Below are 268,997 nucleotides of genomic sequence, written 5' to 3' on the forward strand. Positions count from 1 at the left end.
AAACTAGGGAAGCAACTGGTTCAGAAATCTAATTGAATAAATAAGCATAAAACCACAACATAATAACAAGTAAACTCCATAGAATAATCTCAAATATTCCCTACTAACAATATTTAGTGAAACGCATTACACATCCACAAATCCAATCTTATCAAACAACGTTGTACAGACAACTTAACAACAAAAGATCAAATGTCAGAGGAAGTTAAACTTGAATACACTTGTACCATCTGAAGACCAGCATTGTAAAGACTCAACAGTAAAGCATGGTTACAAGAACAACAGAAGACTCGGCTGCTATGGTTAAAATGGTTTAAAGTCTCCTACTTTCATAGCTATACAAGAAATGATATGAAATAATGGAATATGGACTCGATAAGGATCATATTTTTAATATAGACACAAAAACAACGAACATTACAGTAATGAATGATTCAAGCATGATAAGAGAATAACTGTGACCTGTTACCAATCACAAATGATACACAAGAAGGGAACACAGACTACTAACTACAAATTACAACGCCAGTTCTAATAAGAAAAGTACAAAACAAGCAATACTAGTGTCATGAGATAGCATATAACAAAGAAGGGCCAATTAATGTCTTAATATGGAGCATAACTTTTGAAGAACAAGTACGCAAGATACACACTTCTTATCTATCACAAAATTGAAGGATCGACAGTAATGATACTATCAGGTAACAGAAACAACTTGTGTTAGGAGGGCAGTATTTACTAATGAAATGAAGAAAGAATTTGATAATTCCAGGGCTATCTTAAGATGAAATGATCAATTAGTTGATGAGAATTGCTGAATGCAAACAGTTAAGTCTGGTTTTCCTTTGAAACTTAATGCCAACAATTTGCAAACTAAAATAGGGAAACTGTCGACTCAAAATCTAATTTAAGCATGAAACGGCAACTTCAAAACAATAAACTCCATGACTAATCTCATATGCACCACACTATCCGCCAAAACTTTGTATAAAACCTTCGAACATAAGGCCTGTCAAAGAAAGCTGAAGAAAAGGGTTTGAATCACATAATACTTCTAGACTATAAAACTAAACAATAGAACAATACTTGCAAGTCCTTCTAAACTCTTTCTATTTGCGCACCTAAAAAGCATATTAAATAGTAAACAGGGACCTAAGGATCGTGGTTCAGTACAGAAACAAAGCAACCAACAGCACAATAAAAAAACATTTAAGCATGACATGTAATAAACAGTGGTATAAGTAGTAACTACTACAAGAAAAGAGAATGCAAGCTACAACGGCATAAAAATACTAAATATGATAACTCTAAAAAGAGAAAAGATCAGCGGGTGTTTTACAGAGTAGCATACAACACCAACCTGGTTAGAAACTTAGTATGGATGTAATACAATAGCACAATAGAAGGTAAACACTCCTAAATCTCTTATCACAGAATTTAAGGGCCAACAAAAATGATAGGAGAAAACAAACAGCTTAGCATGGAAAGGAAAAATACCCAAGTTAGTAATAGATAATTAGGAAAAAAATCAGCGCACAACCCACAGTTAGATAACCATGGATGTGCCTAGCATGAAATCAGCTAAATTGATGGAACATCTAAAAAAATGAAGCAATCAGCCATTTCAGTAAAAGGACAATTCAGGTTCGTTAGTTCACATTATCACCAAGACTTACAGACTAAAACAACCTAAAAGTGTTCACAAACTTACAAGCAGCTTTGATGGAGAGCCAACACTGCTACCAAAGAGTTCAGACTAGCAAACTACTTGCTCTTCCAGATCCAGATATGTCTAAAACAAAAAGGCATGGAACTTAACTAATCCCTACTTGCCGCATACATTAGCACCATTGCTACTGAATAGAGTTATAATAGTCTAGTATCTAATTGCTCTTCTACAAATGCCCAAAGCAATACAAGCACAGAACTACTTTAACCTAAAGTCAAAAGTCACATATACCAGCATAAGCACATCACTCGGACAATCCTCCAAAAAAGTAATGAAGGGAACAATATAGAGCAGATGACTAGGAAGCTTTATTAAATTAAACTGGTTTTGCAAACTGAAACACGGAATAAATATAAACCATTTTCAGCTGAGATTCATAACACCTGAAAAACTATGTGCCAACTTTCATCGATTGCTCTATTCAAGTAGGAATAGATTTAAGTTCTGATTAGCTTAGGGCCAAGAGAAACAAAAGAAAATAGAAGCTAAAAGATTTTGTGACTAAATCAAAACAAAATGATGGATCAATCTGAAAAGAATTGCTCACACTGTTAGGTTACTGCCAACAAAACAGGAAAAGAACTCAAAAAACACATATTGTACACAACTTAAGGTATGATTCATTGCAACACATTGCATCAGAACACTTAAAAACATACACAACTTAGGGTGTGATTCGTTGAAACATATATTGCATCAGAATACTTAAAAAGTCGGTAACAACAATTCTACAAATAGACCTTAATAAGAACCTGAATATGAATGGCACTTAATGATCATACTTTTGAATTACAGTGCATTTCGAATCTGGATTTTACATTATCTCCACTGTTTGTGCATTATTTCAACTTCAGTGCTAGGCGAGGCGATGTTGCTCCGCCTAGCACTGTCTTTCAAATCAGGTTCAGGACTTCAGGTTATAATTCCATTGCTCCAAGAATTACAAAAAACAGTCATTACAAGTAGAAGAATGTCAATAATACATAGTGGTTACAACAGACCCTTCTATACTGAAATCTTTAATAAACAAACACAGAGAAGGTGCTTAGTTAATAATACACATACAACATGAGTTTACAACGAAAGGGAACTGACACTGAAATGGGCACATGGTTCAGTAAATGAAGGGACATAAGTAGCTGAAACCACCGCAAAAGCCAAAATTCAAAACCATGTGACCGAAGATTGCATCACCAGAGAGGAGATTCAGACCAAAGCAATACACCTTAATCTGAGAAGACCTTAAGGTACCACGGTACCACCAGATAAACACGCAGCAGTAGCACACCAGTAAGGAAACCACAACTTAGAGCATACATCCATGGCCCTCAGCAAGAATAGTACTCAGAAGAATCTTCAACACGAAACTAGCACTAAACATCACTGCACAGTGGCAATTAAAACCCACATTCTGAACTTCCTTGAAATGTGCCTTTCAATCAAGCTGACCTAAATGATAATCAAAGAACACTGTAGAACCACCTCCATGATAGTACTGAATCAAAACCTTGTTCCTACTCCCAAATAAAGCACCACTAAATCGACCATGAAACATACAGTGATGGATCTGTTTATATACCTCGCAACCACCATCAATAATCCAACCTATACTGCATGCCAAACTGAACAGCAAATTGACACCATATAGCTGTAAAGTCCAAACACACCTAAGCAACCATATCTTACCATAACTGAACCTTCTGATGAGACTGAAAACGACGAGGAGAACATGCCAGATGCAAAAACTGCAGAATTTTGAGCACTCCACTAATTCCAATTATACAAGCATCAGGTGCAAGTTCTATCACAAAAATTAGGCGTGCGAACAAATTATCCTGATCAGACCAATAACCATGTGGACCAGAGGCAGATCGAGACCAAACCCTTCAAATTATCCTGTTTCAGTCAAGCCCAAACTTTCTGCGCTGCCCAATTAAACTGATCTGACATTGGACAGAGATCGAAACAAAAGAAGTGCAGAACCCTAGGTACCAACAAATCGTAATTAGTCACAAATCAACACAAAATTATTTCCCCATCCAGAGGGATCCGCGGGGGGAAACGCGACAGAGCAGGGGAACGAATCTTCAAACCTAGACCTCGAATCGAACGGATCGATTAACCCTATAATCAAGCGATCTATCCGGCTAGTCCGCGCACCTGTTCAACCAAATCGAAGAAACAAGCGTGAGATCGGAAACAACTGCGCCTTACCTACGACTTACCCATGACGACGACACGAGGAGGGATGCGCGTAGGGGAAGTCCTCTACCGCCTAACGAACACCGATTCTATTCTGCGAAGAGGAGAAGAGCGGGGGTCGGGTGGCTTTATAGGGAGCACAGGTCGGTTGGTGATCGTCGGTTCTGCGTTTGCCGAGTCGCCTCAATCTGGTGGGCCCATTCTTATCCTCATCGCCGCTTAAACAAAAACAGCTGGCGTGCAGCGTGCTGAACGGTGGGCCGTAACCCGTTTGACGTGCACCACATCCATCACGCTCCCAGATTGTGGTGCTGCACTGCTGCTCATACTTACCCCCAGAAAAGAAGCTGGATCATTGCATCTTTTTGAGAATTCTTTCTGTCGACTCGACCAAAATGTCCCCATTCGCTTCATAAACGAATATGACACTACACTTTGGAAAAGGATAGACCCTCATGGGACGTGTACATATTAGGAACCTGTTAGCTATGTAGAAGTTTCACAGGAATCATGGGGGAAATTTAAAATGAGACAATTGAATTCTCTCGGGATATAGATATAGGGATTCCACGTATTCTCAACAGGATTTGGGTAGGAGTTATCATCGACATGAATGGGCAGGAACTGCGCCTGTTCGAGCATCGGCACAACAAAAATGTGAGCTCTTGACTCAGCAAGAAACGATAGTTCATAAATGTTCAAATGAGGATACGGTCAATGATTTTTTGCAAACGTCTCTTCTAAAGTCTTCAGCCAATTCACATACTGGAAGCGCTCCTTCTGAAGCAAGTGATGGAGAACTGAGCTTGCCAGCTTGGAGTTGACGCCCCTTGCCACTAGATATTCTTGCAATGCAGCTTTTTGCCCAGGATCCAAATCTCTGAACACACAAAGGCAAACACTGTCATGGAGTGCTAGTGATTTTGAACAAACCAAACCTCTTAAGCTGAAGAGGTTTCTTGATGTTCACAAAAATAGATATATGCCCCTTGGTGAATCGACATGATAATAGAACCCTTTGTTTTTTTTCTCCAACACGCAGGAGAGTTGCGTATCTTTGTATTAAGAAAAGTGAAATGGTCCAATAACAATAACCAAACCTTCACCTTGGACCAGAATGGAGGATGGTGCAAAAACAAAACTGTAAAGGACTCTTACAAAAAGGTTGATAAAAAGGACCTGACCACTAACCGACGCTCTACTGGTGCCTAAACCACTTGACCTACGCCGAGGGCCCTAAGCCCCTTTGTTTTTTTTTACAAAGAATCACATATATGAAGTAATGATGCAATCAATTATCATAAGCCTGACCATGAATTAGTGGCACAAAGAATAAGGGAGATATCTCCCCAATTCATATTATGCTTTATTAAAAAACATAAATAATTTGTTATTGTCAACTTATATTTCCGCTTGCATAAGAAACAGGCACTGTTGCACTATATCGTTAAAGAATAACACGTTTATTGTCTACTCCTGTACTGATTGCAAGAATATCCCAGCGAGCGTTCTCCGCTCAATAAAAGATTGTATATAATACTATAATAGGGAAGGTGAGTGATGATGGTACAGCATTTCATTTTCATTCAAAAGATTTGAAGTATTAACCACCATCTTAACCGGGTTTCCAGGTTAAAATCAAATGTTAGATATCACACCAACTAGTGAATGTAATCTATTCCGAATATCCCTAGTTGACATAAGGAGCATGCATGAAAAATCCAGGACAATCAGATTCCCTACATCCAGCCGCCTTGCTAGGTGGAAGCCCATTTAAGTTACTATAGTTTAACATCTTGAAAGAAATTGCAAAGATTGTGAGATCCCAAATTAGGATAAAAAAGAACATAAGAATCCAGAATAACTTGACATATCTCATAAAAAAAACTTAGATCCAGAACCAGGTGATGCCTAGTTGTACTTCCATATGAGTCTAATCTTGGGCTCCTGATAGGTTTATATTTCTGTAGAGATTTTTATTTCGTTTCATATATCAAGTATCATGAATTTCAATTAACAGACCTGTCTCAGATCATGAACCAAATGGTGTTGCAACCTTAATTTCATCTTCCCATACAAAGACACTAAATGAAGCCTTAACTGGAAATCACAAGCACAAACAGGAATTTCAAGATTAATGGACCGTACAAAATTACAAATTTAGCATGCGTTCAGTTATTCTTGCCAACACAGCCCTACTGGCATCATAGGTTCAATTTTGTGAGAAGTTTTAACATGAGTTTCAGAGACACTTGCAAAATAAAAGGATAATTCGAATCAAAATCATCCTACAGCTCCACTTGAATGTGGCAAAGAAATTCTCGTTTTTTCTACAAAGTTTTATCTGCAGAACCCCAATTTACTAGTTCAGCTCACTCATTCCATATACAACAATATCCAAAGAATAACTGTGAAACGGAATAAACAATACCTGAACTCCGGCCCTTCGTACTTGTCTTCCCCAGCATCACCAGGAATTGGGTGGTACCGAACAGCGTTAATAGCATAGTCAGCATCGCCGCCGTCCTCCCCAACCCAGGACGTACGGCAGTCGAAGTGCAGCACCGGAGCCGCGCCAGGCTTACTGACGAACACCTTCATGAGCGCGGCCCTGGGCAGCGGCGCTTGGTCTGCGAACTGCAGCGGCGCGAGCAGCGCCGACACGAGGACCTCCTCGGAGTCAGCCCGGCGGCGGAGGAGCACGTCCTGCGCGCAGGGGGCATCCCACACGGTGACGAAGTCAGGTGCGTCCTGCGAAGCGGGGAAGAGAGAGAGGTGTGACTTGTGCGTGCGCGCTGGATTGGAGTTGGGGTTAGTGGGTTGCCGAGAAAGGGGAGGATCAGGTGGTGCGCTACCTGGAAATGGAAGGGAGGGGGATCGGACGGGGCGGAGGAGGTGAGCTCGTGGGAGAGCTCCGCGCGGATGGCGGCCAGGACGCCGCCGTCGTTGGCGCCGCGCCGGAGGGCGGCGGAGGTTCTCAGCCGCCGCAGGAACATCGCTGCCGGGCTGCGATGCGGTTGCACGCACAGTGAGACCATTTGCGAAGACCCACCCCGGCCCAACGAGATTATTGATCGGCCCATGGGCTTTTCCGTTTGAACTAAACATCTACTCCGTCCGTTCAATAAGGATGTTAGAAAAATTATGCACATACAAATATCAAAATGATCTCTAATTTGAAACGAAGAAAGTAGTTAAAAAATAATACATGAGACTTTAATTGAGTTTCGACATGTGGTACATTTGATTTGAACATTCACGCGCATTTCTTCTCATAGTCTCATGCTTAGGCCAGCAAACATCTTCAAGTACGATTGTAAATGAATTGTTCTATATGCCACTTTGTGGCGAAGCGCTTGATGTACCACACTTTGAAGTACTTTTTTTTGCAGCAGGCATCATCAATTTTTGAAAAATCTATTTATCACGCATGCTACTGACGCGCGAGCTATGTAGAAGCGCCCTCCCCCGAGGGGCACCCCTATTCATCTTCCTTCCCGAGCCCCGATAGCCAGACTTCTGGAACGGGGTTGCTGGGGGCGTCGGTGGCCACCATCGGCCTTAGAAGAGGGGGAGGGCTATGAAGATTGGTGCGGAGGCGGGTTGTAAGGGCGGTGCAGCAAGGCGGCCGGGCGCCGCCGGCGGTCGGAGGACAACGGTGGGTAGAACTAGAGCGGGGGAGCTCGGTGTCGGAGTGGAGGTGGGCAGCAAAGGCGGACCGGCGACAGCGCCGCTGCCGAGATAATAGCGGGAGGGTGGGGCGGAGGCGCTCGGCGTCTTCAATTGGATGAATTCCAATTGTTGGCGTGATGAATAAACCCCCTCAATTTTAGCACAGAGTGCTACATAACCAAATTTCCCTGCAATAGGTATTATTAATTTTAGAGCGGTAAGTATGAACGTTCAAAATTACTCGGTGACAGCCATTTTGTCCTTTAATGGAATCACTACTTGCAAAGGTTTCCTAAACATTAAAAATTTATTTGCACAGTTCTAGCCTTTCATGCTCAATGGAGAGACAGCCTGCTTCGGGTTGGTCAAACATATTTATTAGATTTTTTTTGCGGGTAAACATGTTTATTAGATTACCAGTATATCTGTAGCACACTTAACCAGATTACTAGTATATCCTACCATTTTAATCAGCCATCAATATCTTTCATTTTCTAGGTGGGCACCATGCGTTAATGTCAACTATATTATGGTACAACACGAAGCTGGCCAATCACGCATGCTTGACTAATCTAACGGTGATTTTGAAATGTTGCCAATTTAGCTCGTCAAAGTTTCCATAAGTCGCAGTCTCACGACAGTTCATAAAACGTCACAATGTCGTCATGTCATGCCCGAATGGTGATCAGCAGCTCGTTTTCCGTGGTTTCCCGCGTGGAGATCCTTCCCAGTGTCCAAAGTCCATTGCTGGCTCCTGGGCATCATCCATCAGGCGGACGGGCGTACCAAAGCAGTTGCCGGCCGGCCCGGCCTGGCGCCCCATCGCCGTCGCACGCTGATTCGCCACGGAGGCAGGCACGGGCTGACGGAGAACGGGCGGCGCGCCGTGCCCAGAAGGTCAGAGCGTCAACGTCTGCGGACCACGCCGGGAGTTGCTTCTTCCATTATTTATATGGAGTGCCTCTCTCTCAGTACAGACCGCCCACGCTAGTGTCCCTTCCGCGCTCGAACTCCCCATTTCCTCTCTGCTCCCGGCCTCGGCGAGCTCGTCGCTCCCGTGGGTGGGAGGGAGGGATGGACTGGTTGGAGAAGAGCCTGCGGGAGGACTTCGATCTCCCGCCCAAGAACCCCTCCGAGGAGGCGCAGCGGCGATGGCGCTCCGCCGTCGGCGCCCTCGTCAAGAACCGCCGCCGCCGTTTCCGCATGGTGGCCGACCTCGACAGCCGCAGCCAGAACGAAGCCCACCGGCGATCCATCCAGGTACTGCTTGTCGCCGATACTAGTCCGTGGTCAACCTTCAGTCCTCTACCAGTCTGCTTGCTTCCGTCTCCATAGTCCACAGTAGATCATCATGCTCCGATCTCTTTCCTTCCTCGGCTCCTCTGCTGCATCTCCTTAGCAGCCAGCACGTGACGCTTTCTGCATCTGCAATTTTTTTAGACCTTTTCAAGTCCACCAGACCAGACCCACTCTGCCTTTCCCCACCCTGGAATAATAATTAAACCCTTTCCGCCTAACTGCATCTGATTCATCTTTATCTTTTCTGCTAAGAAGAGGTGCATATTACTACTGTATATACTAAAGTGGAATGGTTACCAGTTGGTCTTGACTAGCCATCACATAACGGCACAGAAAAATTCTCTCACTGAAAGGTCTGCCTGAATATTCAGCTAGTTGGTATAAATGCAAGTTGTTAACAAACCTTAAGGAAAATAAAGCCAGAACTTTTCTGTTGCTGCTTCACAGTGCATAGCGTAGCGCAGCCCCCTTCGTTCAAGGACGACTGGTTCACGGCCACGGACCAATTATCTGGCCAAGGCTGAGTATGACTGCGACCCTCAAGGAAGCTTCCAGGAAGCAGCCTTGCTAGGGCCCCCCAACCACATTGGTCCCATCGTTGAGGCCCCACCTGCGATAATCTTGCTTGTGCAGATCTAAGATGTCATAGTTTGAGGTCGTTGTACATAATTTAACCTTTTCTGTTTGTTGGACTCGGAGAATCCAGCGTTTTGTCTTGAGTAAATTAATGGCTTAGTGTATGTGCTCTACTTTTGGCGCATAGCAAGGCTCCCGGCCTGCACATCCATTTCTGGAAAAAAGAATGCTATCGTCTATTAGTAAACTGCAAGCATCTTATATTCGTGCAGTAGCTTGTACTATCTCATATGCTACATGCAAGGAGGAAGGAACTACTTTCTTATATGCAGGTAATGAACACCTTTTTGTTCTTTGTTTTCTACGGCAGGAAAAAATCCGGCTTGCCCTCTATGTGCAGAAGGCTGCGATCACCTTCATCGATGGTATAACATGACTTCTGGTGTTACTAATTTTTTTGTTGCTCTACTACTAATAACTCCATCTAACCTGTGAACCATCTGATGGTGAAGGTGCCAAACATAAAGAGTACCGTGTGACTGAGGATATTATCAAAGCTGGATTTTCCATCAATCCAGATGAACTGGCATCGATAACAAGCAAGCATGATGCGAAAGCATTGAGGATGCATGGCGGGATAGATGGGGTATCCAAAAAGATCCGCTCAACATTTGACCGTGGCATATCTGCTAGTGACTTGGATACAAGGCAAAACATCTATGGTGTCAATCGCTATGCAGAGAAACCTTCAAGAAGTTTCTGGATGTTTGTCTGGGATGCATTGCAGGACATGACTCTTATCATTCTTATGGTATGTGCTTTGATATCTGCTGTAGTTGGTCTGGCATCTGAAGGTTTTCCCAAGGGCATGTATGATGGCTTGGGAATAATACTCAGCATTTTGTTGGTCGTGATGGTTACTGCTATCAGTGACTACAGGCAGTCGCTTCAGTTCAAGGAGCTAGACAATGAAAAGAAGAAGATATTTATCCATGTAACCAGAGACGGCTCTCGACAAAAGATCTCTATATATGACTTGGCGGTTGGTGATATCGTGCATCTATCAATTGGAGACCAAGTACCTGCTGATGGACTGTACATTCATGGATACTCCCTTTTGATTGATGAATCCAGTTTGTCAGGTGAGAGTGACCCAGTTTATATTTCTCAAGATAAGCCGTTCATCTTGGCAGGAACCAAAGTTCAGGATGGATCAGCTAAGATGATGGTAACTGCTGTTGGCATGCGCACTGAATGGGGAAGACTGATGAGCACGCTGAGTGAAGGCGGGGAGGATGAAACCCCATTGCAGGTTAAACTAAACGGAGTTGCAACCATCATCGGGAAGATTGGCCTGGTGTTTGCCACATTAACGTTTGTAGTCCTGATGGTTAGATTCTTCATTGAAAAAGGTTTAACAGTTGGTTTGTCCAAATGGTATTCTACTGACGCGTTGACCATAGTGAACTACTTCGCAACAGCAGTCACTATTATTGTTGTTGCTGTTCCTGAAGGGTTACCTCTAGCTGTTACTTTGAGTCTTGCATTTGCAATGAAAAAACTAATGAATGATAAAGCACTTGTAAGACATCTTTCAGCATGTGAGACAATGGGATCTGCTGGTACCATCTGCACGGATAAAACAGGAACTTTGACTACTAACCATATGGTGGTTGACAAGATATGGATAGCTGAGGTTTCAAAGTCAGTTTCCGGTAACAATACTTTGGAAGATTTGAATTCTGTCATTTCTCCAACCACATTGGGCCTACTCTTGCAGGGCATTTTCGAGAACACCAGTGCAGAGGTAGTCAAAGAAAAGGATGGCAGGCAAAATGTTTTAGGAACTCCAACAGAAAGGGCAATATTTGAATTTGGCTTGAAACTGGAAGGAGGTCACAACGCTGAGGATAGGACCTGCACCAAGGTTAAGGTTGAACCTTTCAATTCGGTTAAGAAGAAGATGGCAGTGTTGGTATCATTGCCCAATGGTACATACCGTTGGTTCTCCAAAGGTGCGTCAGAAATTATTGTGCAGATGTGTAACATGATGGTTGATGCTGATGGAAACAGTGTCCCCTTATCAGAAGCTCAGAGAAAGAACATCTTGGATACTATCAACTCTTTTGCTTCAGATGCCTTGAGGACACTGTGCCTGGCATATAAGGAGGTGGATGATTTTGACGATGATTCAGAAAGTCCGACAAGTGGTTTTACTCTAATATCCATTTTTGGCATCAAAGATCCTGTGCGCCCAGGAGTCAAGGATGCTGTGAAGGCCTGCATGTCTGCTGGTATCGTTGTGAGAATGGTGACTGGTGATAATATTAATACAGCTAAAGCTATTGCCAAAGAGTGTGGAATATTGACTGATGATGGAATAGCAATAGAAGGACCAGATTTCCGTAGCAAGAGCCCGGAAGAGATGAGGGACTTGATACCCAAGATTCGGGTGCATTTTGCTTCCCCCAGCCTATATGTACACTAATATCTTGCAACAAATTTAATTATCAATTATCATTTGCAGGTTATGGCTCGTTCGTTACCATTGGACAAGCATACCCTTGTGACAAACTTGCGAGGTATGTTTCATGAGGTGGTTGCTGTGACTGGCGATGGTACAAATGATGCTCCAGCATTACATGAAGCAGATATCGGGCTTGCTATGGGCATAGCAGGCACAGAGGTACTTTATTATTACACATTCATGCATGGACGTGGCATTAGCAGGAACTGATTAAGTCACAGCGGAATACATAGATAGTGATTCTAAGCTTGAAAAGTTTGTAGGAGTAATCTATTTAGTTCCATTTTCAACTCTGCGATTTGAATAGTTTGTTTCTATGTCAACACAGAAATCATCATTAAACCTCTTGCTGACTGGATACATGGTTGGTCGTATTAGAAGTTTATAACTCCTGACTTGCAAAAGCTTGTCCTTCAGCGACTACCTATGATCATTGAAAGATAATGGTATAACCTAACACCTCTGCAGGTAGCCAAGGAAAGTGCTGATGTGATAGTACTTGATGACAATTTTACAACTATAATCAATGTCACAAGGTGGGGTCGCGCGGTTTACATAAACATCCAAAAGTTTGTGCAGTTCCAGTTGACTGTCAATATTGTTGCTTTAGTCATCAACTTTGTCTCAGCATGCATCACAGGTGCGGACATCATCTGTAATACTCTTTCTATGCTGCCATGTTTATTCCATTAGTGATTGTTGATATACACTATTCACTTAACAATACTTTTGACTTTCGCCCTGCAGGGAGTGCTCCTCTCACAGCAGTGCAGTTGTTGTGGGTCAATATGATTATGGATACACTGGGAGCTTTAGCTCTAGCTACAGAGCCTCCAAATGATGGCATGATGAAGAGGCCACCTGTTCGGCGTGGGGAGAGTTTCATTACCAGGGTCATGTGGCGAAATATCATTGGGCAAAGTTTATATCAGTTGGTTGTACTTGGAGCTCTTATGTTTGGTGGGGAACAACTTCTGAACATTAAGGGTCCCGATTCCAAATCTGTTATCAATACACTCATCTTCAACTCGTTTGTCTTCTGCCAGGTGAGTGCATTGTAACCTTTATCAACACACTTTCAGTCGTAACGCCTATGTTGTGCTGAAGTTAAAGTTCATTTTAAACGGTTTTTTGCCCTAATCTTAAAATTGTAACCTGTTTGTCTGCGTCCTAAACCAATTTAGTTACATGGAACCTACATGCTGCCATTTCTCTTGAAAAAAGAGGGAAGATCTCTGCATTTGAATTCTCTCCCCATATTGTTATGTCTGATCAACGATAAATATGATCTGATGATGGTATTTCAATTATGTTACTACAGGTGTTCAATGAAATAAACAGTAGGGAAATGCAAGAGATTAATGTTTTTCGTGGTATGATCAGCAATTGGATCTTTATTGGAATCATAGCCGTGACAGTCGCATTTCAAGTGGTGATCATAGAATTTCTGGGCACTTTTGCCAGCACTGTTCCACTTAGTTGGCAGCTTTGGTTGGTAAGCGTCGGCCTTGGATCCATCAGCTTGATTGTTGGTGCCATCTTGAAGTGCATACCAGTAAAATCAGATGAAAATCCTTCCAGTCCAAATGGCTACGTGCCGCTACCCAGTGGTCCGGATAACATATAGCTGAAAAAAGAGCGATTGGCAAGGTATTGCATTTGGTAGAATCCGCAGTTTCCTGAGAACCCCAAATGCACCACGGCTACCTTATTTTGAGTTCTGTTTGGGATAATTAATAAACCACTGTCTAGGTTCAGTTTTAACAAATTGTTCTGTGCCTTGTCATGCAATGCAACGCATTATATTTGGTATGGGTCATGGAAACAATGTTCTTGACTAATCCAAGTACAATTACTTTGTTCTCGAAAAGAAGCTATACATTTACTGGACTAAGCAAAGCTCAGTTTCAGTGAGCAGTGCGCCACTCATGATTGTTTTGTTGCCACTATCCATGGCGGAACAGAGCTGAACGCGTCCATAAAGTCGAGTACATACTAACAAAAACATTGCATCAGCGTAGGATCTTCGGATCGACACTAAGCTAGTCATTCATTGATTCATTCATGTAATAATTCTACAAAACTCCACAACAATGGCCGCCAAACTCCCAGCAACGCATCAGCTTGCTCCCGCTTCGCCCCTAGGATCATCGCCCTCTTGCGCCGCACTGTCACTTGGCTGTGGGCATGATGAGAAGGTACTACGCATCCATTCGTTCATCCGCGCATCTTCAGCGGCATAGCCAAAGACATAGCCCATCTCTGCAAATTGCTGCCATCCCATGTCTGCGGGAAGCATCTCCAATGGCTCTGGCTCTCCCTTGATGTCTTCGTCGCCATTGATGCCGGTAGGGTGGTAACCCACGCCTTGCTCCATCATGGGCTGCAGCTGCCAGGTGGTGGTTGATGCCGCCCCGTTCTCCGGCGCAGTCTGCGACGTGCTGGCATAGGAGCACCAGGCATCGGGCGCTAGCACCGCCGTCGTCCAGTAATCTGCGGCGGCGAAGTCGTGCTCCTGGCTCAGCATGCCTCGCTGCCTCTTGGACGACCGGAACTGGGCCTCGTCGGTTTCTTCTTGTCGTTCCTCCCCGCCGTCGCCGTCCGCCGCCGCCCTCGGCGTGCGGTGCACCCTGCAGATCATCCTGACGCCCTCGCCGTCGGTGGCCTCGGGCAGGCTGCTCCCGAACTCCTCCATAAGCCAGCGCTCTTGCCGCCGCCGGCGTCGCGGTGCTCGAAGGTCTGCCGGCACTACATGAAAACAGCGAATTTCCGACGGCTAAACCGCCGGAAGTTACGGCTAAACCGTCGGAAGTTTCGTCGTCGGACCAAATTTGTTGGAAATTTGCAATTTCCGACGGCTTGACACCAAAACCGTCGGAAGTTAAGTTTATCAACTTCCGACGCCCAGGTAAAACTGTCGGAAGTTAGCCGCGCAGACGGCGACTAACGGCCGACGGCCGATGGCGACTGACGGCCGTCTCTTAACTTCCAACGGTTTCCCTGGCCGTCACAAGTTAAGCCCCGCAAACTTCCGACGGCCGACCAAAAACCGTCGGAAGTTAAGCTTCCCAGGCTAATAGAAAAACCAACAACAAACATTATATATAATCAAATTTGATCCACAATTATAATTCACAATCAGAAATTGCACGTAAGTACACAATTCATATATCCACGTACATAAACTTCACAGGTTCATAATCAAAGTTCACAAACTTCATACAAGTATCATATCGAACAAATTCATACAATAATAATGTTTCACTTAAGTTTGGCCACCTCCATCACCTGGTTGAATTGATCTACCACTTCCAATGAATTGATCCGCCCAATTTGATGTTGGATCAATGTGTGAGTCTTCCGGTGCCGCTAAGTTAGGTGATGGGGTGTGAAAAGGCTATAAAAAATAAATGGACAAGATTAGTTCGAAAGATAACTAATTGGATAACATTTATTTAGAGTGACCATATTTTACAATGACTATGAACTAACATTTGAATCCTTGACTATCATACCTGAGGAGAAGCTGATGGCCAACCGGCCTGTGCAAAAGATGGAGATATTAGTGGTGGCACTTGTATATTCTGTTGGGTCGCTATTTGTTGAAAGATCAAATTTGTCAGTAAGAATGTAACTTAACCTAAGTTGTAACATTTAAGATTTACCTGCAATATTGCATTCTGTTGTGCAAGTTGAGCTTGGAACCACTGCTGCTGTTGCTCCTGTTGTCTTACTTTTTCACGCGGCCTTACAACCTCCGCGCTGTCGTCGCCACTACTTGTGCTACGACTTGCTGACCGCGACGATCCCGCTCTTTGACGCGACGGCACCTGACTCGAGTCAATGACTTTGTCGAATAATGGATACCTACAAATATTGACCAAATATAGCAAATTCAAAATATTTATTTTTGCTTAAATTATAAAATTAGATTGAAATTTAAAGAAATCTAACCGGCCATGAGGTTTTCCACCACCACTACTGTAAACGGCCTCAGGATCAACAGGCGCGTTTCTCCGGTCATAACCCTCTCCATGTCGAGCAATCATTTGGTCACCATATGCCGCCTTCAAAGAACAAAATCACAAAATTACATAAGATTGTTTCATGACAACTTGATAGTGCTAATTTTGTAAATTTAGATATACCAGACGCTCTGTAGCCGCCTGAGAGCATAACTGATCCGGATTTGTAGGATCACGTCCTTTATTACCTTCGAGGTAGACCTGAATATCACTCGGCGCTACACCTGTACGAACTTCCTATATATACAACAAAAAATTAAAGAAGCATGCATTGATAAATGAAATTAATAGAATTCATTTCAAAGAGTTCACTTACAATGCGTTTGGCCAATCCAAAGTGCCCATCACCTCCGTAGGTGTGATAGGACTCAGTTTCACGATTTCCTCTATTTCTCTGGGAAATGCTTTTGAACTCATCTGTGGTCCAATAGTGACATAAGGCATGATAAGACTCCTCACGTGTGGCCATCCACGGAATCATTTCCTGCACAACAATATTTCGTTTCAAGGTAACAAACAGAATCATACTAATTGCACTACTAACAGTTTACCTCGCGGTATTGCTCCTCAATCAAGTAATATTTTTCAGCATCCCGTTTCTTCTCAAATCTTGTCCCTTGAGTCCGTTCCAGATAAGAAGCAACAACCTAAATTCTGGCCACAATGTGTGCGTTATGGTGGAACACACGTCTGGCATGATCATCATAAGCTCCCTCATCAGGCAACTTGTAATATTTCTGCAAAAAGTTTACACAATCAGTAGCCATCGTATGTAGAAAATTAAATCAGTACATAAGAGCAATCATACCCAAAACTCAGCCCAAACTGCCTTTTGGGTATTGCCAAACGTTACATTGACACCATATCTATAATGATTCCAAGATGTAGCAGGGATCCGTTCACCAGATAGAAGTTCTACCATTCCAGGCCAAAGCATACGGCATATGTTACCTAAAATTTTGTTCACCTGTCTTGAATGTCCAACACATGAGAAATTAGGCTCAAACCAAGACCTACAAGTATATAAAACAATTAGAATCAATTCGGAATAAGGATTATGTACTAAAACATAGAAAAAACATACTAACCCATCTCCATTCGGTGTGATCACGCATTTTTCTTCTTCTCGTGGAGGTTTAGGCAGCTGAATCCAACCAATCTTCGATCGCCGCCTACGTGTACGACCCTGCCCTCCAGATCCTCCAGCTTCTGACCCTCCAGCCCCAGCCTTAGCCTCTCCAGCTCCTGCCCCTTCATCACCAGCTATTGTCCCCGCATCACCAGCACTAGTCTCTCCAGCTCCTGCCCCTTCATCACCAGCTATTGTCCCCGCATCACCAGCACTAGTCTCTCCAGCTCTTGACCCTCCAACTCTTGACCCTTGACCTGCCGACCCTCCACCTGCAGATTCTTCAGACCATCTATCCCAACCACCTAAGTCATTCTCCCGGCCCGCCTCGTCTGACTCCTTGCTACTTGTCTCCTCGTCCGTCTCCTCTTCACTCTACAAAATACATAAAATATTTCAGTAATTATATTGAATCTCAAAATTAGAATAAATATATGAACATTACATATATACCTCATCTCTCTGGAACGCAATCTGCCCCTGCATCTCTGGAGGTAAGTGTTCCAGCAATTGTCTATGCCTTGAAGCTCTCACAGAAGTGATCGTCATCTTGTCTCTTTGATAGCTTAGTGCTTTTCACGAAACTCTTTGCTAGGTTTTTTAGCCTTTTTGACATCCTGTTAAAAAAAGAAGTTAGTACATCAATACAAGTATAATTAATAGTACATATAAAATAAAGGAAACATAAGGTATTTACTTATCAATCATATTCAAAATTAGGATCAAGTTGTTTTGTTCGCTTCGAAGGAGAAGGATGAGTATTTGTTGTGGCTTTCTCGATCATCCTTTGTCGTACAAACAACTCCAGTATTTGTTGTGGCTACTAAAGGATTAGTAGATTCAAATTTTATCGAACGAAACCGAAACCCATTGATATCATACCGACCATAGCTTCTAACAGTTACTATACCAAGCGACATCTGACATAAATCCTTGTGTATGTGGGGCATTCTGTCGCACTGTCAATTATATGACTCAATTAGATATTTAAAACATAGTATGAAAATATCACAGAAAATTATAAATTCTTACATAATCCCGGAACCAATTAAGAAAATTTGGCTTCCCATCTCTACCATATCGAAGCATGTTTTATTTAACATCTGACGGTGCTGCACTAACCTGGGCGGCGGGGGGTCGGGCGGCGGCGGGCCGGGCGGAGCGGCCGGGCGACGGGGGGCCGGGCGGCGGGGCGCCGGACGGCGGCTGCTTCTATTTTTCCTAAAGCTAATGAACCGAATGGAAGAGACTCACTTATTCTAAATAAGAAAGAAGGAACAAACAAAAAAAAAGAATTGCTCCAACCTTGGCTCGAGGTCTGTCGGGCGGGGCCGGGTGGCGCGGCCAGGCGGCGGCGCGGCCCAGGGGCGGAGGTGGCAGCACGGCCAGGGGGCGGCGGCGGGGACGGGCGGCGGCGCGGCCCGGGGGCGGAGGCGGCGGCGGCGCGAGCTGGGGCCGGCGCAGCGGGAGATGGGGAAAATTGAAACGGGATCAGAAAACGCGAGCCCGGCCGGGGGGTAACGGCGGCCCGCTCAACTTCCGACGGCCTGCCCTAGACCGTCGGAAGTTACTTAACTTCCGACGGCTCTGTCTTCGGCCGTCGGAAGTTAAATAACTTCGGCTATCTCCTCGGCTGTCGGAAGTGAAGTATCTTCCAACGGGACCGTCGAAAGTTTGTTTTAGCTGTCAGAAATTCGCTGATTTCTTGTAGTGCGGTACCCGTGGCGCCGGATGGCGACCCGCTTCCCGGAGCCGTGCCACGTGCCGCCGCCTTGGACGGCGCGGCTCATCCGGGTGCCGGCGTTGCCGTCCTTCCACCGGGCCACGCAGAGGAAGTACCAGTTGCCGTCGTCGTGGCCGAAGCGGCGACGTGAGGGTGCCCGGGTCCGCGCTGTAGATGTCGGCGGCGCACACGACGCCCTCGGGCTCGCCGAGCGGCGTCTGGACGGGGCTGGCCACCCAGGGGTTGAGGTAGTAGCGGATGAGCTCCCGCGCGGTCGGCGTGAAGCGGTAGCACGGGGGCACGTCCGGCCACCGCACCTGCTCCATCGATCCGTTCTTGTTGCTGGAAGCGTCCGGTGGCCAAGACGAGAGGGGTTTGAGGATCTTGGAAGGTGACCTTGAAGATTTTCGCGCGCGAGATCGATGTGTGTTGTGAGCTTGGGTAGGCGAGCATGTGGATCGATGGCATTATATCGATGCGTGTGTCCAGGTCCGGGGATCCGAGTTCGAGTCGTGTTCTTCTTAACCGCGAGACGTCCGAGATGTGATAGGATTCGGCTTCGCAGAACGCGGCTACGGGTGTTCTTCCATTTCAAAGCTACCACTGCACATCGTGATCAGCAACCGTAAACAGTAACAGTGCAAAACTCCTCCGGTAATTCGCTGTCTGAAGCGAGCTAGTTAACGTGGCACGTGTAAATTTGCAAAGAAGGAAGAACAAAAAAAAGAACAGGTTGGGTTGGGATGGGCTAGCTGGGCCATATATGGTGAAAAAGGCCGGACCCATTTGTCCTCCGCTCCTTCGGCCCGCAAGTAGTCGTCATGGGCCGGCTCCATCCCAAAAGAGGGAAAAAAAAACTGAAACAAACCAAACCAAATTCTTCCCCTGCTTTGAATCTGTGTGAGCTCGGGTTTTGCTTCCGTCGTCGTCTTCAGCAGGCTCGTGCGGCGGCGGCGGCGCCGCGGCGGTGAGGGAAAGCGGGCGAGACGAGGGGATCGACCTCGATGGGGAAGCAGAAGGGCCGCGCGTCCAGCAGCGGCATGGCGGCGTCGCTGGTGCCGCACACCCAGGGCGCCGTCCCCACCGTCGGTTTCGGCGGCTACCACGGCGCCGTCCGTGTTGAGCCCCCTGCGCCCTCCGCTCCCGACGCCCCGATCCGGCTCACCCCGGTATGCAGTATGCTTTCTCGCTCTTCCTTCCTTAGGTCTATCGACGAAGCTTTCTCCTTGCCTTAGTTCACCAGTGGAAGAAATTTGCCTGGCTGTCTAGTTTTATTACTCTCCGCGCAAGCGAAACCAGACGAAGTCCTAATAACCAGTAGCAACAATTCCAAAGTCCTCTGTGATAGCAAGGAACCAGAATCGAATTGGGTTTGTGGTTTAGCAGTGGTAGGGAGTTGGACCTGAATTCATAGGTGTAATAATTATCTGTTTGAGTCCAGCATCACCTAGCTCCACATGGCACCACTAACAGCCTTTGAGTTCAGTAGCTCTGTTTTAGTTTGCCTGTTTGTGGCTTCGTGCTCATGGACATTCCCATGCCTTATTTCTGATAACTTTATGAAGGATGTGGATGGTGAAGTGCTTCAAAACCTAAAAAGGCTAGGAAGGAAGGATCCAACAACAAAGGTCAGACTGCTAGTCATATTCTTTTCGCTTTTACCTTTATTTTTCTCAAAAATATTGATCTAGAAGCACTTGTGTTCTTATAGTGAGAATCTTTAGCTAAAATCCACTTATCTTACAATCATTTCCTATCAATAATTATACAACAAGAATTCACTGATGTCCTACTTACACAAATTCAAGCAATAAAAGAGAGCAGCTATTCTGTTAATTCTGAGGTTTGATCACTATCTGTCAAAGAGATGCTACAGTTTCCAAATAACCTCTGACATTTCTTATTCATTTCTTCCTTAAATGTTACACCCTTTCTATATTAAAGAAAATGAAAAATCTATGACATCGCCACTGTACTATCTCCTTGCTGATTTTGTTCTTATCGTGGTAATTAGGAATGTAGGTTCCACTTGTTTTGGGTCATTGGGTCAGCCTAAACTTTGCTAAAATTAACTACAATGGCATGCCACGTAATTAATCAGAAAAATGAATTGAAATGGCATGCCACACAATTAATTAGCTGACCGAAGAAACACTATTGGGCACCCATTTGCATCCCCAGTGGTTATCATGTCAATGTATTGTTAACCTAAATCATATTAGCAGATTGTTCACTAGACAAGATTAGTCTTTCATGTCTGTAAGAGTTAATGACATAGAAAATAAGTATTTTAGACATCACACTCAGAAACATAATTCTCTCTGAACCTTCAAAGGTCAGATATATGAAGTTAGATGGATTCCCAATTCTCTATGTAGGAAAAATACGTCTTAAATTCTGGATAATACACTGCATATGCTTTCATTGATCTGCTATTTATAAGTCTTTTTCCATAACATGTTATAGTTCTCTTTTATTTTCTTCAATGTAGCTCAAGGCCTTATCTGCGCTCTTTACACTCTTTGCAAAAACACCTGGCGAGGAAGTGGTGCAGATTGTTCCACAATGGGTATTTGACTATTTTCTCTATTGCCCTGTTGCAATTTTTATCTTGATCTTATATCCTTATGGCCCTTATATGAGTAAAGCTTATTTGTGGCAATTTTATTATGCCGTACTTCATAACATTTTAATATCTTTATGAAAATATGCCTAGTGATAAAGTGGTATTCTTTTTTCTGTCATACATATATTTATATTATATATAAGGTCTTTAATCAGAACATGACACCCATGTGGAGCTAGTTTCCTACTTGGCAGTGTGGACTTGTTTCTTTTTTCGTGCGAGTAGATTGTTTCCCTGTAAACCATGAATACCTTGGGTTTGTTAGACTTTTTAAATGAGATCATATGAGTGCAAAACCAGTGTCTACCTGTTCTTCTGTATCACATGCTAGTGCTATATTTGCTTATGTTCCTAGTAGGCTTGGAATTAATGTGAAAAAAGGAAAGGATAACATGGTTAAACTTATTGTTGCATTAAATGCTTTTCTTCACTATTTTGCTAATATGTTGTACTTCAGAGTATTTTGATTCTTCAATTCACTGATTGTAATGTCTGTTTCATGATTATGCTGGTACCATCACGATAAAGTACGCACTATTATTTTCCTTGTTTTTAGGCATTCGAGTACAAGAGGCTTCTGCTTGACTATAACAGAGAAGTTCGTCGTGCTACTCATGAGGCCATGTCTAGCCTTGTCACAGCAATCAAGTATGTCCATCTCCCTCCATTCAATTGAGGTGCATCTGGTCTATGCTGTTTATATTTGGTAGTGGTACCTTGTTGGTTTTCTTCCAGTTAGAAAAGATCTTATACCCCAGCAGAACTTAGTAGATTTCTGTAATTCCATTTATTCAATTTGCAATTCTTTTCTCATCTTTGAAGGGGTGTCATTCACTCCATTGTTTTAGGAAGGGTATAGCTCCACATCTGAAGTCCTTGATGGGTCCTTGGTGGTTTTCTCAATTTGACCCTGCTCCTGAGGTTGCACAGGCTGCTCGACGTTCATTTGAGGTGGGTGCTAGACCTTCTCTGATTAATGTTACTGGCTGCAAGTTACTTCTCCTGGACCACCTAGATTTGCTGCATCCATTTCTTACCTGGAATGCTAGACCAAAAATACTAAAACCATTGAGGGCTTGTAGCAGAGATGCGTATGCTGCGTTGGTTCTGCGGGCATACAAGAAGGGATAGAGTCCGGAACGAAGAGATTCGAGATAGGGTAGGGGTGGCACCTATCGAGGAGAAGGTGATTCAACATTGGTTGAGATGGTTTGGACATGTACAACGGAGGCCTCCCGAGGCGCCGGTGTGTAGTGGAGTTTTAAAGCGGGACGATAATGTAAAGAGAGGTAGAGGTAGACCTAGACTAACTTGGGACGAGACGGTTAAGAGAGACCTTAGGGAGTGGAATATCGCTAAGGAATTAGCTATGGATAGGAGCGCTTGGAGATTAGCAATTAACGTACCTGAACCGTGACCTTTGTTACTTTTTGTTTAACCCCTAACTCTTCCTTTGGCTTGTGACCTTTTTGTGTTTCTTATTCTTGTTTTCTGTGGGTTTCATCTCTAGCCTACCCCAACTTGCTTGGGACAAAAGACTAAGTTGTTGTTGTTGTTGTTGTTGTTGTTGTTGTATTGAGGGCTTGTTTTGATAAGCAGGGATTTACTCAATCCCTTTGGATTGGCAGGAAAGTTAGTTCATTTTCCACCTGACCAAAGGGATTGGGACCAATCCCCACGAGTTCAGGTAAGCCCTCAAAGTGATTGGAAAATAACTCTTGACAATTAACTGCAAGAAATGGGCCATTGATGTGGAATCATGAATTTATTCTTATGTTCAGATCTGGTTAGGGGATGCACTCCACTGGCTGTTTTTTCGTGTATATCTCTCACTTACCACTAGTTGGGAAAAGGAAATAAAAATATTTTGATTCCTTGTTAGTTGGGTATGTAAGTAAGAACACAATTGCCCCTTGGGTTTATGTACATTCCATGTATTCGAGGTAATTTCCTTACATTGCAAGTTTTTTTTTTCTTTGGGCCAAATCAAACTTTTTTTTTGAACTTTGACCATCAATGCGTAAAATTTTACATAGATTGAAAACACAATATTGATATTACTAGCAGTGTTTTTAAGGCGTTGTCTAGGCGACAAGGCGGTGGTGGCTCGCCAAGCCTAAGGTGTCGCCTTAGTCCGCCTTATCCCGCCTTAGCCCGCCTAGGCGATAAGGCGGTGGTGGCTCGCCTCGCCCCGCCTTAACGCTTTAAAAACCAATATTACTAGATTCATTATAAAATCTATTTTTATAATATATTTTTATCTATAAATATAGGTTTTCATCTATATAATATATTTTATAAATATGGTCTTCATCTATCTTTGTAATATGTTGTAGGTTTGTTCACATGTTTCAGTTCTTTCTGTAGGCAGCATTCCCACAGTCAGAGAGAAGATTGGATGCATTAATGTTATGTGTGAAGGAAACATTTCTTTACTTAAGTGACAACTTGAAGCTAACAACACAAGCTTTGTCTGACAAGGCTACACCAACGGATGAATCGGAAGATATGCACCAGAGGGTATGATTTATGGATAGTCTTCCATTGTTCTGAATGTGGTGTATTGATCAGTTAGCTACTTAGCTTTCCATTGCAAAGTATTTTTTTTCCTGTGTGCAATCAGTTTCAAGAGATTACCAGCTGATATAAAATAAATCAGTTATGCAATCTTGTAATTCAATTGATTGATTCCACCTTTTTCCTTAATGATTACTCCAACAGATGCTATATTTCACAATCATAATTGATGACATTCTCCTTTTACATAGAAGGATAGAAGTCTGTATCTTCAAATAGTAATTCCATTTTCTGAGGAGCGTTCTTGTTGTTTCGTTGCTCTTAGAGTCTTAGACATGGTCATTGGTTCATTGTATCCTGAACTTTCTATTGGTATGTTCCTACTGTGCTTCTAATACCAGTTGTCCATTTTCCTATTTTCCTCTGCAGGTGATATCATCATCACTGCTAGCTATGGCGACTCTTATAGACATTTTACTAGGAGTGAAATTGCAAAATTGTGATGTTGATAGTACCAGTACAGAAAAAAGGAGTCTGTTAAAAGTTCGATCTACTACACTTTCTTCTGCTGAAGCTGCATTTTGTATGCATAAATGTTTCCTTGATGTCCTCAAGTCAAAGAGTGCTGTTATACGGTCAGCTACATACTCATTGCTTACAAGTTATATCAAACATGTCCCTCATGTTTTTGATGAAGAAACCATGAAGAAACTTTCTCCTACTATACTTGGTGCATTCCATGAAAAGGATGTGTCATGCCACTCTTCTATGTGGGATACAATTCTTGTTTTATCTAGAAAGTTTCCAGAGGCTTGGTCATATTGCAATATTCACAAAGTTGTGCTCAGTCGGTTTTGGAATTTCCTACAAAATGGATGCTATGGGTCCAAACAAATCTCATATCCTCGTCTAGTTCAATTTTTGGACTCTATACCACCTAAAGCAGTCATGGGACAACAATTTGTTTTTGATTTTTTGCATAATCTCTGGGATGGAAGGAACCAGAGGCAGTTATCGGCCGCTGACAGTTTGGCTTTCTGTATTGCCTTTAAACATATTTTTTTGTGGCTTCTAGAAAATGTATCAAGGTATCCTTTCTGAACTAGTTCAAATTGCAATTGTTTTGCGTTCCTGGAATTCCTGTGTATAATTACCTTACCTTATCTCTTTTTACAGATATTCTGGAGAAGATTCTTCTGATGATACCCCCATCAAGCTTATAACAGATATACTTGCCAAAATAGTTTGGCGTGACTATCTTTTATTGTCTGGTGACACAGCTGGTAGTGGTGTTCAGTCATCTCATAAAAATTCAGGGTCAGTGGTGAACACACAGTACCCGATGTACTATCTTCAGGATTTGGATAAATGTATTGTTGAAATACTGGATGTTATTGCGGATACAGAACATCATTTACTCAATATTTCTTGTGAGTTGCTGGTGAGGGACTGTTTGGACATAATTCAACAAGGCGAGAAGCTTTCAAAGTTTCAGGATCATGTAGAGCAACTTGTGTCTTTCTTCTTATCTTTGGATCAACTCGTTGTGCACAAAGGTAAAACATGGCCACTAGAAAGATTAGCAAGACCGCTGGTTGAACAGTCTTTGCCAGCCATCATGTTCATGGTAAGACCAGACACTTGATTTTGGCATGAAGATTAACATAATCTTTGTTCTTTTACCTGTATACTCTCATAAAAAAATGTAATTCATTTGGTAAGGCAAGATCAATGTTATTAGATTCATCATGAAAATCACTTATTTTTTCCTCAAACGCACAGGAGAGCTGAGTTTCATTGAGAATCATGAAAAATACTTTTGGAGCATGTATTTCTTTTTATTTAATATCATATTTTCACCAATGACTCATTATTTATAGCAGGACTAGGATAGCTATGTCGTCATGAGCTCAGTTAAATTATTATTTTATGATTTGTTGAACGTGAAATTCACGTCTACACTCCAATAAGTATAAACACTTAGGGCTGTTCAAAAGAGGATTTGTCCCTGTCCCCCCTACCCAAATAGGCTCTAGAAGTTTAACAGTACAACAATCATGTAGAATGGGTAAATGAGCCAGATGTTCAACCAGTGTTACAATCTCTGCTACAATGGTTTCATTTGTATGCAAATGATAGACATGAGTGCTTCATTTGAACCACTAACTTGTTAATTCTAGATCTTGTTGAATTAAAACTCTGTTGGCATAAGATCTTAGATGCTGGTAGAACAAGTTTTTAAATATCCTGAGGGAATTTTCTTTTTAGCACCAATCTTAGTGTTGTTTCCTTCAGTTTGTTATCATACATTGACACATAGATGTGGAGATCGAGACACAGTTGTATCTTTGAATTTATGGTTACACAACTTACATAGCAATTGAAGTTGGTTCCTTAAAACATTGTGCTATTGATGCAGGATACTCCAAGCTTGGTTAAGCTTCTTTCAGTTTTGGTTGAAATATTTGGACCCATTCCCCTATTTTTAAAGAATTATGAGAATTATCATGGAAAGTCAGATGTCAAATCTTATCTGGAGTTGTTCAATGCTGACCTTCTCCCTTGGTGTTTTAATGGAAAATATAGCACCTGTAACTCAAAGATTGATTTGTTGCTTTCGTTATTTCAAGATGAGTGCTTCTTTGACCAATGGTGTTCCATCATCAAATATACTAGAGCTGAACAAAAGCACTCCATTGATGATAAGACCTCAAACATTAAGGACCGATTAGAATTGCTTACGCTGTTGCTTCAGAAAGTCAGAGAAAGAATTGCTGGGGGAAAGCTAAGGAACTTACAGAAAAATGGTTATCTTCCAGAACATTGGCAGCATGATTTATTAGATGCTACTGCAACTTCTGTCCTCTGTGATTTGACTGCTGCAAATCATCATGTTAGTTTTCTGTGGTATGTGCTTCAATCCCTATTTATTTGTTCCTTTGTGAATGTTTTTATTTCCAGGTGCCAGCACACAGGTTTGATTTGTGCTAATTTATATGTGTAAAATTTCAGTGCTGCACTTGGTGGTTCAGATCAGGAGGATCAGATCTGTTTTCTTTCTGCTGAAACTGTTCATAAAGTTCTTGGATCCATTGTAAAGGATTTGGCATCGGCACTCTTGGTATCAACTTTTGAATGGGCAAGGCTTGCATATTCTTTGTTGTTGCCTTCTGAACCCGAGCATTTGAAGCTTCCAGAAGAAAATTCCTTGCCAATCAACATTGAGATGGCTCTATTCGCTTTTAAAGTGCTTCAGGGTAGCTTCTTTTCACTAGGGAGACTTGAGGAAGATTCTGTATTCCCTTCTATTCTGGCATCTCTGTTTGTCATTGAATGGGAATGTAGCATGTCTTTGGCTATTGATGATGAAAGTGATTTGGAAGGTCATATAAAAGGTATGGATGTTGGTTCTTCTATGAGCAGAAGCTCAAAAGATTATTTGGATGAGAAAATGCATTTGAAAGCTAACCTTGCAGAAAGCATACATGCTTTTTGTCAAAGCTTAAGTCCATCCTTTTGGAATAACCTTCCTTCATGCACATTGAATAGATTGGCAAATATTCTAGCTCAATCTGTCAGGTATTCTGTATTTCAGACAAGAGACTTGCATGTGGAAAAGACAGCAGTCTTATGTTCTGAGTGGGTGGTGGAAATGTTGAAGCTCATCTGTCTTGATGACATAAACTTGCAAAGCTTTTTTGATCTTTTGCTATCCGAGGGAGAATATTGGCCGCTCTGGTTGAAGCCATGTTTACAAAATGGGCATGCATCTGTGAAGGTCCAGTTGGAGCCGGCTATTACAGATGACATTGTAAGAGTTCTTTTCTCTGTCTTCTTTCTCCCCATAGTCCTTGCTTTTATTTGGCACAAAATATTTAAGTAGCACATCTTTGGATGATGAGTCATATGTTTATGAAATTTCTGCATAGTTAGCTAAATGTGTAACTTATCTGTCGTAGACAGTAGTTATCCTCAAAATTTATCTGATTTGCACTGTTCTATCTGCTATCTGAGTTATGTTTTAAATGAAATGGCACTTTATTTGTGAGAGTTCTCAGTCACTGTAGTAGCTCTGGAGAACTAAATCAATAATTCCTTTGGTGCAGGAACTGAAACACGAGCGGTTTGTTGCTTTCGTTGATAGGCTTATTCTCAATCTCGGCTTTGGTGAAGTGATTTTAGGTGTTCCAGGAAATCTACGATGTGCCACATCACAATCAATTGATATTACTTCACCTATGTCTTCCTTGTCTAGAGCATGGGTCGCTGGTGAGATCCTTTGCACTTGGACATGGAAAGGGGGAAGTGCACTGGAAACATTCTTGCCTTCTCTGGTTCAGTACATGAAAGAGGAATCATGTCTTGAGGTTAGCATTGTGTCTTTGTTGCTTGACACAGTGTTAGGGGGCACCCTTATGCATGAGAGTGGTCCATGGGTACTGTTTAACGCTTGGCATCTTTCTGACAACGAGATTGGGAAAATTCAAGACCGTTTTCTCCGTGCTCTTGTGGCTTTGTTATTTACTACTAACACAAAGAATTGTCTTTGGAGAGAATCTGACGCACTTGTATTTTTTGAGCAACTGTTGAGCAATCTTTTTATGGGCTCAACGGTAAACAGAAAATGTCTGAAAGTTCTTCCCTTTGTTATGAGTACCATCATAAAACCATTGCCGCAGAAATTGAATGAAGATACTCCATATGGTGATTTGGTCAGGAAAAGCATATTGAGTTGGCTTGAGGCAGCCATCTCTTGCCTGTCATCCAGCCCAAGGGAAGTACCAGTGCAAGGTAGGCTTCATTAGAATTCTTACTAGATAACTCACATACAATACTGCCTTTACAAACATGTAATATGATCTCTTACTTTGTCAGATATTGAGGACTGGATGCAAGTGGCGCTGTCTTGCTTCCCATTGAGCATAACTGGAGGAGCTCAGAGATTGGTAGTTACGGTTGAGCGAGAAATCAGTGATGCAGAGATATTATTAATGCTGACTCTCTTTCAGAAATACCAGTTTTTCTATAATGGTGCAGCTTCATCATTATCAACTAGTGAAACTGTGATACCAAGGACAGTTGAGTTATTGGGGGTGAAACTGACAGCTGTTATGGTTGGGTATTGCTGGACAAAACTTCAGGAAAATGATTGGCATTTTGTGTTCCGCATGGTATTCAAGTGTATTGAATCATCTGCTTTGCTTGTGGAAGAAATGACAGATGGCATAAATGATGCCATAATAAACCAGGTATCAAGTGAAGATGCCTTGGAGAAGATTAAGTTAATGGTTAGCACTACCGATAAGTTAACATTAAGCCTTGCAGAATCTTCTCTGGTTACATTGTGTCACCTCAAGCATCTTGGTAATCTCCAAGAAGTAGAAACTGCCAAGAGTTTGCAGCTTATTAGATCAGGGGACTATGCTGAGAGTACTAACAAGATGGTGGAGAGTATCCTCCGTTTGTTCTTGGCTTCTGGTGTTTCAGAGGCAATTGCAAAATCCTTTGGTGAAGAGGCTTCATCCATCATAGGTTCCAGTCGCCGTGCTTATTTGCATTTTTGGGAACTTGTAGCGTCATTCATAAACAATGCTTCACCAGAGATTAGAAGGTCTGCACTGGAGTCCATGGAACTGTGGGGACTTACCAAGGGTTCAGTCAGTGGACTGTATTCGATTCTTTTCTCCCCACAACCAATATTTCACTTACAGTTTGCCGCTTTCTCTCTACTTCTGTCGGAGCCCTTCTGTCAACTTTCATTGCTTAAAGATAGTTCTCTGGGAGAAAATTGCTCATCTGCTCAGCGATCAGACATTAGCCAAAGCGCCGAGTTGATGCCAGATTCAGAGAAAACTCTGTGTCTCAGAGATGAACTCTCGGCCTTAGTTGAATTCCCAACGTCTGAACTTCTGAAAACAGATCTGACAGAGCAAGACAGGGTATGCTATATTACGTCTTTTTAAATTTAGCAACTATTTCTTTTATCATGTGCTAATGGTTCTTTTGTGTTTTCTCTCACTAGGTTGATGTCTTCATTGCATGGGCATTATTGTTGTCACACCTGCAATCACTACCATCATCTTCCATTATTAGGGAACATGTACTTCAATATATACAGGAGAAGGTCAGTCCGTGCATATTGGATTGCATTTTCCAGCACATCCCAGTAAAGAGTGCTGCTCCTAGTGGGAAGAAAAAGGATGCTGAACTCTTGCCTGAAGCGGAGGCTGCTGCCAAAGCTTCTAAGAATGCCATAGTTACTTGTTCGTTGCTGCCATATGTGGAATCACTTTCACCAGTTGGGACTTTGCAAATGTCTTCACTTGCAGGATCATTGTATGGAATGATGATTAGACTGCTACCTTCTTTTGTGCGCACATGGTTTACTACTTTGAGGGACCGTTCATTGTCATACTCAATTGAGTCGTTTACCAGACAGTGGTGCAGCCCTCCTCTTCTGCTAGATGAATTTTCTCAGGTATGTGCATGCTCTTCGGTGGCAAGATACACTTTAGCCTCCTTATTGTGAAAAAGAGCCCTGCGTGTTACAATTTATTCGCCAGCTCTAGTATTTATAGGGTCCTATTAACTAGCGATTAACCTCTTTGAAAACAACCTATTAGTCTGTGACACAACTTAGCGGCATTAGATGCACACTAATTCATTTGGTTTTCAGTAATTGTTTCTTTTGTTGAAATCATGTAGTAACAGTTGAGTGGGTGTGCGCGTACATCGGTACATGTAAACAGTGGTGGAGGGAAGGGTAGGGCTACCAGGGCCATGGCCCTAGGGTGGGCTGGTATTTTCTATACTGTAGCTTGGAGCATAGAAGTCCTAGGTCCTGCAAACGTGTTCTTCCATTGAGTGGTCCTAGGCGTCGGCCTGGCCCAGCTCCCCCCCTGCATGTAGATCAGATAATGTTATTCCAATTGAAATCGGCATGGTCCTTGGAGCTCTATTATTGCTCCTGCAACTCACTATATCTCTCTTTATTACAGGTTAAGGATTCTGTGTATGCTGACGAGAATTTCTCAGTTAGCGTCAACCGATCAGCTTATGAAATCGTTGCTACATACAAAAAGGAGGAAACAGGAATTGATCTTGTCATACGCCTCCCCAACTGTTACCCCCTGCGCCATGTCGATGTTGAATGTACCAGAAGTTTGGGTATCAGTGAAGTCAAGTGTAGGAAATGGTTGCTTTCCCTCACATCATTCGTCCGCAACCAGGTAATTTCTTTCCCAGAACAAAAATAAGAGCGCAGTAGATATTAAATGCGTTTGGTCGGTTTTGCATACGCTTTGCTTAAAGAGTGTATCGCTAAACTAAGCTAGTTTTTATCTCCTTTTATTTTCTGCAGAACGGCGCGATAGCAGAGGCGATCCGCACGTGGAAGAGCAATTTCGACAAGGAGTTTGAGGGCGTGGAGGAGTGCCCAATCTGTTACAGCATTCTCCACACGAGCAACCACAGCCTTCCGCGGCTGGCGTGCAAGACCTGCCGGCACAAGTTCCACGGTGCCTGCCTCTACAAGTGGTTCTCGACGTCCAACAAATCGACTTGCCCGCTGTGCCAGACTCCCTTCTAGACATGCATGTTTGTTGGCACCGTTCGATCGTTCCTTCCTGTAAATGACGTGTGTATGTAGTGTTCAGCGCCTTAGGCAGAAGCAGGCTTTGTTTTTGGTTTTTTACACCGTTGGCTCTCAGAAACTCCAATCTCTTGGTACAGGAAGAGACGTACGACTCAAGAGTGGTAATGCCCATTCGATTAACTAACGTATACAGCAAGCTCCTTTTCTTCACTTCATTTGCTAACTAACGTATACTGCAAGCTCTCTTTTTTTCTCTTGCTGACCCATGTGGTGACTGCAAGTCGCTGTCAAGTAGCTCGCGGCAGCAGAATTCCGGAAAGGTGCTGACTGCTGACACGAGTGGGAGAAGCAATGGACGGAAAATGACTAGATGGTTATTGTTGAACAAACAGATCCAGTGCTATATATAAGTTGCAGCATTTTCTGAGCTAAACATACCCACCAATCAACTTTATGATTCGCAACCCCAGCAGCACCAAAAATCCAAGAATTCTAACTCAGCTCAAAACAACTCTCCGAACATAACTATTTTTACACAACTGGCATGGTATGCTTAGCTTTTGCTCTGAACTGTGCCACTAGGCGATGAGGAAAGGGAGCACTGTCAGCATGAAAGCCTCATAAGTAAAAGTCGCGGACCCCGAGTATGCGGTGTCCTTCTCCTTGAACTTCTCAGTCAGTCCCTGCAAATAATCCAAACAAATGAGCACATAACGGAATAAGATGCAAAAAAAAAAAGGAAAATTTTGCTGAGACGGTTTGCACTTGCTCAGTTTGGTGGAGGCATACCTTAACGGTGAGGCAACATCTGCAGAGGTAGAAGCAAAAAAGGAAAAAGAAAAAAAAACAGTTAGTATTGTGGCACTGGACAGACTGAATGCATATAGGATATAATTATTTTTTCCAGAATTAGACATCACGATTGTCTAGCATCAGTAAACATGGCTGAAACTTTGGAGGCCAGTTGATGAATAAACCAGTTTTTAGTTTGAATTTTTGCTACTTAGGGAACGTTTAATTAAATATGGGAAAAAATTGTTACACCAGTCGGTGATAATTTTTCATTGGTGATATCAATGAGTTGTGGACATCCAAGATAACAGCACTCTATGATCCATGGGGCTATATCCATAACAGAAAAATCTGGGTAAAAAAATCATCGCCAAGCAAACAGTTAAGAAATAAAGACCAGTTAAATTGAAGGAAGGCCCTTACTCAATGAAGTTATCATATTCAATTGCTCTGCTCTTGCCCCCAGTCTTGTCAAATTTAGACACAAGCAGGTCTAGCACAGTTGGAGAGACAGAATATCCCAGACTGAGAAGAGCATCACGCAGTTCTGATGAGTCAATCTTACCACTCCGATCACGGTCAAATCTTTCAAATATTGCCTGAACAATACAGCAAAACATTAATACCAGTGCTAAGCATGACTTCATTAGATTGACCAACTGGTTTGCTTGACTAAAAGTAAGAGAAAAAGGAATGTGAATTGCAGATCATCTTACTCTCCAATTCTGAAGACTGTAAAACACGGAAGTAAATTCCTTGGGCCCTGAAAGGTTGAAAACAAAAGATAGCATATGAATACTTAGAAATAGAGAAGGTATATGATTTAAAAAGGGAAATCGTGACTCTAATATTTCGCACTAGTTGAGCAAAAGTACCAAGAAACACAACTTAGCACTGATCTTTTGAGTTGAGACTAGAAAGTCACAACTCATGACTTGAACTCTACATTTTATAGCAAAAGAGAATAAAAACAATATATGGAAATCTTACTTAAATGACTTAGCTTGTGAAGATCAAGTTAGTATTTTCAACTTCTATCGAATGTGTACCAAATAGAATCTAAAGAGTTCTAGCAAGCATGAATGTCCATATGGCACAAAATTACCATTATCAAACTACATGCATTACAGGAAAGAAAAGATACAGAGTGACATGCCCAGTAGAACCACTTCATAGTTCATAAACTACAAAAAGTCCCATGTTTCAATAAGCTTGCTAACAGGAATTTCATGTTACTTTAGTAGCTGCTGTTTGCATGCCCGAGTTGGAAACATTCCTATAAGGACCTAAAGTCCTCTACACTCTACTCCTCCACATGATCATTTCCCACATAAATGCATGGATGTATTTGGTCAATTCAATATTTGGCCATTTAACAAGTCCAGAACGAAGGAAACTATCCATTTCTTTAAGAAAGGATCAAATTGCCACGATCACGAAGAGCTACACATGCACGGACAACCCATCAGGCCTCGTAGAAGCCGTCCATTTCCCGATTCCCGAAGTCAAATACGTTGGGCAATTAGCCAGACAGACTATCAGAGTGATCGGCAAATCCGGAGTCATACACGCGCTGCGCTGCGCTGCGTGCATGACGCAACACCTAAACCACAGCACCACTGACCAGCACGAGGAGCACGATAGCTGCCCATCACGCGCTCAAAGACGTGCGCCGGGGACTAACTAGAAGGAACAATGGCAGGACGAAGGAGGGGAGGAGCAGGAGTGTGATGGGCCTTACCGATCTTGCGAACGTTGGTGTTGGTGAATAGGTACATGAGGAGGTGGACGGTGCGAAGGCTGAAGCTCTGGTTGTAGCCGGAGAGCGCGGACTGCAGCTCCTTGTCGTCGATCATCCCGCTGCCGTCGCGGTCCGCCGCCTGGAAGCATGCCACCACGTTGGGGTCGGTCCCGGGCGGGAACGCGGACGGCACCAGCGACGCGAAGGGGCTCCCGCCGGACCCGCCGGGGGCCCCGTACGCCGGCGGCGGGGCCCCGTAGGGCGCGGACGAGTGCGGCGGCGCGCCGTAGGGAGGGGCGGACGAGGGCGGCGGGGCGCCGTAGGGTGCGCCGTAGCCTCCGCCGCCGGCGCCGTAATGCTGGGAGGAGGGCGGGGCGCCGTAGTAGGGCGGCGCGGAGGAGGAGGAGGAGGTCTTGCCTTCCTTGGGGGGCTTGTCGCCGTAGGGCGGGGCGGAGGGGGCCGGGGAGGAGCCGTAGGGCGGCGGGGCGCCGTAGCCTCCGGCTCCCCCGGCGCCGGGGCCGTAGGGGTAGCCGGAGCCGGGCGGCGGGTAGCCGGCCATGGGGGCTTGTGTAGGGCGTGGAGCGATCACGGGAAGGGAGACGGTGGTGGTGGGTGGGGAATTTGGGAAGGGAATCGAGGCTGCTGGAGCCTGGAAGAGGGAAGAGACAGGTGGGATGGGTAGGAAAGCGGACCGCGTCAACGGCTAGAAAGGAAACCGGACTCGACGAGCCGCCGCGGCCACGGAGCATTCACATCGCCATTTCCGGGTGCGGGAAGCTCGTGGGCTGTCATCCAGACTTGAGAACTTCCTTCCAAATGGGCCAAGATCAGGCCGCAGCCCAACTCCGGAACAGTAGCACTCGCCGCGGGAGTTGGCAACGACCACACACCTGACATGCCGATCGTTCTCGCAACGCTTCGCCCCATCCTTTCTGCCTCAGCGCAGCAGCCAAGCCTAGGCGATAAGCCCACCGAATGGCCGCCATGGGCACGGTCAGAGCATGCGCGCCTCCTGCCGCCGTGGGCGCTGCCTCCGCCGCACCCTCCACCAGGGACGCTGCCCAGACGAAGAGGTCGTCCTCGAGGACCGCCCGCGTGCTCGTGCTCGGCGGCACCGGCCGCGTCGGGGGCTCCACGGCCGCCGCGCTCTCCAAGCTCCGCCCCGACCTCAGCATCCTCGTCGGAGGCAGGAACCGGTACCCCACCCTGACACCACATCCTCTGTCTGCACCAGCAGAGAGTATCCTTATCTGTTCTAGCTGCACATGCAAATGCCACACTTAATTGGTGGCCAATCTTGCCAGGGAGAAAGGCGAGTCCTTTGCAGCTAAGCTTGGGGAGCAGACTGAGTTTGTCCAAGTTGATACACGCAATGCCACCATGCTGGAGAAAGCGGTACAGGGTTAGTAACGCAACATCCTGCTTATGCTCTGACTAAAGCAAGCTAGAGTGTATCGATTCACGGTACAATTCCACAGGTGTGGATTTAGTGGTCCATACTGCTGGACCTTTCCAAAGGGCGGAGGAATGCACTGTATTGCAGGCAGCAATATCTACTAAGGTACCTGGTGCAGAAAGTTTGCCAATTGAATATTGAAGTTAGTAAAAGGTTACTTCCCTGAGAATGCTATTGGCACACTTCCATTTTTCCGAGCAGACAGCATACATTGATGTTTGCGATGATACTGATTATTCGTGGAGAGCAAAAGGTTTCCATGAACAAGCAAAAGCTGCTGGTGTTCCAGCTATTACTACTGCTGGCATATATCCTGGAGTCAGCAATGGTAATTACTGTATTTTCTAACTGTTACTCGCTCGTATATATTTATTTGGTACTCATAAATTTCCTTGTATGTCCTTAAGTCTTTTGATGAATTGCACAACCACAAGATTATGGACTACTATTTAGATAAACCATGTGAACTCAAGCCAGTATGAAGAGCAAACCATGTGAAGTGTATATGAGGTGCTCCCTCTGTACTTAAAGGCATAACAATGACACGACAGGATTTTGAAGAAATAACATTTTCTGATTTTTTTTATCACAATGTGCTGGTAGAAGCTCTGGAAATATGGTACAAAGGATTTTTGTGGTGAGATATTAGAATTACTTTCATTATGTTAATCTAAATACATTTTTCTCATAGTAGTGGTCAAATTTAAGAATGTCTGACTACACATTGTCAAAAATGACAACCAACATACAGTTACGTACGGAGATAAATTATCGTTCAATTGCCAATACTTGAATAACCTGTACTTGCCAAACTATGGGACTCAATTGCGCATTTGCGCATACCTTCTTCCAGGACAGAATGAGATGCAAATCAAAATAGACCACACCAATTTTAGTACAAATAATTTAGTGAATTTCTACATAGATGGTTTTTGTTCAATTAAGTAATAGAAGCAGCTATCTAGAAGAGGCGGAATGTCTTGTTTTTTTGTATTGATTACTAATGTGTTGTATTCTTCTCTGGTGACAGTGATGGCTGCTGAACTTGTACATGCTGCCAGAAGTGAAAATAACGAACCTGAGAGACTAAGGTTAGAGTTCTTTATTGTCTAGAAAAGGAAATGTCAAAATAATCGTTCAGTGCACAGAAAGGGTGGCTGGATATGGTTTTCTATTGGCATGTAGCAGTTAAATCATACAAGTATGATATGTTCTCTCCTAATAGATGGGCTGAGAGTATTCTTGTTACGTAAAAACCTGCATAATCACTATTGTATCAACCATTTTTCATCAATGGTCCCTTGATTTATGAAGATAGTAATTCATTCCTTCATTCCCATACCTACTCTATATGTTGCTAAATTCCTTTTTAGATTCTTCTACTACACTGCAGGTACTGGTGGTGCTGGTCCAACAATACTGACAACAAGTTTCCTTCTTCTTGGGGAGGACGTAATTGCATATAACAAGGGTACCTCCTACTTTTTCATGTGCATACCTATGGTGTTCCTCAGGGAAATCTTAAGCCATTCTTATGTGTTACTAATTCAGGAGAAGAAATCAAATTGAAACCCTACAGTGGAGCTCTGAACATTGATTTCGGAAAGGGGGTCAGAAAGAAAAATGTTTACTTATTGTAAGTACTTTGGGCCAAATTTTTATATTTCCGTATCTTATAATTTACAAAACTGAAATCCAATATCAATAAGGAGCTAATACATTTCACATTACGTTACCTATTCCAGGAATTTGCCTGAAGTGAAGAGCGCTTTTAAGATTTTAGGTGTACCAACTGTTAGTGCCCGATTTGGTACTGCTCCTTTCTTCTGGAATTGGGGAATGCAGGCTTTCGCGAACATTTTACCTGTCGTATGTCTTTTCCTCAGGTTATGAATTATATGAAGTTAATTTATTTCAGCAAGTTTAGTTATAGTTGCTACTGGTAATAATGTAATATAATGGCAGTCGCAAAGAACTACTAGCATTTACTTTAGGCAATTATAACATTTATTCAGTAGTTCTTGTATTGCAGTTAAACTACATGGCTTGCTGTGGGCTGGAATTGAGAACCTATACATGATTCAGTTCCTATTAATTTGAGCTGACCCATCTTGGTCCTCTTCAGGAGCTCTTGAGGGATAAAAATAAGGTTCAGAAGTTGGTTGAGTCTATTGATCCTTTGGTTCGAGCAGTTGATGGCATAGCCGGAGAGCGTGTCTCCATGAGAGTAAATTCTTTACCTGTTCCTATATAGTACTAGACTACTAACGGCCATTTCCTGATCAAATTCATTTTGTTTCTTCAGATAGATTTGGAGTGTTCAAATGGCAGGAATACCGTTGGATTATTTACTCATAAAAAGCTATCTGTGTAAGTAGAAAGTATGAGCGATCGAGCATTCTCAAGATACAATACCTAACTGATATATAGTGAGTCTTAACATTTTCAACGCCTTGTGATTATAGGAAGCTTTACATTAACTTTCCAAACTACAATAGACTTTTCTCTGTCTTTCACAGTGACAGTTTTAAGGAAAAGAACTATAGTCAGTCGTCATTATATTTCCCAGATGTCAGAACAGTAGCAGTTACTGTATGGTTCATTTGAGAAGTTTTGATGTGCTCCCCAGTTTGTAACAGTGCCAACATTTACTGGAGAATACTACCAACATTGCTTGTAATCATGCTACATCGGAATTTTCAGATCTGTGGGATATGCAACAGCTGCGTTTGCTTTGTCGGTTCTTGACGGCAAGACGCAGCCAGGCGTTTGGTTTCCTGAAGAGGTGACTACTGCTATAGTGGAACAAAAGAAATGAATTAGAAAGGTAGTACTAGTTAGTAAAGAAATTTTATCACAGTAACCAAACTGTCTCAATTTGCTGAAAATGCAGCCGGAGGGAATACCAATCGAAGCAAGGGAGCCGCTTCTTGAATGTGCATCTCAAGGAACTTCTAACTTCGTGATGAACAAGTGATTTCTCTTTGTCCAACCTAAATAATTGCATATAACGTTTTTTCACCTGACATTATTTGTTTAATTATGAGCTAGCTAACATGTTCTTCCACTTGTATTCGCAGGCCTTCCTGGATGGTGGAAACCGATCCGAAGGAAGTCGGCCTAGGAATTTACGTGTGAGGAAATGAATTGCGCTTTAATTCTAGGATATCTGGCATTCCACATTTTAATCTTGGAGTTCTTTTGTGTTCTCATAACATATATATGGAGTAATTTCCCCTCAGCAAGAAGTTGAACGTGAGTATGCCGTATGTGACAGCCAACAGCACGTTGTTGAAGTCTCCCCAAGGTTGGGTGATATTATTAGGTGGGATATTTTGTTTTTGAAAGGGTTTGTACAGAAAGATAATTGTTGACTTGTTGTTAGTAAAGGCATTACAGATGATTGGGATAATTATGCATCACAAAATATACACTTGAATCGTGGTGGAAGGATGGTGCATGTAATTCGCTAATGCCAAAAATTGTTCGACTCACACTCCTCTAGCACACCCTTTTTAGTTTAAATATTTATGCTACTTTTCTACTTTTAGAACCTTATTTAAAAAAAGCAGTACAAATATCTGAACTAAAGTGGACGATTGAGGTGCATCTAAGCGTCACCAATTTACACCCCTAGTACATATTATCTGCCATATCGCTTGTATTCCAAACTCGCTGATGTAAACCAATCTACAACATTTTTTGTTAAAAAAGGTTAGGTTGAAGATCTAAATGAGATTATATGTATGCTAGCACACATAAATTAGATTGAAAATTTAATCTTACATAGTTACATGGCACAGTCCGTCGACCCATATACTATTTTTAGCTAATTAATATATAATTCTAAATTAAAATATGAGCACACTCGCCGAATCTAGTTAAAACTAGGTGGACAGAACCCGCACATGAGGATCTTAATGAAGGCTAAAATGCAATATTGCTTTATTTAATTTTATATCATTTTTTTTGCGAAACACGGTACAGATACAGACACTCACATATGTACATGCACACTCACTCACTTCTATGAATACGTGCTCGCATCCCTACCCCTACGAGAGTCTCCGAGAGACTGAGCCAGCAGATCCTCGAAATTGACAAAGTCGCCGCAAACGTCTTGCTATCGACATGCACATCACCTACTGCTGAAAAAAACAACGCCGGTTAAACTCTGAAATAAATTCTAGAAAATACGAGCATTCATTTCGAGTCGAGAACTCGAACCCGACCATCGGTTCCACTACCATGAACCTTACCAGCTGAATTTGGCATCACTTACGCTCTTGATATCTAAAGCTCCAGATAAATAGAAGCTAAGAGAAGTGTTAATCCAAAGATGCCATGTTTAGGGATTTCTATAGGTCAACGTACGGTAGGGATCAATCATGCACCTTGTGTCCTTCGTGCGTGGCGTGAGAATTAGATGCATATATATATATATATATATATATATATATATATATATATATATATATATATATATATATATATATATATATATATATATATATATATATAGTGTGCATGCATTTGTGGATGGCGTGTGTAATTAGATACTCCTAGTACTGAGTTGACCAACACCGACGATACGATACGATACGATACGCAATCGATTATTCTTTGTTATCATCAACTGTACGTAGACATCATTGTTAGACGACCTAGCTAGCTTGCTACCTGCAGATGGTTGGAGTAGAGCCCCCGAATTCAGCATGGCCATGCTGGTCGTCCGAGCATGCACGCCGCTCATCCCCGGCCCACCCCTCCTGCCGCCGCCGCCGGCTAAGCTGCAAAGATGAGGTCCTCCTCGACGAGCGCCCGTGTGCTGGTGCTCGGTGGCACCAGTCGTGTGGGCTGGTCAACGGCCACCGCGCTCTCCAAGCTCCGCCCCGACCTCAGCATCCTCATCGGAGGCAGGAACCGGTAAGCACCGCATGCATGCATGAGCAAGATTAATGAAGGGTGCTTATGTTATATATTCCAGGGAAAAGGGTAGATCCTTGGCCTCTAAACTTGGGAAGCGATCTGAGTTCGTCCAAGTCGACATTCATGATGCAAGCATGCTGGAGGAGGCGCTGTGAGGTCAAAAGACATGTACTATATGTTTGACTCCTACATGTAGCCCATTGAATTGGTTACATTATTCGACCCCTTTGATTTTCCCTGGTGTGGATTTGGTTGTTCATGCTGCTGGCCCTTTCCAGAGGGAGGACAAGTGCACCGTCCTGGAGGCAGCAATATCTACCAAGGTTACATGCCATGCCCCATGCTTGATGCACACACTCAGTCGCACCTATCTTTTGTGGTTAATGGCATTTTACTAACCTGAAAGACTAAGGTTAGGCTCCTTTATCATCTACAAAAGTAAATTCAAAATAATCATTCAATGTACAGGGAGGGTGCTTGCAGTATTTGGTTTTTCTGGTATGTGGTACTAAAGTATTGTGTCCCATGATATGGTTTCACTCCTAAGTTCTAGTAGGTACTAGATACTAATCTGAGTAACCCCCTTATTTAAAAACATCTTCATGTATTGCATTGGCAAATTTAGTCATTGTTTCGAGATGTATAAAATTAGAAATTACACATCCACTAAATCCCCTTTTCCAGATTTTTCTACTACATTGCGGGTTCTGGTGGTGTTGGCCCAACAACATTGGCGTCAAGTTTTTTGCTTCTTGGGGAGGATGTCATTGCATGTAACAAAGGTACTTCTTTTTTCTGCACTTATGGTCGTTCTTCAGTGTTGAGGAACATCTTAGTAGAAAGGTGGTCATCTAGGAGAGGAAATCAAGCTGAAGCCCTACAGTGGAGCTCTAAACATTGATTTTGGAAAGGGGGTTGGGAAGAAAAATGTTTACTTACTGTAAGTATTTTTGGCCAATATTTTACCTTCCCGCATAATTGACAAACCGGAAATCCAATAACCATAAAGGAAGCTAATAAATTCATATTATGTTATCTATTACAGGAATTTGCCTGAGGTCAAGAGCACATTTAAGGTTTTAAGGGTCCCAACCGTTAGTGCTCGATTTGGTTCTGATCCTTTCATCTGGAATTGGGGAATGCATACTTTTGCAAACTTTTTACCAGTTGTATGTACTTTTTTAAACAAATTGTGCATTATGAAGTTACTTCATTTTATCCCTTTAATTATAAAATCTACAAGTGAGAGCAACTAAAAGTTATGAAAGCTGCAGATAAGCACCAAATAGAATTTATCTTTCTAATTATTGTGATTATTACCAGCATCAGCTGTGTTACACTTGACTAGCATAGTCAATACTTCTGGGCTGAAACTGAGCATAGGATAATAAAAAGTTTATTAGTATTAATTTACATTACACCTGACTCCATCCATCTTTGTGCTCTGTAGAAGTACTTGAGGGACAAAAATAAGGTTTCAAAGTTAGTTGAGGTCATCGATCCCATTGTTCGAACCATTGATGGCATTGCAGGACAATGTGTCTCCATGAGAGTATGAATAATGCATCTCTTTTTTTATAAAAATAAAAAAAGTAGCACCCCAGTGAAAATGTAGGAGCATATGAATTTTAAGCAATATGCACCAAGAGTAAGCAGGAACCAGGATTACAAAATCACATTACCCCAATCAGATTCATTTTCTTTCTGCAGGTAGACTTGGAGTATTCAAATGGCCAGAATATTCATGGATTATTTACTCACAGGAAGCTATCTATGCAAGTACAGAGCACCAACAATTGAGCAACCTCAATATAACACCTACTCCATTTAGTCACAAATAAGTGATGTTTTGGACATGCACAAGGTCTCCAAAATACAGTTTTCACTCGTACTTATTGTTACAAAATATTTATAAAACATTGCAAAATTTATACTTTCGTGAAACTACATTTTGAGCTACTTGTACCATTTTTAAATATTCAAACTCAACTCTCAAAATGTAATACCAACCAAGTTCCAATTTCTAAATTGTCTGCTTAAGACAACACCAAAAAACCACATATTTGTGATGGGAGGGAATGATTGATATCTAGGTCTAACATAATTACGAGATCATTTACCCATAGGAAGTTTCACATTGTTATAAACCTAAATGTCGCGAGATCTAATTAAACAGAAAAGTAGACAAACATGAACAAAGATGGAGTTCAAAGCCTTTCAGTTTATGATTTCGTGTGTAAAGTTTGTTTGAAGCTCAGTTGTACTCCTAAGTTTTCAGCAGTTACTCAAAATAATGTGAGATGCCATCGCATTGCATCTAAGCACAATAAAGTGGTTTTTTCAGATCGGTCGGCTATGCAGCAACTGTATTTGTTTTAGCAATTCTTGAGGGCAACACACAGCCAGGCGTCTGGTTTCCAAAAGAGGTGAGGGATGCTTTTTGCAGAAGGGAAAAAATGAAGAGTTAACAAAATAATTTCATTACCTTCCTAAACTGTCAATTCCATTGTGGTGTAGCCAGAGGGAATAGCAACAGAAGCAAGGAAGTTGCTTCTTGAACGTGCAACTCAAGGAGCAACCAACTTTCTGATGAACAAGTAATTTTTGGTTGTTCCAACCTGAAGAACCTAGGACGATGGTTCAACTAAATATGTTGAGTTTCTGAGCTAACATGTTTTGCAACTTGAGTTGGCAGGCCTTCATGGGTGGTGGAAACGGGTTGGAATGAAGTTCACCAAGGAATTTATGTGTGAGAATGTAATGTGGGATCAATTACCTGTCTGTCAACTTAATATGCAATTTTCGTTACAAGAATGTTGGAGTAAATTTTCGGCACTTGGCAAGAAGCTGAGGGCGATACCAGCTCATGTTCCGCATGGTTGAGCATGATAAAATATCCAGAAATAAAATTTTAGCAGGGTAGCCCACCAGGCTCTAGTTATTGAGGCCTATACAGACTACTAAGTCAAGATGTTTTGGTTGTCCCGAACCTCTGTACATTACTACACACAGTTAGCGTAATTTAGCTATGTTACTTCGATTCTTACATTTGGATCATGTTCAACAGACCGTTGCCATGCAGTTCTTGTCCAACAATGACCTACATTACCATTGATGTTGCAGGAAACACCCTGTCTAGTAAGGTATAAACCCCTCCACCGAGAAGAAATGCGCCACTGCCAAGAAAATGTTAGTTCAGGACATATCTCAAGAAACGGAAAGACAATATTAGAAAAAATGAACAATTGATAATGATCTTGACTTCAGATACATATTTTTGGCAAATAGGTGAGTTCAGTAGTTTGCAGAGCCATTCACATGCGAGTGTGTGTGTAATCTGGAAGTTAATGAAAGCTTGCCATATAATACTTCAGTTTCAGAATCATGACCAGAAAGCACAAGATACAAATGGATATTCAATCCAACATTTAACCAGATACTTAACAGAAAACATTCAGATATCAGTTAGAGATAGATACCTGATTGGGTTTATCCATGCCGAGTATCTTCTGAATGATAGCAAACTCTACATAAGGCAATTAACTTAATTATGCGGGCACAAAAGTAGAATAAACAAGTTTGGTCTATTGGTCTGGTGCTATTAGTCAAGTTTTAAGAGCAATTCAAAGTTCCTACCGTGTTGGATTTTTTCAGCTGCAGTTCACACCCAACAAAATCCTCAAGAAAAGATAATAAGACGATATCCTCACCTGCAATGCTCCAGCAAAGGAAGCTGCAATAAGAAGAGGTGCAACGTAGCCAGTTGTATATGTCAACAACAAGCTTCCTCCAACAATTGGATCCTGAAAGAAAAAAGATTAAACAATGATGTCAGGAGGCACAATGTAATTATCTATACTAATCAAAATCTCCATGATAAAAAAATAATAAAGTTTTTCGCTGTGTTGAACTTTAAACAAAAGTAATTAACTATTGACCACTGAGCAACTTATTTCATCCAATTACACATACTCTTGAAGTGGCAACATATCCCAGAAGGGTGGCTAGAACTGGTGTGCTGCAAGGCGAAGCTGCCAATGCAAATGTAAGACCAGCAAGATATGCTTGTACACCTGCCAATTATTTGCAAAGAAAAATATTATTGGCAACAAAAGTGAAAAGTGATGATATGCATATTAGTATTCTTAATAAGAAATAAAAAATGGCGTCAGGAAGCATCACTTGAAGGGAGGTTAGCTGCAGCAGTTCGTGGGTCAAAATCGCTGAAAAACGAGGGAAGTTGCAACTCAACTACCTGTTAAATACAGAATAACAAGAAAATAAACAGTTTAAAGTAAAATCATGTACTAATATGTACTGCTACGAGAGCAAAAGCAGAAACATGATTAAATCAGAATGAACTAACATTATAATCAATTTATACAAGTATTTATGATGAAAAACTGAGAAACAAAGGCATTAAATCAGCTCATAACAATTTAACTTAAGTGAACAGGGTAGGAGAAAGCCTGGTTTGACATACTACATTTTATGATTTTTCATCTCTCCCTGTGATTTACCTCAAGAAGATTCAATCCCATGATGATGGCCAACCCAGAAGCGGCCACTGGGAGTCCTTGTCCAACCTGACCATAAGCCTTTCCAGCAAAAGAAGCAGCAACACCAAGAATAGCTAAGGTTGTTGCCAGTCCTAATGAAAATGCTATTGAATTTCCAACAACCTAATAAACAGGAAACGCCAAATCAGTACATATCAGGAGTTACATCAAGGGAAGCATCCAGGATAAATGGCAATTTCTTCCTAGCTTTTCTATGGCATACAAAACCACAATTACCTCAGCCTGGCCTTTCCCAGAACCGAATGCCCCTGAAAGGTTACGAACAAAGAATTATATCAGAGTCATCTATGGCAACCAATTCTGGGGAACCTAACAGATTCAAAAGATAAACACAGGCTTACCTATATATCCTAGAGTCAATGGTAGAACACTGAGTGTACAAGGAGACAAACTAGTTACAAGTCCTGCGCCAAAAATGACTGCCAAGCTGGAGAAGCAAAGTTAAAAGTTAGACAGAAAGAGATATTGGCAGTAAGCAGAGAAAAGGAAAAACTGAGGAGGTAGAACTGCCAACAAGAAGTTAACAGAAGTGAAAAAGAAACCAGACCTAGAGAAACTAAGAGCAGATAGCTGATCCTGAACAGCCTCATTAGCCTGCTGTCCAGCAGAAAACAGCAAACCCCCAAACCAATCTCCGATGCCAAGATCAGCCAAAAGAAGTTCTGATGATCCGTGCTGGTGAAAAGCAAGAAGTTTGCAGGGATTACTGTAATGGAAGTTAAAAGAAAGAACAAGAGGCATAAATTGACTACATTATAAGTGATACATGCCACAGCTTATGCAATGGATGATAATAATATCGCTTGGCAAATTAGCCATGCTGCAATCATAACTTGACACAAGCAATCAGGATCAAACAACTCCTGAATGAACATTAAACAGTGAAAATGTAACATATTTGAAGGCACGTGTGATTCTCCTAACCAGAGGATCCAATAGCTCGGCAGCATTAGCGGCCCCAGCGGCAACCAAACTCCCCACTGCAACCCACACATCGCCTTCATGTCAGTCACGGCCATTCAATCGAACAGACTGCAACCGAAGTAAGCATGCCGGGAAGTCGGGAACAGGGAAGCTCCGAGCTACCTGCCACAGAAGTCAGCAGCATCGGGCACGGCCGAAGGAGCGAGCGCTTCGCCCCCGCCCCCGATCTGACTCCACGAACCGCTGTATGGGAAAACAAAAAACATAAAAAAAAATTAGGAAGAGGCGGAATATTCAGATAATGGAGCCCGAGCAAGCGGCGGGCACAGACGTACCCGGTGACGAGGAGGGTCCGGAAGCAGCAGCTGCAGCCTGAGCTGGGAGGCGAGGCCGGCGTGAGCTGCTCGCGGTGACGGGGCGCGCGGCCATGGCGGAGAGCATGGTGCGCGGAGTGGAGAAGCAACGGCCGACGACAACGAGATTGGAATTGGAGGACCTGCTGAAGCAGTGACTCGCCTAGATATTCCTGGGCCCAGTTGATGCTGGGCCTTGACGGGCCTCTGCCAGCCCACGTTATAGTCGGACTCGGCTGCTTCCTCTTGCCGTCTCGGTGCCTCGCGCATTCGCCGCGCAGCTCTCTGCTTGCCTTTTCCGCTCCCAGCTGTGTCGATATACTTCCGGACACGGGCCGTCGCCGGCGAAGGCAGGCCCAATCTCGCGGCGCGATGGATTCATAGCCGCGTTGGGAGCTAGTTCTTGGGGGGCTTCCGACTGCCTGCCATTGGACTGCCTTCTTGGTGCCGCCGGGACTCGGGAGCTTCGGCGAATCGTTGAGTTGGGGGCTTCGTCCTCCTCCTCTTCCTCCCGATGGGGGGTTGGAATCGGTCGCGGTATGTGAGGAGGCAGCCCGACCGCTCCCGCCGCCCTTCGCACCCATCTCTCCCTCCGCCTGATTACGGTACGGACGGATGCCTATCGCTCTCAGTCCCATGTTCTTCTGATTTGGGTTATACCATGACGTAATCTCTTGGGTTTGGATTGGTTTTCAACTTGTTCGACCTCGGCTTTTACTTCTTCGTTCTTGTGGAACAGAGATTCGGTGACTTGGTCACTGATTGTAGAGCTTAAAATCAGAGTTGCTGATGCAGACTAACCTATTGCTTTAGGCTTTCTCATCTATCCAAACTGTTCTTGCCATTGCAGTACAAGGAAGTAAAAAAAATATTAGCTTTACCTGAATATTATAGATAGCCATTCCTGTTGGGGAAATTGGAAAAGGGAAGGTACTGGCATACTGCAATTGCAGGCTGTGCTTTCTAGCCACTGTTTTTTGCGTACTGTATCATGTGTCCCAATAATAATTCATATCCGGTATTCAAATTGGTAATGACTAATGAGGAAAGTTAACACAAAATATCTTGAAGATACATGGAAGTACAAATCATGCAGTGCACTGATTTTAAAGTTTTTGAATCATTGCCCCTTCTAGTTGGCTGCAGTACAACCGTTCATTTAACCGTTTACATAGATCCATTGGCTGGAATCGTCCGGACTCATGGCTCACTTTGCGCCATGCTCGCTATCTTTGATTACTTTGTCCTTTTGCGCACTTTGTCCAAACACCTCGTCACTAGTCCCTTCCTGATTAAGCAACTGAGGTCCATCCGTACGCCTGCCAATGGAAGTATTACCATTGTTCCATGCATGATGCCTGTCTGATTTTAAGATTTTAAATGTTTCCCACTTAGGCTACAATACAACCATTTATTTCACCCTATATATAGTTCCAACTGCTGGGATCTTTCGGATTCATGGCTCACTTCGTGCCTTGTTCCATCTTTACTTTCTCCTTTTTTGCGCACTTTGTTGAAATGCCTAGTCTCTACTAGTCTAGTCCCTTCCTGTTTAAGCAACCAAGGTCTGTCCATATGTCTGCCAATGAAAGTAAGGGCCTGTTCGGATCCAATGGAAAGAGAAAGAGAAAGTGCAAAACTTTTGCTCTTTTGCACTTTTTTTGCACTTTTGGATCCAAACACCCCAAAGTGCAAAAGGGCAAATGCTACCGTAATTTTGCTAATTATGGATTAATTAGGCTTAATAGATTCGTCTCGTCATTTAGTCCTCATCTATGTAATTAGTTTTTTAATTAAACTATATTTAATACTTCTAATTAGCGTCCAAACATCTGATGTGACAGGAGCAAAAATTTTGCCATTTGCTCTTTTGCCATTTGCCCTTGGATCCAAACAGCACCTAATCCATTGGTCCCGCACATGGCATCCATCTTTTTCTTAAGTAATATGGCCTCAAAGTTATGTTCTGCTGGAAGACACATGTTTACTTTCTTCCTGCTTACTAATTGTTATCGTTAAATAAATGGCACGCTGAATCCAACTGTATAGGAGATAGAACCTACCTGTAGAATGAATGGTGCCAATTAAGGACCAAACCCCTATATCAAGAATTATGAATGGTTCCTTTATTTTGCAAGCTATGCATATGACTGTCTAATGCTGCCGCCACGCCTTGATCTTCATTCATATGAATGAAGAGGAAGTGGAAGACCATCCATACAATTTCTGATTTTATATCCTAGCTCGATTGGCTTGGATTATGAAAGAAGCACCTTCTAACTATAGGCTCTGAAGGTAGTAATCCTACAATGTTGGGTTATATGGATAAGCTTAGTTTTAGCCTTTAGGGATATGGTTTTGGTTTCAAGGTTAGGATTTTCCTTACCATTCTCAATACTGACATGATTCGTCGGGATCAAATAGAGAAAAGTGAAAATTAATTTTTAAAAATGACAGGGAATACTCCCGCTCTCTCCAGTGTACCAGTTTGCAAGCTGGCAAACAAGTTTCTCCATTAAGTTTCAGGAAGCCTTATTAATGTAGCCATGAACATAAGAAAAGGTGCCAAAATTTTCCAGACGGCATAGGAAATTTAATGTTCCTTGTCCACTATGGTTTTGTCTATTTTTTCAGCGCAAGTTGGATAGGCGCCAGTTTTATGTGTTGAAACCAAAATAAAGTTACAGAACAACATCAGCACATAGCACCAGAACTTCGACATAGTGGAAAACGCTCTTGTAACAGAACAAGCACGGGAAACAAAGTACCTGGGTGTCTTTCTTGGCATCATAGCTTTTGTCCTATATTGATCTTCTTCCTTTGAACTGATTTCAACTTTCCAGTTTCAGTGTTGCAAACTTCTCATTGCCGTGAATTTATTACATCATGGTTGGGTTTCATTAACTAGAGTACTTGTCAATTATTTCAGAGTTTATTGTATTTTTCTATTTATCAATATTTTAGAACAAGCAGCACTACTGGTTCAAAAGTCAGCTTAACTTGGAAAGAGCATCCCCTTCCAGTAATTCATAAAGCTAGAGTGCAAATAAAACTAGAATGACAGAACAGCAACCTTTTAATTCTCAGATTGCAGTATTACATTGCCACTTAACAAATACAGGAGATAATTTTGAGACTTATCTATCTAGAAGGCGTCTTGAATGAGCACAGAATAGCCTCGAATTTTAACTTCCTTTATATATTGAAATGTTCTCCTCTGCGGTTGTAAACATGGATGATTGGAACAAGTTTTATCTCTGGGCCTCTGGGGTACTCAGTTTCTACTTTCTACCCTTATCAATAGTTTGAAACAAAATGTATTTTCTCTTCCAGGTTACTGATCAGTCAAGCTGTAAAATAATTTTATTTTCGTCAGTTTGCTGAATGTAGTAGGTTAGCAAATCATGTATCATCCTGCACTACCACGACGGTTTCATAAAATTCTAACATTTATTTTCATATACACAGGACACGAGCACTGCTCAGTCCCATTATGGGAAAGAGAATTCTGCAGTTATGTTGGCAACATTTCCTGGCCGAGGTTCTGCATAAACAAGCTATATGTTTCAGTATACAATAATCTTGAGCAGTGGGATGATTCAGGAGCCTTTGAGAATTTTCAGAATTCAAAGGCAAGGTTCTGGGCTAATTATCATGGCCAACCTTCTGATATTCCTTTGCCAGACCCTGATATGTACATTGATAAGGTTGACCACCGCTGCAAAGTTGACCCTGAGTTGGTAGCGGACCTGGATAAGGTACGGCTACCATTTGACTCGGATTATAGTTCAGCCCCGGCTACTGGACCGGGCAATGCTGGGGCAGATAACAAGTGTACTCAGAACAGGTCTGGAAACTGGGACATCTATATAGAAAAGCCAGCTGAAGTGAATAAATGGGACTGGGACGCCAATGCGATTTGGGGAGGGAAGGATGAATCTTCCAGTAAATGGGGTAATAGCAACTCCGGTTGGGGTGCTTCTCTGGAGCCTAGTTGCCACGGATGGAGCAACCACCAGTACGCATCAAACAACAGGAATAATAACTTCTATGGTGGATCCAACAATAATAGAAATAGATACCGGGAGGAGGATCCAAGTCACGCATCTGGGAGGAAACGGAACCGCGGGGGGTACTTCCAGCAGAGGAACCATAAACAGAGGGGCCAGGACGAGGGGCACCACCAAAGAAGCAGCTGGCAGGATCTTAGAGGAAGAAATAGGGAATGGCGTCCATTGCACAACTAGGGCCTGCCGAAATAGTCAGGGCATAGAGGGTGGGTCTTGATCCAGTGGCGAAATCACCGTGTTTTGTTGAGAGATGAGTAGTTTGTAGCTTTTGTTTTGAGCGGTAAGTTGGCTGCTGGCAAATTGGTACATGTAAGTAGATGTTTCGAGTTGTGCTGCTGCTCTTCAGGAGCTGTGGTCTTGGTTTTCTTCTGTTGTAGTGGGAGCATGCCATTTCAGGGCAAAGGTAGTTCACCTGGTTCTACCTCTGCTCATCTTTTCAGGAAGATCATAAAGTATACTAGTGTAGTTTCTTGAAGTACCTATGGTTTCATGCTCTTTTCTCCAAAATTGGCCACCTAAAGCTTACGCAGATGCTCATGTGGGCATGTGGCCATCATGTCCCAACGACAATGCGCCGGCGTACGCCCGAGGTGTTCCGACTACACCGATCCGCCCACAAATCTTGACGCCGGCCAAGTCTCCGGCCGCCACCGCCGCACGGTGGCTGACACCAGGAGAGGAGGAAGGCAAGCGAAACCACGCAGGATGCAGCCTGAGCCTCACACGACCACACCAACACGTCCACACCAAAGCCAGCCACGCCGACGGCACGAAGCGAGCCGATCCTGCTGTGCTCCTCCCTCCACACGCAACGCTTCGCGAGCGCTCTCTCTCCTCTGCTTCCTCTCCTCCCCGCGACTCTGCCCGGCTCTAGGGTTTTGCCGCCGATCTCCCGGCCCCTCTCGCTCCCAATCGAAATGGTGGAGGTGGAAGAAGTCGGGAACAGGATGCACTCGCAGATGCGCCTCGACGCGGCGGCGGGGGTGGAGGACGCCGACGCCGACCTCCCGCTCCCCGCCCTCTTCGACAGGGCGTCCCGGCTCCACGGCCTCGCCTCCAGCTCCGCCCTCGACCAGGTCCCCCCCTCCTCCGGATCGCTTCGTCGTCCTTGTCATAAGCGCCAAGAGATTGGGCTCTCGGGGGCGAGTGGTGCTTATTACGTGCTTTGATTTTGCGCTGGGCAGGAAGGGATCCGGAAGGGGGTCGAGCTCCTGCGGCGCTGCGACGAGATGGTCAGCAAGCTCGGCCTCTTCTCTACCAACGAGACCAAGGAAGACGTCTCCACCGCCAACCTCAAGTACCTGCTCGTACGCACCCCCTCCCTCCCTCTGCTCTGTTAATAACTTCATGTTTATGGGACAGACCACAGATGACACTAGACGGCTTGTCAGCTATCAATGCAGCTTGGATCATAACGATGCTAGCATGCTTACAACAGTTTCAGTGTTTCACAAATCCAATGTTATCATGTGTATATCTCTCATCTTTGTTGGTAATTTAGGTCCCATACTACCTCGGGGAAATGACTGAGAATATTGCACAGGAGGACAGGATCCCAATTCTTAAGGCATCACAGAACCATTTGAAGGTAAGCAATCTGCCCTGCCAAATTGATTCATTTGTCACCACACCACCCATTCCTCATGTACGAATCGCTTCTTTTATGTTCCACAGGAGTTCATTGCTCTATGTGAAGTACTAGAGCTTATTCCAGAGGATGAGCTTGAATTGTCTAGACAGAAGCAGCCTGATACTGTGGCAAACAGAAGAGCGCAGAAGGTGTGACTAATTTTTAGCGGGCGCTTGATCAACAATGGCAATAGGATTTATACTTTTTTCGCTATTAATATAAACAGTTTGCAGTCTATAATAGAAAGCTAGATAGAAATAAATACATACTGGATCCTTCCATTGAGCCTGCAAAATCTGTTTACTCTGACATGTTTTCGACTAGGTTAATCTCCTGTAATTTACTCTGTTATTTCTGGAGCCTAGATTGCCCGGTTCAGACGTCAAAAAGCTGCAGAAACGAAGCTCCAAGAGATTAAAGAGAGAAAAGAAAGGCGTGGGCGCTCATTGAGGGCAGCTGCTTTATCTGCTCCTGTTGAAGCTGGGGAGGAAGATGCCTTAGAGGATGATGGGGAGGAAGAAAGAGAGGTTAGCATGCTACACCTGGAAGGTGTTCTGTGTTAAATCATATGTTTATTCTGGTTTCTATATTTAAATCATATGTTTATTCTGGTTTCTATATTTCAACATATTTTAATTTAAAATGAGTTGTGATATTAGAACATATAGGCATATAGCTTTGCTCCTCGACAGGAGGGATTTTTTTTATTTTGTCCAATTAAAATGAGCTGTGATATACTAGAAAATATAGCTTTGCTCCTCTTCACATGAAGGATTTTATTTTAAGGAGAGTATGCTAGGCGAGGGGCCTTGGGAAGAAGGGGCAGATGTAAATGATATGTGGCTAAAGATGGCAACATGTGTTCGGAAGGTGGCCTCAGAAGTGTTTGGTGTGAGTAGCGGAGGCAAGCAGGAAGTGAAAGAGAGTTGGTGGTGGAATGACGAGGTGCAAAGGGCTATTAAGGAGAAGAAGGAGTGTTTCAAACGCCTTCACCTCGACAAGAGCGCAACCAACATCGAGGGCTATAGATTAGCGAAGAGGTCTGCAAAGCGAGCTGTAAGTGTAGCGAAAGGTTAGGCTTTTGATGACCTTTATCAACGGCTAGGTACGAAGGAAGTAGAGAAGGACATTTATAGGATAGCTAGGACCCGCGAGAGGAAGACAAGGGACATAAACCAAATCAAATGCATCAAGGATGGGACAGATCGACTTCTGGTGAAGGATGAGGAGATCAAGGACAGATGGCGAGAATACTTCGACAAGTTGTTTAATGGAGAAAATGAGGGTCCTACCTTCGAGTTGGACGACTCATTTGATGATACCAACAGACGCTTTGTGAGGAGGATTCAGGAGGCAGAGATCGGGGAGGCCTTGAAGAGGATGAAGGGAGGTAAAGCGATGGGCCCCGATGGCATCCCCATTGAGGTGTGGAGATGCCTGGGCGAGAGGGCGGTAGTATGGTTAACTAAGCTTTTTAACCTAATTTTCCGGTCAAACAAGATGCCGGAGGAATGGAGGAGAAGTATATTAGTACCGATCTTCAAGAACATGGGAGATGTTCAAAGTTGTACTAACTACCGGGGGATTAAGCTGATGAGCCATATGATGAAGCTTTGGGAGAGGGTTATCGAGCATCGCCTAAGAAGATTGACAAGGGGTGACCCAAAACCAGTTTGGGTTCATGCCTGGGAGGTCGACCATGGAGGCGATTTTCTTAGTACGACAGTTGATGGAGAGATATAGAGAGGAGAAGAAGGACTTACACATGGTCTTTATTGACCTAGAGAAGGCGTATGACAAAGTACCGAGAGACGTCATGTGGTGGGCCTTGGAAAAACACAAAGTCCCAACTAAGTATATTACCCTCATCAAGGATATGTACAAGGATGCGATGACTTGTGTTCGAACATGTGATGGCGATACCAGTGACTTTCCAATTAAAATAGGGCTACATCAGGGGTCAGCATTGAGCCCTTATCTATTTGCTTTGGTGATGGATGAGGTCACAAGGGACATACAGGGTGATATCCCCTGGTGTATGCTCTTTGCTGATGATGTGGTGCTAGTTGACGAGAGTAGGGCAGGGGTTAATATGAAGTTAGAGCTGTGGAGACACACGCTAGAGTCGAGGGGGTTCAGACTGAGTAGGACCAAGACCGAGTATATGATGTGCGACTTTAGCCCGACTAGGCATGAGGATGGGGACGTTAGCCTCGAAGGTCAAGTGGTGGCCAAGAAGGATACTTTCCGGTATCTAGGATCAATGCTTCAGAAAGATGGAGACATTGATGAAGATGTTAGACATAGAATTTCAGCCGGTTGGTTGAAGTGGCGGCAGGCTTCGGGCATCCTCTGTGACAAGAAGGTGCCACAGAGGCTAAAAGGTAAGTTCTGTAGGACGGCGATTCGCCCGGCGATGCTATACGGTGCTGAATGTTGGCCTACAAAAAGGCGACATGTCCAGCAACTGAGTGTAGCAGAGATGCGTATGCTGCGTTGGTTCTGCGGGCATACAAGAAGAGATAGAGTCCGGAACGAAGAGATTCGAGATAGGGTAGGGGTGGCACCTATCGAGGAGAAGGTGATTCAACATCGGTTGAGATGGTTTGGACATGTACAACGGAGGCCTCCCGAGGCGCCGGTGTGTAGTGGAGTTTTAAAGCGGGACGATAATGTAAAGAGAGGTAGAGGTAGACCTAGACTAACTTGGGACGAGATGGTTAAGAGAGACCTTAAGGAGTGGAATATCGCTAAGGAATTAGCTATGGATAGGAGCGCTTGGAGATTAGCAATTAACGTACCTGAACCGTGACCTTTGTTACCTTTTGTTTAACCCCTAACTCTTCCTTTGGCTTGTGCCCTTTTTGTGTTTCTTATTCTTGTTTTCTGTGGGTTTCATCTCTAGCCTACCCCAACTTGCTTGGGACAAAAGGCTAAGTTGTTGTTGTTGTTGTTGTATTTCAAATTAACATGAGCTGTGATATTCTAGAAGATGAAGCTCTATTCCACTTGACATGAGGGATTTTCATTTAGTAAGTAACGCCTGTAGGGACTAGGGAGCTTTATGAATTCGATGCATGTAGCTAGTTCTTAATTACCTGCAGGAGGTCAACCACACGGCCTGTGATGCTCTTTTTAGTGCATACCAAGCCCATGAGGATGGATCTTGTTCTCTCTAGTGACACTTGACACATAGCTACTATAAAATTTATCCCAAAGAAATAAATCTTCACTGCAAGGTCTTCAAATTTTTAATCCTTATTCTTCCTATGCTACTTAAATTGGCATGACTAAATAATTCTTTCGGAATCTACACATAGTGTTTTTTTTATCTTATCAACGTGTGCTTCCAAAGCTTATACTATTACCTTGCAGTTCATTTTTATAATTAATCGGAACATGTGCTCTGGTTCTGATTTACTTTTACCATGTTGCAGGCTTGGTTAGCTACTATCTCATTGGCTCTCTGCAAGGTTAGTTTGCTACAGCAACAAATGTTACATAAGCTGATCTTAGAGGGTTTCTGTTTCTCAAATTGCAGTACTTGTATTCATCATATTTAAGCACTAATAGATCTGTTGTTATTCCTTATGTAGGCCTTTGATCTTCTCGACATGCTAAAGAAGGAAGGAGAAATGCTTCTAGCTGTAAAGGAAAGACAGGAAAAGGTAATGCTAATGATAGTGATTTGGCAATTTCTTGGCAGTAGCATCTTAGGCCGATCATTTTTAGGAAACTTTTTTCTTTGGAGAATGTGGGATTCTTAGGCTATGATGCCTCACATAAATATGATAAATGCATGTAATTTCTGCTTTGTACAATTTGGATGGGATATATTGTCAACTGTATAATGAGGAAAATTCAACTTGTAAGCAGCCTTGAGAAAAAAAAATGTTGGAATAGGAATTACAGTAGCTTTCATGTATATTAGTGCACGAAATTTTAGAGTAGCTGGGTTCTCAACATAGCCTTTGCCAAATGTTAATCGAAGATGTGATGTCTTCTGATTGGGCATCTCTTCATATAGCTTCTTTTCTTATGATTGGGCTGCTACAGGACACTGGAAACATTCCATCCGATTAGTTCTTTTTTATTTGGGAAATTATAAAAAAATATTTCATATGGTGTGAACCTGGTTGTTGACTAGTTTGTGCATATTTATGAAGAAACCGTGGCTATTAAAATGTCTAAAAGTGATCCTTTCTCAACATATAATCCAGTAGATTTTCTACCCCCAAAAGCAATTACTTTCATTAAACAGAAATTCTGCCTGTAGTAATCTCTCCATTTCTGTAGGACGGGAATGCATTTGCTCGTGAAATGCTTGATGAGCGTACACAAAAAGCTGAAGCATGGCATCATAATGCTGCAAACCGTGCACCATATTCCAAACCAGCTGATCCAATCACTTGCGCAACATTTGCTCAAGACGTCCTTGAAGGTAGAGCAAGTGTTTCACAAGCTCATGAGCACAAACACCAACCCATGATATTTGGACCTGCAAGTCTTGTTGGTGGAGGACTAACCAGTGAAAGGGAAAGAATGGCAGCACAAGTTTTCCAGCCTGGTTACAGGTATGTCTTAAAAAGTGTTAATACACCTGAAACACTGCAATGTTTGTGTTTTCTATTCTGCGCATGTCTGCTAATGATAACCTTGTTTTTGGTGAACATGGAACGACCACTATTTACCACAATTCCTAATGAAAAACACTCCTAAGTTACAATATCATACTGATAAATTTGAGTGTACACCTCTGGAGTCTTGATTGATCCTGTATCCTCCATGCTTTGATGTTTCATGGAGCATTGTTGGAGTTGGTGCTAACGGGAGTACCCATTCTATCGCTTGAATCATATATAGGCTGCCAACAATGAGCATAGAAGAAGCCGGTTTACGTGAAATGAAAATGATGGAGAAATGGCAAGAAAGGACCGCAAAGATGATCAAAGAAGCAAACTCGGCATGGCACAAGGACGGCACTAGCTCAGCACAAGAGGATGAGGATGCCGAGGAGGCAAAAGCAAGAGCTTGGGACGACTGGAAGGATGACAACCCTCGTGGTGCTGGCAACAAGAAGCTCACGCCCTGCGGCTAAATTGCCTGCGTTGTGTTGAAATACCCCCTTGTGACGGATGTTGTTGAAATGCCCCCTTGTGACGGATGTTCATGTAATTATGAACGTTTGGTTTTTATTAATGTCTCAGTTGTGCTTTTGTAGTAATGTTCTGTGTATAATACGATACGGATGATGTGCTCCACAAGTCAGCAAGTGCATGATTTCATTGTTTCTGAAGAGGGGTGCATGATTTCATATGCTATTGAAAGAGTAGCATCTTGTCTGCTGATCATGTGGTGCGTGTTGTCACTTAATTTCATCTTCTGGGTATGCGAACAGCTGCCGCAGGATGTATCGCTTCGTGTGTGCTGTATGGCTGAAGAAATTTTGTTTTGCCACATCTGCCCGCGGTAGGCGTAGTCATGGTAGACGGTCAGCTGGGAGCTCCTGGGCATGGAGTTGTTGCAGTAGAGTGGTGCCGCTCGAACCGTGGGCAGAATAGCAGAGAAGTTGCAATTTCGATTTGATGGATTGAGTAGACAGTAGAGTTGCTGGCTGGCCCTACGTTTGATTCGGCTCCTCTCTTTTTTCCCTTTTATGTCTGCCTTTTTTATGGATAAAAAATTACCATTTCTCTCTATCCACAACAAGGGCATTTTTTGAAAAAAGAAATACAACACGATGAGCATAGGGTACTACTCTATCCGTTCCAAATTATGGGTCGTTTTAGCAAATCTAGATATATAGATTTTGCTATACATCTAAATATACATTATGTCTACGTACATAGTAAATTTTATATATCTTGATTTGCAAAAATGAACTATAATTTGGAACGGAGGGAGTACCAAGTATTTATGCAAAAGTACAATCAAAGCATCTCTCTCTGTACAAATAATGCTATCGAGTCAGCTACGGCCGTGCATAGCTTCTGGAATGCTTTTTTTAAAATAATAAGGTTCTGGAAACACGAGTGGAGTTTATGCCAGGCAAGCAGACACCAGTAGTGTTTACCGATACTCTAAGAGGAAATAGATGCATTGCTTGCGCTTGATCCTTGCCAACATCAAGCGAACTCTAGTGCTGGCCAGCCTGAATTGAACTATGGTATTAGCAAAGTACGAACATTTAGAGGCCTTTGGTAGGGCTAAAAATCGGCTTTAAAACCGGCTCTGGGTGAAGCCCTACCAAAGGGATGGTTTTGGAGCGGTTCCATACAAGAAGCTAAGTTTAAAACGGATTCCACTATGGTGGTGGAGCTATAAAATATAAAATATAGTTTCAACTGGCTCCTCTTCGATCTATTTATAAAAAATAGGATGAAACTATTTTGCCAAATACTTTCCAAAACGGCTTCAACTAAAAAACCGCTCCAGCAGCGGGAGCCGGAGCCGAACCGGCTATAATTACTTTACAGCTCAACAGCTGCTTAAGGTTAGTACTATCTGGTGCCTAAAAAAGGTTAGTACTATCTGGTGGGTGCGATCGTGTCTGTGGGTGCTGCTGTCTTTTGCAGTTTCCAACGAGACAAGGAGGCAGCGCAGCAGAAGTAACGCGGCTGAAATTCCTGATGAGTTTCCAAACCATCTCACGCTCACCAAGGTCAGTCAGGTCACGCTGCTGTCTGTGCCTCGCACTGTACGTCTTCGTCAGGTTACTAGTTTCCTGAAACTTTACGAAACGCGATCGGAAGTTTCGTGGCAGCTTCGAACATCCACCAAATCCTTCGCAGGTAGCCACGCATTTTCCGATTTTCGTGAGGCCTGTATAGTATGATATACTACCGTACACGACACCAAAGCTTAACCTGTCCACAGTGCTATACTGATGACAGTGAAACTATATTTCCCGGTTCAAGAAGTATCTGCTGTGCTGCCGACTTGACGTCCCTGTCACTCAACTGCAAGTTCTAAGCTCTGCACCCGTGTCAAGACTGACTGTTGGATCGCGTAGTGGTCAACAAAAAAAGTTCAGTTCCGATATCTATCGGCTTGCAGTAGTTGACCATTGTTACCTTGATGTACTTACTATTTAACTAGCACAAGTTGCTGCAAAATGAAATCAATCTTTTTTTTCTTGGTGCCTGTTTTTTCGGTTGTATGCCAGTCAAAAGTTTTGCTGGTTGCCTTTTTCTTTAAAGAAAAAGAAAGAAGAATCAGTTTCCATGTAGATATATCAGTTTGTTGCCTTGTTTCATGTTTCCATTTGGCCATTTGCGTAATTTGCGCTTGGTGTCAGGTTGTTTTTCGACGGAGACGTCGGGACTTTCAGTTAAAACCCTCATGAGTTCTCTTTCGTTTCATGCAAACGCATCCATCGCATCCGCCGTACCCTCCTTGCTTAAACGAGCGACTGAGCGAGAGAAACCTTCAAAGCGGAGTTGAAAGAATCGCATCGCCATCGCGCACGCCGCAGAGGTAGGTCCCGTGCGAACCGGCCGTTTTTTTCCCGCGCCGGGCGCGAAGCTTCGCGGAAGCTCACTCGCTCGATCGTCTTCCTTCTGCTGCCTATAAACGCGAGCATCGTCTTCTCTACCCCTCACCTTCCTGCCTCCTTCCCCTCCTACTACCTCGATCCCTCCTCCGATCCTCTCGTCAATTCCATCCCTCAGCTACAAGGTAACACGTACCGTCGCCATGAAGCTTAGCGTGCCGTTCTTCGGCTCCTCCTCTGGCAAGAAGGTGACCAGGAGGACGAGATCAAAAGACGGCAAGAGCGGCTCCTTCGGCTCCACCACGTCGTCGTCCGACGAGTGCGCGTCCGCCCTCACGACACCGCGCACCGTCCTGCCGTCGCCGCCGCCGTCCGCGTCCGCGTCGGGGCCCAAGAGAAGAAACCCGGCGGCGCCCCTGACGAGGGAGGACCTGGAGACCGCCCTGAGGCGGGTGGTCTCGAGCGAGGAGGAGCTGGCCGAGATGCTCGCCGAGGCGGCGGGGTCCGGGGTCCTGCTGGAGGAGATCGCGGCCGAGGCCCAGGCGGCGGCGGCGGACGAGGGCGAGCTCAGGGACACGTTCGCGGTGTTCGACGCCGACGGGGACGGCAGGATCTCGGCCGAGGAGCTCCTCGCCGTGCTCGCCTCGCTCGGGGACGACCGGTGCTCCGTCGAGGACTGCAGACGCATGATCGGCGGCGTCGACGTCGACGGCGACGGCTTCGTCTGCTTCACTGAGTTCGCGCGCATGATGGCGCAAGGGGTGTGAATTTTGTCGGTGTTGACGTGCGGTTGATCTTTACTCCTGTTGCGTATCTAGCTAGTGCAGCTGTTCTTTGATGTCGCCGATGCCAATACTTGCTTGTATCCTTGGTCGCGCGAGGTGAATCCAACAAGATTGCCAGCCTCTACATATTTTTTTCCTTTTAGTCCAGTAATCACGAATGAATTTTGTTTGTTTTGATCCACACCACGTTGAGCCACCGCTGATAATCAAAGGCCCCCTGCCTGGTAGGGTTTTCTTTAGATTAAGAAAAAGTTCCGGCCTCGAACACTCAGGGGTGAATTTCTGCAGCCAATTAGGTCTTACAGCTGGTAGTGTTTCGGATTCTAGAATTCTTGTTTATGGTTCTGTTTCTCTCTAGAAATGTTTCTCTGGCAATCAAATCAAATCGTCCAATATTCATTTACGCTTCTGCCATGCATATATAATAAACAGAACCTGCATATTGATCAAGGGTCTAATTGTTTGAATGTCTAATTGACTATCATGTGCAGAAAAATAGAAGTTTTATTTTAGTATCTTGAGCTCGAAATTGGATTTTTGGGACATTTGTACTATGATACGTTTGGTTCATCATTACTCCAACTTTGTTGCATTGAACTGGGCAGTTAAGGCTATGCATAATCTATGATACATCATTGTCACCACCTTTTATGTCTTGTACCAGTCGGTACTTTGTACGATATTGTGGTGTTAATTATGTGCAGTATATGACAAGTTGACAACACAAGTATGGGCTTCGCTATTTTTATTTTGTAAAAAAAAATACCTATCTGTCTAAAAATTGAGGAACTCCGATCAAAAAGTTGTGAAACTCTGACAACCAAGTTTGCTTATCATACATATAAGGCCAAAATCTCAGACTTGAACTGCACGCCGATGACGTAGAATGGGCTAATGACTGGTACGAGTAGTTGGGAAACTGCCAAGTAAAAGATGCCGAGCTAACGTTTCCACTTGTTAAAATTGATGAAACAGCTCCAGAGCTTTTGCCTGAAATCTGGCTGTCGGGAATTCCCAACCACCTAACTTCAAAATAACTGACATATTTTTTGTATTTTTTCCTGATGAGAAAAATACATGAAAAAGGAAGGAGTTAGAAAAAATATTTCATTTATGGTTATCTGTTCCTCCTTTCCCACCGCTGATCTCTATTTCAGAAACAAATAGCATCACAGTTGGCTGCCTCTTGGGTTCAGCTGGTAGTGAGCAACAGGGGAAGGTGGATAGGAATATAGGATGCAGCAGGAGCAACCATGAGCACCATGCCGTGAATGGTGAGTTGAGTTGGTGCTTGAAATGTTGATATGCCCTTCCAGATATGAGCTAGCACTTTCTTGATTACTTTTCCCAAGAGGTTATTGGTTCAGGATAAAACTCCCTTTTTTTCTGGGCATGCATGAGGCAACAACATTCTGTATCCCGAGGAGGACAGGGAGAACAAGGGGCTTGGCTTCTCTATGCCTGAAGGAACTGTGACCATCAGGCTTATACTCTCCATGTTAACATTTCATTAACCAGTATTTGCTGAAAGATTGAAATTGTCCTTTACATTCTGCAAAAGAATTTCTCTGTTGGCTCAGAGCATCAAAATTTTGTGGTCAGTCACTCTGCTCTCTTTCTTATTCTGAACTTGTGATGACCATGCACGTACTTGTCTGAAACTCTGCATTCTGCTGGAGGTGGCCGATTGCCGGAAGTCCGGAACATTGTGGACGGTGGACCACGCCGCCGGCGAGTTCACGCAGGTTCTCTTCGAGGACGTCGCCTCCTCCCGCACGCTGCCCCACACCAAGTCCGTCTGCCGCGCCGCCTGCGACCGCGACGAGGCTTCCCGGCAGCATCATGTCTGTCTTCTTCACTTGGTTCAGAATTCAGGCGCCTGACAGCCACCATGCTTGAATTGCTGCCACAGGCGACGAGGGGTGAGGAAGTGTTGCTGCAACATAACGGAAAAAAATATTTATCTGCTCCATCGATCCATGGCATCTTGTAGCAAGGAATTCTTGGTTCTTGCGTTACTGTTCAAGAACTGGAAATGTTTTAATTGAATTCAGAATTCACGCTTAGTGTTCTCGGATCCATGGCATGGGTATGTGAGTGGGAAATTCGCCCAGTTGCAGAGCTTTGCGCACGCGTCATGTCCGGAACGCCTGCGCTGGCCCGTAGCCCATCCCTCCGCCTCCAGAAATAGGCAGTTGCGCGGCCGTAGCCATGGCTAGATGCAAGCGAGCACAGCAATGGCGCTTCCAGGACCAGGATGAAGGGGATGGAAGCACAGGAGGCGTTCTTGTCAGACCAAACACCGACCGCCCCTTAGGGCTCCGAACACGCTCGGTCCACGCGATCTGGGGTGTATGCGAGCCGGGCACGAGGAAGAAGACGTACGCAGGGGACGGCCGACGCCAGGCGGCGGCGCTCCGGCGAGCCGCAGCAGAGGATTCGATGCTGATCCGGAATTTTGAAAAATACCCCTTACTATTTTCAAATAACACCCCTAACTGGGATCGCGACTATGGATCGCGATCTATTCATTTTGCCCCTAATATTTTTCATATACCCTCCTATATTGGATAGCGACTATTAATCGCGATCCGATTAGTTTTAAAAAGGACCCAATAATTTTCATATAAGCCCCTGGTTCGGCTCCGGTCCTGCCGTCCAGCGCCGCCCGCCGCGCCATCCAAGCCGCAAAACTTTGGTAACGGAAAGAACCGCCGTCTAATGCCTTGTTGCCGCCGCCGATGATCCCCGCCGTGCGATCCGCATCTCCTCCCGCGCCTCCTCTCCTCCTCCGCCGGCGCTGCTGGAGCTCCCGGAGGTGGAGAAGGTGCTGCGCGAAGTCCGGGCAGGCGACGTGCGCGTGTTCCCCGTCGGCGAGGGCGGCTGCCCTGAATTCCCCCTTCCCTTGCCTCCCCTTGTAGAAAAACGAAGGAAAGGAAGGTTCTTTAGATCCACATGTCGTGTATTGCTCATGACTGCACGCCGATGACCTGCAATCAGCTAGTGACTGGTACGGGTAGATGGGAAACTGCAAGTCTCTCTGCAGCACCATATATGCAGTTGCCGCAACTTTGAGACAGAGTTTCAGTGTCCACACTCGCAACTTCACTGAATGCATTCAAAAGTAAAAAGCGCCATTCGTATACCCTTTTTCACTGTCTTTCGGAGGTGATGCATGTCTTGCATTCACCATCAGACAATGTACACGTGCAGGTCTAGCAATCAACGATGGACCATTATCGTTTGGATGATGTATCAGTGTATCGCTATGTTCCTGTTCCTGGATGCTCAAGTTCTTTCTACAACGAAATCTTCAAACCAACAAGTTTACAAGCTCAATTTTCTCTCCAGCCCAATCACCCCACCAAGCAACAATCAATTCAATCACACAGTAATCTATCAGAGTGGAGAACGCACGCAGATGTCGCGCGAGGGATGCTGTACGAACGTGCGATCATCAATCATGGCCTACGAGCCGCCGAGCCGGCCGCCGCTGTGCCGGCCGGCGGCGGGCCTCCAGGCGGAGACGGAGTAGAGCGGCCTCTGGTGCCAGCAGAAGAAGAAGGCCTCGCCGCGGGCGTCGTGGACCACCTCGTACGACCCGCCCCACCCGAGGCTCTGTAGCAGCTTCCGCGCCTCCATCATGCCGCCGTAGCTCATCCCCACCCGCTCCATCCCGGCGCCCTCCATCCGCCGCGCCCACTGCGCCAGCCGCTCGTGCCGCTCCTTCCGCTCCGCGCCCTCCCGCGCCACCACCCCCCGGACCTCCTCCCCCAGCACCAGCCGCTCCACCTTCGCCCGCTCCGCCGCGCACCGGTGCGCCGCCGACGCGCGCTCGAGGCAGTCGAACAGCGACGCGTAGTAGTTGAGCGCCTCCTCGAACCGCTCCAGGAACGCCGCCGCGTTGTGGTTCGCCTCGGGCTCCGCCACCACCATGATCTTCGGGGACAGCGCCCGCACCGCCTGCAGGAAGCTCCCCAGCTTCGCCGCCGCCGGCCGCTGCTGCGCCGCCGCCGCCGCCGCCTGCAGCACCGGGGACTGCGGCCACAGCGACGACACCACGGACGACGTGTCGGGGCTCAGCTGCAGCCGCGTGTTCAGCTCCCGCTCCAGCAGCTCGCAGAAGCTGCTCGGGCTGGACCGCGCGATGATCTGGACCGGGGTCAGGCAGCTGCTGCCCGGAACGTGCCTCCTGCCCGCGTCGTCGGCCGCCAGGAGCCGCCACCACGCTGATGGCGAGCGCCTCGCCGGACCTGACGCGGAGGAGCTGCCGGAGCGCGTCCGGGTCCAGCTCGTCGAGCCTCGCCTCCACGGCGCTGAACTGGAACGGGATGTCGAGCGCCTCGGCGTCCTTGGCGAGCACGCCGGCCATGTTGGCGAGGAACTCCTTGCCGTCGTGCACGGCGGTGATCCGCAGGTGTGGCGGGCCCCCGCGGAGGGAGCGGAGGGAGCGGAGGGCGTGGAAGAGCGCGATCCACTGCACCGGGTTGGAGGCCGGGCCGGAGAGGTCGACGACGTGCACGAACTTCTCCCCCTCCATGGCCTCCAGGATGGCGTGGTTGGTGGTCAGGTACGCCAGCTTCATGAACGGGAGCATGTCGAACAGGTGGCGGCGCGCCGCCGGGATCAGGTGCGCCTCCGCGGAGTTGGCCGTGGACAGCAGCGCGCGTGAGAGGCCCGGCACGAGGTTGAGCAGCTTCCGCGCCAGCGCGTCCGCGAAGACGGCGGCGAGGCGCTGCAGCGTGTGGGGCGCGTCCAGGGAGGCCAGTTGCGTGATCTGCTCCAGGCAGTGGTTGGCGCGGTCGAAGGCGCCGGCGGCCACCTCGGCGGCGCACTGGTACAGCAGGCCGATGAGCCGCACGCCCTGCTGGTCATGGCTCAGCTCCTGCACCCAGGAGCCGTACCCGTGCGGCGACGGCGAGTACAGGGACGACGCCGGCGACGATGTCGCCGACGACACCGTGTCCTCCGGGAATATGTCCATGTTCAGCCTTCAGAGCAAAATCCTCACTGAACTCCCAGTTACGCAGCTTTGGCCAATGGATTTCAGTACGTATTGGATATAGCGGTAATGGAGGCGATCGAGGACGACTCCATTGTTGGATCTTGTTGTGTTCTTGGCGTGGCGACAAATGTTGCGAGCCTGCAAGGTCTCGAGTTCATACGTTCCTAGGTGCCTGGTGTTAACATTGTCATGGGATGCAAAAAGGGACAAGGCAGAACTGGATGCATATGCGGCAAGGGCTAAGTGATGTTGTCTGCATCTCGGTGGAATAACTAGGCAGATTGGAATTATTCTCTTGGAACATATCAGCAACATTTTGGATCAGGAGCTACTACCAGACAATTTTGTGATCAATTCCTCTGGTCCAGGTTATTCAGAAAACAAGATTGCATGGAGAGATACAAAAGGTTGACAGAAAACTCAAGCTATATATTTGTTTTCCATGACCAACCAGTGCGGTTCAAATGGTTCTAACATGGCTCCAAAATTTGCATTCATGTGCAAACTGCATCCTCCCAGAGGACAAGAAGTACACACTTTAGTTTTGTCAGGTTTACAAATGGTAGGTGATTGCAAGGTGGGCTCTTCTTGGAGTACTCAAAGGAATTTGACCGCATGCCCCTCTTTTTTTTTCCAGGTAAAGAGTGAGCTTTATTAACTAGATTTGGTCCTGGATACAATGGGTGGCGATGAGGTCAGTCACACACGTAGGAAAAACTTGAGCCACGTAAGGATGACATCTTAAAATCCAATTTATAGGAACTTATCAGCATATAATATCAGTAATTTGGCAACCTTCAAAACAAATCTTGCTCTTTATTTTATGTTCAGCTAGAGAGCCAAAAGGTTAGTACAACAGAACTTTGCCAAAACAACACATTTCACATGAAAACATCCCTGCTATAAGGAGATTTTAAACTGGGAACCGATTGGTAGGAATCAAAATAATGTATGATGAATTAATTGCCTCTACGGGTTCCCGTTGAACTTTGACATGGTTTTTCAGTGAAAACATTACAATCCTTTCATCTATACATGCAGAATCATGCTTCACACCAAATGTTGTCCGCTACTCTAAAAAAAGGAGGAACTGCCAGACATATCCTGCGCATCACCAGCAAGAAAAGAAAAGAAATTGTGATGAACGGAGACGCCTAATTATCTTGTTATATTATTTAGCGCTGCGGCTGCACTAACATATTATATATCTAAAAGTAATTTTACTAAATTATATCATATCACATGTTCACTGTATAGATCTATTCACGTGGAGTCCAACAAAATTTAATTTTTCTATTTTATGATCTTTTATAATTTATTATGACTTTTGAAAGTTTCAGCTAAAATAAATATAAAAAGGAGAAAAACCACTGAGAGAAACTAGCTAGGGAGGTTATGTGTCCGGTATCGCGAGTTCGAGGAGTCCAGGTGAACGATTTTATTGTCTAGGAAGGAATCGTGGACTCATCCTAAAGTTCAGAAAGGTAGAAATAACTTTTTTCTTGAAGGATCCACAGTCTAAGTGGCTGATATTCACCTTATAAGCATAGTGTTCTTCATCATCCCTACCTCAAAGACAGATGCGCAGAAAAAAAAAATCACATTGGTTCGTCCGGTGTAAGATGCCATCCAGCATAAATCATGCTCCTGCGAAGCTACAACCAGTCAATCTTCATCTAGAATCACTCACTCACTACCTCTAAGTATGTTGCAATGAGCACATTAGCTCATTCGGTTAAGTGTAACACGGTATTTACTCTCCCTCGACTGAACCGGCATCATCAGCACATCAGCTCCTCAAAGCAATGTGCAGGCGGTGCTGACGGTGACAGATACAACTCCTCGCTACCGACTCCATAAGCCGAGCCTCTGTCCGGCCGCCATGCCGAAACCGAGCAGAGAGGCCACGACCTCCAGCACAGGAGCAGGCATCCCCCGTGCTCTCTGCTCTCGCATCCTCCCACACCACACCTCCTCAGCGTGTCGACCCCCAGTCTCAACGCCGCATAGCTCAGCGGCACGCTCCGGAACCCGGCGACCTCCATGCGCAGAGGCCACTGGTGCAGCCGGTCGTGCCGCTCGCGCCGGCGGGCGCCCTCCCGCAGGAGCACGTCCCTGATCTCCTCGCCCAGCACCGCGCGCTCCACCTCAGCGCGCTCGGCGGCGGGCCTCCGGTACGCCGCCGCCGCCGCGTCCAGGCTGTCGTAGGCCGCGGCGTAGTAGCTCAGCGCCTCTGCGAAGCGCTTCCGGAAGGAGGCGCCGTTGTGGCCGGCCTCCTGCTCCGCGAGCACCACGACCTTGGGCGACGCCGCGCGCGCCGCGGACAGGAAGCCCGCCAGCGCCGGCGGCATCTGGAACGGAGGGGTGGTTAGCGGCGGCGAGATGAAACCCAGAGGGTGGCCGGGCTGCTGTAACTCTCGTCGCCTTCGCAAGCGGCGCCGCGGATGCTCGGTGGGCACGAGCCGGACGCCATCTGCTGCAGCCGCGCGATGGTCGCCATCTGGTTGAAATGGTGCCCGGCGCCGAGGCTGCTACTCGCGGCGTCATCGGCGGCGGCGAGGAGGCGGTGCAGCCGCGTCGTGCAGACGATCGCGCGCGCCTCGCCGGATTTCAGCCCGAGGACGCCGTGCAGGTCGTTGAGATCCAGCGTCTCGATCTGGCCAGCGACGCAATGAACCTGGAACGGCACGTCGAGTTCGTCAGCTTCGTCGGTGAGCTATTCTGATACCTTGGCGAGGAACTCCCCGTCGTCGTGGACGATGGTGAGGCGCAGGTGCGGCTCGCCCTCCGGGCGGCTGTGGAATTCGCGCAAGAGTTGGATCCACTGGCTTGGCTGCGCCGCAGGCCCGGCGAGGTCGATGACGTGGACGTTCTGATCATGGTAATAAAGGTGAAACCATTTTTTGTTAGTGTTACGAGTAGTACAATTATTTACAGTAAATCTGATGGCGTCACTGCTTCAAATTGCCAGTAATTCCAATTTTGCTAGGGTTTAGCACAAAGTTATTTTGTAGTAGCTCTGTTTCGGTGGGCTACTACTAGCAAGCAGTCTAGCACACAAGCCAGAACCTTTTCGTTCTCCATGGCCTCGAGGATGACTCGGTTGCCGACGGCGACGGCCGCTTTGGGGAACGGGCTGAGCTCGAAGAAACTGCGGCGGGCGGCCCTGACGCAGCGGCGGTCAAGGTGGTCGGAGGGGTCGATGAGCGCGCCGGCGACGGCCGGGACCATGGGGCGGATTGTCAGGAACACGCCGGAGAGACGACGCAGATTACGTCGCCGGCGAGCTCACGGCCAAACACAAACTCACGCGAACACAGAGGACACAATCTCGTTGGTGCTGTCAAAACTTGGCAGCTTTTCCATGGCCTATTGCTATGCTTATATAACAGATTACAGGGAAAGTAATTTGGCCCTCTCAATCCGGCCGAGCACAATCAGTGCAATCACACACTAACTTTCTAAAATAAGCCATTAGCTAAACTAGGAGAGCACTAATCTAGCACCCAAGGATTACTATCAACAATCTCCTCCTAAGCCTTGTGGTGCGAACTGCATACATCAATCAGGCCAATCTTAGAACGAAGTTCGTGGAACTTGGTTTTGCCAACGGCTTCGTCAGAATGTCGCCCAGCTGTTCTTTGCTCCTGATGAACTCTACCTCGATCAGACCTTCTTCAACAGACTCCCGGACCAGGTGGTACTTCACTTGAATGTGCTTACTCTGGCCGTGGAGTACCGGATTTTTCATCAAAGCAATGGTGGACTTGTTGTCCACCCTCAGCATTGGTGCTCTTGGTGCTGATCCGTGCACCTCAGCTAGCACTCTAGCTAGCCACAATGTCTGACAAGCAGCATTGGCAGCTGCTATGTATTCTGCCTCACAGCTTGACTGTGCCACCACCTTTTGTTTCATGGACTGCCAGGTGATTGGGCTGCTGCTGAGGAAGAAAATCACCACTGTCGTGCTCTTCCTTGCATCAACATCCCCAGCATAATCGCTGTCACTGAAGCCCGTCAGATGAGCCTCCTTCTCCTTCTTCCTGCCAAACCAGAGTCCCCAGTTCTTGGTTCCCTCCAAGTAGCGCAGGATATGCTTCACTGCCTTGAGATGATCCTCGCGTGGCTCTTCCAGGAAGCGGCTCACATACCCAACAACAAAAGAAAGATTTGGGCGAGTGTTCACCAAATACCTCAAGCTCCCAACATGCTTCTGTATGCTGTTGCATCCACCGGCGGTTCTGAGCTGAACTTGCTCAGTTTTAGCCGTGTCTCCATTGGCACCTGACAGGGGTTACACCCTGCCATGCCACTTCTCTCCAGGATCTTGGCAGCATAAGCACCTTGGCTGAGCGAGATGCCACTCGCGCCCTACTTCACTTCAATGCCGAGATAGTAGTGAAGCAGACCAAGGTCACTCATCTTGAATGCAGCCGCCATCTCCTCCTTGAATCGCTTGATGTTGTCGCAGCTGGCTCCAGTGATCACGAAGTCGTCGACGTACACCCCGACCACCAGCTGCGCGCCATGGTTCGGCCTGATGTAGATGGCATGCTCCGAGGGACTCCTCCTGAACCCCAGCGACTACAGTGTGTCGTCCAGCTTCGCATTCTAGGCACGCGGCGCTTGGTGTAGCCCGTACAAAGCCTTCCGTAGCCTGAACACCTTGTGTTCCTTGCCGGTGATGATGAAACCAGCAGGCTGCTCCACGTACACCTCCTCCTGCAGGTCGCCGTTCAGGAAAGCTGACTTGACATCCATGTGCTGCACCTCCTACCCCTCGTGCGCAGCAAGGGCGATGAGCAGGCGCACCGAATCCAGCCGAGCCACCGGGGCGAACACCTCATCGTAGTCGATGCCGTGCCGCTGCGCGTATCCCTTCACCACGAGACGCGCCTTGTGCTTGGACACCGCCCCATGTTCATCCCTCTTGACCTTGAAGACCCATTTCAGCCCAATCGCTCGCCTCCCAGGCGGGAGATCAGCAAGGCTCCAGGTCTGATTGTCCTCAATCGACTCCATCTCCTCCATCATCGCCTTCCTCCAGCTTGGGCAGCGCTCTGCCTCAGCAAATGAGGCTGGCTCATCGGAGCTCACTGCGTGCAGCTCCTCCATCAGCAGTGCTCGCGGCGCGAACCCGAGCGGTGATGTCGGCCCGAGGATGTTTTCGATCTTCCGGAACCGGAGCGGAGCCTCCTCATCATGGTCAGCGTCCAGATTGTCGTCGCCGCCGGCGGGTGGCGAGGCAAACTCCACTGCCTGCGCCCTGCCGGAACCTCCTGCCGCCTCTCCTGCAGTGGCGTGCGGCGATGGTGGCGGTGTCGTGTCGCTGTCCACAGGACCATCCCAGGCAGCCTCGGCAGCACCCTCAGCAGCCGTCGGAGGTCCCTGGCCCACGATGGAGTACTCCACCGTGAACACATCGTCGTCGCCGTCCGCCACGCTAGAGCTGCTGCTGGCTGCCCAGTCCCACTGGGCTTGCTCGTCGAAGACAACATCCCGCGTCACATGGACACTCTTGGTGATGGGATCGTAGGTACGGTACGCCTTTGTCCCACGCTCGTAGCCGATGAAGATCATCTTGCGGCCATGATCCTCCAGCTTCGACAGGTGAGGTCGAGTGCTGCGGACATAGACGATGCAGCCGAATGTCTTGAGGTGGTGCACAGTCGGCTTCTTCCCGTGCCACGCCTCGAACAGCGTCATGCCGTCCACACTCTTCGTCGGGCACCTGTTCAGCACATACACCGCCGTGCTTACCGCCTCGCCCCAGAACCAGCCAGGCAGCCCCTTCGCTTTGAGCATGCTCCTGGCTGTGGCCACCACAGTCCCATTCCGGCGTTCGACCACGCCATTCTGTTGCGGACTGTAGGGCGCGGTGTGCTGCCAGTGAACGTCGTCCGCCATGCATTACTCCGCGAACTCGATCGAGGTGAATTCACCCCCTCGATCAGTTCGTAGTACCTTCAGTTTGACTCCAGACTCGCCTTCTGCCTGCGCCTGAATCTCCTTGATGGCAGCCACAGCACAATCCTTTGAAGGAATCGCGGCTACCCACATGTATCTGCTCAGGTCATCCACTAGCAGCAAGAAGTACCTGTTGCCCCTTGGTGTCGCCGGCGTGATGGGACCGCAAAGGTCCCCGTGCACCAGTTCCAGGCGCTCCCGCGCACGGTACTCTGCTTGCGCCGGGAAGGATGTGCGCCTCTGCTTGCCCGCCTAGCAAGCCTCGCAGATCCTCTCCACCTATCCGAGCTCCGGCAGCCCTCGAATCAGCTCCTCCCGAGCCAGCTTCCGGAGTGCCGCCATGTTGACGTGGCCGAAACGCTCGTGCCAGCGCCACGCCACCTCGTCGTCGCGCCCGCGCATCGCCAGGCACACCGGCTGTGCCATCTTGAGGTAGAGCAGGTACAGCCGATTTGTCGCCCGCGACGCCCTTGCCAGCAGTTGGCCGCCAGGCTCTCGGACCCTCATGACCCCGGAGCTTATCTCGATCTTGTACCCGACCTCTTCGAGATGCCCGATGCTCACGATGTTCGTCGTCAGCCGGGGAATGAAGTAGACCCCGTCGAACGAGCGAAGCTCACCGTTCTTGCAGACGAACGTGACCGTCCCGCAGCCTTCGATGTGCGCCGCCGAGTCATTGCCAAACCGCACAGTGCCCAGCACCGCCGTGTCCAGCTTGGAGAAGGCGGCCCTGGACCCGGACATGTGGTTGGTTGCCCCGGTGTCCAGGACCCACTGCTCCGCCTTGCGCTCCTCCTTTGCTCCAAGCTGGGCGAAGACCTTCTCCTCCCGGATCTCGATCTGAGACCCGGGCGCCTCTGCTGCTTCACGCCCGTCCTTGCCATGTGCCTGCCCCGGCCTTTGGAGGGGCAAGACGGCATGCTGGAGTGGATCCCCCGCCAAGGGAGCAGCCGCCCGCCGCCGGACTGGATCCGCCGCCGTGGAGGCAGCCGCCCGCCGCTGGAGCGGATCCTCCACCGGGGGAGCCGCCGAGGAACTCGCCGCAGGACCCGCTGAGGGAGCCGCCGCCCGCATCGCAGTCGCAGGCGTGCGACTGGATTGCGGCGGTGAAGGGAAAAGGGTCGGGGACTCCCTGACGAGGAGGAGGGTGGCCTCCTCATCCTCCTGGACCACGTGGGCATGTTACTTCTTGGGCTTCGATGGGCACTCACGGGCCTAGTGGCCCGTCTTGCCACACCTCCTGCACTCGTCGCCTGTGGGCTTACCAGATGACGGCCCGCTCGACGACCGGCCTCCACGCCCACGGCCGCGCCCCTTTCTTCCTCCTCCGCGACGCCCTGTTCCGCCACTGGAGCTGCCGCCGGAGTGGTTCTCTGCCTCCCGTTTCTTGCGCCGGGCGTCCCATTCCTCCTCTGTGAGGTAGAGGTGCCCATCATGCTGCAGCGACCTCGGTGCCTCCTCGAAGGCATCCTCTGCCGCCCTCAGTCGCCCCACCATGTCCGAGACAGTGAGGGTCGACATATCGAGGAGCGTGGTGATGGAGAGAACGATCTGCTTGAGCCGCTACGGAACGCTGCCGGCGATCTTCTCCACGATCTTCCCTTCCTCGATCCTTGCACCAAGCGTGGCAAGCTCCGCCGCCATGCCATTCACGCGCAACGCGAAGTCTTCGACAGACTCACCGTCGTTGAATGTCGCCATATCGAACTTCCGCCGGAGCTGCACAGCGGCGGACTTCTTCATGCGGTCGTCCCCGACCTGCAGGTTAGAGATGGTCTTCCACGCCTCCTTCGCCATCTCCTTGTCGGCAATCGAGGAAACCATCTCCGATGGCACCGCGCTGCAGAGAGCGTCAAGCGCCATCATCTCTTCTTGTGGATCGGCGCCGCCGTGCTCGACGACGTTCCAGAGCGCCCTCGCCTTCAGCTTCACCTTCATCAGCAGCGCCCAATCGGATTAATTGTTCTTGGTGAGGGTGGGGTAGCTACTCCCTCCTCTCACCTCACGAATCACCCGCTGGATCATGACGCCATTGTTGGAGGAGCCATCGGCGATCTTCTTCTCGTCACCCATCACACCCCGCTTCGTAAACCGGCTCCGATGCCAATTGTCAGGAACACGCCGGAGAGACGACGAAGATTACATCACCGGCGAGCTCACGGCCAAACACAAACTCACGCGAACACAGAGGACACAGTCTCGTTGATGCTGTCAAAACTTGGCAGCTTTTCCATGGTCTATTGCTATACTTATATAACAGAATACAAGAAAAGTAATTTGGCCCTCTCAATCCGGCCGAGCACAATCAGTGCAATCACACACTAACTTTCTAAAATAAGCCATTAGCTAAACTAGGAGAGCACTAATCTAGCACCCAAGGATTACTATCAACACGGATCAGGCGGCGCGCCAGGCAGTCGGCCACGGGCACGGCCAGGCGCGGGAGCGGGCCATCGCGCGTGGCGGCGGCGAGGCCCGTGGCCCGCGAGAGGCAGCGGGCCGCCTTCTCCATGGACCCGGGCCGTTCTCAGGAGGAGGAGGATGCATCTGAGACAACTAGGAGGAGCTAGGCAGATGGTGACAAAGTAGTGACCTCGCTGAAGCAATATAAGGCTTTGGATTGGAAGCAGGGGACAAATTCACTTTGTGGTCATCCTCCTAGGACTATGGAGGACAAAATAAACATTTTGGATAGCCGCCACCATGCTAGTTGCTAGGTGAACTTCCGGGATCCTGCTAATCCCTGAATGCGCACTTGTCTGCATTTTCAGCCCATCACCATTGCAACACGGGTCCATCAGATGCCTAATGTGCCATCTACCATCATCATCTCTGACTGTGGTTGTTGCATTTTTTTTCCATCGAAAAAAACAAGAATCTCTCTACTTTCCAGGATCGATGCATGCAGCAGATGGAATAACGCCGGCCGGCCCCTGCTTGTCCGTGTCTCGGCTACTGTACAGTTGACACCAAACGCTGTTATATGTGTTATGGGTCGATCTCTGCCAGAAACCAAATGCATCCATGTTCACCAATCAATTCTGAGCCAGCAAATAACGTACGTACGCTTTGCATTGCATTTCATTGGTTGGTTGGTCTACCGATCGATCGAGCTAGCTAGCTTCTGTACATGTGTTCAGCGGTCAAAGCATACCGGATCTCACGCTGCTGATGAATGATGCGTGCATGCATCTCTACATCTCTTGATTCTTACCATATATTCAGATGAATAAAATAGAGCTGCATCAGCGTCAGATCTATCAGGCATGGCCAGTATACTTCTGCGGCGTACTGACGATGATACGAGAGTACGAAACAGTAGAAGACCGTTCTGACTAGTATGCGTTTGCTTGGAGTATAATTGTGGAGCGAGGTGAAAAATAACAACAGGACAATGGGATCAGCATGGGGGGAGGAGAGGAGGTAAAAGCAAAAGGAGTCAAAAGTTACCGACTTTCTGTCCTACTGTGTGATACTACTGTTCCTGCATGCATGATGCTGATCGCGCGCATGCATACACACGTGGCAATAATATTTATTTACAAGACCAAAAAATCATGCAGGCTCTGGCTGAATGAAGTAGGAAAATAAAGTTTCTGATAAACTGAGTACAGCTGCACATACAACCATTTGATAAGTGCAACTCAGGATCTGATGTTTTTAGATCACTTGAAGGGAAAACGCTCTTATGCGTTAGGGTTTAGGTGCATGGTAGTAGTACTTTAATTGTACTCCCATGCATGATTATACTCGAGCTAGAAGCTGGTTCGCAATATTAAGTATGATTTTGAGTCTCAACAGAAACAACCTAGAACGCATGAGATTAAACGACTGGCTGCTTTGAGCTCAAAATAATTACATCAAAAACTCTGAACACGCAATTATTATATCTTTACCAATAAAATTTCAATTTTGAACACTATCTACCTTATATTAGCTCGAGACATTCACTTTTGAGCATAATATCAAAATCCCAAATTCAAATTCAAATAAATTGGAGTTTGAACACAAGTAGGCATGACCTCTTTGGTCATAAATTTAAATAATGAATATCACTACTACAAAAACGATTTGTAGGGATGCCCTGTTTTTGTAGGGGCGGTCCAAAAGATAACCCGCTCCTACAAATAAAGTAGGTTTACTATAGCAATTCACCCGCCTCTAGAAATATATTTTTAGGAGCGGGTGATAGCATGACCCCCTTTACAAATAAATAGTCCCACGTAAAAAAATTTATAACTTTTTCATATGATCTTAAATAAAGTCAAACTTCATATCAAAATTATAGAGATTGATGATACCTACAATTTTGTAGTTGAACTTTTTTATTTAAGATTATTTAATAGTCCAAAAAATTATTATAAGTTATCTAATAGCCAAGACTATATAGTATCTCATACAACTCAAGTTATACTTTGAGATTTCCACAATCTTAACCTTTATATACATTGAAATATACTTGGTATATTTTTTTATCTACAGTTCACAATAACTATAGTGTAGAAGTTTTATTTTTTAATTTATTTTGCTATATGTAAAGATTTAAATGAATTTTTAAAATAAAGTAGAAAAATATTTTTAGGGGCGGTGCGCCCCTAAAAATGACTTTTAGGAGCAGGTGATGTTGTCACCTGCCCCTACAAATTAATTTCAGAGTTAATATAAAAGAATAACATACCTTATAGAGTCACAAGTGACTGTGTAGTGTGGTGGAGAAGAAGGTACGTGCGAGGCTTGAGGCATGCTGTTCGAGCCTAGGGTGATGTAAATATGCATATTTCGTAAAAAAAATTGTACCTCGATAGTACAGGGCTTGTGGTGGCTGGTTGCAATATGTTTTTTTGATTTTTTTTATTTTCTGAAAATTGATTTGTAGGGGCAGGTCATGGCATGATCCGCCTCTAAAAATTATTTTAAGGAGCGGGCGCATTCCCCGCTCCTAAAAATAGCATTTCTAGCTGCGAGAATTAGGAGTGGGTACCGCATCCGCCTCTAAAAATATATTTTTACCCGCCCCTAAAGATCTTTTTTAGTAGTGTATGTCACGTGTAAAATGTGCTAATAGTGACAACTCTTAAATTTGGTCCAAATTATTGAAAGCAAAATTTATAAATCGCCTTCACTACAAAACTTAGACATACTGTATTTTTCATTTAATTTATCAATACTATATGGTCTAGGCAAAATTAATATTCTTGGTTGGATGGTTCAAATGATTTTCACTGTCCATAATAACGCACAGTAGACATTTCTACTTGCGTCTCTAACCTTTATTTTGACCGATGTTGGTCCAGTCGTCCAGCCATGTCTAAGATCTCGACCAATCACAATCCCCACTTTAATTCGAACTGACTTTACCAAAAAGATTATAATAACCCAACGCCGGCCGCAGTAACACACAGCTGCAGGGTACACCGCCACCACGCTAGCTTGTCTCATTGGGTCAATGGCTGCCGCCTTGCCTAGTTGCCTCCCTCACCTCCGCCATTGTTCGCGCAGAGTGCACACATCAATGGAACTGTAGACAAAGACTGTAGAGAGCGCGTCCCCACCCACAAAGCCACAGCGATCGTGAAGGGTACCCCTCCCTGTAGCTAGCTAGCGCAAAGGGGAGGGCCCCGACCACGCGAGGCGATAGCAGTGAGAGCGCACGCCTCTCCCTCCTCCGATCCCTTTCACAGTGCGGTGCGGTCACCCTTCACCCTAGCCAGCTGCCTTTTCCATCGTCTTCCTCCCTCCACAGTCGCCCGGGCGCTGTGCTCCCCTCCTTTCCTGCCGCCTGCTTTCCCCTCCAAAATCCGCGCCTTATCTCTCCGGAAAGCCGGGCCGGCCGATCCGTCGCCCCGGCCGCGGCGCGCCTTTGCGACCCCTCCCTCTCCCGGCGGCTTGCTGCACATGAGATCATGAGCTCGGAGGACTCGCTCAAGTCCCTCTCGCTCGACTACCTCAACCTGCTCATCAACGGGCAGGCCTTCAGCGACGTCGCCTTCAGCGTCGAGGGCCGCCTCGTGCACGCCCACCGCTGCGTCCTCGCCGCGCGCAGCCTCTTCTTCCGCAAGCTCTTCTGCGGCCTCGACCCCAACCACCAGCCCCCGCCGCCGCCGCCCCTGGGCTCCCCCGGTGCCCGGCCCGCGGGCGCCGCGCCGGAGCTGGTCATCCCCGTCAGCTCCATCCGGTACGAGGTGCTCGTGCTCGTGCTGCAGTTCCTCTACAGCGGCCAGGCGTCGGTGGCGGCGCCCAAGAGCGGGCCGCTCCCCGGCTGCGGCGCCAGGGGATGCTGGCACACCCGCTGCGGCGCCGCCGTCGACCTCGCCCTCGACACCCTCGCCGCCGCGCGCTCCTTCGGCGTCGAGCAGCTCGCGCTGCTGGTCCAGGTGGGGATTTCCTCTCGGGATCTGCAGCTGACACCTCGGCGCGCACCATCGATTCATTAAGCATCCGCCATGGTCGCTAGCTTAGCCCTGCCATGAACCCATGATTGATTGAAGCTGGAGCATCTTTCCAGTGGCATCAATTCAAGATGGAGCCAGAGAATCGCCTGAGCTCACGCTGAGCTGAGCAGCTGCTCCGGCCTGCATGCATGCTCGACTAGATCCCTAGGTTGCCACTTTGCCTTTCCGATTCATGGCCTGCTACTGTGCCCTCTGAGCCTGCGCCAGTATCATCGGCAGAAATCCCTCCATCAGTGCTCCCTCGAGCTCTCTCTTCTCGATCGCATTATTCTATCCATTTTTTTTTGTTGCGTCGTGTGTGGCAGGCTGCAGGCTGCAGGGGACTGAGTCGTCTCTAGTCTCTCACAGTCTCGCTTGCTTTTCTGCCGCTTCGCGTCTGCACTGCACCTGTCATCACTTGTCATGGATCGAGCCCAGCCTCTGACTCATCTTTACTAGGAAGAGTCTTGTCACGCCCTTGTTTATGTCTGCTGTCCCTTCCTTGCATCACATCCCATTGCACGCACGGGCGTTTCATTTCATTGCAATTTGCATCGATCGCTAGGGTTTCTCGGAGATCGATCCAACCAGCAGCTCCTAGCAACAACTCGATGCATGCCGTGCATCATTTCCAAAACACCTTGCCGTACAACTGCCATGCTGATGCAAGTACAGTCAAGCTCCATGCTGCACATATTGCTGCAATGAGAACTATGCAGTGCGCTCGGATCGATTAGGCACTTCATTTCATGTTGCTAATCGCCTGCGATTTCTGTCTGATTATTGGGGAATCTGGTACTAACCGTTATTAATTTTGGAGGGGCGCATTGCAGAAGCAGCTGGAGAGCATGGTGAAGGAGGCGTCCGTGGACGACGTGATGAAGGTGCTCATGGCGTCGCGCAAGTTCGAGATGCAGGAGCTCTGGGCCACCTGCTCCCACCTGGTGGCGCGTTCCGGCCTCTCCGCCGATCTCCTCGCCAAGCACCTCCCCATCGATGTGGTCGCCAAGATTGAGGAGATCCGCGCCAAGTCCCCGGTCGCCGCCGCGAACACGCCGCGCTCGCCGTTCCTCACCCACCACTACCTGCCCATCAACGCCCCGTCCTCCGCCGCCGACCGCGACCACAAGATCCGGCGCATGCGGCGGGCCCTGGACGCGGCCGACATCGAGCTCGTCAAGCTGATGGTCATGGGCGAGGGCCTCGACCTCGACGACGCGCTCGCCGTCCACTACGCCGTCCAGCACTGTAACCGCGACGTCGTCAAGGCGCTGCTCGAGCTCGGCGCGGCCGACGTCAACTCCCGCGCCGGGCCGACCGGGAAGACCGCCCTGCACCTGGCTGCCGAGATGGTCTCCCCCGACATGGTGTCCGTCCTCCTGGACCACCACGCCGACCCGAACGCCAGGACGCTCGACGGCGTCACCCCGCTGGACGTGCTCCGCAGCCTGACCTCCGAGTTCCTCTTCAAGGGCGCCGTACCGGGGCTGACGCACATCGAGCCCAACAAGCTCAGGCTGTGCCTCGAGCTCGTGCAGTCCGCGGTGATGGTGACCACGCGCGACGAGGGCGCGCCCGGCGCCGGCGGCGAGGCCGGAGGAAGCGACGGCGAGAATTTCCCAAGGAGCGACGCCGACGACAGCTTGGTGAGCCTGACGATGAACTCCACGCTCATGTACCAGGGCCAGGAGATGGCGGCGGCGGTCGCCGGCGATGCGAGGAAAGGGAACGGCGGCCGGGGGAGCCCGTCCAACTTGTACTTCCCCAATGGCTTCCCATAATAAGTAATCCTTATCTAGCATTGTCTTTTTTTTATATATCCATGGATCTTTCTCAAGCTCTGTTCGATCTTTTGTGCGCATTTTTATTTGAAACGGTGTAGCTAGTTAGCTACTGTTTAACTAGCTAGGAGATGTGAGCAAGAATTTCATGGTATTTGATGTGGATTGTTCGATCTTGAATGACTGATCGATTGGGCAGCAACTGTTGCTTTGTACAATTCTCCAATCTCCACTACTGTGATGAATAATCTTGTAATGTGGCTTCATTCAATCCAGTCCAGAGCTTGCTCTAGTTAGCTCCAGTATAGTGTACAGCAGCAAGCTTCAGGATTTAGCTGCTGGTGTTTTTACATGCCTTTATGCAGTGCAGCTTTTGAAGACTGTAGAAGCCTTTGGACGGTAGGAAAGCGGGGTGCAACCTCATGTGAGCCATTATATATTGGGGAGCGACTGCCATTTTTTCTTTTGCCATTTGATGGACAAGACGAATCTAAGAGTGGGTTTGAATAGCGCAGGAATTGCACATACATTATATTCCTCCTGTTATATGGCTACTATATTTGCCTAAAAATCTTTATTCTATATATACAACTATTTTGAGATCAACTGTGCCCCATGGACTTCTCTTTCTGTTTCTCTGAAGTGTTCCATTGGACAGGCTTTAGCTTCAGCAGTTCAAATAGCATGGTTCTGCAGAACATTTATATTTAGCAATTCAATTAGCATGGTTCTGTACAGCATTAATACATATGTCCAACATGCTCAGCGACAACCCGATTAAAACATGAGCTTTGCCAGTAGCTCACTGGGAAAGAATAGTGCCACAAACAATGGACGTCAACATGCATATGGGTAGTCAAACATGAGAATTATTTTGGTTGGCACTTTGCACTTCTAGTAGGGTTTCGTGATTGCTTCTCTCATAAATTCTGTCACTGGTTTTTTGGTTACTCACCATTCTTGCTGCTTGCTTATGCCAAGGCTGCTCGATCAGTTTTACAATAAAAGTTTCCATATGACCAAAGCTATTCAATTTGTTAATTATTTCCAATCCCTCTCGCGAAGTTAATTAGATCGGAGCTATTATTAGTTTATTACCGATTAAATACTGCCCAATTCATAATTTGTAATGCCCTAAAAAATCCATAATTTGTAATAAATATAACAGTTGCACCATAACTATTGAAGTTGCCAATAATATCAACCACCTCTCCAAATATATTAATGGACAATTGCTACAATGCCACTGGTTTTGCATAATCCCTTTTACAAAATAGCAAGGCAATGTTTGAATATTGCACCTTAACTAGAGAGGGAAAGTATCCTCAAAAAAGAGAAGAAAGGAACAGTTGGCTGCCATGCTTACTACCTTTTACAGAATATGTATTTTGTTGTTTTTGGAGATATCATGCGCACAAGAAAAAGTATGAACCCCCCGTCCCTACTCATCTATCATGTTTTACTTTGATTTGTTGCGCTACCAAAACCCGTCGCTGCATAAGCTATACCTATGATATAGGATTTTGGATAGATTCAGGTGCTAAAAGGTTTATAAAGAGGTCAGGTGATGATTGTCCGGTTTTTTAGTTAATTTCTTCCAAAAAAATATGCATGCCCCTAGTCCTTCATTCACAAATATATAATTGTTTTGATATCATCATTTTCTCATATGGACTTTGATCACGAGTTTTTAAAAATATATATAAAAATATAGTGTATCATAAAACCATATTTATTTGTGAGTTTTAGGGTGACTCGAATCTTCTTAGCATGAAGATAAAAAAAGTGATTCATGAAATAATTCTTAAAATCATGATAACTTCATTTTTTTCATAATTATGGGCGAGTTAATATCACATGGTATTTCAACATTCTACTATTCGACATGTACCGAAAGAATGTAGCATAGTGGACTGAAATCATATACCACATATATAGATAATAGACATGCCCAAAAAAAAGGGAAGTTGCAATGCAAGAAGCCCCATGATGTTTGAATTTGTCCAAAAACTATTTATGACTATTATTACAGACTTATAGTAGAAAAATACGTAGTGAAAGTCAGATACAAAGTTCGTAGTCGGTTTTAATTTTTCTGAATATTTTTATTATATTCAAATCAACTATGGTGGTTATATTTATTTCTTGAGAACAAATGTGAGTGCCTTGTCCACGACTGTAAGCGCATCTAGCGGATATAGGGCATGAAGATTCATTTCTTTGATATTGTTTTTATCTTTCCACATACTAACTCTTTGAATGGAAATGAAATAGGAAAGGACCTTATCAATTCATATATATATATATGTATGTATGTATGTATGTATGTATGTATGTATGTATGTATGTATGTATGTACACCGATTAATAAAACTACAGAAGCACTATACCCTCCACCTGTCAAAACATTGTTGCACTTAAAAACTAAAATAATCTAGCTCTAGTTAAAAGTCGTTCATGCCACGTGATTATGTTTTATTTGCAATGGTATAAAAGCACAATATTATTCCACAGTTTTTGTGGTTGAAACTTGTCTATCTCGTGGTCTGTAGACGATATCGATGCCACACAATAGTTCTGTAGGTGACTAGTATCCTGTATGTACAAGAGTGCACTCGTACAATTATGCCACCACTCAGGACTTGTACCGATGATATGCACATGGAAACCTTTTACATGTATACTACGCCATTTGCTCCATGTGCTAACTAATATTGCCTTATTTCAACTGGTATATATACATGCTGGTCATTCCATTGATCTAGAAAAAGTTCATATTTTCCAGATGCTAGTAGCTAGAGACATGCATGTTGTGGAAAAGTTGTAACAGTAGGAGCCCAAACTCCATCAAGCAGCTAGAGACTGTGTCGTCCGCATGCCTTAATCATGGACGTGTACACACCACAGCCACAGTTTTCTCTACATTCCTGTGCCAGTATGTAGTACGTACGTACCATATGGATGGTGGGCGCCAATTCAACAATCTCCTTTCCTCCATGTCTCGATGACTCGATCTGCATGCAGTTTGTTACTGCAGTAGATTCCATGCATATGACCAGCAGCACGCACATATATATGTGCAGCTCGATCTCGATCGCTCTCTGGCTAGATACTAGTTGGCCCTGTGTGTGTGCGGCCACGGCCACGGACTGACGAGCGAGCTGAGCCCCACGGCACTATGCGCGAGACTGTTGAAAACATCTCACAATAAAGTCACGGTCGTCCGGCCGGCAGGGCGTGGGTGTGGGTTCCTCCCCAACTGTTCGTTCCTGCGCTAGCCTGCAAGGCTGCAATGCATCGCCCTCTCTCAATCGATCGATATCATTGGCTAAGCTGCATGTGTTATATGTGTTCTCTTCTGTACACATTTCCTCTCTCTCGATTATTCATGATGACCCGTCGACAGCTAGCTAACCTCTTCATTTCATGTACAGTTTTGTAGTACAGTACACTTTTTTGGAGTCATCATTAGCAGCAAGAGGTATAGCTTAGCAAGCAAATCCGATCCAGTGAGCGAGGTGATGGCATCTTCTTCTTTTGTCTCTGCCCTTCCAAAGTTGGTACCACAAGTAGATAGATCGATGCCATGTATTATGGCCAGCAGGCCCCAGGATCAGGTGCTGAACCTAGCTACTTATCAGTTGCAGATGGTGGCAAAGCTAATTTTCAGAGGCAGTGATAATAATAGCTGCTTGTTGTTGTGTGTTGAGTTCCGAGTGAGCGTGGGCATCTTTTCCCCTTTCGTTCCATTCGTTTGCCGGTTGTGGCAGATCGATCAATAGCATGATGCAGCACGTACACACACATGCTGTCTCCATATGCTTGCCGCTGCCGATGACTGAGAGAATCTTTACAGTGATCCAACGTCCCATCACTTGAATGGCGTTGCTCAGCTCCTTCCGGCCTGTCTGATCATTATTATTATTCATATATATGGATGGATGATATTTTACTTCCATACAGCTGAGCTCCCTGCTGCTTGCCTGCAGTGTCTCCAGGTCAGGTCAGGTGTGCATGCAGTCATCAGCTGCATGCCAACGGCGAGTGAAGTGAAGTGAAGGAGATGGAGGCACAGACTCGACTGCCTACACAACAGTGCTACCATCCCATCCCATACCAAAACTCAGTTGCTCCCATCATCTCCTATTCTCCTTTCTTTATTATTACGTGCGTGTGTGTGGACTTTGCAGAACAGGAGCGCATGGCACGGATGCCTCTTTTGTTCAGGCATGGCAAAGGAAGAAGGGGAATAAAAGTGGTAACACGCTTGCGTGCGTGCTCCATGCTGGAACAGTTACCCAGCTCTCTTGATTCCATTGGCATATATTTTGAAGCCTACTGCTGATGCTTTGACCTATCTCCCATGCATGGGACATGACTCAGAACGAAGCTAGCGTTATGGTCTGTCACGATCCGCCGGATTAAAGTTTCCCCGACGTTTAGACACCAATTAGAAATATTAAATAAAAGTTAATTATAAAATCAATTGCATAAATGTAGACTAATCCACGGGATAAATCTATTAAACTTAATTAATCCATCATTAGCGTATGTTTACTGGTCAAATCATGAACTGATTAGGTTTAATGGATTCATCTCATGAATTAGCCTGCATTTATACGATTGGTTTTGTAATTAATTTATATTTAATACGGTGTCCAAACAGGAATTAAAGTTTAGCCACCTTGGACATGCACGCACACGTGTCAAGCATTTCTGATGGGTATGGGCGTGTACACATGCATCATGCTTCGGCTGCAACTGCAAGTACTTTCAATGGAGATATATAGTATATTACAACTTCAATTTGGCAGCAGGAATACAAGTAACAAACCACCATGTCTATCCTACCAGAAGATCATGCACGAACAAGTTTGGGGCCATTAACGTGACTTGCGAGAAAAATGTATTTCTCCGTATATTCAGGCCATGGGGGTTCTGCGGTAAAGCTGCTAAGCTCGCAGCACTGCCCGATTAACGAACCAAATAATTCGAAGCAGAGGTTGCAGCTGCAGGCAGCCTGGTACTAGTAGTGATAGCAGGCCGGGCAGGAGGAGGCGTCACATCAAGACAGGCCATGACTTTTCCATGCTAGCTCCCAGCTTCAGGTAGCTTGATGCTTTGGGTGTCAGCACTCACCGCTCCATCTGCCCCGCCGCTCAGTCACCTCACCTGGGCAGCGTCTGCACGAGGGGACAGTGCACACTACACAATCCTAGTTGTGAGCAAGTGCTAGTTTTTTTTTTTGGAAAGAGATGTGAGCTGGTGCTGCTTAGGTTAGAGATTATTGTTGACTCGACCTTTGAACCTGATGGCATAATGGCAACAATGGTGGCGCCGCTGGCTGAAGCACCATATTAACGATGGTAAATGGCGCATGAAACTAAGAAAAAAAAGAAAAGTACATTTGGAAAAAATAAAATAAAATAGAAAATCTGCATGGCCCGGCATGTGGAAACTAGAAAGTCACACCTACAGCGTAGAACCCTTTTTCTTTTAGGAAAAAACTTACACTTAGATGATCCCTAGGAAAGCCGCCTTTCATTCGTTTGGGCTGAAAAGAAGGAAGCGCTCGCCAACAGGCCGACGGCCACCTAGCATCATGCACCGTACAGGCCAATTAGCAGCAGAAGACCGGCCCATCAACGCGTACATCAGCAGCCGGCCAGCCCATCAGAAGGAGCGGCCGCCACGAGTGGGCCGGTGCGCGGAGCCGGATGCCTTTTCACGAAAACAGCAGCAGGCCTTCTCCGCGCCGCCAACAGATTTGCATGCACCAATGTCCGGGGCTCGGTGGCAGGTCACCGTTCGTCCCGCTTTCCAAAGTCCAAACCCACGCGAGACGACATCGAACCGAGCACGACGTCTCCATGTTTTCCTCGCCAAAACCTGCCCTTCATCGACTTTTTGTGGACGTTCCCATGAGGACGATCGGGCTCGCGGTGCTCGCGGCCGCCCTCGCGGCGTTCCTGTCCCTCGACTCGCGCCGCGGGCGCGACGGCGACGTGGCCGTGCTGGAGATACGCGCCGGCGACGGCGGCAGGCTCGAGCTGATCCCCGTGGACGGCGGCGCCGCGGGGCCCGAGAGCGTGGCGTTCGACGGCGCTGGCGGCGGCCCGTACGCGGGCGTGTCGGACGGGCGGGTCCTCCGGTGGCTGCCCACCGAGCGCCGGTGGATCGAGCGCTCGTCCTCCTGCGCACCGGAGCTGTAAGTGTGATTTTCTCCGTTACCTGGATTTTTCTTGCGATCTGCTCCCCTGTCCGGCGCTTAAACTCTGACGAAGCGCGCGATTAAGATGCAAGAACAGCCTTTGGCGAAAGAGATCCAAGAACAGTGCTCTAGTTGCCTCTTTGAATTGATGGGAACGCCAGGGGTGGGACGGTGGGTGCAGCACCCGTTGCGCTCTACCGTGCATATAGGAAAAGCGGCCGTAAAAAAAGTTGCTTGCTTTGGTCTTCTGTCTTCTCGCATCGTCCTCGAAGGTCGTCGCAAAGCTACGTGGTGGCTTGGCTCAGTGGCTGTCATCACACCGATCAGGGCACAGTGTTTGCGATGGCTCCAAACACAGCAATCCTATCTTCTCTGTCTCCACGCACGGTCACAGTACGCCTATGGAAATACAGAACACCAGACCAGACAAAATCCAAACCAGTGATCCTCCTGCTTCAGCAATCAGCAGCAGGGTCATGCTTGTCTGAACATTCAGAATTCTAGATGCGCACGTATGCGCTCAATTTCTGCGCACCGTCCCTATGGTGGTGGCTACGCAAGCTCTGCTCGTGAAATCTGTGCCGGCGGCGGGCGGCCGCGGCCTGACGATGTAGCCGTCGGCCCGCAGCTAAAACGTGTGGAGAGCTCGTGAACCGGGACACAGGTGGTTGCTAGGCACACACACAGATACAGCATTCAAGTTACGAGTACGAGAGGAGGGTAGCATGCAGTTGCAACGGCGAGACAACAACAGAGCATGTACGAGCTCAGCACAACCGTCGTTGGCCGGGACACACGGAGCCCTCCCGGTGATCGTGGATAAGATGCCAGCCAGGGAGCCACGCGCATTAACCCCCCGGCCGGCATCGTGTCAGCGGCTGCTCCACACCAAGCCACACCCATGCCCCATCTGCTCATTTATATAGCTCAGTCAGGGCTCGAGCGAGGCCGGCATGCTCGTCAGGTCAAGCAGTGCCGCCCTGGTAGTGGTAGCTCACCTATAACAAATCTGCAGCAGCCTGCCTGCGTCGTTGCACAGTGCAAATTTACTCTGCTGCCTGCAGCCTCCCTCCTCCTCCTCCTTCTTCATCATCATCTACTTCTTCTCCCGCTAGTCGCGATGCGCGCGGAGGTGCTGCTACTCGCCGCGCTCGTCGCGGCCGCGGCTCTCCTGTCGTCGCTCGACTCGCGCAGCGACGTGCGGCTGCTGGAGGTAGGGGACGGCGACCTCGAGCTGGTCCCGCTCGACGGCGCCGCGGGGCCGGAGAGCATCATCTTCGACAAGAGCGGCGAGGGGCCGTTCACGGGCGTGTCGGACGGGAGAGTCCTCAGGTGGAAGCCGGAGGAGCGGCGGTGGGAGGAGCACTCCTGCTCGGCGCCGGAGCTGTAAGTTCGTTTGCCCGTCTCCATCCATCAATCCATCATGGTAGCTCGATCTCTGCTGCGCTCCGCCTGCAAGGCTGCAAATATGCAAAGCTACGGTTTTGGTTGGGCCGTCAAATTAATGGTGCGGATAACACTGATCATGCCATCTTCCCCGCTGAAAATGACTGGAAAACTCATCATGTTTTAATAACTCCATAATCTCCATCGACACCATGCCATCTCTCTCTCTCTCTCTCTCTCTCTCTGTGTCTCTCTCTGTTCATCTGGTATTCTGTTACGTACTGTACTGTAGTAGCTTTTGTGCTGTAGGTGCGGTTCAAAGTTAACGGTTGGGGGGTGAAACTGGCACTGATCGTGCCATCCCCTCCGTGGAAACCAATTGAAAGGTTCTCGGTATAAATGACTCGACTTGACACCATTCCAGGGACACAACCACATACCATACCTCTTTACCTTTTATTTTCTTTTCCTTTTACCCCTGGCACTGCGATGCAATGTTGCAATTCAGTAAGGCAGGTTCAGGGTTTAGCAGACTCTGAGGGTAAGGATCCTAAGCCGAAAGTTGCCAATCAAATATGAGAAACCATATAGCCTCCGATGCTATTTGTTTTCAGTAAGTTACTCTTTTGCTGAAGCCTAGAAACAAGTAATGGTCTAATTCGAAAAAAAAACGAAAGGGAAGAACAGATGATTGAGCAGTAGATACGACGACTCCTACCATTTATCCTAGCATCTGCGAGACTGTGACTAACAGATCAATGATGTGCACAGAGAGCTAAAATAATTAAGAGATTAAAGTTAAGTGCTAAACTTTAGCACATATTAGCACTCGTACACATGCTAAAGATTTTAAATTTTAGCTAAAGTTTAACCCATCTCGTTAGCACTCCTGTTTGAATGGACCAGTACTAAAGTATTTTCTATTTGGATGTGCTAAAATTTATGCTAAAATTTAGCACTTTCACACATTATCAGCCATGTCCAAGTCGAGGTCCCACCAGTCGATTATTCTAGGCAAACAGGCAGAGCGCTGCAGGTCTTTGATGTCCGAAATTTAACGAGTGCAGGCTGGACAGCTGCCGAAGCTCGCAGGACCCGGGCCGGGAGCACGAGTGTGGGCGTCCACTGGGCCTCAAGTTCAACAGCGAGACGGGGGAGCTGTACGTCGCGGACGCCTACCGTGGGCTCAGAGTGGTTGGGCCGGAGGATAACGTGTCCAGGCCGCTGGTCCCTCCGGAGTGGCAAGGGAGCCGCCCGTTCAGCTTCGCCAACGGCGTCGAGATCGACTACGAAACCGGAGCCATCTACTTCACCGAGACCAGCGCAAGGTTTCGGAGAAGGTGAGTACATCACCATCCAACTTCAGTTCATGTGTTCGCTAATTTTTCTCATCAGTTTGATGATTTTGCGTCAAATTTTACTGAGACGTCCGCTGACCATGCATGGTTACTAAAATTCGTTTGCAGGGAGTTTTTGAACATTGTTATATCCGGTGACAATACCGGTAGATTGTTGAAATATGACCCAAAGAGCACCGGAGTGGAAGTCTTGGTTGATGGTCTAGCTTTTGCCAATGGCTTGGCTATGAGTAGGGATGGCACTTACTTGCTCCTTGCAGAAACCACAACGGGTAAAATCCTAAGGTATTGGATCAAGACACCAAAAGCTTCAACACTAGAAGAAGTTGTTCAGCTATCTTGGTTTCCGGATAACATCAAGATGAGCCCTAGAGGAGGGTTCTGGGTTGGTCTCCATGCGAAGAGAGGGAAGATCGCCGAGTGGTCAATTTCTTACCCTTGGCTAAGGTGGCTGATACTGAAGTTGCCGATGCGGCATGTGCAACGTGCCTCCTGGCTCTTGAATCGGCTTGGGCGTCAGGTTATAGCGCTAAGGTTGAACGAGGAAGGTAAAACAATAGAGGCAATTAGTGTTCACGGTGCTCTTCAAAAGGTTTTCAGATCGGTCAGTGAGGTTGAAGAAAGAGACGGAAGCCTATGGATAGGGTCTGTCATGTCACCTTTTCTTGGAGTATACCGCTTGTAGAAAGCATTTATACGATAAAACTAAACATGCATTGAGCATGTGTAATCATTCATAAAGGAAAATATTGCTATATATAAGTGTATATAATAAGATTTCTCCATGCTCAAGTTCATTCAGAATTATTGTTTTTCTTGCCCGTGAATGTAGTCATGAGATATGAGTAAACTTGGTTGTTTGATGCGTCGGGTTAAAAAATATAAGCTATCTTTGCAAGACACTAAAATTTCGATTGATCTTGACCAGCTTGGTGTATTATTGGTCTTTGAGGTTGGGGTTATTTTTAGGTATCACCAGGTTTCATGCCATACTACATCGAAACATAATACAAATCCACTGCATTTGTCAGTTTGTCCTTTTCAGTTTGCGTCAGATTTATGTGGCATCAAAATTAAGGCTAATATACCAAATAACAGGGACTAAAGATATATACAATCTATCCTAGCATGAGGGGTCGGTAAGTTGATTGGGTTTTCATCTAGTTTAACCAAACAGATGGAATGTTTTTTCACAGCTCATTTTCTTCATCTGCGCTTAGCTGGCTCAGATGATCCACTCGAGATGAAAAGTCAACTGAAAACATCTTCAAGAGACACAACGCGGTGATTTTTTAAAGTAAAATGTACCGCTGGTTCTTAAACTTGGCTCGAGATATTATCTCAGTTCCTAAACTTTCAAAATGCTCAAACTTTCTAATCGTATCACGTAAAGTTCAAATTACAGTTGTTTAAGCTAAATGGAAAGTTATATAATTTATTTAAATAAAAAATTATATACACAAAAAATAATTCATATCAATTACTTGTACAAATATATTCAAATACAAAAGATCTGTATAAAAAAACTTAAAACAAGAAACACATATGAATAAATTTGTAAAAAAATAAAAAAGATAAATTTTGGAGGAAATATTGGAGAATAAAATATTTGACATAAAATTGTGGAAAAATTAGAAAATATAAGAATTGAGCAGAAAATTTTAAAAATAAAATTCGGACCCACACATAAGCTCCACATATGTTGAAAACATTTCTACTTTATAATTTAAAAATGATGATTTGAACTTTACGTGATACGATTAGCAAGTTTGAGGATCCAATTGTGCAGTTTGAAAGTTTGAGGACCGGAATAACACCCCGACTCAAGGTTGAGAATCGGCGGTGCATTTTTTTTTAGAAAAACTACTTGAAAATTGCTGCTAGCCGATGAGCTGTGCGTTGACACAGATGTTATCTCAAATGAACTGACGCAGATGCCACCACAAACGCAGAATGTGGTAGTTGGCTTTGAATCTTTGTGGGGCAGGCTGAGCGCACGAGTTGTTACGCTACAGTACAAGAGACGCACGTACGACGGCAAAGCACGACACCCTCGCTAGTGCCACCACCCTCGCCTGCCGGCTCGTCGCGGCGGCGGCCTGCTCAAGTCAGCCGGGGCGCTCCGTGCCGCCTACGAAACCTCGCCGTCCAGATCAGGATACATATCCGACTCATCCGCTGCTGCCTGCGCTTGCCCCGTCGGACTCCTCTACCTTTCCTAATCACATTCCCCCCATTAATTTAAGGTTAAGCCGCCGCCGCCGCCGCCGCCCCCCTAAACCCCCGCCGCCCCTGAGCCTGAGCCGACGACCCCTGAGCTCACCCGTACGACCATGGCCATGGTCTCCTCCGCTAAACCCTTCTACTCCACTACCCAAACACCCACCCCCATCGCCAACCGCTTGCCATCCCCAACCCTCTCCTCCCGCACAGCCCCCCGCTTCGCCCATGGCCTCTCCGCCGCCGCCGCCGCCGCCGCCATCCGGGCGAGCCCCAGCGCCCGCCGCCTCCGCGCGCTGGCCCGCCCCGTCCGGGCGTCGCAGCAGCAGCCACGGCGGCGGCCCGAGTACGTCCCCAACCGCATCGACGACCCCAACTACGTCCGCATCTTCGACACCACGCTCCGCGACGGCGAGCAGTCCCCGGGCGCCACCATGACCAGCGCCGAGAAGCTCGTCGTGGCCCGCCAGCTCGCCCGCCTCGGCGTCGACATCATCGAGGCCGGCTTCCCGGCCTCCTCCCCCGACGACCTCGACGCCGTGCGCTCCATCGCCATCGAGGTCGGGAACACGCCCGCCGGGGAGGATGGCCACGTGCCCGTCATCTGCGGCCTCTCGCGGTGCAATAAGAAGGACATTGACGCCGCGTGGGAGGCCGTCAGGCACGCGCGCCGGCCGAGGATACACACGTTCATCGCCACCAGCGAGATCCACATGCAGCACAAGCTGAGGAAGACGCCCGAGCAGGTGGTGGCGATTGCTAGGGAGATGGTGGCGTACGCTCGAAGCCTGGGATGTCCTGATGTCGAATTCAGCCCTGAGGACGCTGGAAGGTATTACTATTAGCACCAGAAAAACACTAATACTTCCTCCGTTCCAAATTGTAGGTTGTTTTGGCATATACAGTTACATAGATTTTGCGATGCATCTAGGTATACATTGTGTCTACATGCATAATAAAATTTATGTATCTTGATTTGCCAAAATGAACTATAATTTTGAACGGAGGGAGTAATTGTAAATTTTGTTGATCATTTACATCTTTTGTTGGAACCATAGCTGTAGTCTGGTCTGAATCTGATTTAAGTTCTCATATCAACCAGTAGTCTGGTGTGCAGTTATACACCAAAGGGGTCCAAATTTAATGGAACGGAGTTGATTTTGAGGCAAAGTGATGGATAGTTGTTAAATACCGAGCTTCTTTTAGCTTGCAAAGTAGTTGGTGGGAGAAATGATGGTGGGTACTATCTACATTTTGAAAGCAACTTTATAGCAAAACCAAAACAGGGTAATAGTTGGTGCCGACCAATTTTCTGGTGGAAAAGGAACACAACAGTAAGGCATGCTGGGATGCCCATATATATATATATATATATATTTTATACTAGTTACGAACAAAGGATACTTCCCCTGGTGTGCATAAGGCTGTGGCATAATATATTTTTCTTTGCCATCCAGGTCAAATAGAGAGTTTCTGTATCATATACTAGAGGAAGTCATAAAAGCTGGAGCTACTACTCTCAATATCCCTGACACTGTCGGATACACTCTTCCGTATGAATTTGGGAACTTAATTGCAGATATAAAGGCAAACACTCCTGGAATTGAAAACGCTATCATTTCCACCCATTGCCAGAATGATCTTGGTCTTGCAACGGCCAACACATTAGCGGTACTACCTTTTCTTATCTATTTCTATTTTTATACAATTTATTACCATTGGTATAAATCTTAATCTGGGTTGCTAATTTGACTTAACTTTAGGGTGCTCGTGCAGGAGCACGTCAGTTAGAGGTGACTATTAATGGTATTGGTGAAAGAGCCGGAAATGCTTCTTTGGAGGAGGTGAGCTCATGTGCTAGTCATATTATTTTTAGAGAAAATGTGCTAGTCATATTATGTGCTGATATACCTTAAAAAATAGTCTGATAGGTTTTGAAAAGGAATATGAATTTGTCTGCTAGGGTGTTTGTGCATACCTAATATTTTCTGTCCTCCTTTTCAGGTTGTCATGGCAATTAAATGTCGTGGGGAACTCTTAGATGGTCTATATACTGGAATCAATTCCCAACATATTACTTTGACGAGCAAAATGGTACAGTAATTGTTTCTTGTCTTGTTTATTTTCCTTTTGGTCTCTTTTACATTTTCCAGATGACTGAAATTTCTGGAACAAATGGTCAAATTATTTTAGGTACAAGAGCACAGTGGACTTCACGTACAACCGCACAAAGCTATTGTTGGTGCCAATGCCTTTGCTCATGAAAGTGGAATTCATCAGGTAAACATATTTGCAGTCTCCTTTACCACATCAACTTACTTATTGGAATCAACTTACTTATTGGAATTGTATTAGTGGTGGGTTGGTTGTTTTTGAGTCCATAGGGTTTCTCCATTACACTTAATTGGTAGTTTTTAGCAGTAAATTATTATTTTCACCATTGATGGATCAGTCTTGGCTTCCCCTTGCGTCATTGCTCTGAGCCTCTGAGATATATGGTTTTTATATCTGATGATCTCATTGATGTATGCTTTAACTATTTTCATAAATTTTATTGGTTATAGACTGGAATGGTTCTTCATGTCAATTTTCTTCTGTTTTGTCTTTTGTAGGATGGGATGCTTAAATATAAAGGAACTTATGAAATAATATCGCCTGACGATATTGGTTTAACACGTGCAAATGAATTTGGTATTGTTCTTGGGAAACTCAGGTATCATGCAACATGCCTTCCCCTCTTTAGCTCACCTTCTCGAGATATTCTGCTGTGATTTTTCTCCAGGAGATTTCTCTCATCAACCTGTAGTTTTTACTGATTTGGTGGTCATGCTCCTACTAAGAGCCCCAAATGCTTACATTTTGAATGCTTATATATTATGGCTACTAAATAGGTGTTAACAGCCTATTGGTGGCATGTGTACAGTAAGTGTTACAAAAGTATGGTAGCAGGGTATGATGTAAAAGCATTACACTACGGCCACGACCTTGGTTCTATAATTATATCATTGTGCTATGTCATGCTGTATTCCTGAACTGGACCTTGATTGCTTGACATGGAACAACTTTTTAGTTGAATATTTAGTCTTTGTTATTTTAGTAATCATGTTTATGCTTCGAGGACTGTTGGGTCTATATATTTCCATACACTTCTAGGTTAGCTGAATTTGATATTTTGTGCTCAAATGCAATTATGCAGGCGTACATAGGTAATTAGGTCAATTTGATCATCTCATCCATACTAATGTTTTCTTTTCTTGTTTTTCAGTGGAAGGCATGCTGTGAGATCTAAGCTAGTGGAGGTACAGCTTAGATATTTTCTTTTTTTTCCCTAGTCACAGCTAGAGTTCTTCTATTTCAATTATCATTGTTACTGGATGGCATCCTTGTTTTTCATCTTGTAGCTTGGATATGAAATCAGTGACAAGGAATTTGAGGACTTCTTTAAACGCTACAAAGAGGTTGCGGAGAAGAAAAAAGTGAGTCTTTTCTAAAGTACTAGCTTATTGCTAATGTGATACTTCCCATCATTTTTTTTATCTTTCTAAACATTGCATGCATTGATTAATAACTTCCACCTTCTTTTGTTTTTGCCATCTCACCATTTTATCCTACATTTTTATTGAATCAATACATTTTATTGGAGGGCTACTTGCTTTCATGCTCTATGTTTATCAAATTGTTATTATAATATGTAGCCGTCACTTTATACTCGCACTATGCATGGGAACTCACCACTTACTTCACCCTGTAGCGTGTAACTGATGAGGACATAGAAGCATTATTGTCAGATGAGATATTCCAGCCGAAAGTTATTTGGTCCCTTTCTGATATACAGGTATAATTGAGCTGCAGTTGGCTAAACTTCAGTTAATATGAACATGGTATGCTAAGCTTGAAATGTTGTGCACACCCTTTGCAGGCAACATGTGGAACACTTGGTTTGTCTACAGCAACTGTGAAACTGATAGGACCAGATGGAGAGGAGAAAATAGCATGTTCTGTTGGAACAGGTCCAGTCGATGCAGCTTATAAGGCTGTTGACCAAATTATCCAGGTTTGTTACTGCCACATTTTGTACCTTTCTTGCACTGGTACACTAGTTATAATGTGATAGTAACAAATTGGATGCATGCATTTTTTTTGGGGGTAATAATGGAACTACTTCCATCTGGTGAACCTCTGTCTTATATGGCCCCTAAAATGCACAATTTTTACTAGGATTCACATGAAATCACAAGCAGATGGATTTCAAGAGAAAGCATACACTGGTTTGGTGTTAAAAATGAAATTGCAAAATATATAGTGGTATGACTTGTAGATTATTACCATGATTTATCAGCGCATCAAGCATAAGGCATGAAGCATCAGTCGTGCTACTTGGGAAGGTACCAAGGCCCATTTCAATGCTGTGGTATCATAGAATGTGACATGTGATGAATTTTCCACTGACAACAGTTTCCGACTTTGTTTGAAAAATTGGGCATGTTACATTTTTGTGGTGCCATTTTAACCATGTGTATTAAAAATTGAGATCTCACATATTTAATGATATAACATGTATTGAGTATAACATGGTTCATCTCCTATTAGTCTGGAGTAGAGAAACACAAATGGACTAACTGGTGCAGCCAAGAGTGGACCTAATGCATTGACTCAATCATTTGCTCATCGGCTGTTGTTCTATCAAGATCAATAGAAATCTAACAGGACTTACAATCTGCAGATTCCAACTGTTCTCCGAGAATATGGTATGACTTCAGTCACTGAAGGCATTGACGCAATTGCAACCACTCGAGTGGTTGTCACTGGAGATGTGAGCAACAACTCCAAGCATGCCTTGACTGGTCACTCTTTCAATCGCTCCTTCAGGTTATACAACCCTTTCATATCCGTTTTCATTAGTTCTATGCGCTCTGCTATTCGTTACCTCATCTCTGTGCTTGTTGACTTCAGTGGGAGCGGGGCATCAATGGACGTTGTCGTCTCCAGCGTCAGAGCTTACCTGAGTGCCCTGAACAAGATGTGCAGTTTTGCTGGCGCTGTAAAAGCCAGCAGCGAGGTACCTCAGAGCACACGTGTTCAAAGCAGAGAGTGAGATGTTCTTCCGATTCTCATATCGACTGAGCGATGTAGGAGCTCTTGACCAACTGTTCAGAGCGACATTTGGTTTCGGTAATAGGCTGGTTAATTAATACTGGGGTTTCCCCTTCGTCAGTGTGAAGACTGTGCGTTCTTTATGGAGGGTCGTCCGCTTAGGACAGGCATGAAGTTTTTGGCCTGTATGTTATACACCATACTTTCAATAAGGAAACAGTTGTAGGGTCTATGTAGCCACCCAAGGAATGATTTCACAACCCCAAATCTGTCGCCTTTTCTGGTGATTGGGAATACAATGGACCGGATTTACCTTCCTCTTTTTTTTCCTTTCATCCCTTTTTGTTCATCTTCCATGCATGTCTCAGGAATGCACTGTGACGATCGTTCCAAGTAGAACCGCGACGCCCCCGGCCGAGCCGGACTCGCACGCCCCATCTACTAAAACCTGCCCTGCGAGCGCGCTTTGTTTGTTCCTCGTCTCCGCACGCTAGCTTTTCTTCGTTGAGATGGCCGGGCGACGTTTCCACGATGGCCGCCGGAGAGCCTCACGCGGACCCTGAGCTGCTGCGGCCGGCGTCGCAGATGGAGGCCAGGAACACGGAGGAGGAGTTCGCCAACATCTTTGCACGTTTCGCTCGCCTGGCGCCGTTCAGGCATCTCACGCCGGCAGGTCCAAACGCCTTCGAGCTGAGCGTGCGGTCGGGGGCCGGCGGCGTCGGAGCGGACAGCGGGTTCGTCGGCGTCCCGGCGTCGGGCGATGCCATGGCTGCTCTGCCGGAGACGACGGTGGGCGAGGGCGGGGCGGGGGAGGAGTCGAGGGCTACGCGGCGGGGGACACGGTCTGGACGATGCCGTGCTCGCACGGCTTCCACGGGCACTGCATCCTCCGCTGGCTCGCGGCCAGCCGCCTCTGCCCGCTCTGCCGCTTCGCGATGCCGGCCGAGGTGGAACCGGAGGCGGACGACGAGGACGACAACGTCACGTTCGAGCCGCTACCTAGCGATTTTTGTGTTGATGGATAGTAAGCTTTAACTTTAATGGTGCCCTGTAATTCAGTTGCTTATTGCAGCGCCCTGTAATCGATCTTCACCTTGATGAGCTAATACAAATGGATCAGGCTCCTCCCCTAGTAAAGCGATGAAAGTACTAGTTCGTTGGAGGTTTTTTGAATCTAAATTTGCACAATTTTTGTTCTGCAAAGCTGATTCCTTCGCGGCGCAGTGTTCCGACTTCTGAATGCATGCTTACACCTGACATGAGTTAGCGTATTATTTTCCTAATGACTCTACTCACTAGACACTTCATCATGCAGTCCGATTCTGACTGTGCAAGATCGTGGAACATCGACTCGGAATCTGGCTTGAGAACATGGCAGCACGAGGTGTCTTACAAATTATAAAACCAGCGACATCCCTGGTCCCTCCTACGTACACCACGGCAGAACGAAGCAAAAGCCACATCATCTGGGCCTATCCGTCATCACCATCTATTCATCTTGGCTAGATTAATTGTCGCCAAGGAGGCAGCCCGCCAGCACATCTCCTGAAAGGGGGCGCCGCCGAAGCAGACACCAACAAGACGGCCGGCGAACGGCCGCTTCCGCCGGAGCCCGTGCTATGTCCGAGGCAGAGCCATCGTCGACCGAGCCGTCTCCGTACGGAGGCGACGTGCCGGAGTTTTACCACCTCCAGATGCACTCGCTTCGCTTCCCGGCGCTCCTGGTGCGCCGGGACGCCGCCGCCTCGTACACCCGCGTGATGGAGAGGGTCCTGCGGGACGGACGGTGGTGATTACAGGAACGGCGGGTTCTTCGGCGGTGTCCCCGCCTCGGACGAGGCCATCGCCGCTCTGCCGGCGGAGACGACGGCGGGCGAGGGCGAGACTAGGGGAAAGGAGTGCGCGGTGTGCCTGGAAGCTTACGAGGCGGGCGACACGCTCAGGACCATGCCCTGCGCGCACGGCTTCCATGAGAGCTGCATCTTCGAGTGGCTCCGGGTCAGCCGCCTCTGCCCGCTCTGCCGGTTCGCGCTGCCGGCGGCGGTGGAAACAGAGTCGCCATTCATGGGGGACGACGACGGCGGCGGCGGCGATCGCGAAGAAGAACCGGGTGCATCTGATTCATGATACAATATCTGTCTGTAAATTAAATACGAAGCGAAAATTAATAAAAATAGTTATCGTTATTTCTCGCTTCCAACGTGTACCGTACGTTGTGAAAAGAGCCAAGTCCAACTGTCCAAGTCTGAACGAGCAATGCAGCTCGGATGTCGGAGATGGACTCCAAGTCCAAGTCTGCAACACAGATCGATCACGTAATACTGCGACGCCGCGGAATCCGAATCCGATTTGTTGGCACCAGTCGTGCTACGAATATCCAGGGGCATCCCTGAACCCTCGTTCTCTTCGTTTTGCCCGTACCGTATCTCCCAACACCTCGTCACGCGCTCGGCTGATCCGTTCCAGCCATCAGCTCCGGCAGCTCTCGCCTTGCCTTTGGGGCACAACGCGTTGGTGGTCAAGGAGAACATGGATGGGTAGGGCAGGATTAAGCTGTGGTTAGTCACTGGGGGGTAAAAGGTGAGAGGACAATCGTTTATCACCATCCAACTCTATCTGCATCCTGCAACAAGCAGCAGTAACCAGTAATAGGTAGCAAGTGGTAGACAATGAGCAGCTCAATCCAAAGCACCATACGGAGCTCACAACATTCTCAGAGTAGTTTTGCTTGGTTCAACGGCATGCCGCTGCGGCGCTGCAACATGCTCCCCCCTATCTGTAATCTTATAACACTGTCAGTCATGCTTAGTCCATGGCTCCATGCTTGGTTCCTTCATCTTAAAATGCTTGTGTGGTTAACTTGCTGTACCTCAGGAACCAGGATAAATTCCCACGGATACCACAGAGCTTCCCGCATTCTTGGGCGGACTCCCTGCTTTGCCAATTGTTTAGCCATCCAATTTAGCCATCAAGCACTTGTTTGATTTGTTAGCGACTGCATCTGGCTACTCTCATGAAACGTTGCTACTCAGTTGTCTGAAATCTGAAACTCTCTGTTCCTGAACGCATGTCACTTTCTGAATACAATCACGTTGCAGGATTACAGCTTATTTTGATGCATTGCCACCAGCGTGCACATTCCATACTTTTCTTATGAAATGGTAGCTACTTGCAAATTTTCTGTTAATACACTTGAAAGACATCTTCTGAACAATACTGACATTTGTTGTTTATAAACCCATGAGAGTCAAACTGATCATATTGCAAGTGTAATTGATCATATTGCAAGTGTAATTTAGCCTCTGCACTACTCCTTGTTGACTTAATATTCATTAGGAATCTTGGATGTTGCAGTAACACCAGCTGAACTACTAATCTAATTTATTCTCGGAAAAAAACTACTAATCTAATTTCTACAGTCAAGAACATAATGCCTTGTTGCAGAAAAGATTTTTAACTATAATTCTGCTGCCCTCTTAGTTCTAAAAATTTGGTTATTCTCTGGACTCCAAAAATTGGTTATCCTCACTAAAGTATGTCTTAAAGTTCTCGGGTGACATTAGAATTTCCTAGAACTAAACATGATAATGGCACCATGATCATGCAAGTACAGTTCAACTAAAGAAAAGAAAAAGGGAAAGTGGAGGCGCCGCGCGCCATGCGGCTCGCAAGTCGCTGCAGCGCCTTGTCGGTACGGCTGCGGCGGACGGCATCGGAGCGGTGCGGCGGTAGCCGTCCCACCATTGGGCTCCGGCGCGGCTGAACCATGCTAGCGTCCCCGCATCGATCTCCGAGCGCCTCGCCGTCGTGGGCGCCGCCCGCGAGGGTGTCCCGGTCAACTGGAGCAGAGGAGGACGGGGCATGAGGATGAGGGAAACAAGCTAGGCGGCGCAGATGGACGCGCTCGTTCACAGGGATGTGCGGCGACGGGGTTGGCGGCGAGCCGCGGTGGAGGCACGGCCTCGCCGGCTGCCACGCCGCCGCCTTACACTAGTGACGGCCACGGGTGGCGCCGGCGAGCCCGGTGCGCCGCCGGTGCAAGGCTCGAGATGGAGCGCATCCACATAACAGACTGCTCGACGGAGCAGCCACTAGTCCTCTGCACGGCAGCGGCTGCTCACTGCCATAGCTGCGTGCCTGCAGCGGGCCGTCCTTGCTGTGTCCGAACTCCGAAGGCACCGCCGTCGCCGTCTCTGTTCATGGAGGAGAGAGCGCGGGCGCACACAATTCAACTGAACAACGATGCATCTGAAACGAAAGAGAGCGGCGCCTCCGGCCCGCCAGCCTGCCGTGCCTGAGCTCGCCGCCGCAGCGCACTCCTCCACCTCGGCAAGAATCCGAGTCGGACGCTGATCCGAGTTGTTCCCCACGCCAGCCCAGACGAGACCGTCCTTCACTTGGACTCGGACGTGTTCGATCCGGTAAAACTATAAATCCTGGATCCCCGACGCCCGCCGATCAACCGATCTCGACTGCCTCTCATCTCCCCTGCATCTTCTCGGTCGCTTGTCCACCCGTCGGAGCACGAGCAGGGGCGCGCACCGTGCACGTAGCCACGTACGCGCTGCCGGCCGGCCTGCCGGCGCAGATGGAGGTGGCGCGTGCCCCGGGAGGTTTCCTGATGCCGCACCAGATGTACCACGAGAGGCGGCCGACGAACCCTGCGCTGGCGGCGGCAGGAGGAGGACCCCGCCGCATCCGCATGCGCACACCCCACGAGTTTTACGACGGCACGATGGTGGCCACGCCCAGCGTGCACGTCGACGACGACGACTCGCCCCCCGCTTCTTTCACCGCGTGGTTCCCGAGCGGCGGGTTCCGCGGCGTGCCGGCCGCGGCCAGCGCCGTGGCGGGCCTCCAGGAGACGACGGTGGCCGCGGGCGGCGATGCCGAGGAGACCTGCTGCGCGGTGTGCCTGGATGGCTACGCGGCCGGCGACGCGCTGAGGGCGATGCCGTGCGCGCACGCGTTCCACGAGGGGTGCATCGTGGAGTGGCTCTCCGTCAGCTCCTTCTGCCCGCTCTGCCGCTTCAGGCTGCCGACCCAGGCGGAGGAGGACGCCGCCGGCCAACACCAACAGGCGGCGCGCCTGGGATAGATGATGACGGTCGTGTCCGTGCGTGGCACAATGCAACGTTTGCAGCTGATGACGAGTATCTACGCGTGATTTCTTGTAAAACTCCTAGATGGCTTAGCTGATGCAAAAGTGTGTAGATTTGATTCCCAGCTTGTTGATACGAGCGCTTTGCGGCGGTGCTGATGCTTTTCAGTTGAAAGTTGTAGCCTGTGAATTGTGATCATAGTTGTATGGTAGCTTGCTTTACTACTAGCTAGTGCTTATATGTTACTACTGTTAGTCCCATTGTGGACGCTTTCTGTGTTCCTTTTCCTCTCCCTGCGTGTGTGATACTGAAATATAGATGCTTGATTTGACTGTTGTCATTGTCGTCGACTCCTGTCTGAATCTGACACAAGGTTGACGACGGAGTGTGCAGTAGGTTGTTTGGAGCTTCATGTCGGCAACACGAGACAGTAGAGTTGCGACGATTTGCAATCATAAACGCGCATGTTACGTGATGGATCAACTAGTTAGCTATGCATGTGGATGAGAAGCAGCCATTGCGCACTGTGTTTGTGCAGCAAAGTGGATCCCGGGAACATGCATGGTGCATCCACACTCCACACAGGTAGTACAGAACCCAATGATTTCAAGAGAAGCTGGCCACCGGGCCCATCCTTTTTTTTTCTTTTTGCCACGGTCCATTCATTTGATTATTAGCTTGGCGTCATGGCACAACAATACTGTGGTCACTGGCTCACTGCAGATTGAGATTATCTACTACTATCTTATCAGCAGCTTCCACGCATGGACACATGATGCCTTCATCTTCACGAAGCATCCTCCTCGATCGATCTCCCCTGAAAGCTAGCAGATCGCCGGCCGGTCCGACGAACATGGTGGGTAGATCGATCGGCTGCATGATTGCTCCGGCACGACGGTGCCCTCCCTTTCGCGACCGTGACAGCCTAACCGACCACACTGAAAAGGGGGCGGCGTGCACGAGCGGCGAGCCCCCATGGCCATGGCCCATGCCGCCGCTTCTCGTTTCAAGATATGGGGATCTGAACTTGCGTCACTGTACCATCACGTACGCCGGTGATGGGGGCAGATCAGCAGATCGTGACCCAGCGCCGTGCACGTACAATCTCCGGCTGAAGCAGCAGGTAGGCGCAGGTCGCTGTCGATGCGTGATTCGCTCGATCCTTCATCAAGGGGGAAGGGAAGTAGCCAAGCAGTTTATTTTTTTTCTGTTCCTGCTGGCTGCTGCCATCACTGTTTGCTGGGCAGCTTCGGCCATGCTTTGGGCCCTTCAACTTCAAGCGTGCAATGGCATGGCATGTACATCAGTGCGTGTAGTGGATTGCTGATTCTGCACAGGCAGCTCTTTTCAATGTATACAGTTTTTGTTCTGAACTTCTGATCGCACACTGTAGGCTATTGCACTGCAACAGTTTTGGAGCAGCATTTAGTACTAGCAAATGCACTGAGACTTGAACAGAGCACACACTATCTCCACTGTATCTCCTGGGTTCCGGGCAACAGACAGATCACAGATACAGAAATGTTTATGGACTAACACAACAGGTTCATGATCCTGATGTGCTTGACAGAGATCGCTACAAATCTAAGCGACCGATCCCTCCCATTTGCGATTATTGATGATAGAGTAGCATCTTGCCCCCCAAGTCGTACAAACTCATCACATCATTTGTGAATTATTAGGAAAGCGATATAAACGACTAGCAAGATCTTTGCTAGATCTCTCTTAGGATAGCCAAATAATGCACGGCAAAATGTTATCTGTAACGAGTACGCATTGCATTGCATAGCAGTTTGGGTCATTTTACAAGCAAAACCGAGTTTGCCGGGTGCTGTTTGTACCAAGTTACAGATAAAAGAGATTAAAAAAAGGGAGGAAAATTTCACTAACTACTGGGGATATTTTTCTTATCTATGCTTACTCTTGCTTTGACCATAAGGGTAACAACCTAATGTGAGGTCAGAAAACAGAATCTGGTCGCCGCCGGAGATTGAGGGGGTATCCTTTGAGAGTTCGGGTGGTGGGGAAGAAGACAATCCTATCTTCCTCAGCTTCTTCCCAACTGCAGATTCGTGAGCGCACAGTTCAATCCAAGTGGCGTCCAGTACCCAAGAGGCAGATAGATTGATGTTTCATCATATGATTATCAACATCCTATGGCTCCAAAACAGTGTAGAAACTTGGTAGATAAGGATGCCTTACCTAAAGTGCGTCACAAGACGATGGAGAAAAACAGAAACAACAACCCGGGCAAGCTCATAGCCTGGGCACAGACGAGGTCCGCCACCAAAGGGAGTAAACAAGCTGGCCCCTACTGCGTTCTGAAGTCTATTCTTACTCTGCACAATGGCAACCACAAATTGGTTTGAATATGTTTCTTAGAGAAATCATTTCGCATATATGCCACTCAGCATGCCAATATTTTACTTTTATAAGCCAGTACGTAGCACATAGCAGGAAATAAGCAGAACAGAAGCAATCTAAGGTAAGTACAAGTACCTGCCATCTCCAAGGATCAAAGGTCCGAGCATTCTCATAGTGTTCAGTATTAAGGTGCACAGCTCGGAATGAAGCAAATATTTTGCAGCCCTTTGGAATAATGTAGCCTAATGAACAAAACAGAATGTTACAAATGAATGAATATCCCGGGTTAAAGTTTGGGAAATTTGAAGATAGTTTCTATTAGAATACCTTTAAAATGAATATCAGTGTTTGCACGCCTGAATACCCCACTAATTAAGTTAGCAACACGCAATGTTTCATTTATCACCTGCAAAATGTAAAAATCCAACTGAGCTCAAATGTTCATTTTAAATGATGTAGTACAATTTGTAAAAATTCAACTGCTAGACAGCATTTTGCTTTTGGCATGGTATATCGATAAGGAAACTTCCAAAAAAAAAAGGATTCCAAAAATATTACACATTGTGTAAATGGCATCGACTTGTAATCGCTCCATTCCAGAGGTTGGTTTTTGCCTTTTACTTCTCTGATATTTTCATGCTCTTCCTGTAAATTCAGAAAATATCTGGAATCAAACTCACATGTTGTGAAGCAGAATAACTTCTGGACCACGAGGTACAATTATGTAACTTAAAATACTGAAAACAAATGTTTCACTAGGCGGCTCAAGATTCCTATCCGGTCCCATTATGATGTTGCTACGATTCTCACTTTCGGTCGTTCGTTCGGTTGGATAACGTTAAGTACAGAAATGGGAACGAAAATAAAGCACCTTTATGCACAAACAAGAAAAAAATGTTCCAGGAAGAAATCAGTTGGAGTTGTGTTCATAGCAGATTCACTCTAGAGTCTAGACAACAAGATAAGATAATAGGCAACATCACATCAGTGCCTATTGCAGGATTTCATAATATAGAATCAAACAAATTGGACAGTAACCTTACAGTGAACAAACTGCTATCCGAATTTAAAAACCTGCACTAGAATTCGACCTAACACACAAGCCGGCGGGAGCAGATTTTCTGCTGGACATGACTACAAGAGGTGACGCATGACAGATTAAGTTAATCTAACACTCGATTATTATAACATATTATGAAATCAGTTAACGTATTGTCCCCAATGTCCAAGCTAATTTGACTGTTGGCAGTACCTACCACCACACGTGCACAAGGATTGTGCTTACCACCGAACATTCCAACAAAGAATTGATAATTTCCAAGCGAATTTCTCACGATGCATACCTTGAGCTGCGCCAGCGCAGTGGGTGTCTCGGTGAGGAACTTGACAGCAAGCGTCATGAGCACGGACGTCGTCTCGTAGCCAGCCACCAGCAGAGACAGGCAGAAATCCACCATTTCCTCCTCGGAGAAGCTCCCACCCTCTGCTTCAAGAAGCTCCTCCACCATGTCCTTCTTCTCAATCTTGTCATCCTCCTTCCCATTCGCGCCACCATTTTCCACCTCGTCGTCCATCCTCTTCCTTATCACCTCCCGCAGAGCCCCGGCCACCTTCTTCCTCGCCTGAATCGAACCAAAAATCACATCTTGAGAGGAGACGCAATGTGCAACGGATAGAGTAAATCGGGGGAACGAAAGGCAAACGGGCGAGCACCTTGAGGGCCTGGCCGTAGGTGGTGAAAGGGAGGAGGTGGGCGAAGGGGAACGGGATGGAGAAGAACCCGTCGATGAGCTTGACGTACTCACGGCGGACGCTCTCGGTCCACGGCCCGGGGTCGATGCTGACGAGCTGCTTGACGGTGAGGTTGAAGGTGATCTTCTTCGCCTCGTCGAGGAGGCGGACGGTGGCGGCGGGCTCCCACTCCCGCATGGTGTCGAGGATGAGGCGGTCGATGTGGGCGAGGAGCGGCGGCGACGCGGGGCGGCCGAGGCGGGTGAGCGTGAGCGTGTGGAGGCGCCTGTGCGCGGGTCCCTTGGTGAGGAGCAGCGAGTGCGGGCCGAGCAGCGTGGTGATGGAGGACGGGTAGCTGCAGCCGACGGCGCGGCCCTCGGCGGCGAGGAGGAGGCGGTTGAAGGCGGGGTCGGCGGAGAAGACGGTGCGCTCGCCGAAGACGTGGGTGGTGAAGACGCCGCTGCCGTGGCGCGCCACGCGGTCGTCGATGAAGGGCTCCGGGTTGGGGGTCTTGTAGGCGGAGATGAGGCGCAGCGTCTCCCCGATGAGCGGCAGCCCCGTGCTGCCCGGCGGCAGCCGCGCCGACCCTTGCTTCGACGACCGCGCGGCAAAGAGCCATCCCAGCGCCGCGGCGAAGAGCAGCGTGGCCGCGGCTAAAGCGGACGCGGCCAGGAGGAGCGGCGGCGGCGGCGCCCCGCTCGCGTCCATGGGCGTGGGCGTGTGCGTGTGCGGCTTGGCTTCGGTTGGGTGGGGAGTGGATGGCTCAGTGGAGCGAGCGCGTGCGGGTGTCGGGAAGTGAGATTGAGTGAGTGAGGTGCGCTGCCGGCTGCGACGGCGAGAGAATCTTTGACACCAACAGAGAGTCGGTCCCCAAAGGTGGAGGATGTTTGTGCTGTGGGGGTATTTGTAGGTATAGTTGATAATTCTTCTTGTCAAAATTTTATTTTAATTGGAGATTTTGGAGCTGTTGGGAGTTGGATAATAAAGTTATTGTAGAATAATGTAGCTTTGGTCCAAAAGGGAATGTGTGGCAGGGTATGGGGGCAGTGTGGCCATGTTGGTGAAAAGGGGTGAGGAATGTTTGAGTAAAAAGAAATAGGGCAGTAGGGGGCCACTTGGGTTTTCTTTCTTCTTCTTCTTTTTTTTGGAAGGAAACCACAGACCATGTGAGGAATGTTTTTGAGTAGAAGGAAATAGAGAAACAAGACCCAGTACAGTTTATATCGGCAATTGAGCGACCATCCCACAGGTCCGTAGGACAAGAACTGTGGCGCAAGGACTACGGGATATCACTGGCGCTTGAACGATCCAAGTTATCATTGACTACCTACTAATCTAGGATGTCATACGACAATGCAACTTTGTCCGTACCTTGAACTCGGGTACTGAAGATAAGTTCAGATGGAAATGGATAACCGATGGGCAGTTCTCAACTGCTTCTGCCTATAGAGCTCTTTTCGTTAGACAACACGCCGTGTCCGAGGCAAAAGTGCTTACTAAAACACGAGCACCAGGTCGCTGTAACTTCTTCATTTGGCTCGCTATGCATGACCGTTGCTGGACTGGAGCAAGACGGAAGAGATACAATCTCCAGAATGATGATAACTGCACTTTCTGTGATCAGCACTCGGAGACAATTTCTCACTTGCTGTCTACTTGCGTGCTGGCCAAAGAAATCTGGTTTGCAGTGCTACGGCGATGCAACTTACAAAGGCTAACTCCTACAAGCACACTTCAAGATTTCTTTAACTGGTGGTTGTCATCACGAAAGCAAATCAGAAAAGAATCGAGGAAAGCCTTCGACTCCCTGGTGATCCTGGTAGCCTGGTCGATTTGGAAGGAACACAATCGGCAGCCAAGCTCTCGCTTTTGTTTCGTCCGTTTCTTTTTGATTTCTTAGTGAGCGGTTAAGCCCACCAGACGACATTCGCAGCAACTCGGCCCATAAATACGACCGGGCCGCGTTTCTCTTTCTTTGGTTCGGTCCAGATTGTTGCTATGCTGCTGCTGCTGCTGCTGCTGCGCTGGAGAAGAAAGTTTGGGCTTCATCTGTAGTTTTCAGTTTATGGCCTGCTTGCTTCAGTCCGCAGCTGGAGCGAAAACGGGCCTAGCGATGCAGCCCAACTGTCAACTCCTCCTTTTTCTTTGCTCCCCCTGCTGCTGCTTCTTTTTTTATTATTATTTACTGAGCTGCCCAAGGATTGATTACTAGTTGGGCCGAAACTGAAAAAATAAAAGGAGGCGAAAGAACAATGAGCCCACTATTATATAACAAAGAACAACAATAAAGAAAAAGGATCACCGATCATAAAGCTACATTAGCCCTTCAAAAAATTGAGGTCACGTGCCATAAAAAAATTGAGGTCACGGTAGTGGTGTACTGTTAGACTGAATCTGAATGCATGGGCAGTTGCCTCCTCACGCGGCAACAGCACAGAATGATGCCGATCATGAATACCGGATGGCTGAAGCAGCCAGCGATTTGCACGGCACTGTCGATCATGTCGGTGATGGGGTGCATCGTGTGTCGACGATCATTTACAGGACGGTCGGTGCGTCTGTATCATATCATCATTGATACAGAACCGCCCACGATGATGTGCATGGCTTGCTCGTCAGGATCTCCCATGGAGTGGAGGAACCGCGTGCCTGCTGCCCACGCGGCCACGTAGAAGCAGCGCACGCCGTCGGCCGAGGAGAGGGAGAGGAGGAGGCGATTGAGGATGAGACGAGAGCGCGGTTGCAAGGAAAGCGAAAGCCAAGGAGGGGACGCGCACGCGTGGGGGGAATCCGGAGCGTATCGCCTCGCCCGCACTGGGAGAAGCGGCGATCAGAGGCGGATTCGATTCGGGGGGCGGCGACCCACCCTCCCGTATCGCCCGCCCGCCCTCCCGTCCCGCCACCCAAATCCACGCATCGCGTATCCACCATTTGGTTAGCAAGCAAGCAAGCTGCGTTCTCAACTAGAACTCTAGTCGTCGTTGCAGTCTCCGAGATTCGACCGCAGGGGCAGAGTTGTTGTTAGTTGGTGACAAGGCAACCGCGAGAATCGTCGTCATCAGCTGGATTGGATTGGATCCGATGATTCCATTTCCTGGCAGTCCCTTCCCTGGCAGTTGGTAGCGAGATATCTGCAGATTGGCGCTGCTGCAGCAAGTGCACCAGAACATACTGTGAGTTGCGCAAACAGAACACTGTTATCCCTAGCTAACAATACATAGTATACTCTATCGGGAGTTGGGATTGCAAGCAAGTGGTTTACAGCGGCAGCAGATCTTAATCCGTTTTTTTACTAACGACGACTTGCGGCAGCGAACTGGGAGGCCAAACCTGAAGAGAAAAGATACTCACTCACCAGATCGCCAAAACGATCCGTCCGTATCTTTCAGCTGGTCAGCACAGCAAGCGAACAAACCAAGAACCAACTCATAGAGCCAGATACGATAGCAGCAGTAGGAAAAGGGAGAGGGAACAAGAGGAAATGGTGGACCCTTTGACGAAGGGCGGGCCTGCTCATGATGCTCTTTTGCCTCTGCTTGGTGCCCGGGTGCTCTCCCTCTCTTCTATTCTATTCTATTCAATTCTTCTGTGGAGATGGAGTCAATTCCTGGCAAGATTTGGAGCAAATCCGCACCGGATCTTGCTTTTCCATGCGCTGGGATTTTCTTAGTCATCACACCCCTTTCCTCCCTCCCTTCACTTTCCATCATATCTCCTGGAATCCTTTCATGTGCCTGTATATATATATACCAACTCAACCACACCCACACCCACACCCACACCCTTCAAAAGGCAGGCAAAGCCTCTCATGCCAAGCACGCGGACCTCCCTGCTTTTAGTCTCCTCTGCAACTCCTCCTCTCTGCAGCTGCTCCTAGCATCCTCCTCCTTCCTAGTCACTAGTCAGGAGCAAAGAACACGAGCAGGAGAACACAGCAGGGAGTCCAGATCAGCTCTCTTGTTTCTTCCATGGCGGTGGCCACAGAGACCCCGTTCCATGTCCTGGCCGTGGATGACAGCCTCCCGGACAGGAAGCTCATCGAGAGGCTCCTCAAGACCTCTTCCTTCCAAGTAACCACTGTCGATTCCGGGAGCAAGGCTCTGGAGTTCCTGGGGATCCATGGCGAGGACAGCAGCCCACCAGTTTCCGTTCACGAAGATCAGCTGGTAAGGATATGGCTTCGTCTTCCTGCTATGAGTCGAGAAATCAATAGACCATGTGCAGTGTTGTTCCTAGTCTGAAGAAAGGTTTCTGATGTGTTTTGGTTCTGCTACTGTTTTGTGGGTAAACAGGAGGTTGCGGTGAATCTGATCATCACAGACTACTGCATGCCTGGCATGACAGGATATGATCTGCTCAAGAAGATCAAGGTAGCTACCATATTCTCTGTTAGTGTTTCTTGGTAGTATGATCCATCATCAATGATCCACTGAAGACAATAGGGCCTAAAGATGTATGTTTGTTTTGTTCAAGCAGGAATCAACATCTCTAAGAGACATCCCAGTGGTGATCATGTCGTCCGAGAACATTCCTTCAAGGATCAATAGGTGAGAATTCTTATGGATCTTCGTAATATTGTTTCAGATTATCTCCTGATTTTTGGAAGAACAAATCCAAGTTAAGCGTCCAGAAATATTAGTGAGTGTGTGAGTAGAAGCAGGAAAACAACGTCATCATTTAAGAGAAATGTTTCTGGATGACATTTAATATTGTTCTTGCTGAGAAAATTACTTCATGGTTTGAAAACTTTTGGAGAGTTAAAGTTCCTTTCTTCTATATGGAGACATAGAAATGGATATGTTTAGGACCAAATTGGACACGGGAATCTCTCAAAATCCTTAATGATTTGGCGTCACATGTACTATTACTGTATAATAGAGGGACCGCCCCATACATGACACAGCTCACACCGTCCTAGTATAATCTCGACATGTCTGGTGTGAAAAAAAACAAAAAGGATATGTGATGATACGCATATCGATCATGAAGATCTTCCATATTGCCGTATCCATGAAACAGGTTTAGTTGATGCAGACAGCTCACTAGCACCACTCGTCTTTGTCCGGGTTTATTCTATTTCTAGTTGCACGATACACAAGCGGCGTAAGGAAACTTGAGAGGACAATGAGTGAGTGAGTCAAACAAAGAATCAAAAGATATGGTATCTACAAAAAATTGTGAAAGATAAAAACACACGAAATAAAAAACATTATATTTGCATTTGTTAATTGCATATGATACTTTATTATCATAAGGTAAATCCCTGACCCGTTTCTGATTTTGATGTTCTGAATCAGATGCCTGGAGGAAGGAGCGGATGAGTTTTTCCTAAAACCAGTGCGGCTATCAGACATGAGCAAGCTGAAGCCCCACATACTGAAAAGCAGATGCAAGGAGCACTACCAACAGGAGCAGCACCAGCAAAGCGACAGCAGCAGCAACGAATGCAGTAACACCACGAACAGCAGCAGCAGCAGCGAAAACAGCAACAGCCGCAAGAGAAAGGCAGAAGACAACGAAGAAGTTTTGCCCCAGACAAATAGATCAAGGCACAGTTAGCTGCAAACTGATTATAGGAGAATTAACCCCCTTTTCTCCCTTGCCTTTTTGTTTTACTTAGATTTTGGCCTACTGATTTGTAACACAGGCGTTAACCATCATTTGCAAAATATTATGAACTTCTTCAATAGAATCAAGTGATTCTGCAACAGTTATCAGAGAACAGCTGAGCTAACAGCCTAATTAATAGATCATTGGACACATCTCACGCCAAACTTTGCAAAAAGCATCTGAAATTGACTGAGAGAATCACTTGCAACGGGATTGTATTGAAGAACTTCACAACGGGATTAGCTTTGTTACTGTTTCTAAGATTAGACTGGAGACAAGTATAACATAGGACAATATGCTAGCCTAGTAGGGCAGTAACTTTGCTGCGAGACAATTTTTACCGACACCTTACAGAGAACTTCATCCTACATAGTAGGGTGCTTACATTGGCCTAGAAGTGCAGTATCATCTGCCGAGAAGTTATTTTTACCAACTGCTTATGAGAAACTTCATCCATGTAAACCCACAGCCCCCTCAGAAAATACACCTGTACGTCACATGGTTCCCAGTAAGCTCGCTGTCATATGTAACTTTAACAACAGTTCCCTTGCCAAGGCCGTGGTAGCGAGCAACAGCATCAGTCTCCAGCATGCGAGGCAACTGAAAGATACAAGCACCAATTTTCAGTAAAGTGGCCCGAAATTACTTTGCAACAGGTTGATCTAGCTCTATCAAAATAAATATCCAAGGGAAACACCCAAGTTATTAATAACAAGTGGGAATTTGCACTTCAGGCATGATAAGGATCCACTAACCAAAACAAATGAAATGCATTATCACCGCGGCAACTATAAACAGAATTTTATTTTCTGATTTGCATATCATTATGTAAGGAGCCTGCAATATATAATAAGAACCTATATAGATAGAAAGTGAAACAAATTTGACATTGCAATTGCAATTAAACAAGCTTTCTTGTATATGATAGCAGTACTCTCCGTACAAAATATGGGACGATTGTTAGTTTCAATGCCATGAAGTTACATTTTTTTAATGAAAAATGCATAAACACAACATTGTGAGCACAATATAAGTGGCTGTGTTTACCAAATTATCATCAATATTTCCATGTGACCAAGCCAAGACACTCAGCAGGTAATTTCATAATTCATTAGTCTCAATCATGACACCCAGAAAGCAATAAGATATTGCAGTCACCTTATGGCCATGATCGTGCTGTAAACAAGATCATGCTGCAATTATGGTGTTACAGTAACTCAGCAAGTATCATTGAAAGCAACACTACAGCCAGCACCAGGCCGCATTATTTCCTTCCACAAGATTTAACAAAAGGAGGCTACAAAAATCTCGTAGCACCATGACTTCCAATGCCAGTACAACAAAGCAGTAAGAGATTATAAAGTAATTTCCAACAACAAATTATAGAGGAACATACCTGTGAATCCACCACATTGTATTCCTTCAGGAGCTTGGCTTTCTCCTCTGCAGTTAACACTTCATGCTTGGGCTTCAGGACATGCTTAGTAATGTTCACCAGTAGTTCCGTGATCTACCATTGGAGGAGCACATTAGTTTGGATACAAATATTAATATAAGATAAAACAACAAAATATCAACTTTACATAGTGAAAGTTACAATGCTGCTTTTAGACACCTGACATTAAGACCATAATGTGCAGAAGAACAAATAGTGAAAATTCAGATTCGAACCATACTGTAGCCAGTCCAATTAGTCCATTACTGGTTGCAAAGAAGGACAATAGAAGCTACTTGCTCTTACTCTTAAGGGATGGGCATGGTAGTTACAACCAAAAGAGTCCATGTTCTTGTTTACTTACAGAAACAGAACAAAATGTGAAGAGCAACCAACAATATTAGACAAAACCTAACCTGGAAAGTGTCAACTTTAAATGGGAAGATCTCCTTAATAGATTCTTTGGCTCTAGACATTATTCTGCTCTGCAATATCAGAATCAGTCTAGACAAGTTCTCTTCTTTGACTCCGCTATATATCTCCCGGATAACTGCAATTTTGACAGGTTCAGGTGGACAGAACACAACTTTCACCTGCAAAATGCATAGTTAAGATCTATTATTTACTCATCTGTAACAAGAACAATTGATGTAAAGAACCACCTTTTGCATGAAAAAGATAAGCGAGAAAAGCACTCCGTGCTATACCTATGCATGCAATTACTGAACTTCTCTAGATACATACACGAAAATTAAGCATTGTACCATTCTACCTGTAGAATGGTGCTAACCCTCAATCATGACCACAAGAACAACAATATTTCTAGACCGTACAGACAATCACACCTAACATCAACAAAACAGCAAGGAAGGATCAATCGGTGAGAAAGGGTATGAAAGAAATGATACCCCTCTTTCTCCCTAACTTCTTCAGTTTCGCCATGTATATCTCAGCAAACTGGATTCCGCTACACTAATGAGTAATTGTGGGAGGTTTCTTAATACTGAGCACAAAGCCAGGTCTAATAGTCAGGACAAGAATGTGGTTCAAATCGCGAGCTAGTAGAACAGGAATCTGACTAACCCTAATGGAGGAACAACTGAAAGCACACCGGCGATATCATGGGGGAAAATGGGAAGAAAGAATGAAAACCCCCACCTTGTTGGACGGGTCGGAGGCGAGAGTAGTGGAGAAGGCCAGGCGTTCGAGCTCGGGCTTGTGGGCCCACCAGGCGCGGAACTCCGGGAGGGTGCGGGCGAGCTCGTCCTCCGGGACGCTGTACCCGCGGTCGCGGAGCATCTCCAGCGCGGTGCGGCGCGCCAGGAAGAGGCGGTGGCTCTCGACGCTGCCCCCGCGGTCGATCATCGACGATATGCAGGCGGCTACCTCGGGGACGCCGTCGTCGTCGTCGTCGTCGTTGATGGCCGCGGCGGGGTCGGCGGCGCCGTTGGGCGCGAGCGCGGCCGTGGCGGCCGTGCTGTCGGCGTAGTCCATGGTGAGCACCGATTGCTGGGAGCGGAGGAACTGGTTCATTTCTCGTGTTGGGTGGACTGGGGGAGCGGCCAGAGGGACAAAGGGTGCGTTCGTTTCCGGGTATCTAAAATTTAGATGGGTCACATTAAAGAGAATCTTGTCATTTAGAAGTATTAAATAAATTCTATTTACAAAACTAATTGCAGAACCCTAGTGCTAATTCGCGAGACGAATCTAATGAGGTATATTAGTCTATGATTAGCGAATAATTACTGTAGCATCACTGTGGCAAATTATGGATTAATTAGGCTCGTTAAATTTGTCTCGCGAATTAGCATACAGCTGTGCAAAAAATTTTATAAACAGATTTTATTTAATACTTGTAAATAGTAAGATTCTCTTTGATGTGATGGGTCTAAAGTTTAGAGGGTGGGAAACGAACAGGCCCAAAAGGGGACGTGATGGCCTGATGGGATGCTAATCCACGCTTGAAATTGACTATACTGTCCAGTTTATCTGCTCAATTACAGCCCCATGTATACTAATACTAATACCATTGCCGAGTAACAAGAAGATGAAGAAAGCGGGGCGGGCGGACCAGCCTGTAAAAGTTCAGAGGCGCTGGAAGGTGGGAAGCACCTGTGCCCTATCTTAGGTCACGGTGTGTTCGTGTTAATTGCGTGGAACAGCCCCAACGCGTGGCTTTTATAGAGGACGCAACAACCAGGAGAAATGGACAGGAGATATTTGTTACAACAACCTCATCTAATCTAGGAAGTCTACAACAACTCGATAACATCTCCCAGCCGTGACATGTCCCAGTTTGTTGCTCAATTACAGGGATACGCACACAAACACATCTATACTTTAACAGCCTCCCTCAATCACAACTTTGTTAGGTTGAGATTGTTCTTAAAGTTTTCAAGTAATCTCACCAGCAATGCTTTAGTGAATCCGTCAGCCACTTGATCACCAGTAGAAATATATTCAATCTCCAAGAGTTTGTTGAACACACGCTCTCTGACAAAATGATAATCAATTTCTATGTATTTTGTTCTTGCATGAAAAACTGGGTTGGCAGACAAATACTTTGCACCTATGTTATCACACCATAGTTTTGCTGCAGGTGGACTTCTGATTCCTAATTCTTGTAGTAGAGTTTGTATCCATATTACTTCAGGCGTAGCATTTGCAATTGCCTTGTATTCAGACTCTGTACTAGACCGAGAAACGGTAGCCTGCTTCCTAGCACTCCAGGAGACTAAATTTGAACCCACAAATACTGCAATCCACCTGTAGAGCGACGGTCATCTATGCTTCCAGCCCAGTCGGCATCTGAAAATGCACTCACCAAGGTGGATGATGATTTGTGTATCTTTAGTCCCAAACCTGTACATTGCTTCACATATCGCAAAATCCTCTTCACTGCTGCCCAATGTATTGTAGTTGGCGCATGAAGAAATTGGCATACCTTGTTCACCGAGAAAGCAATATCAGGTCTGGTAAGAGTTAAGTACTGAAGAGCTCCAACTATACTCCTATAATTTGTGGCATCATTAGGACCCAAAGGATCTCCTTCATACAACGACAATTTTTCACTTGTGGACAATGGTGTAGTCACCGGCTTACACTCTGACATTCCTACTCTTTTGAGTAGATCTGATGCATACTTATCTTGTGTCAGGACAATGCCATCTTTCACATGTGTCACCTCAATGCCAAGGAAATAGTGAAGCCGACCAAGATCCTTAAGAGCAAACTCTTCTTGTAAATCTTGGAGAAGTGCCGTCGTTGCCTTTTCAGTTGAGCTTGTAACAATAATATCATCAACATAGACAAGGACAAAGATTTGTATGCCTCCCTTGTTAAAGAAAAATAATGATGTATCTGCCTTGGAAGATTTGAAGCCGAGTTGCATAAGTTTATTGCTCAATCTTGCATACCAAGCCCTAGGAGCTTGTTTCAAACCATATAGTGCTTTATCAAGCTTGCACACGAAATTCGGTCTTGATGAATCCTCAAAACCTGGGGGCTGCTGCATATAAACTTCTTCTTCCAAGAAACCATGTAAGAAGGCATTTTGTACATCAAGTTGCCTAAGGCTCCAACCATTTGACACAGCAATAGATAAAATAGTGCGAATGGTAGCAGCCTTTACAACTGGACTAAATGTATCTTCATAGTCAATGCCATACCTTTGCTTGAAGCCTTTTGCAACAAGTCTAGCCTTGTACCGGTCCAAACTTCCATCTTGTTTTCTTTTGATCTTATAGACCCACTTGCATCCTATGACATTCCTCCCTTTGTGTGGAGGAACTAGGTGCCATGTCTTGTTTTTCATGAGTGCTTGATACTCAGACTCCATAGCTTTTCGCCAATTTGTATTCTCTAATGCTTCATCAACAGTATTAGGTTCACCAGTAGCGGTTAGAAAACCATACCTTACTGTACCATCACTGTATTTTTTTTCTTTTTGAATTCCATCTTGAAGACGGGTGCGAGGCCTCACAGGAACTTGCACGGGCGGCAGCACAAAAGGACTCGAATCCGAGAGCTCCTCCACGTGAGCCGCGGGAGTGTTGTCGCCAGCTGCTGCCAGTGAACCACCCAGCGACGTGACAGCAGCTTGGTCCCCCTCGCCGAGACGAGCGGAGGATGGTGTAGGCGTGGACTGTCGAGGAGCAGCAGGAGCCGGTGAAGATTCCGGGGAGGATTCTGTCGCCATAGCCGGGAGCAGATCCCCCTCGTGTTGCATGCCGAGGGGAGCAGCTTCATTGCCTGCAATTCCTGCATGATCTTGTGTGGAGTTTTCACCAGTTTCTTCCTGCACTTGCACGGTAGAATTAGAATTTTCAGGAGGAACATCAGCACATGGTTCTACCACTTGTGTACCCCCGGAGAGAAAAGAAGGATTTAAAAGGGAAGGATCAAGAAGATTGATTTCAGACCTAAGTTGAGCTCCCGCATTGAAATGCATTTTGGAGAAAGGAAAAATATTTTCATCAAACACCACATCACGAGAAATATAGACCCGTCCTGTAGATGGATCTAAACACTTGTAACCTTTATGCAGATTACTATATCCAATAAAGACGCACTGTTTCGACCGAAACTGGAGTTTATGTGTATTGTAGGGGCGTAGGTGAGGCCAACATGCACACCTAAAGACACGAAGAAAAGAGTAGTCAGGTTTTTGGTGAAACAGGCGTTCTAGTGGTGTAGTGTTTGAGATGGTTTTACTGGGAACTCGATTAATAAGGTAAGCGGCAGATTGAAATGCCTCATCCCAAAATTTGAGAGGCATGGAGGCATGAGACAACAAGGACAGTCCCACTTCAACAATGTGCCTATGCTTTCTCTCTGCAGACCCATTCTGTTGATGGGCATGAGGACATGACACATAATGAACAATTCCAATCTTTGAAAAGAAGGAATTGAGTTTTTGATACTCGCCTCCCCAATCGGTTTGCATAGCAAGGATTTTTCGATCAAAAAGTCTTTCTACCATCGCTTGAAATTCCTGGAATTTTTGAAACACCTCAGATTTAAATTTCAAGAAGTAAACCCAAGTGAATTTGCTGTAATCATCAATGAAACTCACATAATATTTTTTTCCACCTACAGAAGTAGGTGCAGCACCCCACACATCCGAGTAAATAAGTTCCAAAGGGAATTTAGAAACACTAGAGGACCGAGAATACGGTAATTGGTGACTCTTTGCTTGTTGACAAGCATCACAAACTGACGAATTCAAAGATTCTCCTGAACAAAGGAGATTATTGCTGTTGACTACTTGCTTAACAATGGGAGATGAGGGGTGGCCCAAATGATCATGCCACCTAGACAAAGGGACCTTGGAGGCACTGCAGACTTCCTTTATTGAACTTGATGGTAAAGGGTAGAGACCTTTATGGCATCTTCCTTTAAGAATTATATTCTTCGTGACCTGATCCTTAATCAAGAAGAAATCAGGATGAAATTCCAGGAAAGCAGAATTATCAGTAGCCAAGTGATGTACAGAAACAAGATTTTTCTTAGCTTGTGGCACATATAGGATATCTTTAAGATGAATATCTCTTTTAGGGGTACGTAAAGTAGTATTACCAATGTAGCTGATGTCCATACCTGAGCCGTTGGTGGTGTGGATCTGATCTGCCCCATGGTACTTGCTCTTGGTCGTCATCTTCTCCAATTCTCCAGTGATGTGATCAGTGGCTCCGGTATCTGTGTACCAGTTGTTGTCGATCGTGTAGGAGGTGTTGGTGGCGGCCGCTACGAGCTTCGGATCAGGAACAAAGTCCTCCTCGAATCTGTGCCAGCAGCGTTCAGTGGTGTGCCCCTTTTTGAAGCACACTTGGCAGAGGGGGCGATCATCAGTTTGCCCTCCTCTATTGTTGTTGTTGTAGGAGCCACGAGAGCCTGACCCCTGCCTTGATGAGCCTGAGTTGCCACGTCCTCCAGATTGGTAGCTAGGAGAGCCACCACGGCCACGTCCACGGTAGGATCCCCGGCCACGGGAATTCCCTCGACCACGGCCGGCAGAGTTTGCCGACCGATTCTGATCTTCACCTACATGCATCAGATTCATTCTTGTTTCAAAACTAAGTATCTGAGAGAAAAGTTCCCCCAGAGTTACTGGTTCAGCCCTGGTGCATAACGCGGACACCAGTGGACTCCATTCTTCATCTGCAAGGCCGGTGATGATATATTCGACCAGCTCATCTTGTTCTATTGGCCTTCCTGCTGAGGCCATCTCATCTCCTAGGGCTTTCATCTTTGTGAAGTACTCCGTAGCTGTCATACCTCCTTTCTTGGTGGTTGACAGGGCGATCTGCGTGTTCACAGCCCTTGAACGGGTCTGTGACTCGAACATGTCTTCTATGATCTTCCAAGCCGCCGCCGCCGTATCACATGCAGCAACCTGGACCAGGACATCTCTTGAGAGAGACGCCAGGATGTACCCAAGGACTTGTTGATCCTTGGTCTCCCATTCTTCCCACTCGGGGTTGGCGATCTTGGTCTCCTTGCCATCCGTCGCCTTGACGATCACCTCTTTGGGCGGCTCCTTGGTTGCGCAGGTGAGGTAACCTTGAAGTCGAGCACCACGAATTGTGGCACGAACCTGCGCCTTCCACAGCGCATGATTGGATCTGGTAAGTTTCTCTGAAACGGGTTGGCCAAGGAGTGGATTCATGGTGTTGGATTGAGAAGAGGAAGCCATGGATCTACTCTAGAGCTCTGATTACCATGTAAAAGTTCAGAAGCGCTGGAAGGTGGGAAGCACCTGTGCCCTATCTTGGGTCACGGTGTGTTCGTGTTAATTGCGTGGAACAGCCCCAACGCGTGGATTTTACAGAGGACGCAACAACCAGGAGAAACGGCCAGGAGATGTTTGTTACAACAACCTCATCTAATCTAGGAAGTCTACAACAACTCGATAACATCTCCCAGCCGTGACATGTCCCAGTTTGTTGCTCAATTACAGGGATACGCACACAAACACATCTATACTTTAACACAGCCATGCAGGTCCCAATGAAAATCGTGGCGTGGAGCTGCCGGAGGTTGGGAATCCGCCGGGCAGTTTGGGGTCTTCTGGAGCTCCAGAAGACAGAAGCAGCGGGGTTTTTTTTTTTTTTGAAACGAGGCTTGACAAACGAAGAATGGAGAAATTTTGATGGATGCTTGGGCTGACAAATACGCTAGCTTACAAAACTCGGTTACGAAGAACTCGGGGGCTCGTCAGATCCGGGCACACGGAACTGTCCACGTGGCATATTTTTCCTAGGACGGAGGATTTGCAGTGTTTTGGCTGTTTCATTGCGTGGTACACTGCAATATTGCATCGATGTGGATGTCAAGGAGGATGATGGTTTCTGTTGGCGTTTCACTGGTGTGTACGGGGAGGCACATAAAATAAAGACTTGAAACATCGGATGCGGAAACAAATGAGAGATTTGGGTGCTCAGCCGAAGGTGTCGTGGCTATGCGTTGGCGATTTCAATGAGATTCTTTTCTCTCATGAAAAGGAGGGAGCAGGATGAGAAGTCAGCAACTCGTGGACAATTTCAGGGAGGCACTGACTTATTGTCAGCTCCACGACTTGGAGAAACCATAATCATGTGGCGGAGAATTATATAAGGGAGAGGCTAGACAGAGCTGTCGCTAATGATGAATGGCGAATACATTTCCCTGGTACTCGGGTGATAAATGGTGATCCCCGGCACTCCGAGCATCGACCAGTCATTATAGTTACAGAACCGGTTCTGCGTGGAGGGATGCGAGCACGATCAAGGGATTTCCGGTTTGAAGCTGCTTGGTTGGGGTGCAGAGGTGGTGGGTGATGCATGGAGGGAGGCGATGGGTGGATAGGCAAACTCCACTACTGAAGCTCTCAAGTCAGTAGCGGGTGGCTTGATGAACTGGAGTATTAATGTATTGGGAGATCTAGAAAAAAGGGTGAAAAAATCAAGAAAGATTTGGAGAAAACTAGGAGGCAAGAGTTGGTAGAGAACAGATGGCGAGGGAGGAGGTGCTGAGATATAAGCTTGAAAGGCTGGAAGAACAAGTGGATCTATACTGGAGGCAGAGGGCCCATGTAAGATGGCTGCAACAGGGTGACCGAAATACTGCCTTCTTTCATGCTTGCCGCCGGGAAAGAAGGAAGTGCAATAGAATTGGAAGATTGAAGAAGGCGGATGGGAGTTAGGTGGAGGAGGAAGTAGAGAAGAGTAGGTTTATTTCTGACTATTTCATGTCTCTTTTCAGGTCCAATGGTGGGAGAGCCTCGCAGCAAATTCTTAATGCTGTTGAGGGCAAGGTGACTCACGAGATGAATGATTTCCTCATGAAGCCTTTCTTGGCTGAAGAGGTGAAAGAGGCTTTGGATTCTATTGGCGACTTAAAAGCACCTGGCCCCGATGGTATCCCATCTCTTTTCTACAGGAGATTTTGGGATCTGGTGGGCAAGCAAGTGACGAAGGAGAAGCTGGATGTGTTGAATGGTGGGCCAATGCCGAGGGAATGGAATGAAACAAGAATTGTTCTTATCCTGAAAGTGCTAAAGCCTGAACTAGTAAAGGATCTCCGGCCGATAAGTCTTTGCAACGTGCTCTATAAGATGATGTCCAAGGTCCTTGCGAACAGATTGAAGGTAATTCTCCCTAAAGTGATCAGTATGGCACAGAGTGCATTTGTTCCAGGACGACTCATCTCTGATAATATTTTGGTGGCCTATGAGTTGACACACTGTATGAAGAATAAGAGAAGAGGGAAGAAGGGGTTTGCTGCCGTTAAATTGGAGTAAGGCGTATGATTGTGTTGAATGGGCATTTTTGCGTGACATGATGCTCAAGCTGGGGTTCAAAGGTAGCTGGTTTGTTTGAAGGCGTGGACAGTCTCCCAAATTTTGAGCTTCACCACAAGACTTGATACTATCATCACTTCAATACTATCATCACTTGGTTAGATACCCCAATGATGCTCATGCTTTCGTGAATCTACTGTCCCATTGGAAGCTATCGTGGTTTTCGAGTTTCGTTAACGAGAACTTCTAGCTTGTGGGTCATGGTTAGTGTCATGGTGGCTGCTGCCCTTACGTTGGTTAGTCTAGTTATTTCGGTTGACTTGAACTTATATATGCGTTGTATTTTTACCTGTGTCCTTGAACAATGCATTTGGGATTAATTCTACATATTATATCATGTTGAAACTCAGTTAATTATATTGCATATTATGTCATGTTGAAATTCAGTTAATTATGGTGCATTTTAACTGGTGGTAAGCTCACCCCAACAAAGGAGGAGGTAACCACACTCACCTGACTCTCCAACCAAACACATAATGAAATGGTTCTACTCTAACGCACTCTCCAACCAAACAAAGAATGGAGCGCTCCATTCTACTTACCAAACGTAGAACGGATCGGCTCCATTCTCACAAATTGAAATGGAGCCATTCCATTTAAGTTAGACTCCCCAACCAAACACACCCTTGCTAACATTTTTAACCTCAGACGGGGCCGAGACAGGGCGGTCCGCTGTCGCCATATCTTTTCCTGCTATGTGCAGAAGGATTCTCAGCCATGCTGAATAAAGCGGAAGAGGAAGGAAAGTTGGAAGGTCTGAAAGTTTGTCAGAACGCCCCGAGTGTATCTCATCTGCTCTTTGCCGACGACTCACTTATCCTGTTTCGGGCAAAGAGGGATGATGCACAGACGATACAAAGTATACTTGATGTGTACGAGGCATGTTCGGGTCAAGCTATCAATAGAGAAATCAGCAATAATGTTTAGCCCTAACACAGATAGCTCTAACAGAGAGGAGGTGATGCAAACTCTGAACATCCATAGGGAAACAATGAACGAAAGATACCTTGGGCTACCAGTGCATGTGGGGCAGAGCAGGAAAAAGGTTTTCAGTTATTTGAGAGAGAGAGAGAGAGTCTGGAAACGGATTCAGGGGTGGAAGGAAAAGATGCTTTCAAGAGCCGGGAAAGAGATTCTCATAAAAGCCGTGGCACAGGCAATCCCAACTTATGCAATGGGTTGTTTTGACATTATAAAAGAGCTTTGTGATGAGATTAGCACAATGATATGCCGATATTGGTGGAGTAATCAAGACTCAGACAAGAAAATGCACTGGATCAGCTGGAACAAACTAACTGGCCCAAAAGGAGGAGGAGGGTTGGGGTTCAAAGACATACATATGTTTAATTTAGCAATGCTTGCGAAGCAGGGTGGAGGCTGATACGCACGCCAGACTCCCTGTGTGCAGAAGTTCTGAAGGCGAGGTATTACCCGAATGGTGAAGTTCTCCAACCAGGAGCAGGCAGGAACATGTCATACACGTGGGGGAGCATTCTGAAAGGTATTGACGTGCTGAATAGAGGTGTGACATGGCGAGTGGGCAATGGGAGCAGCATAAAAACATGGTCAGACCCATGGCTTCCGAGGGAGTGGTCCAGAAAGCCAATAACACCGAAGGGGTAAAATATCCTGAGTCGTGTACAGGAACTGATTGATCCGGCTACTGGTGGATGGGATGACGAGCTGGTCCGACAAACGTTCTGGCCACAGGACGTGGACATTGTTCTGTCGACTCCGGTGCACCATGATCTGGAGGATCTAGTGGCGTGGCACTATGACGACATAGGCAATTTCTCGGTCAAATCAGCCTACAGAGTGCAGAGAGATCATGAGAAAAGGAGCAGCAGGAAGGGAGTTGCATCGTCTTCGGGCGTTGGGCTTGCGATTAATCTGGAGTGGAAGAGATTGTAAAAATTAAAGTATCCTGGCAAAATCAGGCACTTCTTATGGAGATTTGCACACAACAGCTTGGCCTTACGGCGAGTGCTGGAGCATAGGGGCATGGAGGTGGACACACGGTGTGTGGTATGTAACAGACTGAATGAGGATGGGGGGCACACAAGTGTAAACATGTCCGAGCTTTTTTGGCAAGGGGTGCAGATGGAGGATCAGCGAGCGTTGCTGGCAGGAAAAAGCTCGCCAATAGAGGTTATTCACCATATCCTGCAGCTGAAAGGGGAGGAGCAGATGAAGTTGATTGTTTTGCTTTGGCAATGGTGGAATGAAAGGAACAAAATCAGGGAGGGGGAGAAGAGAAGGGAGACAAAGGACTTAACATACTTGATTCAGAGAAATGCAGAGGACTTCCTGAAACTAGGAGTGACTGAAGATGAGTGCACACACAAGCCAATCGAGAGATGGCAGAAACCAACTGACGATTTTGTTAAGATTAACTCCGATGGAGCCTTCTCGGCTAGTACTGGTGAAGGAGGGTGGGGATATGTGATACGAGATGGAGATGGAGAAGTAATTTGCGCCGGGGCTGGTAATCTTTCGCATCAGAAATAAGAGCATGCTTGCAAGGGGCAAAAGCTGCAGCCAACCTCGGCATGAGTAAGATGATTCTTGAAATGGATTCACTTGTTCTGAAGATGGCCATGAAGGACAATTCGTAACGTCTGTCGATGGTGGGCGGTTCTATCTTTGAGCTGAAGAACTTTGTTAGCGAGAATTTTGCCGCCAGTAGCGTTGCCTATGTGCCTAGATCATGTAATGGAGCTGCTCATGCTACAGCAGCCTTGGGTCATATGTGCCCTCAGGGGATCGACCTTGCATGGAACGGTCTCCCTAGCTGTATTGAGGAGTTTGTGGCCGGCGATATCGCTGCGCCTCTCAGTTAATGGAAAGCTCTTTTCCTCGCAAAAAAAACATTACCAAGTAATAAACTGAGAGCAAGCTTGTGATCATTATTGTATTTTTCTGTTACTTTATTTCATCTGCCAAATGTTTATTGTAACTCACGTTCGATCAGATCATATTACCATGATGACAGATAGGGATAGAATTACAAATATGCCGGCACCAACAAAATCTCAGAAGTCAGAACTCTACAAGTCTGTAAACCACCATTCAACGACAGAAAGACAAGTTACGTGTCTTCACTCTTCAGCACACGCGTTGCTTTGCCTGGTGAACAGGCTCCAACACAGGGAACAGCTTCTCTAACTTTGCATTTGAGAGGACCTTGTTGGGGTCCAGCTCCATGCGTGCCTTGTTATATGCATCGACAGGGAAACGCTTCCTCAACCTGGCCCGGAGCTCAGCTAGTTCGTCCTTGTCCTTTGGCACCTAGGGAGAAATGGAGACAGAATAGTCACCACGCATGAAATTAGTTGCAAATAAATAGATTGGTCATTCTCTTGAAACTAACCAGATTGATGTTATTTTCAATCATGAGTTCAACAAAGTCTAAGGAACTGAAATAATGTAATGTCTACATAAATCTTAAAATCCGCAGTAGGACGTTGGTACCTCAATTTTGGCCCAGTGTTCGTATGCAGAATAATCATCCCAGAGACTTTGCGCCAGGCTCCTGTAATTGAAGAACTCCTCTGTAATTTCCTTCCTTTGGCGAGCATCTGATGTTGGCAAGTACATTATAATACCAACCTGCATAGATCCCAGTAAGTTGGTCACCGAGAGTTTACACGTAGCTGTGCGTGGCTAATGATTTATTAGAAGATGCAAGAGGTGCAGAACTTTCCAAAGCAGTTAAGAGTTGTAATGTGCAGCTGTTTCAGAATGTATGTGATTGTCTCAGAAACATGGGAAAGATAACAATTACAGTGGAACAGTTTGGTAATATCATCTGTACGGGAGAAAGTATTTCCCCATATATTTGTTAAAGTATGAAGCAAAAGAGCAAATTCTGCTACTTCCCCATACATTTGTCGGAGTAGGAAGCAAGAGAGCAACTCCTGATATTATATTTAGAAGAGGACAGGAGACACAATCGAATTGTAAAATATCACTTTTCAAACCAAATTATCCAGCACAGAAATCAATGACAAACAAATTAGCATGAGATGCAAAAAAGCATTTAGGTAGGTGATGACAGGTGGCAACAACAGCCCAGATTGAACATACAAAAAAAATCTATTGAACAGGAACAAATTAATTACCCATGAAAACACATCATCTTCTTCGGAGCTTGATGCTGGGCTCATTGGACTCTTGCTGTGGGCAGTCCAACGCTGCTCAATTGGTGCAGGTGCGGGTATATCCTCCTTTTCAATCAACTGCAGCAGCTTCTCTATATAATCCAGATCCTTCATACTTGGCTTTGCTACGGTTCCTGTGGGGAAGCAGTTTTCAGAAACCCACTGCTGCCCACCACAATCAAAGCCCAGTATTTCATCACTCCAGCCCATCCGATACCCTTCAGACTTCTTCCAATACTCAGCTTCTGCTTTATTGACTTTCATCACATGATCTTTATCCAGTGGATCAAGGGCAAGCAGCTTATCCCTCAATTCAGTAAATGAAAGTGTATCTATTTCTGGGTCATTACTTTCTGTTTCAGTTCTGAAAAGCACCTATAAGGTGGCGTAAGCAAAAAAAAAACAAATAACATTGCTGAATACAGCTAGAAAATTCCACAGAGAACTACATAATGTCAAAGTTACTTCATTTGAGTAGATCAAATGGCTCCAACAGTATTTGTGTATGCCAGTTGACTGCATAAAATAATAATTTGATTCTCTGTGCATGTGGATTTAAAAGTAAAGGAACTGAATGTTCACAGGTTCTATGCTTGTATACTAATTAACTAAATGGAAATGCTAAGAGATGGGTGTCCGAGCGGACGAAAAAATCAGACGCCTCGCTGGTTCCAGAAAGACGCCCCCCTCTCTCTCTCGTCCGTTGCGCCGTCAAACCCCCCTCCTCCCTGAGCGCCGCCCTCCTCCTCCTCGGCTCCGCCTCCCTCCCTCTGTCTGCACGCCTCCGCTCCGCGTGGGCGCTCTGGTGGTGGTGGTGGCAACCTCGCCGGCTGGACGCCGCCGTGGCGCAAGGGCGCCGGACCTCTCTTCCGCCTGTGATGGAGGCTTAGGAGGAGCAGGAGGGCAGCAACGACGCGCGGGGCCTGGCATGGCCGGTCGTGGCGCGCGGGAGCACTCGTGGTCGCGGTGTGCCGGGTCCCCGTCAGCCTTGGCCGGGTCCCCTCCTCCCTGAGCGCCACTCCCACTCCACCCGCCCTCCTCCGGGCAGCGGCCATGGCAGGCAGCTCCGGGTGGCGGGGCAGCAGGCGAGGTGCACGCGGTGGGGGGCCAGGCCGCCGCTCCCCCGCCAAGGGCGAGCCACGCCGGCCACCGGATGAGCTCCGGGCGGTGGCCATGGCGAGCAGCTCCGGGAGGTTGCAGAGGAGGAGCGAAGGCTGTGGCAGGGGGAAGCACCGGGTGGTGATGTTGCAATAGGTATCTCATGATGTTACAGTAGAGATTTTGTGATGTTGCAATGGGTACCTCATGGTGTTGCAGTAGAGATTTTTGGATGTTGCAAGTGCTGTAGATATGTGCGAATGTTGCAATAGTCAATTTTTGGTGTTTCATCTGTTAATCTTTGATTTTTGCAGTGTTTGTGTTTTAATGTTTCACTGTGCTCAATCTCAACCTATCATATGGTGATTTTTGTTTGGGAATGTTGCATGAAACATGCGTTCGATGTTGCGGCGGGAATTTTTTTCCTCAGAATACGATGTTTTCATTGAACTATTCTTTTCGCATTTTTCAATGTTGCAATCTTACATTTTTTATGTTTCAGATGTTTTACTTTAATATTGCAATGGAGCGTCCAATCCATCGGACATCCAAGCGCTAGCAGTGCCACTAACTAAATAGTAGCCACAAAAAGCCCCAATTTACATTTCTTGCATCACCAATATTTTTAGTGAAAGAACAAGGGAAGCACCCCTTCGTAATTTCAATTGTAGAAATTCCTAAAACATCCATCAAATCTTAAATATAAATGACATCTTGCTCAGAGAGTAATTAAGCAAGGAAAACTCTTATGAGAAGAATAGAACTAACAGGTGCACCCACAAACTACTGTCTTTTCAGTTGACAGTGCCTGGCAGGTGCTACTGCACCATCAGAACACACATAGCATAATGCATCAGAAAAATATAAGTATATAACTATTCTAACTGGAATCACCTCTTATTTCTACATGAGATTCAATAAATGCAAGAAAACCTAAGGATCGACAGACTAAGACTGGAATAGTTTAGAGACAAACTAAAATCTGAATGGATACAACAATAGTAGAGTCAATGAATTATTAAAGTCAGTTCAATTTCTAAGTGAGAGAACATTTTGTCTGACTCTTCGGTAAGAGAATAGAAGGTAAAGATGCATTAAAACTTGGGTTATCAGACCATAACAAGTGTACGCACCTATATCTTTTCAGTGACTCCCGATAAAGGTTGCGAACATGCTGTAAAGCTTCATCCTTTCCATATTTTGATGTCAACTTTGGGGTTCTCCACTTTGAGGGGGGATTGCATTGGACAACAACAACTGCGTCAGTATAAGGAATCCACAAGTACTTAATATGTTTGTTTTCTGAGAGCCACTTCCTGCAAAAGGGGAGAAAGGAAGAAATCTCAGGATGTAACAACTGCACAGGCAACACTAGGTAAATAAAGATTGACACCAAGAAAACATTACTTGTGGTTTTTCCTAACTTCATCTGCATTGGAAACGAATGTATGTTCCACAAGCTGGTGTCTTTCTACACATTGAAGAGTAACTTCAGCAACGACACCTAGGCCACCAAGACCACAGCGAGAAAGATAAAATAACTCAGGATCCTTCTCCTTTGATAACTCTATCGTCCCTTTGGCAGGGGTAACCAATTTCATGCTAATGACTTGCTCGTCAACAGGAGGCAATCTGGCACCAGTGCCATGGGCACCAACCTGCGCGCAATCATGAATAGAACCATAGATTAATTGACCAGAACTTCGTATGTAAGTTACAGTTATACAAGTTGCAAAGGGATACTGGGACCAGCTACAATTGGAGCTCCCCGCCGTTAGGATAAGGAGAGCTTTCTCGGTATAAGAAACTACTGGTAAAACGAATGTCAGCTCAGCAACACTCATTTTAATCCCCTCAGAAGGCTATGTGATGATTTTTTTCTACTATGATGGCATACTAGTGATTCTAGGAAATTTTGAATATGACATTGAAGTGGTTAATCCAACATCAAACAAATGTGTGCCGACTTGACTAGTCAATTCTCATTCTACTCTCAGTTAAATGATTAATTGGTAGTATTCCTAATGAAAGACACAAAGAAAAACAGTCTCATTGGAACTTGGAAGTAAGGCGGTTGATGGTTTTTTTACAACAGACCTGAATGAAGCCTCCGACCTGCTGCTCCCTAATGGACGCAAAGTTCTGCAGCGTGAGGCCGTGTTCCCGGAGTGCATCAACTAGCTCCGCAACTCGTATCCCCGCCTGCACTGTGACTGTCTTCTTCTCCACGTCGACGTCGAGCACCTTGTCCATGAGCGCGAGACTGACCATTCCGGCCCGGGAGAGCGCGAGCCCATTGGGGGAGAGCCCGGACCCGAGCGGCCTGAGCTTGCGGCGCTCCTTGTGGGCGGTGGCGAGCGCGTCCTCGAGGGCCGGGAGGGAATCCGGCTGGAGGAGGACGCGGGTGTGGACCTCGTGGGTGGCGCTCCAGTTGGAGACGGCGTGGAGGTCCTCCGGGAGCGGCGCGTACTTGAAGGGGACGGCCTTCTTGTGGAGCGCGTCGGCGGGGAAGGGGAAGGAGTAGTAGGTGGCGGCGCCGCAGCCGAGGAGGAGGAGCGCGTAGCCGGCGTACTTGCGGAGGTCAGCGTCGGAGGAGACGGGCGAAGGGGCGGAGGAGAGGGCGCGGAGGAGGGGGAGGTGGTGGTGGGCGGTGGGGCTGCTGCCGCGGCTGAGGAGGAGGCGGGAGAGGAGGAGGTGCCGCATCGTCCCGTTGGACGGCGCGGCGGTGGCGAGGGGAGAGCGCCGCGGACGTGGAGTGAGTGGTGGCGTTGGGGGACGGGCGGCGCCGGCAGCGGCCACCGCACCAGATCGCGATGGGTTTTACCGCTGTTTAGCAATAAGGTTTGCAATCTTGCTTGGTGGGCTGATTATTTGTGGTTGATGGGCTCATGGCCAGCTAAAAAAAAGACTGTACTGGGCTCATTCTATAAACGACACGCGGCCCAAAACCGCCGAAGCTCTTCCGCCTCAAGTCCGACGCCATTCCAATCACCGCCGTCCCTCCCAGCATTGACTGCAGCAAAGGTAAGGATGCATGGCAACAACAATAAGCCCTCCACAGCTACCTAGCAGCACCCTCGGCTACTATCCTCATTTATATATTTATCATTTTATCAAAGTAGTCAGTGTTCCTAAAACATACAAATGCTCTCTTCCTTTATTTGAAAATAATGCAATGCACTCTTTTAGAGTGTCCTCCACCATGAAAAAGAAGATATTTCCATAGAACATTTCAAAATTAGTAATTAATAAATCTAGAGAATATGGAAATTCTTAGTAAGGGGATATTTGTCTTGATCCCATGATCCTCCTTTACCACGGCATTCAACCATGAGCACAGTACATGAGAGCAAGAGTGACAGTACTGGGTAGGAGAGAGTAAAAGAGAAGGTTAAGTGCTATAGGCTGGTCACTAAATGTTAGTCTCTTGATTAAATCATATAGTTTTTAAGTACTTATACGTATAACTTGTACGTATAAGTTGTGATTCGTCGAAGGTTGGCTCTATCCCCTGGATCATAAGGGATCTAGGCTTGATTGTGGGTTGGCTCTGTCACCCGCAAGATGGCTTCATCTGTTGACAGGCTTCGCCACCCGGAAATAAGAAATATCTTTGCCATCAAAAGAATTTAATACACTAAGTACCTAGAAGTTAAAAGAGAGTGTTAGGGTCACCTTGTTGTCACCAAGTAGAAGAGTAGTATAGCCACAATTGAATCTAAATAGATGAATTGACCAGCAAAAGTAAGTTGTGGTGCAGAATGCGACTAACAAATATGGCCACTAACGAATACTGTACAGATAAATAAGTAGAGCACCTAAATTTTTCTGAAACGAATTGAAGGGGTAAGAGAGGACTATTAACAGTTTGGTTATCCATCCTATATTATATTTATAGGCCTGCAGAGGGCATGTGGCTACTAGGATGAGGCACCAAGAGAAGTCGGGTTCTACTACAAGCCGAAATCGCTTCGATAAATTCGGAGTATTAGGTGTGTATAGATGTAAGGAACTGAATTTGCGCGGATGCCATTTCTACCTGTAAGCAACTAAAGTTGTGTGGATGCCATTTCTACGTGTATTACCGACAGTGGCAAATCTAGAATTTTAACTCAGGGTATGCCATATCATTACTCCGATTTATAATTTGATTTGATCTGATAAACACTTTCATAAATAATTTTAAATTTTGCAGAGCAGTCTGGTAAACAAGCAAAACATAGCTAAAAACTTGATAATATATTTAAAAACCCTTTGATGTTTTAAAATCGCACAACGAACAAAAAGAGAGGGATGCTCACAGTGGAGCACGGGAACCAGTGATGCGATGAAACTATGATAGATATGTTGAAAACAGAGACATGGCTCCTAATCACCATGCCAAGAGCTAAACTAGTTGATAATCATCCATTGCTAGACGTGCTGATTGCTCATCCAGCAAACGTTGCTCATGAGTGGAGGGCAGTGCAAAGCGGCAGCATGGGCAAACGCCGCTAAGACAGAGCCATCTGAAAAAATACAGCGCTCGTGAAAGGAATGGGAACATGGCATCATCCTGAGCTTGTCCCCTTCCTTGAAATCCTCGAGGCACACTAAGCATTCTTGCTCCGTGGACTCGCCCACTCCTGGCACATGCAGTCCCAGCATGGCCTTGTTGCTTGAGGCCGGGACGCCACAGAAGAAATCATCTTCTTCCTCGCGTTCGCGCCATTGTTCCTCATAGTTTGGATGAATACTGGCTTCCTCCAGCTCTTGCCTTACTAACGCGAAGAACACCCTGTTAAGCCGGTTACGAGCTTCAAAGGCCCGCTGGTTGGCTGCATGGTCGGAACTTCTCTCTGCAGGCTCCATTTGACAGCACCACGCCTGAACCTACGTACTCTCTGCTTGATGGATGCAGGGATGAGTCGATGCTATTAACCGAGATGGATCCGACGAAGAAGAATCTGATTGGTAGCACGCAGCAAACTAAACCGCTGCAACAGCAAAAGAGAGACATTTTAATTTCATTTCCTTTAATAACATCTGATGCGGAGTGCTCAATCTTAGGGCAAGGAAATCCATCCAGCAACGTATAGGTTTTGCAGTACTTAGGGTCTGTTCGTTTCCTGCTATCTAAACTTTAGACCCATCACATCAAAAAGAATCTTGCTATTTAGAAGTATTAAATAAAATCTGTTTATAAAACTTTTTGCACAGCTAGGTGCTAATTCGCGAGACAAATTTAATGAGCCTAATTAATCCATAATTTGCCACAGTGATGCTACAGTAATTGTTCGCTAATCATGGACTAATATACCTCATTAGATTCGTCTCGCGAATTAGCACTAGGGTTCTGCAATTAGTTTTGTAATTAGACTTTATTTAATACTTCTAAATGATAAGATTTTCTTTGATGTGACCCCTCTAAAGTTTAGGTACCCGGAAACGAACACACCCTTAGAGCATCTCCAACCATGAGTTCTATATTTGGGTCCTATAATTTATATTAGGGATATATTTGATGTGTTTAGGGTTTAAAAAAAGCTTATACTCCAACAGCGGGGTCTCAAATCATGTCATTTACAACTAATTGGGGAAAGATTGGAGCGGAGATATTGGGGAAAGAAGTCTCTGTCAGCTAGATTTCGTGGCAAAAGGGAGATAGGAGCCAACCAATTGAGTCCTATATCTAGGACCCAGGAGACTGAGTCCTAAATTGATTTGCCAGATTTTTTTGTAAAATAGAACTCCTGTTGGAGACTATTTTTTTTCTCTTAAACCCTATATTTCAAGATAGAACCCAATTTAGAATTTTTATTGAAGATGCTCTTGGCAAGAACACGATCAATCTAAGTAAGTCCGGATGGATGGATGGATGGATCTCCAAGTACAATTGCCTCTTGACGAGACGCCGAGATCCACAGCGAGCGACTCATCGCCGCCCGTGCCCTCTCCGCTGCACGGGGCGACTGGCTGCGCGCCTTCCTCTTGCCGCCAACCAACAAGCCGCTCGCTTTGATTTGATTTGATTTCTAACCCCTCCCTTTGCCTTTTACAGCGGTGGAGTCGGAATCAGATCGGGAAGGATTTTGACTTCGTCGGATTGGTTCGTGCTTGGCCTTGCCTCCGCCTACAAATCTGGGGATACTCCTGCATTTATCCTCTCCGTTCCATCCGTACCAATCTCTCGCGACAAAATTCTGCGTCATCCTTCTCGATCGGCGCTGGCGATGGTGAACTTGCCAAGGCTCAGAATGAGCTTGAGAGGAGGCAGAGGGAAAGGAGAACAATACCTGTTCGAGGAGCTGCTGTCAGGTTATCCATCGTGCACGAGGCACACCTGCGCTGCGCGAGGATCCGCGTCGTGCCAGCCTCGGTAGGTTATCCATCGTGCTTGGAGGTTTCCAAGAAAACACTCCGGTAAGCAGGTTGTCTGCCCAGCGTCAGCACTCAGCACTAAACAAGCAATCCTCTTTTCTTCAGTCTCGTGAGTTCCTAGCACAGTGGCCAGTATAAGCTAAGTAGCCCGGCCGAGCAGTGGCAGAGAGCCAGAGACGACATGACTGAGGAGGACTCCAGACATGGAAATTATCTCTGAATATAGGAAAGGAAAATGCTTGCACATTGCACTGTAGAACACGTACTAGATGGAGACGGGGACTGGACAAGTACAAGAAACAACACAGCACTTGCAATGGGATGCGCAAGAACTTGTAAACAATGGAGTCAATGAGCCAAGTCAAGAGAAAGTGACAAACGCCACTGCTACTCTGCTAGTCCTTCAGGCCAGGACGAAATCAGCAGGGCCGCCGAGACTCTCGTAGTCTTGTTCTGCTTTCTGCGCAATCTCCGTGAAATCTACGCCGGCGACGCGATCCGGACGCGCTCACCAATTTTCCACGCGGTATCGCTCATCCTTACATCACAGCACTTGCTACTTAATTGCTCCCAGCCTCTGAGCTCCCCAAGAAAACATTCCAAAAATCCCCACACGCTCCAGACGGGGAGAGACAAATGACAATGCCTGTTGACATTGACCCCGGCCGGCGAGCTCCGGCGCCGGCCACTCCGGTGACCACGGCGGCCAGGGACGCCTACTTCCTCTGGGAGCTGCGCAAGTACGTGCTGCTGCAGGCCACGCTTGCGGCAAGCGTCACCTACTCGGCGGGGCTGAGCCCGCCGGGAGGCTTCTGGGACGACAACGACGGCGTGCGCCTCGCCGGCGACCCCGTGCTCCAGGTCACCTACGCCCGCCGCTACACGCTTTTCTTCTACTTCAACGCCACCGCCTTCATCGCTTCCATTATCACCGTCAACCTCCTCCTCGTGCATTCGCTGAGCCGCCGCCGCTGGTGGCTCCGGGCGCTCCAGGCCGCCATGATACTCGACCAGTTGGGCCTCATGGGGGCCTACGCCGCCGGCAGCTGCAGGGACGTGGCCATGTCCGCCTACATCGTCGCCCTTGTGGCGATGGTCTCGTCGTACGTCTGCGCCCATGTCCTGCTCTTCACGTTGTGCGCCTTGAGGAGGCACGACTCCGGCGGCGACGGCGAGGACGTGATGCCTGAAGAAGCACACGAAGCCGTGGAGCGCTCGCGCAAGTACCTCCTCATTTTCGCGACTCTTGTTGCGACAGTGACGTACCAAGCCGGGCTGAGCACGCCAGGCGGGTTCTTGTCCGACAGCCAGGACAGCGACCACCTCGCCGGGGACCCCATGCTCCACGACCACCATCCCGACCGCTTCATGGGGTTCTTCTACTTCAACACCACGGCGTTCGTGGCGTCTCTGGTCGTGATCATGCTCCTCATGAGCAGGACCGTGACGCGCCACGGCTTCCAGTCGTGCGCGCTCTGGGTGTGCACGGGCGCGGCTCTGATCGGCCTCACGGGCGCCTTCTCCGTTGGGAGCAGCCGAAGCGTCAAGACTTCCATCTACGTCATTGCATTGGTGGCTGCTATTCTGCTCTACATCGGCCTTCAGTTTCTGGTGTTCTTGTGCAAGCCTGTGGAGAAATGGGTCCACAGTGTCCAAGAAACATTGCAAAAATATCTGAGATTGGACCGAACTGAGTCACAGCAAGATCACGGGGTTCATGCAGTATCTGATCCACAAGCCCTGAATGCTGATCAGCTTCTTCAGAAGTCCCGCATGTACCTGCTTCTGCTCGGGATTCTTGCGGCGAGCGTCACGTACCAAGCAGGACTGAACCCGCCGGGTGGCTTCTGGCAAGCAGATGCTGCCGATGGTCCGCATCACTACCTAGCAGGTGACCCAGTGCTTCACATCACGTATCCCCGGAGATATCTGGTTTTCTTCTACTGCAACGCCACAGCCTTTGTTGCGTCGCTGGCTATTCTTATCCTACTCCTCAGCAACATATTCAGCACCCAGGGAATCAAGTACTGCGCATTGCAGGTTGCCATGATCCTGGACCTTCTCGGTCTGATTGGTGCGTATGCTGCTGGAAGTTGCAGGCAAGTGTCCAAATCCGTGTACATCTCAGTGCTTGTGGTTCCGGTGTTCCTCTACGTCGGCATCCATGTTCTGGTGTTCATGTTAGAAGTCTTCCCAAATCATGCGACCTGGAGGGAAATGGTGAAGGCGAAGCTGGGGCAGTTTGTGCCCAATTGGCTTAAGAAGTTGTTTGATCTGCAGGCCGGGGAGGAAGATGAGGACCTGGAATGGAAACTAGAGAAGAGCCGCAAGCTTCTGCTGCTCCTTGCCATTCTCGCAGCAAGCCTCACCTACCAGGCAGGCATGAGTCCCCCGGGCGGCTTCTGGCAAGAGAACAAGACAGGCCATGCCGTCGGCAACCCAGTGCTCAGCGACAACTACCCACGCCGCTTCCTGGCTTTCTTTTACTGCAACGCAACTGCCTTCGTTGCGTCTCTGGCCATCATCATGCTGTTGGTGAACAGAAAGCTTTCGGCGAGAGGAATACAGTCCCACGCGCTCAGGGTGTGCGTGATCCTTGACCTGATTGGGCTCATGGGTGCGTTCGCTGCTGGGAGCTCCAGGAAGGTATCAACATCCATCTATGTCTTGGTCCTGGTCTTTGCGGTTCTAGTCTGCATCGCACTTCAAGTTCTTCTAGTTGTGTCAGAGTCGGTTCAGCATCTCCTGCAGAAACTTCTATCCTTCTTCGGCGTGCTGGACGAAGAATCCAGTGACATATTTCCTCGTAAGGCCACCATTGGAGGGGCGCGAGATCTCTGGGGTGAAAAGTTGCCCAAATACTTGTTGCTGCTCGCTGCACTCGCAGCTACTGTCACTTACCAAGCCGCCATGAACCCACCCGGTGGCCTCTGGGATGATGGCCAAACTGCCCACACAGCCGGTGACCCGGTTCTTCGGAGCAGCTATCCACGTCGGTACAAGGCTTTCTTCTACTGCAATGCGACTTCCTTCATGGCGTCTCTAGTGATTATGGTCTTGCTTCTGATCAGGCGAGTATGCAGAGCAAAACCGGCCATCTTGGCACTGCACACTGCCATGATACTGAACTTGTTTGGCCTGATGGGCGCGTATGCTGCTGGGAGCTGCAGGAGAGTGAGAACCTCTGCATACATCCTGGCATTAGTGATCGGGGTTTCTGCATACATTGTCGTTCTTGTTGTTGTGTCCATAGGTGTCGCAAAATGGCTGGAAAGAGTCATGGACAAGCTAGCGGAACGAATGATCTGGTGCTTCTCTCCAGAAGATTTGTGAAACTTGGCACCATGAGCATAAATAGGGTCAAGTGTTACAAGTGTGATTGTTATACTTCGTACATTCCTTTTCAAACTTTTGCTAGGCTTCCAAATCTAACATAGTGCCTTTTCTGAAGAATAATTGCTGTAATTTGATTAGTTCATTTGTACATAGTGCCTTTTCTGAAGATTGTTGTAATTTGATTAGTTCATTTGTATTATCTCTTGGAAATGACCCTAGATTAATTGTGTAAAATGTGATGCAGCATTGAGTTTCCTTTATCTCAAGTTAGTGTATTTTTTGCTTTCAGATGTAACCTTCTTGGTTTTCTTCTTTTCTTTTCTACTAGCAATTTTTACTTAAGAAAACATGCAATTTCTGGTTTTCATCAAAACATATATAATTAACGATACTGTAATTTTGTACTTGCCAAATTTTTTACCAAAATTATTTCTTTTTCATTCAGCAGGCAAAAAACAACGAAATCAATTCCCAAAGTTGTTTGACATTTCGAATCCTGCATATCATTTCTAAAGTTTTTAAAGACTCTAATACATATCTCATGATCTTATTCCATTGGAAGCACAGTTTAAATCTTTGGAACAAAATATGATTAGAAAACATTGAAGAAATGGTCACATCAACAATAATATCTATCCAGCTACATCCTTTACATGGCATGATTAAATTTATGCTACATCTAATTATGCAACAAAATGTTTAAAAATGTACAAAATCTACAAGAGAAGAGGAAATTGCCGCACTATTTACGTGTTTCATCTACAACAGAGTGCATCAATGATGTTACCTACAAAAATTACTGGATTGTGACACAAAACATCCACCAAAGAATTGTTAACCCCTTAAATTAGATATGTCCCTCCTCTGTCAATTAACTAGTTATTGTACCTCTTCTGTGAAAGCCCTAAATATGAAGTCCCTGAATCTCTTGCAGTATTGCTTGGGGTCAACGGCCGATATGGAGTTCGGATCGTATTGCATGGATTTATAAGCATGCTCGAGCTTCTTACTAATATCATAGTCTTGCAGGATGTCAATGATTCCAAAGAACAAAAAGACATCCTGAAATTCACCTGTGAGCTCACCAATGAGCAAAGATTCACTCTCGGGATTCTTCACGATGTTCTCAACCCTTGAGGGCATGCAAATCCCTAGTTTTAGTGATGTGTTTCTGCATAAATTGGAATTAGTATGTTAGTCCTCACAGGTCAATTCCAAGGCAAATGTACTTACAGTGATATTTATTATGTAACCAAGATATGCTGAAAACAGATAAGGCTTCTATGGCTCGAATTTGAAAGCACCGGTGCATACATTATGTCAAAATAAGAAATATATTATGTATGTTCATGTAAAAAAGCTCACCATATTTTTGTTTACTTTTGATAAAGCATCTCTAATAGTATTTCACTAGTACGAGCCCAGTACAACCGGTCCTTTACCTATTTTCCTCAGAATCTTCTGCTGCAGTGTGAGGTGGTCCATTGTCAGCATTGGTGCTGTCTGTAACCAGCAAAGAGATTTTTCAGTCTTATTACTTCAAATGTACCTACGTCTTTCAAAAAAAAAAAATTCAAATATGCATACAGCATTTTTCCAGGTGCAAGTATGTGAAAGCAAGCATCATGTAGCTTACCTTTGCATCTGTCCTTGAAGTGAATACCAACCAAAAGACTGTAATCCATGATCCTCTCCTGCTCCAATAATTCACAATCTTTGTCCACTTGCCTGTGAAAACAAATCATAGCTCATAAGAGCAATGAATGATTGAGTTTATTTTCAATTCAGATGTGACTTTGGAACATTTATAAGAACTTCTCATTGGATGGATTGTCACACCCAAACATTCTTATAGTAAGCTTTCTGCAGATATGTAATTATATTCCTGTGTGCCCCTCCCAGGCGACACGGGGGCGATTCCGCGTCGCCGTCCGCGCCCCCTCCATAGGCCGCCTCCGGTGGCCACTGCTGCCGCCGCTGGCCGGCCGGGCGGCGGTGGCGGCCTGAGGCTGAGCCGAAGTTGGCTCAGCCCGCCTCCTCTCCTCCCTCTCGTCTCTCTTTTCACCTACCTCCGAACCTTGGTCGCCGGTCGCCGCCCTTTTGTGCCACCGCCACCCGCCGCCGGTCGCCGGGGGCCAGATCCGGCCGCCCTCTCGCCAGATCTGGGTGCCCCTTGGCTGGATTTGGCCGTGGTGCCTCTCCCCCGCCTGGTGTCTTCGGAGGCCGGCCCGGGTGCCGCCGTCCGTGCCGCAGCCCGCACTTCGGCGCCGATGGCTGCAACTGCAGTCGCCCCCTGGTTGCCCGGCTTCGCCTTCTTGGTGGCACGGCCCTTTGGCCGGAGGGGGCAGTTCGGCCGCCGGTGTGGCCACGTCTGGGGCTTGGACACCGTTGCGAGCGCCGGCTTCCGGTCGCGGCCGCCGCCGTCCTCGCTGCTGGAGCCTTGGCTCCGGTCGTCGGGGTCGCGGTTGCCCCTCTGGTTACCCCTCCCCTCTGATGCCCTCTAGAGCGCGGCGCCTAAGGCCGGAGGGGGGCGCCCTCTTGGCCGGAGGGGGGCCGTGGCCAGCCTCCTAGGACTGGGCCTCGCTTGGGGCCGGCTCCTCTACCGGCCTGATGTAGTCGGGGCTGGCTGCCGTTCGCCCAACTTTGGTGAGGTCGCTGCCGGTGTATCTGCGGTTGGACTGAGGTCGTCATCTATCTCTGCCAATTCTTCATGTGCGCATCTAGACCATGTTTGTCGCTTGATCACCTCTAGCGGATACTTTGCCATTGTATGCTTCTCTGGTGGATGCTTGGCAACCGCCGCCATCGTCATCTTGGTGGAAGGTTTGCTGTCGATGCTCTTCTCTGACAGATGCTTGACCGTCGTCGTTGTCGTCACCTTGGCGGAAGCTTTGCCGGCGATGCTCTTCTCTGACAGATGCTTGGCCGTCATCGTTGTCGTCACCTTGGCGGAAGCTTTGCCGGCGATGCTTTTCTCTGACGGATGCTTGGCCGTCGTCGTTGTCGTCACCTTGGCGGAAGCTTTGCCGGCGATGCTTTTCTCTGACGGATGCTTGGCAGTCGCCGTTGTCTTCACCTTGGCGGAAGCTTTGCCGGTGATGCTCTTCTCTGATGGATGCTTGGCCGTCATCATTGTTGTCACCTTGGCGGAAGCTTTGACGCCAATGCTCTTTTCTGACGGATGCTTGGCCATCGTCGTTGTCGTCACCTTGGCGGAAGCTTTTCCGTCGGATGCTTTGCCGTCGTTCGTTGTATCATGGTCATGATGCCTAAGGATTAGATGCTTTGGTTGTTTCGGCTAGGTTTGTTAGGTTGGGTGGTTTTCTTTCCTCTTTTTTTCTTTGGTGCGCTCTCGGTCATTCACCACCTTCTTGGTGGTTCTGTAACACTTCGCTACGAGGGTTCTCTCGTAGTTGCATCGTTGTAACTCTCTTCCTCTAAATAAAATACGTGCTCAGGCACATTCGCTAAAAATATAATTATATTCCTAAAAAAGTACTAAGTGGAAAAGGGAAAACATCTTGTACCATATTGCAGATGGGATGTGTACCTGCAGAATTCTTGAAACCAAGATCCTTCTAGCCGGAAAATGAAATTAAGATCAAGATCCTTCAGCGTTGTATGCTCGCTAATTTGATCAATGGGTTTGTCTGTCATGCGACCATGTGAAGATCCTTTCAAATCAAAGCGCCTATGGATTGCATAGTTGGAGCAGAAAAGATTCCCCATTATAACAAATCGAACCTGTATTTCATGGTTACAAAATGTTGAGCGACTCTCACACATCAAATTGAAGTTTGTTAATATAGGAGTCTAACCTTTTTCTGAATAGCTCCGGTAAGTTTAACACAGTGCAGCCCAAAGAATTTAGTTAATAGAGTATGTTCAAAAGCACGGACATGTTTATAATAGGATGGAAGCATCCTAAGCAGTACCTGTTCACATAGAAAACATAAATTCAATCATATAACTTGATAGTTAATCTAAGGTGTGAGTCGATTAAATTAACTTACTTTAACTTCTGATTTCTTCATTGTTTTGATCATGTACTTGTCATCATTTGTGAGGTAAAAGAAACTTCCACTTTTCCCTGGTGATGAAAGTTCCCTGAGTGCCTCATCCCCGCAAATGGAGATCATGTAATCAGCAGGGTCAACATCGAAGAGCTTGCGCAAAGTCCTGCAGCGAAGTACAGAAGAACAGATTAATTAGCTCTACACTGTAGACAGGAAGTAGTGATAAATAATAGTAATATCAATTATTACCACATGAATGGGGAAAAAAAGAGTGTATATAAATCATAAAACCTGAAAACCAGGGGGCAGTAGTCCTTCCACCGAAAATCGCATGATTGGTGAGGAGGAGTATGCTTTGATCCTTCAGGAGGGAATCTTGTCCACACTTTCTCTTTCGGATCAAATGCTGATGATTTAAGATCCAGTGAAGTTGGCGCTGACTGCCTTCCAACAGCATGCCTGTAGTGCTCCAATGCAAAATTGATTTGAATTCATCATGAATGCCAACATCAAATTAATGAATGAGATTCAGAAGAAGAGCAAGGCATCAGAGAGAAGTATGTACCTAATGCCAAGCTGCAGGTTGAGCATGAGCTCATAGTTCCTGTGCCCCTTGGATATGGTCTCCCCCTGCTTCTTCCCCGGCCTCGGCGGCGTGCGCATGCACGACGACGTCCGCAAGCACGACCTGTCCGTCCGCGTCTCCTCGCTCTCAGCAGCAGTAGCCTCGGCCTGCAGGCTGTCCATGTCCAAGGACGCGCTGCTCATCCTCCTGCTCACGCTCGACATCCTCCCGTGGTCCGCGCTGACCTTGGGCGGTCGCCACACCGGCTTCTTCTGCACGGCCTCCACCCCGGGCCACGTCAGTATCTTGTGCAACGGCATCAGCGACGCCTTCTTCCCCTCGCACCCCTCGAGCTCCTGGAGCAGCGCCGTGATCGGCTCGCACGGCTCACGGGGCACGGGCACCGCGGGGCCGCCGGACGGCGGGTAGTAGACGCCGTCGGCGTGCACCGCGCCGGACTCCTCGCACCACGTGCCGATGTACATCCCGCCGTCGGCCCACCGGAACGTGCCCTGGCCCTTGGGCTTGGCGTCCTCCCACGCGCCGTCGTACCGGTCGCCGTCCGCCCAGATCACCGTGCCGCACCCGTGCATGTCGCCGGCCTTCCACGTGCCGATGTACTCGTGTCCCTGGCGCCAGATGTAGCGGCCGTGGCCGTCCTGCAGGCCGTCGCGCCAGTGGCCGTCGTACACGTCCCCGTTGGCGTACGCCTGCGTGCCGCGGCCGTGGCGGAGGTTGCTTGCCCAGAGCCCCGCGAAGGTGTCCCCGAACTCGCCGATGTAGGTGCCGTTGCCGTGCATGTAGCCGCCGGCGAAGTCGCCCTCGTAGGTGGCGCCGGACGTCCACGAGAACTTGCCGCGCCCGGACGCGCGGCCGCGGCGCCACGAGCCCTCGTACATGCTGCCGTCGGTCCAGAGGAACTTGCCGGCGCCGTGCGGGAGGTCCCCGCGCAGGCTCCCCTGGTAGAAGTCCCCGCTGGGCAGCAGCTGCTCGGCGTGGGCGGGCTCGCCGAGCGCGGCGTCGTCGTCCTCGCCGGCGTCCGAGTCATTGCCGCCCTCGTTGCTGGTGTCGCTCTCCTCGCCGTCCTCCTGGTACTGGTAGATGGTGTTGGACGCCGAGGAGCTGAGGGAGAGGAGGCAGGGCGTGGCGGCGTCGGCGCCGTCCACGGTCCCCGGGGCGGGCACGACCGTGCCGACGCGGCGGATGGTCTGGAGCTTGCGGATGCTCGCCTCCCACAGCCGGCTCGCCGGGGCGGGGAGCTGGCTCATCTTCTTCGTGGACGTCGCCATGTTGGTCGCTGAACGTGGCGAGAGGTCAACACGACCGCGCCGGAGCGAGTCTGTGGTGCATGGTGGTCGCTGTTTTGCCCTTGGATGGATTACGAGTCGCTCGCTGTGCCCAAGGACATGAGCTCTCGCTGGTCGGAGGCTGGGAGGACTTGTCGGGGTGGGGGAGCCGAGGAGAGGAGAGGAGAGCTCGGGAGCGCAACATTTGGAGGGAAGCGGACGCAGCGTCTCGGCCGTTGAGGCGCGTTCTACTACTATTCTACTGGCAAATAATAGGGGGGGGATCGGTGAGGAAGGTGAAGACCTCCTCACAGTTTTCCTGTGGAATGCATGCCTTCTCTCTTTCCCCGAGCTTTTCCAGGCCAATACACTGTAAACCCGATGGATTCAGGCTACGTAGTTACGGGAAAGCTGGAAAAGCTAGCAGGACAAATTGGCAGTAGCGATCGATGCTTACTTGGTTCTTGGGGACAGGACAACCTGTGATATTTTCAATTCTTCCCATGGCAAAGCGAAGTATCAGTTTGCTGTCCCAAGACCAGCAGCTCGTTGACGAGAGCTTTGGGGTTACGCAGGTCAAACAGTACCGGGGCATTTGTCTGTCTTTGCCGGAAACAGAAGCTTAGGTCTATTAAAACTACTTGTCTCTGGTGGTCCAATTGTGATGCTACCAAGAACCATACAATTGAAACGTTTAAGATATCCAGATCCCTGTTACACCACACTATGACAAGCAAACATCACCTTACCCACCACAGCAAAATCAGACCTCTGACCGACGGCTATGTTCATGTACGCTGATATATTATCAGTAAGTGGATCATAAGCAAAACGATTTGAGCACCTCAAAAGTTCCAGATCGGGCAAATCTTTGTTGCACTATGCAAAGAAATCAACTTGGTTATACCACAAGGAAAAGCTTCTGTCTACAGGCCCCCAATTGCATCAGAACAATCAAAAAACATATTTCCTGGCTGCATCAAACATTCAGATATGCCTAGCCCTAGTTTTGCCAGTTTCAGCATTTCATTACAGAGTCAGACATTTGCCCCCAACCAGTGGTATCTCCAGCTTTCGCCCTTTTATTCTTCACAGTTCCCAAGTTCGTGAACAGCTGACAGGAAAAAACACAAATTCCAGCGGTCCACAGATAATACCAGATCATCCTTACAGATTTTAGAAAGGCATAAATTCCATGGACTTTGTCAGGGTAACTACTAGAAGGCTGAGGTAAGACATGTTTGCATCTGACAATGGTGCATCATCTATTGGTGCACAAGGTGAGTGCTGTAGGACTCGAGAACAGCCACTGAAGGGGTACAGAAAGTAGTGAGGGCAAACACATTTCTGGGCTCATCAAACTCCGATGACTAACTGAGGTGTCAGGTTCAGGTTTTCTCATTTCAAATCAAGATCCGCCTAGTAGAATTGGAAGTAGCTCAATCGTGGATGCCTTTTTAGTTGATCTTCAGTCATCATACTTTCTTACATATCTGCACCACATCAAGTTTTTCGATTAATGATCAAGAATTTAACATAAGGATTCACCTTCATGAAGATGTATCAGAAGAATAAACGATATGTCATCTAATGATCTGGAGAAAGAGGACATTCTCTTCATAAGCTAGTAGAATCTTCTAAAATGTGAGCTACTGAAAATGGTCTGTGGCATGTTCAGGAATCAGGACTTGAGAGCCGGCAAGCACTACTGAACATGCATATGTCCAAACACCGAAAGTGATTGAAGGATGTCAAGGGCACAGGAAGGGTGCAAGAACCACTGGTCAAGATAACATGAGGAATGCACAAGAGAAGTTCAAGAACTACTGGTCAAGGGAACAAGAAGAATAAAGGGTCCTGAGTGACTAATTCTGACCTTCTGGAAAACAACAGTTGGGTTAAGGCCTACAACAAGCACAGGAAAGCAGCAATAGTCAATAGCTGATGATGGTAAAGGTAATTATTTAGATGCAGAGGTTACACAATTTAATGAGCGGCGAAGATGATGTATCAAGTGGACAGTAGAAATGAGTTTAGCACACTTTCGATTCATGAACAGCGTAAAAATTTTGAGGTTTATGGTTCTCATTGCACTAATTTCAGTACAATCATGATCATAGCTGTACAGTAGAAATGAAAACTCCATGGGTTTCATTAGTTATTAGAAAAAAGGGTAGAGTCCTCATATGGAAATTTGAACAAAAGAACCTTGGACTATCCCTAATGCTTCAAAATGTTACACCGCCTATGGTTAAAACAACATTTTGAGCGAATAGAACCAAAATCAACCTGCACGTATACTTGTATCCTTATGCTAAACAGCAATGCATTATCAAACTCAGTAAACCACTACGGCAAGGGAAAAATGGACGGAGAATGGTCAGTGGTCGACTGTATACCTGAGGAAAATCAAACCTTCACTGTTGGTTCTGGTGAATTGGTGATAGCCTCCAAGGTGAGAAATTCCACCATGAGCAAACGTGAATCCATGACACATTGATCACATCAATCTAGCATTGCTCTGCAGCTCCTCCCTCTTGAGTTCCTTCTTCTTCCTCATCTTGACTCTCGGCTTCACTGTCCGGTTCTGCAAATGCTCGGCCTGGAAGGCTACCATCGCCCGGAGCACCCCCAGCATTGCCTCCTCAATCTCCTCGCCCTTCCCCTCCGGCTCCAGCAGCCGCAGCGCCCTCGCCACTGCCTCCATAGTGCTCATGCACCCCTTGTGTGGCTCCTTCTTCACCACGAGCTCCGACTCGAACATGCTGTCCCCGTCCACGCCGCTGTCGACGGGCAGGGCGACTGGGATCACGCCCAACGATGACAGGAACGGGAGGCTGGCCGCGTGCATCTCCTTGGCCTGCCTCCATGTGCCGTCGATGAGGAGGAGGGTGGGGCTAGCGCGCGCGGAGGGCGGCGTGGATCGGCACCAGGAGGCCAGGTCAGCGGCGCCGGGTGAAGGGTAGAGCAGGAGGACGGGGTTCGGAGAAGGAGGTGGAAGGAGAGGGGTGGAGGAGGGGAGGAGGCGGCGGCCAGGGAGGAGGTGGAGGTTGGAGAGGGAGCGCTCGAGGAGTGGCAGCGTGGAGAGCGGGTTGCGGCGGAGGGCGTGCGGGTGGTGGAGGATGACGACGGTGGTGGAGGTGGGGATCGGGGAGGGGGGCAGGTGTGGACAGAGGCATACGCGGGACGGGCGGCCGCAGCCGGCGTGGCAGATGGAGCGGCCGGGAGAGGCGGCGGCGCTACCGCCGTCGTCGTAGAAGACTGGGTCGAAGTCCATCTGGTCCACTGGTCTGCTGGAAACTAACCTACAGGCCTAAAGCCCACGTTCTGGTCCATTAGGCCGTCCTAAGTTTTTTTCCCCAAGTTTAGCAGGCCTGGGCCCAATGTTGGGGCCCACTAATAGTTAGGTGGAATATGGATATTTTCATGGATAATTTAAAAACTGCCATCTGATTCTAGATACATGTTTTACAGTATCCAAGATATTAAAATCCACGTGGAATGTGACTGAAAAAGAAACCCCATATGCCTAGTCGAATTCAGTATGCATGAAGCAGTTTTCTCCCTTGGCACCACGCTCTTTTTGGAACATGGATGCCGTCTTCTTCCCATCATTCCTCAAATAACTCTCTTGGCACCACCCACCCACAAGGACACGCAGCATCTCCTCGACCTGACCTGTGCCTTGTGATCTTGCTCGCAGAGATGGAGATGGAGATGGATTCGATCCTCTGCCCCCGCGCCCGCTTGTTGGAGGAGAGGGACCATCGGACCCACCGCGAACACGTCCAGATGCTGCCTCATGTCCTGCAGCGCGGCGGCTTCGAGCAGGTCGGCCGTGTTCACGAGAACCTTGGGCTTCTCACGACCGACGCTAGCCTTGGAGTGCTCGCTGCGGGTGCCGTCCACGAGGAACGCCGGGGAGCTCCGGATCTGCAGCGGAGCCAGCCCGGGGAGGCTCACCTCGTGCGCGGCGACGAGCGGCCGACTGGTTCCAGAATCTGGACGGCCATGGATCGGGTGGTTGCGTTTGGTGTGCGCAGAGGCAGCGAAGGAGTTCCAATTCTTTTGGCAGTGCTCGCTCGTTGCATCAGCGCTGACGTGTTTTGTTTGCCAGCTGTCCTGGCCGGCCATCTAGACTCTTCGGAGGAATAAACTTTTAGACTTGGTGGGGAACTGGGCCAGATGCAGCTGACCGCAACCCCCCGTTCCCTGAAGTAAAGCAGAGGCAGCGCCGCGGTCTTCCTCTCTCTCTTCCCCCTCCCCGGACCCGTCTGCCTTCGCCGTTCGACGTCTCCGCCGGAGTCAGGGAGCTAGGGTTCGAGGGTCATCGGAAGAGGAGCAAGGGGAGGAGAGCGAGGAGGCGAAGATGATCGAGGTGGTGCTCAACGACCGCCTGGGGAAGAAGGTGCGGGTCAAGTGCAACGAGGACGACACCATCGGCGACCTCAAGAAGCTGGTGGCGGCGCAGACGGGGACGCGCCCCGAGAAGATCCGCATCCAGAAGTGGTACAACATCTACAAGGACCACATCACCCTCAAGGACTACGAGATCCACGACGGCATGGGCCTCGAGCTCTACTACAACTAGCTGCCCTTTCTGACTACACATGCCCCTGTTATCAGGTAGGAGAACCCCTCTCGTATTCGAAGCTGTTCCTCTTCGATCCTGCGCGCGTGGATTGGTTTTCCTATGGCACGCTAGATCCTCGGTTGAACGCTGGGAGTAGCTTAGCTGACTGAATTTTTTTTTTTCAATTTTGGGTGCGCCAAATTACCAATTTCACTTTGTTCTTCTGATTTAGACATTGCTGTCTGATTTGAAGGACTTATGTATCAAAGTTATTCTAGTTGTCGTTTTCTCATTGCTGGGATATGTATGGTGAATTACTGAATACTGATTGATTATGGACACTGTAATTTACAGGGTTAGTTTTGCAGCTGCTGGGATATGTATGGTGAATTACTGAATCCTGATTGATTATGGATACTGTAATTTACAGGGTTAGTTCTGGGGTAGCTTTAGTTGTTGTCTTGTAGAATCTTCAGAAATGCACACAAGTACAAGACTATGAATTTCATACTGGCCTACTGGGTACCTGTAGTGGCAAATGTTTGGTGATTAAGAGCAAGTAACCTGTTATGTTAAAATTCAGTAGCGGGTTCGACAACTGTTTCGTGGCATATTGGCACATCCAATTCGAGTCTGGTCTCCATGCCCCGTTGAATTATTGATCCGTGAACTCTATGGGGAGCTGAAGGCTCAGTTAACTAGATGATGGCGAACAATATCCAATGCGTGGCTGTCCTTCAAGCATTTAATCATAGGGTCAGTTATTTTGCTGGTAGCTACAAATGTTTGCAGATCACTTATTCAATCATGCTAACCTGTTTTGCTTATAATTATTGTTGGTATCTTAATTTGTCCTTTTGTTATCCTTGTCATACATTTGTTGGTGTTTAGTTTAGTGGAGTTTTGTTTATAATTTCTTAAAAAAGTGGTAAATGGTGCTATCTTTCATTGTTATCATACGCAATAGATGTGTTTTGATATGCCCAAAGCTGTTAACCGGCATGAAATTTTAATTGATCCATTGACGGCTGCTACTTGTTTAAACCATGAAACTTTGAGACTGCTTATTTATGGAGGCACAATGCCAATGCCATCCAAATCAGTATTAGTCGTCTTGAATAAAATTTTTTTTGGATAACACTTAGCAATTGCGGAGGCCCGAGGATATATATTTATATATATTTCATTGTTTAGTGTGCAGAAGCTTTTAAATTTACAGCTCAGTCTATTATCTCAGCTTAGTCTTTTTCCTGGATTTTCTGCTTGGTATACCAAAGAAATGTTTGTAGGTTATGATTTAGAGTTAACTTTGATAGGTTGGGATGATTCTTCTTTGAATTTTCTGCTTGGTATACCAAAGAAATGTGGCTACCATGGGTTGATTGCCAATACTCAACCTCCTTAAAGATCACATTTGACTGTAGCTACTTTTTCATCGAGCAATGCTGTATATTGTGCATTGAAGTTTGGAATTACCCAGTGGGCGTGATCAACAGACTTGAACATTTTAGATTACTGGCAAGTTGGTTTATGCTTGAATTTGAGGAGGTCACCATGAACTTGTAGATTTCCCTGATTTAACATCTAGGTATGTCCTTGTGCACTTTGGCATATTCCTTCTCCCCACTAATCATTGTTCAATTCCCATGCATGCAGGTTGATATGAATTCTGAAGTCATGGGTGCAATTCCAGTCGTCTTAAGCTCACACATATGAGCAATCTCAGTGAGTTATGCCAGGCATGGTTGTGCCAAACTATGAATGTATTGACAGCATCGCATATATTGTAGTGTGATCAATCTGCAAACCTGGTGTGCTGCTACTGGTACTATAAATAAGATAGTGCTTAACTTTGGTTGCAGTAATCGCCATCTTATGTCGTGCAACATGTGTCCTTTATTCTGCTTGTTCTTGTGCTTCATTCAACGCACATTCGTTGTTCTTCGTGATCAGATTATATTATTATTACTAATTAAAGCCCGCACATCGAAGTCCAAATACCCACAAAGCCACGAGAGGGAAAGAGAAGAGCCCCAAATCGCATCCTCCTGCCGATTTTTTTACAATTTAGCTTTTTTTTCTTGAAATGTTTTTACGTTTGGACCCCTGGGCAACTGGGCAAAGTAAACTCAGGACCCCAAGGGGTCGGTCCACCGAGATATCTAACCCACGCATTTGAGCTAGACAACGGTGATATCTGCCTGCGATCATGGCGCCGAGACGTGTTATTTGGTGTCGTGATTCACGGCACCGGCTCTAATGTCCAGAGCTGAGATTACGTCGCCTAGGGTCCAAATATAATTTTTTTTTAAAAAGATCAAATTGCAAAAAAGTACGGATCCTCCAGCTCCCAAACCTCCCCTCCTGCTCCCCCGGAACCCCTAATCCCCTCCGCGCTCGATTGCCGCCGCCGCCGCCGCCGCGTTCGCGTCCCCTCCGTCGCCCCAGCCTCCCGCAATGCAACCTCCATCCGGTCTCTCCCCGCCCCCACCATCCTCTCCGCCCGCCGACACGCTGGCCTCCGCCGCCATCCAAACCCCAAGCCTCCCCGACACCCCGGCCTCCTTGGATCCCGACACCCCCTTCTCCGACGCCGCACCCGTCGACGCCTCGGACGCCGACACCCCCGCCCTCGCGCCAACACCCGACGGCGCCCTCGCCTCCGCCTCGGACGCCCCCGGCGACGGCGAGGACGACGGGATCACCAACCCCTCTGGCGGCTCCAGGAAGCACATGACCCTAGCGCCGCCGGCGACGGCCACCAAGAAGTCGAAGAAGAAGGGCGGCAACAGCGTCTGGACCCGGCCAACCTCCCGCAAGGGCAAAAAGAAGGCGAGGCAGCCGGGCGGCCACGGCCCCGGTGGCGGCGCCAGCAGCGCCCACCCCGGGCCCAACGCCGGCGGAGACGAGTTGTGTCAGCTCGTCCCCGCGACCCGCCTCGCCGCCGAGCGCAACGACGACGCGGTCACCCAGCCCGTGCTCCTCTCCCGCTTCTTCAAGTCCGAGAGGATCGAGGTCTCCGACGACCGCCTCACTGCTGCCAGCACCAAGGGCTACCGCATGGTGCGTGCCACCCGCGGCGTGGCGGCCGGGGCGTGGTACTTTGAGGTCAGGGTCGTGCATCTCGGCGCCACCGGCCACACGCGCCTTGGATGGGTGACCAACAGGGCGGACCTCCAGACGCCGGTTGGCTATGACGCTTATGGGTTTGGGTACCGTGACATTGATGGCGCCAAGGTGCATAAGGCTTGGAGGGAGAAGTATGCTGATGAAGGGTATAGGGAAGGAGATGTCCTCGGGTTCTACATTTCTCTACCTGATGGAGAGCGATATGAGCCTAAGCAACCCGACCTGATTCAGTACAAGGGAATGCCCTTTCATGTGCAAGTCCCCAAGGAGGAGCAGAAGGTACCAGCTCCTGTTCCTGGTGAGTGCCTGTTTTAATAAAATTCTGTATACAGTTGTAGGTTGTTGGTGTCAATTAAAATACACACAGAGTTTTTACAATGAAATGGCTATGAAGTAGCTATTGTACAAATAAGATGCAGTTCCACAAAACACCTAAGGGTAATTGTTTCTCACTCTATTCTTGAGATAATGTAGATGAATACTAGCAGAATTATGTAAATGGGGGTATTGAGATTTCAGGATAACAAATTCAAGAAAAGAATGTCTTATGAAACAAGTAATCATGTATAAACACTTTCTTATACAATAAATTGTTAGGACTGAGTAAAGTTAGAAATCATATGCAGATATTGTGTACTGATGCTGAATACTTGAATTAAACAAATAAATGTATTGCTCATGCTTTGCCAGTGTGTCGGTAGATATGTGTCATTTAGTTTTAGATTGGCATGGTGTTTTCCCAATTCACCCTTGCACAAATTCCTGTACCCTCCTTAGACATTATATAGACTAGTTAAATGTGTACGAAGTCACCATATCTTCGTTGCACGCACTAGATAGTAGTTTCCATTATTCATCTTTTAAAAAATTTCCGAAGCCTAAACTAACGTGTATTGCATAAACAAATCCTTACTCATTGGCGTTGAAATGCTAATTGAAAATTTGTCCTGAAGATAACCTTTTCCTTTAGGACTTTACATGTCCTGTCATAGTAGCACCTTTGCACCTTATAGTTGCTTCCATACATGAATAAATATGTGCATCTTGAAATATTTCTTTCTTGATGTATATTGTTGCATCTTCCATACATGAATAAGGTGCAACTTTAATATTGTTTTTTGTATGGCCTAGTCAGAAATCCCAATTGGTTATGCTTTAGAGGTTTTAGTTATCCCATTAGTGCTAAATGTTTGGATGTTGGGTGTTCATTATGTATTAATTGGTGCACCTCTCTGTGTTCTAGATTACACTTTGTTCTGCACTCATGAATGGAAAAAGATGTGTCCCAACAATGGATCTTCTACACTTTTGCTGCCTGTTATTTTCTTTGTTCAGAGTTCAGACAATATAAATATTCCATGGTTCTTGCATATGCAGGGAGTGAAATATTCTACTTCAAGAATGGGGTATGCCAAGGCAGTGCCTTCAAGGACATTCCTGGAGGGAGGTATTACCCAGCAGCGTCAATGTATACGCTACCTAACGAGCCAAACTGTGTAGTCAAATTCAACTTTGGGCCAGACTTCGAGTTCTTTCCACAAGATTTTGGTGGCCTCCCAATCCCTCAACCAATGAGCGAAGTGCCTTATCAGGCACTTGAGGTGAAGAATGAGGGGCCTGCCGAAAATGGTATTGCTGAAAAAACTAGCTAGTGTAGTTAACATGCTATTTTAGGCTTTTAGCTATGTCGAGGTCCATGGCTAGGTCATAGTGAGGTTGGCCGCTGGAGCCATATCTGACTAGATGAAGTTATTGTGTTAACATATGCAACCAGAGGGTGTTATCTGTCATGTGGCATGCTGCAGTAGTGGGACGAAGAGTAGTGATGGGTGGTGTACTGGTGTTCTGGTGGTACGGCAGATGAAACTTTATGCTGGGAGTTAAACTGCTAATGAAGGATTTGTATGGCCAGAAAAAGTATCTGCATGTAAATTTGCCTCATTTATATTCATTTTCATCCCAGTTATTTAAGCAATCCAAAATGGCCTTTGCCAGTATTTACCTGTAATTGTCAAATCTGTCTGGTTTCGTTTCGATTCGCATGCAATGGGAATCGGTCAGACTGTTGATAACAAATACAGGAACAGAACGCATCATGTCGGGTATTCGTATGCTTGTAGAATGCAATGACAGCAAAAGTTCCAGTTGACTAGCTTGTGGAAGTTGCCCCTTTTTTTCCTGAGAACATGCTTGAAGAGTTGAACGTGTATTTTATTGAGAGGAAAACGGGACAGCAATCTACGGCAGCTCCAGAACTAGCTTCGGGTGCTGGACAAGAACATTAGGAAAAATACATCAGTGACCTGAAGACTTTCTGAAGTCTAGCCTACGTTTCACGTGGCATCCTGCAAAATTCAGCTTTGCGTTTTGTTCAAATGGCAATCAAGAAAAATAGCAACACGGGCAAAAAGTGAGGCAACAAAAAACAGCATGCAGGAAATGCTTTAGAAGCTAAGATTTTTCAGCATCTTTTGTTGGCAAAAACTGATAATTGTTGAAATAATATAGTTCTTCATACTAATACCAAAGTTTTCCAGTTCCATACAAGTGAAATTGACTGAAGGTACTCAGGGAATACAGTGTTTTGGTCTTTTGGAGGCAGCGATGGACCCAATCTACCCTTGGATTCATTCACTTTTCTTCCTATTCCAAGGGGATCGCAGGAAATGCCCCAAACACGCCTTAATGAAATGGGCAATGGTGTTCCTTACCCCTACTTTCAAGGTCAATTATAAGTAATCACATAGTACATAAGTGTCATTTACAATTAGACAGAGGTCCATCACACGGTAGATGGCTCTTAGTATAGAAGACAATCTATCCTTTTGAAACAATTGCTCGTATAAATAAACAAAAACATAGAATCACGAGCTTACCCATGTTTGTCATACTGGCAGCAAACCTAAGTATTGTCTGCACAATGAGCTAAGACATGGGAATTGTTTTATACAATTTATGGTCAAGCAGTGATATTTATTTTCACAGTTAGATGCCCGCAGCCTGCACAGTGCAAATAAATAATCTCAGCTTGAGTGCCATTTGATTTGTAGGTGGCTACAATCCATACAGGTTTCCACTCTGCTCAATGCTGCCTGTCGATGTTGCAACACCGACTCCACACTAGGCTCAGTCCTTTTCCGTGCCATTTTCCGGGCGATATTTTTCCACTTCGATTCAAACTCACAAGCTGGAAAAAGGATAATAGAGTAATAAATAGGACATCTTGTGTATTTGTTTAAACTCGAATAGCAATTGACGTTTAATTTTCTCCTTTCTATGCAGAAATTTCAGGTGCTAGTAAATACAATAAGCAATAGATTATATAAAGAAATGTTTATCGATTCAAGCATTCAGATTTATCGTTAACATTTTCATTTGTGAAGAGGGAACCGAAAACTGAAAGTTACCACTTACCTTCACTTCTGTTGGCAAAGCCTTCAACAAGGCATGCGACATTCCAAGGCCTTCCAGCAGAGGCAGCTTTTGCACCACCTTTTAACTCACCATTATGTTGTCGCAAGCTGCAAAAAGACTCATTTTATCAACACATAAATACAACTTTTATTTGTATGACTACCACTACTACAGATCTTCATTCATTCAGTGGTATAGTTCCTTAAACTGCTAGCTGTTAATATACACCTATACAAGAGAAGTGAATAAAATTGTGCATTTTCAAGCATATGTAACCGACAAGCCAGAGCAAGAGTTCTGTGACAAAAGGATATGCTGAAAAATACCAACAGTGCACCATCTATGCATTTATGCTCAAAATAACGCAACTGTGCAGTCTTCTTTTTCTAGTTCCGTTTTCCTAGCATCGTCAACAAAGAATTGGCGAACTGCACACCAACTAGAGCTTTTATTTGTAGTTTTGTTTCTCCCAGCAGTCGCCACAAGTCACTAAGCAGTGGTAAAATCATTCAAAGCCGTAAAATTTCGATCCTAACATCATCAAGTAATAGCGTTGTGCGACACTTGTGTTTGCAATCACAAGCGAACTTCAGAGTTCAGATGGGTTCCCCAAATGGTACACAAACGCAGTGGCTGCAACTACTCGATACAAGCTCAGGAAACCGGAGAAAGAGAAGGAACGGGGCGGGGGGGCAGAGCGATGAATCACCGGCGAGGGAAGTCGGTAGTGACGCCGACGTAGGTGCGGGGGATCCGGGAGGAGGCTATCAGGTACACGCACCACGGCGGCGCCGCCTTCGTCTTCGCGGCCTCCGCCGACGAATCCCCGGACACAGAGGCGGCGGAAGCCTCGCCACATTTGGGAGGGAGGGTGCGGGGGATTTTCGCGGCTCGGAAGGCCGCCGTGAGGCTCATCGTCTCACCTCGCCGGCGGGTCGGAGCCCTCGCTCGCGTCCATGGACGAAATTACGAATTGAGGCCTGAGGGGAGGAGGGAGAATTGGTTTTCTTTTTTTTTTTTGAGCATCAGGAGGGAGATTTGGTGACGTCATCATGGTTGGATGGGCCGTGATGGACACATGGTGGTGGGCTGTTGGGCAGTTTATCCTTGGGCCGAATGTTCGGTTAACCACAGCAGCAATTAGGACGTTGAGCTTGAGCCTAAAGATGAGTAGCACTCAGGTGGTATGGTACGGCCGGTCAAATTTCGAGTTCGGGGGCCTTCGGCTTCGGGGTGCAGCCGAACTCGACGAAAAAGCAGGGATTACAAACATCACTGTATTGTTTCCTGAAACAAACACTGCAGAACACAGCTGCCAGGTAGACATGGTACAACTAGTACATTCTAAGTTTACACCATTGGCAGGAGAAACGAAAACCACCAACAGCTTCAGCCACGCTGTTTCTTTGCGCTAGGTAAATCATCATCGTAATGACCACCATCGTCAGCCCCATCTTTCTCACCCTTCTTCCGAGCCAGGATCTTGTTTATCTTGTGGAGGTCATTCGTCAGCTTTTGGTCCTTGTTATGCTTCCTCGTCTTCCTGCCATCCTGCATCTTCACACCAAACTGGAAGGCGGCCTTCGGCATGGCTTCTTTCTGATCGTTGTATTTTGCCCATTCCTCTTCCGTCTCAAAGTCCCACCTGTGAAGACGACCCTTCGCCTGCTCAAGAATCATATATCAGAATACACTACAGAGATGGTTCAACAATGCCAATGATAAAAATTTAAGCATGGTTCAACAACAGATGTGCATGGACTGAAACCATTTTAAACCAAAAGCCATATTTGCAGCAGAAGCAATGAGCCAATGACTACTTCATCACAAGTGAAAAACAGAACATGCACATGGCAAACAACCACAATAAAGTAATATCAGGACACAGTTTTGGGATTATGTTCAAAATCCCGGACTGAACAGTAGTAAGGTCCCACAAGAACAGCTAGAACACTTCACTATTAATTTTCAGGATATTCAATAAATAATGAAAAAATGAAGAAATGAGTTATCAATGCAAACCAACTCAAAAGCAACTGCATTTTGATAAATGTTAACTAAGTAATGCTTATCTACTGCAATTTCAGAGACCCGTGTCACAAGCATAGGCTTGCAACAGCGAGGAAACCTTTATGCATAAGTCCGAATGATTTCACTTACCCGTCCACCCATATCCATCTTTGATAAATCGTCTTCATCATCGCTCCCTGCAATCTCATTATTATACTCCTGGTAACCAGGATAACACTCTGAGTAACTGTCTGAAATAAAATTTGGATCTCTCTCTCGTGCATCTTTTTCTCTCAGCTGATTAAGCCTTTGATCATCACGTTTGAAAACAGAGCCTAGGCCCCGATCCTTGTCTGCTTGAGTCATGAACCTTGGATCCTGGGATATACTAGGGTCAGCTAACACATCATATTCCTGGGTGCTTTGTTGCACATACTGTTCCGGATAAGCCAACTGCTGTTCTGCGTACACATAGCCTGACCAGTCACCTTGATACCCGGCAGCTGCCATCTGGGCTTGAACAGCATCATACCCATTCTGGACCCAAAAACATCAAGTATTATGACCAAGTTGGATAAATTAAAATACAGAGAACTAAAAACAGGCTATAGCATGCATGAATACGGAGAAATAACAAATAAATTGTCAGTACCTAGCATTCAAAGTGCATGTTTCAAATTACAGATATCCACCAGAACCTAAGTCACTGAATATTTATAGGCTTACCGGCTGTTGCCAAGCTTGAGCAGGTTCAGATGGTGGTACTGGGCCATACTTGGGTTCAGTGAAATACGTCTGCTTCTGGTGGTTATGTGGGGATTCATCCATATCCTCAGAAACAGGGCTCTGGCTCATTTCCTTGTTAGGGACAGAATAGTCAACCCCATCTCCGACAAAAATGTCATCGTCATCTGCTCTAGCAACAGGTGCAGATTGTTTCTCATTTCCATTAAAATTATTGTTCTGAGGGGGTGGTGGTGGCGGCGGCATATCCTTCTGTGATTGATGTTTCAGAGCAGAACCATTAGTTTGGGAAGGTTTTACTGCCTCGTCATAGTCACCGCTCACCAAATTGTTCTTCCCTGCTACAAACATAACAAATTAAATAGACATCTAACCCATCAAGCACCTGAAGATAGTTCTTGAAAGAATACTGAGGTACAATTGAAATAAAACTCAAGCATCCATTGGAAAAGTAGCAACTTCTGTATTACTAAATATAAACACTTCTAGCTCTTCCAAACAAATCACTTTAGCATATTTTCTCATGTCTTTACCAAGTAAGTTTTTCTGTTCTCCATAGCATTTATTTTCGTTTTGTAGTAGCCTACCTTTTAAATCTCTCTCCTTTTTCTTTTTCTTTAAGACCTTCCCTGAAGATCCAAGTCGGAGGTATGTCATAATTTTAGCAATCCTGTCAAGTACAGAACCATCCACACTGACAGTTACCATCTCCTGCAGAAATAAGAAGATTATTGAGAAAGAAAAGTTACAAGCCACTCCAACATGGCATACAACATGTTGCTATAATACCTCTGGAATTGGGCAATCAGCTTTGCTCCTATGAAGAGTTGTTGGAATATCATTGTTTACTCCTTCCTCCTGATTGATTAAAAGAAGATAATTATTATGCTTGCTAAACAAAAATTTTATACCCAAAAAAAGAGAGATAAAATGATACAACAAAAGATGTAGTGGTGTAGTGCAAACAAAAAGAACTTGATGATATTGGCTACTCCATGATAAATAGGCTTTGCTGACACCTGTACTCTATTCTTTTAGAAAACCTTCAGAAAGGATATATCTAGCAAACCAAAAGCATCATGCATCCCAATAATGAGCTACTGATGGTTTCTGGCTTGTGATTTGTGGTTTCCCTAATGGAACATGAATATAGAGAAAGTACTGGATGCTGCACTTATGAGGCCATGAGCACTGCAATGATGATCAAATTTGCATGTAGTATAAATCATGACATCAGAGGTATAAAATAAATCAATGCTATAGTTGAAGAGGAAGGAGCATAATAAAAGCAGAAGTGACAACTACAGAAAATTGATTAAAGTTCTCCACTTCAGGTGATGAGCAGAGAAACAGACAGATATTCCTTATAAAAGAATGAAACATAATCATTTTATATATAGTAAAAGGAAAAAGGATAATCATAACATTAGAATGCTAATTATCAGAATAAAAAGGTTAAAATCCTAACTATAAATGTCTTTTTGAAACAATTTGACAACATAATTTTGATTTCTCTATGTTTCAGATATTTATACAAGCATAGCATATGTCTGTTGGTACTTATGAACGTTGATGAGTTATGAAAATAAAATAATGCAATTGCATATTGTCATTTTTCTGGAGGAAAAATAGGGAGAGTTAATGCCTACAGTTTGCAATTTACAATACATGACCATTCTGAATTTACAATCACCCCCATTATGCAGCTGAAGCAAATGAATTAACATGGGAATAAGGGTGTTACCATATTGTAAATAAATGACATCCGACCAGGCAGAAACAACTCATTCTCTTTTATTATGCTTTGTGGCTTTATGATCCATTGGTAGACAGACTGCAACCAACAAAGAGTGACAATGAGTACCCATGTTATTTTATTAGCCCTCAACATACGAAGGAAAAAGACACTGATAAACTAAATAGGAAATCTACCTTTGCAGTTGCAGTGCGGAAGGAGACTGCCTGATCTTCTTTTGTTGACCTTACAAAAAAAAAGTGAAAGATATGTGTCATGCTTCCAAAGCACTAGGCACACCTATAGTACTGCAAGAAATATTTGTATTGCTACATCTCCAATCGTAGATGTAAAAAAAATTATAATTTCATTGTAGCACAGGGTGGTGCTAATAATGTGCAAGAAACAATATTTTACTGAGATTATGCTTACACATACTCTAAAGCCAACGTATCATTATTGGTTGTACAAAATAGAAAAAAACTCAGATAAATCTTAGTTAGCACTTAGCAGCCCAACAGCACAAGTGTGCATAATGGCTTCAAGAAGATAAGCTGGTAAAGTTACGCAGTACCACAAGAGATACAAATGCAAAATTTTATTACAAGAGGCAGAACCTTTTTTTAAATTTACGGTACCAATTTCTAGGAATAGTAAGCTTATCAACAGTTGGACTCTTTTAAAATTCAATTGGGAGGAAAAGAAATCTCTCTTAAATTAACTCAAACTAGTGTAAAGTTAATCCCACAGAAGTTGGTTCAAATACTTCAGTCACCATGGACCAAATTTTTGTGCTGGTTTTCTTTGGGCACAAGTGAATATTGCACCGTGGCAATTACTATTATGGGTGAACTACAACATTTGAAGATAAACCCTACTCACTGTTACAATCATATAGTAAAAGGAATGACAACATGAAATAATGCTAATTGCTAAAACCGTACTGTGGTGGCAAGTACCTTGACTTTGCATCCTTCCCATCTTCTGCATCAGGTTTCTTTTCAATTTCACTCCGCACTTTGTGAAGTAGAGCATAGTCCAAGCCTTTGACCAAATGTGTATGCTCCAAATCACCTTACAAGAATAGTGGAAATGGAATGTCAATCAAAGAGTTCAGAACATGAAAAAGGAAATGCTTTCCCCATAAAAAAGAAACTATTTTCCTAAAAAAGCTATAGCATCACACAATCAACCTCCTAGATATTTGCTTTTCTCAATTGAAATCTTGTGCGCATCTGCCAGCCTGTAACACAAACATAGCAGAAAATCAAAATTCCAGAAAACATACGAGAGCACAGATGGAAGCCTCAGACAAGTAACCATGTGATATGTTACCTCAAATCTGTCCCAGGAGGTGCCACAGCATGAAATGAACCGAGCTCTGTAGGCTCATAATCTGGGTTTTGATCTTCACGACGTTCCTTAGCACGATCGCGATACCTGGGTGTCTCTGGTTCTTCCTTTTTCTCCTCTCTGAATGAAAAAGAGAGAAATTTAGTTTTTTCGAATCACTTAGAATAGGTAACATGAGCTTTATGTTGGAGGTATTTCTAGTTTGCATATAATTTATCACTATCATTTACAACTTTCACATGATTACGGATTCAAAAACTTATCCAAAAAAACTGAAAACGTGTATGAATTCTGTCCAAGACCACAATCCCCGAGAGTGGTGTGGGTATCCTGCATATTTTCATATCTCCCTTGGTTTAGCACTTTAGCCATTTGAATGTGATTCCTCTGCATCAACAGCTTGTGATACATATACAAAGTAGAATTTCGTAAAGATGGATAGTATAATCCTGAGAGGCACATAGTGGCAGCAATTTGTGCTATTTCAAAAGAGTACAGGAATCGAAGAATAACCTATGTAGCAGTCCAACTAGGTGACTAAAGGGCTAAGCTGAGGGGGGGGGGGGGGGGGAATCAGCCTTGACCCATTTTGGTCCCAGATATTCATGCAATCATGTTACAACAATAGTAACTATCAGCAGTCGTGGTTTCACTGAATAATGTTTCTGCTCTGTATGCATCAAAAATATGACACACAGACAAGCTGCCCCATTTCAAGTCTAATCAAAAGTTAGTTCCACAAACCTTAATAAACAGCTACAGGTGGGGGATTACATATTAAACAAAACCAAACAATATTCCTCCATTCCCAGAGACACAGCTCGTATCCTATTTGTCCAATATCAAATCCACATGGCGCTAAGAACTGTGCAGAACAAATAAAAAGCACATGTAGTGTGGAGTGCTTACTTCCGCCGCATCATCTTCTCCTTGTAGTAGTTCTTCTTCGACGACATCTTCTCTCCTTTTCTGTATCCCTAGAAACATTTGGAGAGAAATTAGAAACTCGACGACGAAATTGCAGGCCCAGGTCACAGGCTCAGGGCTCGTACTCGGCGACTCGGTCTTACGGTACCTGCTCAGAGTTAGCTATGGCAGCGGATGATGCGAACGGGACAACGAGGCTTGACAGACGGCGGCGGCGTCGGACGGCGCCGCGGCCGGAGGCGGACAGGCGGGGGCAGGGCGGTCCGGCCGTCGGGAAACGATAGAGGCGAACGGGGGGCACCGGCACAGCTCGGAGATGGGAGGAGGCTGGAGGACAGCGGGTGACGGCGGCCCGGCGGTGCTGGAGTGACCTTTTGTCGATGTGGCCCCTCGGATTCGCTGGTTTTTGCAGCCGCGACCAAACGGAGCACGGGACGACGGGATTCTCGTGTTTACGGGCTGATTGGTTGTACCAGGGCTCAGCCAGGCTCTCCCGATGCAGCCCGCAGGTGTTTGGTTGCCTGGAGATTAAGCTGAGCCTGGCTCTGCACATGCAAGAAGCACCAACGAGCCTGGCTCGCTGGCCACCGGCTAATGACGGTATTAAGAAGATGGTTAGTGTATATTAATTAATATTAGTATTTTTTAAAGATGATTAATGTTTGATGATGTAAACTATGAACTATCAAAGCATAATAATATAAAATAAACATTATAATGATATTTGTTTATAATATTTTTTCCTCATGCAACATGTCTCGTGCGGGTAACCAAACAACATCTATTCACAACCTGGCTCGATGAATACAGGCAACCAAACAAGCCGTTATCGTATCTGAGCCTGGCCAGCGGGAGCGTGGCTCCCAGATGCGAGCCCAAATCAGAACCAAATAAGAAAATGATTACTTACTACAGTAGTATGTATGATGCCTTGAGATATGAACCTTTGCAGGCTGCCAAAAACTTAATATGCCCAGACGTGTGCTGTGTTAGCTCGTAGTACGTTAACTTAATGGGCAGGCGCTCTCGTGTTTAACATCGGTCATCATGCTCGTGCAGCTGTCGTACTACTGCCCATTTGGACGTTTTTCATACAGGCCGGTGCCAAAAGCCTCGAGCTGGAATCAACAAGATGATCGAGTACTGGGTTGCTCTGTGCCCCAATGCCCAATCTACCAAAACTCAAATTAGCATCAGCAGCTTTTATCTTCCCTTCATTCATTGTATGTTATAAACTAACCAAGAAGCGCAGTGATGTTCTCCTGTTGCATAGCAAATACTCTGCCTAGTTTTTGGGAAGCCAAGAACACATTAAGACGTTCACCTCATAGAAAACATATCCTCTCGGTACAGTTGTTTCGATCTCTCATGTTCTCAACTCCGTGCAAAAATGCCCAGTAGAAGGCCTAAGCACCATAGAGTTTGCCTACTTTTTTCTATGTTGAAGAAGCACTACTGTAAATTCTCTCGATGTACAGATGTATGTTGCAGACTTTACTAAAGAAGCCTGAACGAGATCTTAGGACAGGAAGCACTCTCTGAGCGGATGATCAGTCTTTTGCATCCATTATTCCACCTGATGTAACCTGGAAAACGTGTTGTTGGTCAAGGGAAACAAAACTTCTAGGCATCAGATTGCTGTTTCGTATTCACCTTTCAGTCATGGCAGTTTGCAGGTAACGTTCACTACCATAAAGAGTTTGCTATGCAAGTCTAAGCAAGGCAATTTAGCTAGATTTTAGAAAGGTTTGAAATGAAGGCACTCAGTACCTCAAGAAGTAAACATAAATATCATCAAAGCAAAAGGATATAGCTTCTCCCTCAGGAAGGTTAGGGGCATCAAAAATCTTGCAGACACGCTGTTCGCCTTTGCCTTTCCTCAGCATCAATCTGATGGTAGCAGCATGCGCCAACACGTGGCCACCTGCTGGTTTCTTTGGATCAGTTATGAACATGCCACCACCTGGATCAGCAATCACTGGAACACAAAAGGAGACACATTATGATTTGAAACTCATTATTATGACCTCTTGGAATAGATACAGGGCTAAACAGAACAGCTCACCTTGGTTGGTGATGTACACTGCAACATTGAACTCCTCAGCAATCTTGGTAAGGCGGGACAGCATCTGTGCTAACTTTTGCTGCAATATCATACCAGATACCCATAAGCAAGAAGAAGATAAAATGGAATCCTTCAACTTTTTTACAAGGGCCTCAAAATGAACTGACGAGAAATACCTGACGCTCTGCAAGTTCACCCCTGCCACTGAAATCAACACGGAACAGTGCAATCACAGAATCCACAATCTGTTTCCAGGACAAAAGAACCATATGAGCACAATTGAGATATATGATAACTAAATTCACATTACAGTTCCGTGGCTACCAGAAGCCTGAAAGGTTCTTCAGCCATCTTGGCAGCAAGGCCCAGCAGCAAGTTGTACTGGTGCTCATAGGTGTATGCACGAGCGTATATGATCTAACCAGAAACAGAAGTAAAATTAAATAAACAGCTTAGCCCTATTAGTCATGAAATGGGTTAGCAGAAATGAGAAATGTTGAAATGTTAGATGCATGTAATTCATACGTTGTCAAGAACAGCGTTGGCATCCATCCCAAATCTCTCAGCGATTGGCACAATGCGTTCAGGTCGGCTGAAAACTTCATTAAGGAAGCAGTTTGGAGAAAATAGCAATGAATATAAATCCGATGAGAGAATCAGCTTGACAAATTACTCATGCAATTCCAAAGATACAATGTTCCCTCAGTGTCAATGTAGGCGACCTTCCCATTCCCCCCATGCATGTGGATTGGAAGCTGCATTTTCATCAATCAGAAATAAGAAAACTATTCTGTTGCTTCTACGTTTCCTCAAATTCCATTACTTTTACAGTTTGATGGTCCATGTGCTATCAACAAAATTTGATATGGGGATGAACCTGAGTGGAGACACAGAGAGTATGAGCCAACTGAGTCTTCCCTGACCTGCAGGACAAGCAGATGACATAAATTTCAAATTGAAAAGCTAACCGAACTCACAAATACAAAGAGTTGAAAAAGTGCAACAAGGGTAAACACTATCATTGTCAGTATGTCACTATTCTCATTAAATAGTTGAGAGGTTTCTTTCATTTGCTAGTATGAGCATGCATGTGCATGACTGTGTGTAGTATACAATGGCAAATTTCTCCCAGCAATAGAATACTACAAAGCATTATTTAAGATACTACTGCCTTTAAGGGGAAAAAAAGAGATCCCAGGTCCCAGCTCAATTTCATCAATTAGTAAAAGAATCACTTCACATCAGGAAAATGTTAGGAAATAGTATCCATGTGCTATGTTAAGAAATCAGAAAGCATGTTCAGAAATTGCAAGAAGCACTGCTAGGACCACCTCAGCAAGATGAGGCAACAGAAAAAGAAGGTACAAGAGGCTTGGAAAGGTTCTATCATATTATCATCAGCCTAAATACTAATTCATATCTGAGGTAGGCCCAACTACATAGCCCCCATATCATAAATAGCAGCCATACACATAGTACAGGCTCCTGCAGCAGTCATTCAGAGGAAAAGAAATAACAGGGGCAAGAACATCTACGTACCGGAACTCCCCAAATGCCTCTGTGATGCAAAGTGTTTCAATCCCTCCTTCGAATTTAACACATTTCCATTTATTAGATTAATATAATGGCATGACTAATCATAGAACAGATTAAGATAAGAGACATATTACCGCCAAGTAGCTCATCAAGTGCCTGGCTCCCAGTTGTAATCCGGACAACAGACTTCCGCTTCAAAATAAGAATAAATCAAACAACCTTAAAGGGAAATAAGTATCAGAAGTAATTGAAATTTGAAAGAGCCAAAGCAGATTCAGTAAGCAATCAACCTTTTGTTAGTTAGTTTACATGGTACAAGCATTGGTCATCAGACAGCACCAAACTGGTAAACTGTACACTGACTAGTAGCTTAAATCCAACTTTCTTACCTTAAGAAGGAGATCACTTCCTGTCATGAAGCCCTGGCTCTGTGACAAACAAACAAGAAGGCAATTTCAGGATACCACATCATACAAACCTGATTGCATGGAAGTTTTAGGGAAAATAAATTTAAATGATCATACCAGAATTTTTTCAGCTGCCTCGCAGATCTTATCAACTTTAGCTTCAGATAAACCTTTGATTCCTGTAAGGCTCTGCAAGATGATTTGTAAAATAGAACGATATTAGTCCTATGTTTAGACTATTGAACAAACAAAAGCAAGCAGGTGCCACAAATAAGATATCAATTTAAGCACGCCATGCAACAAAAAATTCAGATTTTGGGATGCACTTCAGAACCTTCTTGGTATGCATCATTAGGCCATTGCAAGTGTAAATTCCTGCATCCTGCAGCTTCTTGACATCTCCTGCGTTTATCCCTTGAGAGATCACTGTGCCAACAGATGCACAACAGATTAGATGTACTGCAGGACTTGTGCTGAGAACTCAATATTAATAAATGTAGGACGATGCAACAGAGAACAAAACACAACGTGAATCATTGTGAAACCAAATATGAACTCAAGTTTAAACCCATGTGCCCCCAAGTGTACCAAATCTGAAATCACCTTCGTAATGGTTACTTTTTCGAGATGAGGCTCAACCCCGTTTCCATCCATGCAAACGGAAATTCCAGAAGTTCGAGGTACTACAAGCCAACAGCTAGATAGAAAAAAGGAGGGGAGAGAGCCTAGCACCATTTACACATCTGATTCAAGCTAGATGGTCTAAACAGAAAGAACTACTCCCAGGATTCCCGCGGTACATTGTCTCGACAACTCACACTCTCACAGAAACAAAAAGGAGTTCACAGATGCAACAAGATAGACGACCTCCCAGACTTGAACGACAGCTAGTAACAGAGAGAACAAAGAGTGAAGACACCATCCACTTCTTCGTCTCGAACTCAGAACTGCCTTCAAATGACTTTGGCTGGCTGAATATCGTGATAGAATAAACTCATGAAGTCAGATTAAGGCTAAATTCAGATCAATCTGTGTGCAGAACCAGCGTTAGCACACACTGATCAGAACGAAGATCAAACGTGAGGAATACTAATCCCACGAATAATCTAGGCCACGATGTAACGCTAGTTGATTCCCGAAGCAATCGAAATTTTGGGGAAATCGGAAGAAGCGCGAAACAACCACGCACACGCAACGAAAACCAAACACAAGCCGAGACCAAGTTCAAATCACAACGACTTCACACAACACCAATTCGGACGGAAATTCCCGAAATAAACCCTAAATGTCAAAGCGCGGTATGCTCACGGAAGCGATCCGCCGTAACCGGAGTCCGGAGACTGGAGCGCGACCAGGGTGGTAGAGTGGACAACGCGGGCGCGCGCGCACGGGACGACGAGAGCAAGTAATGTGGATGGTGAGAAGAGAGGGGAGATGGCGCGGCTTACGCTTGTCGATGGACTCGAAGCACTCCTCCTCCTCGTCGACCCTGTCGGCCTCCATGAGCTGGAGCTGCCCGCCCTCGTCCGCGTGCCTGGACGGCGCCATCGCTGCGAACAAATTGAATCCGCGCCTGCGGTGCGGTCGGTAACCGGGGGAGAGGTTAGGCGCAAGCGCCGCGAGTGCGACACGCACGAGCGGCGGCGCGTACCTGCGGCAGGAGGTGGCGGAGGCCGCGAAGTGGGGTGGGACTTGGGGGAGAAGGCAGCGGAGGCGAGAGGGGAGAGACTGGGAGAGAGAGGAGAAGTGGTTGTGTCGTGTCGTGTGCGGCGTGCCGCAGTGCCGGTGCGTGGGGGCATTTGAAGGCTAATCAGACCTTCTCGCTCTTGAACGGGTCGGGCTCATTTTCTCGTTGGGCTGGGCCAAGGGGATTCAGGCAGGACCGAACGGGCCTGTGGGTTCATGGGTCGCACGACCCTGCCATAGAACTTTTTTAAAAAAGGGGTTAAAAGAATTAAATTCGAAAAAGGTGCCGTTTGGAAAATTTCGAAAAATGGGTGCCTCCCGTCCGATCAACGGGCGGGAGGCGTGGGCCGGCGACCTCCCACCTATCCAACGGGCGGGAGGTGGCAAAATTTTTGCCAGGCCCCTCCCAAGAGCCTCTTCGCGAATAAGAAATTTTTCTTATTCGCGAAAAGGCCCCCTTGACGCGGCTGCGGCAGCATCCCGCCCCTCCAACGGGCGGGAGGTTCCCCGAGGGGCATCCCGCCCTCCCAACGGGCGGGAGGTTATTCGGAGGGGCATCCTGCCCGCCCAACGGGCGGGACGTTCCACCACCACTATTTAAGCCCCCACCTACCCCAAATTCCCATATTACTCAGAAAAAATCAAGAAAAAAAAGAAAGAGAGAAGAGGAAGAGAGGAGAGAAGGTTTGGAGGTATATTCCCATATTATTCACATGTCGGTTTGGAGGTATATTCTCGTTCTAGTCGTATAATTACTTGAAAATAACTATAATCTAGAAAATATTTCTTAGAGAAGTTATATTTTGAATAGTTTTTAGTATTTTCAATTGTTTTTAGGAATATTTGTTAGGGTTGTTATATTTTGAATAGTTTTTAGTATTTTCAATAGCTTTTAGAAATATTTCTTAGGGTAGTTATATTTTGAATAGTTTTTAGTATTTTCAATAGTTTTTAGGAATATTTCTTAGGGTAGTTATATTTTGAATAGTTTATGGTATTTTGAATAGTTTTTAGAAAAATTTCTTAGGGTAGTTATATTTTGAATAGTTTTTAGAAATATTTCTTAGGTTAGTTATACTTTGAATAGTTTTTAGTATTTTCAATAGTTTTTAGAAATATTTCTTAGGGTAGTTATATTTTGAATAGATTTTAGTATTTTTAATAGTTTTTAGAAATATTTCTTAGGGTAGTTATACTTTGAATAGTTTTTACTATTTTGAATAGTTTTTAGATATATTTTTTAGGATAGTTATATTTTGAATAGTTTTTACTATTTTCAATTGTTTGTAGGAATATTTCTTAGGGTAGTTATATTTTGAATAGTTTTTACTATTTTTAATAGTTTTTAGAAATATTTCTTAGGGTACTTATATTTTGAATAGTTTTATTTTTCATGCAGATATGGTGCAGACACCGGAGCTCCTTGACACGAACACCGACGAACGGCACAGGTCGTACCTGGCAGCGGTGGAGGGGCAGCAGCTTCACGAGTTGCGCCCTCGTGTAGCAAAGGAATTGTTGCACCTGGATGACTGCTGGCTTGACAGGTGAAAGGATCGATGGACCAAGAGGGGGGTGAATTGGGCCTTTTTCAATTTCTAAAACGAGGTAAAGCAACCTTAACCTATGCAAAGCTAGAAAGGCACCAATTCACCAACCGGGTAACTCAACTACCTACGCAAGCTAGGAAGGATAAAAAGAGGTAAAGCCTAGCAAGGTAGAGCAAAGTAATGATCCCTAAATCAAGCACATGAATAAATTGCATAAAAGATAATGCTTGAATAAATAAAGTGGACAAGAGACAACCGGATTTTTTCCCGTGGTATCGATGTGTTGGCACACACCCCTAATCCATGTTGTGACACTCACAAAGAGTTTTGTCACCTCCCAAGTCACCAAGACGAGGGTGCTCACTAAGAGTCTCCGTTCACCATCTCGGTGTGGTGGAGATCAAGCCACGTACAATCTTCTTCTCCGGGCTCCCACAATCCTTGGCAAGCTCCGCAAGAATCACCTCGATCACCAAGATCGCCTAGGTGATGCCAATCACCAAGAGTAACAAGCTAAGGCCTTCACTTGAGTAAGAACCGATCACCAAGAACGGATGCACACAAGCTTCTCTCTACTCAAGTCCTTAATCTTGCTTCTTGAATGATTGAATGAATAAGTATGTGAAATGATGAAGCTCAAGGTGGCTCTTGACTATAGTATGAGTGTTTGGATGTTGCCTGGTGTCAAGAGTAGCAAAATGACCCATTGGAGGGGTATATATAGGCAGCTCACACGAATAGAGCCGTTGGAGAAAAAGCTGCCAGAAAACTGCGTAGCGTCGGTTAATCCGACGTACCTCCAATAGTCATCGTTAGTTTAACCGGTGAATGTAAACTACCCCTTCTGAAAACTAGCCGTTACAACTTGGGCAGATTAACCGACGTATCATCGGTTTAACCGGTGAGTGTAGTTGTCCACTGATCAACTGAAAAACCAAGTCTCTGGACAACTGCACCGACGTCCCATTTCAAATATCGTCGGTTTAACCGGTGTATTGACTTGTCCAGACTCTGCTGACTTCGTTTAACCGACGTATAAAAAAGTTGAAGCGTCGGTTAAACCGGTGTTAAGGATTTTTCCTGATTTTGCCTTTTCTGATTTGAGTCTTGAATGAAATCCAAATATTCTTGAGATATAAGTTGAGAACCATTTATTTGAGCTTCTGGAAACCTGAGTGACCATTGTGTGCATCCATTTTCAAATGACCATGTCCATGCTCAAGTTACTTAGCCTAAAACCCCTCTTAATAGTGCGATCACTACAAAAACTATAAAACCTATACTAACCTAAGTGTCCTTCTCAACCTTATGACACTTAGGACTAGAAAGATCCTTAGTCTTGACATATTATTGAGTTGAATGCCGAGATCGTCTTTTTGAATAATGAAAATTAGGAGCCTCTTTTGACATATGACCAAATGAGCGATAATGATCTATAAAGCTGCACAAACTCATTAGTCACAATAATGGTTGTTATTAATCACCAAAACATACCTTGAGGGCCTAGATGCTTACAATCTCCCCCTTTTTGGTGATTGATGACAACACAAACATAAATAACGAGGGAGCGAGAAAGATAAGGCAAGAATAAACACAAGCAAACTCAGAAAGAGAGAATCAAAGAGCTCAACGGCTCAAACGAAATCCATAGATATGTCTCAAAACGCAGCATACTCAAACGACAAATGTACATATCCATGAACTAACACCAAATGTGATACAATATGAAACATCAAAGTCCTGATCACGAGCTCTCTCTAACTCTACCCTCCCCCTGACTCTCACTCCCTCTCCCCCTTTGGCATCAAAGCACAAAAAGGAGCGAGCTACTAATCCGGCTGACGTGGTACGGCAAGAAAACGGTCCGGGTCGTCGTCATCGTCGTCGTCGGACGGTGGATCCTCAGTGACGGACGGGAGCTGCTGGTCAGAACTGCCTGCTGGAGCTGAGCTGACTGGAGGTGTAGCTGTCGTCGAGGCTCTCGTGCTGGCACTGCCTGGAAGAAGGTCCGTGGAGGTAGTAACCGGCTCAGCAGAAGATGTATCAACATCTGAAGTAGTAAGTGTTGAAGCTGCCGGCTGTGACGTCTGCTGAAGTAAGGAACCCTCTCTACCTCCCCCTGAGTGTAGTGGCGGTGGTACGACTGGGAGGGCGACTGTCTGCACGGCAGAAGGAGACTCCTGGAAGAGTGAAGTTGTTGGCAGTGGTGAGAAGAAAGGACGACCCGCAGACCCAAGTAGTGCAGACATCGAGAACAAGGTCTCCGGGGTCGCTGAGGTAGCTGGAGCAGTAGAGGCTGGAGCAGGTGTAAGGGCAAGTGGAGGTGCTCCAACACCCTGAAGGCCTGGCTGACCTGGCTGCTGCGGGGCGAGTCCGGTGTGAGAGTACAGTTGTGAGATCATCCCGAACATCGCCATCATGCCCTGCTGCATCTGCTGGAACTGAGCGTCTGTCCTCTGAGATACTCTATCAATAAGTCCGACAAAGCGCTCCTCGGTAGCAGCTCGCTCTCGGGCAGCCTCTCTCTGTATGGCTGCAAGCTGGGCCTCATGGGCTCTCCTGGCCTCCTCCTGTGCACAACGGTCCTCTCTCTGCTGTGTCACTAGCTGCTGAAGAAGTGCGGTGAGCTCAGACGGCTGAGACACCTAGGACTCTGAAACAGTAGCAGTAGCGGCTGACACTGGAGCTGGCTCTCCGGACCCCCCTACCTCATGATCATGACTAGCTGGGGCTGGTGCAGGGAAGTACTCCTCATCCTCGGAGGAGTCTGACTCAAGATCGGACCAGTGTATCTCATCCTCTCATCCGGGAAGCTGTGCCTCGGCGGCAAGCAGTGCCTCATCCTCCTGTGCCACACGAGCCTGTGCCTCGGGTGTCAATTGTGCCATAGCAGCTCGATCTGCCTGTCTGCCTCTCCTCCGGTCCGAAGGTGTTGTCGGACGGTAAACTGGAAACCAAGGAACCTCGTCCTGTCGGTAGACTGCACTGACAGATGACTCAGCTGGCACAATCATAGAACAGATAAAACTGATCCAGTGAGCATATGGAAACTGTCGTACAACACCCATCCCGTCAGTGATGACATCCTCAATCTCAGCCAAGATAAAGTCAACTATGTCAAACGGCTCGTGAGTGAGTATATGAAGAAGCAGTAGCTGCTGCAGACCTGTAAACCCCTCTGGGTAGCCACTCCTTAGGAGCAAAGTCCTCAGGAGTGCCATGTGAACTGTGTATGCCTCTGGGGTCAGCAGGCTGGGAACTTTGGCGTAGGAGGCCGGAAACGGCTGGCGGAAGCACTGAGAGATCGCCTCGTGAGAAGGTGCAATCCCGCCAATCATGGCTCTGCGCGGTGGATCTGCATCACCATAAACCATCTCGTGCAGGGAGACGTCAACCAAGTCAACTCCAAGAATCCCTGCAAGTGTAGCCCTGGACAGACCAAAGACCTGGCCTCCAAACATGAAGTGTACTGCTCTGCGCTCTGGGGCTATCCAAGCTGTGGCGTAGAAAACTCGAACCCAATCCTCAATATATCTGTTCCGCTCAATCGAAAGCAACCTAGGCAGCCCCCTGAAGTGAGCAAAGTGCTCTCTGACATCTGCTCCCCCTGCGGCTGTCTTCAGGGACACCCAGTCAAGCACTCTGTGCGGGAAGATCCTGTGGCCCCGCCTCTGGTAGGTCTCATAGAAACTGGCCTGAAGAAGTGTCCAGAATCTACGGTCGACCCTGCTGTCACGTGTCACTGGGAACCACTCCTCCTCCTGAACACTCCACCTGAGCCTCTTGACCTTCGCCGCATTGGCCTTGGTCAAGTTCTGAGCAGCACACCTGGCTCCAGACGCACGACAGTGTCCATGCGGAACACTGCGTGCTCGGCCGCTAGGGCCTCGGCTCGACGAGCTGCTGCTGCTGCTGCGGACCTGTGAGGCTCCTGAGGCTGGTGACCTCCTCGCGTCCTCGGTCCGGTGCGACGCTCGGTCGCGGGCGAAGTGTCACCTGCGGGGGACGTCTGCCGGGTGCGGCCAGAACGTCGTAGAGTCGGTGACTGTGTGCTCTGCCCCTGTGACTACTCAGACTGCTCTCCCTCTGTATCTCAATCTGTCTCTGCAGCTGAAGGTGACTGATCTGACTCTGCTGCTGCTGCTGCTGCCGTGGCTCTGGTGGCTCTGGCACCTCTGACTCTGCCCATACCTCTACCTCTGCCTCTGCCCCTGACTGGCGTATCCCTGATCGCGAACGGACGAGCACGGCCTGATGCCTGCTCCTCGGCGGCCTTAGCCACCATCTCGGCCCTCTCGGCCTCTCTCGCTGCACGGGTCCGCTTGCGAGCGGGCTCCTCGACCACAATTTCCTTCCCCTTTCTCTTCTCACGGCCCATCATGACACAGGGAGTGGCAAGAACGCGGCGGCGCGTTGGCGTGCGGGCGGTGCAGTGACGGGCGGCGCAAAACAGCGGCAATGGCAGTGGCTGCTCGCGGGCAGCGCAAGGCGATGGCGATAGCGGTGAGAAAGGCGTGCGAGCACAGGCGGCGGCAGTGCGGTGGAGGTGCAGAAGTCACGCGGACGGCGACGGCAAGGGAGCTGCAATGCGCACGGGCGGCGGCGCGGTTGCGCGTGGGCGGCAGACGGCGGCGGCGCGCGAATGGCGGTGGTGCGATTGCGCGGGCGGCAGACGGCGGTGGTGCACGGTTGCGGTGCAGATAGCGCGGGCGGCGGACGGTGGCGAACGGTGGCGCGCACGGGCGGCACAAGGCGGCGCGGTGGCGGAGGTGACGGCGAAGGCGAGGGGGTGGCGGAGAGTGAAGACGCGCAGGCGGTAGCGAGCGTGAAGAGAGTTATATGACAGGTGGACCCCGCGGATTTTCTTATCGCCGGTTGATCCGACGCTTAGGTATTTGAACGCCGGTTGATTGCGTCGGTGTAGTTTAACAGGGACTCTACCAAATCTGCTTCTGTACACCGGTTGAACCGATGCTCCTAAAAATGAACTCGTCGGTTGAACGACGCAAACAACAGTTGATTTTCAGGTCAGAATGGTGATATGTTCACCGGTTGATCCGATGCTGCGAACTTTGTATACACCGGTTGATCACTTGAAATGACTGAGCTGTAGCTGAAACTTAGTAACGCCGGATAAACCGATGAGAAATAATCCATTGAGCGTCGGTTTAACCGGTAATGCCAAAAACCCTCTCTCAGCTCACTCTTCTATGCTAAGTCCAATGAACTTATAAAATTCAAATAAACTCAAGTTAATGGATTTGCATAGGCGACTTTACCCCTCAAAGTAAATAGGATAGCTTACTAGCTTAAATAATTTTTCTTTTCAAAACCAAAGAAAAGTCGCAAGAGAGACAAAGCGCCAAATTAAAATGTATGAGCTATGTCGTTGGAATATTGAAGAAGGAAAGCTTCATATTCATGACATTGCTCACTAGGCAATAACGCAACTAACACTTTATTCTTTTCACTTTTCATGAATTAAGATGTTGTATATAAAACAAGTCTCATTTTCATCAAGTGATCTCCTTTGTGACCCTTACGCATGCAATGATGATGCAAGCTATAACCACATGCGAAAGTAAGGTAAACATGAAGTGCACATCTATATGACAAGAAATGCATGGCAAGAATTTAAATTCTGCTTGTCAAGTTTGAACCCACGGGAAGCTTCATCATGATGAGCCTTTCTACAAGCCTAAAGGAAAACAAGTGGACCACCACCTCTAGCTAAACCCTTGCTCATCACTATCTTACCATGGTTAGACAAGTGTCCTATATGTATGCATTTTTCTATATGACATGGCAACTTACATGACGTTTGCCGCATCTAACACATTAAGCTCATTCCTTAGCCTGACAAAAGTACTCTCGTCTAAAGGTTTTGTGAAAATATCAGCCAATTGCTCCTCGGATCTCACACCTTGAAGGGAAATGTCCCCCTTGGCTTCGTGATCACGCAAGAAGTGATGGCGAATATCAATGTGCTTTGTGCGAGAGTGTTGAACCGGATTCTTGGCAATTTTTACGGCACTTTCATTGTCACAAAGGAGTGGTATCCTATCTAATTTCACACCAAAGTCCAAAAGGGTTTGCTTCATATATAGAATTTGGGCACAACATGCACCGGCCGCTATATATTCCGCTTCCGCGGTGGACAAAGCCACGGAATTTTGCTTCTTACTCGACCAAGAAACTAGAGAACGCCCAAGCAAGTGGCAACCCCCGGAGGTACTCTTGCGATCCACACGGCTTCCGGCAAAATCCGAATCCGAGTATCCCAAGAGATCTAAGCTAGTGCCTTTGGGGTACCACAAGCCTATGCTAGGGGTGTGCTTGAGATATAGAAGGATCCTATTCACAGCCGAAAGGTGTGATTCCTTAGGGTTAGCTTGAAAACGGGCACACAAGCACACACTAAACATTATATCGGGCCTAGATGCGGTAAGGTAAAGCAAAGACCCTATCATAGAACGATAGAGAGATTGATCAACCGATTTACCGTCCATATCCAAGTCGAGATGCCCATTTGTAGCCATGGGTGTCTTGATTGGCTTGCATTCATCCATCTTGAACTTTTTCAAGATATCTTTAGTATATTTTTCTTGATAGATGAATGTCCCTTCCCTCATTTGTTTGACTTGAAAACCAAGGAAGAAAGTCAATTCGCCAATCATGGACATCTCGAATTCCCTAGACATCATGGTAGCAAATTCATGGCTTAGTAAATCATTAGTTGAGCCAAAGATAATATCATCAACATAAATTTGACAAATGAAAAGATCCCCGTTGACATCTTTTGTGAACAAAGTGGTGTCCACCCTCCCGATCTTGAAGCCTTGCATGATTAGGAAGTCACGAAGCCTCTCATACCAAGCCCTTGGAGCTTGTTTGAACCCATAGAGTGCCTTATGCAACCTATAAACATGATTAGAATTGCTCGGATCTTCAAATCCGGGAGGTTGCTCAACATAAATAAGTTCGTTAATAAAGCCATTTAAGAATGCACTTTTCACATCCATTTGATATAACTTGATGTTATGATGTGAAGAGTAAGCAAGAAGGATGCGGATAGCTTCAAGTCTTGCGACCGGAGCAAAAGTTTCACCAAAATCCAAACCTTCGACTTGAGAAAACCCTTTTGCCACAAGTCTTGCTTTGTTGCGTACCACCACCCCATGTTCATCTTGCTTGTTTCGAAAGACCCACTTTGTGCCGATGATGTTCTTGTCTTTCGGAGGAGCTTCGAGGACCCAAACTTCGTTGCGGGTGAAATTGTTCAATTCTTCTTGCATGGCCATCACCCAATCCGAGTCCTCTAGCGCTTCCTCTATGCTAGTGGGTTCAACACAAGAAACAAACGAGTGGTGTTCGCAAAATGAAGCATGCTTAGAGCGAATTCTTACTCCTTTGGAAGGACTACCAATGATTTGACCAATCGGATGATCCTTGGAGATGCGACCATACTTCACTAGCGGTATTTGCGTGGATGCTTGTAGGGGTGGATCATGGGTGACTTGTGCTTGTGATGGAACATTTTGCTCTTCTTGTTCTTGGACTTGGGGTGTTGGCGTTGACACATTATCTTGAGGTAGTGGATCAACTTTATCTTGATCTTCATCCACTTGGGGTGCCGTGAAGATGTTTGGCGAAGATGAGGAAGGTCCTCCCCTTGATCATTGCCTTCATGCACCTCCTCCGGCTTGATATCCCCTATGGACATCTTCTTCAAGGCTTCTTCAATCTCTTCATCCCCTACATTTTCATAACCAACAACCTCCTCTTGGGAGCCATTAGATTTATCAAACTCCACATCACATGTTTCTTCAACTAACCCGGAGGTTTGATTGAATACTCTATATGCTTTGGAGTTTGATGCATAACCAAGAAAGAAACCTTCATCACATCTACTCTCAAACTTACCGAGCCTTTTCTTCTTATAGATGAAGCATTTGCAACCAAAGACTCGAAAGTATGATATATTTGGTTTCCTCCCGGTGATGAGCTCATATGGAGTTTTCTCGAGGAGTCGGTGAGGATACACTCGGTTGGATGCATGACATGCCGTGTTGATTGCTTCCGCCCAAAACTTCTCGGACGTACCATAATCATCCAATATTGCTCTTGCTAGGGTGATGAGTGTCTTGTTCTTTCTTTCCACCACTCCATTTTGTTGAGGCGTGTAGGTGGCGGAAAACTCATGTTTGACTCCCTCTTCATCGCACCATTCTTCAATCTTTGTATTCTTGAACTCGGTGCCGTTGTCACTCCGGATCTTCACAATTGGGGAATTGTATTCCGTTTGAGCTTTTCTTGCAAATGTCTTGAAGATCTCCGGAGTTTCACGCTTATCGCCTAGAAACATGACCCAAGTGTAGCGTGAAAATCATCAACGATTACTAGGCAATAGAGGTTACCACCAATGCTCTTGTATGAAGTTGGACCAAAAAGATCCATGTGTAGTAGCTCGAGCGGCTTGGAAGTAGACAACATCGTCTTGATAGGATGATGTGTTGCAACTTGCTTCCCGGCTTGACATGCTTTGCATAGCTTGTTCTTGTCAAAAGTGACGTCCTTTACGCCGGTGATCATCCCTCTCTTGTGGGCTTTATTGAGGTTGCTCATGCCAATATGAGCAATTCTTCTATGCCAAAGCCACCCAAGAGACGACTTGGTGAAGAGGCAAGTCATGGTGCTTGTTTGCTTTGAAGAGAAATCCACCAAATAGATGTTGCCATGCCTAAACCCCGTGAATACCAATGACTTGTCTTTTTCATGAGTTACTACAACACCATTCTTGTCAAAGACACACGTTAGTCCAAGATTACATAATTGAGCAATAGAAATAAGATTAAAACTAAGTGCTTCTACAAACAAGACATTTGAAATACATAAATCTTTTGAAATTGCAATTCTATCCAAATCTAAGACTTTCCCCCTTGAGTTATCACCATAGGTGACATGTTCATGATCGCCGGGGTCTTCAAGAGAGGTGAACATGCTATCATTGCCGGGCATGTGTTGAGAGCAACCGCTATCAAGTACCCAATATTTTCCACCGGCTTTGTAGTTCACCTACACACATGAGAATTCATTTTTGAGTTTTAGGAACCCAAACAAGCTTTGGGCCTTGCATATGTGTGACAAGAGCTTTTGGGACCCAAAGTTGCTTGGGGAGCTTCTTCTTCGACTCCTTAGCAATTTTGCCAATGAACTTGGCTTTCACCTTGCCCTTCACTTTACTCAAGAAAAAATGGTTATTTTGGAACATTGATGAGTAATTCTTGGGTAAGTTAGGAAGAGGACGTGATGGTAAAGTGCACTCCCTAGTGTGGTGCCCGGTGACTTGGCAATGTTGGCAATATGAACCAACTTCCTTGATGAAGCTTGTCTTGATCTCCGGAGAAGGAGTTGTAGCCATGTTTGGCTCCGGAAATGAACCAAGACCTCTCTTGCCATAGTCACGGGCATTGTTGAAGAGAATCTCCTTGTGGATGTATTCTCCTCTTGAGAGTTTCTCTACACTACTCTTGAGGCTTGCCACTTGATCCATCAATTCCTTTTCCCTAGAAGGAGCAAACTTGGGCACAACATTAGTGGCATATGCATCAATGAGTAGGTCATCACATGAAGTAGAATCATTGACCTTTTCATGAGCAAATTTCTCAAGACTTGGGTCAATAACTTCATAGGCAAATTCAAGTTCTTGATATTTGTGAGCCAACTCCCTATGCTCTTGTTTGAGCTTTTTGTGGCTTTTTTCAACTTGCTTAGCAAGTACAAGTGACTCATTGTGTTTTTTGAGCAAGTCATTGCACTTACCAAGTAAGTCGGAGTGGGCAAGCTCTAACTTGGCATGAGTGCTCTCAAGAATTTTGACTTTTCCCTTTTCCCTCTTGATGACGGATGTATACTCATTGATAAGGTTAGTGAATTCATTAGGATCAAACTCTTCATCACTATCATCTTCACTATCTACCTCACATACCTTGGTGTTACCTTTTGCCATGAGGCACATAGGAGGCGGAGGTAGTGGTGGTTCTTCATTGGTGAGGGCGATGGTGACGATGTCTTCTTCATCATTTGAGTCTTCGCTTGATGAGACATCGGTCACCCACTCTTGTTTTTCCACCAAGAAACTTTTCTTGGTGTGCCCTTTCTTCTTTGGGAAGAGCTTGGTCTTCTTGTCATGGGTCTTCTTCTTCCCAAATCTCTTGTTTTTGTTCTTCCTCTCCTCTTCTTCATCATCGCTTGAATCATGGTATAGATGTGTTGGCACACACCCCTAATCCACGTTGTGACACTCACAAAGAGTTTTGTCACCTCCCAAGTCACCAAGACGAGGGTGCTCACTAAGAGTCTCCGTTCACCATCCCGGTGTGGTGGAGATCAAGCCACGTACAATCTTCTTCTCCGGGCTCCCACAATCCTTGGCAAGCTCCGCAAGAATCACCTCGATCACCAAGATTGCCTAGGTGATGCCAATCACCAAGAGTAACAAGCTAAGGCCTTCACTTGAGCAAGAACCGATCACCAAGAACGGATACACACAAGCTTCTCTCTACTCAAGTCCTTAATCTTGCTTCTTGAATGATTGAATGAACAAGTATGTGAAATGATGAAGCTCAAGGTGGCTCTTGACTATAATATAAGTGTTTGGATGTTTCCTGATGTCAAGAGTAGCAAAATGACCCATTGGAGGGGTATATATAGGCAGCTCACACGAATAGAGCCGTTGGAGAAAAAGCTGCCAGAAAACTGCGTAGCGTCGGTTAATCCGACGTACCTCCAATAGTCATCGTCAGTTTAACCGGTGAATGTAAACTACCCCTTCTGAAAACTAGCCGTTACAACTTGGGCAGATTAACCGACGTATCATCGGTTTAACCGGTGAGTGTAGTTGTCCACTGATCAACTGAAAAACCAAGTCTCTGGACAACTGCACCGGCGTCCTATTTCAAATATCATCGGTTTAACCAGTGTATTGACTTGTCCAGACTCTGCTGACTTCATTTAACCGACGTATAGAAAAGTTGAAGCGTCGGTTAAACCGGTGTTAAGGATTTTTCCTGATTTTGCCTTTTCTGATTTGAGTCTTGAATGAAATCCAAATATTCTTGAGATATAAGTTGAGAACCATTTATTTGAGTTTCTGGAAACCTGAGTGACCATTGTGTGCATCCATTTTCAAATGACCATGTCCATGCTCAAGTTACTTAGCCTAAAACCCCTCTTAATAGTGCGATCACTACAAAAACTATAAAACCTATACTAACCTAAGTGTCCTTCTCAACCTTATGACACTTAGAACTAGAAAGATCCTTAGTCTTGACATATTATTGAGTTGAATGCCGAGATCGCCTTTTTGAATAATGAAAATTAGGAGCCTCTTTTGACATATGACCAAATGAGCGATAATGATCTATAAAGCTGCACAAACTCATTAGTCATAATAATGGTTGTTATTAATCACCAAAACATACCTTGAGGGCCTAGATGCTTACAACAGGTGATACTTTGTATTTTTTTACCTAATGAATGTATTGCTTGTACGACAATTATAACCACAATGCAAAATATACAGGTTACGTGCGCCGCACGGGTTATCCTCCCTCTGCATGCGTGACGAGGCGTACTGGCTCACAAAGGCGAACCTAGTGTTCGATATCATCGTCGAGCCGTACTAAGTCGAGCGAGTGATGAGGCAGTTCGGGCGATGACAACACTTCCCTCTTCTACCCAGAGCGTTCCAGGCCGTGCCGCGCAGCGTACACGAGTAAGTTTGTGATAACTCATTTTGTATTAATTATATAACCGTTATCATGAAATAATGTTGTTTTTCAAATATTGGCAACAGATATTCGCGCAGGGGATATCCTGCCAACGAAGTCAACTGGGTTGTCAAGCTGTAGGAGTACGTAGAAGAGTGGCTAGACGCACCTGACGATGTGTGGGACGAGCCGCAACCACACACGGAGGCATCTTACGGCGCATACCTCCGCTGGTACCTCACTCGCACGCGTCCGTACGTCACTCTTTCACGTATTGATGACGCGGAGCATCAGCACCCGCCGACCATCTCGGACACGTATCTCGTGTACCGTGATCAGGCGCAGCGTGGCGCGGTACGTCTTTCGCAACTTCAATTATTAAATCTTTTCTATACAAAATCGATAACAATATTACTCCGCTTCCCATTACTCATGCAGATCGATCTGATCAACTGTGCGGAGGTCGAAGCTGCATCTCAGATCACGTTGTTTGAACGTGGAGTACGTGTACCAGACGCACAGTACAAAGAGAGCTTTCGTCGGATTCATGACAACTTGACGCGAGCGTTACGTGCACTGACGTGTCGCAGCAGAGATGATGTGGGGGCCTCCAGTTCATCTCATGCGTCCGCCAACGTGCACACAGCTGGCCCGTCGACCTCTGCAGCACCGCACGCAGCGTCCAGCGGTACTGCCGCCAGTTCGGGCTGTAAGTCCTTTATAATTGCCATTTCGATCAACTTTGATTTACACGACTAATTTCGTTTGTTTTTATAGTTATGCACTCGACGGCAATGGGGCCTCCTCCTACAAGAATGGATCCTCAAACGTTTGGCACATATGCTCCAGGAACGTTTCTCCCGTCAGGTTTGACGCTAGCTACTCCGTATTCTCAGGGCTATACTCAACATGTTTGGTCGATGGGAGCTTCTGCACACGGTGGTCTATTCGGTGTGCCGGACTGGGACGACTGGGATGGCGGCTCCGTCAGTTTCTCGGAGTTGGTGGGCGGCGGCGCCGGGCCTGACATCATTGGTCCCTCCCAGACATATGACGCTACAGCTCCACAGTCTTAGGATGACCCGTTCACGCTCGCGCCTCCTCCGCCTCGTCCTCACCGTACTCCAGATGCACTCACGTACTCGGTGGGGCACATACGCCGACTGCCTAGAATTAGGGGGGAGGAAGAGAGCGCGAGGTCCGGAACAGGCGGAGTAGATACTCCTGGTTCGGTGGACTCTATATATTTAAACTGTTTTTTGTATGATACTATTTTATTTTTAATGGGTTGATGTATCGTACTATCGTAATATTTGGATTCTACGTTGCAAAACATTATCGTTTAACCATCTTCATACGAGTTTTAGATGCAGTAATCTTCTTCGTAAAATTGAATTAAAATTTTATATGTATACAAAAGAGTATGGCGAATAAATCTTATATTTGAAAAAAGTATAAATTTTAAATAGTTTGTAAAATATAAATTCGAACAAAAAATAAGAAAATGGGAACTTCCCGCCCGTTGGGCGGGCGGGATGCCTCAGGGGCCTCTTCGCGAATAAGAAAAGTTTCTTACTCCCAAAAAGGCCCTCGGGAGGGGCCTAGGAAAAATTTTGGGACCTCCCGCCCGTTGGATGGGCGGGAGGTCGCCGGCCCCACGCCTCCCATCTGTTGATCAGGCAGGAGGCACCCATTTTTCTAAAATTTTCAAAACGGCATCCCTTTTTCAAATTTAATTTTTTAACCTTTTTTAAAAAACTCCCCTGCCATATACCTCCCGTGTGTGCGCGCGGTGGCGACTGTATGATCAACAAGCTGGGTGCTTTGTACTCAGTCTTCTTTATAAAGATGGTAACGGTACAAAATATCCGCGTGCCTGCGGATAGCAAATCCGATGGGCGCGGATACGGGTTTATATTTATGCCCGCAGGCGCGGACGGGTGTACAACCTTAAACCCGACGGATATCTGCTAACGGGTTTGAAAAAATAATATCCGCATCCGCAAACCCGCCAAACCCAATTTAACGGCTGACATGTGGATTCTAAACTGACTTCATTTAGGGTTTATGTTATTGTGTGATGTATCATGTATTCATGTACGAGACTAGTTCATTTATATGCTCAGATTTATTTATTTTCGTAAATAAATGGTGTTTATTTGCTGTTGAAATATAATGTGTGCTTAATTTTCTAGAGCTTGCGAGTACACGGGTGTGCCCGCGGGTATACGGATATCCGCGGATAGCGGTTACGGGCGTCGTTTTGTGCCCGTGACGGGTTGCGGGCGTAGGTGCGGGCACGGATTTCAGTACGCGGGTATGGGTTTAGTATGGCGTGGATTTTATCGTTGCCATCTGTGCTCCTCAACCATGCACCATTTTCATTCCAATTTAAGAGAGAGTGGCTTCCTTTTGTCACTTATCAGCTCGATTCGATTCTATCTCAACGGAGACAAGATTTATGTACAGAATGGACAGCTTTTTTTTCTCGCTATACTTTCACCGTAATGCTACAGTTGCATTTATTTGTAGTACACAAAATTGCTCTGCAGAATGTTTTTCCATTAAGTAGCACCTTTTATTGCACCTATTCAGGCTCATGTGGCACGTCTATAAGAGCAGAGCCACATGTATTATTGAGAAAAAGGGCAAAAATTCTGCATGTACTATGTAAAGGGGCATCAAGTATGTTTTTACAACAGGAACCATATATCATCCTGCACCAAGCATTGCCTCCCTTCCGATGAGACGCCTTGATTCCTGACCATGGCAGGAATCATTATTTGCCGAGTCAGTAAAAATGATTTTGACTTATTTCGTGATCTTGTATAGCCACAGTTGCAGAATCCACCCGTATGGCTATCTCCTAACAATTACACTAGTGACTATAGCTTCGGCTTAGCTGACTCTGCCTCTCGCAATTGCGCGTACATATCTGAGATTTCTTTTGCAAAGTATGCCTTAGCTTGCGGCCTTTTGACCTACAAAAGCATAGCGATGGAGTGCGTCAGAATTTTAGTATTGAAACCTCCTGCAACAGAAGCCAATGGGCTTACCTTGAAAGTTGGGGTGAGGAGACCATTTTCCAATGTGAATGGTTCAGCAACAAGGGTAACAGCTTTAGCAAATTCAAAACCTCTTAGCTGGTAAGATATGCATAAAGACGTCAATAATAAGAAGGCACGTCGATGACAGACAATCCACTTTCATTCAGAAGGGTCCCAAGTGAAGGAATATACCTGCGCTTCCTTTCCGATGGAATCCATGTCAGCCAGGACCGCGGCTCTTGCTCTAGGATCAGCACAGAGCTGTCTTAAGTCCTCGTACTACATGTTAGAAAGAGCATTTAGGATATAAACAGGGTTTACAAACCTAGACCTTCTATCTGTGGCTCTATTTTAAAAAGAGACGAGTGTTTCCCGTCAGGTAAACCGTTTAAAAGCCCGGATGACGCAGTGGTAAGAACCTAAGCTGGAAGATGCAACATCCTAATATTCCACAGCATCCCAAAAATTTATGCTCCGTTTATGTATTTAAATTGGATCAGTGTGGAAACTGTGTTTTTAGTAGGAGACAAATGCAATTAAGATATCTCTACCTGAATTCCTTCTGATGCAGCCCAAGCCTTCAACACCTCAGGTTCAACTGCTACAATGGCAACTAGGGAAGAATTGAAACTATCACCTGCATCCAAATTAACAGCTTTAGGTATACATGACAGTACTTGATGGTTTCAGCTCATACAGAGTCATGAATATTATTACCATATACAAAGCATTGAGCAATGAACTTGCACTTAGCATAGACATTCTCGATCTTCTCCGGAGCTATGTACTCTCCTTGAGCTAACTTGAAAATGTTCTTTTTCCTTGAGCCCAGAAAAGTATACAACAATTAGCAACTCAGGAGAAAACTTCAGACCAAATAGAGTTTAATTGAATTATGTTTAGTTAAATAGCATAAGAAGAATTACCAGAAAGAGAGTAGGTAATTATACAAATGAAATACAGTGCATCATGAAAGGCCAAGACCAGGTTTGATGCTACAATAATGGAGCAAGATTTTAATGTTATTTTGTGAATTATCCATTGTGGTTTGCTCTTTTATTCGTAGGTTGAAAATCTGCTATTACTTTTAAGCATGCATTTGGAAAACATTAGTAGTAAACAATGCAACCATGTTATCAATTAGTAAAGTGCCTTATGCTGCTAAAGTGGCGTGAGTTGCACATTACACCAGGTCTAAGCAATCACTGCATGACACCAGCACTAATCACATATTGCATTCTGCTGATCTGGCCCAGTCAGACCTTGACTCCTCAGAGGTGGATCCCTCTTCCAGCCATCGCGATAGTTGCTGGGGTGGCAACAGGCGAGTTGGGATGCCGATGTGGTCACGTGATTGCAATATAGTCAATGTATTTACAGACAGAAAATGGAAAACAAAGGTGTAACCCAATGCAGTTAGGTATTTGCTACATCAACAGGCTAAAGCTCATAATATGTTTTAATGTGAACGTATTAGTTTGATGCTGGAATGTTTGGACACAGATGAATGTGCCTTATATCCCACCCAAAGACCAAACAAGAAGACTACTATTAATTGATTTGGAATTGGAGTGGTTGAAAACTTAGAAAATCTAAACAGATGGTTGAGGCTTCCACTTGATTCTTCTGGCTAATTTTTCTGATTTTTCAAAGCTTTAGACACATCAATCTAAATGAAAGCACATCCACACGAATATAATCGCAAGTCCAAAGAAATTTTGGAATACCAAAGAGTACATCATTCAGATTTACCTATCTATAATTTTTAAACGCCCTCCAGGCAGCCACAAACCTATGTCTCCAGTGTGTAACCAACCATCTTCATCAATGACCTCTCTTCTGCAGTTTTTCAAATGCATTTATTTTGGCTCACTGAAAAATAATATAGAAATGTAAATAGAAGTGAAGGGTAGCAAATTACGTTTGAACTTCATCTTTATAATAGCCACGGAAAATTATAGGTCCCCTAGCACAGATTTCCCCACGAGGATATGGTTGATCCTCGGAAGTATAATTCATTTCTGGGACATCCACAAGTTTAACCTCTGAACAAGAAAAAAGGGTTTGATTAGAAAGCAATAGCAATGCAAAAGGACAAACTTCATGAAGTCTTGGCGATAGAATAATAATTTAAGTTGTGTCAAGAGAAATAACATCAATACACGAAAGCCAACCTAATTTTCTTTCTGAAGAACATCAGATCAAAATGTACAATTGGAATTTGCTACGTGGACAGCCATATTGAGCACAATAGTAACCCGTGATTGATAAATTGTAAAATAACGACAACTCAGAGCATAAGTTTCTTCAGTGCAGCTATTTCATGATGGCTTTCTCCTAATTTTGTCGTAGTACGTACTGTTAATATACTAAGATGAATTCATAGAATTTTCTGCCAACATAAGCGTAAGTTTTACATAAACAAATATTATTATATCCTTGGAAATCCAAACATAGAGCTTTACCGCAAGAAGGGTTTGGGGATCCAACATGACCAATTAGCTTATCACCAATATCCATTGTAGAGATGACACAAGATGTCTCTGTCATTCCATAGCCTTCAAGAACTTCACCACCAAAGCATCTATAAGAAACAAACAATATTTACTATTAGTAGTAAAGAAAGTTCCAAATGACTATCATACGGCACCAAGAGAGCTCAAAACAAGTCAGCTTACATCCTTAAGAATTCCATGACATCTGATGACAATGGAGAAGCACCTGAAGTCATGAGTCTCACTCGTCCACCAAGCCTAGCTTTTATTTTGTTAAACACCAACTTGTCCCACATTGGCGATGGATTTCGTCCTAATTACACAAAGTATAGAAGTAATACTTTGTTATAAATTAGGAGATGAAATTTTGATCAAATGATGGCATGAAGACGTAAAATTTGCATCTTTTAGTACAATTTGAAGTAAAATGAGCATAAAGCAAGAAACGATCATTTTACCAAGGCATCCTTGTAGGCAACATAACATTCGATTAAATTAAAAAATAGACTAATGACAAGTGGTGAAAGGGTCTACATGTTAACTTTTAAGAGGTATAAGAAACTAATGCTTGAAACAGTATAAGAAAATAGCTGGATAGGTTCATAAGACATATGAAAAGTCTTTTCAACTTCTAGGGAAAGAGCCTTCCATAAGTAATATCCAAATAACGAACAGTATGGGGACTTGCTTTAAAAAACTTCATACCGTTCTTACCATTAAGAATTGCTTGCCTCTTGGCATTGTATGCAGTATGAAACAGTCTTTCTTTCAGCCCACCAGATTCCTTCACAGCATTTGTAATTCTGTAAATAGGCATCTAGCTAGTTAGCAGTACCAAAAAGGAAGAAACAATAACCTCATTGAAGATACGACTAGAAACATGGTTCAAAAACCATTTACAATAATCTACTGTTCGGATTGCCTGCGTGCATCCACTTATCTTTAAGCTTGTCGTTTGTATAGCTGCCCTTTTAGTTTTCAAACTCTTGTTTCGTTTTGTGCACTTGTTTTCCAGTAAGATATGTGATGATTGCTTTCAATACAAGCAGAGACCTCATATGGTCTAAAAGTTGTTTCTTAGTAGTTTCCCAGACCTTGGTTCTGAGTCAGTAACAAGTCAATCGATGATCCAGTCCCAGTCCCAGTCCCAGTCCCATTTCGTTTCTATTTCTTTTTTCTTTCATCTCAAAATAGCAACTAATCAGCTGATTACTGCCTGGGTTTGGAACCCAAGAGGTAATAACACAAATTACAAACAAACAAAAAATATCTAAATACTGGTATAGTTGTATTACGCTGCATAAATTCTGTTATATAACCGAGGAACACTTGCAAATACTGTTGGTCTCAAAGCAGCCAGATCATCCATCAGCTTCAAATTATCCTGGAAATTAACGTAGCGTTGTAATCAAAAAGATGGAAAACAGCCATAATTGAAGGTAAAAGATTACTGTAACATGTAGACAATAAGTTACTGTACCAGTACCACATTATGTAAGAACTTGTGCGTATTGCAGAAGGCCCAAGAAAGCAGAACACAAAAGAGGTAGAAGCGCAAGAAATGACTAGAGAAGAAACTAGCAACACCTATGCAGTATACTCAATAATGAAAATGCGTCAAATGTGCATTGCACTGGATGTCCTATACTCCTTTGCATACCGATGTTCAAGCACTTGTAAAAACAGTTAATTTCTGAATCCATATCAAAAATTGTAATACCAATTGTGTAGTTCTTCAAGCAAAAAGAAAAGCAACGTACTGTAAGGCTATCATCCTAAATAGTTTCAGATATGCATACCCCTTGGTAGAATCCAATGGCAACACCATTATGAAGCAACGCAACCTGGTTAGCTCTCTCGTAGATGTGAGCGAGGGGTAAATAAGAAATATACCTGAGGAGAGCAGTAGAAAAATGTATCGTCAAGAATAATTTCTTGCCAGTAGAAACAATTCTAGAGTGAATGTAGAATCCTTACACATCAGAGGGGTAAAATCTAATTCCCAGGCTTGACCCTGCTACATTTGCGATTAAGTTCTCATGAGAAAGAACAGCTCCCTAGTAATATATTGGCGTCCAGCATCACAGGTTTGAAATGCAGAAGTAGAAGAGATTTACTGATGGAGCAACGGACGAATAATAATTAGAAGGATGGATGAATTACCTTTGGAGTACCTGTGGTACCACTCGTGTAACAAATAGTAGCAACGTCATCAGGTTTTGGAGGTTGGAAAGGTTGAGGGCTCATCTTTCCCTAAATTAAAAATCAGATGGAATTCATAAAACATGTTAGACAGGTGTTTAGTGGGTCGGCCTTTGGGCCGTGGCGCCCAGCCCAGGCGGCTAGGGTTGCCCTTTGGGTTTTATGGTAGTTGATTCAGATTAGGCAAGGATCACCGTTGATTGGGTACTTTCTATAAACCCTAGATGATCCTTTCCTATATAATGTACTCTGTGTACTGTCCTTAATCAATCACCAATTTCCCGAGCCATATTTGCTTTCAAAACAGGTGAAGATAACATATAGCCAGGAGTGAGCATATTGAGGTGCTAATATTTTTTTATCCAAATATAAAACAACAAAACGTCTTTCTAAATTGGACTTTTGGCAAAAAAATAATGGCATTGAAAATGCACCTGCTAATCATCATAAAAATAAAATATGACAATATGTCCAGCATGCACACACTCTCTACCAATAAGCATTGAACAGTTAGAAGATGACACAACTTGAACAAGAGGACATTTACTTCTGAGTAAGATTGTCCATATGCTCTCATGTGCATTGCATCCGAAACGGTAAAATACAAATGTAACACCACAGTCATGCCATGCTCATATTCATACACTGAAACAGACATTTAGCATGTCAGTTTACTATCAAGTATCAACTAGTGATTCAATTTCACATTCTAGCTATGACCAATTTTCAACCAAAACAAAACACTGTCTCATGTGGTTTCACATAAAAATGCATGTGACATAAATGCAGACTAGATGGCATATCAACTTTGTAAGGTATGAATCCATTTAGCACAATTTTTACAGGAAAAACGGAATAAATTAAGGCAGTAAGCAAACAGAAATAGAGAAAAAGATAATTGCAGATTGCTTATAGTGAAGCTGACTTAGCCAATTCAAGATCAATGTCACTGACAATGGATAGTTGGCATCTATCACGTTTCTTAGCTTAAGGTAAAAATAAATAATATTCACATAACTGCAATTATGCAGCTTGTTAGAAGTGAACAGTTCGGCATAAACAGGATTTTTTAGTATAAAAGCTCGAGGCTCGTTTGAAAACGCACCTGATTGTGTAGCGTGCGGTAAGTTATAATTTGCACTCCAGTATTTGTGGGTGTGGGTGGAATCTTAACATCTTCTCCACCAACTACCTATACAAAACAAGTTAGAAAATAAAAGGAAGAGTAGAACCTAAAGATATGAATGTTACATTGTTAATTGTGAATGGTTGAGACTTACCACTATAAGACGAACACATGGCATTTGAGTTATAAAGCTTAACAGCTGCATTCAATAAAGAAAATCAATAGGTAGGAAAGTAGGAAACTGAATGTTCTTATTTTTCAGAGAATACATCTACAATTAATTTCAATTGAACAATAATAGATATAAACTGATTTATTATTTTAAACAAGAAAAAAAGTATGACTTTAGTAATCACAAAAAAGTTCACTGTAGTGCATGTAGCTCCCATTTCAGGATCAGACCGCAACATCCACCATGTTAAGCGTGCACATACATGGATAGGGTCCACAAAAGCATGATGTATCCACTAGGAACCGCAGTATCCAAGATTTTTGACATCGCCAAGCATCTAAGACGTGCAATTTTTATGTTCACAATAAAAATAGCCTAGCTTCCTGGGAATAACTTGTCAGTTCAACCTAATTAGTTGGGACTGGTATGACCAGAGGCAAGCATCCCCATTAGTTGTTTAGGTTAAACTTTAACTAGATTATAGGTGTTGGTACTTATCTAATGTTGATAGAAGGTACTAAAGCTTACAGTGCTTAGTGTTTGAGGCACACAGAAAATAACTTCTACTGTGGCATGGTTCACAATGAATTGAACTGCATCTGGACCTGCAAGAAAGTACAATACAGAAAACGGTCACTAGATGCATCATGATGTAAAAGAGTCCTGGGTAAATCTGTGATTTGAACCTACCAAGGGTGTCATAAAGTGGCACAGATACATATGAGTATGCAGCACAAGCATGGTCAACTATGATCCATTCAGGTCTGTTTATAAAATACAGACCAATGCGTGCACCCTGAATCCCAGTTAAACAAGTTATTAAAATACGTTCAAAAAATTCACCACCCTACACTGTAGGTGCTGTGTGTAACAACATATCTGTTTGTTGATAGACAAAAACAAATGGACATTTTCCTGTTAAGACTCACTTCATGTATTCCATAGTGAATGAGACCAGAACCTATTGCAGTCCTGCTCGTACTTGTTTCCCCATATGTCATCCATTTGTAACTGAAAAGTTATTTGACGCTTTAAAGAGTGAAACAAGGCAGGTAAAAATACTAAAGAAGGAGATAATATAGCATGCATCCAGTAGCCATTCTTTAGTTCCTTACTCTCCAACCGTTCCGTCTTCGCGGATTCTTGTTCCCAGGTATCGACAATCTCTAAACGTCTCAACTGCATACCTGTCAATTTGGGATATCGTAGAGTATCACGTCTGAGAGATTATTACGGTACTTAAATTTGAATATTGGCATTTTTTGTATCAGTCATGCAGTCTGCAAAAGGACAGTATAACTTTACTAGCTGTCACAAAACTGTCAGATAAAAGTTCCTGCATTCAAGTTTTTCCAGACCATACTGTACCACAATATATAAAAAATTTAAACTCTGTTTGGCATGTTAAGCCCCACATGTTTCTTTTTCGATCCCAAAGTTTCCAAAAATAAAGAAGAGAAGGAGCACACCTTCCAAATAACTTCTTGCAGTTAGGGTTTTAACAAGAATCAATGCTGAACACAATTCCAAAAACAGAAGTACTGGGAGCATCCTAAGGAAGTAAAGAGCTAGCATTGGTTAGGTTGCATGTCCAAGAGAGATGGTGAGGCTTCTTACACAAAATTATCATGCAGCGTTCCGATATCTGGATTTTCAGGAAATCTATTTATCAACCTAAGAGGTGACCGTGCAGATCTGCAAGATGGGAATAACAAATTATGATCCACCATACAATAAAAAATGTTGCTTAAAACATTATGAATAGCTTACCTGTACACATTCCACTTTCCAGTTTGCAGCTTCTCGGGAAGAACCACACTGTAACCCTGCACTGAAAAGATGGTAGGGTGAATTAATAATGGTAGTTTGTTTAAGTTGGTCAACTCAAACATGCATGGTTGGAATGGAGAATGCATCGGCTGGGCAACGAGTCATCAGAAAAAGGTGTGGATGCCAATGTCGACATGTTTCAGGGTAGATTCATATCACTTGCATTGACAAACAGATACACAAGTATAGTTTATGAAATGTATGTGCAACTGAAACTTTGCGTCCACTGTGTTGACAGATCAGAGAGGAGCAGCACCTACTCTGATCAGGTCGACAGGGAGGAGTACCAGATCATGCTGCACCTCTCAGTTCATTAGGAACGAGTCGAGCGAGGCAATTCAAATCTTAAACCAGATACGAAATTTTCGAATTTTGTTGCTAGAAACCACTTTTTCAGAGTCTCAAAATTGTTTGCCTGGTGATGTAACAAGGCAACATCCCCAATCCAGCGCGAATTGCCAAAGCGACGATTTTGTACTGTGTTATTTTCGTTCAGAGGTAGCCTACAAGAGATAGAGCAAGGCGAAGGCATTGTAACTCGCTACTTTGGACCTCCTGTTCTCAAGCTTTGCAAGTCCCATCGAATCGAACCCGAACTCCAGTGCCGCCACGCGGGAGCAGGGACGATCGCGCGTACGTGTATCAGCAGGCAATAAACAGGGGAGAGGACGGACCATGGGCGTACTCGCCGGCGGTGGGGTTGGCGTCGAGGCCGCGGCCCGCGGCGGTCGCCGGCGGGCGGAGGTGAGCGGAGACCGCGCGGAGGCGGCGCCGGGCGGCGTCCATTGGGGGTTGCTCCTGCTCCTGCTGCGGCGCCATGGCTCTCGTGCGTCTCTGTCGTAGGCGTTGCGCGGTGGGAAGGTGGGGAGACGAACTGCCCGAAGCGCAGGACAGGAAGTCTCTCTCTCTCTCTGGCGTGCCGCCGCGGGAGAGTTGCGAGCTGTGAGACCGAGGGCGTGGGGGGCCCGCGGGTGTTTCACCAGATTTGGACACCAGGATAAAAAACTTCGGAAAAAAGTTGCCCTGCAGCCTTGCTTCGCCTCTTAACGTCCAACAGCCAGAGGAGCCTCTCGCGTTCACTGCTTACGGCCAATCCAGGGCAGGGCTGCACAGAATCTTTGGCAGCTTCGCCTTTTCCCAAATGGATGCATGGATGCTTCCGAGGCCTTTTTTTGGATGGAGGCGTTTGGGAAGCACGGGCACGGCGATTAATCTACGATATCTGGGCCGGCTTGCTTGCGTGCGTGGGCGTCCCGTCCTGCCGTCGTGCGGCGGCACGGCACGCCAACCCAAGTCCGGCGGTGTGGAAAGGTTGCGACCATGCGGGCGGAGGTGGGGCCACGGGCCCGGCTGGCCGGCCGCAAGCAGCAAGCTCGCCTCTTGCTTTCAGCTCAACTTGTGAAGCGGAAATGCTTCCGTACGGCGCAACGGAAGATGACAACGATGGTGGTGGGCTGCTGCTAGGACGTTTACAATCACCGTGAGAGCTTCTTTGTTCTCACGTAAAGTCTTTGTCTTTACCTATTTCTAAATCAAGAATTCCTTCATCCGTTTTAAGCTTAGGCTGTATTGAATCGATTCCTCTTTCCTTCACGGTCCGTTTCTTTTTTCTTCCTGCCCACACACACCGCCCTTGCCTTTGCGTGGGCCGCTAGCACCGCTAGGCTGCCCTCTTGTGCGGGCCAACAGCATGTCCAGGTACCTGCACATGCACAAAGAAATCTCTTATCACCCAAGTTTTATGTCATTCGTGCTAGTAGCGTACCGAACCACGCGCCAACGTGATTTATCGATATTTCGCGGCCGTCAATCTTCTGCAGAGGTTGCCAGGAAAACTGCTTGACATCGTCTAAAAGGAGGGGAAGGAAAACTGACTGTCATACACGTGGGCCCCTCATGCGGGTGGACCCACTTTCATAGAAATACGTACACGCGAGCAAAGTTTCTCGTCGCCTCGTCGGAAGACGAATCACGAACACAAGCTCTTGAATACGGCGATCCCCAATCCCACCCCAACTCCACCAGGTTGCATACGCCGCCGCCCACCATCCGCTCGCCGTCGACCAACGCTCCACCACCCTCCGACGCCCAGTGCGGCCGTGCCTCTGCCCTGTTCGGCACCACCGGCGACCGCATCGACAGCTGCAGCAGTTCAAGACCGAGATCGTGCGAGGCTTCAGCCATGGCGAGCGCGGATCTGCTGCGGAGGGAGGAGGAGTTCTACTCGTCCCTCTTCGATTCCGATAAAGGTAGCCCCTTTACCAGAAAACTCTCTAGATGGCGATGTCGGTTTTGCCCCCCCAAATCGGGCAACTGTGGCAAACTTTCCTGAAATTTTTGGTGTAACGGACGCAGGCGACGGCGTTAGGTCGCGTTCACAGTTGATTGAGAGGAAGATTGAAGCCCTCGAGGACATGGCCACCAAGGTGAGAAAGCTCATCCGGATTGGTGCTGCTTTCTACCTCTTGCTACCCTTTTTTGTTTGTCTGTGGTGGATGATTCAGTCCAATCGACGTGCATCTCTTGTGATGAGAAGTAAAAATGAAAATGTGCAAAAAATAGCATCTTTTTGTTGTAGTCTTTAGTGGAATAGAATTCAGATGCACTATGAAACATGTTATGATTTGTATTAGGGGTCTGCAGGTTGATGGTTTACATATTACAATATTACACAGGTCAGTAACCGGAGATCGCGTAGATGGATGAATGACCGCTTGCTGATTGAACTTGTCCCACGGCTTCATGTTGAGGAAATCAAAGGCCTCTTTGCTCCTCCACCATGGGGTAAACTCCAAATGCTGCTTGAGTTTTTCTTAACATGATTTTTCTTGATTTTGCAGTTCAGTACTTTAACTATTTCTTGTAACTGGTTTTGATTCCACCATGTAAATATATGGCAGAAAACCTCTAGGCTGTGTTGACAAAATCATATAAAGACGATATTTTCTCTTAAAACATGTTAGTTTTTTCATAAGTAATGCAGTTCTGAAATTTATGGAGTTAATCATACGCCCGTTTCTCTTCTATTTTTAGATCATATGTTTTCATTTATAAGTGCTCATGTGGAGTTGCTCTTCTGTTCATCATAGGCATCAAATGCATTACCTTTATTTACCTGTCTATATTTTGGAAAAGCTCATCTCCATATTATGATGATTATGTAGGTGAGGAACTGCCCTTGTCAGCATTCTGCAGGACAAGTGTTGGTGAATGGGATGCCTTCAGGAGCATTGACATGGATGCTGAGGTATGTAGCGTGTTAGTGCCTATCTTGCTAGCAACATGCTGTTCATCATTGTTCACAGTATAATTTAGTGAAATGTTAAAAAGGGAAATAAAATTTGTATGTCACACTACCATCGCACGCAGTCGTTTATGGATCAGTTATACTTGCACTTTCTTTTCTTATTTGTAGGCAAGATTGATGCAACACATCAAAATATCATCGGAAAAACCGAGGACTCATGTGGACGAAGATGAGTCGATTGCGCTGAATGCTTGGCGCCGTATAGATCGCCAAACAAGAGAATCTATAAAGAGAAATTTCCTACCCAATCTGCTTGAAATATATGAAGTACTACCTTCGTTCCTTTAGTTCAACTTTATTTTTCCGCAAAACCAAGTTCATTCTATTTTTTCCCTGAAAAAAGTAATCATTTTTGTAGTTTTATTTATTGGAGCGATTAAAATGGATTCAGGATTGACTAGTTTTTCTTGTAAAGCAGACATTTGAACTCTTGATAATGTATTTGTATGTCTATCTGACATTTAGCACATGTAGATAATACATCATACTACTTCTAGTTTGTTATTTATTTCAAGACTCAAAATATTTAAGTGGAGTATATGGAATAAAATATATTTATAGCTGTTTAGTAATTGTGAAGTTTCCAGTATCAACAGTTTCACAGTTTAGCACTATGCTTGTAAAAGCACAGATGACTATTACAACCCGTTTCACAGTGGTGCCTAGGATTCGTCAGAAAAATACGTCGGAAAAAGAATGTTGTACTGTGGGTTTATTATCAGGAACTGCTTTGTTGGAAACCTTGCGTTTACATTTACAGGCTTCAAACTGGCACCAATGCTAGATAAGGGAATTTTTTGTCACCTCACCAGAATCTGGAGCAGAGTTCTTTTCACTTAGAAATTAGAATCGTGATTTTCGTCACTTCATTTATGTTAACTTGTACTGAGTTTTCTTCCAGCACATTTGGCTCAGCTTGCCAGTTGCTTACTTTGCCAGCTTCTTCACTTTCATGTTTGAAGGAACGAGTTAGGGCCTTCATTGAAGATACCAGTGATAAAGATGTACTTGTGCTGAATGTCCAGGACCCATTTCAGAGGCTGCTTCTGCATGGTGTCTGTGAGGTGAATATGTTCCCAACTCGACCAGTTTCCTCTGGAAGAATTTACTTTCTCACTTTAATGGAAAACTTGTTGGTAGTCTTGATCACGGCTTGTCTACATGCAGTTCTATAATGTAACCTCAACAACCACGAGCAGTGTAAGAGACGGGAAGCCGTGGAAGACAACCACCATCAAGAAGAGGCCGGGCACGGGTATTCCTTCTAGAATCACATTAGTGAGCTTCCTGAGGATGAAGAAGACTGGGTCCCAACATTAGTTGCGTGAGGACCCGAGGCTCCTGCGCCCAGATCTGCTTGGGTGTGTACTAATGCATCTTAACATTGCTCAAGAAGGCAAATATGTTGCTTTATATGTTCCGTTTAGGGTGTAGGCAACTGTAAATTATCCAGATTTACATTTGAAACACATTGCAAAGCATCTGATGGGTCACTGGCAATCATGCTCCTATTTCGCATCCTCGTGACGGCTCTGTGCGCAGTTTTTTTTTTTTTTTGAAGGGAACGGGAGGGGCACGCCCCTACTGTGTTGGTGCACAGTTGTACTACGATTTGAATCCATGACGTACGAGCCTGACAGTCATTCAGAAGAACGTATGAAGTAAGCTACGAACCCAGCGCTGTTCTGCTAGGTAGAAATGTAGAATACCCTCAACTGTGTGTTGTTTGAGATTGTTGTTTCTTGTTTAGTTTTAGATTGAAGAGAATATAAATAGCATGCATCACTCTTTCGATTACATCTCTTTGAAGAAGAAAGAAAACCCACCAAGCTGCTGGTTGCTAATCAATTTAGGTACACTGGAACACAGGCATCCTTGTCATCATTCTACTTGAGAGTTAGTCCTCTGGCAACCGCCGGATCAGCTGCTGATAGCCAATGTCCTGCTGCCGCGTGGGCAGCTCGTGGGAGGTGCGACATAGGGCCTGTTTGTTTGAGCTTAAATAAGCTGTAGATTATACAAACCAACTTAAATAATTTGTAAAGGAAACAAACAGGCAGCTTATTTGCTCAGATTATATAATCTAGAGTCAAAAACACCATAATCTCATAAGCTAGTCAAGTGGAGCTTATTTCAACTTATTTCTACCAAAAGACCCACTACCCATGGCAAAGAGGAGCAAATTACCCGCAATTGCCATTGGATCCCACCAGCCCACTCCCTCCTCCCCTCCCCACGCGCCCCTCTCCCTGGCTGGCTCCCTACGCGCCCCTCTCTCTGGCTCGCTCACTCCTCCCCTCCCCACGCGTGGTGGTGATTTAAAACTGCTAATGTTGTGAAAATAGTAAGCAAATGAATAAGTCTAGTACCTAAGGGTATTGTTGTCTTTACACGTCTAGGATAAATAAGCTGGGCCCAAATAAGCTACGCAAACAAACAGCAAGACTCAGCTTATTTAATCCAGAAAAAATAAGCTAGATTATATAAGCTACCAAATAAGCTGGATAGTATAATCTATAAGCCCAAACAAACAGGCCCATAGTGGGCAGACGCCATTACGCTGGACGGCTGGAGCCACTCGAAGATGCACTGCTGACGGAAGGCGTGGGAGCACTGCATCGCCCTGAGCTTGTCGAACTGCCGTGATTGAAAAGCTTCAGATGACAAGAGGGGGAAAAAAGAGAAGGGCAATGGTTGTGTATAGGAGTTGTTTCTCTTGACTAGCAAGACGTTTTCCAGCAGAAAGTAGCTCAATTTGTCATTGAGGATTAGCAACATAGCATGCATCACCGATTGCTGAAAACTTACACATAGTATCAGTAAAACAACAATGAATATTGGCTTGAACACCACTAGCACGAAAAGAAATCAAGATGGTTTTGCGCTTCTTGTTTAGTCTTAACACTGAAGCCAAGATACACACAGCACACTTTTTAGATTAGATGTCTGCTGGAAGCACATCATCACCGAGCTGCTGATAACTTATGCTGATTAGGTAGAATGGTGCAGAGAGCAGCACTTGCACACATGATTCCAGCATGACGCTGTTGAATCCAATCCAGGTGTCTATCTAGGCCTCCTCCGGCACCGGGGGCGGGGGCATGCTCTCCTGCTGATGATTCTCGTCGCCATAATGCGGGTCAAGATATTGGCCACCAAAGTACCGATCATTGACCTCATAAAACTCCCGATAAATTTCGTCGATCGCATCCTCCTGGCGACGTCTCTCGTCTTCGTCGTCGTCCTGCTCCTGCGTGGGCAGCGCGTGGCGACAGAGCGGGCAGACATGGTTGACCAGGAGCCAGCGGAAGATGCAGTCCTGATGGAAGGTGTGGGAGCAGGGCATCGCCCTTAGCTTGTCCTCCGCCGCGAAGTCCTGCAGGCACACGGCACACTCCGCCGCCGCCGGCGTCCCCGCGCCGTCCCCGGCCTCCTGCAGGCCCAGGACGGCGTCGCTGGAGGCGGCGAGTCGAGCACGCTTGCAGCTGCGGCTGGATTCAGGGCGGTAGATCAGAGTAGCGGTAATCACGCGGGAGCTCCTCTCCGCATCCGCGTCGTACGGCCGCCGCTCGATGCGAGTCTCCTGGAGCGAGGACGTCCGGCCATGGAAGACCGGCTGATGGTGGGTGACCACCCGCCCGTCAGAAGCGGCAGCAGCGGCGTCCAACTGATCTATCGGAGAAGAAGACATGTGACTGACGGAGAAGGGAAGATCGACAGGGGTCCGTGCGGCACGGGTGATGGGGATCGAACGAGGTGAGAAAACTGTACCTGGGATCTTTGCATTTATAGCAAGACCGGCGTGGCGCGAAGTCGGAGTCGAGGTCGGCTGGAACTGGAGAGAGCCCGGGATGAGGACGTGGAGCTTCTGGCTGACGTGGCATGATTTGCAGTGGGCCGGTCGGGCCTGATGGACCCGCCAGATGGATCCCCTGACGGCTGACGCTGTCGTCTTGTTCGACGGCCGGCGTTGGTTCGCCGCGCAAATCTCTAGGCAAGGCAGGCGGGCAGGCAGGCCTAGCCCCCCGTGCCACAACTTTTACGTTCTGGATGGATGTGCTACGAGCCGTTCGTTGTTGGTTGATGCTTGGCCGGCTATCTGCTCCTCGGCTCTAGCAATTTGTGGTCCAGTCCAGGTGATGGTCTGATGGAGATGTGGAACATGCGCCCTTCGCTTCAATCTGCACATGCATCTTGACGTGAACCCACTCTCCTACTCTACCTCTACCATGATCTTCTTGTATAAGAAATACTCTATACCATGATGGTCGCGTCCGAGGCCCACTTGCTTAGTGCACTGCAGCACGCGGAGACCGCCATCTTTTTACGCAGTAGAGGCCCACGATGCTGCGAAGAGCAAGCATACAAAGGGCCCAAAGTCCCGTAAGTAACCGTAGGAGGTGGGCGGCCCGAGATGATCTGCCCGAACTAGAGGTTTTTTTTAAAAAAAGAATAAAAAAATAAAATTGGGAAAAGGGGTGCCGGTTGGGAACATTTTGAAAAATAAGTACCTCCCACCCGCTGATCGGGCGGGAGGCGTGGGGCGGGGACCTCCCGCCCATCCAGCGGGCGGGAGGTTCCCCGAGGGCCTCTTCGCAAATAAAAAAGTTATCTTATTCGCCCATCCAACGGGCGGGATGTGATCCCGAGGGGCATTCCGCCCTTTGGTCGGGCGGGAGGTCCCTCCCGGAAGCCCCAACCTGCTCCAAAAATTTCATTTTATCCAGCAAAAATCAGAAAAAAAAAAAAAGAAAAAGAGGAGAGGAAGAGAGAAGAGGAAGCGGCGAAACCCGTTCACATGTCGATTTGGAGGTATATTCTCATTCTAGCCGTATAATTACTTGAAAATAACTATAATCTAGAAAATATTTCTTAGAGTAGTTATGTTTTGAATAGTTTTTAGTATTTTTATTTGTTTTTAGTATAATTTATATTCTGAATAGTTTAGAATCTGTAAAATATAATTTGAGAATCGCTGAAATTTAGGGTCGTCGTTGTATATTAATATGTAGTATAACTAGTTTATTAATGATTGACGGATATGTCTTCTGAGAAGGGTATTTTCAGTATATATTACGGAGAAGAAAATATAATTTATGGTCCGAATGGGGTAGATTTAAGTGAATTCAACTGTGCGGTTAGAGAAATTACCAGACCGCACGAAAGGACATTTGAATCCCTATGCAACTGGTTAACGAGGGGATTAAAGATTAATCAGGAGACACACACTGTGAGTGTTCAGTGCGTCATAAATCGTACCACTCATGCTTTGATATGGGAGCTGATGCCACTTGCAAGCAACGAGGACTGATTAACTTATCTACAAAATGCAAGTCATTGGCAGTGGCCATTGGTACTTCTTGTCAGTGTGCACCAGAACCCTTTAATAAACATTGAAGCTGCTCCGGGAGATGAAAATATTGATGAAGAATTTGAGGAGGCAAACATTGAGGCAGGTGGCACCGCAGCATCTCAATGCGTGGCTGATGAGGGCGAGAACATACCCTTTATTGTTGAACAGCTGCAAGACGAAGAACGTGAATTGGATGAAGCAATGAATGCCGATTCGTCTGATGATGACGATGATGTGCCTGAAGAATGGGTAAGCAGCGACTTCAGTCATCTTGTCGTAGATGACGGATCTAGCGTGCCTTCGGATTGCAAGGAGAATGAAATTGTCCAGGGTGCGAGGTACCACTCAATTGAAAAGGTCAAGGAAGCTGTTAAGTGCTGGTCTCTCTCTTATGCGAGAGTTTAAAACAGTCGAGTGCAAATCTTGTAAGTACGATGTGGTATGTGTGAAGGAGGGGTGTCCGAGGCGGGTGCATGCTTATAAGGGTAAATGGAAAGATTATTGGGAATGCTCAATTGTCACTCAGCACACATGTCATTTGCCGGGGGTGCAGAAGACCCATCGCAACCTTACATCACAATACATCGCAAATGAGATGTACGGGATGATAGTAGAGAACATGTCATATGAACCAAAGTCTATTATCAGGTATATTCAGGAAAAGTACAAGTATACCATATCGTAAAGTAAGGCGTGGAGTGCGAAACAGAAGGTGTTGGAGATAAGGTTTGGTACGTTCGAGGCTGCATGTGATAATATTTCTCGATTGCTGGCCGTCCTATGTCAGAGAAATCCTAAAAGCTATTATGACCTGAAAAGTCTAGACAGAGGAGAAGATCCGCCCTACATATTGCAGCGGGTCTTTTTCAGCTTGGGTCCATGCATTAACGCATTTCAACACTGCCGGCCTCTACTGTACATCGATGGGACCTTTCTCACAGAAAAGTATAGATTGCAAATGCTGACAGCTATTGGAGTGGATGGAAATAATTAATTGGTTCCTGTTGCTTTTGCTTTTGTTGAGAGTGAGAACACAGATAGTTGGTACTGGTTTCTGGAACGAGTTAAGCTTGCAGTCGTTCGGGATAGGGAAGATGTCTGGCTGATTCATGATCGTCACCCCGGCATACTGAGGGCAATACTAGATTTGCAGGAGGGGTGTGTGGAGACCGGAGAGCCGCCCAAGTGGCGTGATGTTCGCAGTAGGTGGTGCATGAGACATATCGGTGTAAACATTTTCAGGCAATTCAAGAACAAGCACCTTATCGATATGTTCAAAAGGCTATGCAAGGAAACAAATCAGCAAAAATTTAACAAATAGTGGCAGAAACTTGATGAACTGACCGGGAAGAAAAGAAGCGAGGACGCATAAAAAACAGAACTGCACAGGATGAAACAGAGGCTTTGTGTCCTTTGCCAACAGATATTACACGTACTCGCAGAAGGTCTGAGTTAGCGGTGAAAACCTTTTCTGAATGGATTGAGAATGAACCGAAGGAGAAGTGGGCGTTACTTTACGATACCGATGGTGTAAGATACGGCATAATGACCACCAACTTCGCCGAGGTTTACAATTGGGTGTTGCGTGGTGTTCGTAGGCTTCCACTGGTTGCAATTGTGGAATTCATCGTCCGCGGGTGTACCGATTACTTTAGGGATCGGTTCACTAAAAATCAGGCATTCATACAAGATTCTGAGAGATGTTTTGGAAAAATAATGATAGAATATATGACAAAAAGGCAGTTAGCGCCCGGCTACACCATGTACGGCAATATGGTACACAGGAGCTCAAGTTTGAGGTATCTCCTAAAGTCAGAGCGCGACGTGGCATGAGACGTCAAACTCCTGTAAAGGAGTGCATTCTCAAGTTTGATAGAACTTGTTGTTGCTCATGCATGAGGTCAAAGTTGCTGCACGTACCGTGTTCTCATATAATGGCTGCTTGTGCGGATATTCGACATCCTGTCGATATATATGTTTCCCATTACTTAAGAAAGGAGACAATTGCCAGCACCTGGCAGTATGAGATCTATGGGTTCCGTTTGGTTGGATCGTTCACTGAGATAGCGAATCCTGTTATATATATTCCAGACCCAAGATCAGCACGGGTTAAGAGAGGGCGTCGTCAGACACGGCGTATTCGTAATGATATGGATGAGTCAGAGCTCCGTCCGAAGATACAGTGCTGCAGTGCATGTAATCAGATTGGACACACGTATAAATGTTGTCCAAACAATGATGCTGCCCCAGTTCTGCTGAAGCTGGCTCTACAGGTGATGCTACAGATGGAAGACCTCCGGTTGCATCAAGGAGTGGGAGACGTCGCCGATCGAGTGCTACTACGTCATCAGGCATTATTTAGTTGTAATTTTATTTGAACGTCGTTTGCTCATGTGTAATATTCGCCACGTTGAGTTTGTATCAGATCCGGATGTGTATTTGTATCGTACTATCCTAATATTTGGATTCTACGTTGCAAAATGTTATCGTTTAACCATCTTCGTACGAGTTTTAGATACCGTAATCTTCTTCGTAAAATTGAATTAAAATTTTATATGCATACATAAGAGTACGGTGAATAAATCTTGTATTTGAAAAAAGTCTGAATTTTAAATAGTTTATGAAACATAAATTCCAAAAAAATATAACAAAAATCATAACTGGGGCACCTCCCGCCCACTGGCCGGGCGGGAGGCCTGCCTTAGGGATCTCTTCGCGAATAAGAAAAGTTTCTTCTTATTCGCGAAGAGGCCCTCGGGAGGGGCCTCGAAATCTTTTTTGGACCCCGGCCCCACGCCTCCCGCCTGATCAACGGGCGGGAGGTACCTATTTTCCGAATTTTTCCCATCCGACTCCCCTTTTTCGAATTTTAATTTTTTTATCCCCTTTTTTAAAAAAACTCCCCGAACCAAACATGGACCGACCTATCCAGAAGCTGAACCTAAAGAGCGCCGACATGCCGATCCTCTCCTTCCTATCTTGCTGCCAACCGATCGATGGAGCAAATGCTGCAGCGGCGTCGGCGGCAGGCCTTTTCCCTACAACAACCATGTCACTCACACTATGCTGGCCCAGCTTCTGTGAATTTCTTTCGAGGCTGGACCAGCTGGCCCACGCTGCTCCAAAGTCCACCAAACCCACCACGTTGCCCCACATCTAATCTTGGTACCACACGGCCCATTATCACACACTGGACGGCGAAAAAGAAAATTGAACCGTAGTATTCTTCCAAACCAATCAATCTGCACACAGAGGCAGAGGTCATTCATTACTCGCAACCAGACCAGACATTCAAATACGTCAAACCAAATTCATTGCAAACCACCAGTGGCAGCAGACCATGAACATATGAACCCGATCGAGTTGCATTCGTTTCGTACGTACGCCGCACAGATTCCCTGCAGCGCCAGTCTGATCGATAGGGGACAGGGCTAGGCCAGGCCATTGCTACTCTACGTACGTAGTACAAAGTACAAGTACACGTATGTGTCTACCGCTACCAGTACGTGGCGAGCGACATCGTCGTGTTCGTGTTCAAGGCAGCATCAAGCAGCTGGCGTTGTTGGTTTTCAGAGTTCAGACTAGATAAAAAGGGCAGGCGGCGGCGCGCCTTGATTTGCTTCGGTTGGGAGGCGGAAAGGAAGGAGGAACCCACGAAGATCACAGCATATTCAGCCCCGCTTTTTATTGCAGTAGATGCAGACAAGGAAATTCAAGCAGTGCCAGCCACCATCCATGACCTCTAGGGTTGTCCTGCCTTCAGCGCCGGAGGACACAATTGCATCACTGCAGCTGAAGAAAAGCATCTCCATCTGTAGCGGCCAGAACGGACTGTTGCCACAAAATCAATGTATACTTGCTTGGCTTGTCAACTCTTGGTAGGTTGCTAGATAGTGTACTCTCATATCTGCATGAGTTAAATCTTAAATGCCAGGCCTGCTGCAAAAGATACACAAAAACAAGCACACGTTTGCTCCTTGGATACTTTTCTTCATCTAATTTCCTTTTATTTAGCACTTCAATATGCTTTGACATCAGGCTAGCTATTTAGCACTTGCATTTTGATCTCTCTCCAGCGGCAGCAGTTAATTGTAGGAAAAAAATTGAACGTGTGTCTTTTTTAAAAAAAAAACAAATATGTTGGTCTGGATTGTCCGATTTTATCACTTAAAATTGCATCAACCTTTGTTAAAAACTAAGATGGCGCCGACCAGTCTAGCTATAGTAGATCAGCATGCGTGTCAATCTCTAGCGGAAGCTGCGAATTGTAGAGAGAGAGAGAATAAATGTGGCGGTTTGATTTGCAAAATCTTCGTAGATATACCCATGTTTATTTGCAGGCATTTAACGTGGTGCCTGTAAAATATACAAATACTAGCACTGCTTCCCTTTCTTTGTTTAGACTGTCTTTTTTTAGCACTTCCAAATGACATCAGTCTAGTTATAGCAGATCATGCATGTCAATATCTAGCCGAAGCAATGAATTGCATAGAATTCGCATATTTATTTTGCATGAATTGAAAATCTTCATAGATATTTGTATGCTTGCATGAATTGAATTCCAAAATCTGCAAATAGCATTACTATATGTAATGTAATTATACCCTCTGATGTTTAAGATACGAATTGTGTAATTAAAGCTCTGATTTTTAAGACACTATGAATTAGTGCCTCGTTCCATAGAACATATCTTTTTCTAATATGCCAAGCGACACCTGATTGCAAGCAGCAGTGCTGAGTGCTGACTGATCGACCGATCTGTGGTGTGCCTCTGCCTGCGCTTGATGGCGAATGACCCAAGTCCACACTCACAGTTCCATGCACAACAAACTGATCCTGCGACAGTGACGCACAAACGGTCACCCATCCTTTCCTGCCTTGCACCGGCTGTCACTGCAAAAAACCAAAATACTCTTCGCGGACGAGCCGATCAAAACAGACGTCGCCGACGTTGCATGTACTGGCATGAACCTGGAATCTTGGACACAAGCAACCATCCATGGTGTCAGTAGTGCGATTGCTTGCCCTTTTCCACTCCATTTTGTTTCAGTGCGAGCTGAGCGTAAAAACGGAGTACCAGAAGAAAAATAAAACTTTTAGGTAAAGTAAAAAATGCTACTAAAGAAAAATGTTACTAAAGAACATTAACAGGCCAACAGAAAAGAGAGGGCAGGTTCTAGGTTTAGGAGAAGAGTTACTGCTAAAAGACAGTAACAATCCAACAGAAAAAGGCAAGCAAAGTTTAGGAGTTGTTGAAGAGGAGTTACTGCTGCTAGTGAAAAGGCAGTAACGGACTAGCAGAAAGGGAAAAGGAGAGGAAAGTTTAGGCAGCAGCCTAAACTCCAAAACGTCATAAAGGAGTGTGAGAACTTAATGTGCTCTGCTCACCACCCTCCTCTGACTCGCTAACTGACTGACACACAAGGCATGGAGACGGCGCCCCCGCGGGCTGCACCGCATGGAATGGATGGCTCATGCCTGGGGCGGGGGCTGCATTGCAGGCCGCGCCGCGCGCCCAGGCCCAGTCCACCACGTCACTGTGTCTCTAGTGACACCACCGCGCCTCTCCGCCCTCTGGTGACCCAAGAAGAGGACGATGATGGTTAGAGGTGTATCTTACCCTTAAAAAAAAGGGTTAGCGGTGCATGGACGGTAGCTAATTACTAAGGGCTGCGGCATTGTGCCTGTGAATCCATCCTCCAGCTTTTGACATGCAAGCCCCTCTTTACAAGATTATTCCTAAGCAAGCTCTTTGGTTAACCAATTCGTTTTCTGATTAGTGCAAACAGTAGCCACTGCTTGTCCCCGCAAGCTATTTGGACAAATACCGTCATATACCTAACGGAATATTCCCTGCTGAATAGTTTTTTGCAGAGCCCAAAAAATTACTAACTGGATGGAAGTCACATACTCCTAGGGACTTGTATATAAAATTAGAATTTTGGTAAGAAAACATAGAAAAACTGACGTCGGTAAGCCTAGTACTAAGTTCACATGTTCTACACCTTCCTGTACTTCCTGACAAGTGACAAAGCCTATTTAAATCCCCCTTGGGCTAGTCTTTTGCAGAACACCATTTCACAATCTTCTGAAGAAGAAAGGCAAAGGCTTCAGCTTCCAGGGCCAAAGGCAAAGGCTTCCAGGGAAAATAAAAAGGGTAAGCAGAGACTCCTCCATGTGCTTAGCTTTGTTGGTAGACAGAGAGAGATAGGGGGGAGAGGGAGTCTCTTCTTCCTCCTCCTACCTCCATTTTTTTTCTCTGGACCACACTGCAGGCGCTTAATAGCCTTGCTCGTGGTCTTCTGCAAACACAAACTCTAACAAGGGTCTGTTGTCTCTCTCTCTAGATTTATTCTTTGTGCGAGTGTGTGAAGGGACACTATTTTATTGCAAGCCATAAGCCCTCTCTCGCTCCAGCGAGGAGACAAGACTGAAGGTACTCCCTCCTCTCGTCTCTATCTGACCGCTGTTTTCGCAGAGGGAGGGATGAGAAATGTTTCCTGGCTGTTGCCGTTCTTGTTCTTCTCTTCCTGATTTGAGTGCACTCGTCCCAGATCTGAAGCCTCTCGTGCCTTTGGCGATTGGAGGCTGCGGCATTTGAGGTGGTCAGGATGAGCAAGGAGGACGTCCTCAAGGTGCAGGTGAGTTTGTTTTGCTTCTTCTCAACTCAAGCAACAGCACACACATTCCATGTTCCTTCTTGTGTTCGATGCACGCCGCCTGATTTCATCTCGCCGTGCATGTCTCCTCCTGCCCTTTTGCTAACATTTTGTTCCTGTCTGTTCCCAGACATGCGTGCTGAAAGTGAATATCCACTGTGATGGGTGCGAGAAGAAGGTCAAGAAGATCCTCCACAAGATCGATGGTAAGAAAGAAACCTTTTTTAAACGCAAATTGCTTGATTTTTTGTTTATATTTTTTCATCGCTAGTTCTGTTTAGCAGCGCTACTTTGTTCTTCTCTCCATTCTTTTTTCCTGAAGAGGAATGTTGGATTGATCTGCAGGTGTGTACCAAAGCAGTGTAGATGCGGAGCAGGGGAAGGTGACGGTGTCCGGCCTGATGGATCCGGACACCGTCATCAAGAAGCTGAACAAGGCTGGCAAGCCCGCCCAGCTGTGGGGCGCCAAGCCTGGCTTGGTAAGCCAGGTCCAAAAGCTCCAGCTCGGCGGCGGCGGCAAGGGCCAGCAGCCGAAGGATGCCGGCGGCAAGGGGCAGCCCAAGGATGCCGGTGGCAAGGGCCAGCCCAAGGGTGGAGCGGGTGCTGGAAACGGCGCCGGTGGAGGCGGAGGTGGCGCGAAAGATGCAAAGATGGCGATGCCGCAGCCGACTCCGCAGCAGCTTCAGCAACTGCAGCAGCTGCACCAGCAGATGCAGATGAAGGGGATGAAGCTTCCTCCGCAGCTCATGGGCATGGGCGGCAAGATGCCGTTCCCCGCGGCCGCGCCAGCGGCGGCGAAGGACCCCAAGGCCGTCAAGTTCAACGTTCCCGAGGACGACGAGTTCGGGGACGACGGCAGCGAGTTCGATGATGAGTTCGACGACGACTTCGACGACGAGGATTTCGAGGACGAGGGCCTCGACGACGACTGGTACGACGACCCCAAGATGATGGCAAAGCCCATGCCAATGCCGATGGGCGCCGGCGGGGGCGACAAGAAGGGAGCCAACGGCGGCGGCGGCGGCAAGAAGGGTGGCGGCGGGAACGAGATCCCGGTGCAGATCAAGGGGAGCGCCAATAACGGCGGCAAGAAGGACTCTGGCGCCAAGCAGAACCAGGGCGGCGGAGGCGGAAACAGCAAGAACGGTGGCGGAGCGCATCCGCCGCAGAACGGCAAGGGCGGCGGGAACCAGCCTGGCCAGGCCAAGAAGGGCGGTGGCGCCGGTGGTCCACCCGCCGGCGTTGGCGGCCCGATGATGGGCGGCATGCCGCCGCCGCAGCAGCCGGGCATGATGATGAGGCCGCCGAACATGATGGGCGGCGCCGGTTTCCCCGGTATGGGCCAGATGGGCGGCATGCCGATGGGCCACCCCCACATGGGTGCCAATGGCATGCAGCCGGCCGGTGGCAGTGCCGCCGCGCACGGCATGCCGGCCGGCGGCATGATGCCTGGGGCTGGGTTCTATCCTGGCGGTTCTGGCGGCGGCGGCATGCCGTCCGGGCCGGAGATGATGCAGGCGGCTGGGAACCCCATGGCGCAGCAGCAGTACATGTCCATGATGGCGCAGCAGCAACAGCCACAGATGATGATGAATGGCCATGGTCCTCACGGTCACCACGGCCACCACGTCCATGGCGGCGCCGGTTACCCACCGATGGGGTACGGGTACGGGTACGGCCGCCCGGCGATGCCCTACCCGCCGCCGATGTACTACCCTCAGCCGCACCCCCATGACAACATGTTCAGCGACGAGAACCCCAACAGCTGCTCGATGATGTGAGGCACGGTCGCCGGCGCCTGCCAAGCTTTCTCCTGCTGATGCCTTGGACAAAGCAGTGAACCCACCCAACCGGAAGGAGGGGAGCGCAGGCCACACACAGGTGGTCATCGATCGGTCAGCGTCGTCACCATGGTCGAAATAACAACCTGGATCAGTCAGTCAGTATACATGAGAAGCTAGTACCAGCTAGAATCGCTCCCCCTTTTTTTTCTTTTTCTTTCCTTTTTATTTTCTAGCTTATTTTCACCTTTTTCTTGCTTTGGACAAAAAAAAAAGCAACTTCCTTGAAGTGGAAGGTAGGTATAGTAATTATGAATAGTGGTCATAAGAGATGATGGTGCTTTACAGATGGTGATGCTGCTGGGCGGCTTCCCTTCTTGCTCCATATTGTGATGGTAGAAGAATGTGCAAAACAAGGTTAATCTCAATGTGCCATTTCCCTGTGCTTTGGATGCATGAATGAATGGATGGTCAAGCTGCATAGGAGTGAGTATTCCTTTGGCATGCTAGTGGAATGTTGCCAAAACTCTAGTGCCTTTGCCTTTGTGCCTGGCATCCTTGATGTGAGAGAAGTGCTGTGTTCTCGATGTATCCCCGAGCAATGTTGATGATGGTGGTGGCAGCAAGGCCAGCAATGGAGGGGGATGATCATGATGAGGGTTCCCTTCCCTTGTGGTGGTGGTCCGTCCATGTGATTGATGAAGAGGAGGAGGGGGTGGGGGCTGCCGCTGCCTGCCGCAGATTAACTTGCTTTTTCCTGCACTCTGCAGTTGCTCTTGCATTATTGATGGAGTAAGGAAGTAAAAGAATGGATAGATAGCACTAGCAGTAGCAGGTAGCAGCTGCTGCATACACATTCAGGTCTGCTTGGTCAGGATTGGATTGCAGCCAGCGGCAGCACACCTCAATCCTATGAATACAATAACCTCCTCCACTATAGCCTGTTAGGCCACGGATTCACAGCATGGTCCCGTGCCATATTCCCAGCGATAATTGATTGATGGATCCCAGTCCAACTACCCCCGGTGGCCAGTCCAGTAAAAACCTTTGCAGAGATGAAAACCAGCAGCTCTGAACTTTTTTACCACGCCTTCCCTGCTGGGCCCTGGCAGGAGGATCTCGACTCCCTGAAACAGTACAGTAGTATCTTACTAGCAGGACAGATTACCGTTTGTTTAAGATGAAGAATTCGGAGTGCATCTTACTTACTAGTGGGCTACGGTGGAGTTATCAAGTAGTGAAAGGATCTTGGGAGGAGCAGCAGCAGAGTACTACTAGTACGCGACCGCGCGTGGTGTACGGATGGTAGTATATTCTGCGAGCGAGCGAGCCAACTCGGCGGTGCTTGAGATTCGGTGCTGGTTGTCGCGAGCGGCGGATCCATCCGCTGTGGATTCGCGCGGGACCTCACGCCTTGTTTCCGTATCAGGGGGCCTAATCACCAGCGGGGACCGGCCAGCATGAGCAAGCATGGCGGATTAGATTAGTGGTACCCGTTCGTGATCTCGGAATTCGGATTGACACGCGGTGCCGCGGATGGATTAGTACTCTCGCTAACCAACCACGCATCCCGGGCTTAAACTAGCAGCGCAAGAGATTTTTAGTGCTTGCTTTGTGGCGTGCCTGCCATCATGGATGAGTTGGGAATGTGCCATCATTCAGGCTGCTGCTGCTTTTATATTGCTTTTGCTTTGCTGCCTGCCTTGCTGTTGTGACTTGGTAGTCCAAGTAGGCCAGGCATGAGCTTTCTTCTGCAAATAAAGCTCTCTCTACTACTGCATTCAGAAGCAGCAGTAGGATCTAAAGTGGGGGCGGGCAGCTGATGGAATGGAAGGCTACAACTACAATTATGCTACGGCTATCCAGCAGGGTACTCCCAAAAGCAAAGCATAGCATAGGTCAAAAGAAAACACTAGCCAGCTGATGAGCATACAGTAGCTGATTGCTTGCTTCAAAGCCATGCTTAAGGAGGCTTGTAGTTGTAGGGAGTACCAGCTACCCCAGTAGCTAGCTAATAGCATGTTATCGTGCCAGGGAGGAGGAGGAGGAGGGGGAGCAATAGAGGACGGTGTGCCGCCGCCATTATAGCGGTCGGCCCCGTTCGGATCGATGGATGGATCGGCTACTCGCGGCTCGTGCTGCTGCCATCAACCGCAATGATCCTGGCACGCCTCGACATGAATGATGCGTGCCGGTGCTCGGCGTGGCAGGGGGGGAAGGACGCGTACGAGGGATGCCCGAATAGTCTCATGAACAGTCACTAGCTTCTTCAATTACCAGAGGACTTCACTTCATGCCCTGATCAGTGAGAGGGTAAGGTTGGGATCGCGCCATGCATGAGATGATCCAAGAGAGCTCGCGTGCCAAAAGGCAGGCAGCTAATAGTTGTATAGTATTGTATTATGCACTGTAACTCATGTCGCCTGGCAGTATTTGCTAGCTGCTCTTCAGTCTTGGCGGAACGTTTACTCTTTTGCCGTTGGAAAAGGGAAGTGACGTGTTTACTTCTACCTGGTGCCTTCAGCTGAGATGTCCATCATATGAACCTGTCGCCAGTCGCAGCTGGGTGAATATTCTGAGCTGAGGTTGGTTATTTTTCCCCCTTATTTGTTTTTACTGACAGAACGAGCCGAGGTTGTCAAATGTCACGATAATGGCGGAACCTTACAAAGCAAACGGGAACTCGGTGCACCTCCTGCTCCTGAAGAAAAAAGAAGAATGACTAGGATACATGACATGAGGATGACTAGGACCTTTGATTGCAAGTTTAACCTGATGGCATATATACTTGTGTGTGTTGGCAAAGTGTGCAAGCAAAAACCTGGCTGGATCCCGTGCAGATGATTATACATCTGCGTCATGCATGCTGTCTCGTTTAAGTGAAGTGCACCTGCAGCAGGGGCACGACGCTATCCATGGACAGCGACGCGCTCTCTGCTCTGCTCGCCGGTCAGCCCAAGCTAGGTGGATACAAAGTTATTAGGCTAGCGATGATGGATTGGATGGGCACGGCGGGCGGCCGTCAGGGTCAGGGGAGGAGGGCTCGATCGCAGGCCAGCGAGCGAAGTGGAGCGTGAACCCCACACCCACCGCATGCCCACCGGGCGGGCAGCATGAGTGGCGCCGCGATCTCGTGATCATTGCCGATCCACCGGTGGGCGCGCACGAGAAGCCGCACCGGCACCGCCCGCCCGGCCACGCAGCGAAAGATCAGCAGGTCAGCGCGAGATGCACAGAGCAAGAAAAGGAAGGGACATGACTTGAGATCCGCCGCCGTTTAACAAAGATTGCTCACGATCTTGCACGACATGCTCTAGGCGTGCCAGTAGCCACAACTCGATCTGCTACCTGTTATTGATCTATAAAGATCTCCTTCCCCTCGCACTCACCACATTTTAGTATGGCTTTCTGTTAGTATAGTAGGACGTTTGAGCCGATGTTAGAGGAGAGGGGGTTGAGTTAAGCAAAGCGTGCAAGCGAAAAGGCGGATTACGTGCAGATTAGCCCCGATTAGCCCTGTCTCGATGTGCTTGGAGCCATGGAAACATTCCTTTTTTTAAAAAAACAAAAAGGTGAGTCATATAAGTACATGTGACATGCCGTCGCGGATAATGACGTGATTTATTGTTTCCATTGCAGTGACAGTGAGCAGCACTGGAGGGCCGTACAAGGCGAACGCATCGGAATGATGGCCGGCTCTCTCTCTCTCTCTCTCCCGTTCGTCCAGGACAGGACAAGCAGCAGGCGGCCTGACCGCGGAGACTATTTTACCGTATAGTACCACTCCAGAGGCGGGGCATCACATCAATTAGCTCGGCAGGCGGGGCCATGTGACCCCTGCCGCTCCACAGCACAGCACGCCGCTGCTGGTACGTGGCCGCGGCGCCGGCACCGGCACCGGCGCCAGCCCGAGCGAGCAACCTACGGGTGTGCCGGCCGGCTAGTTGTCGCATCGGCATGGCCGCGCCGGCACGGGTGCGACTCCGAGACACTACGGCTTCCATCAGTTTACGCCAGCAACCTGGCAAGTCTACTGTTACTGCCAAAGCAGAGGAAAGGAGGAGGGTGTGCATCTCTGCCGTCTGCCGTCAAGGCATGCAGTTTGGGAGCCGTTGTAGTAGTGACTCTGTCCGGTTTGACCCATACATATATGGCGCGAGAGCTATAGACCAAACTTGAAACTCGCATTGCATGCAGTTTTGTTTGGAATCGGAACACAAGCAAAGGCTTTGGTTGAAAAGCTAGCGAGGGAGACAAGCAAACGGGAGCGCCGCGAGGCCGGAGAACATGGGTCGCGTCGCATGCGGTGGCTGGCCCCCACTCCTTTGACCCCTCCTTTGACCTCCGGCGGACGCCCCTCGATCCCGGCGCCGCATGACATCCCACCCAGAGCGCGGCCAAAGGGATAGGAATGCCTAGCTACATCAATCAAGTGCAGGGTGCCGACTGCCGAGTGCGTGCTCACATCACCATGCCGCCTTGCCTACTTGCTTGTGTATGTGTGGGTGTTTGGGCCTTGCCAGGGAATCTTCTCGCCAAGGGTTAACCTTGCCTCGCCATGCTACTCCAATGCTATTGCTAGCTCTCACCCAAACCACGCAGCGGCACGGATGTTCTTGCAGGAAATGCAGAGATGATAATGTTGTAGAAAAGAGAGAGAGCTAGGGCGATTCCTACAAGCAGCAAATTTCTGCTCAAACGTATCGGACCAGACCAAAACAAACCAAACGGTGCGTGAGAGAGAGAGAGAGAGAGAATATCCAACCAGTGATTCAGACGGGCTATATAGCGACTGGATACGTCGCATCCATGCCGGCTGATGGATCGACCGGAAGAATCTCCCTGGACAAGGAGTAGTCCAGCGCTCTGTACTCGCGCTCAGAAAAAGTAGCATGGTCAAGATGCTGACGGACACAGTGATATTCTCTGGCTGCGGTACAAGTCAATTTGACGGGTTTTTTTTTCCCAATTACTCTGGGCTATCTTCAGAAACTTACCTTGTGATGGACGGCTGGGGGGGAAATTATCTCATGTGGTAAAGTAAACTTTGCCGTTTATTTAGGCTCTCGGAAAGCGGCCACATGCATCTGCTAGTGCTTGCTGCACGCAGTAGCATTGCGTTTTTGTTTGTAAAAAGGGGAGCTACAACGTCTGGAGTAAGCTAGCCGCAACTGCCCTGTTCATAGTCACGAGAGAGACATTCTAAGCATGTTTCTTGTACCTGCTCCTCTCCTCTTACCAATGGGGTAACATTGTAGTATTATATTGTATAGATTTGTGAACTGATGATTAGCCCGAGGCTAGGGTATTAGGAAAAGGACATCTTCCTTTCAAGAGAGAGAGAGAGAGGAAAAGGACATCAGTACTGGCTGAGCTATTTTTATGCGCGCAGGATGACAGGGTGAAAAATGCGTGTGCGAGGAGACATTGTATTTCGGAGTAGTATCCCAGAAAGGCGAGCCAAAGGATCAGATGGATTATGAAGGCCCTTTTTTTTTTGAAATAAATTATGAAGGTCCTCAGGATCAATCTTTTTGTTTCTAAGGCAATGCAAGAGTAGAGAAAAAGGAACGATGCTACTCGGGCAGAGGATGGCTGCGAAGCTTCCAGCATCCTTTCCTCTTTTTTACCGACCTTTGTGGCCTGTGGATGCAGTAGCTCGGCTTTACGATGTGGAGCAGCAGCGGTCGGCGGCGTCGGCGTGGAACAAGGGCTCACAAGGGCAAGGGAATTACGGCTGGGTAGAAATGCGTCTACCGCCTTTACCGCGAGGCCGGCGGGACACGGCCTTGCTGTTGGTGCTCGTGGGAAAGCAAGGAATTCTTGGCTGGCTGGCTGCTGGGAACTGGAGGAGGACAAGGGTCACATGGCATCTGCCTGACTGCCTCGGGTGGCGCGGCCCCAAGCCTATGCCGCCGCCCTGCGCCCATACCCTCCCTACCAGGCTGCCTGCCCTGTTCCTGTTCTGGGCGCCGGGGGTGTCCATTGTCAACGGCTCCCACGCGTGCCCAGGACCAAGCCGCAGCCCTAGGCAGCAGCAGGCCCGCACACGTTGCCGCCGTCGGTCGCATCGCAAAATCACAAGCTGTTCGGCCCAGCGTGGACTTGTAAAAGTCGGCCCGGTCCGTTTGCGTGCGTCTTTTACTGGCCAGCAGTCTGTAACTGGGCCAGGTAACCACGGATGTATTCGGTTGGGCTTGGGCTGGTGGGAGAATCAAAAATACACAGCCGGGCCTAGTTTTCGCAGCCGCGTGGTTCGCACGCATCTCCCGCCCCGCCGCCGCGCGTTCGGCCGCAGGCCCGCAGCGCTTCCTTCCCCACTGTACTGTCTGTCCCTGCCGCCGGTGCCTGGTTCAGCAAATCAGCAGCGGCAGAGGTTGCCGGTGGCCTCCCTCCATCGAGCGAGGCTAACAACATTTGTGACGATGGATTAATGCGTGGCCAACGATGGCAATGACGATGGAGAAGAAGTAAAGCTCAATTATTTGCTGCAGATACACAACTTTGTTCATCCATGCAACTGGTCGACTAGAACTCTCGAGTTCCATGTAAGTTGAACAACAAGGGATACAGCACATTCAGACACACGCACATACACACACAATGACACAACCAGCAACACTGATGAAGTTCTTGCCACGCTGGCAGCACTTCTCTTTTTACGGGAGATGATACAGATAGACCAGTTGCATGCCTTGCCACTATGATACACCGCCATGTACAGAGTTTTGCATTGACCCGCATCCACGCCTCCACACGAACATCTCCTCCTAATGCGGTGCTGTGAGGACTGTAGAGCTTTCCACCTGCAGACAGGTACGTGAGGGTTAACAGAGCATCCACGGAAAAATGTAACCAGAGTTCCAGATAAAAATCTCAAAGGAAAAAAAAATCTTAAACGACTCCATAGTACAGTTCGTGTGGGTTAACACTATCATCCAGTTCCCCTGTTCTTCAATTGTGCTTTTCTGCTCACTGCCTTTTTAACCTCTGAAACCTCTGAATCTTAAATGCATTACCTCAAAAGAAAAAAAATCTTAAATGACTCCATCATACAATAGTATTCTGCAGAGTCTCACCCCAATATAATATTCCTTGTTGTGAGTGCACCGATTTCTTACTATACTGTACTGTACTGTACGATCGATGCAGCTCTGACGGAGTACATAAAACTGAATTCTTCTTCAAGAAATAACAAACCAATTTTTTTACCTTGAAAGTTGCACCACAGATTTCTTCTTCGTTTGCAGGAACAGCAGTCACCTTGTTCTTAGGGTTCTCATAGCACTTCAAGCCTCCAAGAGCATTGGAGTAGAAGCAACCTGCAGCCAGTAATAAGATTAGTGAAGAAAATGACTAATTAAGAAGGCTCTTTGAATGCTGTACGGAGAGCTTAATCTTCAGAATGTATTTAGCAGTGGGGCGAACATTTTCAGAGATTCAGAGAAGTTGAGTGACGCGGTGGTTGGCAGCATACTAGCTAGAAGTCAAGACAAGATCTGACATTGCTTGATGGGCTCGCATTACCTTGCGGGAAAGGTGCCAGTGACTTGCCACAGGATCCTTTGAGCATGTCAATGTCGTCAGAGAAGGCGACGCAGCCATCTGCAGTGATCCCCCAGAAGAGCGGCACCTTGCCCTCGGGATCCTGAGAGATTGAGAGCACAAGAAAATAAGCTACCGTAGTGTTCTAAACCAAAATCATCATTGACAGATGAGCTGCAGCTATGAGTAAGTGACATACAGATGCGACGAGCAGGGAGTTGGTGGACTTGTCGAAGAGCACGAAGGCGTAGCTGCCGGTGAGCTGCGAGAGTATGAAGCTGGCCGGGTATGGCGCCCGGTCCCGCAGTGTCTTGTAGGCCTCGATGACGAGGACCACCTCGTTGGCGCCCTTGGACAGCCCGTGCTGCTGACTCAGCCGCCCCAGGTTGTCCAGCACACCCTCGAACAGGCAGAAGATCTCGTCCTTTGCCGCGAACGACCTGATCAGCGGAAAAAAAAATTATGTTGCCAGCAACTGTTAGATGGTGCATACATCGTCTTGGTAGTACTAGTCCCTCAAACTATGAAATTATTTGTTCTACAAAAATAAAAACAGCTGGAAATGGCATGCTTAACAGCAGAGGTGTATGCTTTTGTTTGGTCCCCTGCGGTTTCAGTAATTCTCGAATGACTCAAGGACATGTTCCTTCAGAGTTCAGATTAATTAGGTGGAATTTGACTTGATGCAAAGATGCACCTAACATAGATACTTAAGCTTGTCCTTTACAAAACGAGAAACATGGAATAAAACTTAAAAAGAAAAATAACTAAGATGTGAAGTAAGCACTGAAAGAAAAGGCCAAACTGATGGAGTGAAGGTGTGGGATTCCTTGAATGCTACTTCTTCAGTGAATGTGCCTAGTACTGAAAGGATAAGAGTAGAGGGCAATCAGGCCCCACAAATGATAGCCGTGGAAGACCATCTGCGGGGGCTCTGGGCCATCTAGTGCAGGAAGCTTTACTTTCTTCAGATCTGTGGGCAGCAAAGGCGGATTACCAAACTGACTACCACTACCAAGCGGTCTCTACTACTATGATCTGAACCATGTGAACTTAGCTCTACACAACTAAAATAAAGGGAACAAATCATACATACTTGCTCAATACTGTCACAGCTCAAGAGTCCTATTCTTTTTGTAAAAAATGTTTAACCAGTAGATTACATAGGCTTGTCGCTTTCCTTAAACCATAATTGGGCCATTGGTCTTTCAGTAGCCGCCTATCGGAGAATATGAGGCTCCATCGTCTGTTGGCAGGTCAGCTGACAAGCACCTTGTCTCTGGAAGGTGGCATGATGTGGACGTGCAAATCGCAACCTATGTGGGGGAAGATCACTTCCTTTATGGAAAAACAAGGCCTCCTTTCATAAATAAGTATTACATGATATTTCAAGGTGCACGTCAAAGGTATACACCGATGTAACTTTCTTTCCGTTTCTTCCTTCTTATCTGATGATCACCAACCTTCTTGGCACAGGTGACAACCAGAGGCAGCGAAGCGCCATGTCCAGAGACATCTAGACGCCGTATTGCCGTAGCTCCACGGCAAGACACCTGGTTAATACTGTGCAACTGCTCTACAGCCTCTGTTGATTTTCTAGTGGACTGGAGTATTTGGTTCTTTTATTTCTGGACCAGGAAATTAAGAAACAAGTTTTATTTTTTTTAAAAAAAAATCTAGCCTTTTTGTGGCCTGAAAATCCCACTGGTTTAATGGACAGCCGCAAATCCAAGTCTCCTGTGGTTGCCTGGCTAATTTTTTTCTGGCTCATGATTATCATCTATTCAGAAAACGATAAACCAGGTATGGTTGGTAGGTTGGTCCTACAGCTACACGAATGGATCAGGCAACTGTATTTATGATTGCTTGCTTTAGTTCAGAAAAGCAACATCATCGGATAAGGAGAAAAATCTGTCCAATTATTGACACAAGTGGGGGGTGCGAACTGCAGATTCACATCAGTACGACAAATCCTCTAACAATCGAATTTAGCTGCCTAATTAACTACTAACTATAAACAGAACAGAGCAACCGACTCTGTTTGTTCTAGGAAGAACTGCAGGCTGATCTACGGGCTCGCGAAATCAAGATGAAAAAGGATACTAGTTGATCGAGCTTTGGTAAAGAAAGAAGAGAACCCTCCCTCCACGATCCATGTCCATGACACTAGATTTTTGAGCATGATGAGTACCTTGGGCGGAGGAGGGCCTGGTTGGTGTGGGAGTATGCGAGGTGCCCGAGGTCGGCGAGCTTCATGGACACGGCCGGCTCCGAGCTCCCCAGGAAGCGGCTGACCAGCTCCGACGCCCTCGTCTTGGGCGACGGCGTCCGGCTGCCGGCCGCCACCAGCTCCGCCGGCACCTCCACCACCTCGCCGCTGAACACCGCCAACATTCTCGCACACCTAATCAACCAACCAACCTAGCAAAAAACACACCCTACGGATCCTACTAATACTACTACCCTCCCCTGCTACTCAATCAAGCTAGGTAGCATAAGCTTCCTGGTGCTGCCTCCACACTCCTTGGATGGATCCGTGAAAGGATGGAGCGGTGGAGGGGGAAGGCGGGGCGGTTTATATAGCCGCGGAGGCGGAGCCCAACCCAAGGGTGGCCGAGTGTGTGTGTCGAGGCTCGGCTAATGGCGTGGCGCGGACCCCACCTGGCATCCTGTGTGTTCCTTGCTAGTGTCACCAACCAACCTTTTTAGTTTTTAGTAGTGAAGGAAACCCGTTCTCCTTTTGGCACCCTCTCTCCCGTCTTTTGTTTTTTAGAGGGAGGCAGTGCCCGTCTTTGCAGGGCGCCAGTACTAATCGTGTCTTACCATCTAACCCATCATCAGGCATGAGGGCGTGCGTGCGAGTGCACGTATTTGACACGGGATTTCAGAGAGAGTTTTCTCCCAAATTTTTTTGTTTATTGGAAAAGGAAGAAGGGGGGGAGTTTTGGTGATGCCGGTAAGGACAATCGGGGCAGGCAGCAAGATCGATGAGAAGCAGAAACGGATGAGATGAGCCAAGGAAGAAGACGCATGCATGCCAAGGGAGGAACAGTCTGGAACGCGAATCGATCGATCTGCTGCTGCTGCTGCATGTGTTGTTCAGGACCTCCGGGTCAGGGGACGAACTGAAACACAACCACGAACCCCACCCCGGCATCTCATCTCGGCCACTTCCCGCAGATAGACATTGCATCTCCCGTGGCCGCACCACACACAAATAAATCCAGAGATTTCGTGGACAGAAAGAATCAGATCAGCCACTGCTTCACCGACAAGGACTGACATAGCGCCCCGAATTTCCCCACACCACTAGGCACTCCTTCTATTTCTATTTCCCCCATGTAATGCTTGCTGCTCTGCCACAAAAATGCGGTCTCCACGAAGGCGACGTGCGATAGATATCTCCGTCCCGTTGGCTGCACGTAGCCACACGTATCTGAACACCAACAAAAATGATTAGATTTATAGGGGATCAAGGTGCAGCACCAATTTCTTTCAACAAAACAAGTCGCTGTTCCTTTTTTTTTATATAAAAAAAGTCGCTGTTAGCTACGGGCCCACAGCGACAGAGATCCGGTCTTCCCTTAATCTAGTCATCTGAATTACTGTCGGGATTACATACCTTGGCCAGATTCCGTAAATATGTGTGGTCAAATGCAGAGCCGCTAAGATCATCTTTCTGTTGGCCAACCGACACACACAAGACCATTTCGAGATAGGATAGCAGGGATGCAACAGAGAACGTAGGGGCGCTGCTGATGCATACAGAAAAGCAGGGAGCAAACTAGCCTGGCTCACTAGTGTCCACAGCGGAAACAAGGTAATTTGAAACAGTTTTCATGAGATATGTTTCTCACAAACCTTTACATGTCTGTCATGTTAGAAATACGCTTGCGCAAAAGATGAACAGATGGATTCAGTGGCCTTGTACCCATTCGTTCAGACCATCCATCGCAATCCGGCAATCATGTTCATAGCACGTAAGCACCATAAGAATACTCCATTACCTTGACCTAAAGCACTCAGCTCGATTGGTTAGTGAGTGACGTTACATTAAGAACGAATAGATGAACCTACGTATGCCGTGATACATGCCGATTGGTAAACAAAACAAATCTTGGATACATGGAGTGGCATGTTGCATCAGTCTCCTTGCTAATTGGTGAGAAGAAAAGAAATCTTGAAGAATATTCCTGCGGTGACCAAGGAGCAAGGGATCGTGGACAAGCGTCTCATCGTTTGTGGCAAGAAATTGACACAATGACGTGGCAGGTAAAAAGGAAACTGTAATCTTTTTTTCGTACTTTTACTCTGAGCACCACCCGGTTATTTCATACCTGTTTCAAATAACCCAACCAAAAACAGTAGCACCATGCTAGTGCTATTTACCTAATAACGTTGTCGTTTTGGTGAATGAGGTGGAGCGGCTTACTCCATCTAGTTACTGAAAGTAAGATGTTATGAACTAAAAGAAATTTCAAAACGACAAGTCGCATGGTTTTTCAATTTTTGTGGCTATTATTCTCAGCTTCAAGTAGCTGCCTGTACATAGTCCAGGCAGGAACAGGCTTAATTAGTTCTGCTTCTGCGAGTGTATTTGGAATCATTATATTTTTCTTGCAGAATTTGATCTGTCGAGTCTCATTAATCTATGCACAGGTTGGTTGGTCGGACCCGTACGTACTGAACAAGTGAAGAAACTGATGCATGAGAAGGTTTTTCTTAATCAGAAACCAATGGGCGCCCACAGCATTGGATATTGGATAAGACAACGACCCACAGATTTGCGCATTTCTTTGCATGACTCGTGTACTGCAGGGAGAATCTAGCCCATGTGATTCACTGCCGTTCTGAATTTTCTTTAGCTCCCCCCTGAGGCCCTAGGGATCGTGTTCGTGAAGCTTAATTAGGTGCACAGATGAAAAGGAATCAAACTGATGAAGAATTGTCACCTGTAATTGCAGCAAGTGGTTGGACTTGACATCTCTGACGCTGTCACCTTTAATCTTTAGGTCTACTAGAAATGAGAAGGATCGGCGCAATGTGCTGGGTGATCCCCTGTGGTGCAGTGCCGTTACGAATTTGTATTCGTGAAGCACTGCAAAGGAATCAGCCTGTTGAAGCTCTGCAATGTTATACCTTTAATTGCTGGCGCCCATCTAGAACACTTCACTTCAAACGCAACGAGTTCTTTTTTTTAAGAAAAAACACAACAAATTCTAAGACGCTTTCGTTCTCAAACAACATCTGGCGAGAGAGAGACTTGGTGCCAGCTGAGCGGAGTGATCCATGAACAATTGACCAAGATGTACGTGATCCCTGTGTCCCGAGACTGTGCGGCAAGACAGCAGTGATGAAGGATTGAGGAGCTACTTAATTGTAGCTGCTTAATTTCTGGTGACGAACAATGTCGTTTTCTATTTTTTTTCCTTTTTGCGCAGATTTATCTGCTTCTGCTTGTCTGGCCTAAAAAGTAAAAATGATGCAAACAGGGCCACAGGGGGGGCGCTGCAACTTGGCAAGTGGGACACCTAGAGTGATTACTCTATCGGCACAACAATTGAGTGAGTTCCAATCACCTCGAAGGTGATTGCTGCGCTAAGGGGGTTCCCTCATTTCAACGTTTTTATTCGTCACATAAAATAAAACTTGGAGCTGGAAGAATGTGACTTTACGACATGTATTGCACTACACCATGGCTACTTTATTTGACAAAGCATGGTACTCTCCAGACACATAGAAGTGACATTTCGGAACATAATTCCGACCAGTGATTTTTGTGACAATATACATGTAGCATATAGTAGAAAAAAGTATCCTTTTATGGAACTACTTTTCGATACCAATCTAGTCGTCTCATTTTTAAAATATCAAAAGCAAAACATAAAGAGTTGATTTATAATCAAATTTTAGAATGACTGGCTTCAAATAAAGAAAAAAGCCACTTGCATGTGACCGGAAGGAGTGCATGGGCATCTTCGACGACAGTGAATGCTATGTGCCCATAGTTTGCCGCCAAGGTGCCGAGACCAGACCTTTCTCTAGCCAAAGTCCATGGTTCTTCCGAGGTGATGATGGTTATGAAACCTAGAAGGTTCCTCTATGCTAGCTTCCAGGTTGATTCCTCAAGTTATTAGTTTAATCATCGTTTCCTCTATTGTTAATTAGTACGACATGTTGGCTTTGATGCAGATGCTCGTGGCGAAAAGGAGCTTAGCATCATTTGGATGCTTATGGGCGTAAACGGACAAGATTGTGCTCTTTTGCCTGCCATTTAGTGATTTACACAGGCAGAAAGTAAATTCTGAAGAATATGCATACCATGGAAAAAAGAAATTATATTCTGAAGAAATAAGTTTAGAAAGTAAGTTTTGACTTGAAAGAGTCGTGCAGTGCAGCCGTGCAGGCCTAGCCCGCTTGTGAAATGGACAGGCACAGCACGGGCCGATGGCCTGGACCCAAATCCACAAGCGCAGAAACTGACCCACGACGCTGCTCTGAGCGATCCAGCAGACTGAGCAAAACGAGCAAGGTTCCGCGTGGGCCGGTCCGGCAGCGAGCAGCGCACTGTAGACTGTACGTGTCTGTACGACCATGCTCTAGGGATCTGTTTTTGATACTTTACTTACTATACTTATTCGCACCTAAAGATCTGCGTATCAAATACTCTTGAACAATATATTTCCAATTGATAGTCATGCACCTTCAAAGATTCTTTAATTGTATAGGAATTTCATCTCCATGTAAGCAAGATTGAATGCACATCTAGTCATCTTGATCTAGTATGGGCGAACACTTCTAAAAAAATATATTTTGAATTTAATACTCATGCACCTTCAAAGATTTTTGCAATTAACAATTAATATAAAGATACCCTTTCTCAAAGTTTCTATCTTCTTGGCTTCTAGAAATAAATGTTTTTCTTTCGACCAAGATACGCCCACGTGTCCTTGGGTGTAGAAGTATCCGTATCTTGCCTTTTTTGCAATGGGAGAAAGAAAAGGAATCAACATTGTAGTTTGCATGTTACATGTCGTTCTAGTAGCAGGGGGGAACAAAACGGTGAGCAATGAAGCAAGGAGATAGTGTTGATCTGCGCACGAACAATCGTCATGTGATCAAGACAATCCAGGTACAAGTCGAAATTCTTTTTTTTTTTACAAGTTTATTTCCGTAGTTAGCAGCAGAAGCAATAAAAACTTCTATACAGGTTCAAGATGGTGATGTCTTTGATTGCATTGATATACATCAGCAGCCAGCTTTTGATCACCCACTATTAAAGAATCACGTAATACAGGTAACTATTTTCTAACATGAATCGCATATGCATGTTAAATAGGTGTATTTGTGCACTTTTGGACATAAGATTCTGCTAAACTTTTAATTGATATGCTTAGAGAATGTTCTGCATGACTTTTTTCTCTTATTCAGATTATATTATAGTTATGTGTAGTAGCATCTTGTTGCTTTGTTAGCATAGACTTGTATAAGTTTAAGGTATATTTTCTCCAAAATACACCACTATATCCATGCAATCTTGTTGGACTAGGCAGCCACGCTCCAATATTTAAGAACTATGCATTTTCCTTCCTAACTCATCATCATTGAGTAATGGGGATCCTTAACCGCTATGCTTGTGGGAGGAGCTCATCATCCTTTGTCGCTACTTTTTTTAATGAAAAGCCACATTGATTTAAGATCTTCATTAAGGTAGTGTTTGGTTGAGGAGCGAAGTGGAACCGAGCGGCTCCGTCCCAGATTCCAGGAACGGAGCCGCTCTGTTTCGTGTTTGGTAAACTGGAACGGAGCGGCTGTTTTTTGTTTGGTTGCAGAGTGAACTGCAACAAAGCGACTCCATCCTATGTTTGGTTGAGGAGTCAACCTGTGCACAGAGATGGGAGAGCGAGGCAGGAGCGAGTCCGGAGCGGAGCGGCTCCGTCCGCCCGATTTTTTGGAGCGGGCTCGTTTGGCATCTGACGAGAATATTCCTGTCGGGAGCCGCTCCATTCCACAAGTTTGGCAACCAAACATCTGCCAAAATAGGATGGAACGGCTTCGTTCTACTTCGCTCCCCAACCAAACGCACCCTGAAAACCATGCTTTCATAGGTTGAGTTATTTGGGAAGTCTAAATTAACATAAATATTGTCCCTTGTCGCATTGGACCTATGATCAAACTAATATTTTAAGTGATAAGTTGAGTTAATTCTGGATGAAGGCTCAGATTTGATTGTACACTTATGTCTTAGGTGGTAAGTGGAGGGCAGCAAAACATTTCATATTATAAAAAATAATTAGCAAATTTATCTCATGTTTGTGAAGCTTTTCCACATCTCTTACTTTTTCTTTCAAGCAGATGAAACCACATACTTATCCATCAGGAGTCCATAACAACTTTACATCAAATGCTACCAAGTTAGTTACACAATTACCTACCGTTGGATGTCCAACAGGAACAATCCCAATGTTACGAAGAATCGTTGAGGGTGATCCAATAAAATCATCACATTTTCACACAATGAATAATGAACTAAACTGGAAGGTATGCTTTTCATGGAGCTATACACCATTATCAAAGGTAAGTATTCTTAATATTTTTCATTAATCATACAATGTTGTTTACTAGTTGGTTAGCATGAAGCACAGTGTATAGATTAGAGCATTGTTAATTAAAACCTATTTAATGAACTTTTATACTGAAGTATTCTTTATGTATGAAAAATTCGGTCCAAAATGCTGAAATGACTATTTTTTCCAAATTTATTGTTAGAAATATTGCACTTTTCATTTCTAGAAGTGCTTAATACATGATTAAATGAGTTGAAAATAGATTAATTGCAAAGACCATTGTTTTTCCTTTAATGCAGCTGCCATAATAAGCAGCTTAATCTAGCTACATTCATTAAAAGAGTATCACTATAAATCACATTTCACATGATACAACACAAATTTGTGCAACTTAACCATTGGTTGAATCTCATAGCAAATTCACATTCTTGTAAATCCTTATCTTAACCTACCATATTCATGCGAATTCATGACAAACCCAATACAAGCATGTATGATTGAATCCATACCAATTTTCCAAGCAATGTTGCTCTTTACGTCAACACTCTTTGATTCATCTTAACATATATTTTGTTTCCATGATTTTTCATTTGTAGCTTGTGGGAATCAAAACATCCTCATATGCCATATATGGAACACGTGTTTCAATAAATGTTTATGAGCCAGAAGTTAAAGGAAAAAATGGGGACCTTAGCGCTTCATGGACTTTGTTGGTTAGTCAAGAAAGTAATAACGATGGACTTGGTGCTGGCTCCATAGTAAGTATTTTTTTTTTCAATAGATAGCTCTATTGTAAGTATAAACCGTATAGATATTCATTTCGAAGACACAGGAGGGAATGCCCCCTACTGATTATATACAAATAATAAAAAAGAAAGTTACATATATAAACAAGGGAGAAAGATTAAAAACGGATCCTAGCCATTCTACAGTTCCTAGGAATTACTTTTTCTTTGCTCTATGGATAACCACATGACTGTTTGGAATTGGAACTTACCAGTTGTCTATAGCAGTTAAAATTGTAATATACTTGTCTATGTTTTTCTATTTTGAGTAAGAAATGAGAAGCCAAAATGTTGTTATACCTTAATATGTAATAAATTCTAGGTTTAACATAGATAGTTACTAATGATAACATGGCATTTCAGGTATGTCCAAGTTTTCATGGCGACAACTCTGCCAGATTCCATATTACCTGGGTAGCACATTCAAAGTTCTCCAAAATGCTGCATACTGTTTAGTTATATTTCGTATCTCATTACATAATACCTTATTGTCTTGCCCTTTTTTGGTTGACAGTCAAATGACGCACATCAAGAGCCATGCTATGATCTCCTTTGTCCTGGTTTTGTGCAAACTAGCCAAAGTATTGGTCTCGGAGGAAAATTACAACCAATTTCTATCTACAATGGACCACAATATAAAATAGATATTTTGATATTCAAGGTATTATTTTCTTAGTTTTTTTACTTTTTTTTTTATATATATGCGGCTTACTAAACCAATAATCAAACATATTGGTTTGGTTTGCTAATATATCAAAGATGTGCTAATTTTTGCAAGCTAAAATTGGTTCTGTTGTTAGCAACCTTTTTAATTGAATTATAACACGTTTAAAAATTAACTTTATGCAATATGTTGTTTGCTAAATAGTATGGTACATATTAAGAAAAATAACATTTCTACATGAATATTCACTTCTTTCTTTACTAAACATTTGCATACATTAAAATTGCCATTTGCATACAAAAAATTAGTTTCATTTTCAATTAACATTTTTATGTGAACATTCACTTCCTTCTTTACTGAACATTTGTATAAAGATTATTGTTCTTAAATTCTCCTTTAATCTAGGACAAAAGGACAAAAATGACCGGTGGCTAGCATATGGTGAATACAAAACTCTAATTGGATACTAGCTAAGCTCGCTTTTCACTGGTATGAAGGACAAAGCTGATGCTGTATTTTGGGGCGGATACGTACATGGCCCAACAGTTGAAATGAATCCTCCACAAGTGGGTAGTGGCCATTTCGCTGAGGAGGGATTTGGAAAAGCAGCTTTTGTTAGGGACATTAAAGTTGTAAACGAGAACAATGTGCTTGTAACTCCGGATACCAGGAAGTCCTTCGCCCAGAGTAGTAGAACAAAATGCTACACTGTTGCCGATTACGGACAAGATAAAAATGGTATGCATGTGTACTTTGGTGGACCAGGCAATTGTAACTAGAACCTTGCAATAAGGTGCATGCTACATCTAATAAATTAATGTTCGATGATATCGAGCTTTGATTGCGGTTCTTCTCTTGATCATGATCCAAATTTTAGCTACATCTAATAAAGAATGATGATACAGAGCTTTAGTTGCGGTTCTTCTCTTGATGATGATCCAAATTTTAGCGGTCAGAGCTGAGCAAAGTGAAACACCTCACCGGCAGCCTGAAGCCGTCAAGCAGCAGCAGTCTCCTCCTCGTCCTCGTTGACGGGGTGAACCCTGCGCGCGCCGCTCGGCTGACACACCCCAAGCAGCAGCAGTCTCCTCCTCGTCCTCGTTGACGGGGTGAAGCCGAGCGGCGTGCGCGCGCCGCTCGGCTGACACACCCCGCGACGAGCATCCCCGCAGCAGTGGATGACCGCGACGACGAGGATGACCAAGATGGCGTTCGCCGCCGCCGCGCCGTCTTTCATCCCGGTGGACGAGGCCCACTGGTGCACCTCGTCCTTCCACCCCATCCCGTCGCAGCGTCGCAAGTCGATCAACTCCTGCAACGTGCGTTCCCCAGCCTTCCATCCCAGTTCCCTCTGCGCACGCACGGAGAAGCGAGTGGCAACACAAGGGAGTGACCTGACTACGCAAAGCAGAGCCCAGCAGGGTCAGGGCACCCACCGATCGAGCGAGGAGTGAGTGTGACTGCCGCTGCTGGCCCTGGCCTACCTCAACCGAAAGGAAGTTACCCGCTCCATTCTATTGGGCCTTTCAAGCCCACTGGCCCATATCGTCACCCTCCATTCCATGGCGCCTTCAAGCCCACCGGCCCGCGTATGATTGACTCTCTGTTCCTTTCTCGGTTAAAACTACTCTCCCCCAAGTTAACCCCCCAACATCCAACCAAATTGTAAAAATTGGATTACTCAATTAGCCAATTAGGCAACTAGGATCAACTGTATCAATTTACAAGTCATAATGATCATCCAGAAGTGCTCGCAATAGCAATACTCACTATGGTAAACAAGATGTATATCCCCATGAGGCAGTAGCCCCAAAATCTGGGTACTCTAAACCTAGCCCAGGTGACCACCAGCAGGGTGCCCATCAAGCTCAGAAGAAGAAACACAAATGCAACAACAATCCCGACATGGAATTCAAGTACATAAGCTCTGGGGTACATTCTTGCCGTCTGTACTACAAGTGCAGTTCCCAACCCCACCAGCATATTGAACATTGGGCCAGCAAAGCATCCTGCAATGGCGATGGTAGGCTGGCCAGCCTTGGCCAAGGCCACATCGGCGACAAGGTCACCGACAGAATTCCCCCATGCCAGCACCGTCATTCCAAGGATAGCTGGAGGAAAATCCATGATGACTCCAATAGCTGCAAGGCAGTTCAGAAGCTCTCCAGCCATCGTTGAGATCCAGAAGACACTCATCATAAAAGAGATGAGGGTGCTTGCAATGTTTTCTCTTCCTGGGGCTTCTTTCTCTAGAAGAAAGTGGGATAGAGCCAAGCACAAGCTAGCAAAAAGCACAACAGACCATATAGGGAAACGGATTTGAGGGAGAAGAAACACTATTCGGGTATCTAGAGGAATGAACGAGCTGAAAGAATACAGGAGTAAGAGTGGGCATAGACAGATGTTTGCACAAATGTAAACTTTGTTCCACTCAGAAGGAAGGGTTGATGGTATGGTGAGCTTCAGAACAAATGCAATAGGCCACTCCCAAACTTCTGTCACCTGCCAGATATAGAGATACTAATCAATATCGTAAAAAAAAAATGAAGAGAAGGAGAGGAAACTTTCTCACAAGTTCTGCATATGTCAAGAAATGCAGTGTGATATATGCACAAGCGCTCCATCATGTTAACTCGTAGCCTCATAGTGGATGTATTCAAATATTTTGCCAAGTTCAGCAATGTGTAATCTAATCTCGCTAATCCTCGTGAATTAACACAGAGGGAAAGAAGAAGTCATGGAGCCCCCATAATAGTTAAAAATTTTCCCAAAGCATAACAAAACCAAACACCTAATCTAGCCATGAAACAGTTGGACAAATAACTCGTTTGCTCATGAAAACTACAACTATGAGATAGCAAACATCACAAAATGCCCGCTAGACTATTTGGATAATTCATCGACTCTAGTCATAGCTGATACTGCCATAGTTCAATTTTCCTATAAGCTTGATTGCGTAGGTTTGGTGCTTGGTTTACAAGTGTCTGAACTATGCATTGGACCTCTTGGGAACTAGCAAAGCTGCAACGAGGGATAAAGAGTAGTTTGTATTCCAGGATATCAGCAACCTCGCAGAGTTGCTAGTGGACTAATACTAGTATGACCAGCATAGGATAGGAATGCATACTGAAATTATAAAGAAGAAATTGCTAAAGGAAGCTGAAATTCCTCCTAAACATTTTCTGCTTGGAGTAATCTGATCGACTGTTTCTCACATTTGAATCCAATCACTATTGTTCAAATCAAAAGTCAAATGTACTCCAGAAAAGAGGGGCAAAGTCAACTAAGTGATGAAAGTTGCAGATAAACAAATCAACAACTTTCAGCATTTTCAGGTGAGGTGGTTCAATCTGAGGCGACCGCCAAACAGAAAGTAAACACTAGAATTGTTGTCCCCTTCAACTACTAATGTACTGGACATTAAAAATGACTCAAGTAAGCACACAAACTAACTGCGAGTTGTTGGATGCATACCTTCCTGAGCACCGTACCCAAAGCAGGGTGTTGTTGCTTGTGATCCTCCACTGTGACTGGCAAGTCCATGGCCACATGGCCGATGCCATTCGCCATCTGCAGCTCCGCGACGGAGTTGGTGACGCCCTTTCCCTCATCACCACCCAAATCCATGTAGAACACTAACCCCACGAAGAAGACGTAGAAGAGGACCAGCCCCACGGCCTGCCACAGGAAAATCTCGGCGCTGAGGTAGATGTAGAACAGGCCGGACGCGGCGATGAGGTAGAAGAAGACGTCCCGCGCGAACGACGCCGGCGGGACGGCGAAGGGCGCGGCGATGAGCGCGACGGCGCCCACGACGAACGCGGAGACGAAGGCGCCGGCGGAGAGGATCGCCGCGAGCCCCGCCCTGGGCATCCCCCCGGCCCCCCCGAGCGCGGCGGCGGAGGCGAAGGCGTCGGGCGCGCCGTTTCCGAGCGCGAGGAGCGTGACGGCGGCCATGGACGGGGAGAGGCGGAGGCGCGCGGCGAGGCGGGACACGGCGGGGGTGAAGTGGGCGGAGGCGGCGGCGGCGAGGAGGCGGAAGTGGAGGAGCAGGAGGAGCGCGAGCAGCGGGAGGGAGAGGCGGGCGTTGCCGCGGAGGAGGCAGGAGTGGATGGCGGCGTAGTCGAGGAGGGCGGGCGGGCGGGCGAGGGCGGCGCAGGCGTCCGGGGAGGCCATGCCATGCGCCGGATGCGGAATGCCGGGCGCGTGGGGGGAGTGGGCGCCGAATCGGGGGGGATCTCTCTGCTCTCTGGGCTGGGGGGAGATCGGAGATGGCACGCAGGGACACTGTGAGTGGGAGCGGCAGGGACGCCGACGCGTAGGCCGCAGCGCACCAGACAGAGCGGGAGGGCAGTGGGCGCTTGCCGAACTGACCCCGGTGGCGGTGGGTCCCCGGAGAAGGTCCAAACTGACCTGACCTGTTGGTTTGACCTACGCGGAAACTGGGAACAAGTGGGCCGCCCCCCGGTCCAGCCCAGGACCAGGACCAGATTTAATGTGGTTTAGAACTGGGCCTCTTTGGGCTGAGCATGGTGTGAGACCGTGTGGCCTGCTGCGCCCATTGGGCTGGGCGGCTACAATGTGCAGCCCTGCAGCGCCGACACCGTGCTCATGATGTGTGTGTGGACCAGGTGCGAGAACGATGGGTTGTCCCCAGTCCACTTCACGCACGGCGATCGTACAGGTACAGTGGATGTGCAGGACCAAACACAACGTGGTCCAGCAGAGAGATTGCGGGATTACCGACAAAGTCGGGTTTAACGTTTACGATCCTGGTTAGGGGACGGGGTCCATCGTCCATGCATGGAGGAGAGAAGGTGCACGAGCACGGAGCAACGGCTTCTTGGCAGCAAGGTTGCTTAGCTTGCGTACGAAGTACGAACCAGCCACCTTCCCTCCCGTCCGTACTCTCCTCCTCAAGTCCAGTAGCGCAGCGCGCATCATTCTTTGCCTCCACCCGCACACTAATCACCGCCATCGTTCCAAACTTGATGCCACCACAAGACACGAACGGCAAACAATCGAGCAGTGCAGCTACTACTAGAAAAAAAAATGGAGGCAGACGATTAAACTTTGAAGCCACAGCCACAACCCAGGAGCAGGAGGACAAGGATTACCAACCGATTAGGATTACAGGATTACCCCATGACGAAGACTAGCATTGCTTCATCACTCTCCTACCTTTTGAGTTTTGGCCTTGCAAGGCCGCCACTGCCGAATTCATGGCCTCTCGAAGCGCTTGGTGCCCCCCTCCCTGTTTACAGTTGCAGGGCTCGCTCAACCACGGTAATAATGGCGTAGCTGCTGGTGGTAAGGTACTTGAGCTCCAGCAAATGATGATCGAGTAGGATTTCCATTAACGGATTGAGACTTGAGAGCCAGCAGCCAGCCATAACGAAGGAGAGAAGTTTATAGGCAGAAACGGATTCGCTTTGCCCACTCGAGTCGCCGTCTCATAAATCCGCCCCCGCCCCGCCCACCTCCGCCAACAACTTCCACCTCCCGCACGTCACGCAGCGCACGCGGCACGCACCGCTGCTCTGACTAGCCACTGCTACAACCCAACCCCACAGGTGGTGGTGGTGGTGGTGCCTGCGCGGCGCGGCGGGGCGAGACCGGGACCCGGAGCACCAGGTGCGTGCGTCCCCTCCCGCCGCGGGATTCCGTAACCGGTCCCGTCTCCGGCGGCGGCAATGGTGCTGGGCTCGCCGGTCAAGCGCCTGGCGCGGCGGGCGGCCAAGGGCCCGCTCGAGAGGGCCGGCCTGGCGGGGGTCGCCGCGGCGGCCGTGGCGGCCGCCGCGCTGCTGCTGCTGCTCTGCGCCGTCTCGCTCCGCTGCTCGGCCGCCGCGCCCCGGAGGCTCTGGGCCGGCGGGGTCTCCATCGCGGCCGAGGCCGCGGCGGCGGCGGCGGCTCAAACGAGAAGGAAGGTGGCGGCGGCGGGCAATGAGGAGGAGTGCGACCTGTTCGACGGGGAGTGGGTGCGGGCTGGCGGCGGCTACCCGCTCTACGACTCCAGGGACTGCCTCTTCCTCGACGTCGGCTTCCGCTGCTCCGAGAACGGCCGCCCCGACGCGTCCTACACCAAGTGGCGCTGGCAGCCGACGCGCTGCGATCTCCCGAGGTGAGTTGGTTTCGATTTGCTGCCTGTTGCTTCTTCCTTTTCCTCCATTGGGAGTTGCCACCCATCCATAGTTCCATTGCCTGCTGGATTTGGGGGCTTAGTTGCGAATCCGCTAGAGCGTCTCTAGAACCTGCGGTAGATTTGGAAAGCTTGTCGAAGTTTGGTTGCCAATTTTCATGTTGCATTGTTTGTTGAATCTGTCTAAATTTGACATTGCTAGTTCAAACTTTCATCTTCCAACGAGGGGTCCTTTAGTACTACGGAGGGCACTCCGGACATGTCATTAGTCAGATTTGGATCGGTGGATGTGCAGTTGCCATTACATTATTGCAATACGAGGCTGTCGACGACCCTTCAGTGTGGGACTGCATAGTGCGATTGGAAACTCGATGCCCTTTGCCTGCCACTCGGTCAGAAAACAATGTTTATGCACGTAGTTAGTCCTCTGGACGATAGATTGATTAATCAAATGGTATTCTTTAATTATTCAGTTGTCATGATGTTGCCAGCTCCCAAACTGTGATGGGAAGATGGCCTCGTCCTGTTACTTCTTGACCTGATAGTGTGATGCACTTCTGTGTAAGATTATTGTTATGCTCAGCTATTTATGTTGACAAAGGTTTGTCGTTACGCCCTTGTCTTCTGAATTGAACCCAACATCAAGTGCCACCTGTACATTACGTATATTTCATTTCACAACCTAAAAAATAGGGACTGATGGTGTTGGTTGCATGTGCCATTGACGGTGATGGTTCCACGGTGCTGGCATCATCAATGGTAGCGTTGTTAACTCATCAATCACAATTGATTGGGCACCTCTTTGGTTTGAATTGCTGATTGTGACATTCTTTTAGACAAAGCTGCTTGTGACATTTAGTGGAATCATACGTCTTATGTTTAGCGTGTTTTGAAACTGAAAGATTTATACGTGATGGTTGCATATTATGATAGAGGAAATTAAAGAGGAATTACGGTGGTAATCTTTGGGGGCAATTTAAAACCTTTAAAGAAGTTTAAGAATAGCTGGGATCATCAATTTCTTTCTACTTAAGTTAACTGATAATCATCAATTTCTTTCTAGTACGTAGTTCATGATTCTGTGTCCATGTAAACCATGTCTGTCTGGTTCTTGTGGTTTAGGGCTGAGGAAGAATCTGGAAGACCTACATTTCCTCTCTAGCATAACCAATATTCTTTTTCTGACTTGGTCATATTCTTTCTTGGATTTCTTAGATTTGATGCCAAAAGCATGCTGGAGAAGCTACGGAACAGAAGAGTAGTATTCGTTGGTGATTCAATTGGAAGGAACCAATGGGAGTCTCTGCTTTGCATGCTTTCTACTGCTGTTCATAACAAGAGCGCTATCTATGAAGTTAATGGCAGTCCCATCACAAAGCACATGGGTTTCTTGGTTTTCAACTTTAGAGACTACAATTGCACCATGGAATACTACAGATCCCCCTTTATAGTCCTTCAAGGCCGTGCGCCAGCTGGAGCCCCTGAGGTTGTTAAGTACACAATTCGAGTGGATGCCATGGATTGGATGTCTGACCGGGGTAAGTGGAAGGATGCTGATGTATTGATCTTCAACACTGGGCACTGGTGGAACAATGAGAAGACAATCAGGGGGTAAGGATAACTTCTTGGACTGTGGACTTAATAGTACACTGTGCTTCACTTGGAAGCAATTTTTTTAAGATGTGAATGATCTTTACTAAGATGGAATTGATATTACCTTCAGCTACTTCTTATGTCAGTAATTTCTTAGAGCAATAGCTATCTTCATACTTAGTTTTTTTGCAAAGTTGTTTTGATTATTTGAAATGCTATCATCAGGTTCAAGAATTCACCTTTCAATTTCAGACTTAATGTATTTCACGCTGCTACCAGTGATGTGACAGCACTTCTATTATGTGTTAAATCAGGGGTGCCTACTTCCAAGAAGGTGATGAGGTGAAAATGGATATGACTGTTACAGATGCTTACCGAAGATCAATACAGACATTGTCGGATTGGCTTCACAGAGAAGTTAACACAAGCAAGACCCATGTCATCTACCGTACATATGCTCCTGTGCATTTCAGGTCCGTGCAATCATTCGCTTACCAGTGATCACTTCATTCACGTGTCCCATCTGTTTCCTTGCTCAAGAATTATTTGACAGTGTCAGGGATTATTTTTTATGTTCTATATATTCCAAAAGTAAATCATATGACTGAAAAAAGTGCTTGAAGCCTTGGCCCTTGAACAGCACTCGTATTTTCCTATTGGTTGTTTCAAAACTTCTATCAAGATACATTACTAAGATCTGTTTTCCAGGGTATATGTTGAACTTTCTCTTTAACCAGGAATCATCTATATGTTCTGCAGAGGTGGTGACTGGAAGACCGGAGGGAGCTGTCACTTGGAAACTCTTCCAGATTTGACGCCACCTGAATCGCTGGAGGAATGGGCTGACCTGCTTAAACCTGTGAATGATGTTCTAGGGAACCATCTGAGACCCAAGCTTTCTGGATTAGATATGCTGAACGTGACGCAGATGACAGCTCAGCGGAAAGACGGCCACCTCTCAGTATACCTAAGCCCTTCAGGACCTGTCCCTCGCTACAAACAGGATTGCAGCCACTGGTGCCTGCCTGGTGTCCCGGATACCTGGAATGAGCTTCTCTACGCCCTCATCATGAAGAGGCATACAAAGATGGATCAGAATGTTTCCCTGTCTGGCACTATAACAGTGAACACTGGGTAATAGTGACTATCTACTAGATGCTCACTATCTAAAATCTGAAGAGGGAGATGGTAAGGTGAATCCAGCAACTGGTCATGGCAAGCTACTTAGTCATCCTGGGCAATGACACTGTTGATTGATGACCTACCGATTAGGTTATAGGTAGGATGCCAGAATGGCGAAACACATTTTTGGATAGTGGGTGTCACTACGCAGGAAGCTGCAGCACCCTGCTGTTTTTGTACATGCCGAGGTTGGTGAATAGCTGAGCAGAGGTAGAGAACCGTTCAGCTTTGAAGAAAAAAAGGTATGTTTCATGCAGAGGTTATTAGTCTTAGCGGTGGTGAATATAGCTAGATAGGGGCGCAGCAGTGAATGATGTAAATATTGGTTGCATGTGATTCAAGAATCTGTAATTTCCTTCGCTGCTCGACCTGCACGGCTGTGTTTCTATTTATTTTGTGCCCTGATGATTGTGTTTTGCATAGCGCGTTGATCGAAGTAATACCCTGAGTAGAGTTTGACGTGTAATCTGAACCTCCTCTTCAGCCTGAAAAGGCCAGCCAGGCATATTAAGATCTCCAGAGTCTGAACAATCGAATAGATCGAGATCTCAGCCAGGGCACCTCGACTCCCAACGAACCAATCTGCTTTAAAAAAGAAAAGCCTTCCAACCAATCTATCTATCTACTACGTAAGATGGGCACCCGCAACGGTTATAGATAGCAGATCTCTATAATTTGGTCCATCGACAACTATAGACAACCTTGTAGACACAGCTACATCATGCGGCGTTGCCGCACTTGGGCCTTTCTAGGCCAACGTGAATACTGATCCCATTTATCTATCTGTCGGTGGAATTGTGTTTGAGAAAGTTGGAATAGACTGGTAATATCTTCTCTTTTAGAACCACGCTATTTGTTTGAGTCTCGGGATTTATATTTCTCGGGTGATGATGCGTGTATTGAAATTGAAGCAAAACTGAATGTGGAAATCATTGTGCTCAGATGGGCAGAAGTTCGATCAAAAAAATAGACATGGTGGGGTCTTATGGTTCTTATTTGACATCTTCAGTTGATAGAGGATTGGTTTAATTTGAAGACAGATTAATTTTATAAAAATCACTTCAAATGAAGGCTCCTTAGCTTTTGCGCTCTTTTTATGTAAAATTCGTACAACAAATGTCAATTCGGTTCCAATCCATTCTGATATTTGAGGTGGAATCAATGCTGGATTATACTGTTTGTGAAAAATTTCAGCACTTTCCCAATCATCTCTGCTACTCCTTTTCAAACATCATAAACTCAAGGCTATAGGTATCATCGCATAAATGTTATTTTGTACTTGAGTAACCAATTGTAAAGATGAATTATTATTGTCATTCGTTGATTGGTATGCAAATATCAAAATAGAGTTATACATTAATATATCTTCATATCAAAATAGAGTATGCATTAATATAGCTTACTTCCAATCAAATTGTGTGGAAGCTAAGGACACCCTCTATCCTTTGTGCATTCATATGCATTGCTTCCGATAATCATTTTGGAGTTGCTGACCTTACGAGCATGATAGCAGTAGCACCAATGTTGTTTCTATGAGATATCGATGCCGATGATGTGCCTACGAAGGAGTAGCAAATAATCAGCATCAATACGTAACCATGGATAACGTACCATCACTGACTGAACTTATCCTTTCTTACCAAAAAAAATTTCTACTAATATTGTTGTAGTGCATTTATATTTTACAATAACTTTATCATTCTTCTACTTGAAATCAAGTGTTTTATAATAATTGTATGTTTCAGTAGCACGGGATAGTTTGAAGTCCAAAGCGACGTGGCCCTATAGAATCGCACGGTTTGGGCTCAGGGTTCGTGCGTAGAGATTTGAAAGTTTTGTGGACCCAGATTTTTTTAATTAAAATTCCTCGACTCTCTCTCCCTGTCTTTCTTCTCCCTCGTCTCTCTCTGATCTATCCGCTCTCCCGGCGCAGCGCCGGCGGCCGCCTCCCCACCGTGCGCCAGCCGCCGTGCCCCGTCCTCCTCCTGCGTCGCGCCGTCCTCGCCGCGCCAGTCCGCCTCCCCGCCCTTGTGCCGGCCGCGGCCACCTCCGCCACGCCGGCTCGGCTTTGCTAGGCGGCGGCCGCAGTCCGCGCTCCGCAGAGACGAACCTGCGCGGCGGTTTCTCTCTCCTCTCAATTTTTTATTCCTATAAAAGCTGACGTGGCTCTATTATTATAGAGAGCCCGTAGTCGCGGGTGCCCTAATAACCCAACCATCGAAGCCCACTACCCTGGGCCCAAAAGGCGTAAGATCCTCGCTCTCTTCAAGCCTTCACTACTCTCCTGTCCTCCGGCTCTGCTCCCAGTAGTGGCGCTCACCCAGCTGGATCCGTGCGTGGATTGATCGATCCACTACGAATTGAATAATCTGCAGCAACTACCCAACTCGCGGCATTCTAGAAGTTTCCGCCGGCCGGCCGTCTCCCGGCCAGCCACCCGCAGCGATGGCGGTCGTCGAAGAAGATGCGCCGCCTGCAGCCGCCGCCTCCGCTTCTGATCCCGCCGCTGGTGAGTCCCTCTACTCGCTCGCGGGCAAATAATCTCCCGCTACACCTCGCCCCCACGCGTGGCTGCTGCTCCGTGAAGCTCCCTGTCCTCCCGTTGGTAGTGGTGTCTTGCTGGCACACTTCAGTTGTTTTCGATATTCTTTTGCGCTTTCTGTTGGGATTTGGAAGCTTGGAGCAAGTTGGGTGTTACTTGCAATCAGGCAGTTTCGGATCCTGCACTTCACTGCTGCTGCACTACAGTTTCCTGAATTGTGATGTGCCTAGATAATGAAACTTTGAGTTTGTGTCTAGATGGGGAGTAATTTCTGAATCCTTATCTCTGTTTTCCCCTTGGTTCTTGGTTTCTGTTTCTCAGGCTCCAGTGATAATGAGATTACAGTGGAAGAGGCGTCTTTTGTGCATACTGAACCTCCCCAGGATGGCAGTGCCCCACCAGTGGTTTCCTCTGATATGGAAGTCCTTCATGATAAAGTCAAGAAACAGGTCATCAAAGAAGGACACGGCAAGAGACCGCTAAAGTTTGCGACGTGCTTTGGTAAGTAACGGCATAAGTGGTTCATTCCAGTGCTTGGGATGTTGGTTTCAACTTTCTAGATAAGTCTAACATGTTGTGCGTTCCTTGTGTTTATTCTATAAATCATATATCACATACATGTTTTGTTTGCACTGTGTTCCCCCTCATGATGGTTGGGGGAACGTATATAACTCTGCAAGTTTACATGTTCATCAACTTCATTCTCTTGCCCATGATAATGATCATGAGATGCTAATGACCTTGCTTGTTTTCAATGCAAATAACAGTTTATAACTGAAATGGGAATATGTAAACATATTCTCTATGTATCTAGACATAGGCAGCTTTCTCACCACAAATGCACCCAGATACATTGCCATTTAAACTAGTGAGGGCTGGAGGCTTAGAGTTCTTGATATTTCATACTAATTGTGCCTTCCTGTTACTATTTTGCATTCATCGAGTACTAATATCTTTGCCGGTACCTATTCAGTTTGTTGCTCTAATACCGACGTTAATTTTCAAAACATCAGGTTTCATCATTTTTCTATTTACGAAAAAGTGACCCACATGACACATTTCCTTTTCCGTTCATTGAGTACCAACACCTATCAATTTTTGTTTTGGTCTAATCATCATGTGTTTTTTTCAAAAAATCATATTTGATCCTTTTTTCGTCGGAAGTTGCCTAATTCTGACATCACGCTTCAATCATTTTGCTATTGGGAGGAAGCATGCACATGTATTTTGATTTAGCTACATGACAAGTGCTTCAAAGGAGAACAGCAGTGAATTAATTTTTTGTTTTTTTAATCTCGTGTTGCAGTGCACTATAGAGCATGGGTTCAAGGATCATCGCACAAATTTGAGGATACGTGGCAAGAACAGCATCCAATTGAATTAGTACTTGGAAAAGGTGCCACAAAAGTCACTTCACGTATTTTATATTCAGTTTTGCTCGGCTGCACGCATTTCATCCATCAACTCCATAAATTCAAACAGCTTACTTTGCATGCTATTATGGTTTTCTAGTACGATGATGATGGCTCTTAATGAGGATCTGAATAGCCAGTTATTCGGTTAATAACTTGCCATGCCTGCTATTAATGGTTTGATGTGCTGTGAGATGAAAGAGTGAAATATGCATTACTCAGTTCTGATCTGTACCTTTTTATGTTGTCTCTTGCTCAGTAAGCCTACAGGTACTGGGTAACTAGCCTGAGAATTATATGAGCACCCTCAATAGTACAGCAGAGTTTATCAATGATAATTGCCTATGAAGTAACTTTCTAAAGCTTTTTACTCCATCAACAGAGAAAAAGGAAATGTCTGGTTTAGGCATTGGTGTTGGCAACATGAGAAGCGGGGAGCGTGCGTTGTTGCATGTTGGTTGGGAGCTAGGCTACGGCAAAGAAGGAAGCTTTTCATTCCCAAACGTCCCTCCAATGGCAGACCTTGTTTATGAAGTTGAGCTTATTGGATTTGACGATGTCAAAGAGGTAGACAAAGTTGTCCCACCTCCACCACACACAATGCTCTAACAATTATTATCTTGAGCAGTAGGCTGAGATTAGTCGTATTCATTAGCATTACTGTTTTTTTTCCAACTTGGGAAATTTCAAATCATGATAAACTGTGAATCAGGGGAAAGCCAGAAGTGACATGACAGTTGAGGAGAGGATTGCAGCTGCAGACAGGAGAAAGATTGAGGGCAATGAATATTTCAAAGAAAAGAAGCTTGAGGAGGCCATGCAGCAATATGAAATGGTTAGCGGCATGCTTTACTTTTTGGCATGCTTATAGTTATTGCGGTATTCTGATTTCAGTCATCTACTTGTTCCCTTTTACAGGCAATTGCGTACATGGGAGACGATTTCATGTTTCAATTGTTTGGGAAGTACAGAGACATGGCCTTGGCTGTGAAAAATCCATGTCATCTCAATATGGCTGCGTGCCTTATCAAACTAAATAGATTCGATGAAGCTATTGTGCAGTGTAGCATCGTATGTATTCTACTATGCTCAGTCATCAATGCATGATTTACATTCATGAGTGCATTTTTGTAGTTTGTGTAGACCTTCACATAAGCTATACATGATTTTATGTTCAGACGGTAAAAAAATGTCTGTTTTAAAATGATGTTAAAGACCTGTAGCAACTAAGCTCATGTGGCCTAAATGAATTCAGATATCAACATGCAAGGTTCTGCATTATGGTTATCAAGCAGCTGATTTTGCACCTTTATCAGCTTTTTTTAAAAGTGCTGATTTAGGCTGATTGATCAATTGAGCAATACCTGAAAAATCACCCTGCTTTTTCTGGAAAATTACTGACTTGATGGCTGATCCTTTTCGTAATCTTATTCTTAAGGTCTTGTCAGAGGACGAAAGTAATGTGAAAGCACTGTTCAGGCGAGGAAAAGCTAAATCTGAACTTGGCCAGACAGAATCAGCCAGGGAGGATTTCCTGAAAGCGAAGAAGTACTCCCCAGAAGACAAGGAGATCCTTCGGGAGCTCCGGTTGCTCGCGGAACAAGACAAGGCTCTGTACCAAAAGCAGAAGGAGCTCTACAAAGGTCTCTTTGGGCCAAGGCCTGAAGTGAAACCAAAGAAGGCAAACTTCCTCGTTGTTTTCTGGCAGTGGCTGGTGTCCTTGATTCGTTATCTGGTTAGGATGTTCAAACGTAAGAATGAGTAGGGTACTTTACCAGAATTAGGGTTGGTTCTCAAGATTCCATGGCCATGATGACCAACCTTGTACTATAAGATTGGAATTTCTGTTGAAGTGTCGATCATGTATTCTGAGCAGCTGGGATCAAATATAGTTGTTATAAACTCTTTACAATGTTGTGTATTGGCCAACCTTGGAGCCAAAGTTAATACATTCTTTGAGCCGAAGTTTCAAGCAGCTTTTTATGCCAGTGAATAATACAGTTTTCACATTTTAGAGTAATATAATACTGTTACAGCAATAGTATCACTTGAGCTCTAGATTTCATTCTCCTGTAAATGTTGTTGTCCTGAAACTGCAGTTGCTTGCAGAGGAGCAGAAACTCCTGAAAGACACCTTCGGCCCTGTCAATTTCTTGGCCATCTATGATTGCTTCAGCTGCCGCTGAAACATCGACTGCATTTTCCCCCGGCGGTATTGTGAAAAGAAGAATAAATCTCTGCTATCTTGACAGTCGCTGATTTGCCTGCCTGGTCAAAGTTCAAAAGAGATTCGACATGTCACCAGCAAGCTATCCTGCAGTGTATGCTTTCCTACTTTATTTCTTGAATTTCAATAGTCCACTCACCAAGTCACACTTTAAATCTGTATAGGTTTCTAGAAAATTGCTGCATATCTGATTTGCATTCACGAGATAAAGAAAAATGTGAAAGTAGCAACAGTATGGAAGTGTAGTGCATCTCCGCTCTGGATGGATGGTAGGGACAATGTGTCACTTACATGTGGGGCCAGATTATCAGCGGGAGAAGGAAAACAGAAAGGCGCGGAAACAGACGACCATCGGATCAGACGGACGCAAATGAGGTTGCTTCTGGTTGGTTAGGTTGCGGTTTTTTTGGAAAAGGTGACGTGAGCTCTGGATCGTAGAAAAACTGCTGTAAAAAAGTTGCTGTGCGAAAAGTAGAAGATCGTTTGGTTAGAACAGCTGTGAGCTGTGAGAAACTGTATGCTGTGGGTGAAATACCTGTAATACCCCTGAAGGTTTGTGGGACTGTCTATATATCAAAATACTCGTACAAATCTAATATGTTCGCTATTTCGCATGTAAATGTATCTTTTGTAAAGAAAAATATTAAATTTTCTAAGTTTTTCAACCATATGGTCCATATAAATAGAACTGTAGCAATTATACAAAGTAAATGGTTTATATACGTCAACATAACTATCCTCCTTTCACACTAACCAAATCATCAGCGATCTTGTCACGAATGGTATTTATGATATTCTCATTCTCTACATCTCCATGCCTATCTTCTTGTGTTTGTGCCGTGCCACCTATAGATGGTACCAAGTACTCCTCATCAGTATCACATCTCTCAAACACTTTATCACGTAAATTACTATTACAGATAGAATTATGCAAAACAAAGCAAGTCATGATTATATGCTTCTGAGTACGAGGTGAGAAATTTGGCATACTCTTCAAAATACGCCACTTCTGCTTCAAGACTCCAAAAGACCTTCCAATCATATTTCGAAGGGACGAATGCAAGAAATTGAACACATTGTACTTTCCTTGAGGAGAGTCTGTACAATGCCGAAATTCGGGTATATGATACGTGCTTCCTTTGTAAGGCGCAAGATACCCTATTCGGTTCGGATAACCCGAATCTACGAGATAATATTTTTTTATAAAAGTAAGCAAGTGAGGCAAAATAAATAGTAGAAGTATAACTAACGTAAAATGAAGGAAATGATGTACCATGCATATCTTTAGGAGGCACAGGAAATGAAGAAAAATTTGCCAATGCATGATTGAGGATACGCGTGTCATGTGCAGCACCTGGCCAACCAGCAACAACAAAGGTAAACCTCATGTTAAAGTCATAAATTGCTAGCACATTCTGAGATGTATATCCGTGACGACATGTGTGGTTAACCATTTCATCCACTGGCACTACCACTTTCACATGTAAACCATTCTCCAATTGTACCTTTGAAGTATGATAAAAATGGTTCTCTCTCACCCTTGCATGGTTTGTAGAAAAAGTAGAATCTCTCGGAATAATATTATCTTTACCTAACTTACGCATATACTTCAACACTTCGTGAACCGACCGAGTGAAACGATTTTCAGCTTGTGAAAATAATTGTGGTCCTCCAACAATCCACAAGAACATCGCCAATGACTCAATGAATGAAATATTATTGGTAGAGGTCAATCCGTTGGTAAAGACTAGCAAGTCATGAAGTGCCGTAAAAATCTCGACGCTCATCCGAAACATCTTATAAAAATACCTTGGACGACCCATACAGCTCATCACCCATTAGATTCCAGTTTTTATCGTTTACCTATAATCATCTTTGTGCAAATACCGTTCATTATACAACTGCCCTATTTCTCACATAATGACAGCATGTTAGGCTAGTTCAGCTAGCATCAACAATCCTTTTTGCCCTTCTTTAGCGACATCTGCTAATTTTCCATCCATCTACAGAAGAATATTAGTTCAACACAACGTAAAAATAACATAATAATAAAAGCTAGTATTTTACATGTCAAATTGGTTTAGATCTTTGAATCATGATAATGGTACATAACCTTGATATAATAAAATAGTTTAGAATATAAAAATATTAAAATATTAAAACATGAAAATAAGAAATCAGTAGCGTCTGTCATGCTCTCTCTTAATCAAATCGAGTCTTCCCTCAATTATTTCTATAGAAATAAAAACTTTCCTAAAATCTGGCTTCACAATAAGTGAGGTGATTGTATACATTAGAGCAGTTTCTTCTTCCACCCCATATCCTATCATCATCTTCATAGTCATTGCTATAGTAGGAATATAGTTGGTTGGAGGAGCGGATGATGCTTCAACACTTGTGAAGATCTTCTCTGCAGCAGTTTCTATCCTCTGATAAGTGTTCTTGTACAATCAAACGAATAAAAGGCTCTTCTCATCCTTCTTGTCAGCATCGGTAGATGCCCCCTTGCGTTTCATTTTTTCCGTATTCCTTGTCTTCTTAACATTCTCTGTAGATTTTGGTACTATATCCTCATCCTCATCACTTGCATCACCAGAAGATATATTTTCAGGACATGATGCGTGTCGGAGGAATTCTTCAGCCGGGTGGCGGAAAGCACTCGCCTAATCCTAGTTAAGGATGGGTTTGGAGGAGACTTAGGAGCGCTCGATCGGCAGACAGATGAACGCAGGGAGGACACGAAGATTTAGAGTGGTTCGGGCCGCCGGAGCGTAATACCCTACGTCCACTTTGGTGCTGTATTGACTGTGTAAGCCCTGGATGGAACTTAGCTTGGACTTGTGCTTGTGTATGCGGCCGTGGGATGTGTCTGTTGATCCTTGTCTTCTAACGAGTGCACTCTCCCTTTTATAGCCCAAGAGGAGTGCTTACATTGAGCCGGACCCCGACAGGTGGGCCTGACCAACAGGAGCCTATCCTACGAGAGATATGGAGGTCATCTCCTCGAGCTCCTCTCCGTAGTCCTCTTCGACCGAGAAGTTGATGTGCGTTTCCACAGCCAGGATATGGCCATGTACAGCCTTGTCTTGCATAGTGTCCGGTGTCAGCGTTGCCCAACAGTGAAATCGTGCTGTCACTGTTGGGATGGAACCTCCTGCCAGACGGTGAAACAGCGCTGACCCGTTGCGTGCGTACTGTTACAGCGCACGACTTGGCTCGCCTATTACAGGCCATCATCACGCGCGCAGCGCCGTGACGGGATTGTACACAGTCCGCGCACTGTGCACGGTGATACGACGCGCCGCCTTGGAAACAAGCGGGCTTACCGTGGTGTCAGCCTACCTGCCTCGTGTGTCAGTGGCAGGCCGTTCTTTTTGACTTGGGCACGCACGGCCCAGCTACCGCATTAAATGCTGGTAGGTGGGCTGAAGACCCGCGAAGAGCCTCCAGCTGCAGGCTCGTGGCAGGGCCAGCCCCGTTCCCACCGCAGGACGGCGCGTGGCGGTGCCGGGGAGGGGGTCCGGGCCCCCGAGACCGGTCGGAGCGGTCTGGCCTGTGATGGTCCAGCCATCACATGTGGCGGCCCCGGACCTCCCTGGGAGACCGGGTCCGCGGGGGCTACCCGAGAGCTCTCCAGCTTTCCTGGGGACGTGGGGGCCCCGGTCCCGGAATAGTACGGGGAGGGTCCGGAGACTACGGTACCCAGCTGTCAGGCCCGAGCCCTACGCCACGTCCCCCAGAAGGCAAGGGGAAGATTACGGATAGCGAGACGCCAAGGGTCTGGTCACCCTAGCAGGAGGTACCCCTGTCTGTATGTAGCGACAATGCGGAAGACCCACTAACATGTACCTTGCCAAACACATAATGCATATCATAAAAAAACTTTGGATCTTGTTTACAGAACTTCAAATGAGGGCATTTCAAATAAGGACATTTGATTGCTTTCTCTTTTATCGTTGCACCTCTAAAATTAGATAAAAAATAAAATCAGCAAGCACAGTGTATAACAAATATTAATAAAAAATACCAAAGTCATATTACCCGTCGACCTCTCCGCCCGCCTCCACCTCCTCTGCTAGGGTTTGTCACGCGAGCACTTGAAGATTCGCGAAACCCAGCGTGACCGACACGCGGCGATGGCCACCGTCCAACCCCAATCGCCGGCGGGCCCCACCCCTTCTCCCCCGCAGGAGGGGCGGCACGGCGACGCCCCCGACCCGCCCGCCGCCTCCGGTGGACCCCCCGCCGCGGCGGGTCCGGGCGGCGAGATCGCCGCACTCGACAAGCAGCTCGCTGTCGTCGGCGGTGGCGAGGAGAGGAAGCCGGATGGAGGCGCTAGCGCCGGCGCAGGCGGAGGAGGGAAGCTGGTAGCGGAGGCCATGCGCAAGTACGCCGCGCCGCGGTCGTCGCGGTTCCACGGCGTCACAAGGTGCGCACTGGCAACTCTGGGTCTCTGGGGAGCAGAGAGCTGCGGGTGCGCTGCCCGTCCTGGTGCCTCTCCTTGTACTTTGGATTGATTTCGCTGCTGCTTTGGCCGCAGGCTGAAGTGGAGCGGCAAGTACGAGGCGCACCTCTGGGACAACACCAGCCAGGTCGAGGGCCGCAAGCGCAAGGGCAAGCACGGTATGCACGCTACCAACCTCAACTCCGGGCTCTAGCTCACTGTAAAATCTTGGAGATGTTTCAAGCATAGTTCTATATTCGAGATGAAATCAACACTGCAGTTTAATTTGGTGTGTCAATGCCATGTGCATTTCCTTGATAAACAGTGGCATGCGTACTAAACGGTAGGATCAGATCATCAGATATCAAGATTACATTTCTTTTTGCTTTTTTGCGGCAGAGTAGCTAATCAGTCAAATACATCCTATTCCTGGCCTCTTTCATGGTGTCTTGATTGCATCTTCAATACAGCAACTAGGGTTCAGCAGGTCATCTAGTATGTTCTATCCTCTAATTCGACCTGTAAATGGGGATACATCATGAGGATAGGATAGTATTATTCGGTTAACAAAGTTAGTACCTATGGATGGGTGCATCTTGTATTAATGAATGGATGAACGATGTTCTTTTTTTATTTATCTTTGAAATATGTTATGTAGCACCACAAAAATTGTGCTTTATGAGGTACATGTATTGTGCTCAAAGTTATATTGTCTGTATCTTTATGCTTTTCTATCAGAAATGTTAATCACCATCATAAGGTGTAAATAGGTCACAGTACAAGTTAAATTTGGTGTTTAGAAATGTATTAGGATTCATGATATCAGCTTATGCCAATGTATGCGCTGGATGAAGAGTCATTCTCCTAATACCTTACATTTCCAGTCACGTCCTTAATTTTCCAGTCTTCTTAGGCTGATCGTTCTTTTAATTGTGCATGGAACCTGGTTTCTACTCTTGGCTGCTGTTGTGGTCTTCAGTCTACTTAGGTGAGCGGTGCTACTCATGGAAGGGGCTCATTTGGAACACAAAACTGCTCAAGTTTTGACTTCTTTTCTGGCATTACAGGCAGCTATGTTACTGAAGAGCAGGCTGCAAGAGCACATGATTTGGCAGCCCTTAAATATTGGGGCACAGGTCCAAACACCAAACTGAACTTCAATGTAAGAATTGAATGTTGCACAGTGCATACTGATACGTTTAAGAAATAGCGTATCTTGTCCAACAACAGCGAAAGTAAATTGCATTAATAGCTTTTATTTGCTATCAGATTTCTGACTATGAGAAAGAAATTGAGATTATGAAGACCATGTCTCAAGATGAATTTGTAGCCTACATAAGGAGGTCAGTGGTACATTCAAAAGCTTATATGTAGTAGTTATATGCTGTGATCGTTTTTTTATTGTCATGGTTTGTTGTTATAGGAAAAGCAGTTGTTTCTCAAGAGGTACTTCATCATACCGGGGTGTAACCAGGTGCTGTACCTTTGCTAAATGAATTAATAGCCGTTTGGTTTCCTTCGAATGGAGTGGAAAAAAAATGTTGTGGTTAACTAGGAAAGTTTGAATGGTCTATTGGAACTTTCTCTAATCACTTTTTTTACCAACAGACGGAAGGATGGTAAATGGCAAGCAAGAATTGGTAGGATTGGTGAGAGTAGAGATACCAAAGACATTTACCTCGGGACTTTCGGTGAGTATAGTTTTCTACCTTATTGAACTTCCAAGGCTTTTCTGAATGATAGTCACTAGGGACTAGAAGCTTGTTTCTGTCAACTAGAAATCTACCTTTGATTTATATTTGATGCGCAGTTATCCTTAATTAAAATTTGCCATGGATTGCAGAAACTGAAGAGGAGGCGGCAGAAGCTTATGACATAGCAGCAATTGAGCTTCGTGGTGTTCATGCTGTTACCAACTTTGACATTAGCAACTATTGTGAAGATGGTTTGAGAAAACTAGAAGGCCCGTCAGAAGTGCCAAAGCTGGAAGGTCCCTCAGAGGTCATGAAGCTTGCTGGACAATAGACACTAAAATAGCAACATGTACATTATTTTTCTGTTTCATTTACTTTGTCATGATACTTGGCCGTCCTTTTGGTATTCCTGATACCTTTTTTTTCTTCCTTTTGTGAGTTTTCACCGTGCCTTGTTGTGAAGCCAGTATTTACAGGCTGTGAAGGACAATGTGATGTTGTATTCTAGCCTCACAAAAAGGTCTTGCTAACCTTAGATGTCACTGCAAAAGTTACAATGTTGTAGTTGATTTGATGGCTTTTATTTTTATGTGCTTATTGCATGCTGTTACTTCCACTGCTGGTCAAGTATAAGCGTTCATACTTTGAAAATGATGTGCTGTATACACAATAATATACAAGCTCCAGTGTTCGTTTTAGGGAACACAATACCTGTTGCAAGTACTCTCGCCGATCGCAGAGGAGAGTGGTGTTCCTCCGGTCAAAATAGTGGCGTTTTAGGTTGGGTGGAGTCAACATTTTTATTACTTTGACAATTAAAGATTTAAAAATGATTGGGAGATGTAGTCCCCAAAGGTAGTTTTATATCATACAATTTTGCTATGATGTGTCAGTTTATTATAATCTATAGTATACAAGCTGATGTCTAAAACATGGCTCTTTTTTAGACTGGAAGGAGTACTGATACATGGGTTCATCAAATGTTTCTACTAAGGGAAGAAAAAGAAATAGTATATGAATAAAAAGTGCATTACCTACTACTAGAAAATGCGTACAATTCTCTCCTGCATAAACTTTAGCACATGGATGGAAGCAAGACCTTGATATGCCCTTTGCCGCCACCACATCGACGGGTGGCGTTGCATTATTCCCTCCCTTTCCAGCCGCCGACCAACGCACGCCGCCATGGACGCCGTCGCGTTCCCGCCGCCCCCCGCGCCCTTCCCCGACGACGACTTCGATTTCGGCGACTTCACCTTCGCCTCCGCGCCGCAGCCGCCCCTCGCTGATCCCCGGCCGGCCGCCTTCGCGGCCTTCGACGACGACTGGGGCGATTTCGTGGCGAGCCCGCTCGGATCCAAGGCGGACGCCTCCCCGCCGCCCACCCTTCCGACGGCCACCTCCTCCTGGGAGAAGCCACGGGGCCCGCTTCCTCTCTCCCTGTTCGGCGCCGACGACGACCAGGAGGATGGGCGGGAGGAGGAAGGATCGGTCGAGCCGCCGCCGCAGCCGGCCACAGCACACCAGCGCGCCGCGTGCTTCGCCACCGACGGATCGAGGCCAGCGGATCTGAAGGACCTCATCGCCGGCCTCTACGGATCTCAGCCTCCCCCTGCCTCCGTCGCTGCGGATGCGGGTCCGCAAGAGGATGGCGAAGGGTTCGGAGACGATGACTGGGAATTCACCGCGGCGACGGCGGAACCTGCCGATCAGGATGGAGGTGCACGAGGGCCTGGGGATGGGATTGGAATGATTGAGGTGAGTTGGCACACTCTGATGCATTTCCCCCTTCCGTGATGGATGTAGCGGTCTTTGCCAATTTGTCGTGAGATCTTTGGAGTCGGGAGGACTGTATATGTGTAATGACATCGACACTCCAAAAGGAGCATTTGGATTGCCCCCAATATGATATAAATGATTGTTTCAAGCATGATGTGCACATATGGTGATAATACTATAACGGAATGCAAACTTGAATCAGTGTGGTCTAAAATGAAGGGCGGGGCTACTGGGCTTATATAAGCACAACCTGGTTGTTGGGGTAACAGATGGAAGGATTATTGATTCTTTACATGCTTGCAAATTTTAAGCTAGAAGCCGGTCCACTTCAGAAAATCCCTGAGCTAAACTTGTTGGAATTGCAACACCTCAATGATATCCATCCAAAAAGTAAATTACATTATTGTCATATTAAATATAAATGTAGAACTACTTTGCAGACCCATTTGTATATATGGCAAAGGTGAATGTTCGAGTGTGAAGCTCTGAGCCAAAGTCTGGAACACCAGTCAGACAAATGGCAGTCACGAGTTTATAATAGCAACTCAGTGTCAATGGTATTTTGTAATAAAAAAGGATCACCCCCATGCTTGCAGTTGTTTATAGACTTTGTTCTTTCTCTTCATCTGGCTATTGGTCCTTTTCCATTGGTTGATCCCAATGTTTTCAAATCTCTCAGGATGTAACAAAATCAGTGAGTAATGACGAGGAAGACTGGTCATCGTTTGCCAGTCTTGATGAAAAATTGAACCATGTTCATCAAACTACTGATAATATTGGGACTCAAAAGTCCACAGGAGAATGTGTAAAGGCTTCCAGTTGCTCTCCAGCTAATAATTCAGCCATACTCAACCTCTACAAAGAAAGGGAATTGGCTGACACTATTCACATTGCGCAGAGCTCTGCAGAAAGTTTGCAGAGTTCATCTGATTTGTTTTCTAATAACAAAATGGTGAGCATTCATTCTATTTTAAGTTACTCACTGGCACAGTTTTATTTTATTTTTCTTTTGATGTACACTAATGATCAGTGATCAGAACTCTTCATTTAAAACAGATGAAAGCCATTCCAGTGGATCAACAAGTGATTGCAATTTGATTGAATTCTACCATAGGCTGAGAGAAGAGTCCTTGACAGTAATGTCCCAACATGTGAAGGATCTTAAGGTTGGTGATTATTCAAATTTATAAAGAGTATTATTGATACATTTTGATGCTTTGTAATTTAGTAACTAAGGATATGCATTCAGGAAGCACAGAAGGTTTCTACACCTTCTGATGAAAACAGGAAAGCAACAGTGATTGGAAGGGAGATTCAGGTGTGTTCTAAATTCTGATTATCTGTGGTTATAAATGAAATTTGTCTTGTGAATGTATTGAACATAACTTGTTTGTGTATTCTTGTGTTAATGCGCATCAACGCAAGAACTTCAAATCATTGTCTTAATGCATTTTCCTCAATTTACAGGAAATATATGATAAACTAAAAGATTCTTCTCTGCCCAAAGGCTTCTGCGCAGAGGTATATCCTTCGCGGGATGTATATATCACAGAACTGATTAACTGTATCGAAGAGGAACAACTGAAGGATTTTCAACAAGAGTATTGTTTAGCAGAAAAGATAGCACGGGTATGTATCATCATCTATGTTAACTAACCTAAGTGTCCAAGTTCCTGCTCATTATCAATATGTTGTAATACAGTAATAGGAACTTCCCCTACTATTGGCAGTACAAAAATCACATATAATATTTTCCTTCTTGTAAATTGCTGAGTCTTGACATTTTAGTTTTTATTGTCTCAATTTACTCAAGATAAATTCACTTTTTTTCTGAATCACCTTTCTTCTGCTCAGTTTGGCGTCATGATTTTGTTTTGATGTCACTGTTTATTATTATCATCAGTAATCCTTTTGGTAAACTGACTTGAAAATTCTCTTGAGTGAAATTTTTGTTGTTTACAAGATGCAGGGTGTGCAGTCAATCTTGCAATTTCCCTTCTGCTTCTTGTTCATACAATGTTGGACTGATGATGTGATTTTGATTAGGGAAAATAAATAATATATTGAGTGGCATTTTCTGTGTTATATCTAATTACAGGCAATGGAAGACACGAGTGTGGCAATTGAACTTTACAAGCACAGTGTTTCCACCCTTCATACATTGGAACTAGCATCCAAAGAGGAACAACGTGATTATGTTGGTGCATGGTACCGTATGCTTCTGCCCAGTGCCCATGAACTGCAGCATGGTGCAGCGCTTTGGCAAGAATCCTATCATTCAAATGTCTGCGACCAAGTGATTTCTGAAGGTACTAATATTTGCCATGACCAGCAAAGCTTTAACATTCGTTTTTGGATGATCATTTTATCTTCACATATGGTAGTCAACTATAAACTGTCATCCATGTTGGTTTTACAGGTGGTGACTACTTTATTGCTCTTGGGGAGATATATAGAGTTGCACAAATTTTATATTTATCCTTGCAGTGTTTCAAGCCCTGGGTTCTTGCAGATCCTGGAATGTTGAGTAAAATAATGGCTTGTTTGGACAGATGCAGTAATGCTTGGACTAGTTGTTTAGAAACAGCTCTTAAAAGGGTCGTTGACAGTAATCGCTTAGATGCATCTGTAGCTAAAGCACTTATGGAGTCCATCAACAATATTAAAGAACTTGAACTGCCCAGTCTACAAAATGTTCTTCCCACCAACGAGATGACATGTAGACTAAGCCTCCTGCCACCCAGTGTTGTACCAGGTAAAACTTGTGCTGCATTCAACTTTTACCAGAATGAAGTTTTCGGCTGTCTGATTCTCCTTTCAGCAGCTCCACTAATTACTTGCATTGCTTTCATGTAGGAATGAAGTTGATCATGTGGAATGGACATCACTATTTTATTAAAGTTGCAAATTTCTGGGCAAACCAGATATCTTCTTACCCTCCCCAGCTGTCACACACACTCCAATCTTCAAGGAACAATGCGGCAACACTTGCCCATCATACTGAATAACCTATCAAACTAGTGACCTAATCTGATGGAAGCATCAGAAGCTTTTGGAGTAAAATTTGTTCATGAAGTTGCCTTGCCAACCACAAGGCTGGAGGATCGATCCACTATCGAGTCTAGGACTACGTTCCTGTACTGGTTATTTTCTTGTACAAATTGTATTTTCTTTACACTATTCTTTCCATAGCGCCTGATAATGGCGCTAGCATAGCAAGTTAAAAGGATATGCGGAGTTTCAGATATTGTTGTGTAAACATTGTAAAGACTGGACTAAAGTGTGAGGCAACACATTTAAATGCTCAAGAAGCAAAACAAATTTGTAGAAATTGGAAAACAAAGAGAGGAATTTGCGTGTTAATTGTGAATCTTATTTCGCTGAATCAGTCTCAGGTGTCGATACGCTGATTCTATCTTATCAAGATCCTGCGTACTATTGAGAAAAAACTGCTTTCCTCGCCTAAACTTTTGGACACCGACAGAATGGTAGATTTCATGCGAGTATAAACCGAACTGCTTTGTTCGTCTAGGCTTTTGAACACCGACAGAATGGTAGATTTCATGTGAGTATAAGAAACAGATCAAGGTACAGATGACCTTTCTCTCAATTAAATTGAACAAAACCAGATGTAACGAGCAGCAAAGTGAGCATGTGAAGGGAAAACAGGCTCAGGTCAAACAATAGAAGGATAAAGGGTACAGTATGATTTCATTGTTCCATCTGCCCATTTAGGTGGTATAATCTGACAACTTCCAAACTGCGCCGTAGGAGTTTTAAACTGCAAAGTAAATCCTATGATGACACCATAGGAAAAACTGCTATTTCTGCAAAGCTATATGATTATACATAGACAGCAAGTTTTGGCCTCAGCAAAATCGGCAAAATATGTCCTAGTAGTAAACATGCGTCTAGTCATCCAGCTCAATGATCTTCACAACTGATGAATCTCCCACTTTCTGGCAAACAACTACACGGTCATGGGACTTGATCACACCAGAGGCTTTGCCGTGGTCAAGAGCAACCTTCAGAACTGACTCATTTGTAGCGCTGGTAGATTCAGCCTGAAAGACAATGAATATTGATTATAACAAGTCACCAGATAATCAGCCAATCACTCATTAGTTCGGTCAGGAGTTATCAATTGATCGGCACCACACAATGGAAAAACACGAAAACATGACAAACAAAACCTTTGTGTCTGCTCAGGAGACAGACCTTTTTTTTAATAGAAGTCGGCAGGTTAGCTGCCATTCTATGTATATAGAAAAGTAAAGTCAACAAAAACAACACCAACACGGAAAATGACCACCAACATGACAATGGAAGAGAACGCCTACAACAAAAGACAGGTACCAACAAAATCACTTCTGCAGAGCCATAGGCTACAAGAACAAGCTAAGTGGGACCACCACTTCAAGCCTTAGTTTACCAGCCTTTTCTCATAAGCTACTAATGGTCCAATAAAATCAGCAGACAAATTTCTAAATTGGAAACGTGTATGGATTCACCATGCTATCAGACCATGCAAATGGTTTAGAACTGGACTAGCGAACTGCATTCTAGTGTTCTTGCCTTCAAGCATTCTAGTATTCTTGCCCTGATTATGGTAAGATTATGTCAATATGGATGGAAACCTGTAGACCCCTAGCAGCGTCATACTAGTTTCCAGAAAGCATCAAACTTTCATAGGACATCTAATAAACAATTTACCATAGATGAATTGGGAAAAAAATACAAGGAATCACAATAGGCCTGTGCTCGAAATCCATAGGATCCCTCCCTCCCCAATGATAAGGGTTCATGTGTATTGCAAGTGAGCAAATCCAACCAATATGTGTTCTATATACTTCAATTCTTCAACTAATAAAAGGGGCAGAGGAAATGTTAACTTACTGGATGCCGTGGATCAGCAAGCATCGGAAAGAGGCCTCTAACTATGAGTGATTGTCTTGCCTGCAAGAAACCAAAATGAGTTGCATAATGCCAAAATCAGCTTATGCCTTTCTTCTCAAACAAAAAGGAGTCATGGCTCTTAATTATTGTCTCAGAGAAAAAGTGCCTTAAACAACGAATAAACCACAGATGCAATTCAGCACAAGTATTGAGCACAATCCTACTAAAATCACGATCGAACAGAGTAATAGGGGGGAAAGAACCAATATCTTCCAGAGTAACAACACTGCATGAGACAGCAAGAATGTTGCCCTGTGGCAGATCATAAGTTTAATAGTCAATGCCTCACATGGCCCATACTGACATACTGCTTCCCTATATTGAGTTAGACAGTGTTGTATGGTTACATGTTCAATGTCAAGAAGAAACTTCACAACACCAATGTTACCATTCACAGCATGCTAATAATAATATGAGACAATGCCTACATTGCATAAATAGGAAACATCTCACACGAAATATCACAAACATGATTGTTCATGTACCTCAAAAGCACCGGTGAAACTCCACTTCAGTTGGTTCGTCTTTAGACGAGGAATGACAACAGAAAGAACAGGCATGCTGGGCCTGTACTTCGCAATGAGCCTGCAGAGCATACAGATATACATGAGACTGAGTCCCAATGAACTGCAGCCATGTAGAAGCAATGTTCAATTCTATCTACCTTGCAGCTCGTCCAGAAGAGGTGAAGCAAATGATCACAGATGCCTTAACTTTGATAGCAGCTCGCACCTAGAAAATAGTTATGGAACTATTTTAGACTAAAAAGTTTGTGCTAAACAAGAAATTTGTGACAGTGATGAATCATCAATAGACCGAAATTTTCCTATGCAAAATTAAACAAAGGCTGGTATCTGAGAAGCACATAGATCTTACCGCTGAGGAAGCAATGGACTCCAAGTGGGTCATCGGTTCCCCCACATATTTCACAGTTCGCTTGTAGTATAAATCTTGGTTGAATACTTTCTCAGCCTGAAAAACAATTGGCAAACATGTATAACTAAATCGATGATGACGAGTCAAATGAAGAGCAAAAAAAAAAGCAGGCATCAAATTTGCATTGAAAATGCAACCCTTGATCTAGAAAACATATAGCTCAACAGAAATTTCACCTCAGCACAAATTCTGCCCACTGTTGAAATAGTCTCAACTGGATACAAACCACGGAGAGTCTCAGCACCAAGGAGAATGGCGTCACTCCCTGCAGTAAAAACAATTGTGCTTTGTGATTGAACATTTGAACTGCCCTTTCTGAGTGCACGGAAGGCCAGCTGTATATCAAGGCTAAAAAAAGCTTGAGTCTACCCAGGAATTTTGGAAAGCAACTACAATTGTCAACAACTTACCGTCAAGTACTGCATTTGCCACATCGGTTGCCTCCGCCCGAGTAGGCCTGAGGTTGTCAGTCATACTGTCCACAACACGAGTGACAACAGCAGGCTTTCCAGCCATGTTGCACTTGTGCAGAGCGGACTTTTGAAACAAAAAGACCTGCAATATGGAGAATCGGATAGGTAAAGATCAAAGACTTAAAAAAAAAACTTAGTAGAACAGGAATAATTATTGCATCTTAAAACTAGATAAAAGGAATCTTGAGTTGAAACGTTTTAAGTTTATGTTAATTGCCTATCTTTCCTCAACAGGTTTGGATTCTGGGTAAAAAGATAGATATGAAACTCAATCTAACAACAGAGGGTCTCGAGTTCAAGACTATGCCAACACAATTTTACGGAAAAAAAAACAATTGTAGCCCACTTCAAGTCCACATAGTATGGCAGCAGGTTTGGAGCCCAGATGTGAGACGGTGTACTATTGGCCAAATTGCCTCCAAGGCTTTACCAGGTGGTGCATGAAACTCAATACAAATCTTCACCCAAATACTAGCATTTGTCTAAATTGAGGTCCTGGAATGCTAAAATTTTAGTCAAGGTAGCCAACCTTCTCAGGTGGAAGATCGATTCCGAGGTTTCCTCTTGACAGAATGATACCATCTGCCTCTGCCAGAATTTCATCAAAATGGTTCAAGCCCTGCAAAGCAATATAGAGCGGATATGGTAAAACAAATTACAACTTATAGTTGGCTAATGATGTAAAATATATTATCTTGAAAAATACCTCAACGTTCTCAATTTTGGCAAAAATCTGAGTTTGGCTGAGATCGCCCAATTTTGAGAGGAACTCCCGTGCCTGTGTTGAAGGAAAAAATTACCAGACTATTGACAACATTCTTCTGTATTGGATTCAAATAAACGGAAGCTATTGTAAATATAGCGATGCTGCATTGTCATTGAAAAAATAGGCATTGCTTAGAAGCACAAGTAGCAAAGAATAAAGAGGACAAACGTAACATCTAAACTTGCATCAATAATGTAATTAGATGGTTACCTGCCGCACATCTTCAGCATGCCTTGTGTAAGACAAAGAGAGAAAGTCAATCTTATTTGGAGCACCCCATTTTCTGATAACCTGAAAGCAGGCCATGCCAGTAAGTCCTAGAATGGGCTAGAGGACAGGGCTGCTGCGCTAAACAGTTCTAGTTCCAACCCAAAATTTTGATATTGTTTTATGTGAAATTCTGAAAGGAAGGAGAAGACATCAAAGCAATTGTCACACAAGGATACATAAAACACAGTCGTTAGAGTAGTACTTACATCCTTATCCTCATCAGATAGCGTTGGCAAGCCAATATGAATCTGGGAGCAATGCAGTGTGAACAGTGACCCAGCCAATGTAGCTGTGTTCTTGATTATACAGACCACATCATCTCCTTGAACTTCAGAAACCTACAACAAGGCAGATGAGAGTTTTTGTATCAGAAAATACAGACAGCAAACTGAATCCTCTTGAAAGACATTTGAAACAACAAAATGCATTGCTCATAGGTACATCAGCATGCCAGAAGCATTTTTTTACCTCCAACCAAACTGAAGTAGTCTCACTGCCAGTGAACAAGTATTGCCCCACAAATATTGTTGCGCCTGGTCTAACAGCCTGCAAGGAACAAAGTTTCCTTTTCAACTCTTTGTGGAAACAACAGAATAAACTTAGGACATCATGGTACATAGCGTGTAAAGCAAAAAATAAAAAATAATAAAGGTATCGTAGCTAGGCAGAGAACGATCTACTAGCTGTTGCAGCTGATCGCATTGAAGTAAATACAGCATAGGATAATAGATCTGACAAAAAAAACAGCATAAGCACGTGTTAACCTTGGCGAGTCCGGAGAAGTTGATGGGCAGCAAGCTGGAGGAGGCTTCTTGCCCCTGATGAGGTGTGAGAACAACAGTGCCATTCTCCTCAAGGGAAATCGGGGTTTCTTTCTTGTTCACCACCTGCAACTCCGGGCCAACGGTATCAAGCATGACCTGCCCAAGGGATCCAACAGTCAGCTCTCTCGCTCACAAAAGAGGGGGGGAAATCACATTGGTTCACACTTCACAGTGACGCCATCAACTAGCTAAGGAATAAGAATGCTGCAATCAAGAGAGTGACTTACGGCGCATAGCTTCTTGGTGGCCTTGATGGCGAGCTTGAGGTTCTCGAGCGTCTCCTGGTGGTAGGCGGCGTCTCCCCACGAGAAATCGAACCGCGCAACTGAGCAAGCGCCACGATTATACAGCATAAACGGAAAAAAAAAACTCGGCGTCAGCTGTACAAGTAAGAGGGGTCCGAGACGCAATTGAGAAAGAGAGACAGTGTGCGTGTGGTTACCGGACATGCCGGCCTTGAGGCAGGCGGAGATGGTGTCGACGGAGCGCGACTTGGGCCCGAGCGTCCCCACGATCTTCGTCATCGCCGGGAAGAAGCTCTATTTGTTTTGGGGGTTTTTTTCACACGATCCATGATGAGGAAAAAACCAAGAGTCAGGGCTGAGGAATCCGCTAAGCTAGGGTTCGCTTACCCCCCGAGTAAATTGAACAGCAAATCTGAAGGGAGGAGTGGGGCTTACGGTCTTGGATGGCTCGAGGATTGAGGCCATCCGGATGGGCTCCTCGAGCAGGAGATTCGTCGAATGCATCTTGGCTCGCTGTTGATCGCGCTCCGAATCAGATCGGGAGGAAGAGGGGGATGCGGAGAAAAAGCAGCGGCCCCTTTTGTCCCCCTCTTCTCTTCTTCTCCAAGAAAAAAAGCAAGCGCCCTCTGCGTCCGCAGCAGGTGTCCAAACCTGCGAACGGTGGATGGTGAGACGCGGGTTGCTTGGGGCGGCCGCTGGTTTCCCTTCGGCTGCCCCACACACACCCCACATGGGTCGTGTCGGCCCAAAACCGCGGGCCGCCGGCCTAACGGGAGCATTGGTTTTCAAGTCCAAGAGATGGATTACAGTGGTCGTCTGCCTGCCTCCTTCCTGTCTATGGATATCCACCGTAGGAGCAGTGTGTGCATTCATATTTTCTAATTCTCAAGGGAATATTCATTTGGAAAAGGAAGAAAGAAAACAGAAATGCAAAGAGCAGGACACAGTTGGACAAATATGGGCCAACCAATTATACCCAAACAAACTAGGCAAGCTGCAGGTGCCACTACTAGTCTGCTACTGAATCCAGCTCTTCCAACAAATCGGCCCAAATATATTGTACGGCCTTGAGCATCACAAATCATACCAGAACCATAGCACTGCGCTAACGAACATCACACTACTGCATTACAGTCAACACCAGGCCCACGGCGAGGCTGCCTGAACACTACTAGTAGCTGAGCCTGCCACCCCCGTCGTCGGTGGTGATGCCGATGGACGGCGACGTCACAGAGACGTCCCTGTCCTCCTCCGGCATCGGCGACTGGTCCACCGGCACGCTCTCGATCATCCTCACCACGTCGCCCATCGACGGCCGCTGCTCCGGCTGCGGCGCCACGCACGCCAGCGCCACGTGCAGCATCGCCACCATCTCCTCCTCGATGTCCCGGTACCGGAGCAGCTCCACGTCGAACACCTCCGCCGTCCACTCCTCCCGCACAACCGACCGCACCCAGTCCGGCAGGCTAGCCGCCGCCGCCGCCGCGCTGCTCTTCTTGTCCCTCCTCTGCGCATCCGCGCCGTCCGGCAAGGGGTGCGGGTGCTGCGCCGCCGGCGATTTGCCGGTCAGAGCCTCCAGGACCAGCACGCCGAAGCTGTACACGTCGGCCTCCTGCGACAGCCGCTTGTTGTCCGCCTGCTCGGGGGCCATGTAGCCGCCCAGGCGGGCGATGGCGTGCGCCGGGCTGAGGAGGAGCGCGAGGCCGAAGTCCGCGACGCGGGCGGCGCCGTCCTTGTCGAGGAGGACGTTGGTGGACTTGATGTTGCCGTGGGGCACGCCGGACGTGCGGTACTCCCGGTGGATGCACGCCAGCCCGCGCGCCGCGCCGAGCAGCAGCCTCACCCTCGTCGTCCAGTCCAACGGCGACTCACCCGTCATCTTGGGTCCTGAATCCCATCAGTCAAGCATACAATGGCAAGAACATTCGTGTCAGGTGCAGGTGGATCACGCAACGACAACAACAATGCTAAGTGGCCGGAGATGATACCGTGGAGACGGTCGTGGAGGTTGCCATTGGGAAGGTAGTCGTAGATGAGGAGCTTCTCCTGCTTGGCGTAGTAGAAGGCCCTAAGGGGGACGAGATGCGGGTGGCGGAGGCGGCCGATGAGGTCCATGTACCGGTGGAACTCCTCGCGCGCGCAGGGGTTGGCGTCGCGCAGCCGCTTCACGGCGACCATGCGCCCATCGCCCAGCACCGCGCGGTACACGGTGCCCAGGCTGCCTCGGCCGACCATCTCCGCCGACGCGCGGAGCAGCTCCTCCAGCTGGAACCTGCTCCGCCTCTCCTGCAGGTGCGAGGTCAATGGCGCGCCGCCCCTTGGCCTTCCCCCGGCGCTGCCATCGCTGTCGCCGTCGTCGTCGTCATCCCCGCCCTCGCCGTCCGCCCCGAAAAACACCAGCTTGCTGCGCGCACCGTCGCTGTCGCCGCCGTCGCTGCACCTTCCCGCGCTGCCCGGACGAGCCGGTTGCTCCCCCTTGAGGTGGCCGAACAGCACGCCGTCTCCGTCCTCCAGGCCGACGCGGCCGCGTCTCTTTCTCTTCTTGGCTGCAGGCTCGCCGCCGCTACCTTGCCCGCAGCAGCAACAAGCTACTAGCAGCGATGCCAGAGCAAAGAAGAACAGAGTGTTGCCGACGGCTATCCCGGCAATTGCGCCGGGGCTCAAGCCTCCCTTGCCAGCCCCGCTGAGCGACTCCGGTGTCGCCAGTGCCGGCGAAGACGAAGCAACGGAGGATGACGCCGCCGGGTTGGACGGCACCATGGAGGAAGGCACGGACGATGGCGGCGTCGGAGCGGGCTCGCGCGGCAGGAAAGAACAGGGCGGCAGCGGCGGCGCGGGCCCACAGAGGCCGGCATTGCCGGCGAAGGAGGCGAGGCCGAACTTGGCACGCATGGCGTCGGGCACCCGCCCGGAGAGCTGGTTGTTGGAGGCGTTGAACTCGGCGAGGCGGGGCAGCGCGGCGGAGACGTCGGGGAGGAGGCCGGTTAGGAGGTTGTCCTGGAGCTTGAGCGTGAGGAGGCCTGTGAGCTTGCCTAGCGCCGCCGCCGGGATGGGCCCGCTCAGGCTGTTGTCAGCGAGGTCCACACGGACGAGCCGCGGGAGCCGCGCGACGGCGTCGGGGATGACGCCGGAGATGTCGTTGTGGGAGAGGTAGAGCAGCACGAGGTTGGGGACGCCGCGGAGGAGCGCGTCGAGCGTGCCGTTGAGGCGGTTCCCGCGGAGGTCGAGCGCGCGGAGCTCGGCGAGGTGGGAGAGCGGGTCGAGCGGGCCCCGCAGGTCCAGCGACGGGAGCGCGAGCGAGGTGACGCGGCGGCCGTCGGCGGAGCAGCCGACGCCCGTCCAGCGGCCGGCGCAGGCGTCACCGGTGCTCCAGTTCGCGGCCAAGATGCCGTGCGCGTCGGCGCCGTGGCGGAAGATGGTGAGCGCGTCCGTGTCGCTCGGCTTCACCTCGGGCTCCGGCTGCGGCACGGTGGCCGCTGCTGCCGCCGCCGGCATTGCCAAGCTCAGGCACGCCAAGATCGCCAATGACCCCATGGAACGCAGCAAGAACTGCAGCGCCATTGTTGCTGTTTGCAAATGCGAGTGTGGTTGGGGCTATTACAATTACAAGATTGGCATGGAGGAAAGGGAGGAATTACTCAATCAAGCCCATGAGTGATCTTGGCTACTCCTATCAATCTGCATTGGAACAAGAGAACAACCGTGGCTTTTGATTTTTGAAATCGGGAGGTGTTTGAACTGGGACCTCTTCACTGCACTGTTTTCTTGGGACAGGCCATAGCCCAGCACCAGGCTTGTCAGTACTGGATGCTTCCGCTTTTCGCTTTTGCTCTGTTTCTGTCTGCCCATAGGTCCCCCCTAGGCGCCTAGGGTGGAGTGGAGCAGGCTTCTCCGTCACACCACAATGCAGCTCCTCAGCAGTCAGCAGCACAGAGAAAAGGCAAAACCGAGCAAGTGCTAATTTCACAGAGGCAATTTCGGAAACACTAAGATTTCACAGGAACTACAGAAGAAAAGGTTCAAACTTTTCCTAAGAAATAGGAAATGTACCCATTTTGCAAATAGGCCTGAACTTGTTTGCAAGCTGTATGATCCTTTTCAGAAATTTCAGTGTTCTAAAATATTGCTAGCTTCAGGTGCGAAACAAGGAACCATGGATCATCAAGATGCAAGTCTACCACGGGAGAAGTGACTGCGTGTAAATGAGAACACAGCCACACAGGGCTGAGGGCGAAATCATGATCCTCTCGCGGCGTGACAACAAAGGTTCAAGGAAGCATCATGCGGAGCGCTTTTGCTCCATTTTGCTTTTGCCCTTTGCCTCTTCTTTTCACGCTCACCTTCTCATCAGTCATCACATCCCGCTTCTCTCGCAAATTGATTGCAGCGGCGCGAATTAGGGCAAAATAGTAGCAGCACGATGCCTCAACAGTAATTAAAAAGAAGGGAATCATTAACAGTATGGACGATAGCCCTTCATGGAACTAACAAGAAAATATTGCCAAAGGGAAATCATATGACTCGACCCCAACGTCCTTTTCTTCCAGATCGTGCCAAGAGTTTATGCAAACGAGAACAAATAGCGAATCATTATCCCTAATCCACAGGGGGGAAAAGGAGGGCAGCAACTGGGCAATAGCAGTTCTGAGTGCACCCAGCTAAAGCATTTCTGTCCGGTGAAGGATTGAGGAAAGCCATCTCTCCATGCAGCTTGATGTGATCCAGTCTAACTAAGAAACAGATGACATTACATCTCACACCTAAACTGATTCTTATAATCTTATTGCTGAATATAAACTAGTCCTCAGAGGGAATGATAGATACATCTTTGTGATGTCCCTCCTGATTCACATGCTACCATTGGTTTCCTGCATAACAGAAAATATTGATGCTAAAAAAAACCATCTTAACAACAATCTAATAGCTGAGTTCAAGAAAAGACATCATAACCATCTTAACAAACAAAGGATCATAAAAGAAGAAATGGTATTGTGCTATATTTGAAGAAACTTGCATTTGACTTCTTGGGCAAACAAAAATTTAATATTAAACTCCAAGCAAGATAGATCACTACAGGATTTTGCCTAATGCCTGTTCAACTGCAGTAGAAAGTAGATAATGTAATGAAGGTTTACTCAATATAAAGCCTTTCAACAAGGTGACAACCACAAAACCATGCCAAGGGGATGCAAGTAAGAAAAATAAAAACCCACTGGTTGTCAGTGGCATATCGTAGAAATTTCAAAACCAAAATGCATAAATTGTATCTATTAATCAGAGTTTAGCCATGCAATTCTCATCCAAGCTGTATTACATAAATAATACTCCTAATTTGATCAACGTCCACTCTATATTCTATTCTAAAAATGAATGCTACTGATTCAATCTGAAAAATCACACATTGGCTACATCTATACTCAGAAAGCTCGATTAGTTCATTGTAATATTTGTATAATGTACTTTGCAGCTTCAAATTATAAATCCTTTGGGAATATCCTGACCTACCAATTTTTTAAAACACCCCATGTATGCCTGACCAATGAACAAGTTATCACTAATTGGCGGCATGCCTCATACTTTATCTATTTGGTGCACTCACTAAACCCGTCCCTAGCTGCAATTTTCGAATTTGGAATGCAAAATTCGCAAAGAAACTTTCAGTCAAAAAAGTTTGTAAAGAGCTAACGATTGTATACAGAATAGTGCATCCATCCAATATTTTCATGGAACCTTAAAAGATGACATGCAATCGATATAGGCACTTCATCTATTTAAGACAACTTGATTTTAAGTTGCCTGCTTCATTAGGCTGCATAACATGGATGCTCTTCTTGTTTCAAAACTAGAGGGGTGAAAAAAGTTAGCAAAAATACAATAAGAAAAGGAGAACTCACCTCACAAAATCAACCTTATAGAGGAGTGGTATTCTTGATAGCATCGAGTATTTGATCTTCAAGTTTATCTTCAGCCAGCCACACACTGCTCTTCTTGCGCAGGAGCTCCTTCTGCTCTGCCTTCTTCTGCTCTCGGAGCTTCTCCTTGTTCCTCCAGCTCTCCAGCTTCTCAGCTCTTTCTTTCATCTGCACGTTATCTTATCTCAGTTACAAACATATTTTGCATCACAAGTTTCAATTTGCTGGACAGTTGAATCCTAAAGATGGTGCTGTTATGCATGCTTCTGAACTGAAGGTAACATGGATGAAACAAGCAGGCCTATGACAAGGTTCCCTCTTAATCCCAAACTAATATAGCAACTTACACAATGTTAAGACTCGCATTCTAGGAAGTCCAAACGGACGAGGCAATTCATCAAACATGTTGTGCGCAATGGCGAATTGAGAGAACCATGGGCGAAGTGAGCAAAGGAGATGGTGAAAGGAAACTTACAAGGGCCTGGCGGAAGTCCTCCTCGAACGCGCGCCGCTCAGCCGCGCGCGTCTGCGCGGCGGCGGCCTTGGCTGCCTTGCGCTCCTCGTTGGCCACGCGGGCGGCCTCGGCGCGCGCCTCGGCCTTCCGCTGCCGCTCGGCCTCCATCAGCTGCACCTCGTATGCGTACTCCCGCCGCAGCTGCCGCACGTCGCGCGCGTAGCCCTTCCGCAGCCGGTCCAGCTGCGCCCACGCCTCCCGGGGCTCCCCCGCGGGCTCCCAGCTGCCCAGGTAGCCGCTAGGCTTGGAGAACTCGTGCGGCTCCGGCCGCGCCAGGGCCAGCGCGGAGGCGTGGAACCCGCGGAGCAGCGGGCGCAGGAGTTGGTGCGGCCGGGAGGAGGAGAGCGCCATCGCCGCCGCAAATGGAGGACGACGAATCGCGGTGGTGTAGAGCTGCCGGAGCGGAGAAACAAGACTCTTGAAGAGGGCGCCCTCCTTCGGCTGGCCGGCCTTTCCAAGAGGCTTAATGGAGCCTGGTTATAAGTTTTTTTTTTGAGCAAAAAGCCCGGTTATAAGTGGGACGGCCTACTGAGTAAATGGTAGATCGGCCCGTGTTGGCCCAAGTATAAACCCCATGCACACGAAACAAGAACAAAAACATAAACACACTCTCAAAGAAAAAAAAACATAAATAGAGGGATGAAACATTCTCTGCCCTCAAAACAAAAGGTGATGAAACACTCAGAATCGTTAAAATTCAAATTTCTCGAACTGAAAGGAGCACTACAAGTGCTATCTTCTCAAAATTCATTTATCACATGGTCGCAGTCGCAGCAAGATGGGACAACTGGACAGGCTGCAAGGGTAATATTATTAGGCATTTCCGCATACCGAGCAAAAGAATTGGAGGCAATATATGGAACATAGCAATGTCAGTTGGCCACGCTGACTAAGGCATCCTGACAAAGAGGAAATACTGCAGTTAATAGAATTACATTATATGGTTTTCCAGAACCATATACCATGTTGCTAGCAGCATCTCCTACCTGCTAGCTCTAAAGCTCCCCGAAAATAAAGAGTCTAAACTCTAAAGAATGGAAAATGGTCTCCGTGACCCATCCTTTAGTATGTACAGTGTAAACTCCGCTGCAGTCATTGCTAGTCTAACTGTATGATGGTTAATTTATGTCAAATAATCAACCCCAGCCTCTGAACAATCAGTAGCACTGCATCATTAACAGCTTGATGGACAATTTTCATCCAGATCCATGGCGCACCTTCCACCTAAACAGAAAGCATGCTCAGGAACTATAAACCAGTTATTGTTAACAGAAATCCAATCCCTATATAAATGGAATACCAAGGTGTTTTACCTGTCCTCACAGCTGGCGCTGCTGCTCTCAATAGATGCAATGAAGTTCAGAAGTTAATCATCGCCATTCTCGACAAGCACCACAACTCCAATCACCAGTCTCAGCAGGCGGTACATTTTCATCCCAAGGTGAACATTGGCGGTGTATGTGCAGGTCACAGACTGCACATTTGAGATCAGGTGGTGGCTCAGTGTTCTGGCACTTATGACAAGCCACCACATCAGGGGAGGGATCATCTGTTGGGAGGTTCATATTTGAAGCTCCATCTTCTATCATAAAAGACATCTCATCAAAACCAGCTCCCTGTTGATTGAAGTTTCCCGTGCAGTTGCCATCATCTTGCAGACCAGTAGACATCCCAAATGCATTGTCAAACTGCGTATCATCAGCTTCAAGCAGTTCGGTGAATGAAAAATAAGTCTGGGGTTCATATTGGTCCATCACAAAGCTGCCGCAGCTATTGTCATTCGCTTGGTGATTAGCAGTGGAATCAGGAAGGGCAGCATATGCAGTTCCTTGGGAAAAATCCCACCCCAATAGCTCTGAAGCATCCACACTGTCAGCCTCCGAAAAACAAAATTCATTCATATGGCTGAAATTGATGTTTCCATTCCCAGGAGGTTGATCCTGGATATAATACCCATTCACAGATCTTGCTTGGTCAAGGTATTCACAATTTTTAGTTTGTGCTCTTCTTATCGACAGCTTCTGGTTGCTTCCAGAGGCAAAGCTTAACATGTTAGCTGATAAATCAGCATCCACTGTTTCTTCCCCAACTGGTTCAACGATTCCATATGAAGCGAGCAGTGGGTCCTGATCTGCTAAAGCAAAAGTCTTCTCGCTAGATAGCATTGTTGACTGCGATGATGTAGCAACTGTTTGTTCACCAAATTCTGGTTCAGGCTTTGTATAATCATCTGAATGAGGACATTGTGGTATGGCTCTCCTTCGGCATCTACAGCATCGATATGCAACCAACTCACCAATCCTTTCATCCTCAAGTTGCAAGGCATCACCATGAAACCAATCTGTAAGCGGAGAATCTCAATATGTTAAAAAAAACAGAAAGATAACACAAAAGGATAATGCTTTAAGCTACAACAATGCTAAATAGACTTACTTCTGCACCTCTCACAACGTACATACAGGAAATCCGGAGAATAAGTTTTGTTACAGAGGCAACAGGTTGGTTTTATTGACGAACCTATACCATCCTTACTTTTAAGGATTATATCATTCGCCCTGAAATCACTTCCATCATCCTTGTCAGTCTTATTTTTCTTCCATACGAGACCAAAATATGTGATCGCTTGAACTTTTTTAAGTTTCTTCGGTTTTTCTGACTTCGAGTTTTTAGCTTTTTTCTTTGGCTGAGCTTGTACACTAGCGATGTTCGGAGTTGCCACATTTGTAATTGGCAAGGTTTCCACCTTTGCGAGTGGCTGGACTTCCACCTTCGCAACTGACTGGGTTTTCACATTCACAATTGGCTGAGCTTCCACCTTTGCTGCTGGCTGTGCTTTAACCTTTGTGGCTGGCTGTGCTTTAACCTTTGTGACTGGCTGCGCTTCAACTTTCAGGGCAGGTTCAGCAGAATGGGAAGAACCAACCTTAAAGACAATTCTTGGAGCGGTCATTTGCTGTTGGCCAGTACTCTTCTGTTGAGGCCGGAGATAACTTGCATTGGTATTGTAACTTGTAAGCATAAGATTCCGCTTCTGGAGGCATAACTTGCATGTCAAAGTGGAAGTTGCACTGACTCCTTTGCTAACAATAGATCTTGATGTACACTCTTTATGGCAATTACCTGAAAATATACAGAAATAGTGTGACTTAAGCATTAGAAAGGCCATAAATTGATCGATTATCTTCTTGGATATGACGAGGACAGAAGTGGAAAACAAATAATCTAAAGAGCATGACATAGACTCATATACCTTGACAAGAGCTGCATTTAACAATATCCCTGTATGTGATCAACCAAAGTATAAAAGTTAGTATCTCAAAAAAGAGTGTGATCAGTTCTTTCACAATAACAAGACTAAGTAGAATGACCTGTACAGAACATCCTTCTTGCATGAGGTGCACGGATAGACTTCTCCCTTGTGAAAGAGATAAGAAAAGACATCTCCGGTATATGCTCTCACTCGCCTTGGGTAGAAATTGGTGAAACACTTTGAGTCCCAAACATCTGGAGTAGGCAAGGAGCTAACCCCAGCATTCTGCTCAAATTCACGCAACATGTACAGTGGCACATGGTTCTCAGAAAACCATAATTTTCTTTTTTCATCCTGATCACCTTCTGCTTCCAAGATATTTTTTGTCACGCGCACAGGAAGATGCTTCTGGTTGGGAAACTTAAGCGCGTATCTTATCTTATTGTCAATTATTTTTTTATCACAGATTACAGCATTTCTGAGGGAAGAAAGGTCAGCATCAGAACTTTTTCCATCTGAAGGAATTTGATCTGGAGGGATGAATTCCTTCCATCTAATATGGGCATCAAGATATCTAACCTGAACAAAGGAATATTAGGATCATTGCTAAAGTAGGTTTGATAGTACAGTTTGCAACATCAGGACAGAAGTGCTAACCTGCAGAGCAAGTTGAGATGAAGTCTGGCTTAGTCCAACACATGCTCTCCAAGCAAATTGCCGAGATCGTCTTGGAAAACTGGAACCTTCATAGTAAGATAAACCTGCTATCCTCTTTTTGCCACCTAGTGGGAGACAAAACACACCAACTTGTTCATTCCCTGGAGACTGATAGAGGATGAAATAAAACTAGTAGCAGTTAAAATGTGCAATACCTTGGCGAGCAGCTTTTCTTATGGTTGAACATAGAAGAGCACCCCTCTGCAGAGTACGTTTTGAAATATTTCCTCCGGTCCACCAAGTCCAGCTGTTGTCATCATCAGTAGAAGTACCAGATTCCAATGCCAACGAACGCCTTCTGCTACGCCTTCCACCAGCCCCACGTTTATGGTATGGTGCAGGACGAGATGATCCCGCTGATAGACCAGGAGATTCCACAGGCCAGTCGTCTCTTGGCTTTAACCAGCTTGCAGAAAATGCCACTCCACGGATGTTGCTTTCCAACTGCGTAGAATATGTAATGATTTTTAATGCCATAACAATTGTGTTCATTTTCACTGCAACTCATTAAAAAAGGAGATCCAACCTTGGAGGAAATTAGGTGGTTTTTCATTAAGAAGAAATAGACACCCGAATTCAAGTTGAAGAGGTCTCCCACCCCAACTAGTTGAGCTAGGCAATAACTTTCTTTATCTTCCTTTCACTGCCATTTATGGCAATAACTTTCTTTATCTTTCTTTCAACACCATGTATTGCATATCCAAATTTTCATTAGTTTGTAACATTGTATGTAGAGTAAATTTCCTTTATTGAAAACATACATGCAGGAATATTAAGTATCTAGCTCAAGCTGCATAAGAAATCTGAAATAATTATTCTATTTTATGCCACTGCTTGCTGCCAGCATTCAGGGTCATATACTATATCATGACTTAGACACTTAGTTACAGAATCTTGTAGAGTATCAAAGGATGAAGAAAAGTTATTAACTGAATCCTATAACTCACCTCAAGCAACAGGGGTACAACAGTTCTGCAGTTGGAAGCTTCTTGCAGTTGTTGATGCCACCGTTCTTTCTGCTGCACGTCCTGTAGTGAACCAACTAATAGGCCACGCAAACTTTCCTCCATGTTGGCTAAATAAGCAACAATACTGGGGAAATGACTATCAGAATTTTTTATTACATGCATGGCACTAAGAATTCGAGCAGACCCTTTAGCAGCATTTGCAGTGGCCATGTTAAGAAAACATGCCTTTTTATTTCCAATTGCTGAACTTCTACAAGCAAGGCACCAACCACACCTATCTCTTGGGACTTCCATAAGCTTCTTTTCGGTACTAGGCCAAACAAATTGTGCGGCTGCTGAGGAAAATGCTTTCAATTGTAGAGAATTGTCTGCGGCCATTCTTTTCCTTGGGTTTGCAGTCAGTTTGGATGCTGAAATCTTACCTTCATCAGATGTAATAACAGCAAGATTGGCAGCAGCAGATGCTGCAATGTTGCCATGATTGTAGAGGTTCATGTATGCCTGTGGTTTAAAAGACAACAATTTTGCTGACTTGCCACCACTCATGTTTCCAGGTCTTTCAGCAAACAGCTGAAGGTGCTCTTTACCTTCCCTGGGCATGCTATTAGTTCCAACATAGGTCGATAAGTCTGGATGGGATGTACTCTGAGCTGGCTGTGCTTGTGCTATGTTATACACGCCTGTTACAACGGATCCATTCTGATGAGAAATTGATGATACCACAGATGGTGCAAAAGCTCGATTTCTGGGTGCATTATGTATGTTGTACTGAGCTGATAGAGTTCGATTGCAAACGTCAGCATTATTCTCGGCGACAGCACCTAAGCTGGACATGCATTTTTGTTCCTCACTAGCCACAAATTTCTGCTGAACATTTGTTTGAGGAAGTGCTACTGTTTTACTGCTCCCACCATCTTTTAATGTTGTCCAGCCACTTCCATCTCCTGCTTTTGTTGGAGTAAAACTCAACATGCTGGATTGTGGAGTGTGGCTCACACCAATTTCTTTACCTACTTTTGATCTCTCACTCTGAACTATACCAAGTAAATGCTTCCAGTATTCCTCTATTTGCCTGCATATATCCCCATATGCATCTGAGAGAGCAAGTCTTTGGAGGACCTTCACAACATCATAACGATTGTAATATCTTGCATAAGACTCTGCATCTGAAGATGTTCCGATCCTGCAGTATTTCATGGAGCAAGCATTAAAGGAAGTATAGGACATACCATAGCAGGTCATGCATAACAAATCATTAGTAAAGCCAAAGTATTGCACGACTAATTTGCAAGAACTTACACCAGCAAATAGTCGCAGGTTCCTAAGAAAAGCCTCCCACACAAATCAATGCCAAACATTTGAGCTCCTCTTGCACCACGCTCAATTCGTGATGAAGTTGGTCCAAGCTTGTTAACCACACATTCTGGACAAAACCATTCTCCCTGGGGAAGGAAAGCTTTGTTTTGACCAATACATCTCGAATGATATGCCCATGGGCAGCCATCACAGCATACCAAAGTCCCATCCATGCCACATATTCGGCAATCATCACTGTTGCCATCCTGAGAAGCGTTCACTGCAGTATCTTCTGGATTTGTTACATTCGGAGCACTTTCTAAGTTCTGCAAATCATTCATCTTTTTGTAAGCAGAGGCCTTTGAGGCTCTAGTCGAGACTGCTCTTGAACCAGCCTCCAAAAGTGTGCTAGAATCCATCTCATATTCCATCTCCTCATTGTATCCTTCTCGGTCCTCCAGTTCAGTTTTGAGTTCATCTGATTCAATGACATGATCACAGAGTATTTGCAGCATTCGCAGCTTCATGGGAACAGGAAGTTTATAGTATTCAGTGGCTAGGAGGCTTCTACCAAAACTCCGGCCCCCTAGATTCTTAATGCAACTCATCACATACAGGTACTCTAGTAAGAAAGTTGGCCAAGTCAAAGCATCCAGTAATGTCCAATCCAGATACCTGTACACAGTTTAAGGAAAGTGA

The 268,997-nt window shown here is 46.2% G+C and overlaps 42 protein-coding genes and 2 pseudogenes across 54 annotated transcripts in view; 23 read left to right on the forward strand and 21 right to left on the reverse strand.

Moving 5' to 3' along the window:
* Positions 1–4,447: 4,447 nt before the first annotated feature.
* On the reverse strand, positions 4,448–6,958 carry LOC112883931. The gene is made up of 3 exons (XM_025949198.1): positions 6,787–6,958; positions 6,363–6,682; positions 4,448–4,811 (listed from the first exon to the last, which is right to left on the reverse strand). Exons 1-3 carry the CDS (start codon positions 6,925–6,927, stop codon positions 4,646–4,648), a joined length of 627 nt encoding a protein of 208 aa, XP_025804983.1. The 5' UTR covers positions 6,928–6,958; the 3' UTR covers positions 4,448–4,645.
* A 1,615-nt stretch (positions 6,959–8,573) lies between these two features.
* LOC112884873 (probable calcium-transporting ATPase 9, plasma membrane-type) lies at positions 8,574–13,875 on the forward strand. Of its 2 annotated transcripts, XR_003227201.1 has the most exons (8): positions 8,574–8,863; positions 9,849–9,903; positions 9,991–11,930; positions 12,006–12,164; positions 12,474–12,645; positions 12,753–13,051; positions 13,327–13,722; positions 13,758–13,875. XR_003227201.1 is itself a non-coding variant. In XM_025950490.1 (7 exons), exons 1-7 carry the CDS (start codon positions 8,678–8,680, stop codon positions 13,630–13,632), a joined length of 3,117 nt encoding a protein of 1,038 aa, XP_025806275.1. In that variant the 5' UTR covers positions 8,574–8,677; the 3' UTR covers positions 13,633–13,869. The 2 variants fall into 2 exon arrangements, 1 of the variants encoding a protein (XP_025806275.1); XM_025950490.1 differs by having other exon boundaries at positions 13,327–13,869.
* A 5,899-nt stretch (positions 13,876–19,774) lies between these two features.
* Positions 19,775–31,829, forward strand: LOC112886120 (E3 ubiquitin-protein ligase listerin-like). 3 transcript variants are annotated; one of them, XM_025951905.1, is made up of 15 exons: positions 19,781–20,051; positions 20,448–20,510; positions 21,374–21,451; positions 22,065–22,156; positions 22,357–22,459; positions 23,876–24,028; positions 24,455–25,113; positions 25,202–25,652; positions 26,445–26,932; positions 27,038–27,836; positions 28,132–28,816; positions 28,901–29,964; positions 30,048–30,503; positions 31,024–31,254; positions 31,386–31,829. In XM_025951905.1, exons 1-15 carry the CDS (start codon positions 19,887–19,889, stop codon positions 31,611–31,613), a joined length of 5,715 nt encoding a protein of 1,904 aa, XP_025807690.1. In that variant the 5' UTR covers positions 19,781–19,886; the 3' UTR covers positions 31,614–31,829. The 3 variants fall into 3 exon arrangements, with proteins under 3 accessions (XP_025807692.1, XP_025807690.1, XP_025807691.1); XM_025951907.1 differs by lacking the exons at positions 31,024–31,254; positions 31,386–31,829 and having other exon boundaries at positions 19,775–20,051; positions 30,048–30,149; positions 30,355–30,500; XM_025951906.1 differs by lacking the exons at positions 19,781–20,051; positions 20,448–20,510; positions 21,374–21,451 and having other exon boundaries at positions 22,073–22,156; positions 22,361–22,459.
* A 142-nt stretch (positions 31,830–31,971) lies between these two features.
* Positions 31,972–34,819, reverse strand: LOC112886122 (probable calcium-binding protein CML50). 2 transcript variants are annotated; one of them, XR_003227334.1, is made up of 6 exons: positions 34,153–34,819; positions 33,128–33,174; positions 32,835–33,010; positions 32,409–32,427; positions 32,116–32,302; positions 31,972–32,068 (listed from the first exon to the last, which is right to left on the reverse strand). XR_003227334.1 is itself a non-coding variant. In XM_025951910.1 (5 exons), exons 1-5 carry the CDS (start codon positions 34,709–34,711, stop codon positions 32,198–32,200), a joined length of 906 nt encoding a protein of 301 aa, XP_025807695.1. In that variant the 5' UTR covers positions 34,712–34,819; the 3' UTR covers positions 31,974–32,197. The 2 variants fall into 2 exon arrangements, 1 of the variants encoding a protein (XP_025807695.1); XM_025951910.1 differs by having other exon boundaries at positions 31,974–32,302.
* A 219-nt stretch (positions 34,820–35,038) lies between these two features.
* LOC112886121 lies at positions 35,039–39,075 on the forward strand. Of its 2 annotated transcripts, none has more exons than XR_003227333.1 (13): positions 35,039–35,348; positions 35,457–35,554; positions 35,631–35,713; positions 35,810–35,936; positions 36,639–36,699; positions 36,982–37,079; positions 37,160–37,244; positions 37,354–37,477; positions 37,734–37,835; positions 37,914–37,978; positions 38,312–38,435; positions 38,502–38,581; positions 38,689–38,749. XR_003227333.1 is itself a non-coding variant. In XM_025951908.1 (13 exons), the coding sequence occupies exons 1-13, from the start codon at positions 35,128–35,130 to the stop codon at positions 38,744–38,746; spliced, it is 1,284 nt and encodes a 427-aa protein (XP_025807693.1). In that variant the 5' UTR covers positions 35,045–35,127; the 3' UTR covers positions 38,747–39,075. The 2 variants fall into 2 exon arrangements, 1 of the variants encoding a protein (XP_025807693.1); XM_025951908.1 differs by having other exon boundaries at positions 35,045–35,348; positions 38,312–38,393; positions 38,689–39,075.
* Positions 39,076–40,935: 1,860 nt separating this feature from the next.
* Positions 40,936–43,399, forward strand: LOC112884328 (the record flags this gene model as incomplete). The annotated part of the gene is made up of 9 exons (XM_025949705.1): positions 40,936–40,949; positions 41,222–41,319; positions 41,393–41,477; positions 41,583–41,706; positions 41,988–42,089; positions 42,248–42,312; positions 42,882–42,963; positions 43,055–43,134; positions 43,233–43,399. Coding segments are annotated over 9 exons (708 nt in total), but the record flags the coding sequence as incomplete, so codon positions are not given.
* On the reverse strand, positions 43,374–46,542 carry LOC112884433 (cytochrome c-type biogenesis ccda-like chloroplastic protein 1). Its single transcript, XM_025949815.1, has 12 exons — positions 46,377–46,542; positions 46,204–46,284; positions 46,042–46,097; positions 45,665–45,792; positions 45,459–45,544; positions 45,334–45,365; positions 45,058–45,219; positions 44,720–44,792; positions 44,510–44,610; positions 44,248–44,340; positions 44,017–44,063; positions 43,374–43,713 (listed from the first exon to the last, which is right to left on the reverse strand). The coding sequence occupies exons 1-12, from the start codon at positions 46,480–46,482 to the stop codon at positions 43,638–43,640; spliced, it is 1,041 nt and encodes a 346-aa protein (XP_025805600.1). The 5' UTR covers positions 46,483–46,542; the 3' UTR covers positions 43,374–43,637.
* Positions 46,543–46,680: 138 nt separating this feature from the next.
* On the forward strand, positions 46,681–50,942 carry LOC112884434. The gene is made up of 2 exons (XM_025949816.1): positions 46,681–46,999; positions 49,863–50,942. Exons 1-2 carry the CDS (start codon positions 46,909–46,911, stop codon positions 50,639–50,641), a joined length of 870 nt encoding a protein of 289 aa, XP_025805601.1. The 5' UTR covers positions 46,681–46,908; the 3' UTR covers positions 50,642–50,942.
* A 288-nt stretch (positions 50,943–51,230) lies between these two features.
* On the forward strand, positions 51,231–57,392 carry LOC112884432 (PP2A regulatory subunit TAP46-like). The gene is made up of 9 exons (XM_025949814.1): positions 51,231–51,540; positions 51,649–51,771; positions 51,966–52,052; positions 52,139–52,243; positions 52,460–52,621; positions 55,532–55,567; positions 55,691–55,762; positions 56,391–56,668; positions 56,958–57,392. The coding sequence occupies exons 1-9, from the start codon at positions 51,382–51,384 to the stop codon at positions 57,190–57,192; spliced, it is 1,257 nt and encodes a 418-aa protein (XP_025805599.1). The 5' UTR covers positions 51,231–51,381; the 3' UTR covers positions 57,193–57,392.
* Positions 57,393–59,602: 2,210 nt separating this feature from the next.
* Positions 59,603–60,552, forward strand: LOC112886397 (probable calcium-binding protein CML36). Its single transcript, XM_025952294.1, has one exon. It carries the CDS (start codon positions 59,790–59,792, stop codon positions 60,351–60,353), a length of 564 nt encoding a protein of 187 aa, XP_025808079.1. The 5' UTR covers positions 59,603–59,789; the 3' UTR covers positions 60,354–60,552.
* A 3,111-nt stretch (positions 60,553–63,663) lies between these two features.
* On the reverse strand, positions 63,664–65,377 carry LOC112887535 (annotated as a pseudogene).
* Positions 65,378–67,157: 1,780 nt separating this feature from the next.
* LOC112884331 (scarecrow-like protein 3) lies at positions 67,158–67,727 on the reverse strand. Its single transcript, XM_025949711.1, has one exon. It carries the CDS (start codon positions 67,725–67,727, stop codon positions 67,158–67,160), a length of 570 nt encoding a protein of 189 aa, XP_025805496.1.
* A 9,352-nt stretch (positions 67,728–77,079) lies between these two features.
* On the forward strand, positions 77,080–79,769 carry LOC112887019 (BTB/POZ domain and ankyrin repeat-containing protein NH5.2-like). Its single transcript, XM_025953090.1, has 2 exons — positions 77,080–77,717; positions 78,608–79,769. Exons 1-2 carry the CDS (start codon positions 77,247–77,249, stop codon positions 79,553–79,555), a joined length of 1,419 nt encoding a protein of 472 aa, XP_025808875.1. The 5' UTR covers positions 77,080–77,246; the 3' UTR covers positions 79,556–79,769.
* Positions 79,770–86,667: 6,898 nt separating this feature from the next.
* On the forward strand, positions 86,668–89,317 carry LOC112884340 (protein STRICTOSIDINE SYNTHASE-LIKE 10-like). Its single transcript, XM_025949720.1, has 3 exons — positions 86,668–87,152; positions 88,220–88,492; positions 88,619–89,317. The coding sequence occupies exons 1-3, from the start codon at positions 86,668–86,670 to the stop codon at positions 89,193–89,195; spliced, it is 1,335 nt and encodes a 444-aa protein (XP_025805505.1). The 3' UTR covers positions 89,196–89,317.
* A 1,247-nt stretch (positions 89,318–90,564) lies between these two features.
* Positions 90,565–96,141, forward strand: LOC112886726 (2-isopropylmalate synthase A-like). Its single transcript, XM_025952706.1, has 12 exons — positions 90,565–91,562; positions 92,188–92,401; positions 92,494–92,574; positions 92,735–92,824; positions 92,924–93,010; positions 93,343–93,443; positions 93,996–94,029; positions 94,132–94,206; positions 94,482–94,565; positions 94,650–94,784; positions 95,454–95,599; positions 95,684–96,141. The coding sequence occupies exons 1-12, from the start codon at positions 90,844–90,846 to the stop codon at positions 95,823–95,825; spliced, it is 1,908 nt and encodes a 635-aa protein (XP_025808491.1). The 5' UTR covers positions 90,565–90,843; the 3' UTR covers positions 95,826–96,141.
* A 1,302-nt stretch (positions 96,142–97,443) lies between these two features.
* On the forward strand, positions 97,444–97,951 carry LOC112884341 (E3 ubiquitin-protein ligase RING1-like). Its single transcript, XM_025949721.1, has 2 exons — positions 97,444–97,571; positions 97,624–97,951. Exons 1-2 carry the CDS (start codon positions 97,444–97,446, stop codon positions 97,949–97,951), a joined length of 456 nt encoding a protein of 151 aa, XP_025805506.1.
* Positions 97,952–100,412: 2,461 nt separating this feature from the next.
* On the forward strand, positions 100,413–100,922 carry LOC112884342 (E3 ubiquitin-protein ligase SDIR1-like). Its single transcript, XM_025949722.1, has one exon. It carries the CDS (start codon positions 100,413–100,415, stop codon positions 100,920–100,922), a length of 510 nt encoding a protein of 169 aa, XP_025805507.1.
* A 1,758-nt stretch (positions 100,923–102,680) lies between these two features.
* Positions 102,681–105,885, reverse strand: LOC112884910 (cytochrome P450 90A4-like). Its single transcript, XM_025950540.1, has 7 exons — positions 105,004–105,885; positions 104,634–104,912; positions 103,849–103,935; positions 103,618–103,696; positions 103,426–103,532; positions 103,129–103,265; positions 102,681–102,988 (listed from the first exon to the last, which is right to left on the reverse strand). Exons 1-7 carry the CDS (start codon positions 105,727–105,729, stop codon positions 102,886–102,888), a joined length of 1,518 nt encoding a protein of 505 aa, XP_025806325.1. The 5' UTR covers positions 105,730–105,885; the 3' UTR covers positions 102,681–102,885.
* A 1,894-nt stretch (positions 105,886–107,779) lies between these two features.
* Positions 107,780–110,729, forward strand: LOC112884913 (two-component response regulator ORR9-like). 3 transcript variants are annotated; one of them, XM_025950543.1, is made up of 5 exons: positions 107,780–108,194; positions 108,334–109,187; positions 109,314–109,391; positions 109,495–109,568; positions 110,319–110,729. In XM_025950543.1, the coding sequence occupies exons 2-5, from the start codon at positions 108,990–108,992 to the stop codon at positions 110,578–110,580; spliced, it is 612 nt and encodes a 203-aa protein (XP_025806328.1). In that variant the 5' UTR covers positions 107,780–108,194; positions 108,334–108,989; the 3' UTR covers positions 110,581–110,729. The 3 variants fall into 3 exon arrangements, with proteins under 3 accessions (XP_025806328.1, XP_025806327.1, XP_025806329.1); XM_025950542.1 differs by having other exon boundaries at positions 107,780–109,187; XM_025950544.1 differs by having other exon boundaries at positions 107,790–109,187; positions 109,498–109,568; positions 110,319–110,580.
* Positions 110,730–110,816: 87 nt separating this feature from the next.
* Positions 110,817–114,117, reverse strand: LOC112884911 (DNA-directed RNA polymerase V subunit 5A-like). The gene is made up of 5 exons (XM_025950541.1): positions 113,991–114,117; positions 113,225–113,641; positions 112,483–112,659; positions 112,028–112,141; positions 110,817–111,231 (listed from the first exon to the last, which is right to left on the reverse strand). The coding sequence occupies exons 2-5, from the start codon at positions 113,597–113,599 to the stop codon at positions 111,106–111,108; spliced, it is 792 nt and encodes a 263-aa protein (XP_025806326.1). The 5' UTR covers positions 113,600–113,641; positions 113,991–114,117; the 3' UTR covers positions 110,817–111,105.
* A 9,694-nt stretch (positions 114,118–123,811) lies between these two features.
* LOC112887043 (L-galactono-1,4-lactone dehydrogenase 2, mitochondrial) lies at positions 123,812–128,980 on the reverse strand. Its single transcript, XM_025953118.1, has 6 exons — positions 128,261–128,980; positions 127,571–127,821; positions 127,297–127,479; positions 125,027–125,429; positions 124,377–124,514; positions 123,812–124,193 (listed from the first exon to the last, which is right to left on the reverse strand). Exons 1-6 carry the CDS (start codon positions 128,864–128,866, stop codon positions 124,011–124,013), a joined length of 1,764 nt encoding a protein of 587 aa, XP_025808903.1. The 5' UTR covers positions 128,867–128,980; the 3' UTR covers positions 123,812–124,010.
* Positions 128,981–133,135: 4,155 nt separating this feature from the next.
* LOC112884246 lies at positions 133,136–136,119 on the forward strand. The gene has a single exon (XM_025949623.1). It carries the CDS (start codon positions 133,160–133,162, stop codon positions 135,854–135,856), a length of 2,697 nt encoding a protein of 898 aa, XP_025805408.1. The 5' UTR covers positions 133,136–133,159; the 3' UTR covers positions 135,857–136,119.
* A 359-nt stretch (positions 136,120–136,478) lies between these two features.
* Positions 136,479–141,729, reverse strand: LOC112886861 (phosphatidylinositol 4-phosphate 5-kinase 6-like). 3 transcript variants are annotated; one of them, XM_025952874.1, is made up of 8 exons: positions 140,441–141,729; positions 140,167–140,334; positions 139,873–140,038; positions 139,678–139,794; positions 139,410–139,603; positions 137,496–137,587; positions 137,302–137,362; positions 136,479–137,030 (listed from the first exon to the last, which is right to left on the reverse strand). In XM_025952874.1, the coding sequence occupies exons 1-8, from the start codon at positions 141,727–141,729 to the stop codon at positions 136,739–136,741; spliced, it is 2,379 nt and encodes a 792-aa protein (XP_025808659.1). In that variant the 3' UTR covers positions 136,479–136,738. The 3 variants fall into 3 exon arrangements, with proteins under 3 accessions (XP_025808659.1, XP_025808660.1, XP_025808658.1); XM_025952875.1 differs by having other exon boundaries at positions 137,502–137,587; positions 140,441–141,708; XM_025952873.1 differs by having other exon boundaries at positions 136,479–137,025; positions 137,361–137,587; positions 140,441–141,708.
* Positions 141,730–142,770: 1,041 nt separating this feature from the next.
* LOC112884703 (DTW domain-containing protein 2) lies at positions 142,771–145,555 on the reverse strand. 2 transcript variants are annotated; one of them, XM_025950190.1, is made up of 3 exons: positions 144,126–145,555; positions 143,603–143,631; positions 142,771–143,219 (listed from the first exon to the last, which is right to left on the reverse strand). In XM_025950190.1, exon 1 carries the CDS (start codon positions 145,001–145,003, stop codon positions 144,227–144,229), a length of 777 nt encoding a protein of 258 aa, XP_025805975.1. In that variant the 5' UTR covers positions 145,004–145,555; the 3' UTR covers positions 142,771–143,219; positions 143,603–143,631; positions 144,126–144,226. The 2 variants fall into 2 exon arrangements, with proteins under 2 accessions (XP_025805975.1, XP_025805974.1); XM_025950189.1 differs by lacking the exon at positions 143,603–143,631.
* Positions 145,556–145,912: 357 nt separating this feature from the next.
* Positions 145,913–148,182, forward strand: LOC112884704 (ubiquitin-like protein 5). The gene is made up of 2 exons (XM_025950191.1): positions 145,913–146,352; positions 147,956–148,182. The coding sequence occupies exon 1, from the start codon at positions 146,096–146,098 to the stop codon at positions 146,315–146,317; it is 222 nt and encodes a 73-aa protein (XP_025805976.1). The 5' UTR covers positions 145,913–146,095; the 3' UTR covers positions 146,318–146,352; positions 147,956–148,182.
* A 382-nt stretch (positions 148,183–148,564) lies between these two features.
* LOC112884702 (protein TRAUCO-like) lies at positions 148,565–151,436 on the forward strand. Its single transcript, XM_025950188.1, has 2 exons — positions 148,565–149,726; positions 150,806–151,436. Exons 1-2 carry the CDS (start codon positions 148,757–148,759, stop codon positions 151,078–151,080), a joined length of 1,245 nt encoding a protein of 414 aa, XP_025805973.1. The 5' UTR covers positions 148,565–148,756; the 3' UTR covers positions 151,081–151,436.
* Positions 151,437–152,126: 690 nt separating this feature from the next.
* Positions 152,127–153,846, reverse strand: LOC112886859 (structure-specific endonuclease subunit slx1-like). Its single transcript, XM_025952871.1, has 3 exons — positions 153,552–153,846; positions 152,843–152,949; positions 152,127–152,615 (listed from the first exon to the last, which is right to left on the reverse strand). Exons 1-3 carry the CDS (start codon positions 153,755–153,757, stop codon positions 152,452–152,454), a joined length of 477 nt encoding a protein of 158 aa, XP_025808656.1. The 5' UTR covers positions 153,758–153,846; the 3' UTR covers positions 152,127–152,451.
* Positions 153,847–154,027: 181 nt separating this feature from the next.
* On the reverse strand, positions 154,028–160,097 carry LOC112886876 (suppressor of mec-8 and unc-52 protein homolog 2-like). Its single transcript, XM_025952895.1, has 12 exons — positions 159,760–160,097; positions 159,594–159,661; positions 158,667–158,804; positions 158,525–158,574; positions 158,291–158,405; positions 157,529–157,577; positions 157,341–157,430; positions 156,386–156,454; positions 156,184–156,307; positions 155,579–155,934; positions 155,003–155,389; positions 154,028–154,507 (listed from the first exon to the last, which is right to left on the reverse strand). Exons 2-12 carry the CDS (start codon positions 159,638–159,640, stop codon positions 154,232–154,234), a joined length of 1,701 nt encoding a protein of 566 aa, XP_025808680.1. The 5' UTR covers positions 159,641–159,661; positions 159,760–160,097; the 3' UTR covers positions 154,028–154,231.
* A 727-nt stretch (positions 160,098–160,824) lies between these two features.
* LOC112886877 (meiotic recombination protein DMC1 homolog) lies at positions 160,825–165,377 on the reverse strand. Of its 2 annotated transcripts, XM_025952897.1 has the most exons (15): positions 165,271–165,377; positions 165,068–165,192; positions 163,954–164,045; positions 163,737–163,808; positions 163,602–163,640; positions 163,347–163,404; positions 163,216–163,261; positions 162,554–162,599; positions 162,370–162,431; positions 162,202–162,268; positions 162,001–162,093; positions 161,853–161,921; positions 161,677–161,755; positions 161,423–161,589; positions 160,825–161,206 (listed from the first exon to the last, which is right to left on the reverse strand). In XM_025952897.1, the coding sequence occupies exons 2-15, from the start codon at positions 165,165–165,167 to the stop codon at positions 161,162–161,164; spliced, it is 1,035 nt and encodes a 344-aa protein (XP_025808682.1). In that variant the 5' UTR covers positions 165,168–165,192; positions 165,271–165,377; the 3' UTR covers positions 160,825–161,161. The 2 variants fall into 2 exon arrangements, with proteins under 2 accessions (XP_025808682.1, XP_025808681.1); XM_025952896.1 differs by having other exon boundaries at positions 165,068–165,376.
* A 15,746-nt stretch (positions 165,378–181,123) lies between these two features.
* On the reverse strand, positions 181,124–190,445 carry LOC112886782 (long chain acyl-CoA synthetase 6, peroxisomal-like). Its single transcript, XM_025952769.1, has 23 exons — positions 190,173–190,445; positions 189,439–189,499; positions 189,286–189,363; positions 188,784–188,855; positions 188,598–188,679; positions 188,359–188,464; positions 188,197–188,273; positions 187,651–187,695; positions 187,476–187,562; positions 186,332–186,421; positions 186,146–186,225; positions 185,968–186,061; positions 185,464–185,552; positions 184,883–184,971; positions 184,352–184,481; positions 184,139–184,257; positions 183,595–183,718; positions 183,426–183,512; positions 182,391–182,494; positions 182,225–182,310; positions 181,866–181,952; positions 181,683–181,769; positions 181,124–181,607 (listed from the first exon to the last, which is right to left on the reverse strand). Exons 1-23 carry the CDS (start codon positions 190,315–190,317, stop codon positions 181,512–181,514), a joined length of 2,115 nt encoding a protein of 704 aa, XP_025808554.1. The 5' UTR covers positions 190,318–190,445; the 3' UTR covers positions 181,124–181,511.
* A 943-nt stretch (positions 190,446–191,388) lies between these two features.
* LOC112883967 lies at positions 191,389–194,323 on the forward strand. Its single transcript, XM_025949244.1, has 7 exons — positions 191,389–191,747; positions 191,854–191,924; positions 192,174–192,282; positions 192,663–192,745; positions 192,914–193,072; positions 193,768–193,869; positions 193,973–194,323. The coding sequence occupies exons 1-7, from the start codon at positions 191,681–191,683 to the stop codon at positions 194,123–194,125; spliced, it is 744 nt and encodes a 247-aa protein (XP_025805029.1). The 5' UTR covers positions 191,389–191,680; the 3' UTR covers positions 194,126–194,323.
* Positions 194,324–195,664: 1,341 nt separating this feature from the next.
* On the reverse strand, positions 195,665–196,537 carry LOC112887818 (E3 ubiquitin-protein ligase ATL42-like). Its single transcript, XM_025954090.1, has one exon. It carries the CDS (start codon positions 196,494–196,496, stop codon positions 195,876–195,878), a length of 621 nt encoding a protein of 206 aa, XP_025809875.1. The 5' UTR covers positions 196,497–196,537; the 3' UTR covers positions 195,665–195,875.
* Positions 196,538–204,213: 7,676 nt separating this feature from the next.
* On the forward strand, positions 204,214–207,079 carry LOC112883814 (heavy metal-associated isoprenylated plant protein 33-like). The gene is made up of 5 exons (XM_025949053.1): positions 204,214–204,315; positions 204,506–204,594; positions 204,713–204,799; positions 204,948–205,023; positions 205,163–207,079. The coding sequence occupies exons 3-5, from the start codon at positions 204,770–204,772 to the stop codon at positions 206,596–206,598; spliced, it is 1,542 nt and encodes a 513-aa protein (XP_025804838.1). The 5' UTR covers positions 204,214–204,315; positions 204,506–204,594; positions 204,713–204,769; the 3' UTR covers positions 206,599–207,079.
* A 5,979-nt stretch (positions 207,080–213,058) lies between these two features.
* LOC112885683 (stem-specific protein TSJT1-like) lies at positions 213,059–216,700 on the reverse strand. Its single transcript, XM_025951258.1, has 5 exons — positions 216,335–216,700; positions 214,343–214,583; positions 214,126–214,246; positions 213,811–213,920; positions 213,059–213,404 (listed from the first exon to the last, which is right to left on the reverse strand). Exons 1-5 carry the CDS (start codon positions 216,535–216,537, stop codon positions 213,369–213,371), a joined length of 711 nt encoding a protein of 236 aa, XP_025807043.1. The 5' UTR covers positions 216,538–216,700; the 3' UTR covers positions 213,059–213,368.
* Positions 216,701–221,212: 4,512 nt separating this feature from the next.
* On the forward strand, positions 221,213–224,938 carry LOC112884347 (annotated as a pseudogene).
* Positions 224,939–225,861: 923 nt separating this feature from the next.
* LOC112884888 (cation/calcium exchanger 5) lies at positions 225,862–228,408 on the reverse strand. The gene is made up of 2 exons (XM_025950510.1): positions 227,634–228,408; positions 225,862–226,661 (listed from the first exon to the last, which is right to left on the reverse strand). The coding sequence occupies exons 1-2, from the start codon at positions 228,333–228,335 to the stop codon at positions 225,897–225,899; spliced, it is 1,467 nt and encodes a 488-aa protein (XP_025806295.1). The 5' UTR covers positions 228,336–228,408; the 3' UTR covers positions 225,862–225,896.
* A 1,378-nt stretch (positions 228,409–229,786) lies between these two features.
* On the forward strand, positions 229,787–233,438 carry LOC112884889 (protein trichome birefringence-like 10). Its single transcript, XM_025950511.1, has 4 exons — positions 229,787–230,280; positions 231,514–231,909; positions 232,206–232,364; positions 232,651–233,438. The coding sequence occupies exons 1-4, from the start codon at positions 229,853–229,855 to the stop codon at positions 233,027–233,029; spliced, it is 1,362 nt and encodes a 453-aa protein (XP_025806296.1). The 5' UTR covers positions 229,787–229,852; the 3' UTR covers positions 233,030–233,438.
* A 1,511-nt stretch (positions 233,439–234,949) lies between these two features.
* On the forward strand, positions 234,950–239,002 carry LOC112884890 (peptidyl-prolyl cis-trans isomerase FKBP42). Its single transcript, XM_025950512.1, has 7 exons — positions 234,950–235,582; positions 235,937–236,116; positions 236,922–237,011; positions 237,410–237,594; positions 237,740–237,862; positions 237,946–238,098; positions 238,466–239,002. Exons 1-7 carry the CDS (start codon positions 235,519–235,521, stop codon positions 238,790–238,792), a joined length of 1,122 nt encoding a protein of 373 aa, XP_025806297.1. The 5' UTR covers positions 234,950–235,518; the 3' UTR covers positions 238,793–239,002.
* Positions 239,003–243,326: 4,324 nt separating this feature from the next.
* Positions 243,327–246,002, forward strand: LOC112884891 (AP2-like ethylene-responsive transcription factor PLT2). The gene is made up of 8 exons (XM_025950514.1): positions 243,327–243,683; positions 243,795–243,877; positions 244,678–244,686; positions 244,766–244,860; positions 244,968–245,041; positions 245,122–245,172; positions 245,307–245,389; positions 245,542–246,002. Exons 1-8 carry the CDS (start codon positions 243,391–243,393, stop codon positions 245,721–245,723), a joined length of 870 nt encoding a protein of 289 aa, XP_025806299.1. The 5' UTR covers positions 243,327–243,390; the 3' UTR covers positions 245,724–246,002.
* Positions 246,003–246,491: 489 nt separating this feature from the next.
* LOC112884908 lies at positions 246,492–250,541 on the forward strand. Of its 2 annotated transcripts, none has more exons than XM_025950538.1 (8): positions 246,492–247,150; positions 247,851–248,123; positions 248,209–248,337; positions 248,430–248,489; positions 248,639–248,800; positions 249,270–249,480; positions 249,591–249,926; positions 250,028–250,541. In XM_025950538.1, the coding sequence occupies exons 1-8, from the start codon at positions 246,578–246,580 to the stop codon at positions 250,177–250,179; spliced, it is 1,896 nt and encodes a 631-aa protein (XP_025806323.1). In that variant the 5' UTR covers positions 246,492–246,577; the 3' UTR covers positions 250,180–250,541. The 2 variants fall into 2 exon arrangements, with proteins under 2 accessions (XP_025806323.1, XP_025806322.1); XM_025950537.1 differs by having other exon boundaries at positions 246,495–247,150; positions 248,421–248,489.
* A 285-nt stretch (positions 250,542–250,826) lies between these two features.
* On the reverse strand, positions 250,827–256,299 carry LOC112884909 (pyruvate kinase 1, cytosolic). Its single transcript, XM_025950539.1, has 16 exons — positions 256,077–256,299; positions 255,839–255,935; positions 255,624–255,721; positions 255,337–255,492; positions 255,041–255,118; positions 254,779–254,910; positions 254,513–254,593; positions 254,243–254,314; positions 254,066–254,155; positions 253,474–253,618; positions 253,240–253,328; positions 253,004–253,099; positions 252,792–252,859; positions 252,613–252,712; positions 252,068–252,127; positions 250,827–251,235 (listed from the first exon to the last, which is right to left on the reverse strand). Exons 1-16 carry the CDS (start codon positions 256,143–256,145, stop codon positions 251,083–251,085), a joined length of 1,584 nt encoding a protein of 527 aa, XP_025806324.1. The 5' UTR covers positions 256,146–256,299; the 3' UTR covers positions 250,827–251,082.
* Positions 256,300–256,588: 289 nt separating this feature from the next.
* On the reverse strand, positions 256,589–259,553 carry LOC112884729 (leucine-rich repeat receptor-like protein kinase PXC1). The gene is made up of 2 exons (XM_025950257.1): positions 257,630–259,553; positions 256,589–257,528 (listed from the first exon to the last, which is right to left on the reverse strand). The coding sequence occupies exons 1-2, from the start codon at positions 259,200–259,202 to the stop codon at positions 256,813–256,815; spliced, it is 2,289 nt and encodes a 762-aa protein (XP_025806042.1). The 5' UTR covers positions 259,203–259,553; the 3' UTR covers positions 256,589–256,812.
* A 523-nt stretch (positions 259,554–260,076) lies between these two features.
* LOC112884730 (caldesmon-like) lies at positions 260,077–262,518 on the reverse strand. Its single transcript, XM_025950258.1, has 3 exons — positions 262,029–262,518; positions 261,536–261,721; positions 260,077–260,509 (listed from the first exon to the last, which is right to left on the reverse strand). The coding sequence occupies exons 1-2, from the start codon at positions 262,416–262,418 to the stop codon at positions 261,551–261,553; spliced, it is 561 nt and encodes a 186-aa protein (XP_025806043.1). The 5' UTR covers positions 262,419–262,518; the 3' UTR covers positions 260,077–260,509; positions 261,536–261,550.
* Positions 262,519–262,861: 343 nt separating this feature from the next.
* Positions 262,862–268,997, reverse strand: part of LOC112884728 (DDT domain-containing protein PTM-like) — a 7,944-nt gene continuing 1,808 nt past the window's right edge. Inside the window, exons 2-10 of the mRNA XM_025950255.1 lie at positions 268,302–268,973; positions 266,982–268,185; positions 266,190–266,478; positions 265,975–266,099; positions 265,436–265,896; positions 265,318–265,346; positions 264,501–265,187; positions 263,381–264,408; positions 262,862–263,291 (exon numbers count right to left, since the gene is read on the reverse strand). Coding sequence (XP_025806040.1) covers positions 263,438–264,408; positions 264,501–265,187; positions 265,318–265,346; positions 265,436–265,896; positions 265,975–266,099; positions 266,190–266,478; positions 266,982–268,185; positions 268,302–268,973 — 4,438 coding nt within the window. The 3' untranslated portion in view covers positions 262,862–263,291; positions 263,381–263,437. The remainder of the gene's footprint in view (positions 263,292–263,380; positions 264,409–264,500; positions 265,188–265,317; positions 265,347–265,435; positions 265,897–265,974; positions 266,100–266,189; positions 266,479–266,981; positions 268,186–268,301; positions 268,974–268,997) is intronic.

This window comes from Panicum hallii, chromosome 3 (assembly GCF_002211085.1).
Source record: "Panicum hallii strain FIL2 chromosome 3, PHallii_v3.1, whole genome shotgun sequence".
Taxonomy (NCBI): domain Eukaryota; kingdom Viridiplantae; phylum Streptophyta; class Magnoliopsida; order Poales; family Poaceae; genus Panicum; species Panicum hallii.

Bases quoted from the DNA above. Each gene is read 5' to 3' on its own strand.
- LOC112884888 (XM_025950510.1), bottom strand. From the start codon at position 228,335: ATGGCCTCCCCGGACGCCTGCGCCGCCCTCGCCCGCCCGCCCGCCCTC. The intron at 226,662-227,633 runs GTATGCATCCAA...TATATCTGGCAG, and splicing joins TGGGTACGGTGCTCAGGAAG to GTGACAGAAGTTTGGGAGTG.
- LOC112886876 (XM_025952895.1), bottom strand. From the start codon at position 159,640: ATGTCGTCGAAGAAGAACTACTACAAGGAGAAGATGATGCGGCGGAA. The intron at 158,805-159,593 runs GTAAGCACTCCA...TTTTTCATTCAG, and splicing joins GAGAAGATGATGCGGCGGAA to AGAGGAGAAAAAGGAAGAAC. The intron at 157,578-158,290 runs GTACTTGCCACC...TTTTTTTGTAAG, and splicing joins GGGAAGGATGCAAAGTCAAG to GTCAACAAAAGAAGATCAGG.
- LOC112883967 (XM_025949244.1), top strand. From the start codon at position 191,681: ATGGCGAGCGCGGATCTGCTGCGGAGGGAGGAGGAGTTCTACTCGTCC. The intron at 192,283-192,662 runs GTAAACTCCAAA...ATGATTATGTAG, and splicing joins CTTTGCTCCTCCACCATGGG to GTGAGGAACTGCCCTTGTCA. The intron at 192,746-192,913 runs GTATGTAGCGTG...TCTTATTTGTAG, and splicing joins GCATTGACATGGATGCTGAG to GCAAGATTGATGCAACACAT.
- LOC112886726 (XM_025952706.1), top strand. From the start codon at position 90,844: ATGGCCATGGTCTCCTCCGCTAAACCCTTCTACTCCACTACCCAAACA. The intron at 93,444-93,995 runs GTATCATGCAAC...CTTGTTTTTCAG, and splicing joins ATTGTTCTTGGGAAACTCAG to TGGAAGGCATGCTGTGAGAT. The intron at 95,600-95,683 runs GTTATACAACCC...TGTTGACTTCAG, and splicing joins TCTTTCAATCGCTCCTTCAG to TGGGAGCGGGGCATCAATGG.
- LOC112886861 (XM_025952873.1), bottom strand. From the start codon at position 141,708: ATGAGCCAGCTCCCCGCCCCGGCGAGCCGGCTGTGGGAGGCGAGCATC. The intron at 139,795-139,872 runs GTAAGTTAATTT...CTATGTGAACAG, and splicing joins TGAAGAAATCAGAAGTTAAA to GTACTGCTTAGGATGCTTCC. The intron at 137,588-139,409 runs GTACACATCCCA...TTGTTTTCACAG, and splicing joins TGGTTTCAAGAATTCTGCAG to GCAAGTGGACAAAGATTGTG.
- LOC112886121 (XM_025951908.1), top strand. From the start codon at position 35,128: ATGGCCGCCATGGGCACGGTCAGAGCATGCGCGCCTCCTGCCGCCGTG. The intron at 37,080-37,159 runs GTACCTCCTACT...TTACTAATTCAG, and splicing joins CGTAATTGCATATAACAAGG to GAGAAGAAATCAAATTGAAA. The intron at 37,478-37,733 runs GTATGTCTTTTC...GGTCCTCTTCAG, and splicing joins TCGCGAACATTTTACCTGTC to GAGCTCTTGAGGGATAAAAA.
- LOC112887818 (XM_025954090.1), bottom strand. From the start codon at position 196,496: ATGTCTTCTTCTCCGATAGATCAGTTGGACGCCGCTGCTGCCGCTTCT.
- LOC112884909 (XM_025950539.1), bottom strand. From the start codon at position 256,145: ATGCATTCGACGAATCTCCTGCTCGAGGAGCCCATCCGGATGGCCTCA. The intron at 253,329-253,473 runs GTAAGTTGTTGA...TTTTTACTGCAG, and splicing joins GGCAAATGCAGTACTTGACG to GGAGTGACGCCATTCTCCTT. The intron at 252,860-253,003 runs GTAAGATCTATG...ACTATTTTCTAG, and splicing joins AGTCCATTGCTTCCTCAGCG to GTGCGAGCTGCTATCAAAGT.
- LOC112884873 (XM_025950490.1), top strand. From the start codon at position 8,678: ATGGACTGGTTGGAGAAGAGCCTGCGGGAGGACTTCGATCTCCCGCCC. The intron at 9,904-9,990 runs GTATAACATGAC...CTGATGGTGAAG, and splicing joins TGCGATCACCTTCATCGATG to GTGCCAAACATAAAGAGTAC. The intron at 11,931-12,005 runs GTGCATTTTGCT...TATCATTTGCAG, and splicing joins ACTTGATACCCAAGATTCGG to GTTATGGCTCGTTCGTTACC.
- LOC112884341 (XM_025949721.1), top strand. From the start codon at position 97,444: ATGTCCGAGGCAGAGCCATCGTCGACCGAGCCGTCTCCGTACGGAGGC. The intron at 97,572-97,623 runs GTACACCCGCGT...TGGTGATTACAG, and splicing joins CGCCGGGACGCCGCCGCCTC to GAACGGCGGGTTCTTCGGCG.
- LOC112884911 (XM_025950541.1), bottom strand. From the start codon at position 113,599: ATGAACCAGTTCCTCCGCTCCCAGCAATCGGTGCTCACCATGGACTAC. The intron at 112,660-113,224 runs GTGGGGGTTTTC...TGCATTTTGCAG, and splicing joins CCTCCGACCCGTCCAACAAG to GTGAAAGTTGTGTTCTGTCC. The intron at 112,142-112,482 runs GTTAGGTTTTGT...CTCCAATGGTAG, and splicing joins TTAAAGTTGACACTTTCCAG to ATCACGGAACTACTGGTGAA.
- LOC112883814 (XM_025949053.1), top strand. From the start codon at position 204,770: ATGAGCAAGGAGGACGTCCTCAAGGTGCAG. The intron at 204,800-204,947 runs GTGAGTTTGTTT...GTCTGTTCCCAG, and splicing joins AGGACGTCCTCAAGGTGCAG to ACATGCGTGCTGAAAGTGAA. The intron at 205,024-205,162 runs GTAAGAAAGAAA...ATTGATCTGCAG, and splicing joins GATCCTCCACAAGATCGATG to GTGTGTACCAAAGCAGTGTA.
- LOC112884889 (XM_025950511.1), top strand. From the start codon at position 229,853: ATGGTGCTGGGCTCGCCGGTCAAGCGCCTGGCGCGGCGGGCGGCCAAG. The intron at 230,281-231,513 runs GTGAGTTGGTTT...TGGATTTCTTAG, and splicing joins ACGCGCTGCGATCTCCCGAG to ATTTGATGCCAAAAGCATGC. The intron at 231,910-232,205 runs GTAAGGATAACT...GTGTTAAATCAG, and splicing joins AATGAGAAGACAATCAGGGG to GGGTGCCTACTTCCAAGAAG.
- LOC112886782 (XM_025952769.1), bottom strand. From the start codon at position 190,317: ATGGCGCCGCAGCAGGAGCAGGAGCAACCCCCAATGGACGCCGCCCGG. The intron at 186,422-187,475 runs GTGCGTTTTCAA...TTTTTAATTTAG, and splicing joins ACCGCACGCTACACAATCAG to GGAAAGATGAGCCCTCAACC. The intron at 186,226-186,331 runs GTAATTCATCCA...ATATATTACTAG, and splicing joins GTACCACAGGTACTCCAAAG to GGAGCTGTTCTTTCTCATGA.
- LOC112884890 (XM_025950512.1), top strand. From the start codon at position 235,519: ATGGCGGTCGTCGAAGAAGATGCGCCGCCTGCAGCCGCCGCCTCCGCT. The intron at 235,583-235,936 runs GTGAGTCCCTCT...TCTGTTTCTCAG, and splicing joins CGCTTCTGATCCCGCCGCTG to GCTCCAGTGATAATGAGATT. The intron at 237,012-237,409 runs GTGCCACAAAAG...CTCCATCAACAG, and splicing joins TGAATTAGTACTTGGAAAAG to AGAAAAAGGAAATGTCTGGT.
- LOC112885683 (XM_025951258.1), bottom strand. From the start codon at position 216,537: ATGTTGGCGGTGTTCAGCGGCGAGGTGGTGGAGGTGCCGGCGGAGCTG. The intron at 214,584-216,334 runs GTACTCATCATG...TCCGCTGATCAG, and splicing joins CAGGCCCTCCTCCGCCCAAG to GTCGTTCGCGGCAAAGGACG. The intron at 214,247-214,342 runs GTATGTCACTTA...TCAATCTCTCAG, and splicing joins ACTCCCTGCTCGTCGCATCT to GATCCCGAGGGCAAGGTGCC.
- LOC112887019 (XM_025953090.1), top strand. From the start codon at position 77,247: ATGAGCTCGGAGGACTCGCTCAAGTCCCTCTCGCTCGACTACCTCAAC. The intron at 77,718-78,607 runs GTGGGGATTTCC...GGCGCATTGCAG, and splicing joins AGCTCGCGCTGCTGGTCCAG to AAGCAGCTGGAGAGCATGGT.
- LOC112884434 (XM_025949816.1), top strand. From the start codon at position 46,909: ATGGGGGGTTGGAATCGGTCGCGGTATGTGAGGAGGCAGCCCGACCGC. The intron at 47,000-49,862 runs GTACGGACGGAT...TCATATACACAG, and splicing joins TCTCCCTCCGCCTGATTACG to GACACGAGCACTGCTCAGTC.
- LOC112883931 (XM_025949198.1), bottom strand. From the start codon at position 6,927: ATGTTCCTGCGGCGGCTGAGAACCTCCGCCGCCCTCCGGCGCGGCGCC. The intron at 6,683-6,786 runs GTAGCGCACCAC...CCCGCTTCGCAG, and splicing joins CCCCTCCCTTCCATTTCCAG to GACGCACCTGACTTCGTCAC. The intron at 4,812-6,362 runs GTATTGTTTATT...TTGTGTGTTCAG, and splicing joins TACGAAGGGCCGGAGTTCAG to AGATTTGGATCCTGGGCAAA.
- LOC112884908 (XM_025950537.1), top strand. From the start codon at position 246,578: ATGGACGCCGTCGCGTTCCCGCCGCCCCCCGCGCCCTTCCCCGACGAC. The intron at 247,151-247,850 runs GTGAGTTGGCAC...CAAATCTCTCAG, and splicing joins ATGGGATTGGAATGATTGAG to GATGTAACAAAATCAGTGAG. The intron at 248,124-248,208 runs GTGAGCATTCAT...ATCAGTGATCAG, and splicing joins TGTTTTCTAATAACAAAATG to AACTCTTCATTTAAAACAGA.
- LOC112884703 (XM_025950189.1), bottom strand. From the start codon at position 145,003: ATGGACTTCGACCCAGTCTTCTACGACGACGGCGGTAGCGCCGCCGCC.
- LOC112886397 (XM_025952294.1), top strand. From the start codon at position 59,790: ATGAAGCTTAGCGTGCCGTTCTTCGGCTCCTCCTCTGGCAAGAAGGTG.
- LOC112884433 (XM_025949815.1), bottom strand. From the start codon at position 46,482: ATGCTCTCCGCCATGGCCGCGCGCCCCGTCACCGCGAGCAGCTCACGC. The intron at 45,793-46,041 runs GTTAGGAGAATC...GCTTTTCACCAG, and splicing joins CCGAGCTATTGGATCCTCTG to CACGGATCATCAGAACTTCT. The intron at 43,714-44,016 runs GTATCTATCTCT...TTTTCTTGGCAG, and splicing joins GCATGGATAAACCCAATCAG to TGGCGCATTTCTTCTCGGTG.
- LOC112884432 (XM_025949814.1), top strand. From the start codon at position 51,382: ATGGTGGAGGTGGAAGAAGTCGGGAACAGGATGCACTCGCAGATGCGC. The intron at 51,541-51,648 runs GTCCCCCCCTCC...TGCGCTGGGCAG, and splicing joins CCAGCTCCGCCCTCGACCAG to GAAGGGATCCGGAAGGGGGT. The intron at 52,053-52,138 runs GTAAGCAATCTG...TATGTTCCACAG, and splicing joins CATCACAGAACCATTTGAAG to GAGTTCATTGCTCTATGTGA.
- LOC112884342 (XM_025949722.1), top strand. From the start codon at position 100,413: ATGGAGGTGGCGCGTGCCCCGGGAGGTTTCCTGATGCCGCACCAGATG.
- LOC112884331 (XM_025949711.1), bottom strand. From the start codon at position 67,727: ATGCCGCCGGCGCTGGCGGGCTTCCTGTCCGCGGCGCGCGCGGCGTCG.
- LOC112884246 (XM_025949623.1), top strand. From the start codon at position 133,160: ATGACAATGCCTGTTGACATTGACCCCGGCCGGCGAGCTCCGGCGCCG.
- LOC112884729 (XM_025950257.1), bottom strand. From the start codon at position 259,202: ATGGCGCTGCAGTTCTTGCTGCGTTCCATGGGGTCATTGGCGATCTTG. The intron at 257,529-257,629 runs GTATCATCTCCG...GATGGGATTCAG, and splicing joins CCTCCACGACCGTCTCCACG to GACCCAAGATGACGGGTGAG.
- LOC112884704 (XM_025950191.1), top strand. From the start codon at position 146,096: ATGATCGAGGTGGTGCTCAACGACCGCCTGGGGAAGAAGGTGCGGGTC.
- LOC112886859 (XM_025952871.1), bottom strand. From the start codon at position 153,757: ATGAGCCTCACGGCGGCCTTCCGAGCCGCGAAAATCCCCCGCACCCTC. The intron at 152,950-153,551 runs GTGATTCATCGC...GTCTTTTTGCAG, and splicing joins ACTACCGACTTCCCTCGCCG to CTTGCGACAACATAATGGTG. The intron at 152,616-152,842 runs GTAAGTGGTAAC...TCCTTTTTCCAG, and splicing joins CTTTGCCAACAGAAGTGAAG to CTTGTGAGTTTGAATCGAAG.
- LOC112884891 (XM_025950514.1), top strand. From the start codon at position 243,391: ATGGCCACCGTCCAACCCCAATCGCCGGCGGGCCCCACCCCTTCTCCC. The intron at 243,684-243,794 runs GTGCGCACTGGC...CTTTGGCCGCAG, and splicing joins CGGTTCCACGGCGTCACAAG to GCTGAAGTGGAGCGGCAAGT. The intron at 244,861-244,967 runs GTAAGAATTGAA...ATTTGCTATCAG, and splicing joins ACACCAAACTGAACTTCAAT to ATTTCTGACTATGAGAAAGA.
- LOC112884913 (XM_025950542.1), top strand. From the start codon at position 108,990: ATGGCGGTGGCCACAGAGACCCCGTTCCATGTCCTGGCCGTGGATGAC. The intron at 109,392-109,494 runs GTAGCTACCATA...GTTTTGTTCAAG, and splicing joins ATCTGCTCAAGAAGATCAAG to CAGGAATCAACATCTCTAAG. The intron at 109,569-110,318 runs GTGAGAATTCTT...GTTCTGAATCAG, and splicing joins ATTCCTTCAAGGATCAATAG to ATGCCTGGAGGAAGGAGCGG.
- LOC112884910 (XM_025950540.1), bottom strand. From the start codon at position 105,729: ATGGACGCGAGCGGGGCGCCGCCGCCGCCGCTCCTCCTGGCCGCGTCC. The intron at 104,913-105,003 runs GTGCTCGCCCGT...GGTTCGATTCAG, and splicing joins CCTACGGCCAGGCCCTCAAG to GCGAGGAAGAAGGTGGCCGG. The intron at 103,266-103,425 runs GTACTTGTACTT...GCCATTGTGCAG, and splicing joins TTGATCCTTGGAGATGGCAG to AGTAAGAATAGACTTCAGAA.
- LOC112886122 (XM_025951910.1), bottom strand. From the start codon at position 34,711: ATGGCCGGCTACCCGCCGCCCGGCTCCGGCTACCCCTACGGCCCCGGC. The intron at 33,175-34,152 runs GTAAGGCCCATC...TCAACCTTTCAG, and splicing joins CACCAACGTTCGCAAGATCG to GGCCCAAGGAATTTACTTCC. The intron at 33,011-33,127 runs GTAAGATGATCT...TGTATTGTTCAG, and splicing joins ACAGTCTTCAGAATTGGAGA to GCAATATTTGAAAGATTTGA.
- LOC112884730 (XM_025950258.1), bottom strand. From the start codon at position 262,418: ATGGCGCTCTCCTCCTCCCGGCCGCACCAACTCCTGCGCCCGCTGCTC. The intron at 261,722-262,028 runs GTAAGTTTCCTT...GATAACGTGCAG, and splicing joins AGGACTTCCGCCAGGCCCTT to ATGAAAGAAAGAGCTGAGAA.
- LOC112886120 (XM_025951905.1), top strand. From the start codon at position 19,887: ATGGGGAAGCAGAAGGGCCGCGCGTCCAGCAGCGGCATGGCGGCGTCG. The intron at 22,460-23,875 runs GTGGGTGCTAGA...TTCTTTCTGTAG, and splicing joins CTGCTCGACGTTCATTTGAG to GCAGCATTCCCACAGTCAGA. The intron at 28,817-28,900 runs GTAGGCTTCATT...TTACTTTGTCAG, and splicing joins AAGGGAAGTACCAGTGCAAG to ATATTGAGGACTGGATGCAA.
- LOC112884702 (XM_025950188.1), top strand. From the start codon at position 148,757: ATGCAACCTCCATCCGGTCTCTCCCCGCCCCCACCATCCTCTCCGCCC. The intron at 149,727-150,805 runs GTGAGTGCCTGT...TTGCATATGCAG, and splicing joins GGTACCAGCTCCTGTTCCTG to GGAGTGAAATATTCTACTTC.
- LOC112884340 (XM_025949720.1), top strand. From the start codon at position 86,668: ATGCCCCATCTGCTCATTTATATAGCTCAGTCAGGGCTCGAGCGAGGC. The intron at 87,153-88,219 runs GTAAGTTCGTTT...TAACGAGTGCAG, and splicing joins TCCTGCTCGGCGCCGGAGCT to GCTGGACAGCTGCCGAAGCT. The intron at 88,493-88,618 runs GTGAGTACATCA...ATTCGTTTGCAG, and splicing joins AGCGCAAGGTTTCGGAGAAG to GGAGTTTTTGAACATTGTTA.
- LOC112886877 (XM_025952897.1), bottom strand. From the start codon at position 165,167: ATGGCGCCGTCCAGGCACGCGGACGAGGGCGGGCAGCTCCAGCTCATG. The intron at 162,269-162,369 runs GTATCTTTGGAA...TGAAGTTTTCAG, and splicing joins ATTGACACTGAGGGAACATT to CCGACCTGAACGCATTGTGC. The intron at 162,094-162,201 runs GTATGAATTACA...GTTTCTGGTTAG, and splicing joins CCAACGCTGTTCTTGACAAC to ATCATATACGCTCGTGCATA.
- LOC112887043 (XM_025953118.1), bottom strand. From the start codon at position 128,866: ATGCGGCACCTCCTCCTCTCCCGCCTCCTCCTCAGCCGCGGCAGCAGC. The intron at 127,480-127,570 runs GTAATGTTTTCT...CCCCTTTTGCAG, and splicing joins GAAGTTAGGAAAAACCACAA to GAAGTGGCTCTCAGAAAACA. The intron at 124,194-124,376 runs GTACCAACGTCC...ATTTCTCCCTAG, and splicing joins AACACTGGGCCAAAATTGAG to GTGCCAAAGGACAAGGACGA.